Source organism: Neopsephotus bourkii, unplaced genomic scaffold, assembly GCF_033783945.1.
Source record: "Neopsephotus bourkii isolate Nb327-2 ecotype Australia unplaced genomic scaffold, CSIRO-AGI_Nbou_v1 NB_1615, whole genome shotgun sequence".
In the NCBI taxonomy this organism is placed as follows: Eukaryota; Metazoa; Chordata; class Aves; order Psittaciformes; family Psittacidae; genus Neopsephotus; species Neopsephotus bourkii.
Window position 1 is genome coordinate 4,812,333 of NW_026902090.1, and position 277,335 is coordinate 5,089,667.

Sequence of the window (277,335 nt, forward strand, 5' to 3'; positions counted from 1 at the left end):
ATCACTACTGCTACCACCAATAATAGTAATGATAAGGGAAATAACAAGGGAAGAGAATACAACCACTCACCACCCACCAACCGATACCCAGGCCGACCCGAGCAGTGATCCAAGCCCTTCTGGGTAACTGCCCCCAGTTTACATCCTGGGCATGACATGTTGTGGTATGGGATACCTCTTTGGTCAGTTTGGGTCAGGTGTCCTGTCTCTGCTTCCTCCCAGCTTCCCCTCCTCCCTGGCAGAGCATGAGACTCAGAAAGTCCTTCCTCAGAGTAAATATTCTGGCCGGCAACTAAAAACATCGGTGTTATCAGCGCTGTTCCCAGTCTGAAAGCCAAAACCACAGCACTGCAGCAGCTACTAAGAAGGAGAAAAAATGACTGCTGCTGCTGAACCCAGGACAGGCAGTCCAAAGCATTCCTAATGTCCATCATGTGCCTTTCTAGTTGTACCACAGGGATGCCTTTTCCTCACCTATGCTTCTGGCTTGTGCACATTGTACCCAAGGGAATGGGAGACTCCAGCCCTTCCTTGGCATAGCCCACATGCTCCACACTCTCTTTCCTGGGGCAGAGCTAATAGTGTGTGGCCTCTTCCTGCCCTGCAAAGCTTTCGGTTTGGCTGAATTCAGGGCAGTGACTAAATGCAAGGTGATCTTAACACCTGTGCCAGTGGAATTGTTTATTTGGTTATTTTTTTGCCAGTGAATCATTATTAAATCAGTTTGGGTTAGCTAACAGGCCGTGGGAGCAGCAGCAATCAAACAGAGAAGGAAAGAAAATAAACCCCATATGTGCGAGTGCAATGTGTGGGGACTGTCCAGAGCATGAAATAACCAGGCTGCTCACAGTGCTCAGTGTACAAGGGGAAGCACAGGGCTCAGCATCTTCATTCAACTTGCCTCATTTATTCCTCCAGGTCTGGAGATGACATCCTGCCCATCTACAGGCAGGCCAAGGACAGCAGCTACAGTGTGAGAGGAGATCTGTTCTGCCTCCTGTAGCTACCCTACATCCCCGGAGTGAGAAGGGAGCACACCAGGAGGATTGAATTTGATTATCCTTCTCTGCTTTGGTCCCAGCTCAGGGCAGGAATAACAAGCACCACTATGGGCAGACAATCAATGTGATATTGATGTCTCTCTGTAATTTAAAACAAATCAAGCCACCACTGAGAACACCTCACTGTATTGTTTGGTGACCAAAAGGTGTCCTCATTCTGTCTTCCTGATCAAAATCTTGATTTAATACTGGTTAAAATAGAAAAAAGTCTGCATTCCTGTCTCCTAAAAATGTGCCAAAGGAAGCAGAAAATAGAAGGGAATATATTGAAGTCTGCAAGAGCTTCTTAGTTGCTATTGAGCACCAGGTACTGCAGAGCCATGTTGTGAAGGCTTCTGTACCCAGAGGTTACTTCTAACTGGTTCTGACTCATTGAACACTAAAATTTAGACTAATTTTCTTCCCTTCCTTGTAGAACTATTAAAGACATACTGATGAGTATTCTGCATGGGAACTCATTCCAGAAGAGGAATGATCTAGTAAGAAAAGATGGATTCAGGCCAGAAAGCATTTTTCAGACATTTGATGAGGTTCATGACAAGTCCTCTGCAGTAAAGAGCCATTTTACAGGTGGAGGCATGACTGTGCTCCATTGGATGGTGTCCTGCCTGTCTGCAGAGACCTAGGTCTAAACACAATAAGCATCCCAGTACCACCAGTGGCCTGACCCAGCAGGACCCCCATTAAGCCCATGGATGAACCTGGGTGGGGGACTGGAGAACATAGAGGACTGGTGCTGAGACGTGGCTCATGCAGAGCCTGATGGATGCCCACGAGCCAGTGGATTGCTGCTAAAGGCTTTGCCTGGATGAGCACAGGAGGCACCACTATTTATTTTGTTTGAATAATATATGACTATTAAGTTAAATAAGAGAAAGCAGAATGAGCTTTCCAGTTAAGCCAAAATGTTTGATGCTTGTTTCCTGGGCATTTGGGGTCTCTGGGAAGCTTTGAATTGGCCCTAATGAACCTACCAATGCAGATAATGTAAAATACTTTAATAATTTATTTATCAGGCAGTGCTGTCTATGATACATAATCTGAAACGTTTCAGGAGATGAAACTGCCCTTTCTAAATGTCTCTTTGATCTCAGCTGAAATGGTTCAAGTTCTGTTGCAAAGGTGGTTTATGAAAGCACTTCAGTCGACCTTGCTGTAACTAGATTGTCCTCATTGGGCTATCTTTTATGTTCTTATAGTGCTGTATTTGCATCAGATTATGGAAGAGGAAGAAAGATCTAGACAAGTAGCAACCAAACTTGCCTGAGACCAACCTCACTAAGTGACAGAGCCATAAACTCCTTTGTAATCTTTATCTGTATCAAGTGATCAAGGCTGGGAAATAAGCCATAAAAGAACTCCCTTTATCTTATCAACCCTCCTATACCCATGATACCTTTATTGTGGTTGTAACGATTCCATTCACCTTTTCCTGTTGGGCACATGTGAAATTCAGACTCCTGTTTTGCAATCTGATTTCCCAGGCTGACCTCTGCCCACCTCGAGCAAACCCACAACCTTTTCATGATGTGAGCTGTTTGACACCTTGGTGAGTCCATGATATCAAAGGCTGACCCAGTGACCAGGCTGCGACTGGGACACATCTCTTTTGCCCCAAAGCAGCGATTGTGGTGCAGGATGCTGTGGGAGACAGCAATAGGAAATGGGGATTTGTAGCATGGGGCTTAAGATCTGCACAGCTGTCAATGAGGACTGGGTATGCTACAGCTCAGCTCACTCTGAGCCTGGCTTTTGGTCCTGCCAGTGGTGGGACATCTCCTGGAACACCGAGTAGGTGAAAGGATGCTTTCAGCTCCTCTTTCCCACTGCGGCCTGTGGGAATGCGAGGGCTGCGGCCACAGGCACCATTGGGCTCCCCCATTGACATGATCCCACTGTTGCAGCCTCGGCACTGCTTCCAAGACAAGAAATATTTTCAGAGACCCACAGGGGGTTGGAGGTAGGGAGGGGGATTGATCCCCTGCTGCCAACATAGGGCCAAAACATGCTTTTTACACTCATAGAATCATAGAATCATGGAATGATTTTGGTTGGAAGGGACCTTAAGATCATCCAGTTACAACCCCTCAGCCATGGGCAGGAATGCCTTCCACTAAACCATGTCACCCAAGGCTCTGTCCAACCTGGCCTTGAACACCATCAGGGATAGAGAATTCACAACTTCCGTGGAACCCATTCCAGTGCCTCACCACCCTAACAGGAAAGAACTTCCTCCTTATATCTAACCTGAACTTCCCTGTTTAAGTATTAACCCGTTACCCCTTGTCCTATCACTACAATCCCTAATAAAGAGTCCCTCCCCAGCATCCCTATAGGCCCCCTTCAGATACTGGAAGGCTGCTGTGAGGTCTCCACGCAGCCTTCTCTTCTCCAGGATGAACAGCCCCAACTTTCTCAGCCTATCTTCATATGGGAGGTGCTCCAGTCCCCTGATCATCCTCATGGCCCTCCTCTGGACTTGTTCCAACAGATCCATGTCCTTTTTATGTTGAGGACACCAGAACTGCACACAATACTCCAGGTTAGAGAGGGGCAGGATCACCTCCTTCAGCCTGCTGGTCACGCTCCTTTTGATGCAGCCCAGGATACAGTGATACACATATGGCCAAACATCTCCTCCCATCTGTGTGACAGCACCAGGACTGCCTGGATAACAACCAACCCACTTGTGTTTGTGTTCTTCAGGGGCTGTCCTGCAAACTGTCACATGCAAGTTGTTTTACTCACGAAAGCCCTGCAGTGAGTTTGGTCACAATCATTCTTCTGCGCTGGTTCAGCCAGCTCACATCCTCTCCCAGGCACACCTATACCCATGTGGGAGACACATACAGCAAGTATGTTAAGTCCTGTTTTCTTCCTATTTCCACCCTAGAAAATTACCTAACAACAAGTAATGACAGTGTTTTGGTAGCATATAACAGCAGTGCTGTAATGTGCCAAGGGAAGGAAAGCCCTGAGAATGGTTTGACAGTAAACTGCTTGTATTTTAAGCTCTCAGCTCCGAGTTAAATGGAAGTTTCAAACATGTGGCACAAGTCCTTTTGGATCACGTTTGAAATAAATTCTGTGTGTTTGGAAACAGTGAAACTGGAAACTGCGACAACACATGGTGTGTTTGGGGGAAAAGATAGCAGGGAGAGAAGAAACAAGCCTATCTGGAGATCTTATCTGAGGTTTTCTTGGGAGGGCAATTTATCCAGCCAGGACTGGAAGTTGATCATGGTTGGGTGGTTCCCAGCAGCTGCATTTGGAAAGGAAAGGGAGGCAGCAGCAGGCCAGGTAGATATCTGAGTAGTTCCACGTCTGCTCCCTTCAGTTAAATACCAGATGTTAGGAATTTGCTTGTAAACCTTCAGTGACAAGAATGAAAATGGAGCGTTTGCTGAGTTCTCTGCCCGGCTCTGTTTCAACACCAAACTGCACACACGTCCCTGCTCACCTGCACTCGCCTGTTTGCAAGTGAAATGTGAGCCTCGCGGCCATTCCCAGCACTTTTTAGTTTTCACTTGTCTGTTCTAGCAGGACAAAAGATGGGAAAAGCTGGATGTACTGCATGCAAGAGGCCACAGTGGTCACTGGTGCCCTGGTAAGAGATTAGGAGATCATCTGTTCAGCTTGCATAAAACTCCATGCTGCTGAGGAACTATATCCTGGTGAACTGGATATACTTATGTATGTACTCCATATTTAGATATGAAAATCATGCTTATTGCACAACAGAGGCTTTTGTTCAGTTCATATGATACTATTCTTCCTCAAAGAGTTTGCTATCACAAACGATAACAGGGTGCAGTGACCTGCCTGTGTTTTGGCCAGACACCTGGGAAGCATTTTTATTACACAAGGTTTCCTTATCTGCTCCAGCAATAAAACTAAAGGAGCCAGGTGCCTTTGCCTTCCGTAATGCTGCTTCTCTCCCTGTCTGCCCAGGAGGCAAGCTTGGGATAGTGGCGCATCTCTTTCAGGCAACGCTAACCCAAGTCTCTGGCACCTGGAATTAGCAGTGAGAGACCAGGCATGGATTTTGTTTCTAATTAACATTTGCAGTATAGTAGAAATCTAATTTTAAATACATATTTATAAACATTTTTTTTTATAAATATAAATCATATATATTACATATATATGTATGGGCCACATGTTATGAGCCCCAACTTGCACCCAAAGTCACTGCCTTTGTGAGCAAGACACACTCACCTGCCGAAAAATCCCTTGGGCCTGAATGTGTGGAAATAATTTGGTGTCCTGTGCTATGCAATATATTAAATGAATCACGGTACAAGAAACAGATATTTATTCCACTGGGTGCAGGAGTCCAGACACAAAGTATTGGGTTTCTGTCTGTCTCAGATAACGGGACAGAGCGGAAAAGTTGGGATTAAACATTCTACATGTGTAAAGCTTAAAAATGCAGCCTGAGTCCTGTAACTGGCCTTACCCTGGCACAACCCTGTGTGCTGGCACACACCCTGCACATTGCACCAAACTCTGAGGCTGTTTGGGTGCTTTAGTTTGGTGCCTGGCTACACTTTTCAACTTCAATGCCCAAGGGACAGTGATCCATAGCCCACATCCATGAGAGGTCTGGGACCATCCGAGACCACATCTGTGATATTTCGGGTCTTTGGACACTGCTCTCCTGAGATCTAACTGAGCCGTTTTCCTTAAAGCAAAGGCTCCTTTTGTTCAATCAGTTATTTTTACCTGTGAAACCAAAACTTGATTAGGAGTCAGAAAAGATGGTATTTTTTTGCCAAATGAAACATGGAATGCAAAGAGCTCCAGAGAAGTTTGGGGGCTGGGGTGTCCCTGTCAAGTTAGCTGCTTGGTTCTTAGCAACTCCGTATGGAGAGTGCTTACTCAGAACTCTTCAAGAGCAAGCAAGAGCCTGAAAAAGCAAATGAAGCAATGAAAAGGGTCCCTGTAGAAAGACGGTGCATATCCAGGGATGCTTCTTGCTTGCAACCTTTTCTGTCATGCACTGATTCTGCTATCATCAGCAGGATATCATTGCTCACGTGGGTCCTGTTTGGGTCATTTCTAAAAGAACTGTGGGTCCAGGAGGTGCTCTGTGCTTGGGGTCCCCAAGGGGCCACGGCCTCTGGTCCCACAGGGTGGCAGTCACTGGAAAGCAGTGTGACACCAGCCCTCCAGCCATCCTACCACCCACAACCACTGTCCTTCCCTGGCAGTGGTTGTAGGGAATGAAAAGCACCATTTTTATAGTTTAAAATCAGTCAAAACAGAGTTTTGCTCAAACAGAGCTCTGCCTCCTCCCATATTTCACTAAGAGCTATATCACCACCAGTGCTTCCTGGCTGTGGGAGCTGGGCTTCATTCCTAAAGAAGGAAAGATCTGCTGCTTCTCTTCTGTTCCTGTTTGCATCCCTCACAGTGCTTGAAACGTGCTGTATCCTGAGTTATTCTTAAACAAGCCCTCCCATTGTTCGAGTCATGGGTTATGAATTCCGTACCTTTGAAGAAATATGACCCGTGCAATGGAAAAGTGAGAATGATGTGAAGTCTGCACGAGATACTCATGGCGGTGACATACAGGAAAAGGATGAATGCTTTGCACTGTCCTCATGAATGAAGCACAGGAAGGAGGTGTGACAGGGCAGCGGGTGAGCTGCTGGGAAATTGCCATGGTTCCTAAAGCTCCACTGGCTCAATTTACATCCTCGCCCTGCATTTCCATTGACTGAAAGTGTTCCTCATAAGGGGCTCCTCTGGCACTGAAAGACTTGGCTCTGCTAAGAGATGGTGGCTTTTCTTAATACCTAACATGAGTGATTCAGACCTAATTTGTGACATTTGTGTTGCGACAGCCTGTGCTGAGCAGGGCACATATACATGAGTACACGTCTCTACCTGGGATGGGGTAATCCTGGTGCTGATCTCCTCTCTTTGGTGACCAGCAACAGAACATGAGGAGATGGAATGAAGCTGTGTCAGGGAAAGTTCAGATTGGTCATTAGGAAAAGTTTCATTACTAGAAGGGTGGTCAATGACTGGAACAGGCTCCCCACAGCACCAAGCATGTCAAAGTTCAAGGAGCAACTGGAGGAGGCTCTTAATCATCTGATTTAGTGTTATGTAGTCCTGCGAGGAGCAAGGAGTTGGACTCAATGATCCTTATGGGTCCCTTCCAACTCAAGATCTTCTATGGTTCTATGACAGTCATCAGTCCTCTGCACATCTCCCCACATTAGCACTGCTCCTTTATTCTCATCAGTAATGCCTGCTGGGTATTTGCAAGAGTGGGAGAAAACATTTGTGCTGCTAGAGATCAAAAGTGCCTCTCTGATGGCTGCAGTCTCCTCCTAAGGACACCATTACCAGCCATGCAGGGTGTACTTGCCACAGCCAAAGGCCTGATGCAGGCAGGCACTGAGCATCACTGAATGCAGCCTGCAGCCTGGACTGTTTGGGGTTTGCTGCTGGGGCTCTGTGCCCCGCATTGTCCCTGTGGTCACTTGGCTTTTTGTTCACTCAGCACCAGCAGCACCTGCACTTGCTGCCACTGGTTGCAATACCTATTGCCGAGCCTCAGTGCCTCGCTCCTGGAGGCTGCTATCATGTGCAAAAAGGAAGAAGAAAGCAAAACAAGCACAGCCAGGATCCACATAATACTGCCGCAGCTCTGCCAGGAAACGGACTGTAAAAGTTCCTGTATTTAAACCGGGGAGATGAGTTTTATTGTTAGTGGTTGTTATAGCAACCCGAGGTGCCTGAGAGTAATACATGCTCAGCGCATTGCAACAGACTCTGACAAGTTCAAGGCTGTTGCCTTGCTGCTAAATCTTGTTGCCAAGGCAATGCAACATAAGACAAGAGCCTAGAGAAATGAATACTGCTGACAGCTCGTGCCAGCAGGCTAGGGCTGATTAAAAGGGAACTTTTGAAACTGATGTTAACTTAAACAGCGCAGCAACAGCAGAAGGGAAATGGGAGCACAGAGATGGAGGAGAGGATCCAGAGGAGGAGCAGTGGGTTAATGTCAAGCAACAGGTAAAGGAAAGCATTTGATTAAAAAGCAGTGTGTGTGAATAGGATGTCTTAGTCTGTAATGCAAGAAATGCACCACATTCGTGGAGGGAGGAAAAAACCCCACAAAATTGTTATTTTTTACATTTATTTCACTTGGGCAGTGCTGCTGTAACTTGAAGGGGAACTTTGGCTTTTTCCCAATGGTGTTGACAGCAAAAATCAGGTTTTTTTCAGTCAGTTTGTTGAGTGACGCAGGTATTATTGCTGCTGTAGTAAAAAAGCCAGGAAGTAGCTCAGTTGACTTTCAATTTATGTTCATTTCCAGCCTTTTTAGACATGCTTCATAGCAAAACGTTAGCTGGAAAAGAGATGAGGCTGCAAGCTGATTATTCGCTCCTGACTATGATTCACTGTTAATGCTGACGGTATGCTCTGAGTTGAAGGAAAGAGTACTACCTGAAGGAGCACAGAGTCAAAATAGACGATCAATGCCAAAGCAGTCAGGTAATTAAGTTAATTTCAACTACCAATATAATATTTTGACATGTGCTATGGGATACTAGGATACTAAAATACAATACTACTGAAGTGCCTCGAATAGATACACAGCGATCTCAGATGAACTTGTTGACTTGTCTATTGATTTGTGAATAAAAGCATATTTCTTAAACAATTAGCATAGCAGTATTCTGATCCACTCTTACTCACGTCTCATGCATTTTACATTCTCATGGACTGTCAATAGCTAAAAACGATCTCATGTTTTCCTATTCAAGGACTATCTCATCATGTGCATCTTGCAGTACAGCAGCATACAGCAGTATACCTGGGACCACCAAATGCCCTGTGGGGGAGTTTGTTCCCCTGGCTCCTGGGAAAGTCAGGTTTGCAAGTACTTTGTACTATTTAAAAATGGAAAACTAAGACAAGGGAAGCGATTTGCCAATTGTAGTGGAAATTTTTCTTGTACAATCATGGGCAGAGCCGTCTCTATTGACCTTTGGAAAAGGAAGGCTTTTCATTAACTGTGAATTATTTTTGTACTAATTCAAAGATCTTAAGCCGTGGGCCAGGAAGCAGGCAGGTGACTGGTCATATGCTTGTAACCATCATTTGTTTTCCAGCAGCTGAATTATATTCAAAGACACTAGCATTGTGTTACTTGCAACCTTACAACTATGACTGGCATTTTTCCATAGCTTGCTGTGAAGCATTATGTGGTCAAAAAGAAGAGAAAACCTGGTTCAATTGTGAAGGAAACATGACATTGCCCCAGAGGGTGCTTTAGTTTGAAGACTGTCTATTAGGCAAATAAAATGATCATTTTAGAACTGGCCATTAGCATTTTCTTTTTAATAGGAAAACAAAAGGAAACTCTATTTTTAGTCTTGGTTGAATTTCTCTGCTGGTGACTCCACACATGGTGTTACTTCTTAATATATCCAGGAGAAGGTTTCAAAGCCTTCCAGTATATCCTTCCTTTTTCTAAGGAGATGCATACACAGAAGTCTGGCTAGTAAACAGGCAAAACCATATGGGCAGGTCACGCAGCAACACCAACACTTGAACTGCAGGATCCCAGAGTATTTTCAAGACCTGGCTCGCCTATGTGCAGGTCTCATCTGCCCTTGATGCCTGTGACAGGAGGACCCTTCTTGGAAGATTTCCTAGACCATCTTTACCATCCCGAGCTTGTTGTGTGATGTCTCCTCCAGGACAGATGGGACGCACAGCGGAAGCTCAGACCTCCCCAGAAGAAACCATGGCTGAATCACACTGCAGCTAAGTACACCTTGGCACACGCTCCTAAACATAGAGGCACATCCCAAGGGCATCCTCCTCTGCTTTCTTTTGCCTCCTACCCCTCTCCCCTGCTGTGCCCCTATTTAGTTGTTTGAAGGCCACCCCCAGAGAAGCAATGTGGAGCTGGGACAGTGTGTTATCGAGATAGCTACTGATAGCAGAGTAGACAGAGCTGTTTCCAGAATGATTAATACTATTAGCACATGCTGAAGCTTAAGGCTGAGCATAAGCTTTAGAGGGATGGATTTTGATGTAAAAAGTGAATAAATGAGACAACTGTCAGAACAATGAGTGATGAACCAAGTAAAGATCCTTAGCAAAGGATATGCAAAGCACTGCCTACTGACCTCTTTTCACTGCAGCTGCTGGTAAAATTCCCATTGCCCTTCAGGCTGGAGAATTAGCCCAGCAATAGCATGTGGCACAGAGGTAACCCAACTAGCAGGCATGAACACTATTCCCACAATTAGCCATATGGCATTTCAGCAGGGCACAGCAATGGTAACGTCCCAGGATCCAAAGCACTGCTCCTCTCCCAGCCCAAACCATGCAGCACTGCTCCTGGAGCATGTTCTGGGTATCTTTGTACTGCCCTTTACCGTGCATACCTGGAGTGCCTGCAAGAGTACCAGGCTGAGGGCTTGCCCTGTTGCTGAATAAAAAGCATACCTTAAAAGAGCCGTCTGATTTACACTATCTTCTCATAATCCCCACTCCAGGGGTCTCAAATGCTATAATTGAAAACCTGCTGTTCATCTTCTGAAAGTGAGGCTTAACCTGCTGTAGGCAGCTCCCAGAAGGACAGTATTTTGCATAATCAGGTACATTGCAGGGAATATGTTTAGCAATTTTCTGGTTTTCTCCTCCTGACACTTCTCTCACAGGAGAGCGAGCAAACAAAATCTAGTCATAGCTGCGCAATATCCTCTTCCCCAGTTCCTTTTTTTAACCCCAATCATCGAGGCTACTGGTTTTCCTAAGAATATTGTGTTGTATGGGTTTCATTTCTGTTTTGAAAATCTATTCCTCTCTTTTTTTCAGGAGATGTCTTGGCAATAGATGTCTTGAAGGGATTCACCAAAATCTGGTGGGTTTTGTGACCTTAGATCCACGCCTGCAAAGAAGTCATATGCACAGGGTGTTTCTCTGGAGTAGCTAATTCATCTTGGACCGAGCCATATGATCCCCTTTTCCAGTCTTGCCTTATGGCCTCTGTGGAATGTCACATTGGCTGCAAGGGAATTATTAGGTCTTGGCAAGACTTTAATATCCTCAAAAAGACTTGTTAGGGACCAAGACTTCAGCCTCCAACTATTTCCTCTGATAAAGCAGAGCATTCACAGCAGTTCATTAGTCTTGAATCACCAGCTTGAGAGAAACTAAAGCTTCCCACAAACCAGAAGGACTCTGCAAGTAAAGCTGGCTGGTGTTCCCTGACTGCTAGCTGGCTTCGAAACCAAAGCACAAAGTGTTAATTCCCATTAGAGAAATCAGTAGCTTGGGACACATCAGCCACGGGTTGGGAATATGTATATCAAGGTGGAAGACAGGTTATGAATTATGGCAACACCTGATGCGCTGGGATTTGAAAGACAGTCCGTCAGGACATCTGAAAACTTCAACTCTCATACAGGGGGATGCACATTTGATGTTTTTTCCTGAAGACCATTCATACACAAAGTTTGTAGCAGTGACAGAACTACATGTTCAGTCCCTTAGAGCTGTTGTTTTGAGTTGGGTTTTTATTTCAATACTCGGTGTTATCTTTCCATTCATGTCCAAAATTACACTGATAATCCTGGAAAGCACCAGAGCATGAGTATCATATCTGCAGCTGGATCTTTCTGCTAGGAAGTCAGCTACACAGCATGGAAAGTATTTTTGTTATCTCATTTTGAATCACTGATAACAGCATCACAAGTGAAGGGGCTGTACTTTTCATCCATCAGATAGGGAGGAGCTATTCCCACAATCCCAGCACCATCCCAAGCACCCATTCTCAAGGCAGAGAGGTGGGATCTGAGTTACACATTTTGTAAACCAGGAGGAGCTTTCTCAAAATGTGGAGGGCACAGCACAGGTGCAAGTGACAGAGGGTGGATCACAAAACAAGTACCTCCATGCCAGCTTCCCCAAGCACTTGTATCACTGACTTGAGCTTCAGAGCATAGCACAGAGGACACACAGTAAAGGAACCTGAGAGCTGGCCCCAGCAGCAGCCACCAGAGTACTCAATCTGAGTAAGGGTATCAATCAGATGCTCAGAAACTCCCAGCTGACTCATGGCCCCATTTCTTGGCTGTGTGCTGGCCTCTTTACACCTCTAGTGTTGGAAAAGGAAGTGAAACAGCTGGTTCTTATGTTCTCATTCAACAGCTTTGAAAAGCCCCCCAGTTGTAGAAAAATGAAGCAGAGCTGCAAGGTCTGGAGTTGGTTTCCTAACCGAAAGCCAGGCAGGATGCCGGATCCATAGCTGCCGTTTGGTTTGACAGAAGGCCAACTCCAACACCACCGTTCTCATCTGCTTTAATGTCAGCTGAACATTTGTGTGCCATTTTCACACCCAGCACCACCCAAACCTGTACCAAAGACTAAAGTACCCCCAACTTTCTGTGGAGTGTTGGCACAAATTGCAGTTTTGTTCAGTGCCATTTGCTGTCACTCGATCCATGTTTTTGACACAGGGCTCCAAAGCAGAATCCCAGTTCAGCAACTACCCTAGAATGTGTCCCATTCCAGCCTCTCTCGGGATGTGCATATCCTTAGTTAGGCACACATTTAAATAAATCACTACAGCCATGCTGAAGCCTGGAGAAAAAGCATCCCAGCAAGACAGAGAACTGGCTTGGTCAACCATACACAATGAGATGTGTTCAAGCCAGCTAATGGGTAATCCCGTGTCTATGTACCACAAATACACAACATAACTCACTGTCCCACTTGGCAGAAAAGTGTTATTGCCTCTTGGGAAACAAGCATTCCTCATCAAAGACTATTCCTGTAGAATAAATAATCAAACTAAACTAATGTGTGTGTGTATATATATATATTTCACATGGATTTATATGACATGTTGCATATGCTCATGTCAGTCCATCTGAGGGGGTAGAAGCTGATGAGGAAGTTGTAACTACATGGAAAGAACAGGAATTCTCTGGTGAGCCTCAGTGTGGCAGACAGGCTGTTCTCAGAGGTTGTAAAAGACTTCTGCAGCCTGCTAATTATACACCAGCCAAATCTTATTACAAACAAGTAATAAGTACAGGCACGTTTGTTGGTTTTGCTAATGACATTAATGTCTTTTTTGATGATTTGCAGAGCTACAGGGGGCTAGAGACTCAATTTGTACTGATTTATCTCCCACTCTGGTGAAGCTTAGGGAGGTCTGTTGATGTTTGATAGCTTTTTGCCATCTATCTTTAAACAATCCAAGGTCTGTTTTCTGCACAGTAGTTTGAGCTGCTTCTTCTGCTGAATAACACACACATTCAGAACTCTACTTAGATAGTGGATCTGTGTATTATTTTCTAGTATATAAGTGATGATACATAGAATTACACACAACTGTTGTTAAAGGGAATTTTTTACTAGTCCATAGCTTCCTTATGTCCCTCAGCAAAACAGCTGTGACACTGAAGTCTGCTGTGCAGATTCATTTATCTCTCCCTTGAGGAGTCCCAGGGAGTTCAGATACCCCGGTTAAAACCACTGACTTTGCAGTTTAGGGTAAGTCATCAGCAGGGAAAGAGCTGGTTAAAACACTCTGAAGAATTACCAGGATTTGCCAGGCAAAGCAAAGGTTTTTCCTCTCACACACTATCCACATACCTCTGTGACTGATTTGTTTTGAGTTTCCAGTGTCTGTTTGCACAGACCTGATCATCAGTCCTGCTGCCTTTATCCACTTCCTGTCTGAGTACAAACCGAGACAGCCAGCAGCAGCAATCTCATGTCCTTTCGTACGAAACACACTGAACACAGTTTGTCCCGCCAGGGAAATCAGTGCTTGAAATATGCAAGTAATCCCCTGACTTCATAGGAATATGCCCCGATGGATTTTGAAGCGTGCTCTCGATGGCTGCAGGGACAGAAGGACATTGTGCTGAGCACACGCTTGCACGCTGCCGGCAGATGCCAGCGAGCTCTGCTTAGGCGCTGCTGGCCCATGCTGCTCTTTGGGGCTTTCGACCCCGCCATTCCTAGCATTACGCATCCCTGGGAATACGCTCAGAAACTACAGATGAGGTCATTCCCAAGAGGCTGCTTAGGTATTTGGGGCCCTTGACACTGAGAGGAGCTAAAATCTTGTACTCTTATGAGTGGTTTTTAAAGGGAAAGTGGAACTCTTTTTATAGTACATTTGCCATTTGTTAATCTTGCATTGGCAAATTATTAACTCCTCTACAATTTGTTCATCCTTATCGTTAGAGATTGTGCTAACATATGTTCTTCTTATTTGCTTCAAAAGAGGCTTTGGGAGTAAGACTTACCTATGCACAATCCAAACATTATTCATGAATTAGTATTGTTAACACGTATTAACAAATTTGAGGCTGATTTCCTCCCAGTGTGGTCCTTTCAAGTGACCCGTCACAAATGAAAAGCAGCAGTTTGCCCAAAAGGCCCTGAATTTGACTTGATGCTCTAAACTTCAAAACTTTAGTCCAGGAAATTGCACCACATGCTCCTCTGCAGGGCCAGAGTTAGAACAACAAGCACAGCATGCAAAGAGGCATCACCACTGAGGGCAAGGGGTGACTCTAGCTTTGTCCTGTGTCCAATTTGTCTTGGGATAATGAAGAAGAAAGTGAGAGCTTGCGCTGGAGTCCAGGATAGGTACAGAAGGCCTTGTTCAGAGCTACTGAATCAACACTCACTTCCCCCAGCTCATGACCTTATGCTCCTGCACTTCCATGTTCCTCTCCCCAGGCAGTTGTACTGGCTTCCCACAAGGTGTGGGTCTGGGAACTGCACACCCCATCAGAAATGGCAATTCAGCTTCAGGTCACAGTTAACATGCTGACAAAGAATCCCTACTTTGTTGTTCAACCAACATAAACCTTTTGTCCCAGTGTAGATGGTGCCGAGCCGCCAAACGTGGGTTTCTTGATGTAAAAGGATGTGCTGTGCTCCAAATGCATCATCAGAATCACAGATTAGAGATGTCTTTTTAAAAATGTGCTCAGAAAAAGAGTTTCTGCTTCCAAAAATAACTTGTATTTTACTTGTATTAGAAGAGCAGGATGTTCTTTCCTGTCCTGAAGGGATAAGGAGGAAATGAGAACTGTGGGGTTTTTATATGGTATGAGCTACTATTCTTCTGGACTAGTGCTGTGAGTCTTGATTTTTATTTATTTCTTTTTCCCCTAGCCTTAGCATTTTATTCCCCACAGACCTCATTTTGCTTCCATTCATGTTGATGTTACCCCAGTGAAGCTCTCTTTGATTTCAAAGGCATGACTCCGTATTTACAACCTCTCCCATCCTAAGGCATTAGAAGGGAGGTGACCGACTGAAGAGAGCGAATGTTGAATGTCTCAAATCTGTTTTCAAATGAGATAAAGTCAGTCAAGAGACACAAGTGGGGGCAGAAAGCATCCTTTCCTGTCCTCTGTGTTTGAAGGAAAGAGACAGCGGCTTGGAGGAAATGTGAACGTAATGGACTGTACGTTTGTGTCCCATTGTACTGAGGTCTGACAGGAAACACTTGGGGTTTGATTCAGGAAAAAGTAAATAGTATTCCTTTATAATACTCTCATAACCCTGCTTATCCTGCAGTATTTGACTACATCCCTGTCTTTAATGTATATATTCTCATAGCCCCCTCCAGATGACCAGAAGGAAATCTGGCCACCGGGGAGCGGGGGAGGCATGGGAAGAGACTGTACAGCAATTTCCATCCGACAGCCCTCCTAAGTTACAGCAAAAGGTCAGCAGCTCTGTCCATTTCAAACCAAAGGGACTGGAGCGGCTGCCATTATTGACTGCCACAATGGTGGCTCCTTATGGGAAGTAAGCTGGAACTTTGGGTAACATCGGGTAACATCTGAGCAGCCTTCACCAAGCCCATGAGAGTGCTCTGTCGCCCGAGGATCTTGCTGTGATATATAGATGGTTGTGGCAAGGTCTCCCACCACAAGACCCCAGCAGGCACTGGGGAATCCCTTGGCTAGAGGTTTACCCTGCAGCAGCATGGAAAAGGTTCCAGGCCCCAGCATTTAGGAACCTTGTTCCTCATACAGCCATCGGAAGATGAAGAGGTCTGTAAGATCAGTGCTGGACACTGGATATGCCTTTCATAGCTCCTGAGGGAGCCTGCCTCCTGGAGCGACTGGGGTCAGGGAGCTGTTACAGTCCTTTGTCCAGAGGGAACATGCAGTACCACAAGTGTTTGGCATTTTGTTGTACTGCTAAGGAAGCTGCAAAGACTGCAAAAGAAACTAACCCCCCCCTCCACTCCATAACCCAGAAGAGACGGGTTGAGGACATAATGCCCTTGATTGAAAAAGGAGGCACCCAGGAAACCTTGTGGCATATATTTCTTTTTAAACTAGAGCTACAGTAATTTGGCATGCATGTCCCCTGAGCTGCTTCCTAAACCCCAGCTGCATGAGGAATTATCTAGCTCTTAGCTGAAGTAACTCCTTAAAAATAAAACCAAAATCCACCCTCCATGTAGGTCGTTAAAGTGCTAATAAAAAATGTTGATGAATCTCTGAGCAGTGCTCTGATTATCTCTCTGTGGGGAATGAAGAACTCATTAACATGAGCTCCATGCCACTCCCTCCTCCTTTCTTAGAGTCTGGCATAGAGCAAGGAAACAAATGTTTGTGGTTTGGCCAAGTTTCTAATGAGTAGCTCAGCTCGGTCCAGTGATTAGACACATGGCTTTACAGAGGGTGAAAAGGCTGCAGCACCGTGTAAAGTGGCAAAGTATTTCTGCCAGATTGGGTCCCCAAAACTGCATGAAACACTTTACCTGTTGTGTGGAGTTTTTTACAATATATTTAGCAGTAAATATGCAGAGAGATGGTTTCATTGACACCGTAGACAGAGAGCAACACTGTGAGGTCCAGAGAGAGTAACAGAGCCGGATGTATGTCTGAGGACCCACTTGCCAAAAATGCAGTGTTGGGGTAACTTCCTATGGGTTTTGTTTCACTCGCTAAGTGTTTGGGGTTTTGTATACACTAAGCTATAGTCTGAACCCCAAAAGAACAGCCCTGGATGTCATCGTGTCCTCCCTGCTCTTCTACTCCACAGAAGGGTGCCTACACAGCAGCCCCCAGGCACCACAGGAGCCCACAGGCAGGCAGCACAGGCAGCGATCTGCACTTGCTGCAGCCCAGAGACCTGCCTAACTAGAAGTGTCCCACAGTCCCATTGTCACAGTCACAGGCCAGTGACTCTCCAGGAGCACCTGGCAGTGTTTAAGAAGGAGGGAACAAACCCTCCAGAATTAATGGGAGAAGTTTCTCCCATGCAGGAAAGTTTCTTCTTCATCCTTGTAATCCATTTAGAGCCTTATTTATGAGCACTTGTCATCTCCATAATCTTTCCAGGACTAAAGCAAAACTCATCCACATGCCCAGGAGAAGAAAACTCACCCTACAATAAACACGGAAAGCATCTGCTGGGCTAAGCAACCTCTGCCTCTGAAATTCAAATCTCAAGGTGTGTGATCAATGTCACGCAGCACCTTAGCACTCAAATCAGCCTACCGAGACATGAAGTCTGTCCCCTGCTGTTGCAGACAATACGTTGTATAATGACTTTAATGAACTTCATCTCAAAAGCAGTGAGATTTTTCCATTCCAAATACCTCCCCTGAAAAAAGAAATTTGATTGCTCTAATGATTAATAGCTCTCCTTTAATTTCCAGCTGACATCTGTGTGTGGCCAGTCCATACCCAATTGCTCATGTGCCAGCACCATCTAGCTAAGCAGTTGTCTGGGCCATACAGAGTGCAGAAGCTGAAGCAAGTCCCAGTCCAACAATTTCATTGCAGTATCACCCTCATTTTCCAAACCACACCTAAAACTCACTATTTCTTGGCCTTTTAATAAACTTTGTGAAAGTTTATTATAACATGATACAGATAATAACAGGAAATAAAAAAGAAGGGATGAACATGCAAGGAACAGGACTACTAATTCCATGAGTGAATACATACGCAAATTGGAGAAGCCAATTGCTCCTACCTTCATAGCACACTCCACGCGTAAGTATATGTTCTTACAGTGCCTAAGGCAAGTTTTAATTTCCTACAACCACCAGATAGTTAGAGGCCTTTATTAAATAACAGATGCCATACCACCTCATCCCATTATTAGTGGCCGGCATTCACAGGTTCCCAAAGCACTGGTCTGAGCAGGTGGGACCATCTCAGGGCTAGGTATACGTTATGTTCTGCATCCTCTCCCTGTGCAAATACCCCATGGCTGGATAGTTTGGTGCCTCAAGCAGGTTTTCCTCCAAGAAACTCTCTAACTCCCAAGGGACATTGTTTGCCTTTCCCTGATGGATTTGAATCTCCTATACTGATGTGCTGGCAGCAGCCAGCGAGGCTGGATCCTCTTTGTCGACTCCATCAGAGGAGGGTCCTGGACATGCAGTGTCATCACCTTGCCCTTGCTCCAGCCCTGCTCATTTCCCCATGATCACAGTCCCCAAGGGGCTATTTAAAAGTGAGCAGTACGCAGAATGAAAAGGTTTTGCCCCCAAACTTCCATAAAGTTGTGTGGTTTACACCTGTAAGCAATCCTGCTGATTTCAAAGGGAACTTTTAAGCCTTTCCAGCCTGTTTCAGACAACTTCTGACTTTTAGAGATAATTAAAACCACAATTAAAGCACAGACGTTTTAGCACATAAAGGACAACTATCACCCGGTGCTTAGGGAACTTCAAACGGCCGGCCAGAACCGCTCGGAAGTGAGCAAACCAGCCCTGAAACCAAGAAACCGGTAACGTTGGGTGGGGAACCGAGACAGGGATGATTTCAGCTGCGACGCAGAACAATTACAGAAAGCCAAAGGGGAAAAAAAAGGGACAGCTTTTGCCAAAACGAGTTTTGTATTTCGTACAGCTTTTTTTAGCCAGGGCCGCTTTCTCCCTGCGGATGATGACTTCTCCTTGGCGGCATGAGCCATCTGGATAAGCCTTCTGCGGCCTTTCAGCCCCAATCTCTTTAATTCTTGTCTCAAAACAGGTATTATTTTGCGTTTAGGGGGGGGGTGATTTTATTTGCTGTTCCCTCATAATGCACCTCATTTTACACCCCCGTCAGCGGCGCACCGGGCATTGCAGAGCCCACCTCCTCACGGCAGACCCCGCTCGCCATGGGGAGACAAACGCTCCCCGGAGGATGCCTCGCCAGCGCTGCAGGTACAGCCACGGCTGAGGCGCGGCGGCTGAGGCCGGGCCAACAATGGAGGGCAGCCGGGGCGGAGGGCAGAGCCTGCGGCCGCCGGCCCCCCTCGCCCTCCCCCGGCTTCAAACTTGGCCGAGGGGTGGCGGAGGAAGGGCGGGAGCGCGTCCCCACTCGCTGCCAGATAGTGATCCACAGCGGGCGGGCGGGCGCTGTGGGCGGAGCCCAGGTGTCCCTTCCTGCCACATAGTGCACCGCCCCTTTCCCCGCCCGCCCGCTCTCCGCGGTGGTGCTGGGGCTCCCGCCGCCGGCGGGGAGGGATGGACTGAAGCACAAAGGCGCGGGCCCGCTGAGGTAACGCTCCGGCGGTACGCGGAGAGGAGGAGTGGGGAGGGGGACCCTGCCCGTTCGGCGGGGCTGCGGCCGAGCCGTTGCCGCTGCCGGGGAAGCCGGCGGGAGGCCTGGCTGGCTTCCCCCCGTTCCCTCCGCCGCCTCACGGGGAGCGCGGGGCCGCGGCTGAGGGGGGCTGCGGTCGGGAGCGCTTCTCGGGTGTAGGGCAGCTCTCCGGCCGTGGGAGATGCTGCAATGCTGTCGTTCTGTCTCGGCGCCGAGCTGGGAAGGACGGAGCTTTAAATAATGCGCCTCTCTGCTCCGAGACTGCTAATCGAGTAAAGCCTGGGGAGTCGTTATTACAGCCGCGGGCTGCCCTTGCTCCACCGCAAAGCTCCACGCCCCCTACGAGGCTGGGGAAACTTGTTAAAATTTGCATTCTTTATGGGTTTTATTTCACATATTTGATCGCGCACGGCTCCGCATCCGTTGCCGATAGCGGTGCGGGAGCCCGGGAAGGCGATTCCCAAGCGCCCGTATTCTGGTCACGGCGCTCGCCGCGCTCAGGGCCGCGGTGGCCTGGAGCAGTTCGGGATTACCGTCCTTGTGCGCTTGTATCAGATGGGGCGAAACTTACGCAGTTGCTGCATGAACTTTAGGCTCCAGGAATGAGGGTAGGCATGGGCCTTTTGGGAGTTTGTCCCTCGTTTTCGGTTTCACCCCAAGGCAGTTTCCACCTCGCGTTAAAAATCCTATTTAGGAATTCAGAGCGCATTTATCATCCCGGACTACAGGGCAGGCATGCACTGCATGGCCAAATGATGTGATTTTATCCGGGAAGCCTCGGACTGGCTCCATAAGCAGGGCAGAGCATGCCTCAAAAGAGACACCTACTGCAGCGGGTCGTGGAGCTGGGTTGCTTCTGCTTCTGTCTTCTCAGCATCATTGCATTACAGGCAGGTTGAGGCTGAATCTGCTGGTTTTCATCCACAGGTCCTGGAATCATGTCTGGAGGGTAGTGATGTGATACCAAGCAGAGGGAAAATGTGTAGGAATCTGCGTGGTGCCACTATGTGGAGGAGTTAAGTTTTAAAGCAGGTAGATAAAATCATTGGCAGTGAATATCTGGGCAAAAAAAATAGTTGGCCAAGGGTTATAAAAGCATGAATGTATGAAACTGCTGAATTATTAATAGTGTGGAAGAAGTTGGTTTAAGTCAGCTTTGGTACCAGAGGAATGAAGCTGGTAAATGTAACCTCAGCCTTTAAAAAAGGGCTTTGGCACGCCTGGGGCAGCTTCAGGCTGTCTCACCTTGCTCCTGGTCCAGTTGCTGATGACTGGAATAAAGCCCAGGTGTAGCAGACTATAGCTGTGGGTGATCTGCTGGGAAAAGGCGGTGGTGGAGCGGCGCAAGCCGGGGCAGGTCAGCGCGTGGCTGCTTTGGCAGCAGATCTGCTCTGAAAGGTTCCTTCCTTCACCTCCCTGCCAGGGTTTGCCAGCAGGTCTCTGTGCCGGGTTGTTTTCTGGTTTGCACACCCTGTCACATCAGTGGCCTGGCTGGAAATGGTGTGTAAACTTACCCCAGCCTCCTTGATGGCATCCAGTACTTAGAGGGAAAGAAGGCTCCTTGGCTGTTATGATAAGCTCCTTAATGCTACCTTGAGTAAGGAGTGCATGCGCTTCTCCATGAAACAAAATGATAATTGTGTGATTAATAGCATGTACCAGTTTTAAGTTCAGGAATTGTCACATTAACACATTTAGTGATACATTAGTTTTCAGAAGACATTATTATGTGTGTTTAGTTTTTGCTGGGAGATTGTGAAGCCCTGAGCATGGAGGAAGGGGTGGGCTATGTAGGAGCTGAGTGTGTAATGATGTAGGTTAGTAAATGATGATGATGATAAAGCACGTCCTTAATTCTTGACCAATAGATGGAGCGCTGCTACGCTTCAGGATATCTGGGGATTGAATGGTCTCTTAGTTAAATCAGTCATTATCCTTGACTCTTGCCTGAGGATTGAGGCAGATGACATTATTTAAGGAAATGATGATTTTAGGGTGGTGCCGTTAAGCTGTCATGTACACCATGATCAACCTAAAGAGGAGGTCCAGATGGTGCCTTGCACACCAAAGACTTTGCATTGCTGGTAGGGTGAGTGGATTTGAGCAATGTGGGTGGCAGGGGATGTCTCACTGTGGATCTCAGAGGTGTACTGCAGCTCTTTTGTCCACCCTTTGCTGGTTATAAATGAGCATTGGGTGTTCGATGGGGCTGAATGAACCCAGCTGGATTCAGTGGAACTGTGCTGGAACTGTCCCTGTTGCATGTGATGTTAGAGGTGACATTGCATGTGGAGCTGCCTGCCTTTGTTTGGCTTGACTTGCTACAGGCCATATGACCTGGTGTAAGACACTTTTTGTGTGAAACTGATCAGAAATTAACATGTAAGAGACAAAACATGAAGACTATTTTAAGATAGGCCATTGTTAGTTTGTTTCCTTTTGTAAGTGTTTTACAGATCAAAAACTGCAATGAAAGAAGGCAGAAGGCTGCTAGATTTTCCCTTGTCAAAATCGTTGTTACTAGTTAAAACTGCAACAGACATCCTTGCCACACTGCAGATGGTGTCGGAATGATAATGCTTTAAAAAAACAAGTTTAATTCAGGAGAATAACTTGTGTGACTTTGAGCTGGTGAATAAAATTGCCTATGCTAGGTTTTAAACTGGATAAAAATCGTTGGTTCTTTAAAAAATGTCCTATAACCTTAGCAGCCATCGCAATCTCTGGCTGTTATTTCCCTTGTAAATCAATTTTGCATTTTCATAGTGCTGCTGTTTCAAAAACTGAGTCTGTCATTGTTTTGGTATTGACTTAGAGAAATACAATCTATATTATTTAATAACACTGCTTCCCATTACATCACAGGCTTTTCTTCAAGCTATGTTTTGAAATGCTGGTTGCCATATGAGAGATGTGGGCGATAGTGGTGTGGCTTTTGGTTGGGTTCTTGGGGGGTAGTTGCCTTTTGTGTAGCACTTTTTGGCAGCTGAAGATGAATAAAAGCTCCTTGACCCCCAGGGATCAAGCAGTAATGTACTCATTGTGTTAGACTCTGTGGCAAACAGATCTACTCTGCTTCCTATATTAACTTTGAGTCACTTGATATGTGAGGAAACACTTGTTATTTCTTCTCTGTATTCAAGATAATGCAAATTATTGTACATCATAGCAAATGAGATTCTGGAGGTGGAACTTTTAAAGCTGTCCTCTCAAGTGCAGGAGTGGTTTGTGGATAATTTGTGGTGTGGTTTATTAATTAAGACAAATTTGAATAAATTTGGTTACATAAGAAAGTGTCTTTACCTATGGCATGTTCTTAATCTAGGCTGGGGGGGAGGTCACTTCAAAATCAGCAGTAAACTGGAAAATGTTTAGTACTAAAAGGTTGAGATTTTATTCAGATTCATTGAAAAGTTAGTGAAAGAAGGCTTGAGATCTTCAAAGCTCAGGTTGTATTTCCCCCCCCCCCCCGGATCTTCACAGTTTAGTAAGTGTGATGTAGGTGTCAATTTAGTTAGGGCTGTGGGAGCATATTAAATGTAGTATGTGTCTTATGGTAGCAATGTCAGTTCTGCTTGACAAGTATGCAGTCAGCAGTTACAACATGCTAATTAGGGAAATGTTATAATAGCCTCATTTATTGTTCCTGTCTCTTCTGGTCTTGGCTAGGAAGAAACTCTTTTCTTGCCTTGTATTGTTTAAGGTATTGAAATCTTGGTGACATCAAAGCAGCAGGTATTTTTCATGTGAGCTAGCAGCTTGAGGTGAAGATCAGTAAATCACAAGCTGTTATGAGAGCTCCAGCTTGCTTTGTAGCTTTTCGTGGTGTTTTCTTGACCCACAGCAGCTGATGCCTGGTAAATCGCTTCTCCGTTGTACAGTCAGAACCTTCTGAAGTTAATTCTCTAGCTGAAGTACATGGCAATCTTGAATGCTACAGCGTTGATGGCAGCTTACTGCTGCTCTCCTTTGTTGCTGTGCTGCCCTGAACAAGTACCTAGGACAGTACTGGCATTAATATTAGCTGGCGCTTCAGCCAAGAACTGAACTGGCTGCTGTGTTGGCCAAAGAAAGATGATTCTGTGAATTGCTTTGAACAATCCTTGCTTGCTGTCCATCTATACCTGTAATAGCCACCTAGACCTGTAATTGGTTTCAAGATTTCTTTTTTATTGTTGCAAAGAACTATGATATGCTGGAGGCAAGGAATGCCATCCAGAGGGACCTTGACACGCTTGTGAGGTTGGCTGATGCCAACCTCATGAAGTTTAACCATGCCAAGTGCAAGGTCCTACACCTGGGTCGGAGCAATCCCAGGCACAGCTACAGGCTGGGCAGAGAAGGGATTCAGAGCAGCCCTGCAGAGAAGGACTTGGGGGTGCTGATCGATGAGAAAATGAACATGAGCCGGCTTCAGTGTGTGACTGCAGCCCAGAAAGCCAACCGTATCCTGGGCCGCATCAAAAGGAGCGTGAGCAGCAGGTCGAAGGAGGTGATCCTGACCCTTTATTCTGCTCTTGTGAGACCTCACCTGGAGTATTGTGTGCAGTTCTGGTGTCCTCAACATAAAAAGGACATGGATCTGTTGGAACAAGTCCAGAGGAGGGCCATGAGAATGATCAGGGGACTGGAGCACCTCCCATATGAAGATCGGCTGAGAAAGTTGGGGCTGTTCAGCCTGGAGAAGGCTGTGTGGAGACCTCATAGCAGCCTTCCAGTATCTGAAGGGAGCCTATAGGGATGCTGGGGAGGGACTCCTCATTAGGGATTGTAGTGGTAGGACAAGGGGTAATGGGTTCAAACTTAAAGAGGGGAAGTTTAGATTGGATATAAGGAGGAAATTCTTTCCTGTTAGGGTGGTGAGGCACTGGAATGGGTTGCCCAAGGAGGTTGTGAATGCTCCATCCCTGACAGTGCTCAAGGCCAGGTTGAACGAGGCCTTGGGTGACATGGTTTAGAGTGACGTGTCCCTGCCCATGGTAGGGGGGTTGGAACTTAATGAGCTTAAGATCCTTTCCAATCCTAACTATTCTATGATTCTATTACACTAAATAAAACATGGTTATGAGGCCAGTTGGATCTGCATCTTGTGTTTGCAGATTCAGTTCTGGAAGCAGGGTGCTTATCACCCAACCAAGTGTTCCTGTGCATGTCCTGCACAGAGTGCAAAACAGAAAAGCTTGCTTGTTGGATAAGGTTTGCTTTACTTGTTCTAATACAGTAAAAACAAGAAAGGAAAAATGTGATTTGAAATGCATATTCCTGCCCCTGCAAATGTTGACTAGCATTTTCTTGAATAAATGCTTTTTTGATAGGTCTAGATGTCTTGACAGAATGCTGTGGAAGTGATTTTGTCTTTGTGATTCAAATAAATCTAGATCAATAAAAATTATTATCTAGCCGGGTTCAGGAAAATTGCTGATGGGAGCGCAAGTTGTTTCATAGAATGCGGTATCCCAGTACTTCTGTAGCAATCTGTATGACATTTTAGACTTTATGGATTTATACACAAAAAACTTCAAAGAGCATTAGTAAGGCCACAAATTCAAGTATTTGAAAGCTGGGGAGGGCTTTCCAAAGAAAATATCCTCTACTTAAAACTGGAAATTAAATTGTAACTTAGGAAAGCATACTTATGAGCCCTTGTGTCAGGAAGAGCAGAACTGTTCTGGCTCAGACACTTCAGATCTATCAGACACTTAGCAGAGGCAACCTTCAGCCTAACACGAAAAATTAGGTGAAAATTAAAATAGGATTTGGGGACGGAAATAGTGGACAATACGAGGCAGTGCATCCAGCTCTGGCTAGAACTGAATACAATGACACAAAAGTAGTGACCTCTGAAATACCTCTGTGTTTTCCTGACTCAGATACACAACCATTTTTAGGAGTGCTAATGAAGTGCGTAACAATTTCGCCAGGCTCTTGGTCAGTGCTGAAACAGTAGTAGAACACATTTTGAGCCAGCTCTCTTTTAATATACCAATTGTTGCTACACACCAGACAAGCTACTGTATTTGCTGTGTATCCTAATCCAACAAAACCAAACTTCATTCTTAGAACATACAAACTTTATTTGGTGATTGCATGTTACAGTAGCCTGTGGATAGCAAGATCAAGTAAGTGTTCTCTTATGATTGTTTTTCAGCTGTAGTGTCTGCAATTTCTATGATGGAAATATGTGTGAAATTTGGGGTGGAAGATGCTGTGTACAAAACTAATACCTGGCACTCCCATATTAACTGGGTACAACATTAGCCCTTTTAATGTAGTATTGCTGCCATAATAAATGAATAAGTAGTCGAATAGATAATAATAAATGAATAACTATTAAATAGATATTTCAATTATCAGGATTAAACTGGGACAGTGCCCACAACAAGCCTATCATCCTGTTTCAGATCTTTCTCATATCTGGAGTGTGTACTAAGTACCCAGTAATTGTCTTTGTGATGTTCACAGTTGATCTGCACAATTTCTGGCTTCCTATGGCAGCTGTGTTTAAATGCCTGTTTAAAAGTATATGTGAGGGCAAAACTCTTCTCGTTACTCAAATGTTTTTTTGACCCCACTGTCAGAGTAGGAAGCAGAAAGCAGAGATGTTCAGGGTCTTTATTTCATTTACTAAATATAAGCTGTTGCCTCTTAGGACAAATTGTATGTTCAGGCAAAAGGTTGTATAATTTTCTCATTCTTAAAATTACTGAGGTTGTGAAAAAGAATCTCTGTGTGTGTGTATATATATATATATATATTCTTTTTGCCTTTTCTGTTCCTATTGGTGGACATAACACTGAATACAAATCTGATTCCTTACTGAAGTGCTGATTGTTCCGGGGTGACTCTCCAGAGCTATTTGTCTTTGACGTGCAGCTGACTTGGCATTCAAAGGCCATGTGCATGTTCTGTGTTAAATGGCTTAAGGACTGGAGTGACACAGCTGGAGAGCTTGGCGGATACCTCTGCATGTGCATGATTTGGAACAAAAAAGTCCATCCTCTGAAGCAAAGTGTCCAAAGTAAATCATTCTGTCAAGTTTTCGTAAATATTTTTACTGCAGAGATTTAATCCTGAGCAGCTGAGGAAGAAAACTGAAGTCATGATACATGCTTTAATTTTGGTTGTGCAGTGTTTAGTAAAGCAAAGTATGTCTGTAACCACCAAAGCCCTCTTTATATGTTTGGCTTGTTCCTTACCAATCTGATCAAAATGATGGGTCTGGTATTGAACAAAAAGTAAGAAGTGTGCAAAAGAATTTGCAAATACATTGAAATTTGTAGGATTTAAAAATAAATAAAACAAACCCCAAACTGAGTGGTCTGGAAGTCAGGTTCCCCTGTTTATTTAGTGGTTTTTACTGTTTCAAACTTTGTTTAAAGAGTTTTGCAGCATGTGAAGGGATTGAGTACATCTGGGTAGTGCTAACATGAGTGAATCTGCACTCAAAACCAGGTTAGCTTGAAAAAAAAGTAAAATCTTGAAATGAATCCAGGTAGCTTCCTACTTAAAGCATATCAAATAACATAAAGCACGTGAACTCAAGGCAACTCAGTTTAACTATATAAAATGTTGAAGCTGTAAAACATCAGGAACATTTAAACTGTAAAACATCAGGAGGGGGTTTTATAGATGCCTGGATAATTTGCCCATAGGTGGCAGGGGGGCAGTCTGGGTTCCTTTTACATCAGCTGTTTTCCTGTTGCACCTGGGGGAAAGCTGAAATACTGCTTCCTCTTGAAATGGCTGTTGCATACCAGTTACTCTCTTTGTTTGTGTTTGCTCAAGCCTAGATGGTTTTAAACAGCAGTGTCCCTAATTTTATATACCCTATGACAACTCCTGGTGTAGGGCTGATTTTTCAAAGGCTGTTTAGCTCTTCTCAAGCACCATACCATTCAAAGTAGAAATATTTGCTGTCTGGTCAGCAGAAGTTGTTCTTTTTCTTGCCATTCCTAATGTAAGTGCTTTATTGCATGTCAGTGCTTCTAATAAAATCAAGTGACTTCTAACGTATTGCCCGGTGGGATACTGTGTGCTTTAAAATAGCTTGAGTATGAATGTCTCCAGTTGTCTGGATAAAGACACTGTCTCTTCGGTGACAGACCCAAAGTGGTCAGTGGAGACCATTAAGCATGGTGGGATGTCTTGTGGACCAGAGAAGTGCCCTTCAGCAAAGGCAGTCAACTTTTCAGGCCTGTGCTTTCTAACATCATTGCTTAGATGTGAAGATTGCCAAGCCTGTCCTCAGTTTGCAAGCACCTATGATACAACTTGAAGTGGAAAGGAGGGAAAGCTCTGAGTGGAAACACGGGAAGTAGGAGCACTCTCCTCAATAGGCAAAGCAAGCAGGAGCCGCAGCTCATGCAGTCATTCCAGTGCCAGCAGCTCTGGCTGCCTGGTCTTCTTCTGTAGCTGGAAATACATGACTGCATAGCTCAAATGTATCTGCAGAGCAATGTGCATATGGGCAACCCTTTTCAAGAACCTCAGTTGCTATATGGCACTTGTCTCTAAGCTTGGGTCTGTGAACTGTTTCACAGGAGCCCACAAGACAGAACAGAGTGTAAGCAGTTTGGTTGCCCCAATAACTTGTGTAGAAGATTCTGTCTATCCGTGGGAAATGTGCTCTGTTCCCTTGTTGAAAGGGGTTGAAGTTCTCTGTGTTGGGAAGGAATAGCAAAAATTTTACAAATCAGCTATATTGCTTCCTTTCCTATTAATATGAGCTTTATGCTTAAGTTGCATGTGCAGTGTCAACTGAAAAGAATTAGCTAATGGTTGGGGTGAGAATAAGAGTGTCATATTTATAACCCAGGCTAGCCTTTAACAAGAAAAACTAGCTTGAGGTACACCATGTAACACTAGTTTGTGGCTACTATCACACATGCTGAAAATGTATAGTAACAGGTATTGTGTATGGTAAATTTATCTTTGTAGCAGAAACCTGATGTTGTTGCTATTCCCAGGGGATAAGTTGAATTACATTATTATCAGGGCTGAGCTAACAGAGCTTTGCTTTATAGTATACATACTATATATATATGTATACAGACAAGATGGTTCTTCACAGAGAGGTGACCTTTGCTGTATTTTGGTTTCAGATTTCACAGGACCTATTTCAAAGTTTTTAGCTTCAGCCCACACCCTGCTGGCAGTTGGCTGTAAAACTGGCTTTGAAAAAAGGGTAAAAAAAGTCATCTACCCTTAATTACTTTCATCAAGTTCGATAAAGGTCATTTGTTTACTTTTTTTTTTTTGATATACACTGCTGCCACTGTTACATGTCAATATAACTGATAGTTCAAAGATGAAATTAAAGCTGTGGAACTACCGGTTACAATGTGCAAATGCATAGTGTAAGTAATGCTATTTTTATGACTCTTCTGTTTATTAGTTAACTTGAAGAATGTGTGCTAGCATGTATTTGTGCTGGGGAAACTGTTACTGCATACTGTAGTGTACTTCTTCCAAGGTTATTCCACCTGCTCTATAGACTTGTTTTGGGTTACTCGCTCTCTTAAATCAATTCAAAGGAGCAAATTAAAGCCCTGTAATCCTATTTAAGAATCCAGTCAAATAAGAAGTCTCCATGTCACCATTCCAATAAATATAATGAGCTCTTTAATACAGTCACTCCTCTCTAGGATTCTGACATCCATCTGATTAGAATATTTGGGTTGCACATTACAAACAAACTAAAGAGGATATGCTGCTCTTCCCTCCTGGCCTTGTGGTCCTGCCGCATGCTCTCTTGTGTAAGCCCTGCTGCTTGCTTAACTTGTTCAATTCACCACAAATGCAGTAGAATACTTTCCCCTCCCTCTCCCCCATCTCCTTTAACTCTTTGTAAGCTGAATTAGCTAAAGAGAGGGTGAGTGCTAGTGTGGGTGTGAGGTGTCTGAGGCAGCAGTGAGAACCTGCAGGGAAGGAGGGGAATAGGGACATGGGGAGCTGCCAGCATCAAGCTTCAGGTTGACTCCAGCCCTTAATCCTTCAGTAGTGACAGCTCTGCAGGGCCCCTCCTGCCCACAGTACTGGGAGACAATGAAAATAATCTAAGTAGAAGGTGTTTGTGAGTTGAGCTTTCTGTAAGGGACTTGTTCGTAAGAAAGCAAGAATGAAAAAGCTGTTTCTCCAGGCTTTGAGATAACAGCATTGCAGCCATTCAGTTACAAGGTTCCCTTTACCCTCCCTGTACCCCCAAACAGGCATGTTTAAAGATAGACTTTCAGATAAATGTGATGTTTTGGAGAAACCATGTAGGCTTTGAAGTTATTTTAGTTAAAATAATGTCAACATGCTGGGCTGAGCTGCTCTTTGGTTCCCATGTCATGCACCCATATCCAGCTCTGTGAAGCTACCAGGGGGTGACTACTTTTGGGGGGATTCTGTTTCTTAGTTGTGTATAAGAAATGGAGGCTATAGGGAAACATTATTATCAGGTAGGTCACAGTGTCTCTATGTTTAGGAACATATGGAACAAATTACTTTGAGAGGAAAGAATGGGGTTGTTCTTGGTTCTAGTAATCAGCTTATGTACATGTTTACAAGGCAACTTTTTTTATAAAGAAGTAAAAATTATGTTGAGGAAAATGTGAGTTAAAAATAAAGAAAATGAAAGAAAAATGTGAAGAGGAAGCTACCTCCCAAAATGTTGTGTAGCTATAACCTGCAGTCTCCTATATACCTTTGAAAATGGTATTGCTCACTTATCCGTCTGTTCAGGTTCTCATTAGTTTAATGGTGTGTAAGAAAACCTGGTGTTGCTACCAACAAATTTGGCAGAAGAATAGCTGTAGAAGTGTATTGCTGAGTTTCCAACAGCAGAAAGCTGTTTGCTGTTTAAGTTGACTGAAATTGTTCCAGTTAGCATCTGTGCAGGTGGTGAATGACACAAATTCATAGTGTGAATAGCTATCCCACAGCTAGCACTGTAGGGTTGACAGTGCTGGGTCCTCTTAGATTTTTTTCTGGATCTGTCTTTCCATTTTTTCTCTTTTCCTAGTTGCAATGAAGCCTTGCCTTCAAAAGATTGTATTTATTTTGTTTGATGTGATATGCAGGCCTTAGTGTAGATACTTAAGGAGTCTTATCAAAATAATACTGGCTCAGTCAGAGTAAAGATGCTTTAGCTAAATAGACTATGGCTGTGTTTAAAAATAACAGCTTGGGCTGTGTCAGCGCTTTGGACGACCTGATACTGACTTCCAACAGAAAGAGCTCTGAAAATTACTTTGCCTGTTGCACGTATCGCCTCCAGTATGAACTTGTTTTCTGTCGGTAGGATTTCACTGTGAGATGAACCAAAACAGAGCCCCTAAATTTTAAATGTGATTAGCCCAGTGGTTTCGGAGAGAGAGTGTTTTGTTGGGCATCTTTCGAATGCAGGAACAAGAGAGACAGCTCTCAGTCAGATTGTCAAAGCAGTGATGTCTGGGGTTGGATGCAAATATCGTCCTTATATAAGCTCAGTAATTTTGGCTTCTCAGCTGTTTGATTTCTGTAGGAAAATGATGTGTGTATGCTCTACAGCCTGGGTCAGTCAATGTGTGACTGCCATGCTTAACACACGTGTAAGCTCCTGCTTTCTTGCAGTAGTGAAGCGTGTGGCTCAATTCCCAAGCGATTGTCTCATCTTGCCCAGCCCTGCTTTGGCTCTGATTTCTGCTGCCTTTCTGAAGACTCATTTGAAGCACTGGTATGTTATAAAATCTTGATTAATGAGATCTAAGCCATATGCAGAAAAAAAAAAAAAGATAAAACTTTCTGAAAACATTATGTGTATCTGATGTTTATTCCGTTTCTTACGGTTCTTGTTCTTGTATGGGTTTTCTGTCCTTCTTTGTTTCTTGGCAAAGGGGACAGTATTACATTCTTGTACCAAGAGGAAGGGTATTAAGCTTACTCATAAAAAGAAGATTTATTATCAAATGTAGTTTTTTATTTTGTCCATTGGAATTTATGTTGGTTTTTTTTTTAAACCCTAACCATACCCATATCACTGCCTTCATTCATAGGCCGTTGGATCAAGTTTGGATGCTGTCTTTGTTAAATTATGGCTCCTGAGGGTGTTCTATTACAGAGGTTTCTTCAGTCAGGGGGAAATGAGGGTATAATAAAGAAGATCCAAGGACGAGGCATAATGATTCTATATAACTGAAACAAACAATGCCACATTTGGCTGATGCTGGATTTTCCATCAAACTTTATCGGCCTTTGTTCATTTTGCTTTAAACAGAGTTTAAGACTGAGGCAGCTTGTGAAGTAACCAAGAGGCCAGTAGCAGATGATTTGGGCAATACTTGTGATTGCTGTATCCTATCTTCATGCATTTATCCTGAATTCCAGCTTACTCAGGAAGCCTCCTTGATTCATGTGCCATTAGAGCAGTAAATTCAACAGGAGACATCCACATTTCCTTGAAGGACTGTAACTGAAGCCATTATAGACCTGGCTGTATCTGAGGTGTGTGAAACCTCATTCCAAGCGTTGAGCTCGGTGAGAGGCAGTGCTGCTTTCTGGCACAGTGAGTACCTGACCTTCATGGCTGTTGCCTCTGGTTTGCTGCAACTGTCTGCTAGCTGCTGATGGTATGTTTTGCCTTCTACTACAGTTAGAAAATATTATTAATTGTAATATGCTAAAATAGGGATAGAATCATCAAAACATACTTAAGGATGCAAGCAAATTTGCTGAGAGATTCTATAAATAAATGACTGTGCCTCTTAGCCAGAAACACAGTGTGAAGCAAGAACACGGAGTGTGCCAGTGGTTTTCTCTCTGATGTTGAACACTGCCAGAAGAGACATGATACTGAATCTATTTCTCACTGCCTTTGCTATGCCAGAGTGTTGGTCTTTCAGGGTAGAGAGTGTGCAGTACTGCAGTTTTCTACAGATACTTTTTGAGGAGAGAGGAGGAGGAAAAAAAGAGTATAGCTTTGACATTTACAAACTAAAGCCTCCGAAGTCAAAACTGCAGCCATCATTTTAATGCCCTGTTAATTCTCTTGGAATGTTTTGGGAGTATTTTTCCTCCCTGTTCTCAGTAACTTCAGTGTCTGCACATTAGTGAATTTGGGTGCAACAATTGAATTATACCAAATACACAAAAGTGTTTCCTCTCCCCATCTATTTCTGCACATGCTCTTCAACAAACCTCATCCCTTTCTTTATTCCTAGAAATCTAGAAGAACCCTTCTTAATGCTTTCTCTCTTATTCAGATTCAACTGTGTAACTGTATCTCCTTTTCTCTTCTTATGTCTGTCCTACCCCTGTTAGACGACACTCTCCAGTAAAAATGAAAGCCATTAACGTGACTAAGTGTGTAGCACTTTGGAAAATAAAAACTGAATTCTTCATGAAGCAAAAAGTTGTATGTGATTTGAGATTAGCACTTGCAGTGCATTAGCACTATGCTTTACGATTGACTTTAATAAACACAGTATTTTTAGTCCTTTTTTTGTACCATAATATGCATGTGGTGCAATAGGATTCTGAGTGATGAAGAAAGTAAACTGACAGAAGAGGTAAAACTCCATATTGCCCCAGGGATAAACTTCTGGAAATATTTCTGTGGATTACAGCAACGAGTATTACATAAGAAAGAAAAAAGGATGCCCTGAAGTGCCTAAATTATTAAAGCATTTGTAAAAGTAGGATTTGTCTGTCTAGAAATGTATTGCAATGTCCACTTCAGACCAGAGGCAAGATGAGTGTGGCTGCATTTTAAAATCAGTCATCTGCAGGACCCTCTGGATTTGGAGGGTTGCAAAGTTGTGTAACTCAGTGTGAACGCATAAAAGGTTACAGCTGATACCTTCGGATTATTTATTTGTCTTACAATTGTGTGAAATCAAGTTTCCTGAGAGGTCTGAGTGACGGTATTTAGTGTAAGAGGATCTCATCTTCTACTTGTTTGTCCTTTGTGGTAAACTGAACTAGCACAGACTTGCCCCACAGTGTGCAATTGTGCAGCTTTCTGATTAAGTGCTGTCTTGAGTGTATCTGGTAGATGGGGGAGGTATAAAACCAGAAAAGTAGAACTGGCTTTTGGTTGCGAGATGCAGTGATTTCCTTGCAGCATCTCGTGGGGGGTGAGTTTTCACTGGACTCGGATCCATGGCTACTGAGATTTTCTCTTGAGCCACAGCATCTTTGACTTGGTTAGTAATGGAGTGGAAAGGCAGGAGGTATTCACACTGCTCGGCTCAGCCAGCTGAGGCTTTCCCCTTAATCACACTCCTGCTTTGAATTGCTTTTTGGAGAACTCTGTATGGATGCCGGAAGCCTCAAAATAAGGCAAGCTCAGCTTGGGCTTGGCTGGCAGATGAAGGTGCCCCTCAGAGTAGTGAAAGCACACTTAAAGTTGTTCCTCCTGCATACAAATTCTGGATCCATGGGTCCTCTCAGCTCTGGCTCCATGCAGAGAACACACAGATGACAATTCTCTGTTTAGTTCTCAGCTTGTTATTGAGATTTCTGTCTTATTTAAATATCCCACCTGCACATTGGTTTAACTTCTGGAAGAACTTGGGCTGTGAGCTTTTTATTTTTAAGTTCTTAATACAAGCTGTGTAAGTGCTGCAGTATTTCATCCATCTTATTTTAAGATGTGTTATCCCATTCTGATGCAACAGCTGCTGGTGTTCACCCCTTCTGGGGACAGTGAAACCCCTCAGGTGAAAGTTAGTAACTAGTAAACGAATGAGGGTTTTGCCACTGATTCATTAATGTGTCCAGAAACCACCTGTATGTTTTGGGTTCTCAAGCAGTTCAATTTGTTTGTCTTTCTTCTTAAGAAAACAAATGTTCATATGCACACTCACTTGTTTCTCCCACCCTGTCACCCACAGATAGGCTTCAGAATCAGTCTTTATATCAGTCAAATACTTTCAAATTGGGGTTTCTTTTATGTTTGAAGAAAAAGCTTTCCTAGCAATGCTTCTGTTATAATAGTAAGTGAGGCTGTAGCAGTTGAAGCCTGTAACTAATTTTTAGGCACTGTAGATAGACACATGGGTGCCCACATGAAGTCTGTCTAACCCACCCTGACCCCAGTAGCTGGAAATGCCTGGGGGAGAGTGTATCTGAGCCCTGGTGCTAGGTGCTCCAAAACCCTCTCTCACTTTTCCTTAAGGAAACAAGGAGCAGAAACAAGTGCTGTGCTCACCTCTGGGCTCAGATTGCCTTGTTCATTGCCATCCTCGCCAAACCTTCCTCTCTGAACAAGCTGCTTGAAATCCATCTGACTCCACCACTAAAGTCAGTGTTTATACAACTATATATATGTATTAATCCTTTGAAAATGATGCTCAATTCAGATGTGACAGATGTTAAAAGGTCTTGTTAAAGGTTGCTTGGGACATCTTAAATAGTTGTGAAAAAATCCACTTGTCTGATCTTCCTGCTTCAGAAACAAATGCAGTTATGTACCTGTTGAATAGAAATTGGCTGGATTTGAGAGGATTTGAAAATTGCAGCTGTGTTACCATCATCTGACCCTGTGTTTCTGGGTAAAAATAGAAGTTTTCCCTGCTTCAATTTTTATTCCTCAACCTTTTCATCATTTCATATGACCCTTTTAATACCTTGCTTGGGAAAGAGAATCTAGATTAATCAAATACCTGAGCATGACCAATGAATGTAGGTGCTCTTAAAGGCAGATGTCCTCTGAAAGAGTTATTTAATTTTTCAAAGGTCCAATCAAATAACTTGGGGAAGTGAGTTGTTTTCAACTGTTATTTAAGTGATGTCACTGGTAGTAACTAACCAGCTTCAAGTACTTTAATTCCTTCGATAAATACATTGCCAGTTGCAATAACCTCAGTAGCTATGAACTGTTTGGGTTCTTTATTAGTGTAATTTTACGTGAGCATGAATGTGGAGTGAGAATAAAATGATTAAATAGAGAGAGAATTATTCTTAAACATTGGATTGTCTACTCATATGGATATGAATCACAGAATCCCAGACTGGTTTGGGTTGGAAAGGTTCTTAAAGCTCCTCCAGTTCCAACCCACTGCCATGGGCAGGGACACCTTCCACTAGACCGGGTTGCTCCAAGCCCCATCCAACCTGACCTTGAGCAATGCCAGGGATAGGGCAGCCACATCTTCCCTGGTCACCCTCTGCCAGGGCCTCACCGTATAAGGTGAACTTCCCCTGTTTAAGTTTGAACCCATTACCACTTGCCTTATCACTACAGTCCCTGTTGAAAAGTCCCTCTCCAGCATCCTTGTTAGACCCCCTTCAGGATTTGTCTGATTTAGTTCACAAGTGCACTTGCTAAGAGGGCTGTCCTTACACACTTTGATACCTGGATATCAAATATGGCAAAAGTCTTCTGGGTTTAGATGTGGAATGATGCAGTCAGTCTTTCGGTGCTGTTTTTATCCTGTTTGGAAGAGGGTTTGAGTTTTACTCAAACCTTCCTGGGGTAAGTTGATAAGATTTTGTAAATTGGCAAGCAGGAAAGAACCAAGTTCGTAGTCAAACTTTATTAATTTTGTGGTTAAAACTTACTTGTATTTCTATTAGTTTTGATGATTGATAAAGATTATATCAGAATGAAACTACCTTTTATGTTCTAGGCAATGCTAGAGCACACCAAATACATCTTTATCATATATTTAGGTTTCCTTACTGAGAGCTCTACACATTAATAACATCCTTATAAAAAACTTCACCAGTGATAAAAAACTCCGGGTACTTTGAAAATCAAATGACAAGTCAGGTGCAGTCCGAGGTAAGTGGTGTTTGTAGGAAAGTAGCTCATCTAGACTTGGTTCTAACCTGCAACATTGCCGTCTGGCAGCTGGTATAGCAATGAGCTGCTACAAAGCACTGTTTCCTCAGCAAGGTGTTCAGCTTTTCTTTGTTAAGGGTGTGCTTGAATTATTTTGGGGTGGATGTGTGAAAGGGGAGGGTGTGTAACTTTTATAGCCCTAGGAAACATTTTTTTTTGTGAGTGAAGATACTTAGAGAAAACATAGAAGATGAATGAAATAATTATACAGAGAGAATTTTTCCTTAAACACTGGGTTCAAGATGTAGGCCACATCTGTAATCATGTTTTTAGAAATGAGTCCTTATTAAACCAATTCTTTGCCAGCAGCATGTGGTTGCACTTTATGTGCATGTTTTCTTTCGGAAAGCAAACCATACGATATAACCCCAGTTGGAGAAAAATTATTGTTTAGAATGCTTTGTTTATTTATATAGCACCACAAGATGAAATATGTCTTCATCTGACAAACCTTGCAGTGATTAAAAAGGTGAGCAAGTGACATCTGCATTTTCACATGGCCAATCTGGGGTACTGTGTAATGTGGTTAACAAGCCCTGCTTACAAGGATATCAAATTAGTAGCTGAACTGCTAATCAGATGGGGGTTAATAATTCTAGATGTCTTCATAGGCAGCATCCCATGCAGTGGCCTTGTGATTCTGGTAATGCTCCTGGAACATTGCAAGAGTTCAGTAAGAACAATACTGTGCAGTGATAAGCTGTCACAGACATGATGCATTTTAGGACTGGGAGGAAACTCCTGGTGCTGCTCACTATGTAAAATCAGGGAGCAGTGATTTGCTTTTAATAAAATACTCTGCACAACAGTTGTTTGCATGAGTTGTCCAGACTAATTTCAGCAGGTTGATCTTGATTATGCTCTTGAAAATGGCTTCTTAGCTTAGAAAACAAGCTGTCAGTGGGGCTGGTGTAGAGGTCCAGCCTGGATTCACCCTTCAACTTCCACTGGGGAACCAGCTGAAAGATAAGAATTGGAAATACTTTGCAAACATCAGGGGCATGATTTCCTGCAATAAAAAGAGTGTTGAGCTGTGATGCCCTGGGAGCAGGGGGAGCTTCACAGTGGGGTTTTGGCTGTCGTAATCCTAAACAACAGATCTCTCCAGCACATGCCTACCAAGGTGTTTCAGCATGGAAATTGAGCCGCCTGCAGCTGTAGATAGTGTTTGGCTAAGCAGGTATGGCACTGTATGTCTGATTTGGAACTATTTGAAAGGAGCAGTTTCCACGTAGGCCAGCAGACAATCATTTCAGAGTACCTCCTTGTGTCAATACCTCAATGGGAGCTTTTATGCCCTTCAAGACCCTGTGTGTCAGTGACAGATGTACTGGGGAGGGAGGTAAATGTCATCTACTGTAGGGTTTTATTTCTTCCCTTAACAGGTTCCAATCAAGTGTGCACAAGGAAAGGACATTTTGACGATTTGTACCCAGATAAGACATCCTTGTGTGATTAGTGGTTTCACCTGAGATCCAACGTCTCTTTCATTCTGGATTTTAAATTGATTATTTGTACATTAAAGTTGCTTAGAATATGCAATATCCAACAAGTACTGCTTTGACTCTTTCCATTTCAGCTGATTAGCTTAGCTGGTAACAGCATAATTTTGCTCTTCCAACTCAGCCATGAGAATGGCAGTGGTTTAGAATTGTGTGCTATTACAGCACCAACAGAAAACAGGAACTTAAATACTGTGGCTATTAGACCTTTTAAAATTAGGCATCCTAATTGACAGAGCTAAACATGACTTAATTACTTAATATAATTAACAGAATACCTGTTACCTTTTTAGTTGCTAGGCTGAAAGGTTCTTAGCGAAGTACAAGCTTTTGCTGTGCATGATGACCCTTGAAAGGCTTCTGGGACTCTATCCAGCTGGCAGCTTGGCATTGCTGAACAGATGTGGCTTGTCTCTGGAGAGCTGATTTGTACTGCTAGCTTTATTAATTCCTGACATTCATATTGATCTGTGGATCCAAACAAAAGTGAAGAGTCTCATGTAGAAGTGGCATAATGTGTAAGTTCCTGTTGGTCTCTTCCTGATACCTTCAGGATATGTTTTTTTGTAGGTCTAATATTAGTCTTAGCAGCTCTTTGTTGTTTATGTATGTGCATGTTTTACTGTTTCTTGGCTTCATGTTCTAGTCTTGGTGATTCATAGAGCATCAAAATGCACAGAAATCATGTTCTCAGCACTTTGGAAGACCTCTCCAGATAATTCTAAACACTGCTTATTCATGGGAAGCAAGTGGGCGTGCTGGAGGAGCACTCCAGTTTCCTGAAAGTGCTCATGATTACTGAGGAGCTGCTTTGCAACTCTCTTCTCAGAAGGGAGTTCTTCACTTCTTCCAAATACTATTTAATAATTAAAATCTGGAGGTTGGGAGGAACTGCATTTTTCCTGTAAGAAAGACACATGGTGAAAAAGCAGTTAAGACTTTGTGCTAATGGACTGGAGTTTGATTTCTCTTGGAGTCTAATTTATATCCACAAAAGGTGAATTGTAGTAAATTGGGATTAGGATGACAAACTCGAATCACAGGTGACAGGTTTTACTCTGTTAATGTGGGGTGAGTTAGTCGAGCGTTCTGTCTATGAGAACTCTGTGTGGGCCACCCATTAATGTATTATTATCACAGTGCTAAATTGAAGTTGTGGGGTTTTTTTAATGCTTATCAAATTTAAGAAGAAACTTGAAATGGTTTAGGAGTTTATGAATAAGAACAGTATGACCAGAAGCTGGTATGTTGGAGATGCAGATCACAGGCAGTTGCAGGCAGCGTGCTGAAGTTTATAGTGGAGGATGCCAATGGGTTGTAAATTTCCTTCTTCACAGAATCATGGAATCATAGAATGGTTTGAATGGAAAGGACCTTAAGATCATCTAGTTCCAACCCCCTGCCACACTCTGGCACAAATAATCATGTGCATGACTGCACTGAAGGTGCTGCACTAGTACATGTTGCTGACCTCATCCCAAGGAATGTACAGCGCTAGCCAATTTCTGATATAACTTGGGGAAAACATTTATTTAAATACTTACTAAAACCAGATGTTGGAGAGGTTTTTGTGGGTATGTTAAAGTCTTTGAAAAAAATGTAAAACTCATGACCTGTAATTATACTGGCTGCCTGTTTATACCTTTACAATCCCTGGTCTCTGAGGCTGTGCTTGCGTAATTCCTCTAAGGGAAGCACTTGCTGGTCCGAAAGTGGATTCAGATTGAGACCACCCAACAGTCACTGAATAGCAGTCATGGCAATATGTATGTTTTCATTTAGTATAAACATTTGGAACTTAATGACTTCCTGTTTCTAAGGATGAGAATACTCTTGCTTTAAAAAGGAGGAGGGGGAATATTCAAACAGGAAACTCTATGACATGACTGCACTTTGCATCAACCTATGGACTTACCACCAAACTCAGGAGAAAGTTCACAAGATGTTATGATATTACAACTTGCAGTCTCTGAGGTGTTTGGCAAGCAGTTATGGTTGATTTCATACAAAGACCTAAACTTGTGCATTTTGCTGAAGAGAAATGGATCAAGCAACAAGAGGTGGTTGAATGGACCAGCGGATGAAGAAGGAGCAGATAGCTGGGAAGACAGTAAGGGGGGAAGATGTTAGTTAATTCTATCCTAGTTTTGCTTTCTTTACTTTGTACAAGTTCTCAACATGGCAGTGTTGTAGAAGCAGCATGTAAAAGTCACTGTTTTGTTTAGCAGTTTTAGCAGTGGAAGCAAAGATCGGTAGGGGCTTGTGTAAATTGACTGAGGTGCACATACTTGGGAAATCTGACGCTCCTGTAGTGCTGTTTTAGACCTGAACTTGGCTAAATTCTGCAGGCCTTTGACTGTATCTTGTGCCGTCTTGCATCACCATCTTATGCAGCACTCTGATCAGAGCATGTTTCCTTCCCCTTTTTCAGTAATTTTTGTTTAAGGCATCCAAGTGTGTACAATAAATGATGAAGTTGAGGATCTTGTTAGAAAGACGGCTGCTGAGAGGTGAGGAGGGGGATGGCTTGGTTTGGATTAACTCAGCAAGAGCTGGGAGGCGGGAATCAAAACCAAATGAGGTCTCATCCCTCTTTTCTTGAGGGAGGAACATATAAAACTAAACAGCATCCTTTTTGCATAGCAATAATTTACATTTGTACTTCTCTAACTGTACACTTGAGTATCATCTCTACTGATGTTTTTGAAGGAGGAAAAACAATCACTCCCAAAAGGGCTTTGCTAGAAATATGCTGGAGGAGCCTGTGGAAGTGAGTCAGTTTGGCTAAGTTGCAAATAATGTTCTGTCTCAACTGAAAAGAAAAAACCCCTTGATTCCTGAAGAGGAGGGAAAGGTTAGCTAGTCATGTTCTGACACTCTGGCAACTTCTGTTTTCAAGAAGGCTTGAGCTGTGTATTCTGAAATGAGGTCTCTTCCAGATTTGAAACATAAGAATTTGCTTTTGGTAGCAAAATAACCTAAACTAATTGAGCAGTTTTCTGACGCTTTGCACAGTCCAGGTCTTCATCAAAGCAGGGATTTGTCTTCTGAATGTAAGTGAGTTTGGGTATTATTCTTGTTTATATCTTCTGTAAAGTGACTGTAATACGTATAGTTTTAATGGGATGGGCGGAGGGATTTTTTTTCTTTTCCCCTTTGGTAAACTGGAATCCCTGTGGTGAATGACAACCAAGGATTGCATCAGTAAACTTTATTGTAGTAGCTATTCCAGCAATATCTGCAGGATCTGTCTTTTATCTCAATGTGGTGATCCAGCCAGGTGAAACTGCAGCAGTATTTTCATTAGGCATACCCTAAATCTGTACTAGTTATCCATCACTTAAGAAATTGTGCATTTATTTTTCTGTGTTGTTATTCTTCATACTTTAAAACTAGTACAATCACAACATGAAATACAGTGTGTTTTACCTGTAAGTGGTAGAAGGTCTTAGAAAGCAAATCCTGGGGTGGAAGTGAAGCCTGCTGTGCTATGCAGCACATAGGCATTCTTGTTGCGTTTGTGCATGAAATGGCTGATGTCATCATGTAGGCACTGAAATTCTTTATTTGTTCTTTTCCAACTGATAGCCTGAGTTTCTCGATTTGTGGAAATATCTCATTAAAAGCCTAATCTCCCCATGATAACATTGTCTTGAAATGTGTTTTAATATGTGCTGAAATTTGGTTTGATAGCATGGACAGTGTTACAAGGAATTTTTCTAGTACCAGGCACAAAGAGCAGGGCAGTGGTTCTTGCTGCCTCCCTGACATGTCTAACCTGGGCATTCTCGATCTACATTTAGTCCTTCCTTTTATGTGTGTTTCAATTTCTTCATGGCTTGCTTGATGTGTAAGAAAGACATACCTGAAACGAAGAAATTCCTACCTCCTAAATGTGCATGGAGATGTTAGGAGGTTAGCTACTGTCTGTGGGTGTGCCTTCCTTCCTCTCTCAAACCACTAAGTGCCCCCCTGCACAGGAAGTTTTAAGTACAGCCTTGCTTTATGGCTGTAAGGGGTTGTTCAGCCTGAAGACTCCAGAGAGGCCTTCTTGTTTATTGTGGCCTTTCAGTACTTAAAAGGGCCTGTAGGAAAAATGGAGAAAGACTTTTTAGTGGGGCCTGATGCGGTAGGACTCGGGATGATGGTTTTAAGCTAAAATAGGGGAGATTCAGCCTGGATAGGAGAAGATAATTCTTTACAGTGAGGGTGGTAAAACACTGGCACAGGCTGCCCAGAGAGGAGGTGGATATGCCATCCCTGGAGACATTCGGGGCCAGGCTGGATGTGGTTCTGAGCAACCTGATGTAGTTGAAGGTGTCCCTGCTCATTGCAGGACAGTTGGACTAGATGACCTTTGTCAGTCCCTTCCAACCGAAACCATTCCATTATTCTATTTTTTTAACACAAAACCAATCGTGCTTTGCTTGAACAACAATACTGCAGCAGAATATTGTTGCTTCTAGTGTTTTTAGCAAGGCAATAAGCAGCAGCATTCTTCTGTTTGGGGAAATACAATTATTTGTCTCTATTGGAATATCTTATAGGATACGTTTTGTAAGGAAAGGCTTTGAAACTCAACAGAAAAAAGTGCAAAATCTATACCTCCAATTCAATACAGAACAGTATCTTAAAGAAGTATGTTCTTGCCAAAGATGAGATCGAACTTATTTGAAGTTTCCTCATTGTATTTACAGCTAAAACCATCACTCTGATCTGCATTTGGAGTGATGCATGTGACAGGCCATTATCTGCCTTATTCAGTGTGTATAATTAGGCATTGCTTTCTTTTCCTTTCTGTGCAGGGGTTTAAAGATTTGAAGGAATAATGATCTGTGCACTTTCATGCAGCATTTGCATAATTAATTTGGGAGGTTGGTCAGAAGAATTTGTTTTGAAGCTTTTGTGCCTAAAATAGGCTCTACTGATTTATAGCTAGAGATAAGTATTGACGTGCATTCTGTAGTGGAATAACATAGTGAAATTATGTCCTGTGGTACCGTTGTTGGGGTTTCAGGCCTGGGCTGTTGTCTTTGGCCTTCAGGCAAACGCTTCTGGAAGTAGGTTCTAACACTGATATTTTGGGGTGCATTGGCATATTCCTTTTGAAAAGTAGACAGCTGTGCAAAAAGAATTCTCCCTGCCCAAACCAATGTAGCACGAGTCCAAGCTGAGGAGTGTTCATTCTGAAGCTGCTTTTTAATAACTTGTTTTCCTTTCAGGGTCCAGCTTTATTGACTGTAAAGGTGACCTGGGTTTATTTTGAAATCTAAATTTAAGATACCCCCCCCCAAAAAAAAACCTGTGTAGAACTGTCATACTATGCCAAGGATGGATAACAAAGCATGTTTTGCCTCTTGCAGGCATATACACACATGCAACCTCCATTGCTAAGCAGTGGGTTATATCAGTAGAAGGAATGTTTTGTTTTGAACTTTCAGAAGTGTACCACATACCCCTGAAGTTTTATGTTCTCCAAAGAATTCTGGTTATTTTGGCCTGGAGGACCTCATCATGTGGAGTCCTCTGGCATAGGTCTCCTTGAGTATGCTGTATTGAGTGTGATCCCTGCATGTGGGCTACAGCACTGGCCTGGGAGAGCATCTGATGGAGCCCTGTGCTGTTCAGGTCCATTGGTCTGGAGGTTTTGTGGGGAATCCTCTCTGAAATCCAGTACTCATCACGGCAGGAAAACCTGCCTGGGTTCATGGTGTGGAAACCCCTCTTTTACCTGCCCCCTTTGGGTTCTTGGAAGGAAGGGTTTGCTGCTTCATGAGTTAGAAGCTTGTTTTCCCTCTGAAAGAGGAACCACAAGATGTGGGCAGCCCAAGTTTTTAGAAAGTTGCAGAGGAACTGTGGCACGCATGAAGGAGCAGCCTGTATCAAGTGCCAACTGTATTCTAGGTTGTTTTTAGTGCCTGTTCTTGTACTGTTGATCAGAGGCTGGGGCTGGTGCTGAGCGGGTGTGCATTCTGCTTACACCTCTGTGGCTGTGGTCTTCCACCTCCAGTAGATGGCTGTGGCTTGTCAGTGTGGTTGCTAGTTCAGGATGCTTAAAATTCAGTTCCTTAAACAATTTGGAGGCATTTTGCTTCATGTAGCTTTCTGATGCTGTGTTTGCTACAGAAGCAGCACAAAACCAGGAATTTTGTTCCCTCAGATTGTGCCCTGTTTCCTTAGAAACTAATTTCATACCATGGCTGCAGACTGAGAATCAAGTCACTTCATGTTCTCTCTGTTAGAAACGTAAAATCAAACTGATGCACAGTAAGTGCAAATATGTTGGTCTTCAATTCTTTGCAGATTCTTCTGTTCTCTGCAGTGAATCTTCTCTTGGTGATCATTTTCCAAGTCGGATACATAAGAGAACAGGGCCCATTAGGGGTGGACATTCCTTTGATTAAACTGCAAGGAATTGTCATTGATGGAAGTAAAACTTATTTTTAGTAGCTTACATGAAACATTCAGCTTGTCTCAGGAAAAGGAAGTTCAGCTGCCTGATGCATTATTGTCCATGTCTTCCCTTCCAAAAGGAACCCAAATTGCCAGTTCTGGGGAAAATTTGAACAGCTTGAAATCGTGTAAAGGGTGGGAAAAGTCTTTGTTAGTGGAGGTAATGCTCAACTGGTAACAGATCTCCTGGGGGGTTGTTTCTGATAAATAATTAAGCAATACTTCCCTGAAATAGAGATGTGTTGCATCTTCACTATGCTTCAGCTAATTTTGATGACAAACAGTGGTTATTCATACTGATGGCCCTTTGTGGGGTTAGGAGATGAGGAGCACCAAACTTGGAAGGGGTAATGTTGAATCGGCCTAGGAACTGGCAACTGAAAATGGAAGGAAATGATGGCAGTAAGTTCTCATTTCCTAGATGTGGAAGAGGTAAATGTTGGCAAGGGAAGTGTTTCTGTCCTGGCTGCTAATTATGCTGCTCTAGCATTGTGTGGCTGCAGAACTTTATGCAGGATTTTAACTATCTATTTTGCATTCTTTTATGTGTGGTAGTATTTGGGTGAGTTATTCCAGCAGTTATTTCTCACATAGGCAGCTTCAATTAAGTTTTGAATTCATTGTTATTTCTACACAGTGTATTTCCTGCTCTAATGAATTTACTGTGGTGGTGGTATGCAGCCTCCCACACATCTGTAACTGAGCTTCTACTCCTTGGTATTCCAGAAGAGCTGTTGAAGAGACAAGAAGATAGTTGATGTGATCATTGAAAATCATTACCCCTCTGAAGGGTCACTTTCAATTAAATTCAGAGGTTCAACTTGAAACTAAACAACAGCAGCAGTTCTCTTTAAGCATTCATCCTTCTGGAAAGGTATTTTTTCCTCTAGCACATGTTTTCTAATTCCTGTTACAGTATAGTTCCACACTAGCATTTCCCCTTACCACAGGTATTAAATTAGCTCATTAAAACTGAAATGAATTTGGGGAATTAATCAGATGTTTGGGACAAGCATCACAAAGCATTGGGATCCTTCAGTTCCCCATTGGAGTTAGCTGCATGTCATGCACTGCTCACTGCTTTCATTAATTTCTCTGTAACAAAGATGCCAGTCTGGCTTTAATTTAAACTTGATGCAGTATTCTGGTGCATGTCAAGCTGCAAAATAGCTTTTAATGATAGGCAGGAGCTAACTACCTTTGATCAAAAAAGATAGTGTGCCTTGATAAATAGGCTTATAAAACGGACTGAAAGGAAAGCATTATGCAGCAGCTCGGATAAAGCCAGATAAAAGTGGGTGGGTGTTTTATGAACATATGGTTGGAAGTAAAAATCAGTTTGAGGTAGTTGCCTGTCTTCTGCAGTTTGCAAGTCTTCCTCAGCACATCTGTGTCCACAGTGTTGAGAAGTGGGGTGGCAGCAGGTATGTTTTGTGGGGGGGGGGGAAGAGGAAGAGAGATGCAGCAAAACTATTGCTTTTACTGTCTAAATAACCACTTCGGTACAATCACCACTATCCTCATTCATCTTTCATTAATGTTTGTGCTGTTTGTAAGGGCTTTTGTGAAGAGAAGGTGAAAACTGAGGGGGGAAAAAGCAGTAATTTCTTTCCCTCTCTCTGGTAAATGGAGTTGTATGGCCTCAGAAGAGCTCACAAGGAGGATTGTGTGAGCTCCCCAGAGGGCACAATAATTTTCTTGAGCAAATGAGAACTTAGAAAATAACTGTGCAGACAGGACAGGAAGATAGAAGGGGATTTTCTTTGTTCATGAACAAATTTAACTTTCTTCTTAGTAAAGTAAATACACTCCAGATGGCTGGAAAGTACAAGATGCTCCCAGGGGTTAGGGTGGAGGGTGGATGAATTAAGCTTTGTAGAAAGTCAAAAGTGAACAAGTAAGATAAAGTTCAAAAATAAAGAAGTAGTGGAGTTGGTTTCTATTCTTTCTTAGGGCTGCGCCTGGATTGAGCATTTCAGGAGAGGGATTCAATTAAAGAATATAAAGAGGCAATGTTTCTGTTTAGAATATCAGAATGAAGCAGGAAGAGGACTGATAAAAATCTGGTTTTCTTTCAGTTTGTAAATAACTCATAATCTTCACTTCCAAATACAGCTTGTTTCAATAAACAAGAGTTTGGGTACTTTGTAGCTGAGGAAAAAAACCCACTTAAAAGATTTATGCACTTAAAAGATCTGTATGTGCACTGATCATTATTAGTTTTGCAGCAATAGTGGTGTTATGAATCCACCTAAGGCTTTATCCATAAATAAATGCTGGAGGAAAATAATACCGTATGTCTGAAGTTTATGTTGTGAAATGTCTTCTGATCATCTGTTGTCAGGCACTGAGATTCCTCATGGGAGGTTGTGCCATGCCTTGGTGCAACTCTGCTGATTGCCTCAATCATTGCTGGGAGTGTGGGGAAAACCCTCTTCCATCCCTCAAAACATCAGTTGCAGGGCTTCATTTTTATTTCTATTCCTGTTTTCGGCCATGGTATGAGTCAAGTTTGGACTGTCTGAGAAAGATGCAGAATGCTGGTGACCCTGCTGTAAATGCTCAGAAGCCATGCTGCTGAAGTAGAATGGGAGTAGTGCTTGAGCTTCCTAGCTAAAAGAGAAAACTGTGTGCTAGTGCAGGTGTAGGGGTGCTGTAGGGTTAGAAATAAAAACAATGTAATATTAAAGGGAAAGATGTGATTAGGAAGGAATCAATGGCTGCTCGGGTGGTCGAAGCATCATTAAAACATTACTTCTTAGTTAAAACATCCCGACTGGACATTCTTTAGGAATGAAGTGGCAAAGACAGTTTGCAAAAAACCCCAAACCGTGCTGTGAGATGAAATGTAGTGTGAGAATGCTGTAGATCTTATTTTTACCTTATATGAAAAAGTGTGGAAAGATTCCCTATGAATCATAGAATAGTTAGGGTTGGAAAGGACCATAAGATCATCAAGTTCCAACCCCCCTGCCATGGGCAGGAACACCTCGCACCATACCACCCAAGGCCTCGTCCAAAACTTGCCTTTTTTTTCCTTTTTACCCTTAGGCAAACCACCATCACTATGCCAGTGCTATAACTGCAGATGTTTCTTTTTTGCATGCAAACTTGTGTTTCTTTACCTGAGAATGGTGTATCAAAGGCACATACCTGAGTGACTTGGGAAGTTGGTCTTGTCTCCTTGTGTGAGAGATGGAGCATGAGGGAGCAGAGGTCTTGCTCCCTGAAGTGTCTACTCAGCTTTGATGCTGCGGTGGATGTATTGGACAGAGGAGGAGATAGCTGGGCTGTGTACAGCACCAAGAAGTTGCTTCCAATTACACATTTGAGGTGATTAAAAATCACCTTAAATGAATAAAAATTGTGTGTTTTTTTTTTTTTTTCATGGGTTTCAGAGAATGACAAGGGCTAGCTAGGTGCAGGGCCCCTTCCCAGTGGTAAAATAATGTATTTGTGATTTATACAAGGTTACCCAAAGCGGTGCTTATGGGCAGCTCTCATACCCAGAGCACACATGGCAATGGAAGAGGAGGAGCAGGTCAGAGATGAAGTGCTGTAAGTGCAGGGGATGGTGCTGAAAACTGAATGCAGAAGGAGGATTGAAGCATGAAAGGAGGGAGCTGCAACAGGGGGAGGGTGGGATCACTTACAACCTTTAGCAGTCCTGGCATTTTTGAACAACTATGTATTGCTGAGGGTGGGATCCTGCAAACCACTAGATCACATCTAGGATGGTTTCTGGTGAGAAGCTGAGAGCGACTTTTAAATCACGGGGTATGACGTGTTAGTAGGTGAAATCCGAGGACAGTAAGGAGACTGTAGCAAAAGCTAAGGAGTTGGAGTCCACACTGAAGGACTGGTAAAAAATGAGGGAGATCTTGTCTCAGGGACAAGAAGAAAGCAAGCAGGAAACCTGTGGCAACAAGAGGTGAGAAAGGACTCATGCCGTGCTTTCGTATTTCCTTTTCTTTTTTAAAAAGGAATATAAGAGATTTTGTTTTCTTCCAGTAGAGACTGAAAATCTGAAGACTGAATACCAGAATATATGTGGAGCGTGGCAAAAAAAGAAGTAGAGGGGGGAAAAAAGCTTAGGATGCAAGTTGGAACTAGGTGATCTTTAGGGTCCCTTCCAACCTAAACAATTCTATGATACTGTAGGTTCAGGGGCATTAAATAGCATCTGGAAAATGCTAGGTGGGTTTTATTTCCTTCATAATTATCCAAACCTGGGACATAAGTTGAAAATTATTTTGCTTAAATGTCTTGTGTGTAGCTTTAATATATGCTTTGTCATGTTCCACAATTAAGGCTAAAGGAGCACTGTCCATTTCTCCTTGGCAGGCTTTTTGAAGCCACCATTAGCACTTGTATTTTGTCTGACTTAAAGTACCTGTCACTGAGACACATAGAGTATGTGTGAGGTGTCCCTGCAGAGGGTTGGAACTAGATGATCTTCAGGGCTTTTCCAACCCAAACCATTCCATGAATACAGCTTGGCTAATGCCCATCTCAGTAGGGACTTCATTCTAAGGGGGTGAGGGGAGTATGTAATGCTGAAGTTATTTTCCTGAGGCCAGCTAGGGTCCCTGTTGCAGAACTGTACCAAGCATCCAGATCCTTAAGGCCATTCAGCTGATGTCAGAAACTGCCATTTCCCACTGCTTGGACTATAGCTATGTGAAAATTTAATAATGCAGTACTTAAAATACCCCATCTGAAACTGTATTTACAGTCTTGCTGAGAAACCGGGTAGATACCAGATGGCAGCTCTAGTCTTTACATCACTGAATTACTGAGCATTGAGCCTGTAGTAGTGGGATTTATCAAATGGCAAAGGTAAAATGGAATAGCAAGTATTACTATAAACTGTAAAGTAAATGTGAATTAGCATCTTTATATTCATATGTATGTATTTCAGCCAGAAGTCATCATTAAAGCTTTTTGGATACTCTTCAACAGCTTTGATTTGTAACATTTTCCCAAAATTTCTGCTTTCTTACCAACACCAAGCTTCCACTGATTGTAGTGCAGCTGACTCAGGTACGAATGTTGTGTAGACTCTGCCCACTAGTTTCTTGCTGTTCTGATCGTGCATCTTGGTGCAGTGACTGTAGGCAAAAATAAATACGAACTGTGCATTTTAATGAAAACCAGCAAATCATTTCTTGTGTGGCTTGATACTGCTATGTTCTAATTGTGGAAAAATGTGGTGTGCTCTAGCTACTGCCTTGCCTTACAGCCTGCAGAGTTTGGGTAGCTCTTTATAGCCTCACCAGTAAGATGAAATTGAAAAGCTTTCTGGTGCATGTTTTTCTCTAGGATGCTGACTGTTATAAGAATAAAAAATAGGTTTTGAGTAGCCTTATAAATCTCAGCACTGATGTTGGCATATCAGCCTATGTGGGATTTTGGTTATTTAGTCAAGATAACTGAAAAAAGAAACAGCTTTTTGTGTAATTTGTGTTTAGATCTTCGGCGTCATCTAAAAAGGAGGTATGGGTTCATATGTTTGTAACTTTAGAAAACCTGAATTGTCCAAGACCGAGAGTGTGCTGTGATGAAAGGTCAGTTCTTTCAGAGCTCAGTGTGTATCTCCCTGAGAGGAAAGATCAAGAGATGGAATGGTTCAAATAAAGTGCTTGGAAATTTTAGCTTCCTGTTCAATAGCTCCTGGTAAATGGTTTTGTATGTGAAACTACTATGTGAGACTTTATCATCCTGGAATACTAAAGTAGACTGTAGGAACGTTTCATGTATGATGATGGCCTCTTCATCCATAGCACTATAGGGATGAGTTTGTTGTCAAAGCCTTGTAACCCTGTTTGTCTGCATGTGGGGCACCAGAGTCCCATCCCATTCTCCTTTTCAAAGAGCATGGAGGATTTTTCTGTGTTTCCCCCTAAAAGAGGAATTCCAAAAGTTGAGATCTTGTAAGATTGCAAACGCTTCCAGATAAGCAAAGTCTTCTGGTGTCTCTCTCTGAAGTTAAGGCATTTGTCTGCCCTTTCTACTATCCAAAATTCTTGACTCATTTGGCACACTAACTCCATAAAGCTTTGTCTTTCAAGGCGTTTGATTGTTTTGGTTTTTCCTTCTGAAAACAATTTGTCTCTTTTGTAGCACGCTTCAGTTTTGTTCTGTTTTTATGACTTGTTCCCCGTGTTTTCCTTCAGCTGCAATGAGGGGAATTAAGTACAGTTGTAGCCCTGATTAAAATCTTGGCTTAATTGACTTGCAAATTGCCAATGACAGACACTTGTCAGGGGGCTGATGATTAGCACCTTTTAGCATTCCTTTGCCTTCCTGAATCTTCACGATTCTCTCTAGTTTTACTATTGCTTATGTTCATTTCCTCTGGTTGTTTTTTTTCTCCTCTTTGCAGCATGAAGCTCTGCACAGGGTGTAAATTGCTTTCTCCATGATAGTGACTTGTTAATTAGCTGCAAAGAAAAATAAGTGTCTTTGTAAGGCCTGTCTTGCTTTTCCCTGGAGTACCTCTGATACTTGGTTTCCTAATGCAGGTTCTGAAGGCTGGTAGAGTACTAAGACTGACATTGCCCATACTGAAATGGCAGCATTTTCAGCTACCTTTGAAGGAATTCGTAGTGTCATTTGGCATTGCTGAAATAATAATCCTACATGGACAAGTTGACAAGGAAATCTATCAAGGAATCATGGAACGGTTTGGGTTGGAAGGGACCTTAAATCTCATCCACTTCCAACCCCCTGCCATGGGCAGGGGCACCTTCCACTAGACCAGGTTGCTCCAAGCTCTGTTCATCCTGGCCTTTGAACACTGCCAGGGATGGGGCTGCCACAGCTTTTCTGGGCAACCTGCTCCAGTGTCTCAACACCTTCACAGTAATTTATTCCCAATATCTAATCTGAGTCTACCATCTCTCAGTTTAAGAACATTCCCCCTTGTCCTGTCACTACATGCCCTCATAAAAAGCCTTTCTCCAGCTTTCTTGTAGAAAAGGGGCCCTTTAGGTATTGAAAGGCTGCTCCCTGGAGTCTTCTCTTTTCCAGGCTGAACAAGCCGAGCTCTCTCAGCTTGTCTTCCTAGGAGAGGTACTCCAGCTCTTGGAGCATCTACACCTTTGTCTGGATTTGCTCCAGCAGCTCCATGTTGTCCTCCTTTTGACACCACAGAGCTGGATTCAGGATTGCAGGTGAGGTCTCACGAGAACAGAGTAGAGGGGGAGAATCACATTGCTCAAGTTTCTGGTTACCTGCTTAGCTCACTAGACTAACATGGGATATATTGTATAAGGTACAGGCAGTATATTACCAGTAGTAGTGCTTTTTCTTCCACATGCAAGTTGAGTAACAACCCATGTTTCCTTGCCAGTCCTCTCTAACATTGCTTGCCTTACTGTCAGGGAATGATGCGGGGCTGACTCTTGTTACTGATATACTGAGTTATAGCTTGGGCTACTGGTCTGTTGATAGAGATGCTAACCCTATTTTAGAGAAATCCAACAAATATATAGAAATTGCAATAGAAATGTAGATTTTGATTGGACAGAGATGCTTAATAATTAAATATAAGTGTTCCTTCTCTCTTTTCTCTAACCCTCAGGAGCTATATTCTAGCAAAGCCTCTCAGGTGCTGAGTTTTAGTCGAGATACCCTGTGGCCCTGGTATGACACTTCTGTATCTAATTATATCATCTATTTTGTATGCTGAGCACCGAGAGTGGAAAAGATGGAAACATGGGTAGATTGTCAGTTGTTTCCAATGAAGAAATCTATGTTTGGTGGAACTGTTTGCATTCCTGTGGTCAGTGGTATAAGGAAATACCATGTTATGAAAAATTCCCAATTGTTTCCTTAAGGGCTCTTAGAGTTGCACAATCTTTTGATGATTTTATTTGTTAAAAAAAAAAACACAACAAAACATACACACACAAAAAAAACCACACAAAAAAACCCTTCTTCAGTTTGGAACTCAGTTCTCTTAATTATTTACTAGGGCTGTTTTTTATACTTAAGGTTTGGATCCAAACCAGGAGTGTATTTTCCTACTACACACTGATTGACCATTCTAATACGAGTAGTTGAAGAAAATTGTATTTTCATTCCAGGATGTGTTTCTTTGGGATATCCCATCCCCTGACTCTCTGTCATTTTGGTTACTCATAGTTTCTCTCTGATGATAGATGCAGTCCTAAAACGTTGCTTCTCAGTGGGAGAGAGCTCTCAAATAACCAAGTGGCTTTTACACTTTAGTTCTAAGAAGATAAATGGTATCTCTGCCACACACACAAATCCTGTTGTCCTACAGACTGAAGCCCTCATTTAACATTTAATTTGTCTTTGCTTTTTCAGTATCCTGTTAGGATTTGTGCAATATGTCTGATTTCTGACATGTGCATTTATTCAGATGTATTCCAAATTCGTTGAGGCTGCTCACATTCAATATTTACTGCTGTCGTGTCTTGAGTTAAATCCATCTCTCTTCCTAATTTACTCATCCAAGAATGTCTTTCAGTTGTTACTTTCCCTGATCTGAGAGCTGGCTTTGAGTTGGTTCTTTATTGTGTAACTGTTATTCCTCTTCAGATTTTCTTTTTCCCATTCTTTATGCAATCCTTATCCTATGTTACTGATTGTATAATATTCCTTTTGGCCATACAGGCGTTTAATTAATGCCTAAGAGCTGAGAATATGGCCTAAACAATGCTCAGCATAGTGAAGACAACTGCTGGCCAGTACTTACGTCAGAGTTTCTTATCCATACTCAAGGGCTGGGCAGAGTGGGATAAAAAGACCCCAGTGGATTAAGCAGAGTGAATTAGGTCATGGTACCAAATGGCAAGGGGTTATTTTTGTTGGTTTTGGCTTTTGTTTGTTTGTTTTAATAATGTGAATTTTGAATTGGGAAGGGAGGAAGAACTTGCGAAAGTGCATTGAGTGATACTAGGGAGAAGGGATGTGAAGAAAGGGATTGTATCCAAAGAGTTTGTGACAAAGGGCAGAAAAAATATCTGCTCAAAAGGATATGACGTTTGGAGTGTCATGGTTCCTGGCCTCAGCTGTTTTTCCACTGCCTTATGCTGAGAGCTATAGGGTCTCCAGCTTCTCCAGTGGCAGAGTTGAGCAAGGTGGGCATCACTTATGCAGGGGTGCACTGGCCTTCATGAGAGTGAGCAGTTCTTTGCAGCTCCCAGAGAGCTAGCTAATGTAGTGTTAAACACCATCATAAATGGGCATCTCTACATTCTGCCAACTGGTGCTGTTGGACCAGGAGGGAATATTACATTTTCATGTCTGAGAGTGGTCTGGCAATGCCCTCTAGAAAGAGTAGCTGTTAGGCTGCAAGACAGGCTCTCTGCTTGTGGGTGACAGCTATGCTTAAAATAACATATCGGGAACTTGCATAGAAATAGCATTCCCTTATCTCTAGCAGTGTGAAGTAGATGAAAAATAAACCCTACTCATGCCGAGAATAAGCACTCACATTAAAGTGTTTAAATTCCTGATGCTGTGGAGGGCTCCTGCTCTAACACGACGTTGTGATGCCAGTATGTTTCCTCCTCTTTCCCCAGTCGCTGCCATCGCTTGGTGTGCTCTGCCAGGGAGCACTTGGCAGCACAACAAAATGAGCAAATATGGCCAAGCCCCACGCAGAGCACCTGGCTAGAGCCAATCCTGTCCCCTAAATTTGTATTCCTGACAGATCTAAAGGTAGATGAAATAAGTTTGTGGCTGTTTACGTGTATTAATACTGAGTACAAGTGCACTGTTCATTCCTAAATAAGAACTTGCTGAAAACACTGCCGTATTTACGGCAACAATTATTTTTCAAGGGCGTGAGGAACAGACTTTCTGTGACAAAGTAATTCAGGGAAAAGAGACAATTTGAGCACACATGCAGTAACATCTTATTTTTAACCATGGTTCTCTTGGACACTTTTTGCTTCAGAGTATCTTGTGACTGTAATGTCTCACAGTAATTTTGTATCATTCTACTTGCCCTCTTTTGGTGAAGGCTGTTTTCTTTTGAAGTCAGTTCTTTACTGCTGAAGTTCATAGAGAGCACTGAGAAACCCAGCCTTTAGTACTGATGGGGAATGGGATAGCCAGCCTGCTGAAGTGTTGAAACTGATCAAGTATTCGTAGTACAATATACTGAGAAGACCTAAGCAGCAATGTTTGAAGTTACTGTATTAGTCAGGGAGACTGGAATGGAAAAGCTCATGATGGTTGAAAGAGGCTGTTACAACCTCATGAATAGCACCAGGTTTGCAGGTTGGTGAGAAGTGCTGCCTTGTGCCTGATGGTGGGCTGAGCTCAGGGTTTTCATGATGCATAAAATGTCTCATTTGCACTGTATAGATCTTAAAAAAGAAAATGTAGCATATGTTTTCTATGCCTGTATAAAATCAAGGAGTCTGGACCCTGTTCCCCAGGAAATAACTGCTTTTCTTTGGAGGAGTGGTCAAGGGAAAAAGGAAGACAATGGAAATAGATTTGTCAGGTTTGATTGAACTTGTGCTCAAAGACTGAGAAGACAAAAGGTGACAGAATTAAGCAGTTGCTATCTGATTTACTCATTCTGCTTTCATGTCGAAGATGAAGGCAAGCAGAAAACCCATAGCTACTCAGTGGTGGGAAAGGGTCAGAGCAAGGTGGTTGTTGCCTTACGAACTTTGCACACCAGTAGTTGTCAACCTTCAAAGAGAAGTATTGTGCTCCTTTCACTGGCTCCCCACCCAGCCCAAGCCTGCCTGCGGCAGCTCCAGAGCTCAACTTCTGCTAGGCAACAACAGGAGTTGTGTACTGGGGCTGAGAGGCTCTATTTTAACAATGCAGCAGGTAGACTGGGTTCTACTTTGATTTGTAACCCAGTGTGCCTGAGGCAAAATGGTGAGATCCCCAGCTAGCTGCTCTTAAATGAGACTACCCTACAAAAGAATCTTTTGTATGTGAAAAATGCCTTCTATGATAACACTGTAAAATGTAATTCAATAAAACACTCTGAAAAACAGTTCATGAAAATAAATGTTGTGTTAATGTGTTCTTAACTTTTAAGCGTACAGTATATTGCAATAATACTGAAAAGTCTACCAGGAGTCGGTAATCTCCTTCTTGTTTTACAGGTCAACTACATTACTAGAGCAAGGAGAGCTGTGGAAAAAATCAAGGTACCTAAAGAACATTTTACTGTCTGAATTCTTGGCTGTGTGGTTGCTCCTCATTTAGTGTAAGGATTTTACCGGGGAGGAGGGGAACTGGATCAGCAAACTGCCACATTAAAAAGCAGATACCAAAAAAATTCACATTAACTTTAGTCTCAGTGTTGTGCAAAATACTTTTGTGAGATGAAATCGTGCTTTAGCTTTGGTGTGTATGCAAGAGTCTGAACAACTATCCATAATATTTAGAATCCTAGGATCATAGAATAGTTAGGGTTGAAAGGGACCTTAGGATCATCTAGTTCCAACCCCCCTGCCATGGGCAAGGATACCAGATATTTGCTCCAGATGTGTGATGGAGCATCTTAGATATAAAGATATCAAGGTGTTCTGCAATTTCGAGCACAGTGAGGTGAATATCACCTATTTATACTGCTGGGTACACTGACCACCTGATAGGTATCATCAAAGATGAGTGAATGTGGTGCTTGCAGCTTTGACATTCATCACAGTCATCAGCAGATTTCACTTTATTTAACTATGATGTGTAGAGTTCCTAAAGATGCAGAAGGAGGAGGACAAAGACATCCAAACCTGAGCAGTAGCCTGTGTTTTACAGCTGAGGAACCAGGGGGTTTTGATACCTTTTTCAGACAATTCTAGTACATCCTACAAGTGTTACTATGGTATTGCTAGCATATGTTGTGTTGAGGTCTTCATTTTTATAATAGGCAGCAAACATTCCTGCAGTGCAGTTTCTTAGGGTTTTTAGTACCTAATCTCTTATCTGAAGTATGGTTTTTATCAGTGTTTTCTACAGCTTCCCAGTCCTTGATTAAAATAATGCAGAGGGGTATAACTTATGTTTTCATGCCTGTTATGTAACCAAAACCACCTATATTAAAATAACCCTGTTGCTAACACCTGGCTGTGATTCTTTTGAGTTTAGTTTTGGGGGGCTTTTGGAGTCAGAAAAGTTATTTTTTCCCTTATTTGCTGTGAAATATTACCTGGGAAATGCTAAACGTGACTTACAAATGCAGTGCTATAGGGCAGAAACAAGGAAGAAGTCAGAGCATTATCACTTCATCAGAATACAAAGACAATGGCTTTTATTAATAAAAGCTTCTTGCATACTTTTATTCTAGTTGAATAGTGCTGAGCTGCCTTCTTCCACTAAGAGTGCATGAATTTATTACTTATTGCTCAGAGGAGCTGTGGCTGTCGCATCCCTGGCAGTGTTCAAGGCCAGGTTGGATGGGGCTTGGAGCAACCTGCTCTAGTGGAAGGTGTTCCTGCCCTGGCAGGGGGTTGGAACTGGTTGATCTCTAAGATCCCTTCTAACCCAAACCATTCTGTGATTCTGTGACATGCTCATTGATAATGCCTTTCATTTCAAGAAGCAGATGAATTTCTTGGTTCTTTGATTTTTACTTTTAAGATCATTCAGGTGATCTCTTCCACCTTTAAATTGAGGTCTTCACTGATGCTTGGGCTGTTTAAAATACAAGTTGTTTTCCTGGGATACTGGGTGACTGACAGCTGTACATGGAGCCCCAGCGTGTCTGCGTTCCCTTTGGTGTTGAACTGGCCTCTCCTGCAGGCTCCTGGTAAGATGAGAAGCTGGCAAAAAGCATAAAATGGAATTCATGTGTGGCTGGAAAAAAGATACAAGTGAGTCTCAGACTCTTTATCTGGCGTCTCCAGTGCTGAAGGAGAGGTTTCTATCTCTTTGCTCAATTTAGACAGATTTTGCTCCAGACATTTTTTTGCCCCTCACTGTGCAAAACCTGTCAGATCCTTTTCCTGACACTTTCTCCCCCATCCGTCCCTCAGAAAGACTTCAAAAGAGATTTTTTTCCCTATTGCAAAAGGAGCCAGACACAGCCTTTCTCATTCACCCTGCATTTGAAGCATTGATAAGTAAAATGTGGCTGACTCCAAACTGGAGACTTTCCCAGCCATTTAAGAAAACACTGTTAATAGTTAAGTTTTAAATGAAACTATAGGTTTGTTCTCCCTTCTTTGCAATTGCTCTTTTATGTAATATATCCCAAGAGTTTCAATTCTCTCCTGTTTGAAGCAGTCAGAATTCACTACTGTCTTTCTGATTAACACATATTGAAAAGAAATGTCAATTCCAAAAACTTTTCCATATGGGAAAGGTTTCTTTATTCATAATCTGTGTCACGCTGTTTAAGCTGTAACTTTCTTTAATGCCTTTGGATCATCACTGTGCGGAACACTTATTGCAGGAGTGCCCTAGCAGAAAGAAAAACATTATTTTTAAAACCTGAGACTGACTAAGAGGAGTCTGGAATGGAAATCCACTGTCCTGCATAATTGTTTAAACCTGCTACACAGTTGTGCAAAGGTACGAACTGAGAGGCCTCTGCCATAAAATGGAACTGGGACTTCATCTTCAAAGACAGGGTATGCCTGAGGACAGCCTCTGGTCCTTTTAATACGAGTAGAGCTCACTTGAAAGGCAAAGCTGCAGATGAGGAAGAATGTAACCTGGGGGTTTATGAGCTTATTCAGTAAACTCCAATCTGGTGCATTGCATTATTGCTGGGAGAACACAGTAAAACAACTGCCTTTTTATTTCCTGCTCTGCCTCAGGAACAGTCTAAAAGCAAATGGTATAAAAATACAGGAAGATGGAAGATTAATCTAAATCTGTGTTCAAATATACCACCTGAATTGATTTTTCTTTTAAAGTAATATTAAAGCCCCCAAGCGCTCCCTGAAACACAGAGACTGGCTGCATTATCCCCCAACTATTTAACCTGGTTAAGTCAAATTCAGTGTTGGCTCTTAGCTGCTGGGCAAACTGCACTCCCTGCAGCTTCTGTTGTCCCACGTGTGAGGAGGTCTCAGACCCTCAATATCCAAGGGACCTGTTGGGGCCATTTTCTAAAACTGTCTCACTAAACTCTAAGTAGATTCAGCAAGTTTATAAAGTTGATTTTGGTTGGTTTTTTCTCCAGTGCCTTTCTTTGATATTAAATGCATTTCTACACTCCCATTTAGCATTCCTTATTTGGCTAGAAATTAGACTTTTAAAATCCCCTTACACATAGTATTGTGGAAGAGGTGAAGGTAGGGCAGAGTAAAACAGTTACCGAAGTAGTTTTGCATATTACCGAAGTAGAGTTGACAAAAAATGTTGTCCCTATCCTACTTACAGTGTCAGTCCTTATTGTCCCATTCCCCAGCGTGTGCACACACATGTGGTGCTGGGGCATATCTGTTTTGCAGCACTGGTGAGGGTTGTGTTTCTAACCAGGCTGCTGTAGTTTTGGTGCTTTTGAGCCTCTGAGCTTTCTAAGCCTAGAAGAAGGCTAGATGTATGTGGACTATTTTAAGCATGCTCTTAAAAGCTTCCTGCCCACCCCTAAATGCATCTTTCAACACATCTGTCTTCATCTTCCTGCCAGCCCTCACCCTTTAAGTCCAGCAAGGAGGAATTGTGACGAACATTGGCTCAAAATCCATTTTGAGAGTGCACCCCTTCCTAGGACTGCAAGTAAAACTGTTCAATAGGTGTTTGCTTCTGTGTATATTGCATTTCATGCAAATAAGGAGAGATTGTATTCCCTGTCTTCTGTCAGTTACCAGCCTCGACAGAACCACACTAACATTCTAGAGGCCTGGGATCCTTTACTGGGGTCTTTACTGTCCCCTCTGATCCTCATGGTCACTGTGAAGTTTCTTATTTTGGTCAGGTTTTTAATTGGGGCTATTTAAGTCACCCAGGTGGGGCTCTTCAAACATCAGTGACTACATAATCCTGTCTGCATGAATGATGAAGCAGAACATGGGATACAAGTGTATTTCTGCCTTATATGCCTGTTCCCAGTAAATATTCATAAAAAGAAGTTGGTCTAGCAGTCCGATAGCAAAAACGAAGTTAAACACACAGCTGGGCTCATGCACATTTCATAGAATCATGTAACCTGATATACTTGGCTCTCCACAGTGGATCAGTTTGAAGCTTTTTTTGCTCCTAGCATGAGAAGTTTCAATGCAAAAAAGTCTGACTTAATCTTCTCACTAAACAGTTATGGTTGCAGACAGTAAGATTTGTTCATGCAATATCTGCATTCTGCATTTTCTCATATGGGAAAAAGATCACTACATTCATCATGAAGACTATCGCATTTTTCTGGAGGCTTTCATTTGTGGGACTTTTTCTCTCCTGTCGAGGTAAAGAGACTTCCTGGAGCTCAGTTCCTGTTTGCATGGCTGGTCTCAACCTTGTCCTGTACTGGACGTGACGGTTGTGCTGTACCTCCTCCACCTCTTCATCTTTCCCTGCTGGTGGTAGTGTTTGTGCTGCACTGTGACCGCTTGCATCAAAGCACTGGAACTCTGCCCAGATGCTCATAAACAAATGAACTACAATGTGGGATGTATATTGTGCAAGCTAAAGTAGTCAAAGAGTATATTAAAAAAGAGGTAAAAGGAGATCCTGTTCAACATTTTTACTGTTGTTGCCTTTGTCCCAAAAAACACTTGCTTTTTGTGTAGCTCTTGTTGCTTTGTTACATATGTGAAAGGGTTTTGTGGTTGTTGATTGTGGTTTTAATTATTATTTAAAAATCACAATCATTTTCAACATAGATTGCTATTATAAAATAAAACTTGGTTATCTGTACCCTTAGTATCAAGCTGGCGATCACTTGTCTTACAAGAGCCAAACCCAAAGTTTCTCTGGCATGCTCACTATAAGCTTGACCACTTGCACTGCTTCTCTCTATGATGGAAAGCTGGAGGAGGAGAACCCAGTGGCTGGGGATGAGGAAGTTTTTAAAGTAAAACAGGAAATCATCACACTAGTATACTTACAGAATTGCTGCTACTTCTGTGATCTATAGTAGTAAGGAAAGCTTATCCAAAATCACTCGGCCTTTTAAAATGGGAATAGAGCACTTGAAGCAGAGACTCTGCTTCCACAGGCATGCTGCTAATCACTGGGTTTGAGCAGGGTTTTTGTAGATACAACTTCTGTTAGGAGAGAGACATTCAGGGTTTCCCAGCCAGCGTATCTTTTGAAGGCATTAGTTTAATTATGTTAAAATTCTGAATTATTGGTGTCCTTTTCTTTCTGTGTTCCCATGAGGGCCTGGAACGTGTTGAAGAGTGTTGGATTGCTCTTCACAGTTTTCCCTTTCCGATGCCCCTATCGTGGAAACAGTTTGCTGGCAGCAGATAAGTTTCTGTATCTCATTGCCTGTCAAATTCCTCAGTCCCTGTGATAAAGCAGTTTCATGCGAGACAGAAGGAGGAAGAGGACAGCATTCATGTAAAGTCTCTCATTGTAGCAGGGTTGGAAGAGCTTGGTGGGTATCTCCAGAGGGAATTGCAGGGGGTGGGTGCTGCCAAGCACAGAAGTGCTGGAGCTCGCCAAATAAACCCCTTGTACTTTTCCAGTTGACACAAGTAGGCTGCTAGAAGTTAATAGTACAGCTTGTGTTATCAAATCCTGTTAATTGTGAATTAATGAAGAGCAGCTCTGCGAAAAAGAGCTGATAGAGTTATTTGCTGGCTTGTGACATGGTGATCAGATTTTCAGCTCTTTCAGTGTGATGCTGGAATTAAAATGCTGATTCAGAGTTGCAGACTGACATATTTTAAACCAGTAAGCTTATAATACAAGAGAACAGGCATAGCTTAAAGATTCTTTCCAAAAGGCAAAATCATTCTATTCTGCCAGTGCTAGAACTGCTAATAAATGGGTTTAAATGTGTCGTCCTCCCTCTACCACATTGTACTTAATATTTTAAATTGCTCCATAGCTTAGGAGTGAGGCTGGCCTTGATGGTTTAAAAATGCTGAATGTTTGAGAGCACAAAAGAAGGTAGCTAGATGTGTATCAGCTCAACCCTGTGACTTTACCATGGAGATTGTTGGGGTTTTATCCAGCCCAGTTTGGCTTGGCTTTATTCATAAGCTGAGTGCAGTGAATGGGGAATAAATGTTTGAAAGTTGTAATTTTTCCAAAGTAGTTACAAGTCTTAAAACTCTCTTCCACTCAATACTGACTTAATAATTTCAACAACAGGCTGTGCTTTTAGGTTTTCACTCATTGAAGTGTATTCGGTAATTGTACCTCCTTAGCAGATGTTGATACTTAGAAAGTCAGTTTAATAAACACTTAGCTTTTTGTTTCCCCTTTGCTGAGGCTGGATTTAGTTCCTAACAGCTCAGTTCTAGTAACATGAGGGGGTTTTGTCTGCTAATGACCAGTGACTCTTCACAGAAAAGAATCTGTTAGATGTGGAACTAGTTTTTAGCTTTGGCTTAGCTGTGCACCTTGCCATGGCAGGCTGAAACAATGCGAGTCATTTGCAGCTGATGCTCTCTTAATTCTGTTCCTTCTAAAGGGATTATGCTGTTAACTGAGACTTTGTAACACCACAGTCTGCTGATTATCAGTGTGGAGTGCTAGGAAACCTGATTTGTTTTGTGTCATCTTTAGGCTGAGGAGAGTTTGGGTTGCAAGGGGTTGCGAGCAAAACAATCTCTGACATCGTGTGAGTGCGAGGAACTTGTTCATGCTCTGCATTCAGGATCTGTTTTCAGTGTGCAACAGTTGCTGCTGTTGCCCGGTTTCTACATCTTAATGTAGAGATATGTGGAGCTTCACGTCAAACAGTTCGGTTTGAAGCTTGTCTATACAAGTAATTAGAGTAACCTGTAACTGGTTCTCTTAATTTTAAGTTCAATTTATCCATGTTTCTGGATTAACAGTAGTGTAGCTACACAAACCAGTGAGAGATGGTTGCTGAACCAAATGCATTTATTCTCAGCTAACAGTCTTTAAACGGTCTTGTGCCATCCTTACAGTTATATTTGACACAGGCTGTGACTTCAGATTGAGTTTATTCTTCTAAAAAGCTAAAGCAGTCAAGCTCCCCAGATATTACAGTCTAACAACAAACCAACCCCCTTTGTTTGCTTTCTGTTTGCAGTCTTTGAACAAGTGCTCTTTAAAAATGAGGACTTATGAAACACATGGTATTATGAAATATATAACTGTAACTCAGAAGAGTTCCAATCCTGGTTGTTATCCATTGAACAAATTGCCTTGATGTTTGGAACAGTAACCTGCCACCATGAAGATACAGGAGCTGATTTCACGAGTGTTTTCAAAGGAGGAAGCCTGTTGATGCCAGTCTTAAGCTTGTTAGAAGTCTTCAGTGTCACTTTCAGTATGGTGGCCTATGGGGTTTGGGATGGCAAAGCTGGTTCTTTACCTGGCTCTCAGTCAGTATGGTTGTATGGTTGAACTGAAAGTTCACTGGTAGCATCTGAGCCAGGGAACTGAATGATGCAGTTCACATGCCAGCCCTCTGCCTTTGCTTGTCATAAAAGAATACTTGTTATAGGGGAGTTGAAGCTTGCAGGTAGTAAAGCAGCTTTTAAAGACTGTGAATTAGAAGTTGGATAAAACATATGCAATCTATCAAAGGCATCCAACTTTTTGTTGTGGTTGTTGATACTTTTTAAGAGGGAAAGAGAGTTTTATAACAGAGTTAAGGGATCCCTTAGAAACAAGGAGGCATCTTTCAAAAGTTGAAGCTTTCTCCAAAGAAAATAGAAAGGAGGAAAAAAAAAAATCCTCTCACAAAGTTAATTTTAAAGTATAAGAAGTCTGGCCAAAAGATATTCTGAGAAACAATTTGCTAAAGATATGGGAGCCTACAATAAGTCATTTGAATTGAATTGATTCAAGTACATCAGAAATGGACGTTTTTCCAGACAGACTGGAGAGCTGATAGATGACTGAAGTGTAAAAGAAGTGCTCGGCAAAGATAAGGTGCAGAATGAAAGCTCATTTGTATCCAGGTTGACTTTCCTGAGATATTTTAATGCAGGAGCCTTGCTTCATAGGTGCTATTTTGAGCATTGGTCTGAAATTGAAATGTTGGTGGAAAAGACATTTAAACCTAACAGAGAGTAGCAAACTGTCAGTAGTAGATAACGTTTGCCCAAAAGATCTTGAGGTAACTGCACGTGGCAACACTGATCTGGGATCTGTTACTTCAAACTGCTGCAGGATCCGAGGCAGGAAAATAGGCAAACACAATTTTAATGTATTAAAAGCATTCCAGAAATAGTCAGGGTACCACAGAGCAGCAGGTCTGTACAGGCAAGTTGATATGTTTCAGTAGGAACAAAGACCTTGGAATTGGTAAACACAGCATTTATCTCATGGGTTGGGGGAAGGTACACATGTGCATTTCAGATAGATGGGCTTTAGCCTTATGGTGGGGCATGGAATTAACTGGTGTCAGATTTAAAAAACACGATTGTTTGTTCTGTAATCATATAGGTAAGTATATTTTTCACAAAGTTATAACCTAGAAACAGTGTGCTATAGTCCAATGCATAGGATAACTGGGTGTCAATAAATAATTGGATCATAAAAACTAGTGGACTGTCATTAACCCCCCTTGCATCAAGTGTGCTAAATAACCTGTTTGGGATCAAAATCTGTGACTCACAGTGTATATTAATTTACATGTGAATGTTTGTTCAGTTCTGGTCAAGTTCTGACCACAAGATGCAAATGAGGTTTACTTTGTGGTGTGTATGGCATGGTCAGTAAGTAGACTGCTATGGATTCTGCCAAGTCTGAATTTTCTCCCATCTTCATTTGCAACTGGCACAAATCAGACTGGATGTGTGTGACTTTTACACTGCTGGTAACACACACTTCCTTATAAGAGGATACAAAATGAATAAGGTACAGTGTTATCCTGGCATCAGAGACAAGGATTGAGGAAAAAAGGTTGGGTTGGTTTTTTTTTGCCTAATAGTAGCTTCATGCAAGTTTTTCCGTGCGTACAACCTCTTTAAGGTGTCTAGCCACATGCAGGCCAAATAGGGTTTAAGTCTGCATTGGAATAAAACATCAGTTTCTTTCCTACTAGTTCATCATAAGTGCATGAATTCATGACCTGAATAAGGAAATGGGCATTTTATGAACTTCACTTTTTCTACAAAAGAGAAAAATACCTAATTAAAAGAAAGCTGTTTGATAATGCTTGTTTCAATGACATCTCCCTTGAAGGAGTAAACAGTTGCACAAAGCAGTAAAGCTGTATGCTGTGGGGATTGTTTGGTTTTCACCTATTTATCATCCTAAGCAGGAAGAAGTTGCATTTCACCAGTTGTGTTTAAAGTTGTTGATGACTTGTGAATTCTTGAAAATAAATGTGAGGGGAAAAAAAACCCTTAATACCAATTTGTGTAAAAAAAAATATTACCTTAATGACTGTGAAATAGGTTTAAAGTGAAACAGATTTACTAGAACAGCCAAAACATCTTTTGCATCTGTCAGCTGTGTATTAACTTTATAACCGAGAACTATAAAATATGAGGAAAGGTTACCAAAAAGCTCAGGTTACAGCCATGGAAACATTTTCTTTGGCTGAATCTGGCTTTGGGGAAGTAGGCTGTAGATAAATTCATGCTATTCTTTTTCAGGCTTAGAACACAAAGTTTGCACCATTGTTGTTTCGCACACATTGTGTCATATGGAAGAAAGCATCTGTTTGTAGGTGGGTACTGATACGCTTGTGTGACTTGGAGAAGTGTTCAGAAATCATCTTCACCATAATTTACAATGCTGCGTGTTTGCCATGAATCATGCCAATTCCACCTCAGATCATCTAGCTGTCGTACAAGGAGGTGAGCTTAAATTAGCTTTTACCAAACACATTTCAGTGGAGTGCATTCAATACATTCCACTGCAGTGAACTCCATGTTACAGTGAGTACAGCAAGGGATCTGTAGCCAACAGTGAGTACAGCAAGGGATCTGTAGCCAGCTGATGGGTATGGGTATGGGGGGTGGTTGAAGCTTTAACTCAGCTTTCAATATGAACTGGTAAAGGATTTCTAGTGTGAAGGGGGACTTTTCTTATTTGCCTGTCATACCAGCATTGAAAAGTGCAAGCTTAGTACCATGTTCATGTCCAGAAGTGTGAGTTGTGTAATGCGTTTGCTCATTTTTGGCTCAATTTCTTTCATGATGGCAATAATAAAATGCAGAAGACAGTCTTCGTACAGTAGCTTTGAGCATTTACTGGGAGAGGAAATATTATCATTGCTTTTGATCTCTTTTATGGTACTTGTTAAACACCATTTTCTCTTAAATTTCTTTGCTTTATAATAGTCTCCATGGACATATATTTTCCTAGTTAAGTGAATTTGTATTTTGATCACAAACTAAATAAAATTCAAATCTGCTATGTTTCCCTCATTCCTCCTCCCTTCATATTTCCTCCCGCTCTATTCCCTGCATGTTGAGGGGCTTTATGTTTTTTAAGGAATTGGACATGTATTTTCACTTAACGCTTGTTATGTTAGCAGCTCCTGCACTTGGTATTCTGAAAGCTTGTTTTTGCCTGCTGACATACTCTCACAGCATATTTTAGTCTACACTCGCATTGCTGCTGCCAGATCTTGGTATTTGCTTGGTACTGCTAAGTACTCATTTTATACTGTGTTATATCGCAGTGCAGAATATCACTATGTGATATGGCTTGTTGACTGGAGCAGTGTAAAAGACCCTTTTGCCTCTGAAGTTATAGAGATGCTTAGAAAAATGTACTGCCTGTCATGCTGTGTGAATTGCAAGATTTTGATGAGTAGGCTTTTGCTTTTAAATCCATCGTTTGCCATTTATTCCCCTCCTTGGTATCTAAAATAGCAAAGTTATCTCTTCTTGTGTGTTTCCTCAGTCTTGCCTGTGGCTTGCTAGTGGTTTCGAGCAGCATGTGTCTTGCATAACTTGAGATGTCTGCAATATGGATGTCTGCTTGTGAATTATGTGCCTCTGTTGTAATTGCTGCAAGTCTTCACTGCAGTCAGTGGAGTCTAGAAAATGATTTGCTTCATCCTAGAGAGACTTCAATTAGACAATCCAAATGGAAATAGTTGAAGTTAAGCAAAAAGAATCACACTCTAGGACCTAGTGATTTCACAAACACCAGTGTTGAACATGAAGATGTTAAGTTTCAGTAGTTCATACACAGGATGAATGATAAATGGAACCCATTACTTTAGGACTTAGGAATTTTCTTTTCAGACTAGGAACTTTTAGACATTGAGCAACTTTGCTCCTGATTCAAATTCCGGAGAGAGAAAAACTTAAATCATCCCACAGATACTTAACAGTAAAGAATTAACTCCTCTTGCAAGTTCAGAGGGGCACTATTTATCCGTAACCATTGTGTAATGTTAATATTTCTAGGCACTATCACACTCCTTCCATGTATCAGTCAGTATTCCAAGGTATGTGATAAGTATTGCCTGTTTGCTCTCTGATACTTTTTCAGTGTAAGGGAAACTTCCTCATGTTATGACAGAATGCAGAAACTAGAGGTTTTCTGAACCCCTTTTGCATTATTTTAGTGTAAAATTCTTTCCTGTGTAGCAACTCTAAGAGCTAGGCACACTTAAAACCTCACTACTTACTCGCCTGTTAGTCTATTTTGGGATGTAAGTGCTACACAGGCTTCATGCACTTTCTGCATCTGAGTTTTAGTCTGAGTCACTTGAATCTCCAGCTTGAAGCCTCATGCCTAAACCTAAATGGTAAATCCTTAAAAGCAGACAGCTTGTGTCCTAGAAATAAATACCAGACCTTCCCTGCTTTTAAGCAATGCATAGAATGTGGATAGATCTGCTGCACAAGAAAGAATTTTGCTCTGGAGAAGTAAAAAGAGAAAAGACTGCTCAGCAAACGGTTGTGTTTAGTTGGCCAGTTGGCATGCATACACCTGTGAGATTCACTTGAAGAACTTCAGTTTGTAGTTACTGGTGCAGAGCAATTTACTCTGTTGACACTTTGAACATAATCAGTATTTTCATGGCCTTCTAGAAAAATTATGCCGAAAACTGAGCCTGAGAAACAATTCTGAAATTGATAATTACTGTTTTAGTAGCCATCATAGGAAGCAGGTTACAGTGAGGGTCATTTCTAAGCTGCAGCTTACTGTCGCCATCCTTTAGTTTGCTGAAATATCTTAGATTTTGCAGTAGGTCTAATAAAGCCTTTAATTCCTCTGGGATTTTTAGATTAAAAACTCTGTTTTGCTGCTTAAGTATAGTTTTGCCTTGTATGGCCCAATATTTAGGATAAGTAATTTATTTACCAATATATAAGTAATAGTAGTAGTCATATCACAGCATTAATGTGAAATGAACTAAGCCCTGGAGAGCTGACCTCTACGCCTTGGAGGTCTTGACATTGCTCAGAAACTATTCCTATGCGCCCTTGCTTCCACCTCCTTCCCCCCATGACTTCTCCTGCAATATAAAACTGGATTGTTCATATACAGAAACTTTCTGTGTATGTTTCTAATATGTGAGAAAGTCAGGTTTTGCTGTGCTAGGCAGTAAGAAATCACCCCCCAATGGATTTGCCCTCTGTGGAGCAGCTGGAAGTGAAATTACACGAAGAATGATGAGTGCTGTTCTTGCTTTCAGGCAGCAGTGGAACTATTCCTGCAACAATACAGCAAGATTACTTGCAGCCTCAAATGTGCTATGCTTCTGATTTAAAAAAGTTATGCTGCTTCTGTTTACCTATTATTGAGTCATTGGTTCCTAGGGAGTAAAAGGAGAAGGTATTTTAAACCACTTGCACAAATTCATACTTTCCAGGCAGCCGCAGGGTTTTGTATTTACTTTCCTTGGGAAACTGAGTTACTGGAAGTCCACTGGTTTTGCATGACAACACTGCATGCTTGTGTAGGTGTAGAGATGATGCCAACCTTTCAGAAGCATAGGGCTGAACTTGAGATCTACATTTTTAAAAGGTAATGTTTAAATATTTCACCAGTCTTTGCTAAATGAGTATTGGTCTCACATTTGTTTCATTACTGGATGGACGCAATATCACAGTCTTACTTCTGCAGAGTGTTTTTCTTTCACACACTGGACACAAGCCTGTAGTTCTAACAGACCCTATTTATTCAGCAAAATACGCAAGATAGGTACTTCAGCGTGGCTTTTGTAAAGGTAATAGCCCCTTAACAGTTACTTTTTACTTTAGGTACTGGTCTTGAAAATGGTCAAGTGCAAATATTTTTTTATTAGTGTTATTTTTCTAAATACCTGTGCAGTTTAAGCTGTTGGCCCTCAATGAGTGGTCCAGCAAATCAAACGTGACCCGCTATTACTGAAGATCAAAGGAGCTGTTTTTAACTGGTGGTGGAGCTGAAGAAAGAAATGCCAGTAATATATATTAGAAGAGTCTTGCAATGTGTGGCTTTACCCAGAAAAAAGGAATCCATATGGATAACTTGGAATTTTTGAATGGGGCAGGCTTGGGTTAAGGGAGGAAAAAATACATGTTGTTTTGGGGTAGTTTTTTTAAAGGTTAAAGGGAGAAAATGAGCTGTGCATGTAGCCTGGTCAGTTTATTCCAGAACTGGATGAAATTTCCAGGCACTCAGAGGGACAGGGTTTTAGATGTTCCTGATTACATAGAATCATAGAATCAGAATAGTTAGGGTTGGAAAGGACCTTAAGATCACCAAGTTCCAACCCCCCTGCCATGGGCAGGGACACCTCACACTAAACCATGTCACCCAAGGCTCTGTCCAGTCTGGCCTTGAACACCGCCAGGGATAGAGCATTCACAGCTTCCCTGGGCAAGCCATTCCAGGCCCTCACCACCCTAACAGTAAAGAACTTCTTCCTTATATCCAGTCAAAATTTCCCTGTTTAAGTTTTAACCTGTTACCCTGTGTCCTATCACTGCAGTCCCTAATGAAGAGTCCCTCCTCAGCATCCCTGTAGCCCCCCTTCAGATACTGGAAGGCTGCTATGAGGTCTCCACGCAGCCTTCTCTTCTCCAGGCTGAACAGCCCCAACTTTCTCAGCTGATCTTCATATGGGAGGTGCTCCAGTCCCCTGATCATCCTTGTGGCCTCCTCTGGACTTGTTCCAACAGTTCCATGTCCATTTTATGTTGAGGACACCAGAACTGCACACAATACTACAAGTGAGGTCTCACAAGAGCAGAGTAGAGGGGCAGGATCTTTGACCTGCTGGTCACGCACCTTTTGATGCAGCCCAGGATATGGTTGGCTTTCTGGGCTGCAAGCGCACACTGAAGCCGGCTTATGTTCATTTTCTCATTTACATCCTTGATTTATATATTCTATGTCTTTCCTGGAAACCAAAGGTTGGCATGAGGGGATTTTATTCATAGGTAAGTCTGAATTCTGCCTTATGTTCTGGAGCTTCAGGGTGGCAAGATTACTTACCAGTTAAGTAGTAACAACTTACAAATAAGCCTTACTTTGATGTAGATGGAGCCAAGTCTCTAGCAGCTTTTCTGCAAAAGCGCTAATCCCAAATAAAAGTAATGGCTTTCGTGAAGTGCCCCAAATCTACATGTTTGGCATCGGCCAACATAAATGTCTTGACAGAGGTGGTATAGACACTTGAGTTTCTGAGACTCTCCCACCTTTGCCCTGTGTGGGTAAGTAAACATGGTGTCTGTCCTGCATGCTGAACCTGGCTTTGCTGGCAGCTCCCAATCCCTATCCCCTACTCCCGCCGCCCTCTCCCCTAGATAACTTTATCCTCCTAACACAGATAGGCAGCGCTCTGGTCTGGATTTCATTTCTTCTTCTTCTTCAGCCCCGTGCAATCCCGCGCGCATTCCTAACACGTTACCAACAGCCCACGGCTCTGAAAGCGCCGTATCAGCTTTCAGTGGCAAAAGCTCGGAGAGGAAACAGGCCGGTTCCTCTGTGTGCAAACAGCTGGGCAGTTGTGGATGGAATTAATTGCTGATATACACTGGCTGTGTTTTTCTTCTTTTGTCATTTCCTTTGCAGCTGTGAAAGCCTTTGAAAACAGCACCGACTCTCTGGGCAGTAACGATGCAAAAGTACTGAAGTACATGAACTCGTTAGGATTTGCGTACAAAATACCACCTCTCCTTAGCTATGACAGCAGCACTGTTGACATGGATATTCAAATCCAACTGCACCTTCCAAAAGTACTTTCCGATTTTGAACTTCCAGCTTGAAAAAAGTCTACTGCGGTGTTTTGGCTTTCTGAAAGCAACATTCAGTGTTTTCTGAAAATAAGAGTCAAAGTAGAGCACTGGAAGTAATCCGGTCTGAAAATAGTTGGCTTCCATCTATAGGTTTGGAGCTATTCTATCAAATAGCCTGATGCTGCTTTAGCCAAATGTGAAACAGTCAAGTTGCTGAAAGTCATGTTCCCGGCCAGCAGTTATGGGAAATTTATCACGAGGTTGGAAAATACACATGTTATCAACAGGGCTGCATGTCTGCCTCCAGGCTTCACCCAGCCCCTAACAATGCAAAACAAACCACCCATCACAAATCAAAAAGTGCTGTCAAAAGTAGGTTCTGAGCACTAATGGTGTCAGAAGCTGTAGAATGCTGTGTTTAGTTGTAAGATCACTGGAAAAATGTGTAGTACCTATTGTTGAAGATAATATTTTGTTAGCTTCCACCCTTTAAGCCCCACAGATATTTTTCCTCTTGTTTATTAAGCTGTTCTAAAAACACTTCTGTTCTATGGAATTGTTAGGCATCCCCTACTTAGCAGGCTTACTCTGCCATGCAGTTTACTCAGGGGAGCATCTCTAAGCTCTTCCGCTGTAAAAACTACAGCTCTCCTAGGGATACACCATAATTGCACACTGTATACTTATAAATAGCCTGATACTTAGAACGGATTGCTTATTAAAACAAATGCTGGAGAAAGTTTTTGTTGTTTTAAGACCTGGTCCTAATAACTAAATAAATGAAGTTGTATAAATATGCTGAAAATGTCCCCACCAGTTTATGTTGTGCAATTGCTTCTACCACAGGATGAGTATTTCAAAGGTCCCACTGAAACCATGGCCATTATTTGTGGTAAGAAATACTGCACAGAGTGAGGAAGGGCTGACAGACCAAGATCTTAAAAATCAAATAATTTTTTAACCAATAATAGAAAAATTAACATTACACAACTCACGGAAGGAGCCAGGCTTGCAGTCACAGCACCCATAGCAGCCAAACTCTTTAACATCTGTGTGCCTGTACTTGTAACAAAAACAGGGAAGTGCATCCTAGTGTTTTAGCCTTTTACCCAAGGGATTTCTGCTGTGCCTTCATGTGTGTCATAGCTAATAGCACACAGGGAGACACCAAACCAAGCCTGGCTCGCATGGCACACCGGAAGTTCAGCTGTAGTAACTTCATTGTAAATCGGAGCCGGAGAGTCAGTATGTTCAGACTGTGGCTGTTACTTCAAAGAATACAGGCTGCCTCTTTGAAAGGCTTCTTGTTTTTATAGCTACACAGAAGTTAACTATTACATAGGTCGTATGTTATACATATGTAAGTAGGTGAGTATATATATGTATGTTGATATTTAAATATACAAGCATCATGGGCAGCCTGTCCCGTCAATGTCACACTAAGTATTTTTTGGCAGGTAACAATTATGGAAACAATTAAAATTCCTGTGCAGCATCAGATTAGTTATTTTTTGGGGGAGAGTGGGTGGTATTTTGAGTGGAAAAAAAAGCAGATCTGTTCTTTAGATCCAAAGTGTTAAAGTACTCTGGAGGGTTTTTTTACCAGAAGCTCTCTGTCAGTTTGTGTTTTGACAGAAAGGTCTGACCATCAGGAATACCGTTCTGGGGTTTCTACTGTGATGTATTATTATTATATACTTAAATGATGGAGCTGCAGTTGTTTCTATGGCTAGTAACCAACTGTGTCCATTTCAAGGCACCGAACAATGGATGAGAAGAGTGCTCTGAAATGCCCCGTAGTGCAAGAAGTTGTTAAAAGTTTAGAAACTCTTTGCTTTCTGCTCTGGCTTCATGTTATTTCCTGATTCACTTCAATCTAGTGTCTGTCTGACTGAGACATTGAAAGGGGCAAAAAGCCCAACCAGTTTTTAAGAACTGGGCATTTTAATTTCATCCAGCGTTGAAGATCCTGATCCCTGGGGGGTTACGTGACAAGTTGGTGGCATGATTTGCTTTGCAAACCTACAAATGAGTTTGTGTTTATGAATCTCCCAGCTGTGGTTTCTTTCTCCACCCTTTTCTCATGAAGAAACTTGAAAAATATTCAGGACAAGATTTCTCTGGACTCACCACATCTGATGATATCTTTTTCAACTGTGGTCTTTATACACATGTACTTAAACAATTGGGAGGTATGGTGCAATGTGCTTCCTCAGAGGGAGGAACTCTGTTAGTAAAGATGACTAAGTCTGTGAGAAGAGTCAAGAACACAAAATGCTAATGCTGTGCTGGGAGGAGTCTGTAGCTTTGGTTTTTAACTCCCTTTGGGTTTTGACAGTGACTTGGAACAAGGAAGTATTCAGTCAGTTATGGTGAAACACTGAAAAGATTTCCATCCTCCTGCCAACTAATATACTCATATTATATATACTCTCAGTATACTAATAAGTTTAGTGTCTTAATCAACCACCTGACTTGCTACATGAAGTGATTAAATGCAATTAATAAATATTTCAGCTTGTTCTGCGTGTGATTGATAAGCCTTAGTTGACTAATCCAACGCATCGTTGCGTGAGCTCTGTGTAAGAGGGGGTTCATTCAATAAAGTATAAAAGGAGCATTTAAAGAGCCTTTTATTCCTGTCATAAAGATGCTTTGTGCTATTGCCGTTGTGTGTTTGACAGCACGGTTGGGGATGGATGCTGCAGAAATTTGTCTTGTATTTTGGTTGTTTTCTATTTTGAGACTTGCGTGATTTTTATCTTCAGTGTCGTGCCATGACTGGTGAGTTACAATCTCTGTGCTTGAATGGGGTTTTCCTGTGGAGCTAGCATCTGTGTCATCCATAAATCAGTTACTCTGTTTCCCTCAGTTGTTGTGAATATTACAGGGGTTTGGTTTAGGAAATGTGATCAGATTCAGCTTATGTCCAGGAGAGCGCCAGGCTCAACGGAACCGGGCTCAGTGTTTTCAGTATATACTGACACCTAAAGAGAGCACAACCCCATCAGGCACAGGGCTGATTCTGCTGTGGTGCTCCAGTGGCCTTTGAGGTTTTAATTTTATGAAGCAAAATAAATCAAGTACGTTTGGTTTTGTTTAGTGGTAGGGTTTGTGTTTGTTCTCTTTTTTTCAGCTGATCATGAATAGGTAATCTTGATTTAATTTGGAAGATACCTTTTAACACATGCCTCTAAAACGTAGTGCAGCGCCAGTCACATGGTTACTGCTACTGTTGCACTGTAGTTCCCTATCTCAGTTTATTGTATCCAAGTAGTTCAACTTCTTTGAATATGTGTGCTAATGGACTTTTATCATGTGCATGAGTAGTAGCAGGCTAGACACTCTCCTGTATTAGTCATTGCAGTGGGAGATAATAGAGAAGTCTGTTCTCATTTAAAGCTATAGCAGAATACATCAAGCAGCCTCATTAATCTATACTGTAATAGTATCCAATGTCTTGGATTACATCAGATTCTTATGATAAACACATAACCAGCTATGGAATTCAATTTTCTGGTGTCCAGAAAAGGCAAAACACCCAAGTATTTTACAATAAATAAACTTGAACTAGGGAGAAAAGATGAGGAAAACTTATCTAATTTCCAGTAGGTTAATCGTGCTTTCAACATCTGGAATTAAGGTTTCTTTTAAATGCAGTTTTGAGATCTGCGGTATTAATCGCAGAGTTTTTCTGAGGGCATGCAGAACTTAGCCTAGGAGTTGAATACTCAGTCCTGGCATTTGTTTTCTGCATTGTTCCCCCATTCTGGCACTCCGCTCCCTTTCCTCGCCTCGCTGAGCACTGAAAGGGACATAAATTGACATAACTAGATTTTTCTGCCTGGTGCAGGGGAAGCAGCCTGAAAGATAAACTTTAGCCTATCATCCTGTCAACAAATTTGCATTGTTACAGAAGCAAGAATTTATATACTGTGGAGTCAAGAATAGCGTGCAGGGACAATGCATTGAGATAGACAAAGTGCATATCTGAAGTTATATTATGTTCAGCCTATAAATAGGAGCAAAGCATCCCACTGTTTGGTTTGCTTTCCCATAACTGTCGCATAAAAAAATGTTCTGAGTATTGCCACTGGCCTAAAGTGAGGAAATCCTAAGAACAGCCAAAGTTGAAGAATTAATGGGAAAATTATGGAAGCATTTGGCCTGTCAGTCATGTTGGGACGGCTAACTTCTCCTAGCAGTCCATACTGTGTCTTCAGCATGACACAGCTCAGTTATGCAACCTTGGGAAATTTCTCTCCCGCTGAATGCACTCTTCCTTTATTAAGGCTAATGGGAGTCATGTGTTGGCGTCAGTGGGAAAACAAGACCCTTACAAATCTTTCTGGTAGATTTGGTGGAAACAGAGCTCACGTTCATTATTGCTGTGTTCTGGGCAGTTGGATGGCTCATTAGCAAGATGTTAATGATGTTCAGTGCACTTCTTTATTGGATGAGAGGATGTGGTGAAAGTATAAAATTTGTGACTTCTCAATCTTTTCATTTCCTGTATTGCTGGATTTATTTCTTCCTGTTGTGTCCTCATCCCAGTACTTAAACACTGTTCCCTGTAACCCTGCGGATGTGACGCTGGGGGTGCTCCAGCCCTGCTGTTGGGTCACTTTGCCCTAAGCCTGGGAAACTTACTGCATCTCAGGAGCAATCGTTACGTTTTCAGTCCTTCTAGAATTAAATGCAGGAAGTATAAATACTGATCAGGAAGGAGCCAAATTCGAGCAGTGGGACTGTCATGGTAGTATCATAGAATCACACACAGGTTTGGGTTGGAAGGCACCTTAAAGCTCATCCAGTTCCAACCCCCTGCCGTGGGCAGGGATACCTTCCACTAGACCAGGTTGCCCAAGCCCTGTCCAGCCTGGCCTTGAACACTGCCAGGGATGGGGCAGCCACAGCTTCTCTGGGCACCCTGTGCCAGAATGTCACCACTCACAGTAAAGAATTTCTTCTTAATGTCTAATGCAAATCTCCCCTCTTTCAGTTTAAACCCTAACCCATTACCCCTTGTCCTCCCACTACATGCCCTGTAAAAAGTTAGTCTCCAGAGTTCTTGTAGGTCCTGTCAGGTGTTGGAAGGCTGCTCTAAGGTCTCTCCGGAGCCTTCCTTTCTCCAGGCTGAACAAACCCATCTCTCTCAGCCTGTCTCCATAGCAGAGGTGCTCCAGCCCTTGGATCATCTTCATGGCCTCCTCTGGACTTGCTCGAGCAGATCAGTGTCCCTCTTCTATTGAGGGTACGTATAGTGACAGCCACACGCAGAGGCAATAAACCTGGGTTTGCACAGATCCATAGGGAAGGGCCTGTGGGCAGCGACAAGCGAGAGCCACACACTACTGCTTCCCGGAGCAGATAGATGTTCCTGCAAACTGGCTGCTAACAAAAACAACCCCAGCGACTCACAGCCCGGGCTGCCCCCCCACCTCCTCGTGACGCTGAGCCCTTGGCCAGTGATGGGAATTCGCTTCCCCTCGGAAGACGCCGCTTTCGTTTTATCTCGCGGAGGCCACCGCAAGGGAACAATAGGCTGTTAGAGCGTTAGAAGAACGGGCTGTGACTGACCCCTCATTGCTTCATTGTGCAAGGGAGGCTAAAAGGAGAGGCTGACTGCCCTCGGAGCTCATTTGGCGGCCAGAGCCTGGGCTAGTGGTGGGTGTCAAGTGAGGGTGGCCGTGAGGGAGCATAGAGGGGCTGCCCCCTGTGAAAGGGAAAGAGACACAGAAATGGTGTTGGCAGAGTACAAGTGGTTTGTTTGGGTTTTTTCTTCCTGGTATAAAATCTGTCTTTATTCTTCACCTTTGAAGACAAAGCTATGACATGGTTATTTTTGTCACTGCGCTAGTAAGAATGGCTGGAAATGGCTGAATCACAGGCACAGAGTTCAGTCATCAGCAAAAAGGTGCTGGCATCCCCAGTTTCACATGGAACAGGACAGGCAGGGTTTTACCCCCCATACCTGATTTTATCATGAATGCAGCCATCATTCTCCCCAAAACTGTGCACATCTCTAAGCAATTAGATAAATGACACTATTGTTATCATAAAAATCAGAGTCAAACTTGCTTTCCTAGGAACTTGTCATTTCAGAGGAATAAGGATAGAGGGGAATACTTTAATTTCAGAAAAAGGTATGCTTCAGGTATATGTGCCATTAGTCTTAAAGGTACACTTTTATTAGAAGTATTCTCATTTCAATGCTGGTGAAGTATATAGAGCTGAAGAGTGGACATGTGTTTTGGGGAAAGTCAGATGGGGCTCAACACTCAGCTGTTTGCCAGTAGCTTCTCCTTGATAAAACAAACTAGTTTCTTAGTCCCTCTGCTTTCACTTATACACATGCCCTTCACACCACCAACAACAAAAAGAAACCAGCCCTCCTGATGACATTTCACACTGTCTTGAGTAGAATTTTCCTGCCTCTGTGGCTGGAGGAGGAGCCCATGCTGTATGTGAGTTATTTGTAGATCAGTTATCTTTCCATGATGACAAACACGGTGATGAAACTAGTTCTCTTTTCTGGACCTGTCACATGCTAAGAATTTTGTGTGTATTATTTTAATGTGTTTTCCTCAAAATACATAATAATGAAGAATTGTGGTTTTCCCTTTCTAGGTAGTTGTCTACTCATTATGTAAATATATTCCCCAGCGCCGTGAGATGAAGCCTCCCAGTTACTGCCCTCACTCTGCATCTCTTGGGTTGCATCTGGTGGTCCAAGTACCAGAAGCTTTCTGACCAGTTTGATGGGGGCCAAACAGGCTCTCCATGCAGGAGGAAATATTTCATAGTTATGATATGCACCTCTATTTATTTGTGAATGAGTTGAGGACAAACAAGCGATGGCAGCAGCTGTGCCATGTGAGTGAGTGTGTCATGAGCCTGCTGGGTAAGGCATAGTGAAGGGCATTATTCCGCTAGGAGGTTGGCACTGGGCATGGCCCTCCAGACTTGCCACAAAGGATTTTCTGTTTGACATGGAACGCAACAAGCACATTCAGATGTTAGCAGAGGGTTGCCATGGAAACCGTGTAAACTGTGATGCTAGCAGGCAGAGGCAAAGGTTATGCTGTTGCACAGGCCCTTTTGTTTTCTGTTTAGATGTGTCAGAGCAGCTTATTTCTTAACTCATACTCTGAGCCTATGTAACAATTTGTTCAGATTTTTGGTTTGGCCTTATTTATCTTTGAACCAAGCATTTGTCATGCTTGTAGCAAGGAAGTCAGATGAGCTGCAGGAATAACAATGAGAATGTGTTTTGCTTTTTTTCCCCTTTTATTTAACAGGGAATAACTTTGAATATCATGGTTTGAATCAGTTCGTCTTTTTGTTAGTGATAATAGTGCAATTTGAAATGGAGCAACAGGGCACACAAGAAAATAAATCAAGCTATTCTGCTCCTCTAGTCCAGTTCCCAGTTCTGTTGAGTGCTTTTATTGCTCAGGTAGAGCTCTTCCAGGTTATCCTTCTCTGGCACTTGGGGAATTTTGAATGCTTGTCTCTCTCCTCTCAGAAGTATGAACTTATGCTGCTTACAGATACCAGTTTTAACACTGATTAGCCTTCAGCTCATGCTGCTTTTAAATTTATACTACAAATTTAAATTTCCAGACATATCTATTGCTTTGTGCATGTTTCAGGAAGTGCTACCACCCTGGGCGTTATTATTACTAAAATAAAGAGAAGTATTGGCTCTTCTGTACGATTGTCCAAGTTCCCATTGATAGTCCATGTTTCCATAATTGTGCCTGTTCATAGGTTCAGCTTTATTATTGTGAGTGGTGGTTTTTTGAATGCCTTAACTCTGTTCTGTGCTCATGCCTGGGCTCATGCTGCATGTCAGTGAGAGGTCCAGCTTGTTCACCTGCTGAGCAATGTGATCTTACCTGATCCCACTGCATGATTGGCATGGTTTAATCTTGAGTAGCATGGTTTAGTGTTAGGTGTCCCTGCCCGTGGCAGGGGGGTTAGAATTTGATGATCTTAAGGCTTAAGGTCCTTTCCAACCCTAACTATTCTATGACTCTATTCACTCCTGCCACTGAACTTGTGAATCTATTGGATGCTTTAAGCCAAACTTGGTACAGGTAAAAAATAATTATCTTACACATTACAAAAGTTGATATATGGTTAAAAGAGAAAGATGTGGAATTTTGGTGCTGAGGTTGAACAGAGGTACAAGTTGCTTGTTCCATCTGATCATAGGGTAATGACTAAAAAAAAGCCAATCCAGTACAAGTGTAATTAACTGAAACTGTGATCAGTTTGCAGAACCAAGAGACAACTTAAATTCTCAATTTTGAAGCATCTTATACTTTTCTACAAAAAAAAAAAAAAATTACCTTTTAGGTGTATGTTTCCATCTAACATAGATAAGTAACCTATAGGCATTAATTGTGTTTCCAAGCAATGTAGTTTTGAAAGGTTGTGTTGCCACAATACACAAAGCATCACTTAGTCATTACTCTTTGTGTATGTCCCATAGAAGGATGAAGCAGCTGACTTGTAGCACTTCCTGTTGTGGACAGTAGTTCCTACTACAGAATGGAAAGGTGAAATGCACCCTTGTTGCATTACAAGGATAGTTGTCGACTTATTTTTGGGCAGTGAGACATGCCCATAACCTCCTGCACCATGCCAGGAGGGGCCAGGAAGGGATGGACTTGTTTGTTTAGTTATTTATCTTTCTCTGTCTCATGTTTTGTTATTTAGATATCAGATGTATAATTATGAAAAGCTTTGTATCCAGTACATCATTAATGTGACAGCTAAAAATAACTTCAAAGCAATAAGCCAGCTGGTATAGCTCCATCCGTTTTTGTCTTCTAGAAACCACTAGTCTTCCAGTCCAATATAACACAATTGCAAACAGCACTTTGAATATAACATGGAAATGAACACAGGACAGACATAACAAAAACCTATCTGCAGGTTCCCTATAGCATAGCTGTTGTGTTCTGTGTTGGACAGGGGTTGTGCACCAGGTAGGAGTGGTTTTCTTGATGAATTCCAGCTTTCTCAATTTGAAGCCAGAAGTCTCAAGAAAAAGTCTGTTCACATAGCACATGACTTTGCATGCTTTTCATCACTTTTGCCTGACTGCTTTGCAGTACGAACTCTGATTAGTTTTGATAATTTATCACAGAGAGCCAACATAATACTGATGAGGCAGGCAGAAATCAGAATCCCATAGCAATTTGCCAGAGAATTAAAAAGAACAAAAGGACAAACCCACAGCAACCCACAAATGGCATCTTAAATGCTTGTTCCAATGTATTCTGGAAGCATCACTTAATAACTGAGATTTAAAAAATAGAAATCCAACTATCTCTTTGCCCAAACTAAAGCAATAACTTAGCAAGTTGGAAAAATACATCTTAAAGGGGGGAAATCTTATTACTGCCCAACTCTAAAAGCAGCATCTATGCTACTCCTTCAAAAACCTTTGAGACCAGAAGCTGAAGACCAGATTCATCCTGCAAATTCCTTTTCCCCTTTTTTGGATTAGGAAATGAGTTCCAAAGAAGATGTGGTTCATCCACGTCCCCACTGTGGCTAATGCAGAGCTCTGGCTGCCCTGGGTCAGCAGCGTCCTCCTCAGCATTCCAGCACGTCTGTGGAAGCTGTCATGAACAAGCCTTTGGCAGGCTTCTAATCACTTATTATCCAGCACTTGATTAATCAAGTTTTGTGGTATTCTTTGGCATATTCTTACTTTAATACGGAGATCTTTAATTCCTTGAACAGTGTTGGGTTTTTCAGATGTTCTTAAAAAAAACAACCCAAAACACATAAGCGAACAAGATAACTGAAAGGCATAGATGTGATTTGCTTTCACGACTCAAGCAGGTATAATCTGCGTGGCCTCAGATGGTGTTTTTTTGGTGCTATCAGTAATGTTCTTATGGTATAAACTGAAATACCTTGTTTGCTTAGGATGATTTCCATGAGCTATTCAAAACTAAGCATCACCAAAGCTCAGAACATGGTATCATTTTTCTATTAATTGTTTTTTAAACGGGGTGCTTTTGATTCTGAACAATATAACTGAGAGAGAAATTTGTCCCTGCATGTCTCTGTGCTCAGACTCTGAACTCCAGCCCTTGGGTAACATGTCTGATACTTGCGTTAAACATAAACATAGGCAGGTTTAATTGCAAACAGGCAAATACCATTGTCAGGCCAGGTTTACAAACAAGCTTTGGAAATTCAAAGAAAATAACTTTGATGTTATTAGTTTTATCTAAGAGGCAGATCCATCTAATATATTTGTTGGCTTCAGAATATTCTTGAAACCACAAAAAAAAACCAGTAGAAGTCAAAACTGAAAGACTTGTTTGGAGAAGGACTTAAGGGAGAGTGTTTCATGCTGCATGTGTGACTGATCAAAGGCTGCTCGTGCCTGCAGAATTACAACCAAGGAATGTACAATTGGGCTTCTGAGTTGCTGGTGCTGCAGCTCGCTCCAGTACCTGGTTTGTTTCTCCTCTAAGAGAAACCATGAAACAGCTATTCTTCACTTAATAGAAAGTGTGTTCTCAAGCTGTCTGTGGTGGATGGTGTGTGTCTGTGCTGGTTTGGCTGCTAGGAAATTCCGTCCCTGGTACATTGGGTTGGCTCCTCTTTAGACATGAAAATATTCATGCTTCATGCAACTTCTTGGGACAAAAGAGAGGATGGTTTAAGTCTCAAGAAGTGTTCAGTGTCAGGCTGACTTTGCATTCTAGAAACAACCATCACAGATGTTTGCAAGTCCCCAGGATTTTGTGTAGCATGCCAGGATGCATTCATGCTCTGTGATACTGGAGTAGTGTGTTGTGGAGTGTTTTATTTCATCCAGGCTTTCAGTGCTCATGGAGAAAGAGAATTATGGGATAAAAGTAGATAACTGCTTGCTTGCACTGGAAAATAATAGTAACCTAGTTTTGGAGTATTTATATATTCTGCTTTTGACATTTAAAACGCTACTCTTAGTACTGTGTTTAATGCTGACTCACCATAGCCCTCACTGTGAGTCCTACCAAAGCTTTTGTTAGTAAATCTTCAGCACTTGTTCAGGAACATGCTGGCTATGGCTCCATGCACATCTGCTCCCTCTGTTCCGTGCTGTGGTTAAGTCCTAAATGACCCTCTGGCTTCAAACTGCCTACCTTGAAATTCAGTGGAGTAATTTTCCATTCCTGAAGGTGTAGAAGACCTTTGGCTCTCTACATTCAACTGCTTTTCTAGTACCATGAGCAAAAGGTGGCAGAGACGAGAAGCAGGTCAAATGCAGGCCAAGTCAATTGAGATTAATGTACATACTTATATAGGTTAAACTTTGACTGCAAATGGAACTTTTTCTATTTACTAGTTAGGTAGTTGCTTTGCTTAGTTTAATTATTTTGAAGCAAGCTGAAGACAATATGAGCAATGTGGATAAACACAAAGTGCTGCTATGCCACTGTAAATCCTAGGGATTCCCCTGGGAAGGATAATTAAAGCAATATGCTTTGAATGCAGCTAAAGAAGTAGCTGCCTTTTGAACTTTTAAGAAGGGCCTGGCTTTGCCCTGAACATCCGTGTGGGTTTCTCTGCTCTATAGTTCCCTCTGTCCTCTTCCCCTGGATTACTTTTAACCCTGATCCCTTTGCATATCCAATTTAGACCATAGCTTCATGGAGAGGTGTACTAGCACAGCTAGGGGGTATCATTTGAGAGGTGGGGAGCTGAAACACCTGGGTTGGAAGGGGCCGGATCTCCTCAAGCCAGCCAGGAGAACATGAAAAACTGTAGCATATGTTGTTCTTAGCTCTAGTCCTCTACAGGTGATCATTTTGTTTGTAGTAGGCATGTGGCCATAACCCCAGTCGAATTCTGCATATTGGTTAACTTTTTTCATGCTGTGTTTTAACATGATTAGCATTTACGTTTCCAAATGGTGCAAGGAAGGGAAAATTTGTCCTATATGTTAAGGTAAAACTAATTCCAGTAACAGAAAATAAAGGAAAATCCTTTGGAGACTGAATGAGGTGAGAAAATTGTTCCCTATGCCATCTCATGGCTGAGACAAGTCCCACCAACAGAGCCCTCCCTCTACACCTCAGTTTGTAGCTTGCTTTTTTGGAGCATATATTAGAGTAAGTGTGGAGCTTTCTTCTCAAGATGCCTCTGTTGTTTTCCGTGCTTCTCATGGCCAACCAGTAGCAATGTGCCTGGCATTATTTGTCTCACACTTTCACTGACCGCTAATATTACTACTTTTAAATTACAATAAAAATCCTTAAAACAACCATAGCGTTCTCACTATGCATGTTCTTTATGTGTGAAATCAGTACATGCGACTGTCTTGTTCTGTCTAAAACAGTCTTAGTTTTTGGGTGTAACTAACATAAGCCAATGCTGTTGTTTTCTGTTTAAAGTGAGAATGTATATACAGGTCAGTAAAATGTTACAATTCCATTTTTGAGAAGCCAGCCAATGTATTTTGACCTCATCAAGCTGACAGTGGTGTCATAATGCGTATTATTGCTCCTTATTTAAGTTTACGGTAGAGTTGATTCTGAGATCCCCAGATGAACTGGGGGGAATCGTGCAGGGTGTGGTGCCTAATATAAATAAAGATACAATTTGTCCTGCAGACTTTATGATTGAAGGCCTGGCACAATTTCATCTTTTCTTCAAGTCTCCAGTTACAAATGTCCCCACTGAGATTAGCTGTTGGCTGGGTTCCTCACTCCTGGCTTACAAGTTACGGAGCACGCTGAGCTGCAATTCTGCATGGTCAGTGTGTGGTGGTGGGATTAAATGGGGTCTACACTGAGCTAGTGGTGGTGGTAAAGGTCAGGATTCAATGTGAAGAGGGGGAACTCCAGGGGTTTGGGCTATAAAAATGTTTGGATGTATGCTGCCATGCATGAGATGGGTTGTTCGTGTGAACATTTGTAAAATCCAGCAGTTGCCTCATGTCCATCATCTTCCTTACCCACCACTGCAGCCTCTGACCCTCCAGAAAAACACAGGAGGCAGCTGCTTTGGCCATGACATTTCTCAGGATAATGAAACTGCCGTAAATCAAGAAAGCTTTTGATGTGCTCTGGGGTCAATAAGAGTTTGCCCTGCTCTCTAATGTCACTCATGTTGCCAGTGACCAAGGAGGGCTCTTGGGTTGCCCAGGAAGGTTGTGAGTGCTCCATCCCTGGTGGTGGTCAAGGCCAGGTTGGACAGAGCCTCGGGTAACATAGTTTAGTGGGAGGTGTCCTTGCCCATAGCAGGGTGGTTGGAACTGGATGATCTTAAGGTCCTTTCCAACCCTAAGTATCCTATGATTCTTGCAGATTGCTGGGATTGGCCCTTGTTACTCGAGTGGTGCTTTCCAGGTTGGTGTAAATCAATGGGATTTAAAAAAAAATATTCACATAACAAACTTAGTTCTTCTACTCCGTAACTCTGTAGATCTGCATAAAGGATGACGCTGCTTCCCCCTGCATCTGTGCAGTTCAGAGGCAGCCCAAGAAAAAAGGCACCAAAGGAAGTTGGAGGCTTTGCATTGCAAGAGAGGAAGAGTTGCAAAATATGAGCAGTTTTAATTGCAATCACCTTTTATAGTTACATGTTTTTACTCACGCCTAAGTTCATAGTTTATTGTGGAGGAGCCTAGGTTTCATCTTTTTCAAAGGAGTTAGGGAGATTTTCCAGCCGATGCTTGTCTGTGCGTGGGGGTTGCATGTTTGCGTACTTTCACAGCTTAATGCGGATAAGTACTAACTGGATGTAATCTTTTAATTTAGCTCTCTGTTGTCTACTGACTTGTGAAATATTTTTAGTTAACTTAGCCACAAGTGCTTATGGAGATAAGCAGAGATAAGACTTAAAAACAAAAGTTGGTTGAAGCTGCTTTGGTGCTGCAGCATTTTGTATTTCGTCAGAATCCTTAAAACCATAGTGAAAAGCAGTTATTCCTTATTTATGTCTTGCATCTTCATTTCTGGTTTTATAATAAAACTGAAATATGCATTTGGGTTTAAAGCTCCCTAACATTATTTTGAGGGGTTCCATGGCTCAAGTAAGCTCAAACACAGATAATTTACTTGCAGAGCAAATATCAGACTTTGCTTGTCTCCCTTATTGACAGTGACTCAGCAGGGTATCAGTTAGTGTTGGGAATGGATAAATACAGGACATTAATTCCCAGTAAGTGCTGACATCTCTGATGGATTATTTAAATACTCACTAATAATATGTATTACTTTTGTTCCAGGCACCCAAACAGGTTTGACATGGGTGGGTCAATGCTGTCAGCTGTAAAAGAAGGGTAACAAAACAAGGTCAGCCAGAGCTGAAATGCTCTTCTGGTTTGGGAGAGACCATCACAGCCATGCTGAGCCATGGTCCAGCTCTCTGAACTGTGCTGTGCTGCTGGGAGCTGCTCAGGAGTGCCTGGACCTTCTGTGGTCCCATGGCCTGCTGTCATGCTGGAGTTACACATGTATTCTTGTGATTCCATCAGCTAGAACTACTGTTTAGAGATGATTCCCTGCCCATGGCAGGGGTTTGGAACTAGATGACTTTAAAGTCCTTTCCAACCCCAACCATTCTTCATATGCTTTTAAAAGTGATTAAATTTGGATGCATAGTTTATTCTCTATGATGTCTAAGCTTTAAGGTGGTGTTAGGAAAGAGCTAGTGCTTTTATCTCATAAAAGAGAGAGACTTTCTTTCCCCTGGCAGCTCCTGTACATGTCCTTAGCTTTCTGCTACAGTGAGGACAGCAGTCTTGCCTTTGGATAGAAGCAGTGTTCAGATATTTTCAAGTGATCTCATATCCTGTGCATGAAATTTTAATTTAATGCTGCTATAGAAAATGAGCTCAAACCAAGAGAAACTTACATCCTCATAACAGAACTCATTTTTATTGTGCTTTTTCATGAACTTCAGTATAACCTAAAAGATGAAAGAGAAACAGGAAAAGTGGGTGTGAGTTACGACTGACACACTTTTCAAGTCCAGTGAGTACAGAAGCTATTTGCAGTTTAACAAATAATATAAGTTTTTAGCTATTCTGGTGGTTTTACTGAATTTAAGGAGGTGATTTATTTTAAATTGCCTTAGAAATAGTCCCTGTCCACAGACTCAAAACCATTTCATAAGACAGTAACCCTGTGCACCCAAGAAGAGGTGAAAGAGGTGACAAGTATCAGCAGTCCATAGTACAGGCTTCAAAGTATGTGTACACTCAGATACTTAAGTAAAACCTACATATGAGCAAAATGTACCCCAGTTTTAAAGCTGTTCCTGGGAAATTGCATTGAAACGGGTTGTTATTAAAAATAACAAGTAAATAAAAGGAGGAAATGTAGCTATGAAAGAGAAAATTTCCTTTTAAAAGAACAAGTTCAGAAAAATAGGAAAAAACACCAGTGTATTATCTGTGGGTGACTGACCTCTTTCTCTTAAAGCAAGGGTTTAGTGACACAATCTATTGTGTCTCTTTAAAGTTATAAATGAATAGTTCTTATTTGCTTATATCATACTGTCATAGGTAACTGGCGTGGCAAACTCTGTCCAGCGGTAGATGAAGATTTATAGCCATTAACCAACATGTGACATGTTGATTTGCTATTCTGACATTTCAGTGTTTTCTCATGGTGCAGCCGTCCCTTTCCTGGTGCAGTGCAGGAGCACCTGTGTGCATCATTCCATCAACAAACTCTGAGTTCCTCCTCTGTTACTTCTCTGTCACCAGTTTGCTTGTGTGGCTGGGTTTGTTCTGACCTGACTCTTGTGTAAAGAACATTATAATCTCAAAATGTTCTTATTGTCAGCATAACCTGAACATAATGCTTGTAAAATAAGAAACCACCATTTTATGGAGCGAAGCAAGGAAGTCTCTACACTGCTGACTGCTTAAGGGTCACATAATACAGCAGTGGAAACAGCCGAGTTACATACAGCCTTTCCTCAGCACAGGAGGTTCTATACTGGGCAAGATGGACCTTGGATCTGAACTCTAGAGGTTGTCCTTATGAGACTGGTTTTGTTTTTTATCATGCTATCATCCAGAAATATAATAGGTCCCTTATAAAGGGGAATCATTAAGAATAGTTAAAAACTGACAGATAGCAGTGAGGAAATACCAAAATCTGAATGGTTAAAGTACCCTGGGTCTACAGGGTTAAGCATACAAGCTCATTTATGAGATTTAACACATGCAAATAGCACTTATGGCCATGTGGTAGAGCATATTGGATGTATCAGTCCATCACTCTGGGCTTGGGGTTATTTGCCCCCACTGCTTGCACTGCAAAATGTTGGCGGGCTGGCCTGCAAATGTGGAGGTGCAGGCTGCACCTACTACAGGCTGAGTGCATTATAAGGAGTCTTTATAAGGAGTCTTCCTTTCTCCTTAGCTGAAGAAAAAGATGTCACATCTTCAATTAAAGGTGCAGATATAACCCCCGTATCCTGGCTGGCTGTCAGCAACCTACTGTCTTATCTCACTTTTTGACAGCAAAGAGTAGCTGGCTCAGTTCCAGTTTATACTGAGTAACGTGTGAATTGCACAGCTTGAATATTTATGTTGACTTTAATATTGTACTATAGAATTGGGAAAAATTGTGCTTTAGATTTAACAGAGAAACACAAACCCAAGATTCAAATACACTCAGTCTTACTTCTTAGGAAAAATATATCCTGTTGTCACATAGTCTCTTTAATGTGCTGTCTGAAGGGGAGTGATGGTTATTTTATTAGCTTGCTCTGTTTAAAAGCAGAAGGACTTAAATCAAATACACAGCACTGGGTTAGAATATTTGATTCGTAACCAGCTGGGGCTGTAGCATGACAAATTGTTTATGGCTGCATTGCTACTGGAAGAGGCAGTATTAGACACCCCTGTATCATCCCTGTCTTTGTTTCAGAACAAACATTTGTGTATAGATGTGCAATTAGCTGGCAGGGAGAACTGATGCAGCTCAAAATAAATCAAATAAAGTAAAAAAACCCTAAACAAACAAACAAAAAAAAAAACCAACTGAGAAACCAGCACTTTAAACTCAGCCAAAGAATAATTTTCTCCTACAAGTTCCATCATCTGACCATACAATCACCTATTGGTATGAACTTGAAGGGGAGATACAAGGAGAAAGACTGAACGGGTTGGGATAAGGTGAGACTTATTTTTTTAATGCAAATATTACCTTGTGTCGATATAAGGGTGCAGTTTGACAGTTCGACTCTAGTGCTAGTGTACAGGATCACCATGGGTTAGTAAAATCAGTTAGTATAATCTTGAACAAGTGCTGCCTATCTAATGGAGCAGAAGTATTCTCAGTTCCACAAATGGCATTTAGAAAATGCTAACATCTGAATACGCACCTTACTCATCTTACCAGTGTGTAACGTGAGACTGGCAAATGAAACCCAAACCCATTGTAACATGTTAACAACAACAACAAAAATGAATCAGTTGATGCGTTGTCAGATATTTGTGGTATTTGATGTCCTGATCAAGAGAAGAAAAAAATGAATCGAGTTTTGAGGTCTTTATCCAAATATATATATAGTGGTTTTTTTTACTCTAGAGCAGATGCAATTACTCAGTTATAACTCATTGCCAAAATTTAAGGAAGGAGTAAGAACAGTTGGCTTTCCAGTGCCAGAAGACAGTAATGTTAACCCTCATCTCAGTCCATATTCTTCTACATATTTTCCTGTCCTTCTTAATCATTCCCTCAGTTAAGTGTGTTTCTTTCTGCCAGCTTACGTATGTAGCTGGCAGTGTTCCCTAAAGCCAAGTCTGATTCAGATTGGGACCTGCCTGTTTCACAGGGAGGCTGGAACTGAGATCAAGAGACACCCATTTCGCTTCCAACAAGTCTCCTGGCAGACAAGATACTGGAGAGGGGGGAAGAAAGAGCAGACTGTTCCTTAAAAACAAGCAGGCAAGAAACAGAGTGGAATAACACAACGTGCTCCTGAAAAAAGAAAGGCTCAGACGTGGTGTAGTCTAGCTCGAGTGCTCAGACCTGAGATCGGCTGTACTGGTTAATGATGCAGTGTACACGCTGCTGGTTTGCAGTGCTGGAAACTCTCAAACAGATGGATTGTGCTGCATAAAGGAAATGGGGATGTTTGAAACCAGCCATAAAACATCAGCATAAAAGGTAGGTTAATGATTCGTTGCTAGGTGATCTAATGATTTGATCCCTTTACTGTTGCTCTTTCTCTTACGGTAGTATTTATTTTTATGTGCATTCTGTACATTATGAAAGCTGTAAATACATAAAGTCAGTGCTTTCTGGGGTGTTCTTGGCAAGGTAGATTTTCCTTGCATTTGGTCTCTTGCTCTTTCCTTCAGCACTCTTGTTTCTCTGACCTCATTATTATTTTTGAGCTGCTTTTGTAATGTGACATTGAAAACAGTTATTGCAACAAAAGCGGCACAGCATGTTACTTAGACTTTACAAAGTATCAGATGGAGATGCTCAGAATTTAGTGTTGCAGCCTAAAACCAACAGTTCCAAGATCCTGAGGTAAATTGAAAGCTTTTGTTAGGTAGAACTTAATTCTAAGTAGAGATGTGTATAGCCTCCTGACAGAGGTGAAATGTTCTACTTTCTTTCTCTAGCCCAGTTACAGGTATAAAGTACAGAACAGAATATAGAGGCCAAACCCATGAGCTATATAAGGCATCAAAGCACGAGGACATGACCTGTTTTCCTTTGTAGCAGTATCAGAGTTCAGTTCACCTGGAAGGCATAACTAGACAGGGCGAAGCAGAGTTAGATGAACAAGTTACCCTGTAGCAAGAGCTTGAGCTTTGTTTCACTACCCCCTAAAAGACATTTCAGCAGATTTTACGGGGATTCTCTGTAGAGAAAAACTTACACATCCTGCATTGCTCTTTTTAGTTTCTTTTCCCCTCCACTGAAGTAGCAGAAGAGCAGTTTTCCCATCTGTAGTTCACTATATTTTGAATCTCTTCTTTGGCATGACAGGAAAGTGCACATTAGGCCAAAACGTGGGCTAAAATGGGTGTCTCAACTGAGCAAGAGTGATGGATGGCGCTCACCAGGACAAAATCAGATCCTAGTTTAGGTTTGATTTCACTGTGTGTGTGTTTGTCCTTTCTGACCAGTCTAAATGTAGTGCCTTGTTGCTACTGGGCATATAATCTCTCATTTCCACCTGTGCCTCAGTCTCTGGAACCACTTATGGAGTGTAGCATGCAAAAGGAAGCATTAGCCTGTACTGCTTACTTTCCTTAATTCATGAACATTATTGGAAGGGGTGGAGGCCAAAAGTAACCTTGCAACAAAGCTGATTTTTCATCTAGGCAAAAGAATCTAATGAAAATAAATGGGGAGGGAGAGAGAATTCATAGATATAGAATTCATAGTCAGAATTCATAGATTTTGAGATCTAGGTTTTCTCTAAAAACTTAATCCTAAGTCAGTGCCAGTTCTGTGCTAAGAAGGAGGTTGGAGCTTTAAATCCCCCAAAGCCGAGCGTATTTTTAACAAATGTCCTCTTTTCTAAAATATATCACTGCAAGATACAAATAAATTATAAAAGAATGGCTGATTTGTTTGAAAATTTTCTAGCTGAACAGTAGGGGTTATATGAGAGTCAGCCTAGGCCCAACAGAGCGGGCATTGAACCAGACCTAATAAGAACAACTGGGCCCAATATCTGTATTATGTTCAGTAATGGAGGGGTTTTTGTAGTACAAGGACTTTAATGTTGTAATCATAATGGCTAGAGGTAACAAACCAGTCTGAAATGAAAGAGGGGAAAAATGAAGTCCAGAGCAATTAGAAAAATCTCTTTTGTGGGATTTTAGGTATTGCCAGGCACATTTGTGTCTTTTTACAGATGAATGGGCACTTCTGTCACTGTAAGAATGAATTGTAAGGTAACAGACTTGAACTAATTGTGTCCTGTAAACCTATAATAATAAGAGTTAGTTTTTTGAAGTTCAGACATGCGTGTAGTCGGTCCAACGAACTGAATGGGTCAGCAGTTGAGCAAGTTTGGCACTTGGGGTTAGCGGGATGCAGGGGCATTTGGGGAAAACAGTTGGAGAAGGCAGCTCCTGGGAAGAAGTAACAGAAGAGCAGAAGTAGCAGCTGGTTGCCGATTCGAGCAAGGATCTTGCCATCTGCATTTCTAGAGTGCTCTCAGCTCCCAGCAGGTGCTGGGAGGTGGCTGTTCTGGCTTGGATGGAGGTATTTACCCTGACACAGATGGAGAACAGTGTGGGCTTGAGAGGTCGCAAGCTCTTCATACCTTGTGGCATTTGGAGAGTGAGCTCCTTGTTTTGTATCTTGTTATGACACTGTTTTCTTCTCCTAATTAAACCCCACCTTTCTTCTTTCTTTTTGTGGGGGAAAGGGAGACATAATACATGGTTGCATTTATAAGGGTATCTGTTCTAACCTGAACAGAGGGAAGCCAGGCTGTGATCATATCCCCAAATGCTGTCCCAAGACACTTATCGTTCCGCTTCAGTGTTCCCAGCTGGAAAAACACAATAGTTCATTCTTTAGGAAAAAAAAAAATAAGCTATTTTCATACTTTTGGATTTTTCCCAAACCCTCATTTGCAGCAAATCCCTTGTCTTCTCCCCAGCATCTCCAAGTTGACCACACATAGCAGGCTTCTTGACTGACAGTCAGCAAATACGGAATGAACTCGTACTGCACCCAAGCAGCAAATGCAGAACTCACTGGTATGATTCCACAGCCTCTGTAATGAAGCATCGGAGTTCATGGAGCATTTTCGTTTAGAAGGTTGTTAGTTGTATTTCATCTCAATCCCAAACTGTATCATAATCTGTAATATACAAGAAAATCATAGACATGCTTTTTCTGCATCTTATCTGCTAATGCTGTCCCAGCTTGATAGGTGGTATCTGTCTTGTTTTCTGTCTGGGGCTTCAGATTTGGTGGCAGGGCTGCAGTGTCCCAGGATTTCACTCTTGTGCTGAACCTGCAGCGTGCCAGCAAAGCCATTTGGGCGTCAGTGTGGGAAACTGGCTGCAGAACAATTTGCATCTTCCTTGCCAGCCTGGTTCATGGCGTGACTGCACAGCAGAGGGTTCAGCACAAGGACCAAAAGGGCTTGTTGCAGCAGAAGGAGGGCTTGTGCTGCTAATCTGGTTTTAACGGGACTTCCAGATGTTTCATCTGGGAAATATACAGGTTATAGTTTGAGGAGTTTGGGTGCTCCATGTCAGATCACTCACTGTTCACAGAATACCCCAAACAGTAGTTGCACTGACCGAAATGAGGGGTGGGTGAACTGCCATAGAGCACAAGGACACTTTCAACCACTGATACCATAATGTTAAACCATGCTGCTTAATACTGCTTGACAACTCATTCCTTCAGGTTTGGCTATTTTTCCTCTGAAGATGTGAATTATTTACATACCAAATACATTTGCATGCAAATATTTTTATATTACATTTATTATTGAATGCAGATATTTGCATGTTAAGGTGCGTTTTCATAATACACTATCTCTTCCTACGACTCTTACTTCTCTTTGTTCCTCAAACCTGAGAAAACATCCCTCTTCAGTAGTTGTTTGAGGAATGGTATGCTTGAGTGTGCTTCTGAGCCTCATTCTTTGTATGAAAATTCAGGTGTCTGCTTTTTTGCTTTTGATCCAGTTCTGTTTGTGTTTACAAATGCTTATCAGATTTTTTAATGAGATTTTAAGCATAGCTTTCTATCAAGACATGAAAGTTGTTGGTTGTTTGGGTTTTTTTTTTTTTCCTAATGTAATGAGATTCAGTGAGAATCTTTGCATACAACTGCACATAAGAGGAGAAAAGCTAAATCTCCTGCAGCCTCAGTCCTGTGCATTCCAACGTACATCCTCTTCTGCAGTTCCCTCAGTGTCTCCAAGTGTCTTCTGAAAGCGCCAGGCATCAGCCAGGGCTCTGCCGAGATCCCCCTGGTGGTCTTCAAGCATCATCATGTCTTGTCTTTAAGCTGGGGTTATGAGATGCTGTGAAAATGCTCTGATTGAGGAGCATCTTCATTTGAGCTTGGAGATGAACTCTGAGTGGATGTTAAACAGAAGCCTCGTCTTCTGACCACGTTTGGTTGAACATGTCAGGAAGGAAAGCTGTGTAAAAACTTTGGGGGGTGATGAGTGCAATGTAAAATGGTGCAGGAAAGTTTATCATAAAATATATTATGGTCAGTTTGAATGAAATAATTGTATGCTGTTGGGGATTTATTTTAACTTGAGTAGAGCTGATTATGCACTATCATAAAACTATGGTTTTTAAACAGTGTTCTAGAATTTTTCCTCAGCTTTCTGATTATGATAATAATTCATTTGTTCCCCTTTCATTTTAGATGTTGCTCTGCAGAGATGAGTAACACCATTTGTGTCCAGACTTGGAAGTCATAATCAATGCCGTCCTAATTGTTAATCATTCTTCCCCCTTTGTTATTTGTTTCAGGTGAGGTCTACCACCCGCAGCGTTGAAGCATGAGTACTGATGCCAGCCAGGTGGTGATCACTACTCCTCCCTCAGCCACGATGCCTCACAAGGAGCGGTACTTTGATCGCATCAACGAGAATGACCCAGAGTATATCCGGGAAAGAAACATGTCTCCTGACCTGAGACAAGACTTCAATATGATGGAGCAAAGGAAGAGAGTCACGCAGATACTGCAGAGCCCTGTGAGTGGGATTGAGGGGGAATGACAATAAAAGGGTATTCCTTTCTGAGATTCCTGATTAACTTTTTCAGACTTAAAAAAGAGAAACCGATGTCACAGCTAGCTAGAATATCTCTGGACTGTCTTCTAAGAGTCGTCACTAAACAGATTAACCAGCATCTTGCTTGCAGTGTTTTGTCTGTGAACAAGCAGCCTTTATTATGTTGTTTTTCTCCTGATTCTCTCATGCTTCATTGCAGTATTATAAAAAGATCTGGCTGGCTGCAGGGGGCTTAATTAAAACTTAGGGGCAGGGAAGAGAGTGAAGGAGTCACTGGTCAAATAGGAACAAATTAGGGCATTGCATGGTGTTCTGCTTTCTGGGTTTGAATATTAACCTATCATTTGCATCAGGAGTGGTTTAATTAACATTCATAATTGGGTTAAGTTTGTTTAAAAGCTAGACTGTATGTTCTTTTCATGTCCTTGGGGTGATCATACCCATACATGGCCATATTGGCACTCATCTGCTGGTTGTGTAAGTTCAGTACTTGTGTAGGCTACATAGAACACTATGAAATCTATTGAAACATACTCATATTAGTTGAAATTTTTATTTTAATGTATGCTTTGGTTTTAACCTGATGAATAAATTCAAAAGTAATACTGTTACCTTGAGTATTTTGAAGCCATAGAGAGGGAGTAAGGTCTGTGTGAGGGTGAGCCTTTCGGGGTATTGGGGTATGATGTGAGTAGTGAGGGTAACGTGACTGGGAAGGGGTTAAGCAGCTTTACAGATCCTTCTCCCTTCAGTTCCTCTGTAAGTTGGGGTGCTTCTTCTGACCTTGACGTGCTTGTGAGGTGGGCTGATGCCAACCCCATGAAGTTTAACCATGCCAAGTGCAGGGTCCTACACCTGGGTTGGAGCAATACCAGGCACAGCTACAGGCTGGGCAGAGAAGAGATTCAGAGCAGCCCTGCAGAGAAGGACTTGGGGGTGTTGGTCGATGAGAAAATGAACATGAGCCAGCAGTGTGTGCTTGCAGTCCAGAAAGCCAACCGTATCCTGGCCTGCATCAAAAGGAGTGTGACCAGCAGGTTGAAGGAGGTGATCCTGCCCCTCTACTCTGCTCTCGTTGAGACCTCACCTGGAGTATTGTGTGCAATTCTGGTGTCCTCAATGTAAAAAGGACGTGGAACTGTTGGAACAAGTCCAGAGGAGGGCCATGAGGATGATCAGGGGACTGGAGCACCTCCCATATGAAGATCGGCTGAGAAAGTTGGGGCTGTTCAGCCTGGAGAAGAGAAGGCTGTGTGGAGACCTCATAGCAGCCTTCCAGTATCTGAAGGGGGCCTACAGGGATGCTGGGGAGGGACTCTTCAGTGACAGAACAAGGGGTAATGGGTTCAAATTTAAACAAGGAAGTTTAGATTGGATATAAGGGGAAGTTCTTCACTGTGAGGGTGGTGAGGGCCTGGAATGGGTTTCCCAGGGAAGTCGTGAATGCTCCATCCCTGGCGGTGTTCAAGGCCAGGGTGGACAGAGCCTTGGTTGACATGGTTTAGTGTGAGGTGTCCCTGCCCATGGCAGGGGGATTGGAACTAGATGATCTTAAGGTCCTTTCCAACCCTAACTATTCTATGATTCTATGTAATGAGATTGCGAACAGCTGTTAGTAATCACCCCATTATACTCGTCCATGAATAACAGAATTGTTTGCTAAAGTGTTGTCGTGGAGTGCCTCTTGGATCTGTGTGGTGCTCTGAGTATAATGTGAACCTGTTGACTAAGAGAGTTATTACTTTCAAGTCTATTTGTGCAAACTTGGGTGTGCAGCCAGAAAATACTCTAAGGAAGTATTGCATAACTTTTCAGTTGTGAAGATTTTATGTTAACACTCGATTGTAAAATGTGATCGGAGCCTGCTTCTTCCTGTTAAAATATTCCCATTCTGAGTAGCCAGAGCTCACAGCAAAGACTAGATTTTTATCCTGACAGATAAAGATAAGTTCAGTCTTGTTTGGGTTTGTATGTGTTACGTTTTGGTCCTTTTGGTTGCAGTATTGAATTCAGTGAGCGTAACTACTCCATCATTTTGGAGGACCTTTTGCCAAGTCTGCCAAATGTAATAAATGCCCCTTTGCCACACTCTCTGTGGGTATTTTTTTAATGGATGCAGAGTCAGCATGCAGATTTTAGGGAGGGCGATGAAGAGGGGCAACCCTTGTGTCTAGGTAGGTATTTTAACTGGAGGCTGCGGGACAAAGGGGCCAGCCAGACTGCTGTTAGTGTCCTGCTGCAAGAGAAGCTGAGCCCAGCACTTTTCAGAAAGTGACTTTTTGGAGCTGCCAATAAGTTACAAGTTTTTGTTGTGTGAGGGAGCAGTTGTCCAAATAAGCCAGGGGCCTGCTCAGCTCTTGGCATCTGCCAGGGAGAAATGGGAATGTGGGAGCTGAGTGTGTGATCAGGCACGAAGAGGAGGTGTCTGAATTACCATTTTTACTCAAGTATCTCCTTTTAGAATCTCTTTTCTAGATATAGAAAGTTTAGAGGAACCCTGCTGTGGCTTCTTGTGTGAGGAAATAAAAGCATTTTTAATACAGTGACTGTATATCCATCAAGCACATTTCATAACTGATTTGGGAATAGAAACTACATTATTTCTTCCAGGTTCCAGTGTTCATGAGAGTCAGGATAGAAAATGAGTACCTTGTCTCCTCTTGAATATATTTGTCATAAAAAGGCCAAAAGCTATTTTTCCTGTTACCAGTCTGTGTAACACAGGTTCAGGATTGAATTCATGGTATTGTACATAGTGGTTTTGTTCTTTCTGTTCTATAGCTGGAGAATTATACTGCATTAGAAGCTTGTATATAGCTTTCTTGCTTCTCTGGTTTATTCCAGTTGACAAGAAGGAAATAGGTTGAAGATGCTTGGAAGGAGAGGACGAGAGGGTATCAGACATGTTCTAAAGAAGAGCTTGCTCAGTGTTAAGTCTTCACCCAGTCTTAGATATATGCATTTGTATCTTTACCCAGTCTTAATATATGCCTTCAGATCACAGAAATAGTCATTGACTCATGTTCTGGCAAGTGTTAGTAAATATGAGACGTAGGTATTATCCTTGCTACGTTTCTTAAAAATGCACAAGTGTGTATGGACTTGAGGTGAGCTTGTTTGAACATGTGCTTTCTCTGAGCAGAGGTTTATGGTGTAAAGCTAAAGGGTTAATCACTGTCATATACAAGGAAGCTTAGGTACTGAGTTCATCTATTTTATTAACAAGACTTTTTCTTTCAAGTAGGAAAATTAAATCCTTTTGCAAGAAAATAAATTAGAGAATGTATTTCAGGAGCCATGGTATGCTTTGTGCAGTGCATGTTATTGTAAGGGCCACAGCCCTGACCAGACATCTTCAGACATCAAACTGCTGCATCTCTCTGATGTGCTGTTTGATGCACATATTGATGTGCAGTCTGACTACTCCTCTATGATGTGCAATTTCCTTTTCCTAAATTAAATCATTTAAAAGCTACTGAAATGCTATTCTCATTACCTCTGGTGTTTGCTAATGTCTTAGAGTCTGTTCATAATAAGTCTTAAACAAATTATAGGAGTTTTATGACCTCTGCTCACAAAGAATGTCCTGACATTATCAGTGAATTCGCAGACTTGCTTGCTTAATACTGTGTGTAACCTGTGAGCATCTGATGGCTTGGAGAATCTGATAGGACCTGTTTGTTGTTCTGTGTGTGTTAGAAAGGTGGAAGGAAATTAGGATCAGCTGGATGTGAGCAGCCTGATAGCATGCAGAGGTATTGCTGGCCAATCTTTAAGATAATACCATATAAGTTTAGTTCAGTAACATCTGCAAGCTCAGAAGGTTCAGGTACTGTGTTGTTATTGTTAAAGGACTCATGTTACTGCTTTGTGTCAGATCTGAGATACTTGACATATAATTTGAAAAGATTGGGGTGAGGGTTAGATTTTCCAGTTTAATTCTGAAATTAAAACCAGTTTGTTTTTTTCTATATGCTGAGCAGTTATACTGTTTGTTATACAGAGTAACTGCCTTTTCAAAGAGGAAACATTTATTAGCTGTATCATCAAAACACTTCTTTCAGTTATGGTATACAAGTCCTCCAGGCCTTCATCTATCTCTGGTGCCCTTACCATGGCAACCAGAAGAATCAAAAACACTTAGTTAAAAACAAAAAAGCAATGGTTGAGCAGTTTTGGTGTGTGAAGACTGAAGAATAAGTTCAGCATTGAGGAGCTGCATGAACATACAGAAGGGAAAAGCTCCCTGCAGCTCCCGGAGCGGCCAGGGAAGGTGTTGGGTACAGCAGTGCAACACTGCTCCCAGTCGAGTGAAATCATGTGAAACAGTTAGCTAACCAGCAGGAAAGCTCACTACAGGCTTTAGCTAACAGGACTCTGTGTGTAACCTGAGAGGAAATCAGAATCACTGCTTAAACTGCACTGAGGAGTACCTTATATCCACTTTATATCACTGTATTTGAAGAAAAGCTACAGGTCAGAGTGGAAGATGTTGTGCTCTTATACAGAAGACATACTGATATGAGATACATCTTGTTATTGTTACTGACGTAAGAAAAAGTTGGAGTAGTCAAATCTATGTATAAAGTGATGAGTTGAACAGCTGAAATATGTAAATATAAAAATGCCCAGTTATTGGAATTTTAACGCCTGGGTTATGTTTTCAGTTTACCAATGAAAGTTTTGTGTCTTGTCAAGACCCATTGAATATGCACATGCTGTTTTTACCTATGAAACACAGTTATTGGAGCTGTTTGGTTTGTCGAGCACTTCACTGGCAGGAGCTCATCATGCTTTGCTTTAACTTCATGTTGGATTTAGCATCTACCAACCCGTCAAGGCTCTGCAGGCTGTTCAGGGCACATCTGGCTCCATTACATGAGGACACTGGCTCAGGTCTAGCTATGCAGATTGCAAAATCAGTGTTGTTTTATGCTGAGGTTAAAACTGTACTTCTCTCCTGTGCCTCTCTTCCTTCCTGCCTTGTACACGCACACACCCCCTGCCTCCCACGCCAGCTGCTCTTGCCCAGAAAAGAGGGGAGATAACAGTCCAGCTTAGCAACTCATCTATTCAGGGGTCTGCTCCAGCATGCAGGCAGATCCTTCTCAAAAACAAGCAAACCCACCCACACTTGAATTTTTTCCCTAGCGCTGTTATTTTCAAACCATCAGGACAGAGATGAAGGATGGCTTGATTTATTTTTTCCTCCTCTTTTGCAGTTGTCTGGCTCACTTTGGTTTGTATCGAGTGAACATCCAGTATTTTCACACCACCACTCCCTTTTGGGCAGTTTATTTTCTTAAAATATCAAAAGTCCTTTTAGTTCCTCACATATCCGCCTCTCGCATCTCAGCTCCCTCCTCTGGCTTTGGTTTTCTCTGACATCTTTCTGACTTCCTGCTGGGGTCATGACTCTTCTCTCATCACAATAGCTTATTTAATCACATTCTTTCATCGTACGACCTGTGCAGCATCTCTTTCACCGTGGGAGATGAGCTCAACTTGGCACGTCATTTAAGACACGCCACAAAATGTCCCATAAAGATCCCCCTAGCTGTGACAATATCCATATGAGCCTGGGTCCGGGGGCTGGGCAAGTTCAGCATTTTAAGTCAGAGGGAATCTGTACTCTGGGGAATGCTGTCTGAAATCAAGGATATCCACTATCCCTGTGAGAAACCAGGAAATCGCATTGCCTAATTTCCATTTCTCATGATCTTTCATACCAGTGTCCTGCACCACAAGTGCAATTGTGAGTTTTTTCTCTGCTTTGTTACATTAAATATGAGTTACCTTTCACTTCTCTCTCATTTCCATATTTGCTGCTTTCCATTTAGTTTGAACTGTGGTTTTCATTAGATGTAAATGACATCAGTTTCCAGATTGATTCCACCCCCTATCCACATATATAATCCATATATATCATCTTCCTGCTGGTTGTTAACTGCTTGAGTTTAGGTTTTTGTTGTCTTCAGGGAGGGGGGATCTGCACATCTTGTGGTGCTTTTGGGACCATGTTCTTTAGGTTATTCAAATTGTCAGTCGGATCCATCTTCCTTTGCCTGATGACTTTCCTATGGTCCTATGTGTATTTGAAATTATTAATGGTAAATAACACTCTGATCTGAATTAATTTCCTAATTAATTAAGTGATAAGGAGATATAAAATAAAATGCAGGGTAACAAAATCTACAGGTTTTGTTTCAGTCACTAGGCTTGTAACTTCTAACAAAGATATCAGCTCAGTCTGGTGAGAGCAGAAAGGAGGTTCCCATTGCAGTGCATATATAACGACTAAAGGGACTTGCTTATCTATATTAATTTTTAAGCCTTTTTGGCTGTTAAATAATCCTGGAAAATCATGACTGACGATTTTCCTCCCTGGCTGCAGGAGCACGGGCATCCAGAACACCCTGCAAGAGCTCTGCCCATCATTTGATGGTGCATTGCCACCACGTGTGCTCCCACATTCCTTCCTCCTGTGCTTACTGAAAGAAGTTAATTCTGTTTGGAAGTGTTTAAGACCCCTGTCAAGCTGAAATTTGATTTCTTCAAGCATTTTAAATGTTGGCAGTTCCATTCCATCTAGCAAGATGTGTAGCTTTACTCCATGAGTAAACACGAGGGAGGGACACAGAGCAGCATTGCTGTGGGAGTTGGCTGTGCTAAAGATGGGCTTTGCAGAGGAGTTCAGTGCTTCAGGTTTTGCTTTAATCATAGGGTATCTCTGGGCTGCTTATCGCAGGAGTAAACATTGCTTCAGCTCACAGAGGGGAACCGGTGTGGACCAGGGTAGAGGAGCCAGAAAAACTGGTGCAGGCTGAGCAGTGTGTGTGGACTGGCTTGCTGTTGATTGAGTCACTGAATCCAGCCCAGATACCCGCATGCTTCACTGCAAGTGAAGGGATTATTAGAACTTTACCTGTTTCCCCATATTTATTATTGAGCCCATTTCTTTCTATCGTAACACAGAAGCTCCCCACCCCTCCCTTTTTTTTCTTTTCATGGCATTAACAAACACTTTGTGTGACTCTTATCTTCCCCCCACCAGCCTTAACTCACTGGCGGTTTTTTTTGTGGCCAACTCCACCCTTTTCCACTTAGGGCACCGGTTGTTTGTATCTGAACTCCAGTCTTGAAGCAGCCTGTCACAGAGCCGCATCGGCTCTTTCGGTGAAGGTCTGTCCTCTTCTCCCCAGGCAGCTGCATTTCCAGCGCAGGAGTGCTCTCAGGACCAAAATACCAGTTAAGCTCTTTTAAACCTTTCCTTCAGTGGTGCTGATTTGGCTTAGAGACTCAGTGTGAGTGTGTATGTAACTAAGTTGAATTAGACCCTGTTTAAAAATGGATTTAAGGTATATAAACTCTGATCAAAAACGGGCAAGAGTGAAAATGGGTGAGGGGGTTTCTTTTCTCTTCTGCAGCTTCTAGGCTAACAGCAGTGCTGCTATTAAATGTAGGGACCTCACATTGCTTTTCTAGCTACTTTGCTGTAGACTGACATATCAAACTGTTTGCACGTTACTGTAGTTACTCCTGATGTGAGCATGTGCTTTCTCCTCTTACATGTTTGCAGTGGTGTGGAGTACTTGTAGATTACCTGTATTCCATTGTTTTGTCTATTTACAAAGACATTTGTTTCCTTATCATTTTATTTCTACTTCTTTTGAGTGAATAAGGAGTACATGGAGAAACCAGTGGTCAACAAACAAGAAACAGCATAGAAAGATAGGAACCTGCATACTTCTTAATGTGCTCAGAGAGCTGCCTACCAAAACGAAGAGATTAATACTAAAATTTTCTAGCTGCATTATTATTTTGTGCTATATATAGAGATGTGTATACATGTAAAATATGTTATTCTAGCAAGTTGGTTATTCTAGTTTTTCTGCTTGTGTTGACTGGAAAATACCAGTTGTCAACTAGGACATGCAAATGTTGTTTTGACTCTTAAGAACCCAAATCCACACTGTCAGCTCACACTTGGACTGTCCTGAATGAAAACGGAAGTGAGTGAGTCAGAACTGAGGCTTGTAACTTTACTGTTGAGTTTCAGAGAGCCCTAAGGTCTGAGTCAAAAGATTTTGCATCTCAACTGCTAGAGTATAGGATGTGTATTTGGAAGATGATTGCAACTGTTTCTGGAGACACAGTTTTACGGTCTTAGAAAGACCTTGACCTAATCATGCAATTAATGACTCAATAAGAAAAGCTGTATCTGTTCTGCAGGCTGCAGTAGCATGCAAGACTGTCTAAGCTGGTGTAAAAGAGCTGGGTGGAGTTTTAGAAACAAAGTTTAGAATCAGTGGAGTTCTAGAAACGGGTTTAGGAACAGACTGAGCTGCCCTGTATATTTTCACTCCAGTAGCTCATGTCTCAGTGCAAGGTGGTGGAGTGGCATTCAGAAGATGGGTAAGCTGGAAGCAGACCAGCTTAGGGTAGTTGGGGCAGCAGCTGGTAGGCTTGGCTGTGCAGGAGGTGCTTTGGCTCATGGTGTAAATGCAAAACTATGTTTTCCTCTGGTGTAACTCAGTGTAGTTCAGCTTACTGCAGTTTCGGAGACAGCCACTTCAGCTGGCAGTAGTGGAGGGGAGTTTGCAGACTGCTGCATATGGAGGTCAAGCTATTGGGTGTGCTTCCAGGTGAATAAAAGCTCTGCTCAGCATCCTCCTAGTTGTGCGTCTGGTCTGAAGTGTTGCTTTACCTCCTTCCAAGAGCTGTCAGGGGCCCCATTTCCTTACCATGGGCTGTTTTCTATGCAAACTTGCAGCAGGATGCTCAAAGCACTGTTCCAGCACAAACAGGGGGAGGGATACTGGTGCTTGCATGGGCAGGTGAGCTCACTGAAGCCAGAAGGATGCTTGTGCAAACAGGAAACGATTCTCAAGCTGGGAGGGTGGGTTATCCAGGCAGGAGCTTTGCTGTGGCATCCATAGAGGCACAGGCAGGGTGGCCAAGTCCAGAAGTGATGCAGCCATGAGGTGCTGTGCTTCTTGCTTTGTGACTTTGACCCCACTGTAAAAAGTGACTGCTCTTATTGTATCATGTGATGTCTAAAGTTTTAGTGGTTTAAAACAAACAAACCAAAAAACCCACATGTACCTAAGAGCTATTTAAATCCCACAGCTGAAACTTTCTCATTTTGGAGCAATGCTGAACACACAGCTGAATAACATAATTTTTCATTCATCTGGCAGTACAGTTTTTCTTTTGTCAGCATTTTCTTGTCAAATACTAAGTCTGAAATTACTAACTGCCTTTCTGCTTGAGAAATATCAGCTTTGTGCCAGAGCAGAGTGCTTGTCGTCTTTCTGAAAGCGTCTCTCTGAAGCATGACTTTTACTTGGTCACTTGTGGGCAGTTGCAGTGTAATGCCATATAGATATATATGTTACAGTCTCATGAATTAAAGCAAAACCAAACCACTTGGTCTCCAGGCTGCAGTTAGGTTTTCAGAAGTAGATTCCTGCTGCTGAGTGGGTCAGATCCCAAAATCAAAGTCCTGCATGGTAGTGGTTTTACAGGAATCAGTGTTGTACAGTGAAAGCTCCAGTAAATATCATTCATGTAATGGCTAATCTTTAAGGTAAGTTTTTGTCCAGAAGAAAGTGATGCCCTTCATATGAGTGTGTCCTTCCCAAAGGAGGAAGGTTATGTTAGCACATGAGATGGTTATCTAAGGACATAGAAAAGTCTGAGTTTTAAAGGGCTGTAGCAGTGAACACAAAGTATTGAAATATTCATACATATTCATGGATAAATGTGTGTGACTCAAGTGTGTGACACTCTGAAAGCTACAGTCTGCTAGAAAACATGGTTGCACGCTAGCACATGGATAAATCATGTGCTTTATTTTGATACACTTCATCCATAGCCTTACCTTATACTACATCTCACCCTAAACCTCCATATTTGCTCCTTATGTGTAGTATCCTCAGCAAGCGTATAGTATATTGCTGTTAACATTAAAGATCCAAACCGAAGCTCAGAAGAATGAAAATAGAGTGAAATACAACAAGAAATACAAATCTTTCTGACAAAAATTGCCTGAAATACACTACACTACCATTTTTTCCTGCTATGGAAGCCATATTACTCATACAGATTTAAAAACAGTAAAATCTGAAGATGACTAATAAGAATTTACTGTGAATGCTTTTGCAGATCCTTTTTATAGTCCTTGTTGAATTGAAGTGAAAGTGATTTAATGTAATGCAGATAACTGTTTTTCTCCACCTCCTCCCAAGCAAATACTTCCATGAATTTCATGTATTCTGTCTTCCATATGGCCCCCCAGAGACTACAGATGTGCAGTTTCCTTGTGTACATATTATAAACAAGAGTGAAAGAGCATTTGAGCTGTTCAGAGTGTGAAATGGCGGAGCTGTCTTGCAGGGGGCCTCTTTCAGGAATATCTGAGAAGTAATTGAATATCTTGGAATGACAGAACTTGAAAATGAGTGTTAGTGTAGCGTGCTGCTGAAATATATTGGCCAGTTTTCCTTTCTGCAGTCTTAACAGATCACAGGAACAGAAGGAGAAAGTGCCATAAAACCATGGCTTCGTGGTGAACCATTATCAGAAAAGCGAGCTGGTGTTGGGATAGTGGGTGCTTGGAAGTGTGGTTTATGTGTAGAGGAGTAGGGGGAACCTTCTGTAATGTGAGGGATATCATATGCAAAGGGCCAAGGATGTAACCTCTGTTATTTTATCGAGGTTTCTGCACTTTCAGGCAGGTTGGTAGATCATAAAGGTTGGACTGTGACTCCTTTTTCTATCCACTGTGAGCTGTTTGACCACCAAAATGCTTTCTTCTAGTTAAGTGAAAAATCCTTGTGTCTTCTACAGGGGGTTGTCTAAATCACACACATCTGAATTTCATTCAAACCTACTTTGGTTGTAATGAGAGATGCTCAGATTCAGATACCAGCCAGCCACAAGGATTTAGACTGGGCTGCCATGGGTGATTCTGAATCATCGGTTTCCTGTTCTTGCAGATTGTGATTCTCTGTGTATCCACCTTGTTACCCTGGGGTATAGCAGCACATTGAACACGCAGTGCTGCATTTGAACTTGCACCAAGAGTTGTGCTTTGAGTATGTAGGAAGCTACAGTGCTCTGCAAACAGGCCTCTCTGGTCCTCTCAGAATGAATGTCCCAGACTGGTGGAATCATCTGAACTCAAACTCCTTGCTGCTGTTCTGTGGAAGTGATGACTGAGCCCTGCTGTTCCTTAAAGACACGTTTCAGGGATTAGTAAATTAATGCTTGTGAAGCACTTGGATTTACAGTAATTATCTGCCCAGAGAAAAATCTTCTGCGATAAGCAATAATTGTCATCTCAACCGAGTATGTGTAGCATGCAAACAAGGCACAGGGCCACACACTGAGCCACGAGAAGAGAAAAATACACTAGATTTCTTCCCTAGTGAGAACTAGCCACTGTGTGCCAGATGAGGCATGGGGACAAGACAACTGTGCTATGCTTAAAAGATTAGTACCTGTCTATTACTGTGTGCAATTAGTACCTGTGTGATTATCATCTGTGTGCAAGAGGGGCAAAGAAATATGCTCTGCATGTGGTGACTTCTTGCGGCCACTTTCGAGTTCCGGGCTGGGCACGGTGCTTGTTGATTTGTCAAGTGAGGGTGGCACCCACACTGCCGTTGGAACACATGGAGTCATGATGATAATGGGCATCCTTGGAGCTGTTTGAAGGGACTGGGTTTCACAGTCACCTGCTGAAGGATGAAAGTCGGGATGTTTTCTCCAACCACTTGTTGTTTTCCACAAATCCTTATTTGCCTTTCTGGCAATTACCTCCCATCAGTTTCCCTTATGCGCTTCTAGTGCTGATGCACTTCACATACCTCCACTTCCTTTCTCCTCGTCCCAGCTAGGTTCCTTTCCTCACTTGATTCCTGCTGTGTTCTTTCCTTTTTCCCCATCTGCTCCTTTCACCTGCTGCATAGATCTTACCTACAGCAGCTGCTAAAGAGAAAAAACTGTATTTGCCCATGTTTGTTCAGGCCAGCAAGAGGTTGTTTAGTTGTGTGGAGGATGTTGCATGCATAGTCTGGTCTACGTAACGGATCACTGCATAGTCAGTACACATGAATTTTAGAGGCTTTACTTGTGGAAATCTGGTGAGTCTCAGGCACACATGATCCCAACAAGATTACTCCAAGGAAGAGCATAGCTGTATGAAAGCTTGGGTATTAAAGTTTAGTTATGGATGCTGAGCTGTCCAACTGGGAGGCTATATCAAGCAGAGTCTTGAAGATGTTTTATTGGGGTAGCACTCTCTCAAAACCTGTTGATGAACTGACTATATCATGAGATGGGTGGATCTTACCCAACAAAGTGAGTGTTTTGGAGCACTGAATTAAAAGTCAGTGAAGAATTACATTTACCATGTAGAACTATTTTCTTTAATTGAAAGCTTGTACTGTGATAAGGAAGGCAAACTGAAAGGAACAATTACATACAGGGAATAGCCTGGAGTTATAATAGGAGTCAACTGTGTGGTTAAAGGCACCAAATGTCTTTCTGTAATGAACCAGCAAGAGCATTCGCAATACACCTCAGCTCGTGTTGTGTGCAGATTTGCATACTGCTGATTCAGACAAAGGCTGGAAGCTGCTGCCAGGAAATCATGAGAGGGTTAGAAAATATAATCCATAAGGAAATTCTGAAGGAACTGAATTTACTTAGTCTAAAAATGTCAGGACTGGAGCAGTCCTAGGACAGGTGTTTGTTGTGGATAGTGGTTAATCTGTCTGGAAGGAGCAGGCTTTGTCCACAGTGCATAGTGGATTAAATCTGACACTGTGAAAAACCTTTCTCATGATGTATTCTGCAAGAGTTTATCCCTTGGACTTGCAGACATTTTATACAGGAGGGAAGGTGTTTTCCCTCTGGGAGAAGGAGAGAAATAGGGAGGAGGTGACATCCCAACTTCCCTTCTAGTTTTTTACATGTCTGTGATACTACTTGAGCATGAATGAGCTCCAGTTTTCCAGTTGTTTATAACTTTATCACAATTTGGATGGATTTTCAGAAGGATTACTGAATTAAAAGAGCATCCAGCACTAAAAGCTGACTGAATGTCAAGTACCTCTTCCAAAATATGAGAAACTCTTTAATTATTGATAAAAATTATTTTTGTTGTTATTTACAAAAATACATTTTATCTTGTTAGCCCTCTGTGACCAAACTCCTTCCTCCCTCCCCCAAAATTGCCAGTACTTAACATACAAAGTTTAGGTCGGATGGTTAAAGTTTGGCAAACTTATAAGCAGATAAAAACAAGGTCTAGAGGGAAGTTTCATGTAACATTAATAACAGGCAAAGCTACCAGCCCCACCTATAATTTACATCTATCAAAGCCAGGTTGCCTTGATGATTCTCAAATGTTTCTACAGGCTTTTAGAGAAGATCTGGAATGCCTTATTCAAGAACAGATGAAGAAGGGCAATAACCCCACTGGACTGCTTGCGTTACAGCAGATTGCTGACTACATTACAGCAAGCTCTTTTTCAGGTTTTTCCTCATCTTCACTCAGTAAGTGAATTATACGTGTAATTGCACTTTTGCTCTTCCTTTTTTTTATTATCAGCAGGATTTAGTAATGCTGGGTTTTCCTCTTTCTTTGAATGAAAGTTCTGTCAAAGCTTGCTTCAGCTGTGAAGTAGTACAGATGGTGGCCTTAACTTCGCTTTTCAGGCTTCTTTCTCTCAAATTCCTTGATTTGTGTGGTGATATCCAAGATGTTTGGCATCCTCACACTCAGTTATTCTAGAATTTGCTAATAAAAGTTAAACTGAAGTAGGGAACAAAACACTGTGCCCTGTTACTATTAGCTGTTTAACACGAGCATAAACTGAGATGTGAAATACATACCTATTAAGATTGTTTATTTTCCTACTCTTGCATATAAATTGTTATTTAAGAAAAAGAGGGGGGAGAATAGACTGTCAAAGTGAATCATTACATAAACAGCTCCCACAGTTAAAAACAGCTTGTAGTATGCACTCTACTTACAAAGATGTCGCTAGGATCTTGCAGTAAACACCCAAGTTCTGCTTTCCAAGTCATGAAGAGCTGAAACATTAAAGTCAATTTAAATTCTGTGGGTGGACATCATATGGGAGCTTACAAGCCTAAAGTACAGCGGCAGCTGTCAGCATTCAGAATCTTTTGAGAACTGCTCCCAAAATGACACTTCAGAGTTCATTTAACAAAACAAGTAGAAGAGAACAACAGAGAATCCAAATAATCTCTTCCCCATGTCTCTGTTTGGTTAGTGAGACTGTGGGTCCAACTGTTGCGTCTGCTGTGTTTGCCCAGGGACTCAGACAGGGAGCCTAATCTCAAAGTGCATACTCTTTTTTGTTGAAAACCAAAATGACTTTTACCTCTTCTGGTCGTAACTTTCCCTGTAAGGAAAGGTTGGAGCTCTCAAAGTGATATCATACATTCACAAAGGAGAAAGAGGTATGTTTGTGTCATCACAGTTCAAAGAAACAGATTAATCTCTATAATTTCACTGTTAAGAAGTGATCTGTCTCAGTGTTTGAGAACTCTCATTTCTTCATTAGGACTAAATTTAAGTGCTAAGACTGAAACATCTTTTCAAATTAGTTTTACTGGTGTCAGAAGTCTAGCAGGAGTGTGTTCTCCTGTCATTTACAAAGTAATCTGTAAAAATACTTCATTAGTGATAAACGTCTTATAGTACAGTTGAAGTCCTAAATAGGATGTTGAATTAGCAGAAAGCTTCAAATCTGAGTGGTATTTCAAAGGAAACCTTTATTTCACATTTTCATCTTTGAAAAAGAGATGAAAACTGAAATTCGGGGTATGGTTCCTGCTGTCTTAAAATAACAGAGGTTTTGATAGAGATCTTAGAAATCCCAGCGATGCAGTTCCAGTATATGGATTGGTGGTACTGCTGTGCTACCAATCAAAATATGTGCCTTCTGGAAAGTCATGGCGTAACTAGGAGTTATTTAATTGTCCAACTGGTCATTGTCTCTTTGGTTTTTAATCTGTTTTTCAGGCCATGGGATGATTACACCCATCAATGATCTACCTGGGGTAGACACCTCCTCGTTTGTTAAGGGAGAAAAACTTACTCGCTGCAAGTTAGCCAGTTTATACAGATTGGCGGACTTGTTTGGGTGGGCCCACTTGCCAAATGCCTATATCACAGTAAGTATTTTAGAGACCAAAACCTGGAATCTCACCTACTCATTCAATTGAATTTCCCCCCTGAATAATCTATATTCAAAAATAGATCATTAATCCATTTTCTTCCTCCTTTGCAGGTAAGAGTGAGCAAAGAACACGACCATATTCTAATCATTCCAAGAGGTCTGTCCTTTTCTGAAGCTTCAGCTTCTAATTTGGTATGTGATTCACCTGCTGTAATAACCAGCAAGGCTTAACCTGTTACCTAAAAAACTTTTGTGGCTGCTGAAATGGTCTTCCAAACTATAATCATGCTGTTATTTGGGTTTTAATGTTTACCCACCAGATGAAAAGCTGATGAACTATTTAGATCCTAGCATCCTTTGTCTTCAGCATTTCTTTTTGGGTTTAGCTTCACTTTCTGTTGCTTTGTCTTCAGCTTCAATGTGGAGCAGCAATGTTTTGTTTTCCCATCTGATGAAGCTCATCAAATAGCCTCAGTGCAACAACAATTTTTTTATAACCTGACAATATGGTAATACATATGAAATGGCTCTGTAGGAGTAGCGTTGGTAGAGTCAGCTCTTATCTTTATACATGGGGAAATAAGGTTGAATAATCTTCTCCAGGCCAAACAAAGGAGCTGGGTGAAGTTACAGACTGGCATTTAGGCAGTGGTAGCTGCTAAATCATGCATCTTTTGGTGCAGAACCTGCCATATGTTCTCTGTGTCAGTATGTATCTGTAAAGAAATTACCTCCTTGAAAGGGGTAGCAGAGTGAGACTGATAGCATTACACCAGCAAACACAGAACCAAAATACAAACAAGAGAACAAGACCTGGTATAACCCTGCTGTTGTTTTTTGTGGATCCTGAAATTATTATTTTAATGTTCCCATGAAATTAAAAATTCCCAATGCATTTAATTTTCTTATTGGAAATTTTTCAGAGTCTGAACTGTCTTCATCTTTAAAATGTAGGAAATGTTAATGAAATTCAGTTTTGAAAGTCAGAAACAAGGAAAGGTCAGTTAGACCAAAGAGTAATATATGTTGTAGCAGTGTCGTGTCTTCCATGGCTGGACTTCCAACAGCTATCAAGGATTTGGACAGCAGGATGGTTTATTGACATTCAGGTTCATGGTTTCTCCTATTTTTTTAATGCTCTGACCCATAAATACATGGGGGAAATTTGGTACCAAGCGAGAAAGTTGTCAGTTTTTGCAGACTGTTTTAAGTACTGTTCCTTTGTTTGACTTTTCCAGGTTAAAGTAAACATCCTGGGAGATGTAGTTGACCAGGGAAGTACGAATCTAAGTATTGACAATGCAGGATTCAGTCCACATGTGGCCATCTACTCCACACGCCCTGATGTCAGATGTGTAATACACATACATACCCCTGCAACAGCAGCTGTAAGTCTTCTTTCTCGCATAAAAAGTAAAAGAAAACAGGTTTACCTCATAACTTAGAGCGCACTTCTGAATCTGAATCACTGCTCATGGCAGTTTTGGTTTTGTTCTAGTATTGATTCTCCACTGGTAAAGAAAGGTGTGAGGTTATCAAATAAGCAGAGAAAGAGGGCTAGGCCAGCACAGTGAAATTTGTCCTCAGGTACAAGTGTACTTGGGCTAGGCACTGTAAAGTACATAGTTTACACGGGATTCATTTATAGCATCTTAGACCATATAATGTGCTGTATGCATCATCATTTGTAGAAAAGCTTTTGGATTCTCTGCTTTTCTGCATCATTTCCATTCTGCAACTTCATTTTTAAGTGGTTTAATTAGTAGTTATGTTCAGTTTGGATTACCTCACTGTTAAAAAGTCATAGTTAACATACAAGCTTAAAACAGTCTGTATAACAATGATAAAATTGTAAGGAGACTTGAAAGAATTGATTTGAGATAAATAGATAAATTCATATTATTTTATATTTAAATGCATAAACATGCGTTCCTTGACTGCGGACAAAAAAAGGAATAACTTCTTTTATACTAGCTTTCTGAAGTTATAAATATGGGAAAGAAGGAAGAAACATTAAGTAGGCTTATACTGTGAATTAAACATGGATACAAATCCCAGAAATTAACTTAGCTGGGATAATTTGTCTTTTCTTGTAATGACTGTCCCTAGGTTGGGTAGCAGCAGCTCTGTCACCCTATTGCAAATTGGATGGGGGGGGGGCAAAAAAAAAAGTATTGTTTCTAAGCTTAAACTATAAAGAGTTTGTATGTCCTCTAGCAATACATCCTGCTAAGGCTTGGGTGGTTGAGATGTGGGGCTTAAGGATTGCATATTTTGCTAATTATCAGTAAGTAATTAATTTTCTTGAAACAGGTTTCATCTATGAAGTGTGGCATCCTTCCCATATCACAGGAGGCTCTGATTCTGGGAGATGTCGCTTATTACAACTACCAGGGATCTCTTGATGAACAAGAAGAGCGAATTCAGCTTCAGAAAGTTCTTGGACCCAGTTGCAAGGTATTCAACCTCATTCACGCTCTTCATAAACCATTTTCATGTACTGTGACAGTTTCTACCATTTAACATTAGTGTCTTCATTTACTAGGTATTAGTGTTGAGAAACCATGGTGTGGTAGCACTAGGAGAGACACTGGAAGAAGCATTCCACTATATTTTCAATGTGCAACTGGCCTGTGAAACACAGGTGAGAGAGAATTTATCTGTCTCTTGTTTCAATAATTTCTGCTGTTGAGTTATAAATTGCATCCAGATGGGAAGATCTCTAATATTACAGAATATTTGTGATTGTGGAAACCAGTAATCACATAACAAGTCAGAGAAATTGGAACAATCGGGAAAAGAGAGAAGGAAGAGCACAAAGGTGGTCTTCCTAGAAAGAGTGTCACTTTAAGTGACACTCTTAAGGATACAGGCTTTGTTCCATGCTGTGGAGAGTGAGCTTCATGCAGCAAGTCTGTTGGATAATAGATTCAGTGGTGCTCACTGCATGTGGGAAGCATGAGTTAAGATCTCTTGACATCCAGCTTGTTTATCAAAGCTGAATGTTGTGACAAGAAAAGAAGCTTCTCACTATGATCACAAATATATGTAAAACCAAATAAACAGAAGGTCTTTGGAGCAATGGTAGAGGATAGGCTATTTGAAAAGAATGTGTGTCCCAAAGCCAATTATTTCTGTTTTGTCAGCTACCTAGTTAAATATCTAGATATTATCTATAACCCAGAGAGAGAGACCACTGAAAAGGTCCTCACCTTCTATAAGTCTTGAACACACCCCCAGAAACGTCATCCCTTTGCTCTTACTTGTTATCCAGTGACCCTGTCCTCCCAAGTAGGCTATTGGAGGTGCAAATGGCAGCCTCCCACTCCTTTCCTGTCCTTCCTTTTCCTGCCATTTATGTTGCGTTTGATCACTCATACGTGTTGAAGTAGATATAAAAATGAACAGGTTTTAGTCTTGTGATGTAAGGAAGGACCTTTTTAAGGTACTCTGGAAGCTGGTGTCTGAGTCCACTCCTCTTAAAGTGCAGTTTTTAGCAGATATTATCATCCTTTCCACAAGAATCACTTGCTATATGTTTTAATGCATTTTTGCACAGTAGAAAACTAGCTTGAGAAACAACTGCAACATATGTTTGTGTTTCTTCTGTGAACTCAGAAAAGCAGAGAATCCAAAAGCTTTTCCACAAATGAATATACTTATTCATGTCTCTAGGTTCATGCATTAGCTGGAGCAGGTGGGATAGACAATCTCCTACTACTGGATCTGCAGAAGTTCAAGCCTTTCACACATGGTGTGGCAGCAGCTGGAGGTGGTGGGGTTAATATGGCTTCACAACAGAAATGGAAAGTTGGGGAGCAAGAATTTGAAGCACTCATGCGGATGCTGGACAACCTGGTGAGAACATGTTGATGGCATTGTCCTTATAGCCTCTGTAAGCTCTGAGTGTAGGATTAGCTTCTGTAAAGCAAACTGTTGTTTCTGGTTTCATTGTGAGTTTGAAAATGAAGATGGAGTAACTGTTATTGTATATGAAATCTCTTCTTGGTTTAGGTCTTACAGTGTCACTGTATCTGACAGTAGTATTATGTCTTGATAAGAATTTATGATGTTTTGAACTTAAATTTTGTCCAACCCATCTCACAAACACATTTGCTCTTTATAGTAGCTTAACAGTAAATATATGTTTTAATGGCTACCTAGTAAATAGACTGAACATATTCCATTTATATTTTTTATTCACTCTAATATTAGGGAATAAGAGGAAAACTTATTATTTGTTTGAAATATCCATTTCACTGCACTTTGAATTCTGGAACAGCCTTCGATACAAATAAAAGTGAGGGGTATGGGAGAGTGTCATGAATGAGGATGTGCCATTTTTCAAGACAGATAAGTGTCCTCATGAATGCTACCTAGGTCACAACCTGAGCAGGGAGTCATTTAGTGGTCATGCATTCACAAAGGTAGGAGGAAGGTTAAGTGTGAGTTGGGTCCTGTCCAGCTGCTGCTGTACTGTATTTTAAATGGGTCTCTTGAATGCTAATGCTATGAATGAAGATGGGCAGCACCACTAGCCCAATCTCTGAAGAGCTCAGTGGACCTCTAATGCATGTAGAGCAGCACACAAAGCTTCCATGACTTCTTTGGGTACCTTTTTCTGATTTTTTTTTATTTTATTTTATTATTTTTTTAACATTTTTTCCTTTTTTCTTCCTCCTCCATAGGGATACAGAACTGGCTATGCCTATAGGCAACCTTTAGTCAGGGAAAAACCCAGACACAAGAGTGATGTGGAGATCCCAGCCACTGTGACTGCCTTTTCCTTTGAAGATGATACAGTCCCGCTTTCCCCCCTGAAATTCCTAGCACAGAGGCAACAAAGAGAAAAGACAAGATGGCTGAACTCTCCAAACACATACTTGAAAGTTAATGTGCCTGAGGAGTCCTGGAATGGGGAAACCAGTCCCAGGACTAAGATCACGGTAAGTAGATTTTTTTAGGGGGTCGCATAGTTTTTGCAGTACTTGAAAGTAAATTACACATGGTTCATATGAAGAAACCTTTAACAGGATTAGCAAATAAAAATAGGCTTTGGGGAAACTGAATGACATTAGTACTAAAGGCCCCCTCTGTTTGGGGCAGGGGGGTTTAACTGTTTGGAATAGTAACAGTTTATGATAAAAGCTAATAATGATTTCCTTCTTGTTGCTAACTCTTCTGATTCCAGAAATAGAAAACAGTTTTTCTACCATATTTTTCTGTGCTATTAATTATCCACCAAACATAGGAAGGTTTTAAATCACCCATGGGTTGTTCTGTTCTCTACAGATGTGAGATACAAGCTCTAATTCATCTCTAATTGCCCCTTTCCTGTTTGTGAGCCTACTGAAAACAGACTTCGAAGAGTCTGTTCATGCTGCTACTTTTAATGATGATCAAGATTTTTCCTCCTCCTTTGGCTCACCAAGATGCTTTCACTGTATTTGCAGCATGGAGAGAGGTCACTCTTTTGGGACTACGAAGCATGTTTGTTGTCAGGTTGCTCCCAGTTGCATAGTGCAACTGTAAAAGCATCAGCTCCTCCTGCTGGCAGGCTAGCGAGCTTTTAAACTGAAGTTTGGGACAAATGCCCTTAGCAACTGATTTAAACCCCTGCATTCTTAAGGAATGCATTTCACGGTTTACGAAAAGCAGTCTTGATGGTACATGTTCAAGGCAATTTAAATCCTCTTGGCAAACACACAGACCTGCAAGGAGTTGGTTGGCATGTGGAATTGAGAATAAAGTCAGAAAGTCCTTTCTCTGTATCTCCTTTTTAACTCTAGGACAATGCTGAAAATCGTTCCTCCCCTTCATGCTGGTGTGTTTAGCTTTTTTTGGTTGTTCTTTCTTTAAGTGGATGAAAGCTGATGACTCCTCCAAGACTAGTGGAGGAACTCCAATCAAAATTGAAGATCCAAACCAATTTGTTCCTCTAAACACAAACCCAAGTGAAGTGCTGGAAAAGAGAAATAAGGTAAAAGTGTGATGATATGAAAGTTATTCCCAAATAAAATTATACGTTCAAGTAATGATCCAGCACAGCAGTAAAATAACATGTTCAAACGTTCTGATTTTGCTAAGAAGTTTCTTACCTTTATTTTGGCACTAACATGCGTTTATTTAAATATCTGATATACACGAAATCCATAAATACATATGCTATATATATATGTAAGCTTTGAATGAAATAGTTTGATAAATGATAAGTATTAACTCTGGAAATGATAGATTGGGAATGGTAAGGCCTGCTATTTAGCAATATATTTAGTGATTAATTAGGTGTCAGCATGAACCAAATTGCTATGTGTCATCTAGAGCACGATTCAATCTCAGACTGTAATGTCACTCTGTTCTGTATTAATTTGCCTAGCAATTATTAAGGTGGAGCTTCTATGGTCCAGTCTGCTTCATAATAGCAGTAAAAAGACAAAATGGGAGATCTTTGTTGGACCTCTCTCTAAACACAAATATCTCACTGCTTTTCCCTTCCAGCACATAAGACACTGACTGTCAGAATGGCCAAATACTCCACCCTAGACATAACTATATTAACAGATACTCAGGACACTTTCCATTTGATTACATGTTCTTTTCTTTCGTGGAAAGCACCATATCAGTGTCCGTGGGGACTGAACTGGACCTAGAAGGAGAAACTCCCTTCCTTAGAAGTGGAAAGGCACACACTAATCATCTGGAGATTAATAGTACAAGCCCCAGAAAATGATTTTTAGATTTATGCATGTCACTGTCTCATTAGATAGTTTATTCCTATTTTTCTGCTATAGATGTTATTTTAATACAGTCTGTACTTGTGCTTACATCTGATCTGTCAGTCTCTTAAACACTGACAATGTGAAGTGTGGACTGTTGGTTTGGGAAAACAGTGAGCTGGTTGCAAAAGGAAAACTTTACAAACCTTTGTGACTGCAGAGGTCTCTCTAGTAGCTTAACATGGGTCTTTTATGGGATGGAGAGGACAGGTTCAGAGATACACTGTTTCTTGGAGCTCATTTCTAAATACAGGCTTCCATGAAGTGCAGGAGCTGGGACAAGGGTGGATATCTGGGAGTACTCAAAGGACAAAACAACATAATGCAGTGTATCCAGAGGTGGAAGAAGAGTTCCAGACTTTTAGGTGCAGCAGCATACAGATTGATCCTCCAGCCTTTCACTGCAGCCTGTGTTACTGACTTTGTGAAGATGATGGGCATGGGATTTGATAAAGATAAATATCTGTTTCTAATCCAGTTTATTTTCTCTATATAGATACGGGAACAAAACCGATACGACCTAAAGACAGCAGGACCACAGTCTCAGCTGCTCGCTGGGATTGTTGTAGATAAAAAGCCAAGTCCGGTGAGCAAGACATAATTCATTGATTGACAAATATTTGGGTTATTTAGCTGCTTGTCTTTCAAACATCAGTTGGGGCCATTTTCTTTCCAAATGCTTTGTTAGAACTGATTATTTTAGTGCCAGATTCTGGATGTGTAATACACTTTATTCATGTTTCATTTCAAAGGCTTGAACTGTTAGTTTCAAATGGAGATATGCATGGTAAGTTTGCCTATTGTTAATATTAACGAAGTAGGACCCCTGCCTAAGACCATTTAAGCTAAGGATGAACTTTGCAATGCAGGGTGCCAAAAATCATCTTTTCATCAGTCTGTGCAAATTCTGCTAAAGGAAATAATACTCAGAAAAACTAAATTTAAAAGGTGGGATGGGACCACGTAGAAGGCAGCTTTCATTAGAAATGTTCTTCTCTTTGGGAGACCTGTCCACACTAATCTCTTCTTGAATAGAATAGACTCGCTTCCAAACAGTACAGACATCCTTAATAAGGCTATCTAACAAACTGTGATGAATTGTAATTGGAATTCTATAGATCTACAAGGTTTCCAACTATCCATGAAATAGTACATCTGTTTCCTCATTTTGGTTTCCAGTATTCTTTTGTGATAACCCTTGAGTTTGCTTATTTATTTCAGGCAAGAAAATATTTTGTGAATGAGTATTCTTTCTTCCTCTTGGAAGAGCTCTTCCAGTTAGGTTCCGAAACTGGTGAATGAGCATAGTTACTTTCCTACAAAGAAAAATCCTAGAATTTGGGGCATTTGCAGAAAAACATGAGAAACCTTATTTTTTAATCCCTCTTGCTAAAGGAGTTTTACTTGTCTGAAGGGTTTGTTATTCCCTGAGGTGTAAGCTGTTGAGGCAGATCTCTACTTTAAATCTGTCTCCCTTGACACACACAATCCCCAACCCTCAAATATGATTGTTCTGCTGCAAAAGGATGGTGATTTAAAGCTCGGTACTTAATATTCATTACTATGTGAATGCCTATTAAGTGGTTAATTTTTGTCTGGATACGTCTTATGGTTTTCTTCTGTATTTGGGCAAAAAAAAAAAAAGAGACATTAACCACATACATCCTGCTTGGTCATTTGCTGCTTTTTTTTCAACTGTCATGATTTTCTCTTTCCCAGCCAATGCAATTTGAAGATGATGAGCATGCACCACCAGCACCACCCAACCCATTCAGCCATCTCACAGAAAAGGAACTGGAAGAGTACAAGAAAACAATTGAACGCAAGCAGCAAGGGTTGGAAGGTCAGTAGTGTGTTCTTAAGTGTTGAGATTGAATGAGTTAATTTTTACTGTATAATTATTAGTTATTAGTATGTACCATTCACAACTACTTTGAACTAATCGTTCCTTGAGACAACAGATTTTTTTTGTTAAATGTTGGTTTGGGGTTTGGTTTTTTTCTTCGCTTTGGTTGGTGCTAACATTAAAGCAATGGAAGGTTCACACAGAAATGGGGTTGACAAAGCCACACTAACATAATGACTTCTTTTGTCAGAATCATAGAATAACTTAGGCTGGAAGAGCCCATGAAGGTCATCTTAGTCCAACTTCCTCCTCAAAGTTGCTATCAAAGTTAGATCAAGTAGCTCAGGTCTGTGCCCAGCTGAGCAAAAGTTTACTGAGATGTTTGGTCTTGGCTTTTTTAGTTTTAATTCTGTTCTCCTAATGTGCAGACTCATTTATTTTCGCTTTTTACATCTTCCAATACTACTGTTGCAGAGGGAATTATTAATTCAGGGTTGATTTTCTCATATATATATATATTTTATTAAACAATAACACTTACTATACATTCTTCTCCACTAATATTGTGTAATAAAACGATGTTGCTATGTGCCACATTCAGGGCATAGCGTAATAACTTACTGTAACAGCAAACTGTGTGACTTAACAGGTAAAACAGATGCTACTTGGAATGCAACCCTACCAATCTTTTTAATTTTTCCTATTAAAGAACTAACATGTAATGGTTGTTAGCAGATAAATGTGTAAATCTATAATTCTGTGGAGTTTAAAGTGTGTACCGTAACTTCTTGATGTTGTCAGCATGAACAACACAAGGCAGAGCTGTAAATCCTGTAGCACTAGCACTGACATTCTTGCTTGATTTTTACTTTGCATGGCTACTAATTCAGATCTTGTCCTGCAGATGCTGAACAGGAATTATTCTCAGATGACGGTTCATCTGTGTCACAAATTCAGTCACAAACTCAATCCCCGCAAAATGTCCCAGAAAAATTAGAAGGTATTCCATGCAATTTCTGTACAATGCCAATGGCTCTGATAACCTGAGTCATCCACTCTTCTGCTGCATTCTTACACTTGCATTAAGTCAACTGAGCTAAAAAGAGCCCACTTCTATCAAGTCTGGGTGGGGCTCTGTCCAGAAAACTGTTTCCCAGTCTTTTCTAAGGCTTAGTTCTGGCAAACAGAAACCAACACAGGTCTGAGTTTCAATTTAAATATTAATAAGGTGGAGGGAATCGATTCTATTTTATTTTTTGCCTAAGACTTTTCCAGCGAAGTCTAAGAAGGCATTTTGAAAGTCTAGTTCTCCAAGAACACCTGTATGGAATGGCTGCATTTTCATAAAGTAGTCTCTTGCAGTGAAGTGGAATTCTGAATGTGCTTGAGACCACGTGTATATGCAGACTGTATTTGTATATACTCTCTATAGCTTGAGCTGTACGTATACCTGCCAGAGATAAGATTAGTTTTTCCACCCTGTTTTCCTTTAATGACACTTTCAAAGTATTGTCTGCTTACAAGTGTGGATAAAAGGGAAAAAAACACATCTAAGCACTTTGGGTTTCATTCCTTGGATCGCAGTCCAGACTCACAGACTTTGTTTCAATACTGGGTTTTTCTGCATGATAGTGTACAGAAATAATTGCAAAATTGTCTATTCCTTCAGAAAACCATGAAGATCTCTACACCCAGAATGCTAACCTAATATCTGTGGAGCTGCCAGTTGTGGTGGTGAACGGCAAGGAAGATGCACATGACGTGGAAGAAGATCTCACCAAGAGGGTCAGTCAGCTAACCACTAGTACTGTGGAGAGCGTGGAGATCACGATTAAAAGCTCTGAAAAGATAGAAGAGGCCCTGTCCCCTGAAGGGTCACCTTCCAAATCCCCATCAAAGAAGAAGAAGAAATTCCGCACTCCTTCTTTCCTGAAAAAGAGCAAAAAGAAGGAGAAAGTGGAAGTGTAAGTGCAGTTCTGTTGCGAGGAGACATTGCACATTTTAAACGTGTAAGTTGACCATTAACAACGTAGTGTTAGGGGTGTGCAGTAACTGGACTTTTAACCTAAACAAAAAGGAACTGGAAGAGGTTTTGCTTTAAGAAAACCAACTAAACAAACAAAAAAACAAAGAAACCCTTTCATGCTAATTGAAAGTTAGTTCATCTCTCGCTTAACTGTGTCCAAAGTTGCTATGAGGATTGGAAACATTCATTAGTTTCATGTAGGACTACACTGGCAGGTGCTCAATTCCCATCATAGCAAGATCAAATACCATCACAGTATGCGGCAGCAAGTTCTGCTTGGAGTATTTTGCAGACCTGAAAATGATCAGTACAGCTAAAGTCTTCATTAAAGTTGCTGTTGAGTGATCAGAGGACTTTTCAAAACTGCTGTCTCATTTGGTAACCAGCTCATACATTTTTGTATTGTGATTTTGACCATATATTTGGTTTCTGTACCCCTGTTTGAGCAGGTGCATATGAACAGCACACCTTTAAATCTTTTTTAAGATAGATCGTGTAGAACTATTATACACTGGCACATAATATTAGGGAAAAAACTGTGTAAGAGAAAGTTTATTTGGAATTATACAAAATGTCTAAAGAATTCCATTCTTCAATAACTTTTTTGCCAAATATTTCATTTTAGTGAAATATAATTTTTGAAGACTTCTTTTTTATTCTATCAGTTGGGGGGGACACCCTTATTTTTCAAGAAGGGGGGGTTTTATACACTTAACATTGATAATTTAGTTTAACTGGCAAAACAAAAAGATTTTATATGTTCAAATGTTTGTATACCACTCAGTATAAAGGTATTATAAGCATGTGAACCAAGCATTTAATAGTAGAGTGTATTTAAGAATGCTTGGGTTAGAGTATACTTAAATATAATTCAGGAATCCAGGGACTTAGGAATCAGAAAATAAAAGCATATAAAACTGAACTGGATTCACGTTTAAAAATTACTTGTGGGTTGTTTTATTTTTCTCTCATGGTATTGCTAATGAATGAAGAAAAATAATCTCTTAACATAACCAAATGAAGGAAACAAAACTGTTAAAAGGGAAAGTGAAATAGTAAGAAAATAGGAAGAGACAAAAGAAAGTAAAAGTTTGGTGATTATTTTTTTTAAATATATGCTATGGATTGTGGGATATTTTTATTAAATCAGCAAAGTGACATTTCCATATTAGACGTTTGAAATCATTTGTATGGATTCATGCGGAGTGCAACACTTTGGGTTTCTTCTTCGCTTTCATTTGAATTGTAAAAGGGTCTCATGAATCCGTGTTGTCCTTTGGGTGAACCCAGAGCAAACCAGAGCCTAGTGCCATGGGTAAGGGTGGTACTGCCACTTACTCATTTTTACTGATGTTGTCGTTTTAGTACTTTTACTGTATTGTAAATACAAACTAAACATAGACATTAACGTAGGGTTTTCTTCACTGTGTCAAATCGTCTGTAAATCAGCCATCGCAATAGGAAGTACATTTTGAAGATCCATGTGATTCCCAAACTGCCGGTTGAAATATTATACCATATATAATTGTTAAATATGGCTGGAGAGTGGTTTGGCATGCACCAATGTTGATTATAGCATGTTTGGGGGCTGGTTAGCTTTGACCGTGTCAGTGTGATAACGCAATGTTGGAATGGATCCTGGAAACAATTTTCTAGCTATCACTAAATACTGGAATCAGTGTTTTTAATCATAGTGGAAACTTTCAGTTGCTTAACTTTGGGGTTTTGTTTCTTTTGACGTTCTACATTTCCCGTGTTGTATTACACCAGGTGTAGAAACAGTAACCTGTGAACGACGCTTTTCATAACTTTTTTAAGAATATATCTTAAATGAATGCAATGTGCATAAATATTTTTTAAGATGCAACCCGTGAACTATTTGCACCTTTTGCTAATGCCTCTATTTCCTTGCTTTGGCATAAAGAATGAGCCAGCCGACTCCTGTGTCCTGTGGAAAATATATAAATGTTATCGGAAATCGCTCATAGATGTAATGCTAATTAATGTTAAATCACAAATAAACAGTATTTTAAATAGATGGGTTGTGCAGAGCGCCCTTCTGTCCCTGCAGCGCTCCCACATCACTTCCTTGTTTCGAAGATGCTTTGATTATGCACATAACTCCTTGAGAGCTCATCCTTCTTGCTTGTGCTTGTTCTGAAAGCTGTGCAAGAAACCAGTGTGATCGTATTAGAGAGTGGTTGTTTCCTCTGTCACAGCTCCTGGAGATGAAAGAGGACAGGCCTGTGGTAAAACAGCTCTGTGTTGTCAGGCAGTGGGGTTGAACCCGAACCCCAACTGAGTGTGTGCTGCAGGCTTTCCTCTCCCAGAGCACCCTGCCCTGTCTGCTTGGTCTCACTCTGCAGCATGGGTTTATGTGTGACAGCCCAAGACACAGCACTGGGGTGGTTTAAGTGCTGTCAGTACAGAGCAGGGAAATTGCTTGTGGAAATCACCATTTTTTCACTTTATTAATGAAAACAGAGGTTTTTTTTCTGTCTGGAAGATTTCTAATGCCAAGTTGCTTGAAGACATCTGTGTCGTGCCCTGCCAGCATACGGTATACCTTGGAGGCTGCAGAGGCTGCAGTGTTGTGTTTGTATAGCTGCATCAACTGTGTGGAATGTCTGTAAGGAATTCAACACATATTTATTTTCACTGTCCTTCCACAAATCAGCCTTTTTGTGCCCATTGACAAGAAAGTAAAACTGCATCCCCCTGAGCCTGTGGCGGTTTCATGAGCTCTGTCCCTGCATGAGACATTCGTTTTGATTCAGCATCTTAAATAAACCTTAACCAAGATTCGAACTCTATCTTACTATGGTTTGTCTCCACAGACTCTTGGAGGAATAGTAGGAATCCCATCCCTAATATTAAGGCTTCTCAGCTCTTTGCCACAGTCCCAGTTGCAAAGCCAGCATCAATTCAGGTTTCTAAGAGAGGATTGTCAGAATTTAGTGTGGAGAAATTTGTATTATCCTGCAGGCCTGTTCTTTGGAAGCGTTACGTGTTACATGTGCCAGCAGGACCTGCAAGCAGTTTGTACTTGGAGCAGAGCACAGCACGGACAGTTTCAGTCAACTCTGATCAGCTTGTGAGCAAACAAAGCAAAGCCTGAAGATGAGAGCTGGAGAGCAGAGTTCATTGTGCAGTCGTGGTTCAGAGTCCCAGACGCAGCCTTTGAACGGTGAAACCTCAGGCGGCCTTTAGATGGCATCAAACTCCCACGTTTGCTGCCTTCGCTCCCTGCAGCCGGAACGCCATTAACAAAGAGCTCTCCAAGAAGTGCTTCGGTGGAGATTTTGCGGGCTTTATTCCAGTTCCAGCGCAGCGAGATGAAAGCAGACATCTGGCGGCTGGGCTCGCGTACAGTACTGGTTCACTTCAAAACCCAGCAATGGAGCAGGCGAGACCTCTGCTCCCCTCGGTCCCCCCGTGCTTTCTCAGCTCCTGAAGGATGTTTTGAAGGGGTTTTTGTGCTTGTGAGCTCTCTCCACAGAGCAGAATGCCCTCGTGTTCAGTATTTCCTCCCTAGCAACCTCACCCACGGGCTGAGGGCTCTCGGCATTTCTGGATGGTTGGGGCAGAAGTGATGGGAGACCAGTGAAAGGTGTGCAGTGGGACAGGGCTCAGAAGCCGCAGAGCTTCAGGTGTCTGGGGCTGGGGCAGAGCCTCGCTGAGCTCCTCCTCAGGTGAGGGGTATCTGAACCACAGAGTCACAGACTGGTTTGAGTTGGAAGGGATCTTAAAGCCCATCCAGCTCCAACCCAGGGACACCTTCCATTAGACCAGGTTGCTCCAAACCCCATCCAACCTGGCCTTGAGCACTGCCAGGGATGGAGCTGTCCCAAGGCTGTTGGTGAGGTGACCCAACACCACACATGATGGGCACCACCAGCCCTTTGTGCTGAAACCAAACCCGTGAAAACCCAGTGGCTGCAGGCGTGCTCCCTGCCCAGCCCAGCACGGTCAGAGCAAGGCCATAAAGGAGAAGGTGCCTGTTTGGCACCGTCTGCCCCAGCTGCCGTGCAGGTTGCAGCTGTTTGTCCCAGGCACACTGGAATGGAGAACCAGAAGTCACGGAATCCACATCTCTGGGAAGATCTACAGAGAAGGAAATCATTTTAAACCATCAGGAAATGTGCTGCTGTGGGGGAACCGCACCAGTTCTGGAGGTTGTGCCGACTTCCCATAGCTCTTTACAAGGGAATGGCAAGGGAATGGTGTGCTTTGCCACTGCCAACCCGCTTGTGTCTTCTTGCCCTTCAGCAGGCAAATTCTGACAAAGCCATCTTGGTCCCCATCTCTGAACCGTGCGTTGTTGGAGGCTGAGGGCAGGGTCTCAGGAAGCATCACTGTGCGCTCACCCTGGTTTTATGCATTTCTCCAAGTGTCCTCCCTTCACCTGTGTGGGAAGTGGGATATTGGGCAAGTTGGAGCTTCATTCTCATCTGTTATAGCTGGTTTTCTCTATTAGTCAGACTTGAGAAGGGAGAGAGAGAGTCAGCTGCTTGTGCTGTAACTGCTGTGCACGGAAAATCAGAGAAAGGGGAGAGAATGGAGATAGATAAATGTTATTTTTAATATAGAGATATTCTATTATATACTATTCTATCTCTCATATATGATGGTCAAAGGGACAGATGCTCTAAACTGTCTCCAAGAGAGGAAAAGACATTGACTTCTATAAAGTGTAAGGTGTTGTCAGTGCTTCTTACTGGGGGTCTGCCTGTAAATGAAGCACATAAAGGAAAATCAACAGCTGGAAGCAGCTGAAACACGTGTTTCACAGAACTTCCTTTGCAGTCTCTCTTGCCTGACTTTCCCAGTTTCTCCTTCCTATCCCTGGTCAACATTTGCATTGGGGAGAGAAAACCAAATGCTTGAGGTCTCATGAAACAGATGCTCACCTTTCCCCCTCGAGGATCTTATGCTTAGGGGTGACATTAGTGCACCCCTATCGTACAGGTCTTCAGCTTTCACCTCCAACCCAAGCTGCGCCGTGCCACAGACCTGGTGCTATGGGATGAGCAGGGAATCATGCAGCATTATCCTGGCAGAGCCCCTGGCTGTATTTCATACAGGGTCTGACCATGGTCACTGTCACAGCCTGGGAAGATGCATCACCCAGAGGTGGGCCATGCTCCCTTGTTCTGGAGGGCTTTGGGAGCAGGGGAAGCAGACTGTGGGGATGAGCACCTCACCTGGAAATGTTTGCTGTAACTGCTGACACCTGCACACAGGGAAGGGGATGTCCCCTCCTGGCTTTGTGTCCTTATCTCCCCCCCTGTGGAGGCAGGGTTCCTGTCAGTCCCAGGTGGGATGCCAGATGGATGCGAGAAGTGACTGATTTGAGATGTTTCATCCCAGCTGTGCCAGAGCTGCCCAGCCCATCACCTCCACTGCCCAGAGGAGTGAGGGGTTCCCGGTCTCTCCAGGGAGAGACAAGCAGAATCCACCAGTGCCAAAGGATCCTGCACCTTTCTGTCTTGCCTGCTTCAGTGCCATGGTTTCCAGGTGTCTTTAATTTTGCATTTGCAACAGTACCTTGGTACAACTGCATGTCAATGGATGTAACTTTTGAACCGTTTTCATGTGCAAATGTTATTTGCAAACCCAAAGCTTGTCCCCCGGGCTATGGGGATGCTGAGCAGCCCAGCTCTGCAGGGGATAACTGAAATGCTCTGGGCAGTGGTGCTGTTCTGGGCATGGCTCTGAGCAGGAACCTCCTGCTCCCAGCCCCGTGCTGGTTGTGACCTTCGGCATGCCGACTGCTCTCTGCCCTCCTTGCCAGGCACAGCGCTCACCCCTCTGCTCCCAAAGGTACAGAAAGTGCAAACATCACCTGGACCGAGGCACTTGGCTCAATGGCCTGGTTTTACCCAAGGGGCTGAGCATGTTCGGGTGCTATGGAGAGCTGCAGAAGAGCAGGCATTCAGCCCTCAGATTGATGCATCAGGAGCTAAATGACTCCTGAGCTGTATGGGGAAAGCAGGCCCCAAACCCAGCAGCACGGCAACCCACTTGATCACCTTGCAGGGGTGAGTGTCCCAGTGACCATCCTGGCACCTGAGCCCTTTCCCTCTCTTCCATGCCCCTGCAGGGATGGGAAAGGGGAGGTCGCTGTGGGTGGCTGACCTGTATCCAGGGTCTTGAGGGCAGTTAACTAAGCTTAATGAACACAGCCCTTCAGGGTCTCCGAGTGCTAATGGTGATGCAGGGACCTGCCCCAGCACAAGCTGGCCCTAGGGCTTGGAGACACTTCAAGTCCCAGTGGCCACAGTGCAGTGAAGCAGCTGCCGGGACATCACCCCCTTCCTTTCCCCTCTGTCCCACAGCTGAGGAACAGAGGTGCTGCAGACTTGCAAACCCCATCAAACCTGTATGAACCCAGCCCCGAGCTGTGCCTGCTGATACAGGGGGCTTGCAGGGAGGACAAACACAGACCAACCCCTATTGGCCGGGTGTTGTGGGGTGCAGGTGGGGTGTACCCAGGCATGTGCTGCACTGGGGCAGCTGGAGATGCTCCAGAGGACCAGAACCTCATTGTATCCCAAGTTACAGCTTTGCAAGGTGCCAAAAGCAACCTACAGGAGCTGCTGTGACTACACTGCAGTAGCTGTGGTTCATATACAGGGCTTTGCCCTTGGATGTCAGACACTTCCAACCTCAATTCTTCTTCACATGGATGAACAAGATGGAGAAGTTGTTGGTCAAATCCACTCAGCAGAAAGGGAACAGAGGTCAGTATCTCCCTTCCCAAATACCATTCACCAGTTTCTTATTCATAGAATCATAGAATAGTTAGGGTTGGAAAGGACCCTAAGATCATCCAGTTCCAACCCACCTGCCATGGGCAGGGACACCTTGCACTAAGCCATGTCACCCAAGGTCTCGTCCAACCTGGCCTTGAACACTGTCAGGGATGGAGCATTCACAACCTCCTTGGGCAACCCATTCCAGTGCCTCACCACCCTAACAGGAAAGAATTTCCTCCTTATATCCAATCTAAACTTCCCCTGTTTAAGTTTTAACCCATTACCCCTTGTCCTATCACTACAGTCCCTAATGAAGAGTCCCTCCCCAGCATCCCTATAGGCCCCCTTCAGCTGCTGGAAGGCTGCTATGAGGTCTCCATGCAGCCTTCTCTTCTCCAGGCTGAACAGCCCCAACTTTCTCAGCCTGTCTTCATATGGGAGGTGCTCCAGTCCCCTGATCATCCTTGTGCCTTCAAGCATCCTTCCCTCTCTAGTGGGCAGTAGCAGAGTATTTTCAGCTCTTACTCTTTCCACCTGCCTAGACAACCCAAACGCCAATACCTATAATTACCTATATTATGTATACTGGTATATACTTGCATGCAAATTATATCTACAGAGACATTAAATAATTGACCCTGCCTGGCTTCAGTTTTACTTTAAAGTTGGCAGGAGTCAATATTCAACCAGCACTAGGAATATGCTGTGTAAATAATCAGAGTTTATTTAGATTTATTCAACAGTGTTTGCATATAATAAGTTCATCCATTTAATCCCTGATTTCCTGGCTGACACATCACCTACCTGGGATCACTCAGCTGGAGCAGCTGGTCCTTCCTGGGTTTAATGGGGCCAGCTTCACAAATGACTTGGAAGAGGCACATTGGCACATTTTGCTCTGCCATTGTCTGTGTAATAGGAGAGTGTTCGGGTGTTGGAGTGATTTTGTTATAAGCAGATGTTATCATAGAATCATAGAATAGTTAGGGTTGGAAAGCACCTTAAGATCATCCAGTTCCAACCCCCATGCCATGGGCAGGGACACCTCACACTAAACCATCTAACCCAAGGCTCAATCCAACTTGGCTTTGAACACTGCCAGGGATGGAGCATTCACAGCTTCCATGGGCAACCCATTCCAGTGCCTCACCACCCTCAGAGTAAAGGACTTCCTCCTTATATCTAACCTGAACTTCCCCTGTTTAAGTTTGAACCCATCACCCCTTATCCTATCACTGCAGTCCCTGATGAAGATTCCCCCTTTTGCATCTGTTTTTGGGCTGACTTACTCCACTGGGTTTGATTCCTGTGTCTCAGTTGCTTTATGGCACTAGAGAAGCCCCGGATGTTCTCCCAGGGTGAGGACAGAGGCTCTTTGTCAAGAGCTACTGGACCATCCTGCAGGCACCCTTGTGCCTGTTGGCATGTTGAGGTTCCCGTGGCGCCGGCCCCTCGCTGGGGGCTGCTGAGCCTTTTAGGAACAGAGCCCTGGCCCCTCATCTAAATGAGCTTTGTGCAAACTGGGTTGGGGGGGCAAGGGGAAAGGTTCATGATGGTCATTCAGCTGGACAGGACTCGAAGCATCATGAATGATGTCCCTGCCCGTGGCAGGGGCTTGCACCTGGGTGAGCTTTAAGGTCCCTTCCAACCCAACCCATTCTGTCATTCGATGATATTCTTACATTGGGCATTTTAGGCTTGAAAGCAATGCACACGTGCCTGAGCAGGTCAATACCTCCCCTGCAGGGACTGGGCTTCCAGAGGGCACCTTCAGCCCCCCCGAACCCCACATGTGCGTGGCACAGCTCGCTGAGGCTCATTTCGTGCTGCCTTTTTGGGGCGGGTTTTGGCAAGTGAGACGCTTTGCACTAAGCCCCTGCAAGGTCAGTACCCAGCCTTTAGTGCCGGGGCAGCCCAGGAGCTGCCACCCGAAGCAGGGGAGCGCTGCTCCAGCCCCTGCTCTCATTTCCATCTCACCAGAGCTGTCAATGCCGCTGATTTACTGGGCACTGAATAAACGTTTACTCTGAGAATGGAAACTCGGAGCCATGGTCCTCCAGCATCCGTACAAATGCTGTCTGCACTGCAGGTAAAGCAGAACCTGTCCTGACAGAGCCCTAGACACCAACTGGAAGGTGTTCAAGCAGTGCCTATACCTGGTACGCAGGCAATGTGAAGGTGCACCAGGCCTGCAGGGGACACAGGCTCATGCAGTCCCCATGGGTCAATGCATTAGCAGCAAGATCACGATGTGCTGTTCTGTTTAAAGCATCACTTGTGATCCTGAGCATCTTCAGTGCCTTGAGGTTTGCCCCTAATGAAATGAGGGGGTGCTGTGGGAGGTGGCTGCAAGCCCTCCTCCTGCTTGGCTGGGCAGGGAATGGATGCTCCTCACTAGGATCCTGTCCATACCTATGTGGGTGCTTGAAGAAGAAGCTGTGAATTACCCCTGTGGGATGCTCCTGGCTCCGGCAGGCTTTGGGAAAGGAAAAGTGGTTCTTACCCTAACTCAGTAACTTGGAACAGAAGCCTCAGCTCTGCCATAGAGCTGTCAGGGACGCCATGCAATTGCCATCTGGGCATCGTGCTGACCAGGCAGCGTGGTGAGGCCATGGACAGCCCAGGCTGCAACAGGATCCCTGGAGCAGTGCTAGCACGGGAGCTGCTGTGCCCAGCTCCCATCACCGTCCCCTCTGGGCTGGTGTGGACTCTGAAGCCGTAGCACTGGGCACACGGCTCCTTCCTGAGCTGCTTTAGAGCACAGGTAGGAGGAGGCAGCCAGAATGGGTTTAGCCAGGTTTTAAAAGGGCAAATTCTTGAGATGCAGGGGTCAGGAACAAGCTTCTCCACCGCCAGGTGAGCTGCAAAGGCTGCTCTGCCTGCCCTGGTGCCCAAGTTTCTGTAGCCCACAAATAGATTAATATCTGGGAAACTCAGATTAACAGGGGCATATTCCCATATGGAGAACACATGTCTGGCATGCAGGAAGCACTCTCCCATGTCAGCCTATGGTCAGCATATGATCAAACAGCCAGCCAGGCTTCTCCAGGAGCACAGGTACATGTGTGTATGGACCATTTTTGGCTGCTGCCTCCAACTTCCCGAGCTTGGGAAACACCGTGGGGCTGCGACATGCACCCACCATGGCTCACCTGTACGCTCCTGTGTGCAACAGAAACACCATTGGAGGTGAGGACGTGCAGTCAGTTGCAAACAGCTCCCAGTGAGGATGCAGTTGCTGCTGCACCTCCTGCTCTGAACCGTGCTCAGGGCTGCCGCTGCTGCATGGGAACAGGGCTCTACCCCCAAACCTGCCGGCTCCTGGGTGCTCCCTCCCACCCCAGGGAGGAAACATGCACTGTGCAGCTCTTCACCCATCCAGGGCTCCCCTGCCCCTCTGTGCCAGGTTCCCTTTCCATGGCGGGGTGGGATTAAACCGCCCAGCCCATTGTTCATGGCCCTCCTCTAGAGGTTTATAAATAAACCCCGTTTCCCTGCTGGCTTTGTGCTTTCCCATCTGACGCACCCTTGGTTTCCTCCTGTTCCAGGCACCTTCAAACAAACAGCCCCTTTTTTTGCCTTGCTGGTGTTTGTTTGCGTCCTCCCAGCTTGTGTCCGAGCAGGCGCCGGTGCGGCCGCTGCGCCCGGCACACGTCTGGTATCGGGTGCCAGGATGCCGGGTGCCGGGACGCGGTTATCTGAGAGTTAGGTGAGTTTCCCCATAAATTACTCCGTGTTGTAGGTGTGGTGTTAATGTGCAACCTGGTGACGGAGCAGCCGGTTTCCCTGGGTGCGTGTGGTGTGTTAGCGACGGGATGAGGATGCTGAGTGGTCCAGGGATGGGATGCAGGAACCGGGCGCCATCCCGAACAGGGTGAGGCAGAGCCATCAGGCTCCTGCAGAGCCATGCATGAAGTAGGTGACCCATGGGTGTCACTGCGGCACAGGCAGGGTCACACACCCACCATCCTAAAATGTACTTGGGGTGCCCAAACCCAGGTGATTCCCCAATTAGTTTTAATGGCCATAAGTTATTTCTGAGCAATTTAAAGCATGCTGCAAACGTGCAGCACTTTGACAGCAACTCTAACAGCATAGTTTGTGTACATATTTAAGGAACACCGAAACCCACCCATAGTCTGTGTAACTGCCCTTCCCTATCAATATTGAGGATTACCCATTTGTGTCTTCTTTTGTGCTACGTGTCTGTGTTAAACAGGGTCATAAACACAGGTCCACTCCCTGGGCAGTACAAGGAAGGATGTGTTTCGCTTTCTCAGTGCTCACAGTGCAACGGCAGGGTAATTGTTAACTCTCCTTGCTTATTTATAGCGTTTGGGTGAAATCTCCATCCCCTGGCCTGAGGCTGGGGTGCGAGGGGAGCCGGGGAGGCAGAGATGCTCTGAGCATCACAGGGTGAGAAGATGCGGCTGCGGGATGGAGCTTTCCCTTCTTTACCTGCTTCTGCTGAAGCCAAGGTCCTGAGGGCCCACAATGGTGTTGGGGCAGCTCTTCTGCCTCCTAAGCTAAAGGTTTTAATGTCCAGCTGGGTGTTTCCCAAGCAAGAGTGAGGTCGTTGACATCTCCCATGCAGTGCTCATGCTGCTAAGGTCAAAAAAGACCAGAGAGAGAATTCTTCCCTTTATCTTTACATGTGGAATTCAGGAAGAAGAAAAGGAAGCCCAAGCAAAGGGATGTGCTGAGCTCTAACAGCACACGGCAGCCCAGCCCTGGTGGCGCTGGGGACACTGATGGCTTCACCCCGGCTCAGCACAGCACAAGTGGGTGTCTCCTGTTATTGGACATCTTCCTTCCTCCTCCCGAAGGCCAAGGCACCCACGGTTCCACCTCCCGCCCATGTCTGGAGCCACCAGCTCCGAAGGGGAGCAGAATCAGGCGGTGGAGTTCCCCGCTCCGCTGCCTTTGTGTACCCCAGGTTTATCTGTATTGTTTGAGCAGTGCTGGCAAATTACAGCCTGCCTCCTGCGTCGTTAGGGAGAGGCACTTAAATACCGACCCGACGAGTACTGCGGCCAACGTGCCTGGGACAAACAGCTGCAACCTGCACGGCAGCTGGGGCAGACGGTGTCAAACAGGCACCTTCTCCTTTATGGCCTTGCTCTGACCAGGCTGGGCTGGGCAGGGAGCACGCCTGCAGCCACTGGGTTGTCACGGGTTTGGTTTCAGCACAAAGGGCTGGCGGTGCCCATCATGTGTGGTGTTGGGTCACCTCACCAACAGCCTTGGGACCGCTCCATCCCTGGCAGTGTTCAAGGCCAGGTTGGATGGGGCTTGGAGCAACCTGGTCTAATGGAAGGTGTCCCTGCCTGCAGCAGGGGGTTGGAGCTGGATGAGCTTTAAGGTCCCTTCCAACCCAAACCAGTCTGTGACTCTGTGACTTTCTGCTTTCCCCCCACAGCCCCCGTCTCTGTGTTTCTCCAGCAGCTTTCCCCCATTGCAGCCCTGCAGGCTGCTTCTGCTGGCAGCAGCACTGGGTGGCTGTGTCCTCTATATCCCCATCTGATCCAGTGCTTCAGCTCAGCTGCCCATCAAATCAACCCTGCTCCTTCTTCATCACCCATGCGCCCGAGCTCCTGGCGCTGAGCTTGTGCCAAAGGCATAGAATCATAGAATAGTTAGGGTTGGAAAGGACCTTAAGATCATCAAGTTCCAACCCCCCTGCCATGGGCAGGGACACCTCGCTCTAAACCATATCACCCAAGGCCTCATCCAACCTGGCCTTGAACACTGCCAGGGATGGAGCATTCACAACCTCCCTGGGCAACCCATTCCAGTGCCTCACCACCCTCACAGGAAAGAATTTCCTCCTTATACCCAATCTAAACTTCCCACCACCAGGTCCCCACACCATCCCCAGGCAGGGTTTGCTGCCACCATCCCGCTTCACCCCCCACAACCCACAGCACGTTCACGTCTCCATCCCTCAGCCTCCAACATGGAATCACCCCCAGTGTTCTGAACACAACAAATCCTGTTGCTAATCCTGGGCACCCCAGTAAATCATTTCCCTCCATTCCCTGGAGGCTGGGAGCACTCTGATGGATGGGGCTGTCCTGCTGGAGGGTTTCCTCAGTGCTATACAAACAAGAAGGGTAGGTCTGAACGAGGATCTCTAGGATCAGCTTCCTGAAGGTGCTGAGAGAATTTCTGGGTCGGTTTAGACAGGTACCTCTGCAAACAGCACCTTTCAGCATCATCAGTTTAGTGTGAGTGTCCCTGCCCATGGCAGGGGGGTTGGAACTGGATCATCTTAAGGTCCTTTCCAACCCGAACTATTCTATGATTCTATCAAAGTGATGCTTGTGGTGGAGCAGGCAATGGGAAAATCAATCAGCACCAGAGTCTCATGGCAGCCTAAGGTTTAAACTGGGTGGTGTGGATTGAGTCATCCGCCACCGGGTTCAGCAGCCTGAAACAGGGAGCAGACCATTTGTACTCCTCTCTGTCGCCAGCTTTCTGAGAGCCAACACCCAGAGGCTTGCTCTGTGTTCTGTGAGCCCTGCACGAAGGAAGGGTGGCCATAGGAGTGCCCGGGAAGGGAAATACCCAAGGCAGGGCAGGAACACGGAGCAAACCAGTTCCTGCCAAAGACGTCACCCACAATCAGCTGCTGATTTAAGCAAGGTGTGTGCTGTGCTGTGCTGTGCTGTGCTGCCCGACCGGCCCTGCCAGGGACCCACCTGCCCCGAGCCCTGCGTTGGAGCCTTCTCTTTGCTCTTACTCTGCAAGCAGTTTGCTCGTTGGGTGATGCTATGGCACCTGGCATCCTGGAGGAACCAACAGTCGAAGGCCCTGACAGGAAGGGAAAAGGTTGCAGTGCAATGAACAGGTCACACTGATCTGTCCTTTACAGCCAGTGTTCTAGGCCAGGCACTGGAATGGATCAGATCTCTTCTTCAGATGTATCTGACAGCACCATGCAACACGTTAGTGGGACCAGAGGACGGGTAAATGAGCTGCAAAGTGGTGACACATCGGTGAAGGGGGCAGAGGAGGTGGGGATGTCACCCAACACTCAATGGAGCCAGGACCTGCACAGGAGGAGAGTCTGGATGGGCAGCAGTGGGTTTGCTGTGACGTGGTTGTCAATGGATTGCTCAGGAATCAGAAGCCATCCATGTGCATGGCTGGGGCAGCAAACCAGGAGCTGAGATGCTGAGACTTGCCCGTGGTGCTGGTGCAACAAGCCATGGCCAGGGAGAAAGTGGAGGATGCCGAGTGGGAGCAGCCTGGGAGGATGCATGGTCCTATTCCTTAGTTACTGCTTGAGGGGGTGGAGGAGGACGAGGAGGAAGCCGTAGGGAAACACTGGGGAGAGTGAGCAGCTTTTAACCCGCAGATAACATTGGCACACAAACAAACGGGTATTAACTGGTGGGGGCTGCTGGGAGGCTGGGAAATTTGTGAAGGGGATTATGTGACGTGGCTGCTCAGAATAGTTGGACTAAATGACCCAGCAGATCCCCTCTGGTTTTGCCCTCCCCTTACAGCACCCGGTGCTCTGAGTAGCAGCAGGGATGGTCAATTTGTACCTGAATGTTAGGATGTCAAGCAAGTAAAGATGAGCAAAACTGCATCCAAACACTGCTGGGGTTTTCTGTTCTTGGGATGTGCTGGGAAACCCTTCCGGATCAGCTCCTGTGGTCAGAACCTGCCTGCCAGGGTCTCACAGAGGCACAGCGAGCTGCAGGCCAAGGAGGTGTTGGAGGGAGATGCTGGTGAGAAGTGAAGGAAACCATTGGGCAGCTGTAATTACACTGTGAGGCTCATGAGCTGCCTCTTGATGCGTTGCTGGTGGCCCCAGCTGCTTCCAAGCTTCCTCCTAAACTGACTCCCCCTGGGAAGCACTGTCACCTCCAAGCCACGTGCTCCCTTCCCCACCCGCTCTCCATCGCTGTTGGCACTGTGGCTAGGGGCTGCCTTCACTGTGGCACAGCAGTAGGGCCGAGAGCATTGTCCTTGTGTCCAAGACTACCCCACAGCCTGTGCCCACCATCAGGTTCCTGCAGCCTCCCCATGGGCACCGACCCCTTCACCTGGCTGCAGGTGAGCAGTGACAGCAGGGCCAGACATGACTTTTGCTCTGAAATGTGATTAACATTTTGAACTAAACCTGTACCAGGCCATTGATTCAGAGCAACCCCTGAGCCCCTGCGAGGGCAGCGGGTAACTGCACTGTGATCATGTTCTTACCATCACTGGAGTCAAGTATGGGGTGTGCCCTGATGGATTTCCCACCTTAATACTAACCCCAGCTGCTGCAAAGCCCAACTCAGCCACGAAATCCATGGGCAGTGATTTGCCTGTGTGCAGCTGGGATCTCTTTGCACAGACAGTGTGATGAGCCCAGGCTCTGAAAGGTGTCGCGAAGCAGAAATGAGGTATTGCTGAAGGGATGGCCCTGGGGAGGGCGAAACCGAGCCCACATCCTTGCGAACCCCTGGGCATCGTTTCCATGCGCTCCATCATCTTGTGGGAGAATGTCTGGAAACCTCCCAGGACATTTCTCCTTTACAGCTGCTGCCTTTCTCTTCCTCTAAGCTGTCTTTTCTGCAGCTGGCTCACCAAGACATGAGACCTGGGGGGGAGAAAGGGAAAAATGAGGCATCTGAGCACCTCAGATTCGTGCTCGGTCCCCAGGATGAGTGGTTTCATAGCAGTCAGCACCTTGGGAAGCCTGTCCTGAGCTAATGCATCAAAACACAGCGGGATCGGGGGGTTATTTGCTATGAAATCCGTAAAAAGCTGGGAGGAGGGACACAAGGTATCTGATAGCCAGAGGGGGCTCAAACTACCATCCTCTGGGAGGTGTGGGTCTCTCTTTGCTTTCCCTGCAGTGCATCCTGCTGCTAACAGGCCCAGAGAGCACAAACCTCAGCAGCGTGTTGGATGTCACTGATACGGCGCTTAACATAAAACCCCAAAGCCGGAGCATGCAACGCTGCACACTGTGAGTACCACCAGTTCTCCCTGCCTGGAGCAGTGTCAAACGACCCTCTCTTTATCCACCAGCCCGGACTCCAGGATCAATCCATGTATTCCTAGGAGTGGTGTATAGTTTCCCGTTCAGCAGCTGGAGAACTAGATCCTCCGCTCAGCCCATTTCATCAGGGACACGCTCTCCAGCCTTTTGCCACGTCCATCTTCCCACCCACCTCAGCAGATCCCATCCACCCCTTCCAGAGCCACCCAGACCCAGAGGGAATATTGAGCAGTGAATCCACCCACTGAAAGATGTGCTTTTCCCTGCTGGCACAATGCAGTTTCAGACCATATGTATGCTTTCCCTTTGGGGTGGGCAAGAAAGAATCCTCTATTATTTTTATATCAGTACTGCATAGCAACTACTGTGAAAGGCCAAGTAAAAATGGCAAAGAAGGAGTAAGAGCCAAGAGGAGCTTGTGCCAGCTCACAGCTTCTGAGAGAGAGAACTTACAATGGCAAAGATGGAGGGGGGGGGCCCATAGGGCTCCTCCTGGTCCCTCCACTAAGAAGCAACTTGACCACTGCCTCGCAGAGAAGAAACTGATGACAAGACTTCAGGGTGAGCTCAAAGGTTGAACAAAGGAACAGAGAAGGAAAATAAAGCCAGCCTGCACTTAACTGGCTGTATTTAGGAGGTTGCTGTGGATGAGGGTGCTGGACCACGGCTGCTGGATGTGTGGAGCTGGTGATGCTGCAAAGCCTCCTCCCTTATTGCTCCTTCTGGGCTGCCCCTCAGATCTCTTGATGTGCTTCCCCCTGCCCCCCCTTTACTGCAATGTACCCCCAGCCCATAGACCCTAGAAACTTCATTTCTCCTGAGCCAGCTCCCTTGGGAATCCTGCCCTTGGGCCATTCCCTTGGAAATGCTGGTCTCTCCCTACCCCATTCCCCAGCAGGTGCCACATCTCTCTGCTGTCCCAGGAGCAGACAGGACAGGCAAGTGTTCTTGCACCTCCCTGCATCACCAACAGTCAATAGCCCGAGCTGTGCCATGCCCTGCCCTGTCTCTGAGTACAAACACCATGGGAGATGCCCAGGCACAGTCTCCAGTGCTCCACCAAAGCCCCAGCCATGCACAGACGCCCAGGATCCAGATGGGAGCTGTGATAAGGGGCTGTTGCAGCGGAGCATGAGCACAGCCAGGCCAATTCCGCACCCTGCTGCTGGTGGCCAGAGATGGACACCCAGAGAAAGAAACAGAGCATCAAAGGGCCCAGGGCATGGTCCCACTTAGTCAGGGGTTGTGGGGCTGTAGCTGGGACCCAGAGCTGGGCCAGACCCACCGAGGTTCTTGGGGCACCCTGCAGCCTGGCCAGAACAGCATTGCTGCCTGTACCCTGCCTGGGGGACACTTGCTTTCCTCTGTAGAAGTGCCTTTAAAGACAAGTTATCCTGGAACATAGCTAGAAGGGAAGGGAATCCAAATTATGATTAATCTGGCTTCAGAGCTGGGGATGTCACACTGGGAAAAGCAGTGCTGGCTCCTGACGGCTGAATCAGCACCGATCCATACAAAGCATCCAGAAAATCCCAGGAGAAGGGTTGTGCAGGTGCGAGAGGAGGACCAAGAAATGCAGTTAGGTAACAGAAGATGCTGCTGTTAGGCACAGGATCTGCAGCGTGACCATACACATCCTCGCCGCCTTCTGGGAGAGGGGATAAGACACTGAAATGATGTGATGTTTGAGCAGTGTGGTGCTGGCTGCCTCTGCCGCCTTGGGTGTGTTTCCAGTAAGGACTTTTAAGCTAAGGTCATGGAAAGCTTGCTTCTCTTTGCAGGCGGAACCATGCCCTCAGCACTCCAGCTGCTCGTGTCCAGGTTCCCAGCAGATGCAACCAGGGCTGGTTAGAGCACAGACATCCCCAGCGCACTCCTCGTGCAATTAGAAAGCCAGAGTCTTTCTGCCTCATGTTTTAATGAGCGTTTGCCAGAGCACACTTGTAAAGTGGGAATTGTGTCTTATCTCAGCTAGTCAGTGGAGTTAATAAAAGCCAAGTACATTGCGAGTCCTTTATGGCTCAGCCTGGCTTCCACCTTCACCCCTTGCTCTGGTCAGCAGCTGAAATCCTGCTTTTCTGCATGGGCAGATGCCTGCAGGGATAGAGCACACTCCAGCCAGGCAGCAGCATGCCATCCCACTCTGCTCCCTGCTCCCAGGCTCCACCTCTGCTTTCCCTGCTCTCCTCCAGGCCATGGCGAAATCCAGCTGATGTTTGTGTCCCCCCCTTTCCTAATTTTCCAGGGACTTCCCATCCCCGAGCACTGCTGATCCACCCCGTGCCGTCCATTGGTACATTGCAGATGGATCGAGTCGTGGTGTCTCAGATAGGGCAGGAGCTGTGTGGTGCTGCCAGCGTGGAGGTGCCACATGGCCATGGGAGAGGCTGTGCTGAGCCATCCGGAAAGCCTGGCTCTGGCACGTGCCCTTCCCGGGACACCTGACCCATGAAATCCTGCTTCCCAAAAATAGCCTGCCAGCCCCCAGCAATTGGGAGCCAGAGGGACTTCATTGCATGCGCTGCCGGTTGGGGCATCCTCCCCTCTCGGGTGATTCAGGCCCTGTGACACTGAAGGCTCCAGGTACCAATTAACACTTACTAATATGGCATCTTCTAAACACACCACGACCTCTCTTCTCCCCATACCTCCAGCCAGCGCTGACCCCTATGAGGCCAGGGAGCCCCACAGCTCCAGGCATTAACATATCCCCACACCCCAGCACATCTCTGGGGCAATGTTTCACCCTGGCTGCTCCCACAGGGCTCCTTGCTGGATCCAGACCAACCCAACCGGCAAGTCAGGAGCAGGGTTTCACACTGACAGCATTGGCAGCACGGCTTGGGCGCTGCTGTCACGAGTGCAAGCAGAGCCAGGAGGGTGTCAGAGGGAGCCCTGTGCAGTGGGGTCCCCTCCTGCTGCCCCCTCCAAGCTCCTAGGGATAGTAGGCTTATGGAAATGTGAAGGCTCTCCTCTTCCTCAGCCTCTCCCCGGAGGCAGACTCTCTACCTGCTTGGCTGTGGAACAAGGGGAAAATAAGGATACACCCCAGCCATGCTGTGCCGAGCCCTGACCCTGGGTCCGCAGGGACAGACATGGGCTGGGGGTGGCTGGTGCCCCCCTGCCCGCTCCCCAGCATTGATTTGCTTCGGGCCAAATTCATTTATTAACCACTTTTGGAGTCCGAACTCAGGGAGGGCTGTACGGGGGACGCTGCTCAAAAAAGGAGTTATTTGACGTTAAACCAGCGGTGCTTCGTGCCGCGGGGGTCCGTGGACATAAGGGGCTGTGCTCAGCGTCCATCACCCCAGGGCACCCCCAGGCTGCTGTCCCCTCGGGTCCCTGCGCAGGGGAGGACCCTCGGGCAGTGGCGGGAGGTGACACGGGGTGAGTAGGGGCAGGGCCGGCCCTGCTGTGCCCCTGCGTCCTGGAGGGGGGTGCAGCGGGGCCCCCCACGCCACACGGGCACCGCAGCACCGCGCCACCACCGACTCCGCACCCGGGGGCCGTTTGCCGCTGGGGGGGTTCAACGCATCCCGGGACAAGCCCGCCCCAGCCCCGCCGCCCGCTCCCCCCCTTCTTCCCCCCCCCCCGCACCCCGGGAGCCGCGCAGCCGCCGGCGCTCGCACTCCGCAGGCGCGGCCGGACCGGGCCGCCCCGCCGGGGCGCGGGGGGGGCGGGACGGCGGCGGCGGCCCGTGGGGCGACAGAGCGGCGGGGCGGGCGGCGGCGGCAGCGCTAGGACAGGCGCGCACGCAGCGCCGCACAGGGAAGCGGCGGCGCGGCGGGGCATGGGGAAGCGCGGCCGGCCGCGGAGGGAGCCGCGGGGAGCAGGGGAGGCCGGCGGGGCCCGGTGCCCCCTCGGGGACATCTGCAACACGAGCCCCGCGGCGGGCATGGACACCTTCCTCTACAACGTGCAGGTGCTGCTGGAGGCCGCCAGCTACCTGGAGCGGATCGAGAAGGAGAATAAAAGTAAGTGTGTGCTTGTGGCCGCGGCCGCGAGTGTGCGTGACCCGCGGAGATGGGGGCCTGGGGGGAGGCGGATAAGAATAATAGTGCAAAGTTTTGGCTGGGTGCAGGGGACACGGTGACAAAGGGCGCAGGGGCTGGCCTGCACCCCCCGCCGCGGGGGCACGCGTGGGACCCCCCCCTGCGACCGTGGAGACCGGGCCCGGGGGGAAAGTTTGTGATGGAAGAGCGGAGCGGGACGGGGAGGGGGGCATCTCCGCTTGCCGGCGGGAGCTGGCTCGGAGAGGGGACCGCGGGGAGCCGGTGGCGGAGCCGGAGCGGCGGGGGAGGAGGCGGTGACACGTCCCCGCTCCCCCCGCCGGGGCATGGGCAGAGTCACGTAGGCAAGAGGCAGCGCTCGCCAGGTAGCCGGCGGGGAGGGCAGGGCAGGGCGAGCGCCCGGTGCGGGGCGGTGGCCCAGCCTCACCGCCGGCCTCCTGCTCCGCGGGTGCGGTGGCGTGCGCGTAGCCTGCGCCCCTGCGCGTTGTCCCTGCGGAGCGGTGTGCGGAGCGGAGCGGGGCTGGGAGCGGGCTGCCGGCGGCACCGCGGGGCAGGAGCGCGGGGCGAACAAAGGGTCCGCCGAGCCCCGCGGCCGTGCGCGCCCGCGGAGCCCCGCGCGCGGAGCGGACACCCGCGGCCCCGCCGCGCTGGCTCCGCCCCCGCGGCCACATGGTTCGCACATGGAGCAGACCCGCCGCGCTCATTGGTGGAAGCCTCCTGGGGGGGCGGAGCCGCTGGGCCCGCTCCACCAATGCACGGCGGCGGGGTCCCCCTTGTGACGTCACGCGTTGCCGAGTGGGGCGCGGAGCAGGGGGTGCGCGGTGGGGGGGGGGGATCGAGCCCGTGGTCCCCCGGGTCGCCGTTCCCCCCGGGTGTCACATGGATCGCAGCCGGAGCCTCGGCTCCTCTCCCCCGTGCGCTTCGTCTCTGTTCTCCTCGGGGTTCCGTTTTCTTTAGTCCCTATTAGGATTTATTTTATTTTCTGGTTATTTTTAAATATTTTTTGTATTTTCTTTATTTTCCTCATTCATTTTCCCTTCTCATTCCCTGTTTTCTTTTCCCCCTCCTTTTCATGGAGCATGTGCTGCGTTTTCCTTTCTGTTTAACTTTACAAAGAGATCAGCGATCCCCTCACCACACGTCTCCATCGCACGCCACCCTCCCATTACTGCTCGTCCCCTATGGCACCTATAGGTCCCACGCAGGGGAAAATTTAGGGTGCCCTTGTTCTGCATGCACGCAGCCTTCCAGGGAAAGGGATCTCGCTGCGGAGAAGCGGCTCTGCCGCTAAAGCCGTGGTGGCGATGAGCTGAAAGCCCTTGTTCTCTGCTCGCCCTGAACAAATCCAGGCTGCTTTTCTGCTTTGGGAAGTTCAATTGATATTGGGGTGAGGGGGGTTCCCGCGTGCTAATCGCTGTTTCGTAATGAATCTGCAAAGCCGTGCAGCTGAGAAGCTGAGCTGCACCGCGGCTGGGAGCAGGGAAGTGACAGGAGTTACAGCAAAACCCGTGTTTGTGTGTGCAGGCAGCAGCACCAACGCTTTGGGAATCAAACGGAAGAACACCGCTTTGGGTTTGTTTTCTTTAAGAGCGCTCTTGTCTTGAAGGGGAGCTGTCACAATCATGGTGGGGTTTCTCTGGAAGGGGGAGATAGAATTTTTCTTGCTGCTGAGGTAGATAATACCTGATGTTTTATACGCTCCATTTATAAATGCAGCATTTTATGCAGCTCCTTGTTTGGAACGGGAAAATGAGCAGGGCAGTAGGATGCAGGGGGTTTTAATTGCTGTATTTTGAAAAGAGGTGTTTGCATCCAAACAGCTCCATTCCGGAGCACTTGTTTTCACTGAAGCTTTCACTAACAATCATCACGGTCGTCGTATTGAAAAGCCTCACCTTTATTAGGCAATTCTGCAAAACCCTTCAATATCTTAATTTGCAATCAGGACATTTTAGATTGAAAAGTCCCGTTTAACCAAAGGCTCAACTGTCGAACGTGCTGTTCAGAACGTGAGCGTCGTAAACCAGACAGCTTTTACGTGTTGCTCCCAAACAAAGAAAAATGCTGCTGGGATTGGAAAACAATCTCTGAGCCTTACAGGCCCTGTCTAAACTAGGGAATAGCTGCAGGAGCGGAAGGGTTATATCCTAACCTCTATACATGGCCTTACTGGGAAGAGATTTGCACGCGGAGCTCAGGTTATTGCACTGAGAGGATGCTTTGCCCTTCCATCTGCCGGCACAGGAGTGAGTGCTCAGCATACCCCATGCTGGCAGCTTGGCAGGGATGTTGGTAATGCCTGTCGTTCCTTGTTACAGTCTCCAGCCTGGCAATTAGCAATAACCCGACCAGCTCAGAAAAGTTTGGTGATGGAGAGACTGTGGCCAAACGCAGTCGCTCTCCTGCTTCCTGCAGGATGCCCAGGTCACTTGACCGCGGTGTTATGCGGGGCTGTAAGGAGCTATTTTGGTGTTACTCCCAGCAGGAAGGTAGGTGGCTGAGTCACAGCCTGGTTGGGCGAGGTGCTTACACGTAGGGGAATGACAGTGCCCTGCCCCAAGGAAACACAGTCAAAAACAGAGGTAACAGGGAGATGTTTGTGTCCTCATAGCCAGGACGGGGGATGGGTTGGGGCTGGGTGAAGCCCTAAGATGTTGGATGGGATCGGCATCACAGCTGTGTGGGAGCCAAAGGCAGCAATTTAAGGAAGGGCTGTTAACAGCTGGGTGAGCTCCAGAGGTTTTCCTAGTTGTTTTACACAGTTTCTAATAAACCACACTCAGTATCCACATCCATTCTTCCAAGCCTTTGGTGGCTGTGCCAGGCTATCTACCTTTTTAAAACCTTGTCCCAGGCAGGAGTGGATCTTATTTGTTAGAGAGGCAGGCACAGCCCTGTCTCTTGTGGATCCCAGCTCTTAGATATTCCCAAGTGTCCATGTCATATCTTACGGTGTTTGAGGAGCTGTGACGAGGCCCTTCTCAGCCTTCAAAACCCGCCAGTTTCCCATCTCTGCCTGCAGGTCAGGGGGGTGAGGTGGGTGCTGGAGCCTTCCATGTCTAGGGCAGGACTGTCAGTTAAGTTTCCTACCTGCTTGGTGCCTAGGAAGAAATGAGAAGATGATTTTTTTACATTTATAGGTCCCACGTCCCATCACCATTGTTGTGAAGAATAGCAGAGGGCTCATTGGTTGTACTGGATGGTATGGGAACAGAACCACAGGGCTGAGAGCCGCAGAGCAGAGTAGGCTGTGCCGTCAGGGCTATGGCAGGGGGAGAATATGCTTCGGAAGTGCCCCTTCGGCACCAGCAGTGAAACCACCCTTGTAGTATTCACTTACCTTTAAACAATACAGGAGTAGGAATGATTTGTATTGCAGTGTTTGTATTACAGTCCTGTTACCAGACTGCTTGGGTAAACTGGAGTATTTTAGCTACTGAAATATAACTCAGTTATTTTTCCAGTTGAGCCTCTGGAAGGGAAGAACAGTGCTTCCTGCCTGCCTGCTTGCTGCAGTTCTCACGGCGAGACCACAAAACCCAATCCCGACACACCTTGCTAACTGACATGTACAGGTTTCCAAATGACCTGTTTCTAGAAATTTAAGCTTGGTATCTAAGGAATAGAAATGTCACATGAAAAAAAAAATTCCAGTGGCTGTTTTCAGCAATGGAAGTTGTGCTGGGGGCAGCTCCGTTGGTGTATCTGTAACCTCTGCAAATGCCACCTCATGAATAAGCATGGCTGGGAATTCGTAGCAGCTGAAATGCTGGAGTTTGGAAGATGTTTTTAGAGAGACCTGGAATAAACTCAGCTGAGGTTTAGTATGTGCCAAGCATCCCTTTTGTGTGTGCGGACTCATGCTTTTGACAGTAGGAGTTGCGTAAACATGTGATGAATTCTTGGGATGGCATGACTTATCTGTAATAGACATGGTATGTAATATATACTGATCTCACTGCAGATACAGACCGATGTTGCCATATCCTCTTCTAAAAGCACGAAGGAAAGCAAGCCACTATAACAGTGGTGTCCTTATTCACAAGTCTAGTAGAGGTCTGCACACATGGGACAGTGAACTTTGGCCTCTCACAGAAGATAGCTACATCTTTTAGTGCTGGCTATGTTTATTGACCTTCTGACCAGGAATAACAAATGGGTGACCTTAGATTTGTCCTTTACTCCTAAATAATCCTCTCTGAAGGAGAGAAAAACTGAGCCTTGGGGATGAGTCAACAGTATCTTCATCATGAGGCTCTTCCTATTGTTTGTGTGCTGCTTGGGGTCTTTTTTTGACAAGCTAAAGTAAAGAAGTATCAGAAACCTATAATTAGCAGAGGGGAGAAGGAGCTGAGACTGCCTTCAGCCTGTGTGCAGAGCTCCCATTGAATCAGTGAGAGCTGAACACATGGTTCAAGGTCAGTATAGATGCTCTTGGGTCTTACAGTGATATGATATATGGAGCAGTCCAGCGCTCCTTTATTTATATATTTTCCACCCAGGTCACAATAAACCCCTTTCATTCCTCTTGGTTTGTGACCTGGCCGCAGTGATTCATGTGTTAGCCACATCCAGGTTGGGTTATTTTGACTCACACTGTTTGGACCTCAGCATAAAATTCAGAAGGAAGCCACAGCGGGAGAAATGATAGGGCAGAGGTAAAACCATGTGGCTGTGCCAGGAGCGCTGCTGAGATCTGATCATATTCCTTGTCAGCAGAGCATCCTGAGAGCTGGCAGAGAAGCACTTCTGCTGTTGGATGAAGTATCCCACCTTCTTATTTAGCTGAAGGACTCCATCCTCTATATGACGTATTTTATATTTCCAGGAGGTCCTCTTACTCAATTTTGGATCAGTCAAGTGACTTAACCAAAGTCACAGAGTAAGCCACTGACTCAGGATAAACTGGGGCACAAGACAGGTCACAACACAGCTCTGGAAACAGAGCAACATGTCTCCCAGAGGAAAGGAGCTGGCAGCCCAAAGGGCCAGTAGACATGTGGCTTTTACCTTATTGACTGGCAGAGCTGTCTTTGAATCAGAGTGAGGTATGCAGCATGTGCTTTATTCCTCTTTAAACTCTTGGATATCCAGGTGGTTTGGCTCTGAAATGCCTGTCCTCACTAGTGGATGGGTTCCAGGCACCAGTGGGAGTGCTGAAAGGGATTATCTGATGCTTTGTGAAAGAATGAGGCTCCTGGATGAGAAATGAGGCCACGTCCCATAGGCCTTTAGGTCCCTTATGGAAGGTATTGCAGGCATTGGAAGGGTGTTGAGTAGGTGGGACCTGGGATGTCGTCCAGCCTGCTGCTACAAGTCCTCCGATGCTGAGCTGTTAAAAGTACACAAGACCCGGTTGTTACAGCGTGTGCTGAAAGGTGGGATATTCAGGTATGCCAGAGATGATGTTCCCCTAGCTAGGAAAACAGGGGGTTTATGAGTCTGCTGATTTGGGGAATCAGTGAATCTTTTCACTGCTTTCGGAGCAGCAGAGAATTGTTCCTCCTGAGGATCATTATTTGCACCTTGCTTGCAGGAGTGTTAGGTGTCAAGGCTTCAGAAGCAATATCAAGTCTTTGGAGGGATTTTGTAAAGGTGGGCAAAGGAAGCTCTTACAAATTCCTTTGCCCACCTTTGCCATGTTTATATTTCTCCTGGAGAGTGGATAGATTTGGGGATAGGAGGGTTTTAGAAAAGGCCAAAGAAGGGGTGGAAAACCATGCAGTTTAGCCAAAGGGATTGCCTTTAATGAAAATAACTTCCACGTTGCAAGGCATTGTGTAATTTCTAAACCTTGTGTCCAAAGCAGAGGGTTGGGCATCTTGTTTCGTGAGGTATGTTCCTGTTCCACCTCTAGCTTAGGGTGTTTCTTCATATGAGCAATTATGCTGCTTACACCTCAGTTTCCCTTCCTGCAGAGTGGAAAGAAAAGAGGTAGAGTCACTGCAGGTTTGAAAAGCTTAAAACATTACTTTCTGGAAGCTCTTAGAAGATTTCCTTGATGGAAGATGCAAGTTTAATGCAAGCGATGGTGATGTTGGTAAAAAACAGACCACATCTGTTCTACTTGATTAAAATAGTACAGCAGCATTTCAGATGTAAATATTAATTGATTTCTGCACTGCAGATTTCTTCTTGGATATTTAAATTGTTGCTAAGGAGGAGGGAAAGGCTATCAGGGAGATTAACAAATCCATTATTAAGGCTGGAAATGGAGGGCTGCCGAAGTGCCATTTAATAAAATGTAAAAAGCCCCTTTCTAAAGGGCGAAGCAGCAGAACACACAATGAAAGTGAATCACAGCTGCCAGAACGGATGCCAGGCAGCAAGCACTTATAATCAGAAAACTGTACTTACAGATCATTTGGAGCCACTAAATTAAATGATCTCATTCTCCCCTAAAATATTCTTCCCTTAGCCCCTCCCCAGTGTTGCCTGTGCTCAAGCACATTTAAAATGTGACTTTTAGGGCTTTTGGTCAGCAGTTGAATAGCATTGGGCTCTTCTTGCCACTCACTTTTCACTTTTGTTTCTGTCACACACAGCTCTGGCATTTTGCAGGCTGACCTGCCCACATGAGCACTTGGGACGACAACTGAAAGGTTTAGCAGATCTGCTTGGCTCTGCTTGTCTGCCTCTTTAGGGCTCCTTCTTGGGGAAGATGTCCCACAGCTCATACTCAAATTTGTCTTTGTTTCACATAGATTTTTTCTTCTAACTGTACATTGTTTACTTCAGAAACAAAGACTTGGAAGCTGAGCTGATGTGTAAGTGGGAGAGCCGATGCTACATCGTTTCACGCAGAACTGACCCTGCTGTTACTTCATTCCAATGCTGATTTTGTTCACCGTGTGTATTGTGTCCCCCTCCTTCTTACTCTTTCGTTTTGTATCTTAAACTTTGGCGTCAGGAGGCTAACACTTTGATATACTCCTACACTTCCTCTCCATTTTCCAGCTGTGGCTTTCCCTGGATAATCTCTAGAGTGGATTTTCCAAATATGCCATCGGAAAAGCTAGTGTCAGTGGATGCTGACAGAAACTTGTCTTGCAGAGATTTGGGGCTCTGTCATAGTTTTTTTGTGAGGGAGGGTTGGGGGTTAATGTTTAGGGCTAATCCTGAGAGGCAAATGGCTCCCTGGTTTTGGAAGCAGGTTAGAAGCAGCATAATTAGAGCCCGGAAATGCACTTGCGGAAGGGTATGCACACCTGTGTCCTTTTCTCTTTGTGAATAATCCAAAACCATACAAATAAGTCCCTGAAACTGATCAAGTCTGAAACTTTCCATGTGATTATAACTATCTGCTCTATCGGCAGTTCCCAGCATAGAAAAAAGAGGTGGAGAGAGAAAGAATACTTCCTTCCCTGAGTTCTTGTCCAGACAAAAGCCAATCTTTACGAGAGCTGTAGTTGGCTCAGGGTAGGTACGTGAATGGAGGCTGTCCTGCCTGAGTGAGGGCTGAGGCTTGCTTTTCCACAGAGCAGGATGAGGGAGGCATGACCCCAAAGGTGTCCCAGCTTCCTGTACTCTTCAGTGATCCCATCTTAAAAGAAGCAAAACAAATCAACCCTTTGAGATTGGGAGATGAAAAGGGCTGTGTAAGAACTGAATGGTGCTATTATTTTTACCTCCATCAGCTGCAAGCCTGCAGTTTTCTGAGAAAACCTCAGAAATGGTGAATCAGCAAAATGTGTTTAAAGAAAAGTTAGCTACCCTGAATCCATTTTTTTAGGCCTTCTTAAGTTGAGTGCTGCCAACTCTTGCAACTTCATCACGAGACTCCCAATACTTTGTGCTTTGCTTAAAGCTCTTGCTATTAGACAGGAACCACTAATTGATAACTTCAGGTTTTCTGGGAGTTTTAAGGTACTTTTCCAGGGTACTTTTTACCCATCGTGATGAAGGAATGCTTACAAATGTAACCTGTCATAGCCTAAAGGTTCAGACCCATGAAAATAATCCCAATTGGAACTACAAAACAGTCCTTTGAGGGTTTCTAAGTCAGTATCAGTTTGAGATTCTGATTATTGCTCTGAACCTTCTGATTCTGATTTTGAATGCTCTCTGATTGGGCCCTTTATGAGGGTAGATCAAACATTTCAGAGACCGGTATGATACAATTGAATGTTAACAGGTTTTTAAGCTCTATTCCAGCAAACGCTGAAGCTGGTAAAATTCAGAGTTAAATAAGTGGTCTCGAGGGCTTGTGCCTGTATGAAAATCAGGATGTAAATACTTGATTTAGGTGCTGAGAAGAGTGATCAGACTTCAAGGTATAGGTGTGACAGTATTTGTTCAAATGTTGAGTGGTCACTGTTGTTACTTGTTTACGTGCTGCTTCAAATACAGTGAAGACTGCTCTCTGTGACATCTGTCTATACTCTCAAAGGGCTGTGTTCATATCAGAAAATGGTGAGGTCCCAGAGCACCTTCAGTTCCATCTCCATGGGTGAGATGTGGGAAGCCCCCACCTTGTGGCTGCCGGTTTTCTTTTGTAGTCTCCTGGCTTTATTCTTGCCACAGTCCTGGCACTTGCACAGCCCTGGTGTGTGCAAGGGGAGGGATGAAGTGGCTGCAGGTCCCTCCTGCCTCTGAGGCCGCTAGTATGTTGGTGGAGCATGGAGCTCAGCCTGCAGGTGGTGGCCCTGGGAGGAAGCTGTGGCACACTCATCACCCCTCATGGATACTGAGTGCCGCTGGGCTTGTGCCACTGATGCACCAGTGCTGTGAGCTGGCAGGGAGGGAGGAAGGATGGAGCAAACCACCGCCACCTCAGGGCCCCGTGAGCACAGACATCACCTCAGGGCCTGGGTGAGCATGGAGCCATTACCTCAGGGTCTGGGTGAGCATGGAGCCGTCACCTCAGGGTCTGGGTGAGCATGGAGCCGTCACCTCAGGGTCTGGGTGAACATGGAGCCATCACCTCAGGGTCTGGGTGAACATGGAGCCATCACCTCAGGGTCTGGGTGAGCATGGAGCCATCACCTCAGGGGCTGGGTGGACATGGAGCCATCCCCTTAGGGCCTGAGTGAGCACAGAGCCATCACCTCAGGGTCTGGGTGAGCACGGAGCCATGACCTCAGGGTCTGGGTGAGCACGGAGCCATAACCTCAGGGTCTGTGTGAGCACGGAGCCGTCACCTCAGGGTCTGGGTGCGCATGGAGCCATCACCTCAGGGTCTGGGTGTGCATGGAGCCATCACCTCAGGGTCTGGGTGCGCATGGAGCCGTCACCTCAGGGGCTGGGTGAGCACGGAGCCATCACCTCAGGGCCTGGGTGTGCATGGAGCCATTACCTCAGGGTCTGGGTGAACATGGAGCCATTACCTCAGGGTCTGGGTGTGCATGGAGCCATCACCTCAGGGTCTGGGTGTGCATGGAGCCGTCACCTCAGGGTCTGGGTGTGCATGGAGCCATCACCTCAGGGTCTGGGTGTGCATGGAGCCGTCACCTCAGGGTCTGGGTGGCAGGAGCCTCACCTCAGGGCTGGGTGGCAGGAGCCTCACTCAGGGTCTGGGTGCGCATGGAGACGTCACTTCAGGGTCTGGGTGCGCATGGAGCCGTCACTTCAGGGTCTGGGTGCGCAGGGAGCCGTCACCTCAGGGGCTGGGTGCGCATCGAGCCGTCACCTCAGGGTCTGGGTGCGCAGGGAGCCGTCACCTCAGGGTCTGGGTGCGCAGGGAGCCGTCACCTCAGGGTCTGGGTGTGCATGGAGCCATCACCTCAGGGTCTGGGTGAGCACAGCCATCACCTCAGGGTCTGGGTGCGCATGGAGCCACCACCTCAGGGTCTGGGTGTGCATGGAGCCCCCACCTCAGAGTCTGTCCACCACTACATCAGGGCCTGGGCCAGGGCACAGCCATCACCTCAGGGTCTGGCTGGGCTTGGAACCATCACTGCAGGCATCATGGCACACAGCCATTGCTCGGGGCGGAGGGGGGGGGGGGAGCTCTGGGCCCCCACGCGTGTGTGTGCGGTGTCCCTATGTGTGTACCCCAATGCCGCCACCGTCCCGCGGTGCCCGGCTGCAGGCGGGAACTACATTTCCCAGGCAGCCCCGCGGGCGCGCTCCCGTGAGCGCCGGGCAGAGGTAAACAAAGTGGTGCGGGGCGGGGCGAGGGGCTGAGGGGCCGCCCCGGGTGGTTGGGTCCTGGCAGGGCCCGACGTGGGGTGAACCCGGGGCGGGGCCGGGTGTGGGTCCGGAGTAGCAGTTGTCTCCGCCGGGAGGAGGATCCCGGTCCTTCCTCCGGCATTTCCTCACGCGTTCCTTACCACCTCCGTGCGCCCATCCCAGGAGAGCCGCCCTCCTAACCCGCCCCCCCCACCTCTCCCCCCCCGGCCGGTACGGAGGGGGCTGTCGGTGTGAGGAGGCCCGGGGGCTGGGGAGAGACGGCGATCCCGCGGTGCAGCCCCCCGCTGCCGCCCCCGTTTCCAGCGAGGGGGCGGAGGGGGGCCCGGGGCTGCGGAGTGCCATGGAGCAGGTCCAGATGATCAACATCCAGCGGCTGCTGGAGGCGGCCGAGTATCTGGAGCGGAGGGAGAGAGGTAATGTGGGGAAGGAGGGGTGCTGGGATAACAGCCGGGGTAATGGGGGAAGCGGGGTTGGGGTCAGAAATCCCCGGCGGAAGGGTGAGAAGGGGATCAGAGCAAGTGCGTGCTGGAGGAGGTAAACCCCATCAGTGAGGGGTTTGATGAGGGATGGGGCTGACCCGTCCTTCCGGAGGTGGTGGCTGAGGTGGAAGGGAGAGAGGGGGAGATTCTGGCGGATGGAAGGAAAAGTGGTGTTTGGTGTCAAAGTTTCCCACCAGGATGGTGGTGGTGGCTCTGGCTTTGCGGAGACCTCGATGGCATGATGAAATGTGCCTGGTTTGCCTAGTTCAGATAGTTCAGACAGGAGCAGAGACGAGGTGCTCTCCGGGCTGTCCTGTTTTGATGTTTTCAGGTGTTTTAAGTGGCGCTGTCCTTCCTGCAAGGTTGGCAGAGCCTATGTATTCCCCTTCCTCTTTTCTGCACCTCCCAGTCCGCTTCCCTGTGAATACATCATCAGTAATTTCCCTGAGCTGTTGTGGTTAAGGGCCTCCCCAGCCTGACTGATGGGGCAGTGGTGAGGCCTGCCTGCTGCTGACTGCTGGTTTTTTCCTCTTTCTTTTGGTTAATAACCTTTTTTTTTATGCCCTGCCTGTTGATTCTCATGCAGAGTGCGAACATGGCTATGCCTCAGCCTTCCCCTCTGTTCCAAGCCCTGGACTACAAGACCCAAAGCCCACGCGGAGGCTGAGCCGGGCAAGAAAACACAGCGGCAGTGGCAGCAATGCAAGTCTTGCCAACAGGTACGATGTGGGCAGGAACACGTGGGATGCAGGGATGATGAAGCTGGAGAAGAAAGCTGGAGGCAGAGGAGAGAAACTTACCCTGTGGGGAAAAGGGGAAGAATCTGAGGGGGAGTTCAGAGCTGGGAGACACAAATACAGTGTCCATTCTAGGTCTGTGGCACTGAGAGCAGAGGGGACACAGGGGAGCTCTATCTGAAGTGGTACTGTCACCTGTCTCTGTGCCAAGGCTCAGATGCTGCAGAGGGAAAGGGAATAGGGAGATCTGCTCATAGGGCTGAGGGAGGAGGTAGGCAGTAGCTACACCCATTATACACAGCTGATGTCTTTCCAACCCAGAAGTCACTGCTTTTAAGGGATAGTATGTGTGCAGCCTGAGTGCACTGGGATTGTAATGACAGGCATGATTTGAAGCAAGAAAATGATATTTTGAAATGGATCCCCTACAAGAAACGGGAGAGAGGGAGATGGCTGGCTGCTATGTACAACATGTTAAAAATTCAGTTCAGGAAAACGAAGCTGTCTTTCACTCTGCCTTTCAGGGCAGCGGGGTTTCCCAGCTTTCTGATTGCTGGGTAATTGTAGAACTCCATGTTTTGACAGTTCTCTTATTATACGGTATTTCTTGGTTTCTTAAATCTTGAAGAGACAACAAGGTTAAGCCTGTCACTTGGTGCTGTGATAGAATCTGCCTCTCCCCTCTTTTTCTTGTTCTTTTTGTTTTCTTTCACTTCATTCTGTAGAATTGTTCAGACTTTGTTGAGACCTTCTGGGATAGAGAAACTTCAGAAACAGAAAGTATAATTTTGAAAATGTAATTGCAAGCTTGCTTTTACTGCAGCAGGGCTTGTGCAGTCCATAAAATAGTGGCAGGTGGCTCAGGTGATTAAAGCTTTCTTAAGGCCATTGGGAAGTGCCTGTAAAGGCCTAAGGGAAAGGTGCCTTTGCTTGCAGTGATTCTGCTTCAGCAGCATTTGATAATAAAGGTTCTTTGAAGTGATGTTAGGACACCTTGCTGTGGGGCGGTTTTCTTCATCAGGATCAGCATATCCTGAGCTTTTTGTGTGCTGTGTGTTTATATTTACTTCCATCCTTCATCCAGCCTCTCCTGATCTCAGAACAGCTGTAGTCATTTACTTTTTCCCGTGAACCAAAGTCCTGAATCCCAGTGACTCTGTGTTGGGGAATTCTGGCAAATGCTGAATTGAGATACACATTTTCCTCCTCTAGGTTTCTCACGTACTATTTTTCCATCCCACACCTCTTTCTCTCAAAGGCCTTTGTCATGGCAACCTGCCCTTCTCCAGAGCGGGGCTGGAAGCACATCCCCCTCAGGAGCTCCTTAGCATGGAATCCAGCAACTTGTAGGCTGGAGAGGGGTGCAGAACACTCCCTGTCCCTGGGGCCTGGGTGCTCTCATGGGGCACCTTTCTGTGTTGAGACCAGCTCACTGGGCTTACAGAGCTGAATATATTGATATGGGGAGAAAGGCAAGAGAAGCAGAAAAGATACTTTCTAGTGTTACTTAAAACTGTTATTATTCATGTAATACTGAGCCCAAATAGATTATTTGGAGTGAGATTGTTACCCAGTGTGGTGCCTCCCATGCTTGTTTCTGCCTCAGGGAGTGACCCAACGCCAGGTCTCCTCCAGACAGAGGCCAGAGTGGGTCTTTTGGGGAGCTCAGATCTTATAGGCACAGTTGGAAATGGAAGTTTCTTTTAGCACAAGTCGTAGCAGCTTGCACTTGCTGTAGGAGATGGCAGGCCTTCCAGATGGCTGCAGTGCCGGGAAGTGACAACTGTGAAGTTCAGGGTGCCTCCAAATTCACTGCAGTGTGTTTTGTGTGATGCTGAGTATAGCATCAGCCTTGTTTAAGGAAGGCTCTGTATCATCCCTTCCTGTTAAAATCAAAGGGACAATTCAGTAAGTTCTGTCTAGTGGAGTTTGAATGGATTTTGAATTAAACATCAAGCCTTGATGAGCGGTAAAACTTACATTTCATGTGTGGACAAGAGATTTTCTTAGATTGCTTTTGTCTCCAAATGTTTAATTTTGAGCATAACAGAGAAATTATGCATTTAGATTTTGTGCAGATCTTGTCATTTAAAGGTCTGTAAAAATGTCTCTTGATCAACCTTGCAAAGCAGGGTTGTTTTCTTTTTCTTCTTTACTTATACATTTTTACAAGTCAACATGTGTGCATTGCTGTTGGTCTTTATTGAACCAAATAATCCATGATTATGTGGTTCAGCGTATTTACAGAGCCTGGATGCTGTGTAATTCATAGTTTAAATCGAAGTATTTCCCTTCAGAATTTGCAGCCCAGACATGGGCTCTATGCTGTCATGTCATGAATACGCAGAGAAGTTCTGAGGAGCAGGCAGCCCAGCTCTGGATGGCAGTGGCAGAGCAAATCTTATTCTTATAGAATGTAATGGTCTCCCAGTCCCAGCAAAATAGTTCTATTTTCTACCCTGAACAGGGGTGTGCAGATAGGAGGGAAAACATTGCTTCAGTATTTCTCATTTTCATGATGCATTTTTAAGGGGGATATTTTATCTCAGTCATGCAGCTGGCAGCAGATACGATGCAGAGGGCTTCCCCTCTGCAATCCTCCGGACATTATCTGTAGGGATGTGCAGTGTTTTACATGGGTATTTTCAAGACCTCATGTTGCAATCTGAGAGTTAAAACCTGACTATATTTAAAACTATGCAGTCTTGTTTTAATCAGGGGTATTTAGGTACTGAAACTGACCCACCTGCAAAAATATGTGGAGAATTGCAGTCTTTGTGACCTGGAGTTCATAAGAAACACAGGAAACTTTTTGTTTTAAATCCCCTATAGCACACAGCTAAAAGCAAAACCACAAGCAGCTCAGTTAGCCAACTTTTATCTTATTAGTATTTAATTTTGTCACTTTTTTTCATTTGTTCTTGACAAAAATGTCTTCTGTTTTTTTGGACTGGGATGAAAAATGAACAGGGATTTATTGTAACATACAGGATCACTGATTTAATGTTCAGTCCTTCTGAAGACGTTTGTGGGGCAGAAGCTGAACTCTGTAAACTTCCTGGAGAAGTGAAGTAGCCCGTGCTGGGAGTACAGTTCTGTGGGCACATCACATCAATGTCACTGGAAGCTGCTCTTAGGGACCCTCTATGTGCAGTTCTAAATAGACCCAGTGATTTGAAAGGTTCATTATAGTTAGTTAGGATTAGACTGGTTTGATATTTATACATTTTGGAAAATAATTGAGAAGACTTTTTAATCAATTTAAATCGTTGTGTCAGCAGGAAATAAAATGAACAGCAGGGAGGCAAAATGATCCCCCCCCTTCATACAGTCAGTTTAATGAAGTTAAGATTTATAACAGGATCTGAAATTACGTTGCAATATTAGATTGTCCTTTGTGTTTTGTTTTTATTTAGCCTCTCAGGCATGCAGAAAAGCCTGTTAGTTTTTGGCCTGATCCTGGGGAAATGCCAGGCACCCCCCCAGCAGCATTAGGAGCCCTCAGCTCTCCCGGGAGGCCTGTGTTAAGGGCACTCAAAGAATCTATTGCTCAGTCCCATGGGGGAGGGTTTGATCTCTGTCCAGTTTCTTTTTCCTTTCACTTTCCTCTCTTCCCATTATCCTCCCTTGTGTTTGAGGCTACTTCCCAAAGGCCTTTCAAACAACTGCAGCCCAGTAGCAGGTTGGAAGCAGCAGCTGTAATGGGCATGGTAAGGCATTTTGGACACGGTATCTTGCACATTTGGGTGTCTGGGTTTCTCTGCTCTTCTGGCTATTCTAGTGATGCAGCTCATTTTCTCTGTCATTGCACTCTCTTCTGCTACATCTGAAACTTCTTTTACATGCTTCTAAATCCCATCACTTGGTTTTGTGCTTAATCTTCTCTGCAGCCCTCCACTCTCGTAACCTTTGAAGCTGTTTTTTGAGGGTAGGAGTGGGCTTTAAGCTTAATTTGCTCACAGTGTCCCTGAGCAAGGATTGAGGGGGCAGGTAGGCTTGCATTAGGTGCCTCATGTGATGGCTTCATGTGCCACAGGCTCACTAACAGGGATGCAGAAGCTGAGAGGATGTAGCTTCTGTCGCTAGGTGCAAGTCAACCTTGGCTGGCTGGTGCATGAGAAAGCCTGATTTCCCAGAGCAGCAGTTCTGTACAGCTGTACCTCACTGTGCAGAGGAGGAGTAAGGGGGTTGCTGAGCACTTGCTTCAGCATGGTTTTAAATATATTATGTCTTTTTCTGTCAGAGGAGATTCCCTTCCCCCCCATTGCTCTGATGGCTGAGCACCTGCCAGTTCTCAGTCCTTCCTACAGCCTCTGGAGTTAAGACAGTGCTGATTTCACTGGGGGAGAGGAGGCACAGGGGCCTGTGTCTCGTGTCAGAGATTCCTGAAGAAGCGAGTTGCTCTGTCAGCCCCTGTTCGTCTACTGTTCTGCACAAAGCCCCTTACCCCTTTCTTCCCATCCCAGAGATCTGGTCTCAGGCTTTTTGTTGACAGCTTTGCTGCTTCCTTCCCTGTATCAGTTGTTATTTGTTTCTGGGTGGTACTTGGTTTATTTGCTGTTGAGTGCTTTTTCTTTTTTTTCAACTACTTGCACTCATACTGGATCACACCTTACTCCACAGCTACTGGGAGCTGAGTTTTGACTCGCTGTGTGTAAGTGGGTTAGAATCTGACCCTTGTGTAATATGCTGGGAATAGAGACTGCTTTTTGTCTCAAGTCTTGTAGTGCCAGGGAGCTTTATTGATGGCTCAGGACTTGGCCTTGCTTCATGGAGTACAAATACCACATGTGTAAACCAGAGAAGGGATGAGATTTGCTGTGCCATGTTTTGACTTATGCCACATTTTGATAAATGGGATTACTATGTGGAATCTTCATGCTGCTGTTGAAATTTTGGCTAAAAAGAGTTGGAGATGGGACCTTATCTTCCAGGAGAGAGCAGTATATGAATATGCTAGTTAATTTTTCAAGAAAGGAAAACTGGACATGGCTGAGCTGTTAAGGATTGAATCCTACTGTCCTGCAGGTTTGTACTGGAATACAGTTGATCAGAGCAGGTTGGCAGGAAGGGCTGCAACTCAACACTGTTCAGCCTCTGCACATCCCATCTGCCCATTTGATATAATTTGCCCCAGTGCAATTTGCAAGCGTAGACAAGCAAGTCAGAGTGATGCTGGGGTTTCTGTACCTGCTGGCAATAAGTTGTGCCTTTCCTTGTCTCTGCTGATCTGCATCAGAAGCTGAGATCCTGCCAACAATTTGGGAAGAAAAAAGTACCTCATGGAGGTGAGGTTTTGTATGCAGCATCTTCTCAGTGATACTTGGCTTTGCAGTACGACTGGCAGCTTACCAGACAAAACACAAAAAGTGAGGGTGAACCCAGCAAATGGCATGAGAAGCATAAACCCTGGAGAGGAATGAGGCCTCCAAAAGTGCTGGGGCTGATGTAGCAGTTTCTATGGGGGATCCCACATTGTTCCCCTTTGTTACCCTCTTTATTTTACATCCCTCCAAGAAAGATAATCCTGCAGAGCTGCAGTTTCTGCTTTCTTTTGTGTATTAGCACCATAGCCATCCATAGGGAGATCTGCGTGACAGGGAGTCTATGCAAAACCCATGATGCTGGGATGAATTTATACTTTGATACCTTCAGCAGGTGTAAAATGTAATTTGTGGTCTCTTTAGACTGTCTGAATTGTGCCTTTATATAAACTAGAAGCAAGGCCAGCTGTTGATGTTGATGTGACTTAGCTATAACTCACCACTGCAGTATCACTGTGCTGTGGATTGTCACTTTGTGTGACTGAAGGGTCTTGATCCCTTTGTCCTCCCAGATTTGGGGGCCTCCTCTCCAGGAGCATGATGTTTTTCAGCAGTGAGACTGTTAGTCAGGGCTTTTGCTTTACATGTTGCAGCACTGTACCCAGGTAGAGCTGTGCTGCAGCTGATGTGGGCTGGTTTGCATCACTGATAGCAGATAGCAGTGCTGGTGCAGTGACAAGAAACTTCACGTTTTAGTTCTTCAGTTGTTAGCCTCAGCTCCCAGAGAGATTTGTTGCTCTGGGGTTGTGGGGAGGATATTTGGGCTAAATCCGGTCATCTGTTCCTAGAATTCCCTCATTTTCTATCCCCATTATATTCAGTGTACAGTCAATTCTCTGGTTTAAATAGTATTCCTTATTTGTCAGGTGTTCTGTTGGTTTCATTTTCCACTCTGACCATGTTTGTATCTTCTCTGTGTAATGCCTCATCCACAACATCTGCAGGGGTTTATCCTTCATGCTTTTGTTTAACCTGACCTGACCTGCTACTTGACAGTGTATTGGTTGTCAGCTGTATGTTGTTTCCTTCTGGTCCCCTGTTTGTAGATAAGACTGACTCTTTCCTTTCTTGCTCCTGGTTGAGCTTTTAAATCCATTTCTCTTTCACACCCAACCAGACCAGTTGGTGTCATGCTGCTGAGTTAATTGTCTTGCTCATTGGAGTTCCTGCTGTTGATCAGCTCCTGATCCCTCCTGACAAACTTCTGTCCAAATTCAAAGACTGTCTGCTGTTTGTTCTCCTCTTGGGAGTGTTAGCTCCTACTGCCTACCCCTTCTGAACCAACAAAGATAGGACTTGTTTTTGTTGACTTATTTTGGGCTCTCTTGATCAGAGGCAGTGCACTTGGCTGGCCTTTGCCTGCATCTCTTCTCTATGAGACACTGCCTTGTTGATCAGCTCAGAGGGAACAGGCCTGCTTTTTCCATCCTGCTGGATATATTCCCATCTCTTATTTCTGTGCTCCCTACTGTACTTCCATTCTCTGATATAAAAGTGATTTCACTTCAGTTCTGTTGCTGTATGAATCCAGTTTGAAGTAGCCTAGATGATTTCCAGCATTATCTCAATTACTTGTTTATACTTTCCTGCTTGCTCCTGTGACAAACAGACATGTGAACTGAGAGCAGTTCTTTTGCCTCAGTTTTGATTAAAGTTCCTCTGGATAAAATGGTCACTTATTTTCTGAACTCTTCTCATTTATCTCTTTCCATCTGTTACACCATCAAGAAGGGAAAAGTTATACGAAGGGACAGATGACATTGGGATTGTTGTTGAGACTATTACTCCAGTGGTCATTGCCCAGAAGCTTGGGCAGCTGTAAAGCAATGTATAGATGTGGTCAGGTAGTATGGCACCAGTTCTGGTTTGCTTTTAACAGTTAGGCTACAAACTGCAACAGTTCATGAACAGCTTCATAAGTAGCGTGGCCATCTGGGAACAGTGGGAGGTAGCCACCTCACTGCGTTTGTGTTAGTTGCTGCTGTTTGTGAGCCAGAGCTGTAAGAACAGAAGAAATTTGAGTTCTTCCACTTTTCTCAGCCTTCCCAGATGCTTGATGAGTACGGCCCTGTTGACAGACTACAACCACAGACATGTGGGTTCTTTTCCTTGTTTTCTTACAGTCTGTATGAGCTTTTGTGCCTCAGTTTCCCTAACAGAATGTATAGCTAACAGTACTGTTGCTGTGTTTTCCTGTTTTCAAGTATATTTGCCCTCCCTTCATCGCCAGGTGCAGTATTGCAGCAATATCATTGTAACATGAGAGATAACTAGCAAGTCTAAATAGGAGCGAAGAAAGTCTGGCCTGGCCCACAGCCATACAAATGCCATCAGTTTCTTTTCAAACAAAGTGCATTTCAGTCAGGTGGTGTTTACTCAGAAAGCCTCCTTTTCCCCAGTGCATCTGAAGGCAGTTTCTTTAGGTCAAAAGATGCATGTTGAAGGGAAGTATGTGTTCCCCAAACAGACTGCTGCTCCGCAGATGACATTGGTAGGGCTATTTCTGGATATGACCATCTTCCTCGAAAGGGTAATGTAATGTGTGGGACGAAGCATGGTATAGGGCAGAGGGGTGGCATGCTGGGCCCTTGGATCGTTTCCCAAGTCTGTTGCCGAAAGGCTGCAAGATCCGGGCACGTCAGATGACCTACATGGGTCCTACCATCTGTACATTACATGGTTTCCACCATCTGTACATTGGGGTAATGCACACACTTTTCTAATCCTGTTTTCAGGAAGCAGAATCAGTGTTCTGGAGCTTGTGGCTGTTTGAAAGAAGATGAGACTTAGGATCCTATGTTTTTTAGGTAGATTTGAAAATTGACTCCTGTGTCTTTATCCTCTCTTGTGAGTTACTGTGATCTCTCTGCCATGCAGGCACCAGCAACTGCGATAGTGGTTTTGGTGTGGCCTTGGAAGAGAGTGAGTTGCTGACCATGCAGTGAGACTTGTGGAGCCTGCTGGAAGTCAGCGGGCAGGGACTGCATAGAGCTTCCTGCAGCATCGGGTCCCACCCTGCTCTGTAATACACTTGAATATTCAACACAGAAAACTTTGTTAGCAGAGATATTAAGGCGTTAGCAGGGGCTAGATGAAGTGTGTGCCTCATTTTACTTAATTCATTCGTGTTGTTTCAAATTACTTGTTTATGATGTTCATGTAAGGAGGTTTGTGTAGGGTGGCACTTGGGAGAGACCTGGAGGACAGCGCATACCTGACACTAGTGTGAGGAAGTGTCTGTATTTTGCTTTTCTCATTGTGTGCCATGCTCTTCTCTGTTCATGGAGGAGCTTGGAGGTGAAGCCACCTGATGTTGGTCCTCACCAGGTTGTGAAAAACATGGTTTTGTCAATGTATTAGGAAAAAGGAAAGTCAGGAATCTGTCTACAAGAAGTTAACTCACATCATGGATCATAGACAGAAAGCTTGCTTTGATGAAGACAAAGAATATACCTTTTCCTGACCTGTAAGAATCTACCTGAATTTGGCCAAGTTCTAAGTCATTATAGAAGATGGGTGCTGCACCTCCAAGGGAGGTGGGGTAGGGTGTCTGTGCTGAAATGGTGAAGATACATACATCAGACTTTGTGTCTGAACTGTGTGCAGGAGCCCCTTCTGGTGTGGTTACTGTGGGCAGGAAGGGGATGGTTTCTGTAGGGCCTTTGCTCACCTGTCACAGAAGTTAGAAGGCAGATGAATAGAGCAGTGAATGGAGCAGCACACTGGAGAACCTGCTTCACTCATGGCCTTTGTCAGCAGCCCTGTGTGCATTCAGCAAGTACCTTTTACTCTGACTTGTTACAGGAAACCCACAAATAGTATATTCCTGGTATTGTGACTTTTTTCCTCCAAGAAATGAGCCTGGGATCTGAGCTTTGGAAGTGCTGATGATGCACAGCCACAAGGGTTCACCAGTGGGAGCTGTGCTTTGAACATGCAAAGTGGCCCAGAAAACCAGGCCCTTGGGGGTCTGGAGGCACTCAAAGGGACGAGAAGCTGCAACTCTGATCTCCCTGTTCATTAGCTTCCAATTTGGAAAGCGAGGATGCTTGACAACAAACGTGCTTGTGAACTGCCTGGCTGCTGCTCTGGGTGAGCCTCTCGAGAAGCCTGGAAGGAAACCACCGGTTCTGTATTCAGAGCAGGGCTTGGCTTGAGGCCACACGTTGAACAATGAGGAGAAAACAAAATATTGAATAGCTGCTTGTTCAGCAAACCCAGTTCCTCTTGGCCGTGCAGGGCCCTTTGTGAAAGGAGTGTATGACATGGGACAGTTTTCCCTTAGCACTTGGGGCTGGGACAGCCTCTGCAAACAGGGTCTCGGGTGGGACAGGAGAAGGCACGCTTGCTCCCAGCCTGTACAGTGGGAGGGGAGCCAGCTGGGAACCTCTGTGCTGGCCCCAGATTGCAGCAGTGAATGCAAAGCAGCATTCTTGCTGTTGTGTGGCCTGGCTTGGAAAACACTTCCCTTGCAGAGAGCTACCTTGTGCTGCTTAATGGGCTGTTGGTCTGGTTTGAGGGAGTCCAGCTCTGGAGGTGGGAGACACTCACGGTGTTCGGCAAGGAGGAGCTGTCTTCCTGCGCTTTCCTCCCTTGTGCTGAAAAAATGGAACATGCACCAACAGAACAGTGTGCTTTGTTTGGGACTGCAGCTGCAGTTCCTTCCCCACCTGAGGGTTATGCCTGATGTGTCTGTCACATTGGTTTTATCAGTAAACTAAGTACTTTGCCCTTGGCTCCCAGTTTAGGTTCTTCTCTGGCACCTCATGCAGTGGTGCCTGAGAGTAGGGTTGGGTCACTTGGCAGACTGCGCAGAGCATGAGGGTTGTTGGTTTTTTTTCCCTATTTCAGCTTACAGTAATTATGTAGCTTGTCTTTGACCCAACAACACATGATGATGTGTCGACACATCACGATGACACAAATGTCCTTATTAGACATCTCTGGGATGCCTGAGAACAGCAACCCACTGATGCAAGCTGTGTTCTGGGGTTCAAGGAACCCAAGATAAGTACTGTGCTCTGCTACAGAGTTCTTCTGTGACCTTGGGAAAATCACTTGGAATTTGTGTTGGTGTTATTTCCCTGCATTAAAAGTTAGGGAAGAGTTAATTTCTGAAGTATTGTCAACAGAAATAATGATTATGAGGAACAGGTACCAAACTGAGAGGGGCTTTATAAGTACTGTAGGTGGCTTTGGAGACATTTACTTCTTTAAGGGATGTGTGCAATGCAGCTTTAGAGGTGCTTTTTGCCTGAGTGTTGCAGGAGGCTTTCAGGTCACTACGCAAGCCCAGGGGCAGGTGGCTTCCTGCACTTGCGAACCACACGAAGGAGCTCTTTCCCCCTCATAGAGCTGAAAACAGACTGTGGAGCCATTCCTCCTTTTCCAAAGATGAACAAACATGAACAGGTGCCAGTAATGCTATGTCCCGTTCTCTGCTGGAGACAGAGAATGTGAACTTTGGAAAGGGTCTGGCTTGATCCTGGGAAAACAGCTTTGATCAGAGCCCTGGGAGGAATCTGATACCATGTCCATCTCAGAGTGACAGAAAAACTAGCCAGAGTTTGGGGCCAGGTTAATCTGGTGCATCGCCATTGACGTCAGTGAGAAGGTGAAACAGTCTGTTCTGTCTCCTCACTTCTGCTCCTTATGGAGAGGCATTTATTCTGGACCTTGAGACCAAACAGTGTGGGGGCATCACGGGGTGGTGATGACTAAGATAACTTTTGTCTTTAGTATTGCTTGGAAGGAAGCATTCTGTTAGACTTACTGATATGCAAGGCTGAGGTGAAGCACCTGTTAGACTTGAGGCTGGTGGGTGCAAAGGGCATAAGGACAGCAGCAGCAGCACTTCTGCTCAAGCTGTGCCATCTCCTGTTCAGCTGAATCCCACCCCTTACTGTAGGAGCTCTTGGCAGTGTTGATCAAGCACCATAAGCTGCAGTGCTCCCAACCAGGGCTCCTGTGTAGCCCTCTGAGAGCCAGGCTTCTGGTACTGCCAAAGATGAGGTGGTTTAGAAACTCAGGCCTTCAGCTTCTCCATCTGTGGAAGCTTACACAGCTATCGTTTGTCTTATTGTTGGGCTGAAAGCCTCCTGTGCTGTTACTGGTGGAGCTTCTTCACAGGCTTCCCAGTCTAAGGCTTGTGCAGTTGGTTTTGTATTCTACTCATGGTGTTGAACTACTGCTACTTGAAACCCTGGCAAGACACTGAGACTCTTCACCCAATAAGTTTTTTTTTGTGGACACAGGTGGATTGAAAATGGAAAATAGCTATTGGTCACCCTTCCTTTTCATTTATTCTGTTTTGCCACTCAGCTGCTTCCAGTAGGAGTCATTTCTGAGGAAGAAGTTGCATGAAGGAGAGGGCAGTAATGTAGTTCACTGGTTCCAGAAGAGTGGGTTGATCTCGGCTTGGGGAGTCGAAGAAGGCATTTCCTGCAGGGGAATTTGGTAGCCAAGTGAATGAGTATCGGCAGCGCCAGAAGGTGGGAAAGGGCTGTAGGAAAAGAACGAGACTGTATGTGGTGTGATGATGCATAAGCAGCAGAGATGACTGAACCTGAGTGAAGAAAGACAGAAAGCAGTTGGCCTGGTCTGTAGGTGATTCAGGTAACTGTGCCTTAGTTTGCACAAGCTGATGGAATATTTCTTTCCTGATTAATCTCTTGTTAAAGCAGAATGGGATGAGTGAATTTGGAGGAGAAGCATTGGCTCTCTGTTGGCATTGAGGACATGTATTGGAAGAGGTCATTGGAAGTGGTCATTTTTATTCTCACTGACCCCTTTACGTGGGGGCAGTACTTACGGGCAACAGCATCTCCTGAGCTGCTGGTATCTCTGTTGTGATGGAGCTCTTGGAGTCTGGTTCCTCTGGAGCTGGGAGCTGGTGCCAGGTAGAGACAGGAGGGTGACCAGATACAAGGAGATGACATGGTCATTGGGTCTGGATGCCATCTGTGTGTCACGTACTACAAGAAGCCTGGATTGCTGTGCTTCCACAATAGGAAGCAGTAAGCTCACTGAAAAGTCAAACCAGAATGCAGATGCACTGCAAATGCATTCGTGAGGCTGTTTATCAATATTAAATGTGTAAACCAGAAAGGTCAGCAGTGTTTAATGTCATGTGGCAGCTCCATGATTTTAATTACAGTGAAAAACCCAATGACAAATGAATTCAGTGCCCCTGTTCCTCCCTGCTGCAGTTTGTTTTGTTGGCTTACCTGTGCTCTGGGAAAGTTTGACTGGATCAGCTATGGTAGGAGATTTTATTTATGGAAAATGGGATAAAGGGACAAATCGCTTACTATGTTTGACTCACTGGGGAATTCATTGTAGCTTAATGTTTCAAGAGCACCTTGTTACAGTGCTCGATAGCAAGGTTGCAGGCAGAATCACAGCAAGTACTGCAAAAGGCTTGTTGCATCTGGCCTTAAATTAGAGTGACTGACAGTTGGTGCCTCCCTGTTCGTTCCTATTTTATATGCAGTTGCAGGTATCTGGGATAAAGAGGGATAAACTTCAGTTTCTTTGCTTTCAGGTTCTTGTTATTTAAAATCAGGGCTGCTCTCTTGGTTTTGTTGTTTGCTTGGCTCCTTTACATTCAGCTTCTAAAACTCTTCCTTGATCTTTTCCCAAGCTGTTCTCAAAATGCACTCAGCAGGATCTTTCTCCTCATATAACATTCCTTCAGTTTTTAGCAGTAGTTAATCACTTTGGGTGTTTAAAATTTATTGTTAAAGAACTGCCTGCTGTAGAAACCTGACTTTTAAATGAGAACCCTGCAGACGGTTTGTGCTTGAGCTCCTTTTCTTGCAGCTGAGGACCAGTACATGTGCTGGGGCTTCTTTTCCTCTCTGAACGTGTCCATACCTGTGTGGCTGTGGTTTCAGCTTTGCAGGTGGGGGCAAGGTCTTGCCTGCCCTGTCTGGGTATCTGAGTTCCTCTGGCTTGTAGTTCATTCTCAACAGCAGTGCCCTTATGTCACTGGGTGACACAGGCTGTGGCTGACTATCCACAGCAGCAAAGCACTGTCAGACTGAATGTGTCCATTCCTTGCTGTTGTAGAGGCAGCATTACAGGTAACCCTGAAATGTTCCCTGAGTGCTGCAACAGTTTATAGCTATGCTGTTCATCTTGTACCCATCAAAAAGCTGGCTGTGGCAAATAAGGGTAGAGCTTTGGTTTCAGTCTGGTGATACTCTGGAGGTTCTCAGCTGATGATAAGCTCAGCTGAGTTAAAGAGGTCCAGTTACATGTGTTTCTGTGCCTATTTAAAAGATACTTCTTTTCCTGAATGTAGTATCAATAGAGGTTCCTGTACTTTTTCCACTTCACTGGCAGCACTGCCCTTGTTTAACTCCAAATAAATCTTAGTAACATGTGCAGCCCAAAGACGAGGGGAGAAAATTAATCTCTAGATCAGGAGCTACAGAAAATGAAATGAATTATGAACAGAAGAGGGAGGGTTGTTTTTTTCCCCTGTATCTATTGTTCAAGCAAAGGGAAACTGGCACAGAAGAGTCAGTGATTGGTGGTAGTGGTTTGGGGTTTTTCTCTAAATTTAAATGAAAGGAAAAATTAAAACTTTTCTAGATTGCCCCAGTAAGACCAAGCAAAGCATAAGCAGGTAAGAGAAGTAACATCCCTGTAGGATTCATCCAGCATTGCTGAGATTCTTCCTTTTACATTCAGCTTCAGTGGAAAAGTGGTGGTGGGGCAGTTGGGGTTTGGTTTTTTCCTTGCCACAGATATGGTTAAAAGTCACAGCATAAATTTCCTGACTTGGTTAAAAGCCTGTGACCCCTCTCAGTTGTCTTGTTCATCAGACGGCAGATAGGTAATAAAGAGTCTCCTGTGTGAGAGGAGTGGGGAGAACCTGCTGGTTTAATTTTATTCACAGCAGTGGGCCAAACTTTGTTCTTTCGGTGCTGGTCTTGATAATTGGCTCGATATAATATAGGAATTCAAGGCATTACATAGCTCTGGCTTCATGACAGCTAATGGCATAGCCAAGAAGAGGGCAGTTTCCTGCAGGAACTTACAGTAACTAAACCAATGAGCATGTTCCAGAGAACATACAGGCAGTGGTTTCAACAGGCCTCAGCTCAGCCTTGGTGACTTAATTTGTGTCCAGATTGCCTGGACAAATGGATTTTGCTGGTTTAGACTCCATGGGGGGTATGGGTTTGATCTGGGAGACTTTCTGGACTTAGTATTATGTTCATGTTTCTGACTGCTGGGAAGCAGAATTAAGGAAGGTGTCCTCTCCTTTTGGGAGGGAACAAGTTTCCTTAGCTTTAGGGGTTTGTTCGTATGTGCCCTGCCTTTACAGTATCCCAAATCCTGCTGTGCCCAGACATACGGCACCGTTTTGTTTTACCTCTGGCCACCTGCAGCTCTCAGCCACAGCTAAAACTCATTTACCTTGTTTTTCACAGACATCCTCGGCTTTATTCCTTGTCTTCAATGAGGTTCTGACACCTGTTAAGTGCTCCTCCTCCCTTTTTTTGGAGAAGAATTTAATTATGACAGGGTTTCCCTTGGAGCATATCCTCCATTCAGTTCCCTAATTGTAGAAGTCTCTGTGGGATTCTCCAGATGGGGGATAGAGGATAATCTTCTCAGAGCTCCGGAAGAAATACGATGCCAAATTACAGAAAATAGATCCTTTTTATTAAGCTCTTGGGCTCCTTTTATTTTAAGGTGACCTTCTGTTAAAGAGAAATGTTGGATAAATGGCTATCTTTTTTAAATAATCCTCAACAACTTTACCTGGGTTACTAACAACATCCTTAGATTAGGAATCCTGAAAGGATTTAAGCTTTGGCCACTCATACTGCCATCACGGGGGCAATGAATGAGCGGAATGAACTCACCGGTTTCCCTTTGGTTTTAGTTGGTCTCATTTTTCCAGCTGTGAACTCTAAGGGAGTTTGCTTGGTGTGGCAGGTAGGTATAAAGACAAAGCCCTCTCCTTTGTCGTGGTCACAGGGCCGCTTGATGGGTCACTCACTTCCCTGTGAGCTGGTGCTGTGGCAGTGCAGTTTCAACCCCTCAGGGGTTTCCAGGCATCCTAAAAATGCTACTCAGTAGCACTGATGTTTGCAAACACAGCAGTGCTGCTGTCCTGGTCAAATACTGCCCCAATCTGGTTCTTTTAAGTTTGCTAGATCTAGTGTGTGACTGCTGAAGGGCTCTAGGGGTTGTCCTCACAGAGCAAATGCAGCAGGAAGGCTCCCATGTATTTGATGTGCTCCATGAGCTCCTGTGTTAACAGCCGATACCAAGAGTTTTACACGGTGAATGGAGAAGCAAAAGCATAAAGAAACACAACAACAGCCCTGTAGTGAGTTGGTGGGAGAGCCAGAAACAGTCTGGAAATGGCTGACTCTGGTCCCCTCTTCCCATAATTGTCTCTCTGAGATTTTGGGTGCATTTAAGTCTCTAGGGAGCACTTTCTGTAGCACCAGTAGAAGTGCCAGCTTTGCACATAGCAGATTAATACCGGAGGGGAAGGATCTTGTCTGCAGGGAGGCTGAGGTTATAGCTGTAGATCTGAACATATGTAGTTGCTTGGCTTTAGGCTGGATGTGCCACAGGGGATGTGTACAGCTTGCAGCAATTGAACTTTGATGCTGAGAGGTCAGAGGTGGCTAATCCAAATTTTTGTTTGTCTTCCAGGTCTACGCACAATGAACTAGAAAAGAATCGGTGAGTAGCTGCTGAGCTGGATTCTGAGTGTGATGTGCTTTAACCTTACACATGCAGGTGCTGCTTGGTCAGCTTAGGCAGCTGTGAATGGCCACACTGCATCTTGTCCTCTTAAAAGTCGGGGGGAAGACACAAAAGGATCTGAAAAAGAAGCCTTGGTTTTGGTTGTTTTTATTTCCCTCTGAAAAGGCAAGAAGTGACCCAGTTTTGTGACTAATCTGTATGCAGAGTAAATACTCTGTTCTTCTCCTGATACAGTGAAATCTGATTGGGGCACTTTCCATGCATGAGGTTGCTACGGAATCAGGTTTCTTGGGCCCTGGGTAACACGTGTTACCATGAACCGAAGGGCAGAGCTCTGTGCTCTATACCCTCTCCCTGCTACCCCTCCACTGGCTGTGACAGTCACTGTGTGCAGGAGGAAAATACCATTGTCCAGAGGCTTGGAGGTCCTGTGGAGACTCTTTTCCAACCTTTTTTAGGATTGTGCCTGTTTATCCTTGAATCTGAAGTTCTAGCAAGCCTTGCAGTTTTGTTACTTGGCTGGCTCTGCTCTATGACTCAACCCTTTTGTAACAGGAGTTAAAGTAAGATAAATACCATTGAGACAAGGGGAGCTAGTTCACACACAGATCAGATTATTGCCTTCTATTCAGGATGCTATAGTTAAGGTTGTGGCAGGGTTTCCATTATAAACTTATCTTGGCTCTTCTGTGGGATTTTAGGGGGGCTGAGTGGGGGTGTCTGTGGTTTTTGTGCCTGCTGGAACAAAGGCATTTCTCTGGCCAGCTGCTGCTATGAAGAAACCCCCAGGGTGGGAAAGCTGTTTAAATAGGTTGATTGCCTCCTCTTCCCTCTTAGCAGCCATCATTTAACAAGGGTTGCGAGGACTGTCCCCAACAAGGGATGGACAAAGATACACAAAGGCTTCAAGCCATGCGGGTATCTCCATTCAGACAAGATCTTTGCATTTATCTTCCAGGGAGTCAGAGCTGAGTGCTTCATGCATCATGTTGCCCTCAGTTTTGCACATGTGCCTCCTCCAAGGCAGCAGCAGCTCTGGGAAGCAGCTCTGCCTTTGCATGGTGTGGATTGTTTCTTTCAGGCTGTGTTTCTACTTCCTGATAGCTTTGAGGGTCTACAGAGTTGTCATGGTCCTGTCTTTCCAGGGAGGTTTTTTGTTTAGGTTATGTTGCTCCCCAAGTCTCAACCTTTGCAGTCCTAAATTAAGCAGTGCTGAGAACTGTTGGCTCCTGGGTTTTCCAGTGCTCTTTACAGTTTTATTTACCAATGAGGGAAAGAAAATGCAGTGCTTGGGGCTGACCCAGCACGGAGGGTGCTTTTTTCTCCATGACAACAGTAAGCCGTCACTAATTCTCAGTGTGCTTATTTGCATGTCTAATTGTTACTGCAAATGCTGCTTGCCCTCAGTGCAGCTTTAGAGCAGAGCTGTCTCTATCTTTCCCTGTACCAACCTGGTCCTCTCACACTGCCCAGGTTTGCTTGGGTATGTGACCATTTTTTTTCTGCCCTGAGGCTTGTGGCACAGGCAGTGAAGCTTCAAACTGTGTGGGTGAGATGTTGGCAGCTTGAGTTACATATGTATTGTCCAGCTAGGGACTGGCAGGTATTGATGGGTTTAGGATATGTCTGATAGCAGCTAGCTGTGTGAGCTGAGCTGCCTTGATTCTGTGTCCTTAACTGAGGGCAGTAATACTACCTGGGGTGGGGATATCATTAGAATTTACTACTGTCCAGCACTTTGTTATATATGTTACTAGTGAGAGGGGTATTACTACTTGTGCTTCCCCTTCTGCCACTGTTTTCTGAATGTTGACAAGCTCTTTGCTTGCTATGAATTAGTCTTTGTATTACAGTAGGTATAATCTCTTTCTCTTCCTTTCCTTCCATCTCAGTTATGCTCCCTAGTCCCCACCTGCTCCAGGCTGAAGTCTCCTAACCATCAGTCTCCTCAGCAAGGTCTTTTCTCCAGGGCTTCCCATTCCAAGTCACTGTATTCCAGGTCTGTGTGTCAGACATGGTTTTACAAGCCCTTGGTTTTCATCCTTCTGGGAAGGGCACACATGTGATCACATTGGGTGGTCTGTCCAGGCAAACTGCTGTATCTGGGATATTTGTTTAGGAGCACGCTGCTTCTGGTTTGGGATTGTCTGTCTCTTAATGCAGGTGCTGTGGCCTGATCAGCTACACACCTCTGCAAAGCCAGCTAGGCCCTGCCATGGCTGTGCTGTGGTTGCAGTGGTTATTACCAACAATTTGGACAGGGAGTTTCATATTGGAAGCATTTACTGTCAAACTCCAAGCAGTGTTTCTGAGCTGAGGGGATTGCTTCCCAGTTAGATTTTCACCATGTTTTATTTGCTGTATCGTTAAGTTTGTCAGTGTCTCCAGACTTAACTGTTGCAAAGATAAAAGCCTTGATAGTAATGGCTTTGTGGCTGGCAGGTGCTCATTTCCCCTATTATTTGAGATTATTCCTTTTGAACCTCACTGTTATCTCCATTATTGACACACACTGTAATTTTCAAAATTGTCCACTATTAGGTCTCTGACTCTGGTTTTTCCCTTCTTGTCTGTGAACAGCAGCCTGCTTATGTTCAGTTCAATTTGGTTTTAACCCATTCAACAGTTACACAGAGTTTCTTTCAAACACTAGCAAGAGAATAGCAAAAAACCAATTGCTCCCCTCCTCCTTCCTGAATGTGTTATTTAACTCGCCCTCAATATTGCAGAGCTGCTGACGTTTCAATGTAGCATGATTAAGAATCTTGTGCCCCTTTGATGTTGATAAGTAACTAAAAACGTATTAAAAAACCTAAAGCCATGTTTTAAGCTCTCCTCTTTTTCTTGGTCTTGAAACATTTCATGAACACTCCAGCGGTTCTGCTAAGGAGCTGTTTGATTTGGTACCAAATATTAGCTCTTAATATTTAAGTGACTTCACTTTCTGCTTTGATTTGTTGGGGTTTTTTTTGTTAATCTGAAAAGATTGCAGTGACATTTATATAAGGGGCTTTGTTTGATTTATAAAAGATTAAAGTTAATTTATAGTTATTATCTGTCATTAATCCTCATACTGGAAAATTGTTTGCGTTTTTTATTTAATGGATATGTGTTTTGGTTTATCTCTACCCAGGATGAGTCAGAGCATGTATTTAAACAAGAAAACAGCATTTTGCTTCTCATCTGCTGCAAGGCCATAACTAAAACAATACTTTGGAGTCCTTTAACAGGCCCAACAAAAAACTGCTTTGTAAGCAACGCCGCATCACTTTATAAAAGAAAACATGATAAAGCAAGTGACTGAAAGATGAACTTTGGTAGTGTCATATATTCTTTAAAAAGGATAATAAAATTCAGGCTTAAGTTAAATGGTGTGTGTTACACAGATAGCAGAATGAACTGTTGTCTGTGAACATTTCAGGCACACGCCAGTTCTGGAAGGATGTGGTCAGTGTGCTGTTAAGTCACTGCGATGACTTCCCTGTTGCTCTGTGAAGTGGCAGTTCTGGTAGACCAACGTAGTGGTATTATCTGTCAGAGAAATTACATCTCCTGATAGAACAAGAAGGATGTTTAGAAAGCTATTGGTCAGATTAAAAAGAAATAGTGACATGAATGTTTTTCTGTATATCCTCAATTTATCTATTTGGTTTTGGTGGTGATTGCACTGTAATACAGCAAAAGGAAGGAAAACAATGCTGAGTAATTGGGTAAAGAATGAGTTATTAGAACATCAATTTTCTTATGGTAACAATAATTTAGTTCAAACAATTGAGAGATCTGAAGAGGGAAAGAGACCTTGGGAGAATCACTGGAATATGAGCTTCTGAAGATACCACAGAACCTGTGTCTCTGCAAAACCACCTCGTTTAAAATGACAAAGGACAAAGTCCAAATGAGACAAAACTTTTAGACCAAATTGCTAAAGAGTTGTGTTTAATGTAAAAGCACAGAGTGAAGTGGTGCAATATCCTCTCTGGTGTCTTTTGAGGTGATCAGAAACAAAGTGAAGGCAAAACACATCATAGTGAGTACTGTGGTTTTCAGCCTTTCTGACTCTTACCGGGATCCCTTGCCTATCTTTTGTGATCTCTTTAACGTGAGAGGCTGTTTATTGCACTGTTTCTCTCAGATGGTTTCTCATGCAGTGCTGAGGTAGCATATTTTAGGTAGCAGATGAGATAAAGGAAAAACCCTACTGAAACCCTACATTTAGGAGAAAACCATGACCTGGGTCAGCTTGCACTGAAACGTGGGGCCTTCTGAGGCTCTGCAGCACAGTTTGGTTCTGGTTTTGCAGAACAGGGACTTCAGTGTGTCTGTTAACAAAGTGCAAGAGGAGAAGGAGGGGAAAGCATTTAACATTGAGCACTTAAATAATGCAGACATGCTATCTAGGCTGGGAAAGATAGAGGGAAGGGAAATGAAAGTATAGTGAATCCTTGCTACTCTGAATAGACATGGATAATTGTGCTTTTGTAGTGCTGTATATACTTGCCAAGGCAGTCTGATCAGTGTTTGTCTTGAACCAACTAATCAATGTGGTGTTGAGTTCAGTGCTATTTATCAGGAGAGCTGAAACAAGGAACTAATCCAGTAAATTTCATTTGTTCTCTGGAGTGGGCTTTGTTTTCATGTTAGCTTCATGTAGCAAACATTGACAGTACATATTGTTTTCCTCATTAATAACACTTGGAACCTGTGGTGTTCCCTGCAGTCAAACCACGTCCGAGAGAGCTGAGCATGCATCTTTCTTTGACTCATCCAAAGGTCAGAGCATGCACTGATCCAACTGATCGTTGTGGGATTTCTAGCTAAATCTCCTATCTTCATGGCCAGTGTGGATGAAGAGCCGGAGGTAGCTAGCTGTCTTTAACTCTGTTGCTGTCATGACAGATGCCTCTGTTTTCAGCTGGGACTAATAGTTTTCAGCAGAGCTGAAGTGTGTTCTACTTCAGGAGATGTGGATAACTTATTCCACTGCTGTGCCTGGTTTTCCTTAACCTGGAGAGAAGTGTGTAGTTTATGAAGTAAGGCTGTCAGAGAGATCTTTCTGGATACATTCAGGCCCAGTCTTCACTGTTGTGTATCAGCCTGCCTTTTGCTATACTGTCATTATTTCTTTGCATTGCTCTGACAACTCACCGGTTGGATGCTGTAAAACTGGGATCAGGATCCCTGGCTGACGTGCCTCCTTGTGCAGAAGCAGCATTTTGATTCGCTTACAATGAAAAGCCTGCAGAGGCTTGCTTTCACAGTGGCTGGGCAGCAGAAGACTTTGAACTCTAAGTAAAACTGCTGCAAAGGGACATTTAGTCTCCATGCCAAAATATGAAGGAAACAAAATGATCCTCATTTTGTTGAAGCCCTTTAGTACTGCTCATACTGCAATGTCTAGTTTCAATATGATTATCTTTTTTTAATTCAAAGTGGTGCAGTGAAGAATGAATGCATGCCTGCCTGCCTTTCTGCTTCCAGACCTCCTCTGCACCTCCCTTATGAATCCAATAGCAGTTGGAGAAAGAAGAGGAAAAAGAACAATACTACTATTTTGGATATACTGTCACAAAGCAAAGATTTTTATTTCAACAGTGTTGAATTGAACTTGCACAATAATATCTCTGTTATAAGCCAGCTTTCAGAAACAGATAGTTATCACCAAGACCTTCTCAACTAAGATGTGTTTTAGAGCCACTTTCTGATGCATTTTTTTCCTATAGTGTAGAAAGAACTGTCAGTGCAATCTGCTTGGCCTTGCCATAACAGTCTGATGCTGAGAATCCTTTTGTCATCTGGCCTTCCAGAAGGGAGACTTCAGAGGAAACCCACATCTTGGAAAGAAGCATGCTCTGCAGTCAGGTTTCCCCACTTACTGGCTTAGTTCTTGCATTCAGTATCCTGTGCTTAGCATTTCCAGAGTGGTGAATAGAAGAGGTATCAAATGGTGCATTACTGGCTATTTACTGCTTTCAGGGAGCCAGGAGGGGGTCTGGTAGCTGCTATGGATGCGGAATGAAAGCAGTCCTGTGTACTTAGGTGGTATCTGATTTGGAGCGCGGCATTGCCACTTTTGGGTCTTGAATCTCTTCCCAAACTTGCATCCTCAAATTTCTATTTGGGTGTGTTGGTGCAGTTTTCTTTCAGGCTGAACCCTCTGTATGTTTATGGCTATCCTGAGAAAAACAATAAAGACTGGGCAACTCCCCTCTGCAGTCACTGAAACTGGACTGGGGAAGAATCTGGCCCCAGGTAGGAAGGCAAGCATTTGGCTTTCCTAGCTCAGTTTTCACTCACGTCAGGGCTCTGTATCCCTCCCAAATGCATCTCTGGAGACTCTGCAGGCTTTTTGTTCTTTGTCTTTTCCTGGGGTGCTGTTTGAAGTGCTGAGAGCCTGAAATTCTGATGCAACAACTTTTCTTGTTCAAGTGTCTAACATTGCTCATGGGCCTGAAAGTGTTGCTAGCTAAAAGCCACTTGGGGAGTTTCTGCCTTGGAGAAGCTGAGGTAATAAGAATATAATTTTTGAGACAGATTACCTGTTAACTACAAGTTTCAGGACTTTGTACTCTTGGGGCAGAAGTTGGAGTTGTGTGTGCTGATCTGTAACTCTATCTGATATGCATGTTGAGGGTACTATAGGAACATAGCCCATGTAGGCTTGTGGTAACCAAAGGAAACTCACTGTGGGATAGGAATTGTAGGCAAAAAACTTTCTTGTTCTTTCTGCATGTAGCTGTTTTTTTACCAAAGTATCATGGCTCCAAGAATCTATAACCTTATGGTATGTCAATCAGGGATGGGAGCAGTACGACACCTCCATTTAACAGGTGAGGGGCAGAAACACATGGATCCACTGCCTGGAGGAATAGGCATGTGGGAACAAGCTTGCATCGACCTACTCCTTTGCTTCATTGATCCGTATCTCCAGCCAGTTGCTTGCTTTTTCTCTCCTTCACACAAGTGTCTCCTGTATCCCACCTTTGCTTCCTTTAAATCTTCATGCTCACTCTTTGCATCCCCCTCAGTGTCCTCCCTGTCAGTGTTGCCCAGGGCCAGGAGGTGCTGCATGATGCTGTCTTGCTGGCCTCACACCTTCTCCCATCTGAAAAGAAAGGAGGGCACAAAGTGGAATGTACCTTTGGCTTCTGTGGGTGGCTGGGGGGGGCTTGGTGCAGTATGGTCTAGCCTGTTGTTTAGGGTGCTGTGGTGAGTAGCACAAGTGTGTACCAGATGCCCATAGCCTTGTCTGGGCTTCGTCTTGCATTTGCTGTGGCTGTTGCCTGGCTGCAAATGGTGCTGGTCACCCCAAGTAGTTTGCATAGCTGTGGGCAAAGAGACCAGGCAGGTTTCCTCCCAGAAGTGCATGTGACAACCATAAAACAATTAAATGGGCAATGTGCAACCAAGGGTCAGGAATTCTCCTCCCATGAAGCCACTGTGTAACGTGGACAGGGCTAAGTCAGGGCCATGGCAGAATATAGCAGTTGATGGTGTCATTTACTTGCCTCTCATTGGGAGTTTGAATGTGTGTAGAGGTGCAGATTATCTCTGCCTGGTGCTCTTTGTGTTTGCTCTTTGGTAAATCCTTCCAGCGTCTTTGAAAACTGGAGTATCCCCTTCTCAGAGGTGACACTTGAGTCTGTCAGATGCAGGCTGAATTCTCATATAAAGGTTTTGGATTTGGCCCAGTCTGGAAGAATGCAGAGGACTCCCTGGATTCCAGAGCAGTGGATGAGTCAGCTCTTCTGCCTGATGTTCCATGAAAAAAAAATGAAGGGCTGTCTTTTGAAGGTATCCTTTATGTGTACATTGCTGCCAGAGCATCACTTCCCATTATCTGTGTAATGAGATTTTCTGTCCCTGTGCCTGTTAATTACTTACCTTTGAGAGAGCATTCATAAAGCAACACGACTTAGGAAAAATAAAAAGCTTTTGCAAAGGAAGGCTGCTTTTTGCTCCTGTTTTTTTGCTCAGGAGTTTGAGTACCTCCAGACTCAAAAGGAAGGGATTGCCATGAATGGAGGATTTCACAAATAGTATGCTCAGCTCACAGAAGGTGTGGCAGGAAAGGAGGTGTAGCAGTTACGCAGTGTTACATCTTGTATAAGGGTTTCTGCCCAGGAAAGGCTGAGGGAAAGGAGGCATAACAGAAACTGATACAGAAAGGCACTGAAACCTCCAGTGGAAACAGGACATGAGCTTGAAGAGCAGCATTCCTTTCATGGCAAATGGTATCAGCGGGTTCATGCATGGTCCAGGCTGATAACAGTTTGTCTGATATGGGTGTGGTTTTTGTCAGGGTAGGTAGTAAACAGCTGCACAGAACTTAGTCATGCTTATAAAGTCAAATGCAGGCTGCTGTCTCCCAGTTGGCTGGTTCCTGAGCTAGGGTGGAATATCTGAAAGCATCTGAATCATTTAGAACCACAGCTCTTAATGGTTCTCAGATGGATACTTGCTCCTTCAGTTGGCCTGTAGTTGCTCCTCCCTGGTTGTCTCTACAGTGCTGTAGTTATGTCATGTGGAGAGTAGTGCCAAGGGTCCCTGTACTAAACCTTGCTGTCCAGGATAGTGAATAATGCAACAACGAAGGGAAGACATTCAGTAGCCACTGTTCTTCATGTGAATGAGTGTATTTGTAGAGGAAGGGCATGGACAAGGTGAAAGCTGGCATAGCCACGAACGCTTCAGAGGGAATATGTGGAAAGCAAAAGGAAGTTGATGCTGAACTCAATTCTGCTGCTTATTTGTATATGGGTAGATCTCCCTGTGAACAGCCCAGGAAAGAAAAGGAACAGAACAGGATGGTTCAGAGGTGAGATCAGCCCTGAGGAGCTCACTGTGGCTGTCCCTAGCCTTGAAGAAGAGCTGGGTCAGCCAAGACTGTCTTAGGACCTCAAAACAGGCAGCTGCCAGCAATTCCATCTGCTTCCACAGTGTGTGCCTCTGCTCTTCCCACTCAGGGCTGGACTGTGCAGGAGGGATTGCTCTGACTATCCCAGGAAGTTCTCCACATTTTCTTCCCAGGAGGGACTTTCCAAACGTAGTGAAAGACACAACCTGTTGAACTTGGGGTAATTCCCTGTAATTCCACATGTCTAAAGCCCAGAACTTAGATGGAAAGTGCCCTGCTCCTTCTGGAAACTCAGTGAAATTCTTCAGATGAGTTATTCTGAAAGGGGGAGCAGGGTAGCAGGTTTGTTGCAGAAATCAGAGGCTAAAAAGAGGTTGCTTTATATCTCCCGTGTCTTTCATACCCACTTATTTGGCCTTGTTCCTTTGGGTGAGCTGAGTTGCCCAGGCAGACTTTGCCCAGCTGCATGGGAATCTTCCACACAGCTCAGAAAATACCACTCATTAGCCACACTTCGGTAATGTCAAGAGGCTGAACGTGGGGTGAGCGCTCACATTTGCACAGATGCACACAGTTACGTGCAAGTGCACACAAAGAGCTTGCAGTTAAAACCTACATGCCCGTCTCTTTAACAGAGGAAGACAGCCCCAGCTGTGTATACAGCTTTGTGTTTCCCTTTGATCTGTGTTTGTTTCCAGTGTTCCTCACAGACTGGATCCTGGCACTCCTCAGAGCTGCCTGCTCTCTTCCATGTTTGCAGCTGCATAACTGCATCCACAGAAGCCTGCTGGGGAGACTGGAGTGTAACTGGTTTCAGCAGCTTTGGGTGGGGGTTTGTCTTTCCTGCAACCCATCTTGTTTACTTTCTGCCGTCCTTTCCTCCCCAGCCCACACCACATGGGACTGTTTCATTCTGCTAGTGGAAACTCTGCCTTGCAGATGCCTCAGAATCCTCCCTTTCACGTTGCCTCCCGGCTCCCACACAAGTGGCATTGCTGCCCTTTTACAGCTCCATGCATTAGCTACAGCTGCCACTCTGGAGCAGATCTTTTGCTCTGTCACCAGGGTCAGAGCTCAGAGAGGCAAAATTCCCATTCGCTTTCCAGAGACTGGGCATGCTGCCCCTGCAGCTGGCTTGGGCCCTGTGCCCAAGGGAGAGCAAGAAACTGTACTCTGCACACTTAGGATGTGTTTTGTGAAGCTGTCAGAGATGTGTGCTGCAGGCCCCTCTAAGCCCTTTGGGTCTTTCCCCTTGCCCCAAGGCAGGATAATCTCTGTCTAAACCTTTCCTGATCTGATGCCAATCTAGCATGGCCTTAAAAACCTTTGGCAGCAGGATGCCTAGGGAGGCAGTGCAGCCTATTGCCCTGATTAACTGTTGGTACCACTAGGAAGTTTGTTCTAATGTTAAACTACAAGGAAAATTATTTCAGTGTTGTTTTAAAGGAGAAAAAAAGCCATCCAAAGTTGAGCGTGTGAAGGGGAGAGTCCCAGATGCTCGACATTGGCTTTCATAGCAAGAATCACTCTGTTAGACCCTAGAAGTATGTTGAGGAATTCTGGCTGGGATAAGCAAATAGGGGAAAACATAATTAGTTTTCCTTTTCTTCATACATGTGTTTGCCACTTCACCTACCCAGAAAAGCAGCGCTGATGCCAAAAGAAGTGGGAAACCGGATGGGAACACTTTGTCTCCACTGGATAGTCTATGTAGTATGACCCTCCTAGGAAATGCGCAGAGCCTGTTCTCTGTGGTGTGACCTCTCTTAAACTTTTCTTGGCTTGGCAAAGCAGCTTACAGGCTTGGTGTTCACTGGAAAAGGCACGTATGGGGATGCATTTCAGTGAAGGGATTGCAAAGGGGGAGAAAAAGAGAAATCTTCTGGTGTCATATACTTGAAGAAAACAAGGCCTCTTGAGTGTCTCTTGCAGTTTGAGTTGTGGGGTTTTTCTTGGTGATCTCTGAGAAAGTACATGTGGTGGAGAGCTAGCAGAGTGGGAAGGGGGTTGTGCTGTGTATTGGGCATGTTGTAAATGGTTAGCAATAGTCAGAGTGGAAAGCTGTTGTATAGAAGTAGCGAACTTGCATAAGGGCTCCAAGCTGGTTCTCAGGTCTGTGCAGACCGTGCTGCCTTGCACTTGCCCTCAGTCACGCAGGGAAAGCAAATTGCACGAGCAAAATAAAGGCTTTTTTCTTTAAGGAGCATTTGTTAAAACCATTCTGTTATTTAAAGTACAAAATATGATTAATCTTGCCAGCTTTTGTAATCTCCACTGCGTTCCTGGTGGTCTGTGATTCTGAAATCCAGCACCTGGAGTTAAGTGTTTTCTACCCCCCCACCTAAAACCAGTATATGAGCCAGTGTAACCTATGCATTTAAAACACAGAAAGAAGAGGAAGCATCCTATGAAGATGTTTATGTTTGCTTTTTTAAATCATGTGATATCTGAGTTACTCTAGTGATTGGTTTTTTTATGGAGCCTAAAGTATATTCTTAAGGACATACGGGATTAACAGTGGAACATAAAAAACCAAAGGCCTTAAAGAAATAGGTTTTATGACCGCTTGATTGCAAAGTCAACAATATAACCTTCATCTTGTCATCCTGATTCTGACTAACTCCTTTGAACTTCACTGAAGTTCCATCTTGGGAGTTTCTTGGGACAGTGGTAAAAGCAGATCTCAGACAGTTTTTGCTGCATATGTGGACAGAGCAGTGAGGGGTTACTGATCCATATTGAGAAATGTGGCCATGATAAAGGGAATGGAGCACCACTTGTATGAAGACAGACTAAGAAAGTTGGGGCTGTTCAGCCTGGAGAAGAGAAGGCTGCGTGGAGACCTCATAGCAGCCCTCCAGTATCTGAAGGGGGCCTATAGGGATGCTGGGGATGGACTCTTCATTAGGGACTGTAGTGATAGAACAAGGGGTAACGGGTTAAAACTTAAACAGGGGAAGTTTAGATTGGATATAAGGAGGAAATTCTTTCATATTAGGGTGGTAAGGCACTGGAATGGGTTGCCCAAGGAGGTTGTGAATGCTCCATCCCTGGCAGTGTTTAAGGCCAGGTTGGACAAAGCCTTGGGTGGCATGGTTTAGTGTGAGGTGTCCCTGTCCATGGCAGGGGGGTTGGAACTTGATGATCTTAAGGTCCTTTCCAACCCTAGCTATTCTATGAATCTATGATTAACTAGCAGAGAAAGCTGAATGGAGTAGCTTCCCAAAGTGACCTGCTCCCTAGGCACTTCAGATACCAGTGTCACTGCTGACCTACAGGAGCACCTGAAAGCAAGAGTGGATTGAGTTGTGCAGTACTCTGGAGAGATGAGTACTGGCTCCATTTTGTGTCTGAGCAGTGCTTCAGTTCCTCAAGGGATCTACCTGAGGTCACACAAGCTGCCTGCAGACAGGTCTGCTGATTGTCACTGAAAGGTCGTGCCTGCCTTTCCTGCTTGTGGAGGGAGTTGACTTGTCAGCTCCGTTTGGTTGCTGCTTCACCCTTCCTGAACATACATACAAACTCTGCAAGCTTCTGGCTTGCCATTTGGCTCTCATGATGAGGAAACTCAATTCAGCCTCTCCCCAGGTGAATGGTTTATGGTGAAATATGTATGTATATATATATATATATTCTGTTTTCCTTGTTTGGGATTTGGTTGTTGGGGGTTTTTTTTATAAAATTATCATTTTTTAACACTGATGATTTTTGAAACCAATAAGGAGTGATCCCAGGATGGGACACTATAGAAAATATCTGATGATGAAGCAGTAATTTATCTTGCCTAAATGCATGAAGCCCCCATGGGTGAGATAAACATGCCAAAATAACAGCAAAGAAGGGGTTGTGATTGTGATTATAATGCAGTGTAACTGCAGGTATTTCTGCAAGCTCATGTGCTTATTTTCTTAATATTATCCTAATAGATGAGCAAATGGAAATCACTTTGCACCAAAGCAGAGGACCTGGTGTTCCAGCTCCTCTCTTCTAATTATTTTTCTTTCCAAAGCAAACTGTGAACCTTTCAGTGTCTGGTTTGTTCCCAAGTGGGATCCTTACCCTGTTCCCGCTGGGAGAATACAGAGCGAGCGAGTGTAAGGCAGCTAATCCTCCCACAAATGTTAGTTTACTCAACTACAGCTGTTCTTGGTTTAGGGGAATTAAAACTGTATTCCTTTGTGGCATTGCTGACCCAGGCAGGGGTTGCAAAGATCAAGAATTCACTAGGTAGAATGTCCTGTGCTCAGTATGATGACTTCTTGAGCCCTATTGGAAGCACTTGGAGTTTCGTAGCTGACCTGAAAAAAAGCTGAGTAATTTTCATGTCTTATGGATGTATTTTGTCTTTGCTTCCTGCCCAAGGAAATGGTTTCCAAGTGGCCAGTTTCATGGTTTTTTTAGCTTGCTTGATTTTTGAGCAGTCTTGAATCTCTTGGCCTTCACATACACCTGAAGGAGAGAAGAAAGTGCAAGGAAGGCATTGAGGGCAGTTAAAGGAAAGGGGCAAAACAAGAGGCTTGGTTTGTTGTTGTTGGTTTCATTTTCTAGGTTATAAACCTTCTCTTTGGAAGAACTGTACTGACAATGAGCTTGTATTAGCACATCAAACCAGCTAAGCAGAAACAAGGTGTGTTTTCACACTCTCTGGTACCTCCTTTCAAAAAACTGTCTTTCCTCATACCTCTTTCAAACACTTTTTTTCTTTCCTGGTACACCTGTATGTATGAGATCAGGACACGACTCATCTGCTGGCAAAGTGCTGGGACCTGCTCAGGTTCTTCTGCTGAGTAACATATGTCGTTACCTTGAGTTAAAACTGTTGGTCACTTAACATTAGCTGTCTCTTAGGCTTTTGAAGTACAGTATTGCTGTTCTTTGTATGTAAAATTCCATATCCAATAGGAAAAATAGTGCTTCAGAAAAATATAATGTAAAATAATGCTCTAGAAAAATAAAATTCATAGAGCTTTTAAATTTTCCTTCCTAGGGCTTTTTCCCAAACACATACCCTATAGTGACCCTGGCTGGCAGTTCCTTTATTTCTGGAAATTTTGAGGTTAAATTTAAAACAGTTTTACAAGGTGAAATTACGTGCACTGCTTCCTTTGTTCCAGATGCATGCCCTCTGTACCTGAAAGGTACAGTGGGTATTTGATGACTCCTTAAATATTTCTGACAGTGTGGAGAGGTATTAGATGAAGAGCACATGCTTTCCTTCTGGAAGAAAAGATTCTGTGTAAACAACTATTTCAGATTGCTATGTTCTTTCATTAGGAATTATGCTTTTTTCCATGAGTTGAGGAAACTGGAATATAATGCCTGGATGTTCCTGTGGAACCTGCTCTAGGTGGCCTTGCTTTGGCAGGGGGCTGGACTAGATGATCTCCAGAGGTCCCTTCCAAACCTAATGACTCTGTGATTCTGTGAATAGCAATGTATGGGATGGAAAAATCTCTGTCCTATCTTAATGAACTGTACAAATATCTTTTAGTAGCAATAGCTTATCTGTATAATTAAAAATAGACATAGTAATGACAAAAATAACTTCTAGTACTAGATCATAGAATCACAGACTGGTTTAGGTTGGAAGGGACCTTACGATCATAGAATCATAGCATGAGTTGGGTTGGAAAGGACCTTAAGATAATCTAGTTCCAACCTGGCCTCAAACACTGCCAGGGATGGGGCAGCCACAGCTTCTCTGGGCAAGCTGTGCCAGTGCCTCAACACCCTCATAGTAAAGAAAATCTTCCTTTAATCTCAATATCCCCTGTCAGTTTAAAGCCATTCCCCCTTGTCCTGTCACTAAAGCCCTTGTAGAAAGTCCCTTCCCAGCTTTCTTTAGATCAGAGTGTATTCCTGATATCAACATGTTCCCCACTCATTATTTTGACAACAGGAGATACGTTTTCCCAAGTAACAAGTTGGTAGCATTCTTTACTCTTTCACTGATGGACTTAAATGTCTGTCTTACAAAGCAAGTGCTTCTTTCAACTGGTCAGTGGCATTAGTAGTTTAAAACCTGACTATTTAGTAGGCACCAAAGTCCAGAGTCTTTTTCAGTAGTATTAGGAAGCAACAGGGGCTCTGATCTGAGTTACTGTCTATGCTGTGACACCCTATGGACCATTCTGCTGTAGCCAGGTTACCAGTCCAGGGTCACTTTTCGTTTGCCTGAAGGGAAGCTGCCTGATTACTCAGGTTCTTCCAGTCTCAGTGCAGAGACAAAGGTTATGCACCATCTTTGATTACTCCTTGAGAGGCTCTGAGGACTTGGTGGTGTAGATCCCAACTGGAGAGCTCTTCCCATTGCCTGTCAGTTTTGGAGGCATTTAAGTATATGGCATGAGAGTATCCCTGCTTCTCAGCGTCTGACTGCAGAAGCCCTGCAGGAGCCTGCAATACCTCCTCATTCCTTTCCAAAGGCACAGTGCTCAGCCAGGAAACCTCTGAACAGCATAACCAAGAATAGCTGGTGAGTTTGGAAAATCTTGGCTATCTTTGCTGCTGACCCAATTCTAGCAGTAAAGCTGAAAATCCATAGGTCACAGCAAAGCAGATTCCTGCTCCTCTTTGGCAGAGGAACCACTCTGCAGAGTCCTGATGAATGGCACAGCTGCTTTGCAGGCATGGTGGTGGTATGGAGAAGGATGCTGCGCTGGTTGGAGCAGCATCACCAGACGTTGTGGCTGTGAGCACACTGTGTATCCCTAGAAGGATAATTATAATGGGATTAGTGAGGAGGGCAGCACAGGACACTTGGCTATTTACAGAGCAGGGCTATTTTTAACCACCTTTTAACAAAGATGGAGTTTTTATTAGACTGGGCTAGTTGGGGCTTTATAATTAACCAGCCTGGGTTGCACGTTGCTGTTTACAGCATGCTTTGCATGTTTCCCAAGAGTCAAATGCAGGATTGTAACCATATCATACTGCCAGGGTAACAAAACTGTGATACCTGTGTGGTTGGCAGTCAGCATGATGGAAATGTTGGTGCCAAATGATCTTGTGCAAGAGGTACCTCTACGTGACCATACCAGCAGCAAACTAGGCTGTGTTTAAGTTGGGAGGATGTGATGTAGTGCATTTATGGCCTGTGGTGGCTGTAGGGCTTAGCGTGCTGTTGTAAGCACAGCTCAGCCTAAAAGGGGTTTAGCTGGTGACATTGTGTATTGTGCCTCAGTAGAGTTCTGTTAATTATATGCACCAGGGATTAGAATACTTCATGGCTAATGGCCAAGATCAATAATAGTAGATCATCAGTACATAATTTTGAAGGGGGGGGATTAACTCTGATAAGTAATAATAGACTCTGCTTCAGAGCATCTGTTGCTGTTTGACATCTCTTAACTGTCCAAATTTCTCTCAAAGAAAGGCATAGAGAACTGATGAACTGAGAGGTCAGTGCTGGACCTGGATGAAAATGAAGGAGCAAGAGAGAATGCCAGGCATTGATTGCCTCCATTCCTCTGCTGGGCAGCTGGCCACCTATGCTGCTCTCATCACCTTTTCATTGTGAAGCACAGGCTATTATATTTGGTCTTTCTCTAGTGAGTTGAAGCAGCCTGTCTCACTGGTGCCTCTGAAGATCAAAGGGGTTAGGAAAGGATGAGCAGTCATGTTACCTAACAGCTGTGAGTTCATTCTGGAGGAGGCACCTTCCAAAAATGGCATAATTTTTATTATTGTGAGCATCTGTATTCTAATTTTTTTTTTCCATTCCTTTAAGCATCCTAGGTTTGGAAATCATGGGATTACAGATGGTCTCTTTTATTATTATTTTATTCATTTAAATGAGACTTCTATATTCTAGCCCTCTAGTTCAGAGAGAAAAACTTCCAAGATATGCAACAAGGAAGACCCAAAGGCCCAGAAGTTCTTGTGTGAATAAAAATAGCCCCAGGTATATCGCTTCAGCTTCAGAATCATAATGTTGCTTTAGTCTAATTGTTTAGGATCGGCTTGATTTGAGATTTTTGAGTGCAGTCATGGGATCTTGTTTAGGTGTCAGTGCATTTGGTAACTGTATTCTTGGTCCAAAGAGTTTCTAGTCTAGTCTCTCAGAGAACAGGACAGAAGTGGGGCAGGCTGAAGGATGATGGCTAGTGATAGCAGAGCAAACAGCCCAGCCTTTGCAGTGCTGGTCAGAGGAGAGAGTGAATAGGAAGGTAGTAGAGAGTCAGTGCGAGATGAGAGTAGTCTTACTCCCTCAAGTGCCGTCTGACATGAGAGTAGGAGTCCTTGCCTTCCAGAAGTGTTTGCAGTGCTGTGGCCTTGAATCTTGGAAGTGGAAGCTCTCTCACATGTCCATGTAACTCAAGGTGTTTGTAGGCCATCCCCTGCACCCACTGAACAACATGATTAACACTTGATGTCCGCACAGTGTGGACAGACTGACCAGCCTTTGGGAGCTAAAGCTAGAAGTGTCTGTTCTCCTTCCATATCGCAGCCCAGAAGACTCCTGTTCTGCAGGAAAGCCAAATCTTTCATCCACATCTCCCATATGTCACCAAGGGATTGCAGACTGCCTGATTTCTCCCCTCCCTTTGTTCCTCTCTTCCCCATTTTTGATTTTGGAAAGCCTTGAAGTAATTAATTTGCCTTCAAGATGAAATTAGGAGAGCCCTCAATAGTATTTGATTCTATACCTAGAAGGATCTCAGGCAAAGGAGAGACCTTGACATGGAAAGAGTGTGTCTCCCTCCAGACTGCAATAGTAAGCTAGAAAGACCCATGCTGGAACAGACCAGTGGTGGCAACAGACCATTTGGCACAAGGTTTGTTGGTCTTGCAGCCTCTGTTTGCCAAGAGCTTGAAGCTCTTCCAAAGCTGAAATCAGCAAAGAGTCTTCCCACCTAGAAGAGCTGGGGGTATTTGTGTGTGCTGATGGGGGTGCACATGCCAGCTCTGCAGGGGAAGGCCAGACGGGGCTTGGGGACAGTCAGGACAGGGGTTATAGGACTTCTCTCCGAGTTTACAATGGAGAGTATGGGCAGTATGTTTTAAGTTAAAATCTTTCCTTTTTGCTTACTGTAAGGCTTGAGGCTTCTGTTACAAACATAAGGAGGGTTTGTGTGCCATAAAACTCTCCATCTTTTCCAAGTATTCCAGTTGTTTGGCAAAGGACTTCCGTTGCCAGTGTACCTTGTTTTGGGTTTGTGACTGAGGTGTCCTTTGGACAAAATACTGCTGTTGCAGAGCTCATAAATTCATTGCTGTCTGTATTTCATTTCCACTTACAGGCTTGAATCAGGATGCTGCTTTCTGAAGTGCTGTGCCACCCGTTATCTCTCTGTCATGTAGCTTGTAACCTGGCAGAGGTGCCTTGATTTGTGTGCCTTTGAAAAGCTGCATTGCCTTGTTTTTGAGTTCTTATTACTATTATTTGTCTTACTGTTGTTTAATCATGGGCCTCTTCGTTTGTGGTTTGCTTTTCACCTGCCCTTCATTGGAGAATGCAGTTGGTGTGTGCTCATCTTTAACTTCTGCAGACAGATCTGGCATGATTGAGATCAGGCTGAAAATGGTGCCCATAGAACTTTTTTTTTCCTTTAAATTTGTATTTATATCACATTGTCAACTCTGTTTATTGTCAGGCCTAAATTTTCATTTCTTTGTTTATTTTAAATGATAGAAAAGCTTAAAAAATGCAAAGATCTAAAGGCTTATTTTTTTTTCCAATTACGTTTTCATGGTACATTTTATTAGCATTTGGAATACAAATACTCTTACATGCCAGGAAGCCATCGGTAGAAATTGACTGGAAACAGAGGCAATGAGCAAGTGTTTCCTTCAGCCAGGAGCAAATGCAGGAAAACAAATAAACCTGAGAAGAGACCTGATTTATAATCAGAAAGCAAGGTTTGTTCCGAATGATTTCAGAGCTCAGGTGGAGAATAATAACTTTTAAGTGCATATTTCTGAGCCAAGTTTTCTTCTTCGAGCATGTGTCTTGTCTGTGGTGTCCTGTGGAACTGGGGTGAGTGGTGTGTCTATTGCAGGCTGGCTGGGTGCCACCTGTGTAATGCTCTGCATCAGAGCAGCACTGCTTGGCCCCCAGTGCCTCCCCATCTAGGTGCTTGGCACATCCTCTTCCTTCACTGAAGACAAGTGTTCAGTGAAGCAGGGGGCAGATATTGCAGAGAGGGCTGGGCTGGGGGTTACATAGGAGAGCAAGTCAGACGAGAGATGAGAGCAAGGAGATCAAGTCGGATGATGGCTGTTAGAGATAAGCTCGCCTCTGACCTGTGAATTGCTTTTAGAAGGAATCCATTATTTTTCCCCCATTTTCCCTGCCCTGTGGTTTCTGCATGTGTTTCTCATTACTTTTATCGCAAAATCATTCTCATCCAGTGAATTATTGATGTGGGGTCACTTGTATTTCTCCAGGAACTGCTTTCTTTAACTGGTGATTCCCTCCTGAATTTTTTAAGTAATCTGTTAGCTCTGAAATCCAAACAAAGTTGGTGGTTTCTCATTTCAGGGTAAATTAGACTTGGCTTTGAAAAGGTGTAGAGGGAAGAGGAGGAGGGCAGAGGGGAAGGATGATCATGTCCTTTTCCATGTTAGGATCTACGTTCTGATGGTTCTTCTGGCGCTGCGTTTGGTTTGGTTCTGGCTTTTAACATCTCTTGGAGATCAAACGTCTTGATTTAGCCTCCGTGGGACATGAGCATATTCCTAATGTTAAGCACATGCTTAAATCCACTGTTGAATTCAAGCCCTGTAGACCTGCAGGCATAATACAAAAATATCTGGGAAATGCTTTTCTTTTCCTGCAGTTGCTCCCTTCTTTCAACATACAAAAATCAGAATTCAGCATTTTGAAGAGCTGCTGGAGGCGACTTGGTCATTTGCTGCTGGGAGGGAGGCTTCATCTTTTAAAGATGGGAAGAGAGAGTGTGTGTGTCTCTGTGTGTGTGTGTGTGTGTGTGTGTGTGCATGTGTGTGTTTTGCGGATGTTCAGGCCTTGATTCAGCAAAGCCCATCAGCAGTGTCTGACTACAGGATAGCGCTGAATCTGGTAAACCTGCTGCTTCAGAACTGACTGTGCACGTGTGTGACTGACTCTTCAGCACAGAAAGTTTCTGCTCTCAGTTCCCGTTGCTTCTACCTGTGGTGGAAGCTGGAAAAACACCCCACAAACTCAAACCTGTCCTAGCAAAGAAGCTGCAGTCTCTACAGGGATGTTGATGTTCAGGGATGGCTCCATGGTGGTTTTGCCCACAGCCATTGCTGCAACACTTACAAGAGGAAGATGGATCTGAGCAGGAGGACCCACCCAAGCACAGGGTGCACCAAGGTTTGCCTGAGACCACCAGGGTCCAGGGACGGACATTGCTGGTGGCCTTCCAGCCCTGGGCTGGCTCTTGCAGGGGACTCCTGAGACGTTAAGGGTAGGTGGGTTTCTAGACCTTGTGCTTTGTAACCAGCAGACACAAGGCTTGAAGGGAGGTTAGTGGCTTCCTGCCCAGCTTGTTGTGGTGCAGAGCGGTGGGCTAGCTTGATTCCTACCCCAAACCCCTCAAAAATGTCCTCAGAAGAGTGGGGGAAGGAAATGGGTTTGGTTTTGGTTTTTTTTTGCACCCACATCATTTTCTGCACTGCAGTTTTGATCCAGGCAAAAGGGAGACCAGTTCCTGCAGTGGGATTTGAGTGCATGTTGTACAGGGAGGCAGCTGAAGCTATGAGCAAAAAGCATGCATAAATAAAGGCTTCCTCCCTGTGCTTTATATAATCAGAGTAGATGATGTCATTGGGAGAGGAGGCTGTGAAATTACAGCCCTCTGCAGCCAGGCAGAGCCAAGTGCAAGGAGGGACTGCACAGAGCCCGGACCAGGCTCCTCTCTGAGAGGGGCTCAGGACCAAGGGCCAGGGGGCTTGGGCTTGGAGGGAGCTGTGGGATAGAAGTAGGTAATTTAAATACAGTCAGAAGCTCTCACACAGGCACAAAGGGAAAGGGGGAAGAACAGCATGTGCCCCGTGGGCAGCAGTGGGGCTGCCATCGCAGGGGCCAGAATCACCTTCTTCCACATGCAGCCACCTTATAGCTTGTTGTGGATCAGCTGGCAGGGCTATGGAGCTGCTGGTTTAGGAACTCATGTACCTTTTTCATCCACAGCAGCTCCTGGAAGAGAAGAGAGGGTATCCTTGTTCTGTTTGCCCTCCACACCACTGGAGAACTTACTTCTAGGTTCTCCCTAGCCCTGCAAGGGGGGGAGGCAGAAGGGGCAGAGGGGCTCTGTCCTAGCCAGAGTTGCCTGGTAGAACAGGATAGAATTAGAGGTGTGTGTTACACTCTGGTTTTCTGAAGCCCCTCCGGTGCTTAGCTCTATTTCTGGCCACCCTGATACCCCACATGGTAATCTCAAACAGATTTCCCCCTCTTCAGGCTGAGCAGGAGTGGGGCACCAGACTGATCGGATAAAGAGGAGAGCCCTCTCCCTTCAAATGCTCCATGGATTCCTTCTTCGGCACATCCAGCACCTACCGTGTGCTGTGATGATGTTGTGAAAGCCTGTTTTTTTCCAAGGATGCTTATGCAGGAGAAAGGGCTCCAGCTTCTCCCATCTCCCCTGCAGCAAGTGTGCAAAGGCTTCTGCCGCAGCTGAAACTGGAATTCACCTTCTGTCATCCTCTGTGTTCCCTGGAATCAAAGCAGCAAGAAGGAACAGCCTTTTGCACCAAGCCTGAGTTGTTTCTCTGTTATATAACAATATGGGCGTTTAGACTTGTTTTTCCAGATATTGGCAGATGCATCAAATATTGGCATAATCCAGTGGTTTACATGGAAAGCCGTCTGGCTCTGTCTGGAGCCTGCACAATGCTGGTATTTTCATTACATACAAGAGCCTGCAGCGTTGTCAAAGCCACGTTGCAACAGGGTCCAGGTAAACAAGGGGGAAAGACATTTGGATCGTGGGATTACAGCTATCCAGGTACAGCACCAGTACCCGATAAGAAAGATTAATATGTTGGTGATTGCTTTCTCTCTGAAATGGAGTTCTAGCTAAATTTCTTGTGGTGCTTTTGAGCTCTGGAGTTGTATTTTGGATTTTACTGAAGCCACCCATTAATGTGTCAGAGCTGTCTGTGTGCTCTGTGCTTTAAGAACCCATCGTGGTCCACTTGGGCTGTGGAAGTTGAGGGAGGTCCGGGACTGTGACCGGAATGGGTTTTAAAAATGCAAAGGGAAAGTACTGAACACTGCAGAGGGGAGAGAGCTGGGGAAGCTGTTGGATTTGGTCTCTCTGAATCATAGAACCATAGACTGGTTTGTGTTGGAAGGGACCTTAAAGATCATCCGGCTCCAGCCCCCTGCCAGGGACAGGGGAACCTTCCACTAGAGCAGGTTGCTCCAAGCCTTGGCCAATCTGCCTTTGAGCACTGCCAGGGATGGGGCAGCCACAGCTTCTCTGGGCACCCTGTGCCAGGGCCTCAGCACCCTCACAGTAATGATTTTTTTCCTGAGGAAAAGGAAAGCAGCATGCTGGCATGCCAGGATGGTTTGGGCTTTGCTCTTTGCTATCCCAGTTCCCAGGTCCAGTAGCTCCTAAGCAGGGGGTGACTGCTGGTTGAAGGGCCTGGCTGCCCTGCTCTGCACTGGCCTGTGCACTAAGGCTGACCTGCTGCTGTGTGCTGCTGTAAAGCCCTGTGTGTTTCCCTCTGTGAGCTGTGGCTGGAGATACAAACACACTTGAGGTTTGCAGTGGCTCAGCTGTTGAGTGCGAAATAAGGGGAAGATCCAAGAGCAGCACAGAAGTGATTGCTTTGGTCAAACCTGTTCCAAACCAGCCTCTGCTCAGCCAGCACAACCTGGACGTGCAGTGTACTCATTGCCCAAGCTGTGCTACCTGCTTATCAGCTCACACCCTGTGTCACAGATGGGTGTCCCCTGCTGATGGCCTCTGCCATCACCCTTGCTGCAGGCATTTGGTGACCAGCCAGCAGAGCTTAAAACCATCTGTGTGAGCCTGAGCCAGTCTTCCGAGCTTTGAGATCCAATGTGGGGATCTGGAAATGGGGGAATGTCCCCTTTGGAGCACTGCACGCCGGGGAAGTAACTTTCTGTGTCCAGATGAGGACAGACCCTCTGACTGCTTTGTCCTCTCCCTGCCCTTGTCAGGGCCTGCAGAGTGCAGTAACCTTCAATCCACTGTGGTTCTGGGGCACAGTGGGAAGTGTTTTGGTGCCCAGGGTTTTATTACAGGCTGGATCTTTGCATATGGCTTTCAGGTGCTTAACAGTGTGGATCTCATTGGGTCTGTACATAGCCTAGCTTTTGATCAGTGCCATACTTTTAACCACATTCCCAGCAATCCAGCCAGTACTCGGTGCTCACTCCTGCTCAAAGTTGATCAGTGGTTCCAGGAATTGCAGTTCCTGGTGCAGTGCCTTCCCGCTTTCCTAGTAAAACCTCCAGTGCTGAGACTCAGCCCAAACTTCGGGCTGTAGATGTGTTGTCCATTGCTCTCTGCGTTTAGAAGTGGATTGTGGTATGTTTGACACTGGTTAAATGTTGATTTCCCAAACTTCTTGTTTCCTATTGCACAAATAATTCAGTTTTCACCATGGGCTGGGAGGTGCCCTTGCTCAGCAGGGCAGGAGGAGTCTGTGATCCCTACCTGTAGCAGATGCTGTGTAGCAAGTCCTCTGTTAGGTGGAACCAGCCCTGCTCCTCAGCCTCTAGATCTTCACACACATCTTTAGATGCATATTTAACCTGGGCTGATCCTGTAGGTGAAGTCTATGGCCAGTGCTTTGACTCGTGCTGTGAAGAGACACATGCTGCTCTGTGCTGCAGCTCAATGGCTGTGCGCTGACAACTCTGACACAGTGACTTGCTTCTGTTGCATAGCCAAAAATGGGTTAAAACCCCCCAAGATTGTCCTCCTCTTCTGTTCTCTAGCTGCAAGAAGTCAGTGTCTGGTCTCTGTGGGATGACATGAAGTACAGTGCCAGTATGAACCAGTAGTGCTTCCTCACTGCTGATGCTACAGGTCATCGGGGGACGTCGGGCAAACAGCTGCAATGGGTGCACACAGCTCCTGTTGATCAAGCTGTATGTTTAAAGTGGGCTTCCAGGTAGAACAAAACCTCCCCATGCCAGCCATACAGTTTTGATGTCTCTGGGGGTTTGCCCTAGAGCAAGCTGAAAAATAAAATACGAGATTGAGGTGATTAGTGTTTTTTCAGTTTGATTTTTGGATTATGATTTCTCTTTCCCCACCCCTCCAGTTGTCAATATTTCATGGAAAACACATGTTCTTCAAGGCCCTTGTTGGTTATATGCAGCCCTGTGGCTGTTCTCGAGACAGAATGATGGACCCTTGCTAAGGAGATGTGTAATTGAAGCAGTGAGGAGCTCACAGCTACAGCACCACTAGTGAACACTCCCCTGTACTGACAGTTCATCAGCAAAACCCCTGACCCTTCCACCCTTAATCATCCTTGCTTGTCACTGGCATAATTGCCTGATTACAGACTCCTCTCCCCCACCCCTTTCAAACCGGGGGCAATAGTGAATTTGAAACACAAATGGAAATGAACTGTCTCTGCTCTTGGTTTCTTTTCTGTGTTCCTTTTGCTTCTTCCCCTGCATTGAGATGGATGGGGCTATGATTCAGTTTCTTTGTGCCTGAGCAGGGGCTGGGATAGGCTTTCAGGGCTCTTTTGCACCAGTGTTTCTTGCCTGTGAATGATGGAGCTGATGTCATTGTGTTATTGATTGGGATGACAAGTTTGGACATAAATCATTAATGTCTGGGAAAGAGAGAAGGAGGGGGAAAAGGCAACCCAGACTGGATAGTTTTCCATAAATGTGCTGTTCATTCCTGCATACGTGAATACAGAGGAGGCAGCAGAAACAGACCATGTGCTTTGCCACTACTGCCTGAACCATTTTCCCCAGGACATATCATAGAATATCACAGAATGGTTTGGGTTGCAAGGGACCTTAAAGATCACCCAGTTCCAGCTCACTGCCATTGGCAGGGACATCTTCTACTAGACCAGGTTGCTCTAAACCCCATCCAGTCTGGCCTTAAACACTGCCAGGGATGGGACATCCATGTTTCAGTAATGGGCCCGGGATGGAATAAGAGTGCCGTTCTTAGGAGCTATCATCCTCCTACCTCCTTTACTGACAGCAGGGATTGTTTGGGTGTTTGGGGCTTACCATTTTTTCTTACTGGATCTTCTTAATGTTGTGCAAAAAGACAGTGCTTAGATCAGTTCATAGCTAATGTCCCAACCAGCAATGCACAAGTGTGCAAGGGGCAGCAAAACTGCTTTCACAGAAGTTCTTCTTGGCAGCGCAGACAGCAAAGAGCTGAGAGAGGGGAAATCCATGAGGTACTCAAATCATTTGACACTGCAAAAAGCTCATTCTGATGAGTCACGTTATCAGTTCAGACAGCAGGAAAATAAACAGTGTCTGTCAAAGGTTAGTAATAATGCGAGTGTTGGTGAGCAGCTGATGTTTGGACTGTAAATAGTTTAGTGGCAGTCCTGGTACCTGCGGGAATCTTGTGACCTGTGGGAAGAGGGAAACATGGAAAGTGCCTTGTAGAAGGGAGGTAGAGAAGAAATGATGTTCCCTTTCTGAAAGCAGAGCTCTGATGTTCCTCCCTTCCCCTTGCAGCCGAGCTCACCTCCGCCTGTGTCTAGAACGCTTGAAAGTTCTGATACCGCTAGGACCAGACTGCACCCGGCACACGACGCTTGGGCTGCTCAACAAAGCCAAAGCACATATCAAGGTAAGAGCTGCTTTTCCCACCTGCTTTCAGCCTGGGCTCTTGAGAAGTGCAATTCAGTGGCTCGCTCTTGCTGCCTGGAGGTGACGGTTGGAGAAGACTGACACCTTTAAAAGAAACAAAGACAAGGAAGCCTTGTCCCCTTGGTTCATCATTTATCATTGCTACAAGCTGCATTGTTAGAGAGTCCATAATGAACTGTGTTAACTGCAGAAATGATTCATCTCTTGAGCAGGGGCAGGGGGCTTGTTCTCTGGTTGTCATCATTCATTGACAGCTGAATCTCTTTAAAGAAAAACATGCCTACTGTTGAATGGCTGCGTTTTGATGGGAGATGGGATGTGCTAGTGACTTTCCACTGCTGAAGCATTAGCACAAGTCACAGGAGCGTGAGACGGGGCTGGCTTGCTGGGGTTCCATGTGTGAACCTGCCAGATAGCACAGTGCTCTTCTAGATTCACGTTTGGGAAAGCAAAGCATGGAGAGAAAAATGCAGCATTGTCAGTATTTGGGAGAAGCTGAACTACTTTGTCACAGGTCAGGATAGCGGGAGGGAGGATGGGTGGTGAAGGAGAAAAAGCACTGCTGAAGGGACGGCGTTAGCCTGAAATGACTCCTCCTTATGCAATGTGCTTGTTGTAGGAAACAAAGAACAGTGCCCTGGTAGATTTCCCAGCTGTGATCAAAGAAATCTGTAGTAGGTTATGTAAATCGCTTACTGAATAGGAAAGTGTTTCTGAGAAACCCGACGAAACCGCGCAGCAAGGAACACACAGCTCCCGGGGCACGTTTTTATGTTGCAGCTTATAGTAACAAAACCCCGGTATGTTTAGTTAAGGGAATTGAGGCCCCCTCGTGGACAGATTTGGTAATGCAAGTGGCTGAATCCACATGGAATGACCCTCAAACTGCGGCGTTTCCAGGCTTTCCCCCCGTAGAGGCTTTGTCCTCAGAGACCTTTTATACTAATGTGTATAATTCATCAGGGCTCGGGAGGTGGAAGAGATGTGAGGAGATGGCATTGTTCTTAGGGACTGCAGGGCAGCTTGGTTGAGGGCTCTGTTGCAGCTTAAATCCTTCTGGGCGGGCTAAAGCAAAGCAAGTGGCTGGGCAGTGGAGGTGGGAGGGAAGGGGAAAAGGCTGAAATGAATTATTGAGTCATATTTGCTCATGTCAGAAACTTGAAGAGGCTGAGAGGAGAAGCCAACACCAGCTTGAGAACCTGGAACGAGAACAAAGATTCCTAAAGAGAAGACTGGAACAGCTACAGGGTCCTCAGGAAATAGAGCGAATACGAATGGACAGCATTGGATCTACCATTTCCTCGGATCACTCGGACTCGGAGCGAGGTTGGTGTCACTCAACTTGTTATCACAGGATGGTAGCTTATCACCTGATGGTAATGTGAAGATACCCATTGTGTTTTTTGGTCTACTGAATCCCTCAACAACACAAAGAGGAAAACATAAGCAGATACTAGTGGGACTGGAATGGATGTTGCAAAGCGGCATCCAGCTTCTCATTCTGTGTTTAGGCCATGGTATAACCAAGGTACTGTGGTATAACCAAGAGAACAGAACCAGGCAAACTGCTTCTTAAAATTCCTGGAGTCATTCTTTTCTTCCCCCATACTTCCCATAGAGTTCATCTCCTCAGCTGAAACTAGATGGAGATGATCTGAATGGCTGACTGATTTACCTTCCATTAAAATCTCTGCTATGGTGAGAGGTGTAGGCACAATGGATGGTTGATATTTACTGATAGACCCAAAGGTGCCGTATAGTTTGGATGTGAGTCTGTAGTTTAAAAAAGTCCCTTTGGAACATTTCTAAACTGGTTTAGGAGCCAAGATACCTGGTTAACTAGATCTCTGCTTTCTGAGGCTTTCTTATAAACAACATTTATGTTCTGAAGTCCACTGTGCATCTCGGAGAGTAACTCAAGTCCCCCTGGTGATGCACTGTAATGCCCTATATGAGTGTTCCCAGCTTTGGGAACATAGTATCAAGCAAGTAGTATGTGTTGGTGTACCTTCATGCTCCATTTCTATTGCCCACCGTTTTTGTTTCCAACACTGGGATACCAGAGCTCCAAAGAAGGAGACAGTGTAACAAGTTGAGTGTGTGGTTTGGCCAGCCTACGCTGATAGTGGGGCCAGCATGCTGAAGGCCAAGTCCCTAGGAAGAACTCCAAGCTGGTATCTAGTGTTTTTATAAACCATGTCCACAGCCACAGCATTCCAGGGAAATGGATGGAAGTCTTCTGGCTGGAATGCTGCTTCATCCCTTGGTGGGGGAGCCCCAGCAGCTCACTGGCTTGAAGGGAGCTGTTGGGTCTGTGGTGCTAACCTGTGTGTGTTTCTCTTATTTTCCTTTTTAGAAGAGATTGAAGTGGATGTCGAAAGCACAGAGTTCTCCCATGGAGAAGTGGACAATATCAGCACAACCAGCATCAGTGACATTGATGATCACAGCAGCTTGCAGAGTATTGGGAGTGACGAGGGTTACTCCAGCGCCAGTGTCAAGCTCTCGTTTGCTTCCTAGAACCAAGTGAGACAACAGTGCAGGGCAAATTATTTCACTGGGGTGATCACACTGGGGCCTAGATGCCAGTATCCTCTTTCAGAAATGACATATTGACAGCTAGTCCTGGAGAGACCTGTACATAAAGCTTTTTGGGTAAAGGAAGCCTCCACAGAAACCCACATGTGTTCATTTGGTCATGTTACCAATCCCAATTCCTGCTGGCAAAAAGTTAGACCAAACTCTAGTCCCTATGAAGTCAGTGAAATCTGTTTGTTTCTGTGGGACCTGGATCTAGACCTTAGTGATGAAACACTTTGTTTTGAATTTCTTTGTTTGAAAGAGGATACTAGAGACTCATCCCTCTCTTTCTGTCACAAGATCTGAGAAATGTCAGAATTTCTTCTATTTAATTCAGGTTGAACAACCTAGTTTAGGCCCTTCTGAAGAGCTTTTGTGGTCCTAAAAGGACCGTGTCCTACAGTCTGTCACAATCCAATGCTGTCGTAATGTACTAGGAAATCCAAGAAGGCTTATGTAGCCTAGGAGTAACAATGACAATAATGATTAAGGTCACATTCTGTGCGCAGAAAGAGAGGGGCTGCAAAGAGAGATGTTCAGGAGAGAACACCATTCAGCTCAGCTTTCTGTTGGACACCATTTAATAAGCAAGTACCTCCGCTGCGGGGCTAAAGCGAGAGGTACACGCTTGTAACCTACCAGCACATCGTGGGCTGTGTCATGCCTCTGGCTGTGACACCGGCAGCAGATCTCCTGGTAGGTGCGTGCTCAGGCACACAACCAGCTGAGAACAGAAAGAAACCAGCACACACGAGAGGTGACACGCCAGAAAGTCATGCCCAGATACTGAGCCACTCTGACCTTTTTATTTGAAGAGATTTTTTGATAAACATTTGTAAATGTGTTGGGAGGGAAAACCACCCCAAGTCTGATGTGTCTTTTTAGAGCTTGTCCATACGAAACCTTAGATGTCTTTTATATGAATTTATGCCATGAGAAGATCTCTGTTTCGATGAAGCACTTGACCCAATGAAATGCAAAGATGCTTTTTTTGCCATGCACACAACGGATGAAGGCTGTGCTAGCTGGAAGAGGCCAGGTTTGGTGGGGGTTTCTTTGGATTTCTTTTTAGAATCATTCCCTTTGCTGACTTTTGAAGTTCCAGTCCAGTAGTTAACCTAGTTAAGCTCAGCACGTCTCTCATGTTAATGTACCGTTTGACTGCACGTCCTGTTCCCAAGGGCCTTGCCATCTTACCTATGCAGGTGCTGTTAAGAGCTGTTCTAGCAACTGTTTTCTAATTCTCCTGGAGACGAGCATTCTAACCTGCACTTTGAGGGCTTTGCTTTTGGTTTTATTTTTGTCTTTTTAATGGCCAGGATTCTTTTGTTTTCCAAGTTTAATAGAGTCCTCACCTATGGCATTGTTTGAAACTTTGTATATCCTTCAGTAATTTAACTACCCCTCATTACTAAGAAAAAAAAAAAAGAAGAAAAAGAGGAAAAAAATATGCTTTATGAAATTCATAACTTATTGCTGATTTGAATGGGTTGTTAATTTCACTCCTTTAGATTTTATTTTATTGTTTTAGGTAGGGTTGGGCAAAAAGAGGTAAAATACAATAAAAAAAATTAAAGACAACCATATTTAGCAGTGCAGTGGAATTGTGTTTAAATGTTAGCATATGGTCCCCATTAAAGTAGCACTTTAATGCCATTAAACATTTCTGTATCTGATACGACTCGTGTTCTTCCATCTGGGTCATTCATGTCACCACAGCCAACCCCTTGTTCTTCCTGTGCCCTTCAGTCCTGCAGTGGGAAGATCCTGAGTGAGTCTGCTGGAGACTTCTGCGCTGTGATAAGTTGCCTGTGTTTAAATAACCTGATGTTTTCCCTACTGTCTTCCAAAATGTGTCATCCCCTGCAAGAGGCACAGCAGTTGCTTGAGCAGAGAAATGATCTTCCCATGGCTGCAGTGAATGATTTCTGTTTGTTTAGGGGTTTTGAAATGAATTTGCTTACTAACTCTGGATCAGGTTGCCGCTCTTAAAGCTGTTTTCACTTGTGTGTATGTAATCCAGTGTCTCGATGCATCCATTCTTCTTCCTTCTGGAAGGTGACCTGGTGGGAGCAGAAGTCTTTTGCAGGCAGAACTGGGCTCCAGGTAACAAATGGAGCCTGAGGGTTTCCAAAGAAGAGGATTTATGTTTGGGGTCTGTATAATCTCTGGATGACACAAGGTTTGGTTCTGAAAAGTGGGAAAGTTTGGCTCTAGCAAATGACGGTATTCATTTTTATTCTTTTATATCATTATAATTATTTATTCATTGTTATTCTCCTTGAAAGTGTTGGCCACCAGCAGCCCTGGTGCTGAGCAGCTGAACACCAGTGGGTTTATTTATTTATGACCCTTTTCTGTAGCTGTCCCATCACCTCTTCCTTCCTGTTATTTCTCTTTGTTTTAAATAGCTGCTTGGGAAAGAAATATCACAGCAAGGAGATGCTGAAGTTCAAGGGGTTGGGAATGGCTTTGCTCTCCTGGTTAGTATAAAACAGTGATATGGTTGGAATAAATGTGTCTGAAATGTTTGCTTGTATGCTCCAGGGCCAGTTTGGTATCTCCTACCTTTCCTAGTGTTGTGGCCTCGAAGGGATCTTGATGTCCAAGTGCAAATACAATGGAGAAAACAGCAGGAGATGAGTTTCCATCACCCACCACCTGCCTGAGCGCTCAGCTAGCAACAGTGGTCCAGCCAGGAGGAGGACCAGGCATAAGCAGAGTTAAGAGCCTTTACAATAACTGTGAAGACATGGGGTTGGTTGCATTCCAGATGAGTATTAGCTCGGAGAAGTTACTTTTATACATACAGGCCAATTCATATGGTTATGCAGGGTACCACTTAGATGATCCTAATAGCTCCTCTGCTTGAAAGCGCATGAATCTCCTGAGCTGGGTCAAGTCTCTCTTCCCCTTTGAAAGCTGAGATGTTCACAGTACTGAACTCTAAGAAATCCAATAGAAGCAAGTCAAATTTACAGGCTTTTCACCAGAAAAGTGCTCATGGAAGCTGTACTGCCTGTTTGGTCCAAATTCCGTCCTTAAAAGAGATCTATAATAAAAAGAATGAGTTATTTTCATTCATCCCAAAAGGCAAAGGCACTGAAAGCATGTTGCTGTTGGGTTCCCAACTCTGGCATTTCTTAATGCACAATGATGTGGGATTTGTGCTGCTTCTGAGGCATCAATTTACTCCTCGATAAGCAGAGAGTAAAGTGAAGCAAGCACTTCACTCGCAGTCCTCTCCTCTGTGGCCTGGGGCTGTACCAACCACATTAGCTATAGTTTCACCCAGAGTAACACTCTCACCACATGGCAGTTTGGGGTGGAATTACATTTTCCTTTCATCTTTGCCAAATTGTGTGAAGGTTTTTTTATGGCTTGCTTTATGGGTGCCGTCGTTTTTCTGCTTTGTGTTTATAGAGTAACTGAAGGGCTACATCTATTTTCTGCTTCATTTTAGATGAATATGGTGACTTTTCCTGTAAGAACCAGAACTGGATGTACTTCCCTTGAGCAGCTTGCCCACATGGTAGATGCACATGCCTCAGCTCTCTTCTAAGCTCACTCCATCAAGCCTTCTCTCTGTAAACTAGATTCTTGGTGGGTCCTTTTGCTATGGAAAAACCCATTACAAAACCCATCCAGCACTCACTTTCCTTCTGACACAAGGGTATTACAGCATGTCATCTCATGTCTGCAGTCACAGTGGCAATGACTCCCTGGCTGCATTTGTCACAGTTATCCTGTTGTCCCTTGTAGGTCAATATAATGTCTGTTCCATTAGAGACATGTCATGCTGAAGGTGGTCTCAAATCCATCTGCCTCAAGAAATCTGTAGGTCAATAACAAAGGGGTTTTAACTGGACAGAGCTGCTTTATCACAGGGGCTGTGCTTGTGTTTTCCTTTGCTTTGTTTGGTACCATCTATTTCTATCCTGTGAGCTCCTGCTCCTCATCTCCCTGTCTGTGGTCTGTTTCTGTGTTGCCCTCTTGAAACGGATGAAACATTTGGCTTCAGTGGGAGGGGTATCTATCATATGCACTAAATAGAGGTAGTAATTTATGAGGTTTTTCCCTCTCAGCATCATAAGCTTTTCTTGTAGCATATTTTCTGGCACCAGCCATTGGAAAGAAACATGGGGTCAGTTCCTGGAAAAGAATGGTAAAACCCAGGACTTCATTCTGAGGCTATGGAGGTGATGATAAAGATGTCTATAAATAACAGCATTGAAGTTTAGTGGTTTTCCCAGGGCTTTGTCCCATGGATTCTCTGGTAAGTGACAAGTTCTGTGACCTGATAGCGACTGAAACTCCTCCATGTCTGTGATACAGTCTCAGCTGTCCTGTGGGACCTGTAGGCAAGAGGAGTGTGTCCATTCTCTCTGCTCACACAAAGTATCTGGAAAGTACCAGTGTGCCTTCAAACTTCCTTGGAATTGGCCAGCAGATCCAACTGATGTTTGGGAGGGTGAACACAGGAGGCTGTTTAATTGCACTGACCCTGCCTCCTCTGCTAATTTCCTTCTGAAATGTGCACTAATCTCTGTTGGGCAGAAGCAGAAATAAGGAGTCCACGGGTATTGGCACTAGGGTTGCAGTACTAAGTATGCAGTAGTTAACGGTTTATGATTCATACAAGTTGTCTTCAAAACCATGTCTGCTGTAGCTTGGCCCACCCCAGCCATACTGGTGCATCCCTGTGTCCTGGTCTCTTCCAGGTAAGGCAGGGTTTAACCTGGACTGTCTGTGAGCACCAGGGAGGCTGGTACCCCACAGCAACATGCTGTGCCTTCACTTCTCTTCAGGGCTGGGGAACAGTCCAGCCCGTGACAGACTGTGTATTGTCATCACTACATCAAAGGATAAGCAAGGGCAGTGCATGCTGGCTATGGATTAAGTAAGTCTCTTTCCCCAAAGGGTTTTTCCTTCCTTTTTTAAAAGAAAGGATAGGTGGAGTTAAGGCTTCCTGAAAACTTCAGTTCTACCCACTTCAGCATGGTTCAGTTCTAGCTTCAGGATGGTCCTTTTGGGTAAGGAAGGGGGTGCAATAATGCTGTATCAAGCCATCTGAAGGATGATGGATAACATCTCTCCACAGGTAGCTGTCAGTGCTATCACCCTTGTCATCACTGCTGGGACATGTCTCTGCACATACAGACTTCTAAACAAATCAGATTATTTTACTCTTGAAAGCTTTTCCATGCAGATTCCCTCCCCCCACCCCCAGTAGCAGTGAAGATGAGGAATCAGACACCACCTACTCCATCCTGCAAAGTACTTTCAGTTCCCCTGTGAGTACTGCACTGCCTCCAACAGGTTCCATACGTACACGTCCCAGGTTATTTGCCACCCCACCACCACATACAATTCCACTTTGCCAAATATAGCCAGCAGATTTTAAACACTTTATTTAATAAAAGTTAAACATACAAAACTGAAATTAACACACTTTGTATTCATAAAAATCACCTTCTCCCATTATAGGGAGAACCTTTTTCTATGTATGGATTCTAAACTACCAGTTGTAGAGTTTAGCTTGAGTTGTGACTCAGGTAACTGATGGACATTTCCACCAATCAGTGCATCAACAATTGCTGACGTGACCTGATCTAGTTAACAAATTACAAAATGAGCTACATTAACATAATATACAGGGAAATAATGGTCAGGGTTAATGGACAAGAACCACCTTTGAATTCTTTAACAGGGGGAGGAAACAGCTGATGTACTCGTGTCCATTAACTCAGCCCTAGAGTTTACAAAAATAATATCTACATTGTGTACAGGGCTATCCATTAACTCCTTTAAACACATTACAGGTTCAGAGATGGCACCACTACCGTGAGAGACAAGTAACAGAGGAAAGCAAATCACAGAGAAAATACAAGAAAGCAAGAGCTTTTACACGTGTTTCCTGAATAAAATGGAAGGGGCTGAGCAGCACTGTACTACAGCTGAAGTCACAATGAGCACTAGGGCCAGTCAGTTAAGGACAGATGCTTCAGACTAACCTTTACTAGCTCACAACTCGCTAAGTGGGATCTATGCAGCCGTATCCGCTGTGCTGCTGTTCAAAGGGACGGGATGGAGGAAGCACAGACTGTGTCCCAGGTCAGCAAGCAGCAAACCCAGGAGCTCCACAAGCAGGTAGCACAACCACGGCTGTTCTCCAACACCCTGATCCTCAGGGAGGGGAGGGGAGGGTATTCTTTAAAAGTACAGTTCTCTTGGCATTGGCATCTAAACACCTTCCTATGGTTTTCCGGTTACATTTTAATAACCTTTCACTAACCTCCTATAAAGTTGCATGAGTACTTAAAAAAACAACAGACAAAAAACCCAAACCAACTCTTTCCTCTGCATAACTCCTAGTGCAGGGAATCCAAACTGGAATTCAAGTCAGATCTATTGTTTCTAGCACATGAATCACCATTCGTAATAAAGATCCTATTGGCCCTGTCCTGCCCTCTTTGACAGCTGTACAAACCTATCCTCAGTGGATTGTAAGGCAGTGATTTAGCACTTCCTTAGCAATTCCATGGGATGTACAAGCCCTGATGGAGCGTAGTGCTCGCTCCCAGAGCTGTGGAGCTCTGTAGCACTGAGCTCATTGCTGTGACTGCAAGAACAAGGGAGGCTGTTGGGTGCCATTTTCCTACCACTTCTCTTAAGGAAAAACAATCTCAGTACTGGTATGAATAAAAGGTTCCATATATCAAAGCTGCAGATAACTACTGCTTTCAGAGCGACACGTAACAGCAGTTCATGAAAGCATTTACCTGCAGAATGTATTTTTAATGCAGCTACAAAAGGTTTAATGATAGAGGGGGTCAAATCAATAGCTGGAGATTTAAGGCTCATATCAGCTGAAGCCAAAGTGATGGTGACAGAACGGACTACTTGTGATGTGCCAACAAATAATTTACTTTTAGAAAAATATAATGATAAAAAGATAAGTGTAAAGCCCTGCAGAGATGAAGTTCCACCTTTCCCCCCCTGTTACTGAGGCATTAAATGCCTGACATTATATTTAGAGGTATCTTGATACTGTGTCATAGGTTTGTCTGCAATTCCACATGTTCCGACTCCAACCTTGCCAGTTACGCTCTCAGGAGAAGCAAAAATACTCCTCTTCACCTGCAGATGAAAGAAAACACCATTTCTAGTTATTAAGTGACCCTTAAACCCTAAGCACGCAATCCTAATCCTCTGAACAACTACTTTACAGCTAGGCACACATTCTAGAAGCTAGTTCATTGTGATACATTATCAGCAAGCAACAGAGCTGGGAGCTTTCTGGCACCTAAGTCCTGTATGTGATCATGGCACTTGGGACCTTGGGTCAGGCCAACAGTGAGTGTAATTCACCTCTCATAAGCCAATATCTAGTAGTTATTCATAAGGAAGATGGAAGTTTTACCATTATGTATGGCAGTTGTTGCTCAAGCCATGATAAAAATTAAGTAAGCCTTTAAAGTGTCCTTGCTATCTTTTCTCATAGAATCACACATTAGTCTGGGTTGGAAGGGACCTTAAAGCTTATTGAGTTCCAAGCCCCTGCCACAGGCAGGGACACCTTCCATTAGACCAGGTTGCTTCAAGCCCTGTCCAGCCTGGCCTTGAACACTGCCAGGGATAAAGCAGCCACAGCTTCTTTGGGCACCCTGTGCCAGCGCCTCAGCACCCTCACAGTAAAGAACTTCTGCCTAAGAGCTCATCTCAATCTCCCCTCTGTCAGTTTACAGCCATTACCCCTTGTGCTATCCCTACATGCCCTTACAGAAGTCCCTCTCTTTCTTGCACTATGCCTGCTGTTCCAGGGTGATTACTTAGTGCTGTGTCTGCCAGCTCATAAGCACAGTATGAAACCAGGCTTGGAGGTTCTGACAGGCCCTCAAGACCCCTAAGTACCAGCAAACACAACCTGGCAGCTGCCAGTGAGCAGCTTTCCAAGGTAAGGGCAAGCCCAGCCTCTTCAGAACACCACTCCTCAAATCACCCAGTACAGAACCAGGTCTTTTAAGTGTACAAAACCACACACTTCAGAATCCCAAAGGTGAACCCCCTTTAAAAACCACCTCCCTCCTCTCCCCAAGTACTGCACAGAAATTTACACCCCACTGTTACTCCCACACTGACAAAACCAAACTAACCTGGCCTTTTTTGTTTTTAGAGTAGGCTCTGTTGTTAAACTGTTGCCACTTGACTTTCTGGTCCTCTCGTTCCTGTTCGAGTTCTTTAATTCTCTGAGCTTTTTTCAAAGCTTTCTTCTTTTTATACTCTCGTTGCTGGGCTATCATCTCTTTTCTGGAAAGAAGGAAAAAACACATTATATATTTGTGCCTTTGCCTGTAAGAGGCTAAAACCCCTCTAAGACAGCCATGCACAACAGTTCTCTGTAAGTAAATAACAGAAAACAGATTGGAAATACTCCCCACTTCTAGAAAAAAACCCAAGTCTTCCCATGCATAACCACTACCTTGTTTATTTTGTGTATTTGGCCATAAGAACAACAACCACCACCTGAATAAGACCATGCCAAAGGCAATGACAATGGGATTAGATGCAGTTCATCTCTAAAACTGAAAATGCACCTATCAGCATTTCTACATTTCAGAGGCATGGAGAGTTTGGGAAACTTCAATAGCCTGATTGACTGAAAAGTCCAGACATTTCTGGAGGTCTGCAGGACCCTCATGCTACCAAGTATTGGACAAGGATTGAAGGAAAAGAACAATGTTAATCCAGCAAAGATAAGGAAGTTCAAGGAGTTGATCTATGCCCTTCAGAATGATCTCTTAGGGAAGGCCTATAACAGTCTCTGAAATTATACTGCCTTTTTCCCACAAAACTGGTTTCAGCTCTAAAAAATACCTTTCTGTGTTAGACACAGCACAACACAGAGTAAAGCACATCTCCCCAGTGATGGGGTCAACACAGCTATTCTAAGGCAGGGCTGGGGCAGAAGTCCTTCGTACTGAGAAGTATTCTTCTGGTTAAGCAAATCCCAGTTCTGAGCACAGCCTGCACTAGGCCTGGGCTGGAACTTGCAGGCTCTCTGTCAGTTATAGATACTAACTTTCTTCCAATCTACCACTTAACTTGGTATCTTGAGATAGCATAGTGTCAGTAAAAACAAAGCCCATCATGTTCTCTTGCCAGGATACATAACACCCATGATACCAGCCACAATCACCTACCAAACATTTATATGCTAGATTGATTTAAGATCCTTTTCAAGTAAACATATGAAGATATTTAAAGAGATGTAGCATTTTTTTTACAGTTAGGGGGAACAGAACCAAACAAAGCAGCATTCAGACTTCCACCTGTATGTTACTCACTTGGACATGGGTTTGTTGCCACTGTCTTCTTTTGCTTTTCTTCCCTCTTCCACAGGCTTGAGGTTGAACAGAGGTGTAACTTCAGCATTGCCATATCCCGCAAATGTGACTGCAGCTGTTCCATTCTCCTCATCTATTTCTTCAATCTCAGCTTCATAACACCTGTAAAGATATCATGGCTGTAAGCATGTGAGTAAAGCTTTAATACTCAGCCCTTCAACACCTACACTGTCAGCCAGCTAATGGCATTAAGTAAAGAATCTGCAAATATCAGCCTTCATTTTCAGGGTCAATACACAAATCAAGAGATTATCTGCTCTAGTGGAAGGTGTCCCTGCCCAGGGCAGGGGTTGGAACAGGATGAGCTTTAAGGTCCCTTCCAACACAAACCATTCTGTGATATTCTATGATGACTTTCTTAAGGTCAAAGAGGCACAAGTACCAAGACTGGAATCTGCTGTATTTAACCTTTAGTAGCCAGATGCAATGGCCTCACAGTTAAAGATTCATGATTAATGCCTTGGCAAATCTAATCAGATACCCTGATTTTGTTCTAGCTCTGGCAGGTCACGGCATTGAAATACCTCATCCACACAATACAGCTGTCAGGGAATACACCAAGGGGTTTTGGAAAATGTCAGCTCACCAGAGCAAAACTTTGGTTCCATTTTTCTCCATATGAAAAAGAATTAAGAAAAACTGAAGCTTTCAAAACATTCCCTCGTTGACACTTACAAAATTAAAAGTGTTGTTATTGATTTATAATAGAAATTTTGAGACTTGAGCAAAAATCAGCCCCTGTGTATTTATTTGGACAAATCATTTTTGTCAAACTGACCTCATAACAGGGAAGAGGAAAAAAAAGACAAGCGACATTTCCAAAAAGATTTAAATTGAGTCTAAATTAAAAGCAAAAGGACACATCTAAAACAAACAGAGGAATAAAAGGAGATGTTTAATAAACAGTATTCAGTTAACATTGTCTAAATTAATTTCTTGTGTGATTTTAGTGGGCCAACATCATCTTGAGTTGAGCTAGATGAAAATACTCAGAAACCCAAACTGCATGAGATACAAACTGTTAAGCCCTGGCTCATGAGCAAACACTGGTCACTTAAAAAATGCTGCAACAGAAGCAGGGCAGGGGGAAAAGCAATACAGTTCAGTCCAGTCAGATCCACTTCAGTGGACACCCTGGCACATTCTTCCCCAGGCTCTAGTCCTCTAACCCAGTGATCAGGGCAAGAATGACCTAATGATGACCTAAATTGGTAAGATTCTATTTTAAGTTCTGGTTATTACACAAAAGCATTTTACTCATTAACAATCTGTGACAAAAAAACTGTTCACTTTTAGGTTTGTTTTCTACTCAAGACATGAACAGCTATAATACAATCTCTATGCAGTTACTACATTGTTACTAGACAGACACCCATTGAAGAAACTTCTCTCTAAGAGCTTATGATTGAGATATTAGTCCTGCATAAATAGTGAATTTTAACAAGCTGCAAGTTATTTATTTTTTACATTTTGCAGTCTGAAAGATAATTTTAGAACGCTTATTTTAAAGATTCTGAAGTCAGAATCTACTGCTTGGCTTCCCAGAGCTTCACACACTACTGCGATGGGAGACCAGATCCAAAATACTGATTAATTCTATATTTACATTAGAAATAGCTATTTCATAGCCAAACCCCAGCATTTCCAATTAAAAATTCATTTCCAATCAGAGGCATGAACTGAACTACAGCAAGGATTTTTCTTGATAGCAATCAATTACATATACATGTATGAATGCAATCACAAATTATGAATTACAGATCTCAAAACCTTTATGAAAGCTTGCCCTGACAGGTCAGTTCATGAGACTCCACCATGTATTACATTAGCAAATGGCCATTTACCAAAGCTACCCTACTTTTATAAGGTTAGTGACAAACAGGGCATTTCTAGAGAATAATCACCATCACCCCCCCATCTCTTTGCTTTTCATTTAACACACTGACCTTTAATAAAGACAGCACAAGAATGCCTGATATCTTATGTGATATCTTATGTATTTCCTACTTTTTCTTTGCTGTTAGTCACCCTAGGGGCAGTTCAAACTGAATGAAAATCTCTTACCATTGCACTATTTCATGTAACTGTTAGAGAAGTTTTCTACACTTACTGTCCATCCTCACTCCATATCGCCATACACCTATCCCCAACCTTCCAGGAGTGGCTGGGCAGGGCAGAAGCAGAGCTGTCAGAACTTGCAAGAGTTTCTGAAGGTTGTGTTGAAAGGAGATCTTTGGTTAATTCTATGACTTCCTAGAAAAAAAGACAAAAAACCCACAGAGAGTAATTTTTCAGGCTCTGGTACCATGCACATTTCTACCCAATCTTACTGGTTTGGTGGGTTTGAAGTTGCTGAATTCAATTTGTAGCTGATGTAAAGTGGACTAAGTTTGGTTTGTTTTTTTATTCATTTAACTAAACTCCCTCATTGCCAATGCAGATCAAAAGATGTGTTGCAGTGAAGTTACCACTGCCCTCCCCAAAATTTCAACCAGCAGCCTATTACAGCATTTCTTTCTAGGTGAATTGTGTATCCACAGGCACAAAGACAGAGCTAGACAGGCTAAATAAAAAGCCCCAAAAAATCAATGGTGTGACTGAACACATGATGGCTGCACATGATGTTTGGTTATTGACCAAAACAAAACCACACAGCAGGTGGCAGAGCTCTGGAGACAAAATGTGAAAGGTTGTAACACTTCTGTTCTCTCTGCAGCTCCCCATTTCCTCCATCCTTTCCCCTATGGGCCTGGCTGGCTATACTATATATAGTAACCTCCAAAACACACAGCAACCATAAGTATAATTGCAGCATTTCTAAGTGATGAAGCATTTCTCAGTTACTCAATAATACATGGATTGGCTGAACTGATGCACCCAGAGCCCGGGTGGAAAAGCACCTTTCCAACACTGCTGCTCTGCAAAGGCCTCTCATTTATAGAAAGGATTCTAAATGCTAAAGAAATTGATTTCCTCAAGTCATTCTGAGGTAAGTGTTTGGTTTTCCTCTAGATTCCCTGACCTTAAGATTCCAGGTCTGGCCAACCCTCGCTTATCCAGCAAGACAAATAACAGGAGTAAACAAAAGCCCCTCCCCAGCTTCCTATCAATATTATATTCTTATTCTATGCAATCAAGCCCACTGGTTTTCACTCGTGTTAAAAGTCAAAGGAAGCAGGTAAATGGCCATTTAAACTTTCTGTACAAGGCAAAGTAACTCTGCATTCCTTAAAGAAATATCCTTCAGTTCTTTTGCGTTCATCTCAGCATGAACCATTGCTAATTTAAGTATTTACTGTTCGTTAGGAGAGTGACAAAGGGTTGCAGACAAGCAATGTTCAACTGAGGCTCAGTGGAGCCTGAACTTTCCTCCCAGTTTCACATCTAGTTAAGCTATGGGCATTCAATGACTAGCTCAGGAAAACACCTCGAAGCAGCTGTTCCTCACTCTTCAAGTACCTAAAGGATCACAAGCAGCCCCCAAATAATAAGTTTCTATTAGCTTACATGCATTTTTATCCAATAAACTATACAACTGGCATGAATGGCCTAACAGTTTGTTTCTACTGCAGCTGTTAATGCCTGAATTTCCAACACCCTCCTAACAAAAGCGGTGCTCTTTGTTTTAGAGGAGCTGCTAGTTAGTAAGCACAATCAGTAGCAACAAAGCATAGAAACATGCTTACAATGACTTCTGCTGCTATGGTTGCCATGTGCCATAATGCTACAGCTGAACCGGATTTGATTATCAATCAAGTTATCTAATTTGAGAGCATTCTGCAGAGCCTACAGCATTAGCCTGTCCTCCCAGATGTAAAATCCTAACCTACCCCTCACATTCAGAGAGCTGTATTCTGCAAACCCAAGAAGCATCATGGTTTGACACAGCTATCTTGTCTCAGATCAAACACAATTCATCAGGCATAAGCCACCTGAAAGTGTTTCAGCTACAGACTACCAGTAACGTGAAAACTCTTGGCGTATTCTTGCTACATTCGTAGATGGCTTAGTGAACAGCTCAAATCTGAAGTTATAGGAACATCTCCCAAACGTTGTAAGTCACTTACACAACAGGCTATAAACAGCAAACTTTGGTAAAAATCTTCACCTGCTATGCCTACATCATAGTGCTGAGCACACAAGATAGAAACATGAATTTGAAGCTCTAAAGTCTTTAACAGAATAGCTCCTTCAGAGAAAACCCCTGAGCAGGAGCCAGACTGCCCCAGCAACTCACAGGGCCACATGGTTGAACATGGCTTGCTGCCATGTCCCCGTGATGGGAAGGTGTGACCTGCAGTGAACACTGGTTAGAGTTTGCCAAGAGTTTTCCTGACCAACTGGTCTTTGCAAAGCCACACAGAGCTCTGCACTACAGAACACAACACCCACAGGTATCATCTCCGATTACACAAGAGGACAACTACCATCAATTCTGATACAAAAGGTAACTTTGGCTCTTGGGTACCCAAAAGTGCTTCAGTAAAACAAAAAAATGAAAAGCTAAGACTTATAAAAATGTCTTCTAGTAGTTATTTTAATCTTCTTTCTCAGGAATAAGCCAAGGGTGTAAAATGCGCTAGTGCATCACTACTTACGGCAATAAAGAATGTTTAATTACATAGTAACAATCTTTTTGAACAGACAAAAGGCTGTCAGTTGGGACACTGAAGCATCAAACCCAGTTTTACTATCATTTGGGTGGCATATATTAAGTCTGCAAAACATTCTGTCATTGTCAAGGTGGAACATATGGATAGCAAACCTTTTGGGGACGAAAGTGTAAAGATCTTCCCCTTTCTGTTCATTCTGTGCAGAAAGCTTTTATAAAAAAGTTTGCAAGTTGTCCTTTCACATCAATGATCTCTGAAGATCAAAGCCGAGGTCGTGTTGGTATCGCAAATATCATCCCATATGGGTTTTGCTGTGCATTTTAGAAATATAAACATATACACGTGCTTTTAACAGTGTACAACAAAGGACATTCAGATGATCTATAAAGTGCCTCATAGGCACAAAGCCTTTGGAATTTAAAAGGAGTTCTAAAGATCACTGATTTGAGGCACTACTCCTATTTTGGCTGAGACATCATTTTTGCTGCTGCTATTTCCATCCCAAATAGTGGTTACGGAAGCTCTTACTGGGGAGATTCATACATTTTTAGACCTGCTGGCTAAAGCAGTCCACAACAGAAATGAAGCAGACTCTTGCACTCTCAGGACAAGTTTCAACAGTGCTGCTGGGCTTTTTAATATGCCAATGTGTCTTTATGTGCATGAGAAGCTTAAAGCTTAAAGACCACTTACTTCACTTAAAGTTAGGCCATGGTCTTCCAGTCACCAAACAATACCCTAAGGACCAGAAATGGTTTTTAGCTCTTAAGAATGTGCTATGCCCTAAAACATTCCAGAAACTGCAGGTGGCAAATGAAGAACATGACTCTCTTCCTTTCTTATCTAGAAAGCTTAACACAATCAAGGCTTCTTATCTAGAAATATTAACACAATCAAGGCTTAGATGTACAAGGAATACAAAACTACAAGGGCTGAAGCTTTTATCACTGCAAATGCATGTAATAAACAAACACATCCTGGATCAAATGACTTGACAACTCAAAAAGAAGCAGAAAAGCACAATGCTAAGCCCAGCCATCACGCTTCAGCATAGTAAAAGCAACAACAACAAAAATGATGACTGAGAAATGCTTTTTAAAAAGAAAGAGACAGCAGAGACAGCACTGGCACATCTTTCACCACTCTGGGTAATGTTTTTTAGCAGAAGAGTACATCTTGTTTACTAATCTACAAGGCAGGTTTAAAATAGGCCATACTGCTTTTTTTCAAGTCAATGCCACAATAATTGTATCAAACTACTTGAAAAGAAAGCAATAAATCCAAATGTTTGTTGCAATGCAAATGTTTAGGAAAGATGAAACCTGCTAAAGACACTCAAGTTATCCATGTCCTCCAGTTCTCACCTGTAAGTCCTTCTTCAGCTTTAGCAAATCTTCATTTTCTGCATTCCCAGACAAGGCAGCCTCAACTTGCTGAAGCTGAGCTTTGTAGCTAGCTAACTGCTTAGCAAGGTCTTCTGACATCTGAAAGAAACACACACCCTGCATCAAAACAGGCTTGATGCTTTACAATCGCTTCTCGTGGTGCAAGGAAAGTGAAAGCGACAACACGGAAAGTCATGTTTTTAACACTTCAGTAATAGTTAAGTTTCAACAGTGCACTGTTTGACTAAGACAGGCGCTCACCCGCGATACGGACTGCTCAACTATTCCCAAGCAATACCTAGAGCAGAAGGCTTACACATGCGCCTGTGTGCTCGCACAGGGCACACACACCTGGCTCACTGCAGGGAACCGGCGGGGTCTTTACCAGTTCCGGCATCACCCACATCGCCCACACGGCCGCGCAGCCCAGCTTCCCCTCCGGCTCCACCCGCCAGAGCCCTCACGTTTACAGCAGCGGATCTCCTGCTGCCCGGGAACTGGCGCCTCCCGAGAGGCAACCGCCCGGCACGGGGCCCGCCGGCGCCGAGCCTGGCCCGAGCCGGAGCAGCGAGGAGCGGAGCGGGGCACGCGCTAGCGGGCAGGCCCCGGCTCAGGCCTAAGTAGAGGCCTAGGCCGAGACTTCCTCAGAGCGGGAAGGACGCGGCCGGCGGGCAGCAGCGGGAAGGACGCGGGGGCTGCGATCAGCCGCCAGTACTCACCTCGGCAGGGATGCGGGGCCCGGGCCGGGCCTGGCCGGGCCGGGGCAAGCGGGAAGGATCGCGGGGCGGCCACTGCGGGTACCGTCGGGCCGCGGCCACTGCCGTCTGCTTCGCTTCAGCCGGGGGCAGAGGCGGGGCGAGCAGCCAAAGGCCCGGCGCGCCGCGAAAGCTCGCGAGAGTAAGCCATGCCGGTCACGTGGCGGTCGGCCGAGTAACGCGACCGCCTTCGCTTCACGTGACGGAGGTGGGAGGGGAAATGGGGAATCGGGGCCTGAGGCCTGGAGGAGCCGGTGGCACCGTGCGGCCTGCATCGGCTGGCGGCTGCCGCTCCCCGCGTGAGGAGAGGAGAGGCCGGCACCACTATCACCATCACCTCCTTCTCCCTTCTCCTCAGGCAGGCGGCCGCGGCACTGCCCTCCCCTGACGGGGCTGACCCTGCGGGCAGGCACGAACCGCACCGAAGTGCGCCCCCTGTAGGCAAAGCGCAGCGCCTTGCTCACGGGATGATGGGTTTATGATGTGTGGTCGCTTGCTGCGGGGTACCCGAGGCTACTTGCCGCGATGGGTGCGCTCGATCACATCTCTGTTATTTCAGTATCAAACAACACTTTCTGGCTGCTTAAGTAATAGAATTGTGCAGGACATTCTACCAAACAAAAGAAGAGTAAGTTGGTCCTACGGTAGGAAAGAAAGCTCAGTGGTTCCTTCAAGCCTGTCACAGGAAGAAAATGCATACATACATATATATGTATATATATGCAATAATTAACTTGGCCTTGAGCCAGTGAGCCAGGCAAATTAAGGAGGCATCCGAAGTTTCTTAGTATTACCAGGAGGATCAGTGTCTCCCACAAATATCCTGTGCCTTGTGATGGAGCAGCACACGGTGCTGCACAGGAAGATGATTTCACATGGATAATTTGGGTTTGTTTACATGGCAAAGGGGGAAATAGATGTACTGTGTGCTGTGACACTTGGATATGGGCTCAGAGGATATCCTGAGCAAGGATAGAATGTGTTTCTGTATCGTGTTACTTGAAAATTAAAATGCAGAAGTTATTGGATGCTGTTCAGTGACTAATTAGAGCAAGCGTGACAATGAAAATAGCAACAGATACATCTTTTTAGCATTTTTATCAACAATCTAGAAATAGGTACAGAAAACATTTTCTGATAAGACTTGTGGGCAGATCAGCAAATGTTGGAAAGACCCACAAATGTATTGATACAGAACAATCCTCGTGACTTTGTGAGTGGAACTATGCGCTAAAATGTGTGTCAGTATGATCAATTTCAACATCACACCTCAGAACAACGGTGAGGCATCCCTGCCCATGGCATTGGGGTTGGACCTAGATGATCTTAAGGTCCTTTCCAACCCAAACCATTTTATGATTCTATGATTGAAGTGAGCAGAGAGGGACTGAGGAGGTGTGCAGTGCCCAGGTATCCCCAAAGGCAGCAACAGCAAAAAGGAGAGTGTTTCTGTGGTTGCATCAGCAGTCGCAAGCATAAGGAAGTATTTTACTTCTGTAAGGGTTTTGGTGAGAGTTAATACTGAAATGGTATATATATGGCTCTAGAGTCTGGAGTTTTATGGGGCATGCAGACTTCTAAAGAGAGCCCCAATGTTATTTGATGGCTGGGAAAAGTGCCCTCTTGGTGAAAGGCTGAAACGTCCAGTATATTCAGCTCATAAAGTGGGACCAGGAGGTGACTTGATTACAACATGTAGCTAATTTGAAAGGCAAATAGTATGAAGTACTCAAAACATGAAAGCATTGCAACATGCAGTTGACTAAAAGCTGAAGGTACAATTACCTTTAAGAGGTTTAGGTGGGTTTTTTTTTGTCTTGGGTTGTTTTCAGCTTGGGATAGTGCCTGGTTTTAGATGCTATTTCAACACATGCCATTATTCAAACACATGCTGCTACGTATAGGGAAACCAGATCTTGGAGCCAGTGATCTTTATTTAACTCGTATAAACTGGACAATCTCATTAATCACATCCTAAAAACTGAATTTTCCTTCACCCAAAATTAGATATTTTGTTCTAGGTTTTACTAAAGAAGCTCTTTTATACTGTATTGTGGAAAGCCACAGTATAAGCAAGACATTTTCCTGCTATTTTACAGATAACATTTTTAAACAATGTGATTTACAGTTCATTTAATGGTGCTTGGAGGAATATTTTAATAGTAGCACATTAGCACCATTTAAAACAAGATTTTGTTCTTTCAGTATCTGTGAAGAGATCAAAGCAAGCTCAGGTACCTTTGTGCCACACCTGAGTGTTTCCAACTGCATCCAGTGCTTTTATCTTACCCATGGGCAGCAGAGTAGATACCAGAACTCAATCTCTTCATAAATCCTTACTTTTTATGATACATTTTAGTTCAGTATCACAGTGTATTTGTAGAACTGAGCTGTGTTATTTACAGGCTATAAAGTTATACTGCAGTCTAACAAAGTATTGTTGCAAAGTAATCGATACCATGTTACTGGAATTTATATGTCACATTCATCATACATAGAATCTTAAGTGTCATTTATTGCCAAATGTAGACATGTGAATTTAAGACAATACTTGATCATAAATGCCATTGAACTTATTTCCCTAACTTTGTAACAGAAAGAAAAGGCAACTTGATCAGGTTTTCATAGAATCATAGACAGTTAGGGTTGGAAAGGGCCTTAAGATCATCAAGTTCCTACCCCCCTGCCATGGGCAGGGACACCTCACACTAAACCATATCACCCAACGCCTCATCCAGCCTGGTCTTGAGCACTGTCAGGGATGGAGCATTCACAACCTCCCTGGGCAACCCATTCCAGTGCCTCACCACCCTCACAGGAAAGAATTTCCTCCTTATATCCAATCTAAACTTCCCCTGTTTAAGTTTTCACCCATTACCCCTTGTCCTATCACTACAGTCCCATAAACCAAACTCTGTTGTGGGTAGCATTGATGCTTTCTGCTGTGATTCCTAGCAGGAAGCTGTCTGATCAACCTGACTGCGCTTGGGGAACAGCTATGGAAAACTGGTGTAAGTGAAGACCCTCTCTCCATGCTGGTGCTGCGGAGCAGCAGTTCACGGTGATACCCTGTAGTAAAGTAGCACAGCTTATTGGGAAGGTAAGGCTTCTAGTAACCAGGATAGCTGGGCATGCCTTGGCGCTCCTCAAGCGGCTGCCTGCCCTTGAGGAAAGCTATCTTAACAGCTGGAGGAAAAGCTGGTGCGTCCTGCAGCCGTGCCTGGCTTGTCCAGGAGGTGGTAGTGGTGCTGCGCAAGACGTCTGTATCACCAGCAGTGATAACAACGCAGGAAACTTACTCAGTTACAGGTTCACACTTACGTCTCTCTTTTACAGTCCGCTGCGCTATTTTTATAGCTAGAGCTAATGGGAACATGTATCAAGAGTTATTTGTGAAGATATCAGGGATTATACAGTCTTTTGAAACATGGATGAGTTATGGTGAATAAGCACACTTGAATCAGCAGTATTTTGCATTGCTGAATACTAAATCCTGTAGCAACTAAGGGTCAGAGATTGGAGTGCTCAACAGCAAGTAATGCCCTGAAGATATCATTATACCCAAATAGTTTAATGTTCGTGGTTTTCAGCTGTGTCTCTATGGCTGGATTATTGTGCTTAGCACAGGAACCTAGTCACTGGCAAAAAACTGGCTTCTGCAAACAAACCAGTCTGTTCTCATGACGGAAACTGCAATCCAGGTCTAGGCCAGCATGGAGACACTGGATTTGTTTAGGTAGGTGTTCTGGTGGGCTGCCTGCCTGGCAGGCATTGCCGTGCCAGTGGGGCAGTGTGTAGCACTTAAAAGTCACTGGTATATTCACTTAGATCAAGCCATCAAGATAATATCATATTAATAGTTCCATTTTGAGGGTTGTTTTCCTGAAGATATGGGTTTATTCTTCCAGTTGACTTGTGACTTTAAGCAAAATTTGCTTTATTTTGGATATTATTTTTACCATTTGCCATCATGGGCAGAGCTGTCAGCTTTACCTGTAAATGCAATTATGTGCTAGTTCCCATTAGGAGGCATTTCTTTTGTTGCTGCTCCTGCAATATTTGTTTCTATAGGTTGGATTTTTTGTCTGCGCTGGCTGTTTGGCTCTGGCTGAACTTCAGAAAGCCTCAGCAGTTTGACACTTACAAAATAAAGCAAGAAAGAAGCGCTGATTGACCAGGCACATGATTGAAATAGGCATCTCTTCTGTTGAGAGGTTCAAGTGCCTTTTCCTTTTCAAAGCATGGGTTCAAAACTTCTTAAGGAAATTGTGCTTGGTTTAAGGCTCTGCTTTTTGCTGTTCTGCTCTCCTGAAATTTGGGCTAATTATCAGTTTTAGAAATACTTTCTTACACTTTCTTGTGTGGAAGTACAGAGAGGTGAGCATGTGCACGTTTCTGAACGTCACTGAACTCTCAGAAGTGCTGGTAGTCAACAGGGATTGCGGTACTAAGCAAAGACACTGAGAGCTCAAATGTGTTCTATGCTCTGAATGATTGCAGTAATTATGCCCCATCAGTGGTGACTAAAACTGAGGAGAAAAAGTGATCAGAAGTGGGGGAGGAAAAAGAGCCAGAGTGGGGCAGCATAAGGAGAAAATGTCAAAATCAGGAAGAACGACTGAAAGCTTGCGTCCATTAGGACGTCATCGGCTTCAGAAGGGTCTGAGGCTCTTGGATTCCCATTCCCCTGCGACTGACGGCTTGTGAGAGCTGACAAACACTGCTTACGTGGGAAATGACAACCTGCCAGTGTGATCACTTACTTTACTGGCACAAGCAGCAGGTCCGTTTGATGGGTCTTAATCAGGACTACGCAACACAGAGCTTGTCAGATGGTATTTTCAGCTTAACGTGAGCCTTCAGTTGGGTGCAATATGTCAAGCCAAGGTGCAGCTTCCTTCTCTGAGGCATTCTGCCATCTGCCATGGGGAGCACGTCAGTGGTGGAGGCCTGGCCACTTCAGAAGGTGGCAGTTGGAGAACCTGGTTCTTCTTCTTAGGGTGCTGGGAAGTCTGTTGCTGAGACTCCTTACATCCAGAACAGGTTTGGATGGCAGGAAAGTTGAGAAGATGAGTGTGGAAAATAGGGAGCAGGGGCAGTGGGCAGAGGAGCCTGGGAGGATTAGCAGAGAAGCTTGCAGCAGCGAGCCAGCAGTGTGGGAGGTTTGGGAAGCAGGAACTCGAGGTTAATATGGGAACAGCGTGGGGGTATTTTGTGTTTATGTGTGGGGAGGGACCAGGGAAGTAACGAACAAGGCAGACTGCTGTGATGGACTGTGGGGATGCTAGGGGGGAGAGGAGACGTGAGTCCTGCAGTAGTGAGGGTAGACAGAAGCAAGGGAGGGATGCTTGTAGTGAATACAGGAAGGGAGAGGGAAGGGGATTTCAGGTGCAGCTGACAGCAGTGGTGACTGTGTGTGTTTTCCCCACTATGGGTTTCTGCCTGCTGTGTGCCACACACTGGCAGCCGTGTAGCAGTCACCCATAAAGAAGAGCTGGGTGGCCGCTCCACCATGTCCTGCAGCTGCAGCTCAGTGCTGGTAGCCAGGCTTTGGTGGTCCACCCACACGGGAGCTGCACACTTCTGGTCTAAGAACGCAGGATTTACAGTAATCGAGGATGTGTAGTTAAAAATAGGCTGTAGTTTGTAGGTCCTGTAACTCTGTTTGCTGAATGTTAAAGGAAAGTGAGCTGAAAGAAGAGGAAGAGAGGTTTGCAAGAGGGCTACTGCGTACCCCTATAAAGATCTGGATTTACTCTGCAGTGTAGGAGTATGGACATAGTGTGAGTGAAGGAGACCTGTGTATCTAAAGAATTGCCCCATAGGACTTGTCATTGAAAATTGACCAAAGAAGCTCTGATTCAGCTGGAGGTAATTTTGCTGCCACTGGGGCATGGTTACATTGCTTTAAGACCTGTCATACATTCCTAGGTTTTGAGGAGTCATAGCATCTTGGCTTAGGACAGCTACCACTCCTGATTAGTGTTACTTAGGCCATATGAGTAGTTTTTGGGGGGTGGTCAAAAATAGGAAGAAGCAATTTGAGACAGTGATATTTATAAAGAGGACTGTGATTATTTGTTGCCTCTCCTGAAGTTAATGACATCACTTAGACACCTTTGGACCTCAGTATCTCTGTTTCTTTGCCCTCCCATAGAACAAGGGTTACCAAATCAGACTTATATTGTAGAAATGAATACTTAAAAAGTGCTGTGACATACTACTGAGGAATAGCAAATGAAAGCCAGCAAAAAGGTGAAGAATTCTCTCTTTAAAGTAGAATTTGAGGAGTCCAAGGCAAATGGCAAGTTCTACTGACATAGAACCAGACTGAACGTTTGGCATCACGGAAGTATCAAGGACTGTTGAAGTCTGACTCTGCCATGTTCTGCTTCCATCCTGTGAACCTAGAAGTTGCCCATAGTTAACATTTTTAATACAGAACTATGGTAAGGTCCTTTTTGCTGACTAAACTGTACACGAGCCTTTAAAACCATCACGTAGTAGCTGCAGAGTTCACAGGCATCACCGTGCTTCCTTTACCCATATAAACATTGTGTGCGATCTGCATAAAATGCAAAGTATGTGCATCACTGTTCCAAACTTTTCCACCCTCCATTTCACTGACAGACTTGCAGACACATTTTCCTGAAGTGAGAGAACTTGTGGAGTATGCACATAGCGGTGAGAGATGGCAACCACCCATCCTGTTGCATGAACGAGCTTGTTAGATGTTCCCTTCTACACCATGTTAGTCACTACTTGAGCAGCGAGACTGCTTTCATGTGGTTTAGCATCCTGTTCCTGGTGATCAGTGTTGTGTCACGGCCTACAGCTGATCCACTGCTTTGAGAAACCGAAAGTCCTACAGATGTTTCCTCTGAAAATGAAACTGAAATGTACAGTGATTGTCCTGTGTGTCGTTGCAGCTGTCTCCAGATGGTCAGTTTGGATCCTTGGCCAGCAAATGGTTCTTTGCAGAGGGTATTAGTAAAAGGAGAGTGTATCAGATGGGCACTTGGAACTCTTCTTACCAATCTTTCCGTTTATATGTCACTTGAAGGAAACAAATATGGAGCTACTGGTTGATATTTCATTGAAGGCTGGATTTCATATAAAAACCATTGTGGTATCCATCTTAATGTGATGAGGAAACCAAGGTGGCAGGTTACCAAGAGATAGGAGATTTGAAAGACTTACTATATGATTCTTGTTCACACAGAGGTTACACCACTATGTTTGGGCTCTGGGATAAGTTTTATTCATCATGTATTGGTTACAGATCTATAGGAGGCTTTTGGTTGGTTCATTGGGGGGGGTAATTATTCTTTCCAATTTTTTAGCAATTTCATCTTGCTATTCTTAAGTGCAATGCTATGGACACCCTTTACCTACAAAGGAGGAGAGGTATAGTTGATACATTTAGTGCTGTTTCAGTTTTATTTTCCATGAGGGTTTTGATTCCCCATGCTATGCTTCCTGTGTGAGAAGGTTTCAGTTCTTCAGTGTAGATATAGATCCAAAGTCTTCCCAAAGCTTTAGAGCTGCAGGGGCAGTTAGAACTTAGCTTGCTACTTTGTTGTCTCAGGGATAGGTAATGGATTCTGATTAGGTCCCCTCATACTATTACAGAATCATAGAATGGTTTGGGTCAGAAGGGACCTAGAAGGTCACCAAGTTCCAACCCCCCTGACATGGGCAGGGACACCTTCCACTAGACCAGGTTGCTCAAAGCCCTGTCCAGCCTGGCCTTGAACACTACCAGGGCTGTTTGTCCTCACCTTGGTTAAGCCTACTAACATAATTTGGTGAGAGGATAAAATACGCTGTTCAATGACATTTGATGCTGGACTGTTACCAGTGGAGAGAGTTTAAAACAAGAAGGAGCCAGTGTCAGTGGGAGCAAGATGACATTTATTGTCAGAGACCATTATAGCAGGCATGACTTGATATTACTGCAGTATTTTTGAATTAGGCAGCCAAACCTATAAACACACTAACTGTCGAGATGCAGCCTGCTTTCCTCTGAGCTTTTAGTTCATGCCACGTAAGTAATGTACTGAACTTTTCCAGGAGAGGTGCAGGCAAGAGCATGTGTAGACAAATGCCTGCGCTCCCTGTGTTCAGCAGGAGGATTTGATGTGTGGTTTGTAATTGAATGTGGGAAGGCACAGTGCTTTACAGCATACAAAGGATGGACAGCTAGCCATCTAAAGTGCAGCTGATGCTGAGCCTTCGGAGTTGAAGGGTTGGTGGGTTTTATGTTTGCCTTTTTTTTAAGCATTCATCCTAAAATCTCCATGGGATTTGCCAGTCAAGCCAATAAACATGAAAAGCTAAATATGGCTCCAAACTGCTGCAAGCAGTGGTGATCCATAGATTTTTATCTGGACCCACAAAGCAGATGTCTCATGTATCTAGCTTTTTTTCTTTTCTATCCTCCCTTCCACACCTGATGAAACTATTTAGTGTTAAAATGCTGGATGACCACATACCTGAAGTGGCAGTGGGCTTGTTTAAACGTCGTTTTCTGCTTAGTTTTATAGACCCAAATATGACTAATAAGGAAGTTTCTTCATTCAGTGTTCATGGATGACCAGTTTTTACTCGTATGAGGAACAAGGCTGGTATGAGGAGGTCATATTGCCCAGGGAGCAATTCAGTCGCCAGACTGAGTCATGACACTGGTATCTTAACCCACAGAGAGAAAGCATGGTTGCAAAACTCAAACATAGGGCGTATTTTTCTGCCTTTTTTTGGAGATATTTCCAAGCAGGCTTATTTCACTAACACAGTGTTAATATTGATGCATTTAGAGCATTCATTGGGATCTCCACCTCCCTTTGGTTGTAATAGAAAGAAGATGGTAACTGCCTGGTAAATCAGAACACTGAGCATAAGAAATACCCTTGCATATCTCTAGATGAGTTTTGAAAGTACATTTCTCCTTTGTCATTCACTTTGGGGATTGGAATAGTGGAGAAGGTAGAGGGGTTTGTGGTGTTGAATTATGTTTCCCTTACAGAAATAATGATTCCTTTGGGGCTAGAGAGCAGGCACAACATAGCACAATTATCATATCAAGTTGTTGCACATATTGAAAACATACTGATAATGGTAGTGGGTCTAAAGGTAATAAATGCACCCCTAGCTCTGATGTACAGGGGCAGGCCCATTCTATGTCACAGATTTCTCTCTACAGCAGAGTTGCTGTGGGCATATATAGCTCCATGCTCTCCTTCCAGGATCACTGCTGAAGTTGGAAGGGCAGGATATTTGCAGTTGACAAAGCTTTTAGTGGCATCTTTGATTAAGTCAGTAGATCTTCCCTAATTCGATTTCCTGCTGCACTAAAGACTCCCTGCCAGTAGATGATGCTTTTCAAACCATCAAACCATCTTAAAAATGTAATCTGGATAACACGTAAAACCACTAACAGAATCAGAGTTCAATAATATATAGACATGGTTTCAGACTAATGTAAAATAAGGCCAAATTAGGCTGTAATGTGATTTGAAGCCTAAACTTGAGGGAGCTGTTGTCAGGAACTGTGGTGCAGAGTGCTTGAAGTATTAGATCAGCTGTTAATCCTTTGGTTGATCTTTTTGTTTTACCGAAATTCTTGGGAAATACTCATTCCAGATTTCTTTAGGGCACCTGTATAGACCTGAGCAGGGAAACACTTTTGTTTTTGAAGCTCTAAATCGCTGCGTAAGTCTCTGTGGACTAGTCCTATCATCAGTTGTATTAATAATATAAGTGATTCTAGCACAGTATTTTAGTTCATTAGATATCGATTCACTTCTCTTTTGGAGCTAGTCAAGCTTTCAGATAGTATATTTACATTTACATAGTATTAAAGGACTCTGTGTGTAATAAGACCAATTAAAAACCTCTTAGAGCAATTTGTTGATTGGAGAGATTGTTGAAAGTGAGGAGGAAAATTATGTAATAAGTAGATGTCATCCTTAGCATAGAAACAGGAAGAGAGGAAACAGAATATAGAATAATAGAAGGAAGGAAATTAGGCATGGTTTAACCTAGAAATGAGGGTTAACAGTTTGGGTTCTGCTGCAGGAAGAAATGCAAACCTGAGTCAATGTATAGCGCATACCACATGGACATGCCAAACTGAATAAAATGTATATTCACTGCACAAGAAACAGAATAGTCTTGTGGAGGTGTTTGTTTTCATTAGGCCAATTGGCCTCTGTATTTGTCTTTGGCCTCTGTAATTGTCTCTGTATTTGTAACAGCTGTAAACTGTTAGCCAGCTTAGGGCAGCTGAATGCCATTTAGACTTCACTATCTGCTTCACCATGATTTGCTTTTGCGTATGAATGCATTTAACGAAGTTTGTGAGTTTATTTAGGGGCTGTTTCTGTAATAATAAACCCTTTAAGTGCAGATTAAATAATTTTTACTTTACAATTTCCTCTTTTTGAATGTTTTTTCAGTAAGATAGACTTCCATGTGAGGTAACCTCAAGTGTGTCTGCAGTTCATTTGCCTGGGGACAAGACCCCGAGGTGTCCCTTGGGCAGAAAGTGTGCTGCCATTGAGACAGCAGCGTTGTTCTCACAGGTAGTGTAAGGATGCAGGCACCCATGGAAGGGCTTTCCATGCCTAAATAGTGCTGTGTTTAAGGTATGTGTAAAAGCTGGATGTAAGGTGCAGAAGAACTGGGTGCTCTAAGGTTTCAAAGGGTAGCTATGCATTTAAGCCATTTAGGAATCCTGTATTTCTGGTTTTGTGCTGTTGCTCACATGGTCAGGTTTGATCTTCCTTTTGCTTCATGCAGGCTTCTCAAAATAGAGGACACGTGGCTAACTCATGCACATACCCATTGTTTAGATTTTGCTCAAGCTTGAGAGGAATCATAACTTAGGTAAGATGCCTCGTGTTCCTTTGGTGATCTGATGTAGACAGTTACTGACATCTGTCATGGAAAAGCAAGGCTAGTTCTTGTCTTCTGGGAAGAGGATTTTTAGGGATTACATGGAGAGAGTGACTTAAAACCCATCAGGCTGATGTATTGATAAGGAGTTTATTCTGCCAAGGATTTGCAGTTTAACCCTGAGCAAAGTTACCTACCTCTTGTCTTAGCTCCCCATCTGCAAAGTGGGAATACCACAGAGTGGAAGCTAACGCACACGGAACTACTGCTGGACACTCAGACTTCTCTGCTGAAGGGTGTAATGAAACGAGGGTGCTTGGTCGCTTATCTAAGTCATTTAGTTGATCTGTTGCTGCTTAAAATAGCATCAAGTCAGCGTGATGCATGCTCTGCTCTGTTGTGGCCCACATAACATATGTTGATGTACAAGCTGTGAGCCCTCCAGTCCTCCTCCCTAACACAGCCAGCAGATACCGCCTGCCTTCTTGCATGCTATTGCAGTCTGACCCTTGTGTTTGACCGGTGCAGGTGGAGTTGTGTGGTGTCATGGAGGAATTGATGGAGCCAGGAGCTTCTGAAACACACAGATTCAGAGACCTTCAATGTACAGAAGAAACAAATATACGTCAGGTAAATGTGCAGCTGTAAATGAAACCTTGGGACGCTTCTACAGCCATGACTAATCCTGTGCGCACTGTGACTCAGCTAGTGAAGCATTTATCAAGAAAGGCCTCAGAGCACTCAGTGATAAACCAATAAATAAAACCATCTTGTTTTCTATAGCAAACAGAATTATGGAATCTAATTTTGTCTCCTGTTCCTTACCCCTTCAAAAATAAACCACCCAAACATTTATAGCCATGCAAGAGAAGGAACACTGCTTATAGTAAACACATCCTTTGCCTTCAGTTCGCATGTGTGTGCCTCCTGATTCTTGCTCTGTCTCCAAGTTCAAAATCTTAACTATCTGAAACCTGATTGACTCCAAATTACTCTGTAAAAACGTGCTTTTGGTCTGCTTTGTGGTTTATGAACTGTGTGGTGATGGAACCAGATGTAATCCATCAGGGCTGTATCATTGGTAAGCCGTGCATGTTGACTGAGGGCAGATAGAAGAGATTGAAGGACACAGGTTTTTTTGATGGACTTGGTAAGAGAATTTAGAATAAGTACATTATTTATAGTTTGAATACGTCATAATAAAAACCCCTGCAGAATTCTAGGCTGGATCCAAGCTTGACATCTGATTGATTCCAAAACACGAAGCAAGGCACGCAGATCCTATTGCAAATATCTGTAAGGCTGTGAGGTTTATTACGCTTGTCAATATTTTATGATTTCATTATTTTTAATTGGCTCTTGAAAATAACATTTACAAGACAAAAAGGAGGAAAACATCTAGTAAAAATAACATTTTCAAGGTGGTTTTGCTGGGTTTTGTTTGGCTGAGTCAAGCCGTTAAATAAGTTCAGATCTTCTTTCTCCTTCTTTTCAGCTCAGGTTTGTGGCATGTGCTGCAAATTAGTATTTAAGGCTGCATCTTATTGTTTAGGGTTGTTTTGTGGTTTATAAACTGCACCTGTCCTAAGATGTTCATGCAGGAAGTGCAGCAACCTGTGCTCCAGATGGATGTTAAGGGAGTATTGCTGTCTGCATTACAGATCAGTGCAGCAGCTCTCATCTAAATGAAGATGCTTTTCTGCACTTTAAATATGTGGAATTGCCACCTCATGTAAGCTGCTCCTGTCAGACTGGGTATGTATATTACTTTGTATCCTGCTTGAATCCAGCACCTTTCCTTCATATTTATTCTTTCATGACAAATTTTTTTTCTATAAATACAATGTCTTCAGAAATTGAGTATATCCAATGTTTTAGCCTGTTTGTTTTTTTCTCTGTGTTGTAACTGGCTTTGAGGAGTCTGTTCAAGAGAACTTCTAAACAAAATATGGCCCAAATATCCCATTTCCTCACTGTTTTAAATCAGAAATAGACAAACATCAGCTGAGTCTGAAGGTTGTGTTTGGCCTTTGATGATTGCTCTATAAACAGTATTTCACATGTTCTGTATTTGTCCTGGCTCTCTAGTTATGGGTAGTGTGACTGGATAGAAATAGCTTTATTTTATATGGTGATAAAATTGGTTGCTGTGAAAATGTAATTACTTGAAGATATCTCAGTTGCGCTTCTCACTTCTGTTGGAGATGCTGAATTAAGCTATTGGGTGGAATGTGATTAGTTGATCCTGGAAAACAGAACACTTCAAGGTGTCTGTTCGTTACTTAGAATATTTATCCTTAGGTCATCTGGATGATTCCAGCTGGCATACATAGTAGGTAAAATTTTACAGTGGGAGCCTTTTGCTAAACCTGGCATATCCCAGCTTGCATCTTTGTGAACAGGGATGTGCATATAAAAACTGCATCAGTTTTCACAGACCATTGTATGGGCAACAATTGTTCAGAGGCCAAGGCATTGGCAGATTGAGTTACACCAAGGCTGTTCCTATGTAATGCATGGGTATAATGGGTAATGTATGGGTATAATTTCTTGGCCCCTACAGCAAGAGAGGTACTGAGGTGCTGGAGCGGGTCCAAAGAAGAGCAGTGGAGCTGGTGAAGGGTCTGGAGCACAAGTGTGAAGAGGAATGACTGAGGGAACTGGGGTTGTTTCATCTGGAGAAGGCTTAGGGGGACCTCATCACTCTCTACAGCTACCTGAAAAGAGAATGGAGAGAAGTGGGAGTTGGTCTCTTTTCCCAGGTGACAAGTTATAGGACAAGAGGAAATGGCCTTAAGATGCACCAAGGGAGGTTTAGACTGGATATTAGGAACAATTTCTTCACAGAGAGGGTGATCAGCCATTGGAACAGGCTGCCCAGGGCAGTGATGGAATCACTGAGCCTGGAAGTGTTCAAACCCTGTGTAGACAAGGCCCTGAGGGGCATGGTTTAGTGGTGGTCTTGGCAGTCCTGGGGTAGTGATAATCTTAAAGGTCTTTCCCAACCTAGTGTTGGTTCTATGACTCCCTAATACACCTCTCTTGTGCTTCCTTAAAATGTCCAGCCTGAAATGAGCCCAGTTCTGTCTAGCAAAACTACTCAAGCTCTTAGCTGATGCAGACTTTTTGGTGTAGATTTGTGTTGTCAGTGAAGTGCCTGCATGCTTGGTGTGAAAATGCCCTGGCAAATCAGAAATACTACTGCAAATCCATTTTAAAGACACTGACACATTTCACTGCGTAAAATTGACACATATTCAGCCAATGTAGCGTGTTTCAAAGCCAACAAAATGTAATTGTAGGCTCTTTCTCCTTTCTGAGCCAAGGAGCCCAGCTGGGTGGGTTTTGGAAGATGGTGCTTTGACACCTCTGGGTCCCACCTAGAGTCTGCCAGTCAGATGGACACCTTGCTTGTTGGTTCTTCTCCCCACAGAGCGAACTGTGAATGCAGACCCTTAACAGCAGGTCTGTATTCACAGCTGCCCACTTTTCAGCTATGGTTTGTTACAAGAAAGGTAAGCTGGTAGATTTGGCCTAAAGTAAAATCCCTTTGGATAGAGAAGAGATTAATGGATACTTGGAAATTAACTGGTTTATTAGCATGAGAGGAAGAAAATGCCGTTTTCCCCTTTAGAACGTCGTGTCATTCTTGCTGTTTGCTTTTTGAATAGTGTGTCATATGCGAATGGCATCTGCCAAATACCAAGCAGGCGTTTGAGTTGTTTGTGTCGTCATTCTCTACGGAATAAATGGAAGGGGCTGAAGTGAGAGCATGCAAGGCAGGCTTCATCCAGCAGCCTGTCACTTTGCAAAGCAGCTGTGAATTTAATGGGAGTATAAATGAAAGCAGTTGATAATTAGGCTGCTGGGTGTTTTAGCATTATTATTGTTAATTTCTAAAAATCAATTAGGTAATCAAGAGAAGGCTATTGAGAAGCATATATTTTGGGGGGTTTTAATATCCTAAGCAGGGTTCCAGCTGTGTGACAGGGTAAGTTAGAGCTCCTGGTAGGAGCTGGATATATGGGACTCAAAGGTCCCATTGGGCTGAAAGGAAGGGGCCTGTATTGGGGGAGACAGTATAGTGAAGCATGATACTGATTTGTAATAAAGGGGCTGTGAAGCTTAGTTAAGACTCTAGTTTTTAGAACTGTACATAGTGTCAGAGTAGCTTCTCTACCAGCTGGCAGGTACAAATGTCTAGACGCAGATTTCTGACATCTATGGATCACATAGTGATTTAAGAGACCTTAGATTTAGGATTTATTAAGAAGTCCATGCTAGCTAAACAGAAGATTGGAGTTTCAGAAAGGACTGGGGCTTCAACAGGCGCAAAGGGGAACCAGCAGAAGAACTTTGTGGGTAGAAGAGCTTCTGGCACAGGAAGGAGCTGGGGCTTTTGAAACTTGTCAGATCTACCTCTCTGATGGTTGTGTTATTATTTTAGAACATTTATCAAAGCAAAGGAGCATATGAAAGGGAACAGATAAAGGAATACAGCCATTCCTCCATTTCTGCTGTTACAGGTATATTAGATACAGCATTTTTCAGTGACTTGGACTTAGAAATTGTAAGACACTACGACAGAAGGCATTCTCTCATTGACAGATAGAGTCTGTTCTTACAGTATGTGAGTAATTATTCAACTATCAAACCCCCTCTGTGCAATCTAGATGAGATGAAGCCTCTAGGTATAAATTAAACTTAAGACTAATCTATATCTGAGTTAAAAACATTACATCAAAAACAGTGTCTGAACTTGATATAACTGACAACAAATCAGCAGTTCTTTACACTCTGCTTGTTTTACGTTGGAATGTGAATTTCACTTTTGAATTAGATTCTCACTTGATTTCCAAGCTTATGTTGAATCACATGGCTTGCACACCTACATGTTAGTAATCAAAGTGAGCACCCAGGAAAACATGGGATCCTTCAATTCCAAAGGCACCGCTTGCAGTCAAGGACGTCAGTCTTCTGCAAACACCATGCTGAATTTTCCCTTTGTTCCCTCCGAATCCAATCGTGCAATACTTCGGCGATTTAGTACTCTTTTATTACTGATATGATTTATACACCTGTTATAGTGGGCATGGGAGCAGCTGGGAAGCTTGATTTCATGGCAATTCAGTCTTACTTGTGCCTGGAAACAGGCTGTGGCATGATGCTAGTTTCTCTCAGCCTTTTCCATTTATCCACGCAGCCTGCACTGTCTTTCTCCAACTGCTGTCTGGACTGCAGAACAGCATTCCAGATCATGGTCTGCTTCCCATAACCTCCCTCCAAATCCCTCAGCCTTTTTTACCGTGTTCACAGTTAAACACTAACAATGCATTACATGGGAAATAGTTCTGCATTACAGCTGAATGTTGTGCCAGGTCTGCAAGTGTGTGTGCGGCTGCCTGCGTGTCCTTCCTGTGCCAGCATCACAGGCATTCTCTTTTCCTAGACTGTGAAATACAGAGTTGGCTAAGAACGCTTACCACTGTGAGGTTTGGATTGTAGGAGGGAGGTAACAGTTTGCTGCAGCACAATTTCAACTGATGAAGGGGAACAGGGGCCTTAATGGTAAGAAAGAATCTCCTGCTTCTTGCAGTGTGCTTGGGAGGAGCAATCCCTCACAACCTTTGGTGGTGTTTTGCTGTCTGGGATGCAGCAATAGCATCTTGAAGTGCCAGATCAGGGACACTGATCTGAGATGCTTGAGATGAAAGAGAGTGTGTAAAAAAGGAGATTAATTCTTTGAGATTAGGCTTGCTTCAGCTGTGAATATAGCCCAAGTGTAGAGGCATCCCTTTAATGATACATCTGACTTGGCATGAGAATGTGGCACTGAGTGACAGCTCTATACCAAGCACTGTCCAGATGGCAAGCTCTTGTAAAGCTTTGCTCTTGTTCCTCTTAAACCTAGTTATTAGGATCTTTTGTATCCTCACATGATCAGGCATGAGAGCAAGTGCTGACCAACAGCAAGGTGAGGGGCAGAAGTGTGGAGGCTCCATAAGTGGAGGAAAAGAGGCTAATTCTGTCTTTCTCGGGTGTCTGCCAGTAGCTGGTGTCTAAAGCAGGTTCCTGGAGTAGTTGATATCGGTCTGATGCTGGCATGGAGGCAATCCAACATGAGCAGGAGCAAGGGAGAGAGTGACACAGTGGCAGGGTGATGGGCAAAATGTAGATCATGGTGAGAAGTGAGAAGGAAGCTGGGAGAGGCATAATGGAGTAATACAGAGTTTAAGAGAAGAATGAAGGGACAATGAGGCCAAGGAAGTAACCGATCTATCTAAAGCTCTTTCTGTCAGCAGCCGGTTATGGTTGGGCAGTAGCAGCACATCCATTTGGAGCTGAATATTGCCTCAGTCATTGTTTTCATAATCCTCTTTCTACTCTAATACTGCAAATTATGCAAATGGACCAGGTGCATGCTGGGTGCAGGATGCTCTGCAGAATCTATGATGAGCATGCAAGGCTAATAGGCAGCTTTCATCTGAAGCACAGCTCTTCTGTGTGACTCAGAGTATTGGCTGCTGTTGTAAAACCCAGTAGAGTCTGGGACCTGCCAGACTGTTTTGTTTCTCCAATGCTTACCTAATAGCTAAAGTAATCTCATAGGTTCTTCACATCCAGAACCGATACAGAAATGTGCCCAGCTAAAGAGCCAGGACCTGGTTTTCCTTTAATCATCTTCCAGATCCCAAGCCTGGCTTGATGTGGTGGGGAAGAGTGCTGGTGCAAAGATGGCAATCCAGAAGGATAATACCTTAGCTCTGCCACTGATTCCCTCTGGCAAGTCATGACAGCTTGCTCAACTAGTTGTGCAGCGGGATTGTCCTCGACTGTAGTGGTTTCCTTTCCATCAGTGGTTAATTATTAGCCCTAAGAGCACAACAAAACCATAACACCTCAGATGTTACTTGCTGGTAGCATGACAGATGCTGTTACTGTTGTGGTAATCAGCATGTCATGTAGGGGTGGTGCTAGCTCACTAAAATTAGAAAGAACTGAAGGCTGAGCCTGAAGTACAAACATTGTTATTATGTGACTTGCTTGGTTCTGGCTTTTAGTTAACAGTTGTCCCATCACAGTAAGGGTAATGCACGGCAGACGAAGAGCAGTGATTTTAGCAAACTCTCCACACAGGTGACTCATGTGTTGTTCTGTTTGCTTTTTTCTCAGTTTAATTCATTGTAAAAGACCAGCTGCTATCCCAAAACATACGCCAGGGAAAGAAACATGAAAGTGCATGGTACAAAAGTTTTCCTTTTGGATTGTTTTGTACTGTTCACTCCCAGTCAGGAATTCCTGCTGCTTTGGTTTAAAGAGTTGCCTTTTCCTCTACCTCCAAACTGATTCACCCTCACCTATGATGAGAGTCATTCAGCTCCTCCATTTTTCTCTTTCTTGGTTCTCAGTGAGTAACTCCAGTGTTTCTTTGGTTAATTAAAGTTTACTGCAGGAGGAGCAGGAGTGGGTTGAGAGCACTGATGAAGAGATGACTAACAAAGTAATAGGCATGTGATTAAAGTGTGGGCTGACAGGCACAGATTAGCCCTCCTTGGGCTCTGCTTTTATCTTAGCTCTATGTTTTGAAATAATTCTATGTAATAATATATAGAATTTCTATCCCATCTAGCTTATCACATTCGAGCAAACTAGACAAAATGACTCAATTTCAAAAGGCTCTGATTCAGCTCGGGCTGGAGCCACTCATTGCAATGTGAAGTTAGGTGGCTGACTCCTCTTTTGTTTCTTTCCAGTTCTTGCCCTGTGGGAAGTATAAGTGAGGGAGAGAGTTGGTCAGAGTTGAAAACGAAGGTGGGGTTGTAAAGCCTCGTGAGATGCATTAGTGACAATCACATTGCAAAGCTCTGAACTGGCAGCTGCTGAGGAGTGGGGAGGATGTGGAGTGGTGGATAAATCACGAAGAGAGCAATAAATCTTCTCCCACAGGGAAAGACACAACATACACTTGCACAGAAAGTTGTTTGTTTGCTCCCTGTGGTGGTTCTGCAGGTTTTTTACCCTGCAAAAAATAGCTTTTCTTTTTAAATGGGAAATCTTTTGGGTTAGTGACACCTGACTGATGCAAGAGGACAGAAAGACCTGCTTTAAACACACCATATTAACACTTACTCTTGCTACTCATATCCTTTTCCCCCTCTGTAATTCTAATATCCCGTGAGTCTTATAGTGAGGCATCAGCCCAGCTGCTGTGCAGTTAACAAAAACAGTGATTTGAGGGAAGCACCAACTTGCAGAGAGAATAATGAGATGTCCACCTCCCGCCAAATCCCTTCATCTGCTGTTGTGGCCACAGTGAGGACAGTGTTTGGAAACTCGATGAGCAAGCATGCAAGCTGAAGGTAATTGACACGGCAGGGAAGGGAAAGAGAATCATAGAATAGTTAGGGTTGAAAAGGACCTCAAGATCATCAAGTTCCTACCCCCCTGCCATGGGCAGGGACACCTGGCTCTAAACCATATTACCCAAGGCCTCATCCAACCTGGCCTTGAACACTGCCAGGGATGAAGCATTCACAACCTCCCTGGGCAACCCATTCCAGTGCCTCACCACCCTAACAGGAAAGAATTTCCTCCTTATATCCAATCCTATGAAGAGGTGATGTCCATAGCACACCAATGACAGAGAGACTTCTTCAGTGGTGGCTGCCATAAAGTGCCTTGCTGAGGTACTCACCCATTGGAGAGCACAAACAGCAGCATCCAAGTTGCCTGAGCAGCTGCTGTATCAGGACTCTTTATGAAATACAGATGTGGAGATCAAGAAAGGGAACTTAAATCATGGGATGTTATTCATGGATTATTTGTGGAATCTTTGAATAAGGAAATAGAAAGAAGGGGAAAAGGAAAATCCAGGTTCCTGGAGAATCAAGAAAGTTTCAGTATGTTGTTTTGCTCTGGGCATAGCTCACAGCAGCCCAGTACTGCCCATTCTCAGGGGCTTTTTGACTGAAGGTGCAAAGTTGTCATTTCCACCTGCTGGGGACGTTGGGGAACCATCAGGAGATTGTCAGTGCCCTGCCATTGCACTCAATGGTAGTAAAGTAACTTGGATAACTCTTATCAAGGAATGGATAGTACTTCTGAGTAACTCATTTGTAATCGCTGCTTAAGACAGCTGTGACAATCTGCATTTCTTTGTTGAGTGAGTGTATATCAAACTAGTCTTAACAAATTGGTATTTTCTTCTTGCAGGGTAGGATTGGTTTATTTCTTTAATTTTAAAATGTCCTTTTAAAGGAGTTCATTTGTCCTCTACTTAAAGCTGTCAATTGAATGTTTGTTTTGGAAGAACTTAAAGTAGTGTCTTCATCAGGTTTCTTGGCACAGCACTTAATGATGCTTTCTTTAAAGCCAAAACAAAACAAAAGCCCCATGAATGCATTCTTTGTAACATAAAGTGAGGAAGAGATAGATGCTTTGTGCCATGATGAGGAATGGGTAAGCTTGCATGTTAGCTAAACAATATCTACAATTTGCTAAGTTAATTGATGTATCTATACAGAAAAACAAAGTCCCAAAAGCACAAGGTCTGCAAAAGTCATTCTTGAGATAGAAATGATCCTTCAGGTGCACCAGGCAGCCACCAGCAATCTTAGGAGTGTCGTGCTCAATTCAGTGTGAAGCCCTTGTAGCTGGTGTAACTGCAACCTAAGCCTCCCCCTTCTTGTGTTTCAATTCCTGTTTATTTAACTACGGGATTTAAGGAAAATGACTGTTAAAAACTGGTGTTCAGCACCATGAAGCTCTTCTCTTAGCATCATAGAATAGTTTAGGCTGGAAGGGAACTCTGAAGATCATGTAGTCCAACCCCCATATCTTCTTTATCTTGATAGGAATTGGAGCCTGAATGTGAGTAATGAGGGTTGAATGTGAGTCGAGGGTGGGAGGGGATTTGGACTGGCTCTATGCCCCCTGGTTCTTGACCAGGCATAGGGAGGGAGTAGCCCAAGGTTTTAGGCATCCAGAAATAAGGGACAACAGCCTGTTGTGGGCTGCTGTCTAAAAAGGTCTATCTAAATGCCTGTGAAATTAGACTGTCTGAGCTGTTTTGTTGGTGGGTTGTTTTACTCCTTAAGCTGATTTCAAGACCATCAGTGGCACTCTTACTTCAATCTGGAAGCCAGATGAGTGTTTGAAAAAGAAAAAGAAGAAAAGATGGTGAGGGAGGAGATGCTGCCTATTCTGAAAAATAAACCCAAATCAGACAACTTCCGTGCTAAAACAGATCACTTGGCTGTGGTTTGGCTTTTTACAGCAGTGTTGCTGTAACAGTCATGTTAACCAGCTTTCACGCCAGGCTCCCCATGATGCTAGCACAGCAAAAAATACCTCATTTTGTGTACATCTGGATCATTTACCCAGTCTGGTTCCTAGTGTGGGTGTGCAAACAGCCATGCCAGCCCTGGTGGGAACTATGTGGGATGTAGGCTGCTACTAAGGAAATTCTTAGGGAGCCACATTGACAGGAACTTTGGAACCAGTAACTCACGACGGTAACAGTCCTGGGTCTGGGCATCCTGATGAGTGAGTAATTGGCCTCCTTGGAACAAGGAAAAGCAGCAGTTCCTGGCACGTGGTTATCAACTGGCACTTTGAGATAGACAAGTGATGTGAGTTCCCTCTTTGTCTAGGTTTTTGTATGGCATCAGAGCACCAAACCACCAAGTAAAACTTGCTTGGCAGGCACTGACCTGCAAACAAAAACTGCTCTGGTTTGTAGCTGGCCTGCTAGATGATTCCTACGGGCTCTGGGAATTGCAAGGTAACTGGGGGCTTAACAAATAGCTTTATTTGTTGGCTCCCCAGCTTAATGCTCTGTTGTAGTGTTTTGTATTTCTTCAATCCTGGCTCTAAACCGAATGCTGCTTTGCTTAATGGCCATGAACATGAAACAATCTATTTGTCTATGCAGGTGGCTTTAAAGGTGTCAGTTTTGGTTGTTGGATTGAATGCTGGTCTACATGCAGCTCAGAAATGTGTTGGTCCCTGGAGGTATCACCAAGGGACACCATGAAACTCCTCATAAGGACAAGTTAAAAGAGCTGAAAGTTGTTTTCAAGCTTCCCCTTTGCTGGTCCTGGGTGAGTGGAGGGGGGAGGAAGGACCTGCTTTTTGCAGATGGAGGAATGATTCACCAGTTAATGGGATCTTAATGCCTGGCAAGAAAAGATGTCATTAGCTGCGTTGAATCTCTGCGTGATACGCACATTTAGTCCAGCGTATAGCACGCTTCTGTGCACTTGTTCAGCTCCTGCTTGCTCCCTACATCCCTGTCTTGCTCCTCTGCTTGTGCACGTCAAATGCTGCTTTTGATAAGCTCTGATTTATGGGCAAGTGACTTTTTAATGGAAAAATGCTCTCATCTGCTAGGATGACGAAGAGCTACTCGTTGCTTATTAATAGTGGTTTAAGGGACAAACTGCTGTTTAATCAGTGGTGAGATACACAGTTGGGTTGTATTTTCTCATTTAAACCCTCTTCATTTGAAATGCACGATAATACAAGACATTATTATGGTAACTACTGGGGTCAGAACTTCTTGAAGTGAGTTACAAAATACTGGTATCGTTAGTACCTTCAATATTCATTAGCCTTTCACAGCTAACTAACTTTCAAGCTTCAGGAGTTCCAGGAATGCTTGTGCAATGGGAATTATTTCTTCATCTCTCACACTAAAACTGATGCACAGCGGTCAGGCATCATAGTACTTCAGCAGTGGCTTTTCCCATGACCACAGTTCATGGGTGGCTTATTACGTTTCTGCTTTCTACTTTACTCATGGGAAGTTGCACAAAGGGGTGAGAAAGGTTTTAAACTTGAAATGAACCAGGCTGTCATGGAATTTGTTTTCAGATTGCAGGTCCAAGAAGAGAATTTAGTTTCTATGTTACAATACTCGGACTACACCATTTTAAAGCTATTGGTATTCCTAAGGGGAGCAGTATGTCTAAACGAAAAAAGCAAGACTGTTTCTAATAGGGAAGGCATTAAGTTCTTCAGCTGGAGAACTTAATATGTCTGTGTTAGCTGAGTGACTCTGTTGTGATGCTAATGTAGGTCTGACTCTGGATTGGAAACCTAAGTTTATATAACAACAAAAACCTCAGCATAGTTTAAAAGAAGTCTCATAGAGGAGAGCTGTGTTTTTCTGACAATCTGAGGATGTAACTGCACCATATTCCATGATAATTAATGTGTAGTATTTGATAATAATTCAATATTTTTGAGAAATGGTGCCTACTTCAGTTTAATTCCTTTTACATTGAAAGCAAATCTTTGAAGAAGGTAAATCACACAAATTTTGAATTAAATTTCAACACCAAATTGTTCACAGATTGCTATTTTCTTTAAGCCTCATCAATCTTAATCTAAATAAACCTTCAGCAGCAGGTAAGTCCTTCCTTTCTTCAGCCCTGTTTAAATAAGCAAGGATGTGACTTACTACCTTCATTGTGGAATTATATACAGCTAAGATTTGCTTTCTTTGGCCAGCTTAATGTGTGCATTGTATCAGGGAAACCAGTGTGATTCATATGGGGGAGAAAATGAAGTGCTAGAAATGATAACAGGTGTTGAACAGTACCCATTTGTAACTTGCCACTGTCATATCTCAGAGAGCTTTATAGCTGCTGCTTGACTTCCAGCTGTCTACCTCCAGTGATAATGTATTTGAAGACCTTGTTATATATCCCATAGGGGAAATTTGCTGACAAGGTTTCGCTGTAGGGAAGGCTGAGATTCGGTCGTGCTGCTGTAATTTATTTGCTCTTACACAGTTGGGGTACGTCAGGCAACATTATGCTGGCAAGGGACATGCTTCTTTGCAAGAGAGAGATTCTGTACTAATAAACCCGACCCTGTTCCATTGCAGGCTCTCATGCTGCAGCTTACTGCCAGTAGCAGCCCCTGGAAATGTCTCTCCCCGAATGCTGCAGACAGCCACAATTGACAGCTATCTGGTACAGATAAAGCTAGAAAGACATTCCACTAATACTGTCCTTCAGCGATCCGGGGTAAATACTCTGCTCTGGAGAATATGGGTTCAAAGTGGAAGGAAGGGAAACCTTTGGGTTAAACAAAAATAGGTGTAGGAAATTCTCTTCTAGGAAAGCACCTCTATGCCATCTAGGCTACAAGGCTGACTGCGATAACCTACCATAACTGCTAATATGGCATAATTGATCTACTGTGCCTAATATGCCTTATTAGGGAATAACATTAAAATATAGGGATGCTGGAGATGGACTCTTCATTAGGGACTGTAGTGACAGGACAAGGGGTAACAGGTTTCAGCTTAAACAGGGGAAGTTTAGATTGGATATAAGGAAGAAGTTCTTTCCTGTTAGGGTGGTGAGGCACTGGAATGGGTTGCCCAGGGAAGTTGTGAATGCTCCATCCCTAGCAGTGTTCAAGGCCAGGTTGAGCAGAGCCTTGGGTGACATGGTTTAGTGTGACGTGCCCCTGCCCATGGCAGGGGGATTGGAACTAGATGATCTTAAGGTCCTTTCCCACCCAAACTGTTCTATGGTTCTATGATTCTATTTTGCTTGTGTTTCTTTTCCCAGGTTGTACTAATTTACAGGATTACAGAAAGAATTTATCAGCAAATAAATTATTCTGTGCAATGCTGCTGTTTGGTACTTTATAACAAGAAAGCTTTTTATAAACACCATTGAATCTTTGCAAGACTGTAGAGATACAGCATCACTTTACACACAGTGTAATGGATCCAAGCAGGGAGTAACACGCTTGAGGTAGGTAGAATTGGAAATGGGGGCTCTAGGTCTTGGCTGTCTTTTGGAATAAGCTGACTGTACCGGCAGTATGCCTGGAGTGTGCCTGGAATGGTCCCGGCTTGCCAGCACAGGCTTTCTCTTGACTCACTTCATTCTCTGACAACAAGTGAAAGGGACCAGACATACAAATGCTGCCCTAGCAGAATGGGGAGAAGTTGGTACGTGCCCAGACGAGCCATCAGCCCTGGATATCAGTTCAGAGGCATGGCTGGAGATGTCAGAAATGAAGTCAGACATCAGGTCTTTTCCTATCCTGCTTGTGGCTGAGATAACTGGTCTGCCCCTTCTGAGACCAGCTGTGCAGCTGAGAGCAAGCTGTGGGCAGATCTTTCTGCACAGAAAGATGTGTAATTCTTTCTGTAATTTCTTTGTTCATGGTGTTCTCAGTTACCTTTCTAAAATGTGCAATTTGAGGAGAGGTAGGGCAAAGAAACATGGGTTTGCTGCAGTGCAGTGTAATGTACATGTCATTATATGCAATATGAGGCAAAAAAGAAAATCAACTCGCCCAACACTGGAATGTGAGCAATTCTCTCCTATTACCCAGGAGCAGTCACCTCAGAAGCTGGTTATGTGTAATGTACCAGTCATAAAGCAGTGGGAGTATGTAAAAAATCAAGGAATGGAGTGGAAGGGGGGCTGGGAGATAGTCTTGAAAATGAGTAGTTCTCTCCCACTCAGCAAGCCAGTTCCATTATCTGAATTAGTATTAGAATACCCACCCACCCCAAGGAATGCACTAAGTCCTACCCCCCCTGTTAGATAGCTCTGATTGAGGGTAACTGCTTGCTTCTGACAGAGTGCAGAGTGGATCTCTGTGGAGTGCTTGAGTAGGAGGTGAAAAATCAGTAGCTGATGTGATGGCTTCTGTTTTTGTTTTATTTATTGTGAAACTGTTTTCCAAGCCCAAACAGCAGCCTGCCAGCGAAGGTGTCTCTGCTTGGGATTCATTATAGTTATTATCAGTAGCAACATGCCTCTGGCTAATTACACTTGCTTTGTGAGTGACAGCCTTTGATTGGACAATATTGCTTTCCTCTCCTGGGGAAGGGGATACTTTTCAGGTCGCAGATTAAGTCATTGCTAGATGATAATTTCATGGTGTGCTATGGCAGCACATACTTGAGCTAAAGGCTGCTGCTGCTTAACTCTCTCAGGCCAGGCTTTTCACACATCTGCTGGAAACTGGAGGTAGGGCTCAGATCTTGCATCTGAATATCTGCCGGTTTATAGCAGCATGAAGATCTAAATGTGCCACTTCAAGCTCATCTCTAATAGGAGCTGGCTATAGAGTTCAGTGAGTTGATGCAATGATGTCCAAGGTGTCCACTTGGATGCAGGCTCAGTGGAGGCAAATTTATGGTTGGGAGCTTCAAGATGAGACATCAAAGAGAGACTTCCCTGGAGGTCTATGGGCTTTGGGTACAATTTCAAGAACCTCAGGAACTCTTAGAAACATGGCTGCTGTCAGTAATAATGAAAGTATCCCCCTTTGTCATTCAGTCTGCTGGACAGTGTGTTGCTGCAGATCCTACACCACCTTTGACACTGAGTATGGAGCATTGTTCAAAGACCCATCTGCTCATTCAGTAGTAGTTTTTGGTCCCCTGCCCTTAGCTGAAGCCAGTGCTTTGGAAATGAGTCAAGGAATGTGCAATTCCTGTTAGTGTTCTGTGTTTGCTATTTGAACTGAGCCACTTAGTTCACAAAATGTACACAGCATTTTGCTGACAGGTTTTACTACCATCTGCAACCCTTAATGAACACAGTGTCCCTCTGCTTGCCCTGGCATTTTTCACCCGCTCTCTTTCTGCACTACTGCTAATGTGGAACAATGATGCAGATAGCCTGCTAATCAGTGTTACTCTATTAACTCTGAAAGTCCTTCTTGGCTGTGCAGAATGGTGGGGCTCTCCCCACTCATTGCAGCACTTGATTTGAAAGCATTTTTATGAATCTGGTTTGAAATGCATCAGCTCTTGTTCTGATCTGAAATTCTTGCTTCCCTCTGCTTAGGGGAAACCTACCATTGCTTAAATAACTAAGGAAATGACACATTTGTAAAGGAGTAAGAAAACAGTGCTTGTTTTGAAACAACTCTGTAATTCCTACCTAGAATCACAGCACTTTGTGTGTAAGACTCGCAGCAGTTGTCAGCAGTGCAATGGTCAAAAGAGCCCTGGCTGGGTTGTCCCTGCATGAGTCCAGTGAATCAGAGAGTGGGATTTGAGCAGTGATGAGGATCATTAGCAATGTACATCCCACCAAATGGAGATTTCCCTAAACTACTGTGGGGAAATGCCTCAACTTTGGCATTTAGGAAGGGTTGAGTTTCTCCAATAGAGGGAAGGCGATGCCCTGAGGTCAGCTGTGTCTCTTCAACAGCTCAATCACCCCTAAACTTCCTTTTCTGGGTTTCTCATTTGTTAGAGACAGACCAGCTGTTCTGAAAAGTCAAAGGAGAGTCCAGTCTTTCTTCCTGGAGGGTATATGAGTTAGGGGGAGGCGGGAGAGGAAGGAAGGCAGTGGAAACAAGTGGTCTCTTCATTGCTTTTCTTTATTTCTCTTTTCAATAGGGCTATAAATGTCACTTCCCTCCTAATGTGTCTGGAGGTTGAAGCACTCCTCCTGGAAAGGTTTATGTGGCTCTTAGCAGCATTGTAAGTTTTCTTTGTGCTTTTCTCCATCTCCCTTTTTGAAGGCAGCATCTCAGGGCAGGGTAGGTAAGCGTGTGTATCCTTTCCCTATTAGAAAGCTTGTCTTTGAATACCTCCTGATTTTGTTTTTGGTTTGGTTTGATTCTTAAGAAGATTATCTAAAACAATTCAATGGCCTTCATCAAGGGTCTGTCTCATACAGTTTTAATTTTCCTTCTCCCTCCCCAGCTATGTCTCTTAGCTGGTACTCTTAGGACAGAAGATGAATGAATGGATGCATTCTTTCCTGCCTTTCCTAGAAGGTTCCTCAGGTTGACGTGTATTGTGTAGGAGGAAAATTGGCTTTGTGTTTGCCCTTGGACTGCTTTGTAAGTAAACCAGGGAATTCAGCTCAAGAAAATGGCAGTTTTGGTTCCTTTTGCTTGCACAGAACTCAAGTTAGCTTTCTTTACAGAAATACTCATGAAGCTTTAATTCACTTTTTCTTGTGTGGCTTGAAGTGCTTTGGTGAGCAGGACCCTGTATGCAAGGGTTTAAACAGCTGAGGCAGATGATACTACACGCACTTAGAAATGCATTTGCAAGTTGCCTTGTGAAACTATGAACTTTGCTTCCCACACACACACCTACATCTAATGCATCATGAACCATCTTCCTAATGAACTCTGCAGTGGTCTGGAGCAGAGCCACCTCTTTAGAGGTGTGTTATGGAAGTAGAGGCAGAAAAAGGAGACTTTTCTGGCTCTGTCGGGTGTTGGCTCATCTCAAGGCTTTATCTACCTCAATTTATTTGTTGTAGGAGAATCCCTGATTTCCTTTCAACTTCAGCATGACAGATAGCAGAGCTTGCCACCAGCTCACATACTCCTGTAGACTCTATAAATAGGTGAGAGATAGGAAACTGAAATGCCTGTAGGCAGTACAGGTCAAAATACAGCTAAGCGATATATGACTCACAGCCTGTTGTTTCCCATATTTGTAATGGACATTGTTGGCTATAGACAGTGATGCCTTGTCTGAGAGGCTGGTACCTCCATTTGACTCTCTTTTCACTTGAAAATTTTGGGACCAATTGTGGCAGAACAGCACAAGTCAACAGTACAGTATATGTCCCATTGTGCCCATCGACCCTATCTTTGCAACAGCGTACCTTAGTATGAGGAGTGTCTGAGATCTGGCATAAATCTCATGGCTAGAACTCCAAAGCAGTGCCAGTTATACCTCCAAAACCTGCAGACAGTTTGCATACAGGGACTTTGTCATATGCTAATGCTCTGGTATCCAAGCATGCTCGCACATGCTGATGAATGAAATTCCTCTGCAGCCTCTCTTTTATCAGAACCGTGATTTATAGCTTTTAGGCACCCACAGTCACAGAGGAAGCTGGGAACAGAATCTGACTCTCAGCTGACTTAACCACAGAACTATCCTTCCTCCCACGTGCTGAGGGGTCAGCAGAGCACAGGGGGTTGACCTGGCCATCTCTCCTGAAGATCGGCATTTCATTTCTCACCACAGGGTCAGAGATGGGGGAAAAGAAGCTCAAAAATATAACGGGACTCTGCCAATCTGAGAATGCAGCAGTCAGTTTTGCAAGGCTGCTTTACTCTTTCCATTACATCAACTTCTATTGGGTCAGTCCAACTGCCTTACAAATGGGACAGTTCCAGGCTTTTGGTAGAAATGTTCTGTTTGTGTCTCTTCTGCATATAACCTGCTGTTCCTTGAGGAGGGAAGACATGAAGCCATATACTTCTGATACCAGTGCTGGAATTCAGTATCTTTCCTCCAGAACTGTTTTCTACTGAGAAGATGCTGCTTTTCTGTCCTGTCAGACTGCAGTTTCTTTTATACTGCAACTTTTTGTGGTTCATGGTAGCTGTATCCCTACAGAAACACCAAGTTATATGTTAAAAATCTAATGAATATTCATTTTATATCTTCATATTAATTTAGTAGCTTAACTGATAATTATGCACATGTTCAATGTCAACCATGTTTTCTGTCTGTCTCTGCTTGATCAACAGCTTTGTAAAAATAGCTGGGCTACTTCAGCGGGGTCAGAATAGTTGGGTGATAGTTGCTGTATCCTATTAATCTATGTAATTCCATCAGTGCTTTAGAATCTTCCTCATGTGATGAAAAGAAACAACTTTGCTAACAGCAATAATCTGTTAACAGGGCGTGGACCATGGCCCATGTTTAAGAACTTTAACCAAGCATTTAGTGAAATCGAAGGAGAATTTGGGTTTCCAAATGACTTCTAATATTTTGTAAGGTTTAATGTGCTTGGCTGTGATTTCTGATAGAAAACCTGGTCTTTGTGCAGGTAATTGTTTGGTTTAATTTCTTTTAAAACTGGTGAATAGTCTGAAGGTATGAAGCGGGATTAAACAGAGGAAGAGTTCAGCTGAGCCAGTCAGAAGGTGGCACAGCACCGTGCCTTGGCTTGGCAGTGCCTTTGGGCAAAGTACCTGATCCCTCAGCAGTTCAGCCCGCTCTGCAGTGGGGATGATGTGGCTGCTTCCTACCTCAACTCTGCTTGTGCTAATGAATTCCTTTAAAGACGGTGAGGAGACAGAGCTGGCTCAGTTTGTTGCACAAACACTCTTGCAAGTAGGAGCGAGGGTGCAGTGGTAGTGTGGAGTTCTCAGCAGCAGGTTTTGTCTCTCTTTTATCCCCAGTGCTTCAGCACAAGCAGAGGTGGAAAAATTATTCAGAAGCACCAGTGGAGTGTTAAGAAGGGAGCAGCAAGTAGGCAGGCTGGTGGGATATCAGTCACGTAAGCCACAGTCTAGGTGGTATCAGTGATATTATCAAGGGCAGTGGGGTTTGGGCTTTTGTGTTGTTTTGTTGGGTTTTGGTTTTTTCCCTTTGATTTTTTCCCCTAAGGTGTAGTTTCAGTTTTTGTGACCTTCAGTGCAAATTAGAAGTGAGGCTATGCCTTTTTCCCTTTATTTTTTCCCACTTGTACAGGAAAAGCCTGAAAATATTGAGTCCAATGGAGCTTTTCCCTCCAGGGAGTTCAAAGACCTGGTTCTACGTTGGTCACTGGTCTCTAAGTTTCTCTGCCAGTGCAATGAGTGGGATGTTTTGATTCCATCCATAGTGGAATAACTTCCTTTGCTGTCCATGCTTCTTTCTAAATCTTTACTGACATCACTTTCTACAAGCTGTTGGGACAGGAGACCAGTGAAAAAGGCTCTCGTGTTTCTATCTGGACACCCTGTGACACCAGGTTCTAATAAGTGCATGAACAGTAGCAGAAACTCTTATGGGATGAATCAAGAAGCAATTCAACCTTGTATTGCATGGCTCCTGCAGCTACCTGAAAGATGGATGTAGCCTGTAGAATGGGTAAAGGACAGACAGATGCCAAGGGATGGGAGTACAGGGGTCTCTGTTAGAGAGGTGCTCAAGAGAGGGTTTGGAACAGGGTCATGTCTAGCAGGATTCAACTTCACACAGCACAACCCACACCAGCTCCAGAGGTGTAGTGTCACACAGAACACTGCTGCAATCACACAGCTGTAACTTCCCCATCTCAAATTCCAGGAAGAGGGGGAAAAAAAGACTCTCTCTTCACTAAAGCTCTTCTTGTATCTGTATATCTATATCTTACATCTAGCAAAGAAAAGTACTACAGTGTTTCTTCTTCTTCTAAAGTCTTTGCAAGCTTTCTGAGCATCTCGCCATCATCTTTCTTGTGTTTTAACTGCATATAAAAATAGCCACGTTAGGAGTGAAATTGTCACGAAAGCCTCACTGAAATTACAGTAATTTGTGGCTGTAAACAGATGATCTGTATGTCTTCAATTACACTTCAGGCAAACAGTCTCTGAAAATGCAAATACGCGGCTTGGTGCAGCATGGGCTGCAAGGAGGAGGAAGGGATGCGTAGGAGGGCTTTTTACTACTGCTTGATTCCATGCTGCTGATGGCAATTAGCAGAGGAAAGTATAGTTTATTAAAATGTGAGTTGTAGCCAAAAGTATCAACCGGGGCTGGCTGAAGAGGTTTACACGATGCAACCTGAACAGCTCTCCAGTTCAGATCCAGTCCAGGGGTTTTGCTGGTTATTGTTGGATGCTGGATTTCATATTACAGTAGCAATAAGAAGCCCTATCCAGGACGAGGACGCAAGGTGTGAAACACAATAAGAATGCAATCATCAGTATTCATATTCTAAAAAGTTTGCAATCTTAATACTTCATTTTAAAAATGCCAGTTTTGGGCTCATGAAGCTGGCCTTCCTTGGACTGCCCCTTTACTCCTGCAGCTCCCCTGCTCAGCTCTGAAGATGCTTCTTGGAACAGCAAAAGAAGTTCTTCCCAGTGAGGATGCTGAGGTGCTGACACAGGGTGCCCAAAGAAGCTGTGGCTGCCCCATCCCTGGCAGTGTTCAAGGCCAGGTTGGACACAGGGGCTTGGAGCAACCTGGTCTAGTGGAAGGTGTCCCTGCCCATGGCAGGGGGTTGGAACTGGAGGAGCTTTAAGATCCCTTCCAACCCAAACCATTCTGTGATCCTATGAATTCTCACATTCCCAGTGGACAAGAGTCCGTGTAATTAACTGATATCCTTACAGCACTCTGGGTCTGCAAAGGAAGCTGCCCTTCTCTCTTGTCAATGGTTCTCATGGCTGGACACTTGAGCTCACCCCCTGATTTTTCCTGCTCTTTCTCAGCAGCTCCATTCAAGCATTAGCTGGGCTGACCTGAAAGGCCATGTTGCTCTCCTCACCTTGGGTCAGGTCTCGAGGCTTTAAGGCCAAGTGCTGTGACCAGGTAAGCAGGTTAACTGCATAGCATCTAGTTAACTGGTAGGCTTGCCTTTGGCAGCTGTGATCCAGAGTGAGAAAAGCCCTGGGCTTTTTAGAGTACATGTGGCACAATTTCAGTAGAAGAACAAAACATTACAGGGGAAGAGCTTTACAAGTAGAAAGTGTTTTCAGCTCCCATGTCTCTGGGACCTCCAGTTCTTCTGTTCCCTGTACGTCTCATTCCCTTCACCCTCTACGCTTTCATCCATTCCAAGTTTTTGTTCCAGGTTATTTTCTGCTATGGATCTTCTCAGAGCATGCAAGGGGGGAGCTTTTGTCCTTCATTTCTTCTTATACCAGTAAGTGTAAGGAATATCTTCAGACTGTTCCCGCCTTTACCCCACTAGTTCAGCAAATCCCTAAACCAGGGAAGCAGTCCAATTATAATGGGACAAACAGATGGAGAAACAGCATCCATGATATCTACAGTAGTATAGTACTTCTTGCCTCTTCCTCTCGTCTGGAATCTGTCTGGTAGTTGCTGTTAAAGACAGGATGTTAAAGTCAGTGATTTCAGGTCCAATTCAAAATACAGGAATTTCCCTGTGTGTTTCTTGGGTTTAGTTTTTGCTTGTTCTATGGGTTTGCTTCATCCCTCAAAAGAAAAGAACATACAATTCGAGGCAGGTTTGGTAATGAAAAGACGTCAATATCAAATCCAAACAATATTGTAAAGCTCAAACTGAGGCTTCTCCATATGGTACGTTGATATCGCCAGCCAAAAACACAACATGCAACTTCCAGAGCTGGGTTCGGTGAACTTTAAAATCTGTACAAAAATAACTGGCGACAGCTTTCCTCAGCGCAAAACCCTTTCTGCTCTCTCCCAGAAAGAGCTGTTCCCTGCCGACTTTCAGCACCTCCTCCTCCCCGTCTGCTTGTTCCTTCCTCCCCTCTGTTCTGCTTTTTCCCACGTTTGCATGCATGTCCTATCCTCCATCCCCAGCTCTTGTTCTTGTGACAGAGAGAGGATGCATCAGAGCTCCCTGCCCATCTTGCCTTCCAGAGACGTTACATCACCTGCTGCTGAGCAAAGCTGATTCCCTGCAGCTTTTACGTTCCCAAACACGGTCCACTGTGGATCAGTGCAGATGTCTGTGTGTATGAATCAGTATTGCTGACCAGGGTCCAAGGGCTGCTGGCTCCTCTGCCCTCAGGCTTCCAGAATAGGAAGCAGTTCCCCAGACCTGGAGCAGAACCTGACTGAAACCTCAGTTCAGCTCAAGCTGAGGAGAGAGTGAGCTGTGTGGTGCTGCTCACCCACCATGGGCTGTGTGAGATGGGGGGTCAGAAACTGCTCCTGTCAGAAACAGGGCAGCCTGTGTGAGGGTGGATTGGTGTTGCCAGCCATCCTCTTCCCTATCTCTGGGAGACTGCCACCGCTGAACCAAACATGATGTTAGTGTGCAACGATTTACCTTCCCAGTGTTGTAGGCCAGTAAGAAGTGGGGGATGATGCTTTCAGGCTTGCTTTGTAGCTCACCATGATTTTTATTGGATTTTTATCAGGAATTCTTCCAGTATTATATCTATGGGCATGATATCCAGGATATCTTTCACAGATGTGATATCCAGGAGAACTGTGAAAGACCTCTCCATCAGAAGTGTTGGGCTCAACATACCTCCTTGCTGAGTTATGATCAGAGCATGAAGTGCTTGTTGCAGTAAATCAGAGTGCTGAGCTAGCAAGTGCTCACAGCTGAGCAGCTCACTGCTGATGGCAGAGATAAGGCCATGAGGTGATTGCAGAACAACAGTAGGTGACAGCATAAAATGTTGGTTTCCTGTTGTTATTTCCCGGGCTGGCTGGCTGTCCTCGGATCGCTGCTGTCAGTGATTTGTCTTTTTTTTCTGTGTCCCTAAATAATGCCTTTTTATCACATCCTACTCTCTCACTATTCATTTCATGTCTGTTAAGTACCACCTGTTATCCACCCATCTACCTCATGTAAAGAAACTCGTTGTGTTAGTGCATTGCAATTCCATAAGGCAGAACTTATAGAATAGTTAGGGTTGGAAAGGACCTTAAGATCATCAAGTTCCAACCCCCCTGCCATAGGCTGGGACACCTCACACTAAACCATATCACCCAAGGCCTCGTCCAACCTGGCCTTTGAGCACTGCCGGGGATGGAGCATTCACGACCTCCCTGGGCAACCCATTCCAGTGCCTCACCACCCTAACAAGAAAGAATTTCCTCTTTATATCCAATCTAAACTTCCTCTGTTTAAGTCTGAACCCATTACCCCTTGTTCTATCACTACAGTCCCTAATGAAGAATCCCTCCCCAGCACCCCTATAGGCCCCCTTCAGATACTGGAAGGCTGCTATGAGGTCTCCACGCAGCTTTCTCTTCTCCAGGCTGAACAGCCCCAACTTCCGATTAGTCTGGTTTATGGGAAGAACCACAAAAGCACGGGTATTGACACGATTTCTGCCAAAACACATGGAACTACCAAGAACAATGACTGGCACAAGTAGGTTCAGTCAAACACCTTGGTTTAGATATTTGTTGTGCTCTTTGAAAGAACACGCCAAAAGGAATGTGACTGGCACAAGCGCAGTTAAACAGGGTTAGAGATCCTTATGTCAGTAAGAGTCATTCCTGGCATAGAAGCACCTTTTTAAAGATTATGTTTTATAGACATTTCATAGAGAAAAGGCTCAATTTTAACCAGTAAAGTTACACAAGTACAAAAACGTGCATAGAACAGCACTGAGCGGGAATGTAGCAAATTAACAAATGGTGATTGAGGACATCCATCTAAAGCAAGGCTGATATTTTGGGACAACAGAGGTCTCCTGGTTTTGGTGGGGATTCTGATGAAAAATGTGTCATCATGGAGTAACCCAGCTGACATGAGCTCATTAGAAAGCCCTTTATTTTCTATCACTTCTCTTTCAAACCGTATCTGTCAGTGTGGAAGGTGAAATGCATCATAATGCTGTAAGGTATGGACTGGAAATGACAGGACAAATAATAGCGGACGTCACAGGGGTGAGTCAATGCTGAAAGACATGGATCAACAATGTGGACACCAGAAGATGTTCTAAGTAGCTAGTGCCAAATAAAGATGTATTTTTACACTGTAGAAGGAGTCTGAAGTATCAGTGGTGGAAAGTAGGTTGAAATGAAACCTCGGAAAAGACATGTGAAGTCTGGGACAAGTCAGGAAGTTAAAGGCATATGTGAGAACTTTGATTAAAGTAAAACCCAAGAAGTAGAAAGTTATTAAGTTAGCCTGAGTTAGAAAACCATTTCATAAAGAGAGAAAAATTAGAAGGTTTGCTTGTTGCAAAATAGAATATCTTCTCTGTCTCAACAGACATTGTAGACCACGTTTCTATGAAAGCAAAAAAGTAGCACTATCACACTTATGTTAATTATTTCTAATTTAATGGACATTTTGTAACAGTATTTCCGTAGAAAAAGTCATTAATTTTGCATAAAACTCTGGGGTTTCTTTACTAAGCTATCAGTGAAATGGCACTGTAGTACTGTCAATCAGTGTAAGCTCGATGGTAATTTTAACCCTTTTTATCATTCATAATGCTATAGAACAGCTTTGTCTTGGTTAATCAGAGCTAGGCTTTGGTGCAAGAGTTTGTGAACATTTCTGTAGTTCTGAAGGACATCTTGGTGCTAATGCTAAACAAGTTGTTTGTATTCTTTTTCTTTCTGTCCTTTCTGTCTATCTGTCTGTCATACAATCATAGAATCATAGAATAGTTAGGGCTGGAAAGGACTTTAAGATCATCAAGTTCCAACCCCCCTGCCATGGGCAGGGACACCTCGCTCTAAACCATATCACCCAAGGCCTCGTCCAACCTGGCCTTGAACATTGCCAGGGATGGAGCATTCACAACCTCCCTGGGCAACCTATTCCAGTGCCTCACCACCCTAACAGGAAAGAATTTCCTCCTTATATCCAATCTAAACTTCCCCTGTTTAAGTTTTAACCTGTTACCCCTTGTCCTATCACTACAGTCCCTAAGAGTCCCTCCCCAGCATCCCTATAGGCCTCCTTCAGATACTGGAAGGCTGCTATGAGGTCTCCACGCAGCCTTCTCTTCTCCAGGCTGAACAGCCCCAACTTTCTCAGCCGATCTTCATATGGGAGGTGCTCCAGTCCCCGGATCATTCTCGTGGCCTCCTCTGGACTTGTTCCAACGGTTCCATGTCCTTTTTATGTTGAGGACACCAGAACTGCACACAGTACTCCAGGTGAGGTCTCACGAGAGCAGAGTAGAGGGGCAAGATCGCCACCTTTGACCTGCTGGTCACACTCCTTTTGATGCAGCCCAGGATACAGTTGGCTTTCTGGGCTGCAAGCACACACTGAAGCCAGCTCATGTTCATTTTCTCATCGACCAGCACCCCCAAGTCCTTCTCCGCAGGGCTGCTCTGAATCTCTTCTCTGCCCAACCTGTAGCTGTGCCTGGGATTGCTCCGACCCTGTCTGATCTTTCAGGAAGCCAGTATCAGTATGACACTAAGGTTTGAAGGAATTACCAGTTCTCCAGCAAATGGCCTGCTAAGTAAACTGGAGAAACTTAAACCAGAAATAAATCATAATCACTGTTCTTTGATTGCCTCACAGAGTATAAAGCCAAGGAGCAGAGACAGAAATGGAGAGTCATGGCACTGGATAACCTGAGTCAGGGTAAAGGGTAGAAAGCTGTGGGTAACAGCATAATTTTCCTTCTGATGTCCCAAAACGTGGATGCCTTTATGCCTACAAATATAGAGAACTTTTTAGGCCATCATACTTTAGCACCAGTATTCAGAATAGGAGTTAGGAGAGGAAATGAAAGGAAGGGCCTCAGCTCTGAGCTTGTTCTGGAGGGAAAGCAGTTTCAGGTTTAGTATAAAGGGAGCAAAGCAAAGGTTGTATCTAGTAAGTGTTGTCTGGCTCATTGTGTGATCTGTGGGGATTCTCCACTGAACGTGGGTGTGCCTATACCGTCAGCACAGGGAAGGCCATGGTTAGGACCGAGATGCTCCCTTCCCTTCTCTCTCAGCTTACTGGCACTGCTGGAAACTTTCCAAATAAAGGCCATCTTTCAAGTTACTGGACTGAATGAGTCATGTTATTTGCTTTTAAGGCTGTTTCTGCTTTGGAATACCACATCTCTCCCCACCTGCACTCTTCTCGAGAAAAAAGAGGAAGGAGAGAAAGCAGTTAGACTGGTATGAATTTCACTGCACTCCATTTGGTTTAATATCTATCAAGCTCTTCAGTCATGTTACCTTGCTTCATGCTATGTTAGTCTCTGTTAGGTTAGTCAGTGGTGTGACAAGAAGGAAACTAAAATAGTGCCAAGTGGAGCTGACATGATGTAAATGTGTATCTGTTTACTGCATACCTACTACTCGCTAGCATTATGGCAAACACCGAAACTACATCCTGTCTACAGAGTTTTATGTGGCCATTTTTTAGAGTTGAGCCACAATTTACCCTCTTGGGTCACAAAAGGTTCTGGACAAGAGTGGGTTCAGGGATGATTGGACTGGCATCCCAAGGGAACATGTACAAACCTTCAGCCTCAGCTCCGTGGGGGTTACTCTTGCCCAAGAAAATGTTGGTAGGAAGCCAAGGGCAATCAGTAGTAGATCACAGGCTGAACTGATTGGATCCACTTGTCACCTTCAGGATTGAAAGGAATTGGTGTTTTCAAATTCATATCATCATTAAGAAGCCTTCCCCTGACTGACTCTCCAGAAAGCCTTACATTTGGCTAAGATGGCTGTATTATAGCTGCACAGTTTAAAGCAATGTTGTGCATACTGGCTGTTCAGAGATCAAAGCTATCTCTGCAAGCAGAAAGGGAAACCTAAATAAGACAAAGTACTCAACTAATTTCTCTGCTTACAGTCTACAGAGTTGGGTTTTTATTGCCCTGTTGTGTCTGGAGCAACAAGTCTTTATTCATGTATTTTCCTGTCCTTATAGGATGCTCTGGGTCTTTTTCTTGTTCCCATAGATGCTTGCAGAAAATACTCTCTTTGGCATTTGCTGTGATCCTCTCACACAAGAGCAAGTGAAATGAGCCATGAAAACTGAAACTCTGCTCTTAGTCTGGAAGCAGTGCCTGTAGGTCAGATACCGAAGTGCAGAAACAGAAGCTATTCCTTGAACCTTTTTCTGATAAATACATCTGGGAAATCTTTCTCAGTGGTGTGCTTTGTCAAGGATTTAGGCATGTAATTATTGTTATCTTGGGTGTCTGTTGTGGATGCAAATGCTTCATGAATCACTAAGAAAACAGAGTTTGGTCTGTCACATGCAACTTCTGCTCTGTCGTCTAGGAATGTCTATAGGCATCATGTTTCCTGTGCGATGCATTGGCATCTTCTGGTGTTGAGCTGAAAGTTTAAAATGCTCCTCTTCTTCCCTTAGCAAAAAAGATTAACAAAATACTTAAAAGCTGATCATGGCAAGATAGGACATGTTTTGTGACAACCAATGGTAACAGAAGACAATGCAAATTGATGTAGGAGGAATAAAATCCTGGGCAGAAATCAGCATTGAAGTTTGGCTTGGGCAAACTGGGTAGAAAATGACCCAAAATTCATGTTGTGAAAAAGAGAAATCTAGGAGATTTTAAATAGATCTAGAAGGGACAGGGAGATTAAGATGGCAAAGGTAAGCAAAAGCAGAAAGATAATGTCAATTTGGAAAGTGTTTGGGTGAGTGGTAGGTTTGGGCCTTGGTGGGGGCAAACACTTGAGTCTAGGCCTGGTTAACACATGGTCACTATCCTCCTTAGCCAGAGGGATTTATGTGGGCCAAGGTTAAAAATGGGTCAGTGCAAAACATCACACTGCCTTAGTCAGCAGCAGTAAACTGAGTCTAAGCAGAGTCAACCAGCCTGTAGAGAGTTTCTTGGTGTGTATGTAGACTACTACATGTAATCAACCCAGACTAGCTGCTTTATAGCTAGCTAAAGAATATAAAAGAAATAATCATGAAGAGTTTGTTCTTATTTCTTTGGAACTTCTTTACTAAAGCAAGACTGGTGGCAACGTACCTTAACGTCATCTGTAACTAGACTGGGTAGTCACTTTTGGTTCTGTCAAAGGCTAGTTAGGTAGTTCTCTTGGCTTCCCTTTCTGTTCTTTAGGTTTGGGGGGTTTTGAGGGGAGAAGCACAGGTCTTTGTGTCCTTCCCCTTTCCAACCCTTCAGTGACGTCATGGGCCTGTGCGTGAGAAGTGGTTTCCAATTCTGTTCCTGCAATCAGCTGTGGTTGCAGTGAATGCCCTCTGGAGATACGGCCATCTGATGCTCTCTGCACATTAAGCAGGTAATTAACAATTATCATTTGTGACTTCAGGTTTATGTGTATATATATGTATATATATATATGAGGAAGAATATAGCTGCAGTGAGGATCTCTGGGCCCCTTGGAAAAATGTGACCCTAACATTGTTAGCATTTATATGTCTTGTTCTTAAAGTGTACTTGAAGGGAATCTGAAGTCAGGAATGAAGATCTAAAATTAGCTTATTGGGCCAATTAAACTTGCTGGTCCCTTGCAGAATGATTAAATGTGCTCTCCAGGAGGGGAGAGGAAATTGCATCTTGCTGAGGACAACAAAGAAGTGGCCCTGAAGTTTTTTGAGAGGCACAATCAAGAACACAGCATCAGTGAAGGGTAATGAATAAAGAGCACTTTGCACAATTACAGCTGCCCCTGCCTCATGCTGGGAACATTGTGATCACTGCAGTGGCATCATTTTGTTCAGGAGAGGCTCCTTCCACCACTGTGCACAGCCCAAAGTCCCCTTCTGATGCCTTTATTTCAGGCAGCGCTGCAGCACCCACGCCGATGAGTAGTGTGTGGAGTCATTTCACCTCAAGCTGCGTGGTGACAAAAGCCTCCTCCTGCGTGCATGCGTCTGTCCTGTGTTTGGTGCTGCCTTGTAGGTTTACCCTGGGAACTTACCTTACCTCCAATCCTGTCACCACTTGCACAAAGAGCCCTTTTGCCAGTGCGCACACACTTCTAGTGTGTGTTTTCTTGTCCACCTGGTGAAGCAGATTAGAGCCCAAGGTGCTTGTGAAGCTGAGCTCTGACCTGCCCACACTGCAGTAAGGATGTAGATTAAAGTCAGGGCGAGGGAGCAGCTGTGCTAATGGTCCAGCATGGTCTTACCAGTTATTTGGCATGCGTTTGCTCAGGTAGCTCTCTTCTTCCTAAGTGAGCATTTTATCCAGGAGGATTTTAAGGACTTTGGGTATTTGTTTGGGATTTTTTAATATCTCACTGCCCAGTTCCAACAGTGGAGCATCAGAAGGTCTTGGGCTCTGGGTGAATCCTAACTATAGTGTATGACAATAGAGTTGATGCCATCATGGACATATCAGACTACCCCCTCCCATATGTGTTATCCATTACATACTCATTCTCTGAGATGCTCCAGGTAGAGGTGGAAGTTCTTGGGCCTGAGAGGAGTTTTTTCAGTGTGCCTGTAAGAGCTGAGCCCTTCAGTGGGTCCTGGCTTAATTTCCTCAGCAGAAGAGCATGGGTGCCTCAAGCCTGCATTGGTATTACTGTGAAGCTGAAGTCACCAGGATTGCCTGGACAACAGCTGTCCAGACATTGTCCCAGGTGAAAAGCTTCCTTAGCAAAACCTCCTGTATTTCTATAACTGCCTCATCACCTTTCAGTACACCAGGGTAAGCTTTCACAGCAGCACCAGACCTCACACAACTGACAGGACATCCAGAACTCCCCGTGCATGTTGTGTCCAGGTCTCCTATGTGAATTCCAGCTCAGTCCTCCAAAGATTTTGTGACAGCACCATTCCCAGTCTCACAGGGCAGATGCTCTGGGAATGACTGTAGCAAAAAGGCTGGGAAACAAAGAACAAGGCTCTTGGAATCTTCTCCAGAGAACGTGAAGAAAATCTTTTATCTTCAACAATTCACATTCCTGCTTTTTCCTCATTCTTTGTTTGACAAATGGTTTTCTATTTACAGCCAGCACATTTTAATGCCTTCTCCCTCCCCCCAGCCCTACTGGGTTCCTATTTTCTCCTTCTGACAATGTTACCATATGGGTCTATTATTCAGAGATTCCTAAACATGTACTGCAACGGTCCTGAAAAGTAATTAGGTGTTGCTGTGGTGTAAAAGCACATCTGTGATCAATGGCTCCCTCTGGAAATTATGGGATAAAATGTCCCAAGACATTTTTCTATCCTTCCACTTTCTCTCCGCCCCCTTCTGTCCCTCCCTGCCCTCTAAAAGGATTATAATAAAGGGAAGAAAGTCTGTGTGAACAGTTGTTTTCCTTTTCTTTCTTAAAAGCAATGCACAGTGTGATTGGTGGCTTTTTTCAGCTGCAGCAAGGGAAGGAGATCTCAGGGGAGAAAAAGGTCTATATTTAGACTCTGTACATTTAGAATAGAACTTAATTCTATGGTGATAACCAATGATTTGCACCCTTTAATCCAAAAGTCCTCCTGTGCCCTGTAGGGAATACAACATATGTCCAGCAAATTGGTAACCATATGCTTCAGCGAACACGCTTCCCTCAGCCCTTCCCTGCTCCACTCCATTGATGGTTCCCTGATAAAGCCGTCTGGTCTCACAATTTACTCTGCCTTTGTCAAAGGCTTTGTCAAGGGAAGGGTTATTTTGGGATTCCTTCTGATATTGCACGTTCTGTGTTTCGGAAAGGTTTCAGGCACTTGTTTTCACTGGAGAATTTCACAAGTGAATGGAGGAGTGAAAGTTCCTCAGCTCCTGATGGAAGAGGCAGGCGTGTCTCCCACACAACTTTTCCTCCCAAGTGTCTGCGGGTAAAATGAAACGAAATCAGGGTTATAAGGAACAAGTTTCACAGAGGCTTTTCAAAATGAATTTGCTCCTAAACCCTCTGTTTCATCTTATCACGGTATCAGCCCTCTGGTCCTTGATGCTGAAACTGCACAGGTACAGTATTTGTAATGAAATAAGACTTCTTTGTCTCCTTGGCATGTCATGAAGTAGAAAGAAAAAGGGCACTGATGCATGTTTTTCCGACTTTGTGGCCATTCTTAATGCTGTAATAGAGCAGGAGCGGTGGGTGGAAGATGAAACTAGTTCACGCAAAGGGAGACCAAGTGTGTTAGCCTGATGCTGCCCTCCTCCAGCAGGAAAGATTATCCCAGATAAGTGACAGCAGGGTAATGTTCAACAAATTAGCTTGATTGATGAACCCTGAACTCTTGTCAGTATTAAAGCCTGCTAAGTTAAGCAGGCCCAGGCATTATTATGAGGACTTGCCCTCTGATGGCAATGCAATATAACCTAGTTTTTCTTACAGATGCCGCATAGGAGTGGCTCTGGGTCTTGTCCAAAGATCCTGACAGGCTTTTACCAATGGATTTTTACAGTGTACTTGTAATGCCTGGAGGTGAGTGGCTTTGGTGGTGCTAAGCTCATTGCACAAGCGCAGTCTTCGTTCTTTGCCTGCACCATGTCAAGGAGCATGGGGCAGCTCAGCCCACAGCCAATGTTTCCAGGCACTGGTGCAACAGTAGTAATCCAGGCAAGCCCTGGACAGTCATGACAGCACGGTGTCTAACAGTTCACATGCCTTTCTCATGTTCAGACACTTGTTTCCTCCCACTGCATGCCCTCAGCCTCTCACAAATTCAGGCTTAGAAAACCAGTGTGCTGTCAGCCCTCTGTCAAAGGGTGAGTAAGCATGGTGGCATTAAGGTTTACCAGCCAGCTCCTCCTCTCAGCAGCCAGGTGCTACTTGATCATTTCACTGGGGTTTTCTCAGAGGGAGATAAGAATATATAAGTTTTCTAGACTGCTGTGGTGGTGGAGTCAGCCTGCTGCGCATAAAGACCCCACTACACAGTAGGATTCATGGACTGCAGTTCATGGGTGGGTTGTCACAGAAGTGAGGAATCAGGGGTTGGAAAGGTGAGAAGCCCATCTTCTGTTCATCCAGCCTTTCTCATGAAGGCAGCCTCCTCTTTAGCACAAGCCTGTATCACAGTGGGGTGATGAAGTATGGGAAGTCAGTGCGATGCCACCAGCCAGAGGTGATGGGAGAACCTGGGGAGAAAGGTACTAGCTGCTGGGCTTATTGGGTGGGAGACTCAAAGGGACACTGCTGGGCAGCTGAAGCCTGGAATAAAGCTTTGCTTTAATGTGTTTTAATATGCTGAAGAATTGTTTTACAGGTAAAGTCTTGAAGTGACTTGGGAAGTGAGGCGTGGGAGCAAATCACACATTCCTCTGACTCTCTTAGCCATTTATTAATGGACATTTCTTTAAGGCACAGAGAAAAGCAGTTGCTAAAAAGTTAAAAACACACCTTAAATATTTGCTGATACGTATTTGAAAACCATCTGGAGTGAGTGGAGTAATTGGTGTCAGATGTGAACTCTCCTGGGATGTCAGCAAAGGGATGGGAAATGTCGGTGCTCTGCTTTTACGGCTTGTCTGTGGGCTCCCAGCGCTTCCGAGGTACAAGAACAAAGATCAGCCTTTTCTTTGAGCTCCAGCATCTGCTGGAAGGGGCCTTAGAGATACAGTTCCCATGAGGAAGAGAATATTTGTCCTGTCACAATGTCAAATTCCCTTCCCCTCCTATTCCCAATTTGGCATGGTGCTTGCATATCTCCTTCCTCAGGGTACTTGCTTGGTTTCAGTTACCCAAAGGGCAGATTGGGAGACAAGAAATCAAGATTTTTTATTCTTGCCTCTGCCAGAATATTCCTGTGACCTTGGGTGAACAGATTCCTGTGCAAGACTGAAGTGATCATTCACTTAATGCAGGCAGTCATTCCCTATTTGAGAGCAGTATGGGAAGTGTGTTTGGTTCACGTTCATAAGATTCAGCCCTGAGCTGAATTAGCTTAGGCTGGTTAGACGAATCTGAGGTTGAGGCTTGAGTTCAATCTGTTCAGTTCCTTTTGGAGATTATTCTGGGGAGGCTGTTCAAAGTGAATAGACTTCCCAGCAGATAGGCTACAACGTAAAATAGCTATGCTTATTCTGGAGGAGTAACACCAATTATATATATATACACACACATATATATACACACACACGCACATATATATACGCATGCATACATATATATATTATATATATATTAATTCTCCAGAAATGTGTAGACTTCAGTGCAAAAGCTATTTTTAGCACAGAAAAGGCTCAAAAAGAAAATATCCCTGGAGAGAGCTGTGCTTTGTTCATTGAATACTGCTGTGTGTCTTTGCTTCTCAACTGCTAGCTGGAAAGGAGCACCAAACAAAGGGCTTTTTGTCATGAAAATCACCCACCAACCTCTGCCAACTGTCAGTCAGAGAAACAATAAGTTTGAGAGCCAGATGTGCCACCCACCAAAAATGTGTATGTGAGGTTGGGTTAAAGGATGGAGGAAGAAATTTGCTCTCAGCATAGTCCACCACAACAGTGCAAAATCAGCTCTGGCAGTACCGCTCCTTCCTCCCATCAAGGGGGTTGATGGGACCATCTGCCTTTCTCTGGGATCAAGTTTTCATGGGCACAGTTCCCATCAGCACCACAAAACGGAAATCATTTGTTCCCAGACCTGATTGCAACACAAGTTGTAATTGAGTCCTTGTCTGTTACAGCCTCGATTGGGCCATAGGCTAATTTAGGATGAACCAAGAATATAGATGGGAACAAATATGACAGAGGAATGTCATAGGTTGAAACTAAATTTGGCCACAGCTCATAAATGAACAACTGAAATCGCAAATCCCCAGGCAGGCACAAAGGGTTTATGAGGCTGCTCTTGTTCACATGATGCAATCTAAAGGTTTAGTGCCACCAGGAGTAATGACTTTTCACCACTTCCTTTCTCCTTCCTGATGTCAGCTGGTACTTTTGGGGACTGAGGAGTCCCCAGTGACAGTGCACCCTATGTATATGTCAACACAGCTTTAGATATGGGAGCTGAAATGATGCCAAGTGCACTGGGTTGAGTTGAAGGTTCAGTTGAAGGGGACCATCCAAGAAGGCAGATGATTGCTTTAGGCGTACCCTGAAATCATAGGACTAGTACATTTGATACTGATGCTGCATCTATTTCAGCCAGACTTCAAGCTATTCAAAACTGTTTTCTGCTCAGCAAGCCCAAAATTACAGTACCATGTGCTGAGTTTGCCTCAATGGACAAGCAAAGGGAGTAACCACCTTTAGACACAGTGACAGCTACCACAGCAGAGCAGGTTTAACAGAGAATCAAGAGGGGCATCTCCAGTGGCTTTTCAGCATTTACCAAAGCAGTGGTAATTATGAAGTAGGAAAGGTGTTTCACAATAGAAGTAATTCACTTTTACCCTGAGGTAAACACGCATGCCATAAATAATGATGTAGTTATTAGGTAATCCTGGGGTATTTTTGTCTCTGGTGGCTGGTATACACTGAGCCCAGGATTCCTGCTATCCAGTAATTCCCAAATACTTTGTTTGGCATGTCAAATCACAGGCCTCCCTGCAAGGTGCTCAACCTGGTGCCCTGTTGTAGGTGGCAGAGGGATGTGGTACTAGTGTAACAACATTGATTAGGTGTGTGAGTTACTTCTGTTTTGGTTTTTAACCAGGAGAGTTGTAAAGCTCCTTGTGAGTATAATAAGAATTCCCTTCCTGCTCTGCAGACTGTGCCTCTCTGCTGGGTACAGGTGGGACTGCTTAATGCAAAGCATTACCTCCCTGTGTGCCCTGGGTACATTTTAGGATTCTTCTTATCCAAGACAGCATTCAGTTGTACTTTCATCATACATAACCAGGGAAGAGTTGCTCATATAATCCCTGTCTCAAGGGCTATGTTCAGAAGCCATGTACGTGGGCTGCAGCTCTAACTACATCATCTTTGGGTTTTGTTCCATTACCCATAGATATCAGGTATATCCAAGTCCTCTCCTACTTTGCAGAAAACATTGATCAAAACAGTTCTGTGGGGCTGAGCTGGCCATTGCCCAGAAATATTATATAAGAGCTGCCCAGCTACTGACAAGAACAGAGCATCTCCACCAAGCCCATAACCAGCTATGCTTACGTTTCCTCCCTCTCTGCCTCAAAAGAAGTCTCTCCATTTTTCCCCATGATGGAGCAATAATGCGCTGCTCTTTACAAAGCCAAAAACCCTGCTCGTGTTCGACTCTAGCACAAAAAGCTGCAAAGCAGGCTTTCAAAAGATAATAATGCTTTAGTGCAGCTCCATACGCGACAGAAATTGTTTGAGGGAAGCAAGATGCCAGAATTAGAAATTCAATGCCGGAAAACAGCATGCATTTTCTGTCACTGTGATGTTATTATGTAGAAAAGGCTGCTGCCAGGCCAGCTCTTCTGTATCTCGCTTTGCTAAATAGAGAGAATCTACCCAAATACGAGCCCTTCTCAGCTCAGTGATCTTCTTAGTAACTTCAACTGGCCCTAACAGACTTAGTCTGTTGTAGCCTACTTGTAAACAGGTGTCTCCTAAATAACCTTCTACCTGATTCCTGGTATGACACTAAATCACTCCTTCATTTGCCATATTGGTAACTCAAGTGATGATCTGGGGAGACTGGTAACTAAATGGGTGACAAGGAGAGATTTCCTGGCTCTCTTGGTGCTGCTGGCCAGATTGACTCTTTATTCATGGCAAAATCAGGGGCACAGCACTTCTTGTCCTCTAAAGGCACAAACTTGGATCCCTCTCACAAGCCCCCCCATCTGTGTCCCCATTATTCTGGTTTATAACACAAAAATGATCCACTACTTTTCAGACTTGAAGCACTCTTTTGGAGAGGATTTCATCTTGCTTACCCTTGCACTGAGCTCAGTAACTTCTGGGGGGTTTGGTTTGGTTTGGTTGGTTGGTTTGGTTGTTTTTAAAGCACATCCCTCAGAAATGTGTCCTTTGCTTCCCTTAGAAAACCCTGGCATGAAGAGTCAAACCCTACCATGGTTAATGCAGGCACAAGTGATGCAGGAGGGAAACAGAAACATCTGCAATTCAGCTGTCACCTTGTTTGTGCCTGTTGAAGCAGCTGCATCAAAGCTCATGTAACACTGGGGAGGGGGCAAAGCTTGCTGTCAGCATTTAGGTCTGAAAAACTGGAAATGCTGGGTCCTGTCACACGGATTCCAAATTGCACTAAAATCCTTTCAAATTAAGACCAAAAACCATCTATGAATGAAAAGGCTGAATTCTGAAACGTGTGATGGGTTATACCCAAGTGAGTAATGCCACGCCATTGCTTCCTGCCAGTACAGTGACTCTTCTGGACGGGGTGAGTCGGCCAGCGAGTGAAAGTTGAACTGTTACCTTGTCTCTCTGGAGAGAGGTTTGGCGAAAGCAGTCTTGTCCACATGCTGCAGTGAGGAAACTGTGGCCCTAGGGACAAGCTTGCCATTCCAGGTCACTCTCCCATGACTTGGCAGTTGGGAGATGCATTTCCACACTGCCAGGAACTGCCCCTGCCCTTTGCACTGACTGGCATCTGTGCTAGAAGCTTGGGGGAAGTGGCTACAGTCTCTGCTTGGCTGAGATACTTGCTATAGGACACTCCATATTCAACTGGTTCTTATGCTGGCGGACAAGGAACCCCATAGGTACAGGGCATCAGGCTCAAGCCTCTGAACTGAGTGATTACAGTATTTCTTTATGGTCTCAAAAGGCAGGAGTAAGTAGCTGTTGTGTTTCTCTTCTAAAGAGTATTAACTACTCATCTGAGAAACAAAGGTATGTCTCATTTTGACATGCAGCTTTTGCCTACAGTCTTTTGTGGCCAGTTTCTGGTGACCAGTGAACCAAGGTGGATCAACTTGAAGCTGATATTTCTTTTCAGGGGTACAGAAGGCTCATGAGATCATTTGATGCACTCAGGAGAGTGGAATAAGGGTCCCACTCCCACATTGTCTAAAATCAGGCATTCACAAATCCATGATCTCAGGAACTCATTACTGGGATGTTTGTTACTTCACATCAGCCCAGCTTTACAGAACTGCCTATGCTGACATCTGCTATAGTGTTTGTCACAAAGGAAAGATCTGCTGTCATGAAACTTCTGCCACTAAGTTTTCATGGCCTTTACCCACATGAGGCCAGAAGGAATTGTGCAGTGTACTGATTTGCTTATTTTGTGTGTGTACATATATATTTCTGTATCAATTTGTATATATAATACATATAATTAATCCACAAATACTGTTGGCTCAATTAATCTTTTAGAAGTAAACTATTCTACCTTGTTTGGTTGGGGTTTTTTATTTGCATCATATCAGTGCTGGGGATCCCCAGTACGCACACAGGGGGTTGGATAGCAACTGATAAAGCAAATATCTGTTTTAATTATTTCATGTGACAGATGCACAATGAACTCTCAGTAGAAGAGGTCAGCACTCAGACACGTCACCTTACAGGTGGTTCTGTTACATTGCCACTGCAGTTCAGTTTCTGGTTTCCTTTATGTCATCTTCTAGTGTTTCACATGAAAGTTCACTGCTGAGTTAAGTGTACTCAGTGGGAACACTGAACATGTGCTTTGTCTAGCTGTAATGAATTACATTTCTCTAGAGTGCTGGGATTTATGCTTTGGGTTTGCATGGTGGCCTCTCATCCCCTGAACATCTGGCTCCATCTTTCTGCCACCTCCCTTCTCAGTGCTGGCACTTGGGATGGGGAGAAGGATCAGTTTCTACCTGCCTGAAAACCTTTCTTTGTCAGGATTTTGGTTTATAGCTGGGTCAGCAGGACAGCCTGGCACTGCACCTAACCCTGTGATGACTGGTACCCAAACAAGAGAGCTGATGGCTGTGCATGGCAGGGAGGAAGCAGACTCAGGTTGCCTTAAACTGATCATGAAAACAAACTCTCTGATGAAAGCTGCTGGTCTGTGTTAGCACTGGCTCTCCTTCCATGTGTGTGACAGCCATCATACCGCCCAGTGCTGTCCGGCTTTCCTGCTTGGAATTGTTTCCAAAATCTTTCCTCTCCCTAAGGTCCAGCTTTGTGGTAGGTCAGGCCACGTTAGAACAGAGACTCCAGTTTTCATGCCATTAGATCTATCTGGGGGATTTACATTGCACCCTTACCTCAAGTTTCACTTCTTGCTTCTCATTCAAGGGAACTACAGAGCCTGAAACAGAAGTTGGCTGAAGCCACAATAGCTCCCTTGTTATCTTTCTTCTTTTTGTAGCCAAGACACAAGAAACTCAATTCCCAGGTGTTGCTGAACTTACTGGCCAACATAGTTCAAGCCTCCTTTAGCAATCTTACCAAGCCAAGGTGTTTGATGGGACCAGAGCTGGGAGTGCAACCTTTGGTGTTGGGCTGGTGGTGAGAGGCTTGTGCCTTTAGGGATAACTTCTGCCCCGGGTTTTGTGCTTCAGGTGCTGCTGTGTGTTTCTAAGCCAAGTTGCCTAGATGGCGCTGGAACATACTTGTGTCTTGGCAGGAAAGGGACTAGGTTAGGATCAAGTCAAAGGATAGACCTAGGGTGACACTGTTACTTCAGTGCAAACACGACTTCATGAGCCTTTCATGAAGAAATGGAGAGGGAATCTCTTCCTTTTGCTGTATCCTGCAAGCATTTAGACTTGGGATAAGGTGCCTGTGGGGTTCATGATCACTCCAGGTGTCTGTTGAGCTGGGCTCAGGGTCTGTTAACACGTTGGTACAGGATGTCCCTCACAGGGTCACCTGGTGGGGAAGGCTCTGCTTCTCTTAGTCTGGGAAATGCCAGTGACAGTGAGCAATATGCCTTTGGTAAGACTGCTGTTTTCTTTGAAGAACCAAGAGGCATGATGTAGGGGAATTAGCAGAGTTGCCTCACTCCTGACATAGACAGTGTCCCCTAAGTGAACTCTGAGCTCTGCGGTGTTCACAGACTGGTGGCTGAGATGAGAAATAGTTCTTCTGTGGTTGCTTTTACGAGAAGAGCACTGTTAAGGTGTTCTGACAGAGTGGGGCTGTAGAAAGCTGTAGTAACTGTGTAGAGAAGAATTCTAACCTCTGTTGTGAGGGTGTTCAATGATTGTTTTAAAATACAGGCATGTTTTGTGTGACCTTTGATTGTCTGATGAAAGTTCCAGTGCCACCTGGCAGCTGAGCTCCAGCACGGGGTACCTGCTCTGGTCCCAAACACTCAGTGAAGAAGTCCTGTGCAGTTTCTGAGTGCTCCAGCTGGTCTCCTCCATCAGACAGCATCATGTAAGGCAATGTACTCCACTGGGGATCCTATAAAACCACGCAAAATGTGAGAGGACCTCTAAAAATAAGTACTTGCAAGGCATCTCAGTTTCTTTGCTTGTCACCAGTCATCCCTTCTGAATGCTCCTTTCTTCACCTATCTGAGATCTTGAAGTTCCTGTGGCCTGAGAACAGATTAAATCAACATTTGAAGAACTTTGAGTCTTGGGCAGCTGCTTCTCAGTTGACCAAGGAAGGAACTGAAGGCAGTCAATGAGCAGAACTGATTCTGGTCTGTATCCAGGTCATTGCAGCTCTGCTCTATTTCAAAAGCCCTCTGCTACAAACAAGTTGTAGTCTCTAGGGCAAAAGACAGCATTTCAGTCATTGTTTTTAATAGTTGCTAGAGGATTTGGTGCAACATGCTTGGGACTTGAAAGCCTGCAGCAATAAAGTGTTCATGTTCTAATGCTGGACTCCTAAGAGTGCTTTCTGGCACCTGCCTCGTAGGAGCTGTGCGTCTTCAAAGGCTGAGTAAGTCAGACAGGAGAATAGCTAATTGGGCATGACTAGAAATAGCATGAAAAGCTTAGCAAAGGAAATGGCATTCCTCGTGGGGATATCTATGAGGCAGCGTTGCAAAGGAAGTGGTTGAAACCCATGAAACTTGTGTCACTGCAGCGTGAGGTGAGCAAAGCGCTGAGGCAGGGAATGGTCATGGGCTGCTCACAGATGACCTTCAGGACTACAGTGCCCAAGTCCAGTGGCTGGGATCTTCCTTTGCAGAAGAAAACTGGGCAGAAAACCCTGCGGCTGAGCAGTCCCATGACATCCCCACCTTTTCAGTGGCATAGCAAGACTGGCAAGCAGAGGCATTCTCGGGAGTTTGGGTAGATTTAAAGTCTATCTTCTCAGGCCCTTCTGGACCCATCTGCAGGCTATGCCCCAGTTCAACCCACTCCCTTAGGGTCAGTTGTTAACCTCTACTGGCCTGTGCTCCTTCAGAAGACCGAGAGGCACAGGCTGCTTTGTATATGGAATTCTCAGTCTCTGAGGGAAAGGCACTGCCCAGACCAACCAGTGCAGTCCTCCCACCCCCAGTTATCCCACAGCTTTGTTCCCACGTTGTAGCAGTGAAGAGGAAACAGTGAGCTAGCCCAAATGCATTGCTGTTATTTAGTCACTTCGGCCACTGACCTCCTCCTTCCAGACTTTTGTGGAAAGGTGGAATTTTCTGTAAGTCTCAGCTATTTGGTTCTAGCCTGAGAACCAAACAGATAAGCACACAGGCTGTGGGACCTGCATTTTGGGTGGGTGTGCTCTTTGTTTAGTCTGAGGGGCAGAGATTGCTTCTGAAATCAGTGCGTACAATGAACCGGACAAGTTGAGGGTTTTTCCTTAGGGAAGTTTACCAGAATAATTATAGTTTATGTTACACCAGTATTTCCACCCCATATGAATGGTCTTATTTGGAAATAAGTGTGTCCAAACAGAGCTATATGGGTGTCCTTAGCAATATAATTATGCTAGTAAATTCGGAGTGGAGAGCAGCCTCTAGACACCAGCGTTATTCTGTAGGTGAAAAGCATTGTTACAGACAACCATTATCTTCTGATTGCCAGCAATCTTGTGTTGACTTACGTTGCTACTTATTTTCACACTCTCATTTTTTCAGACTCTTTCAGAGTCAACTTTGATTATTTCAGTACCTGAGAGCCTTTTCCCCTGCCTCCCCAGCACATCTGAAACGCACAGCTCTCATTTCCAGGTTGAATTGGGGGACAAACACAAGTGCAATTTGAAAACCTGGCAGTTCTGAAAAGCCAGTATAGAATGTCATTACACACAAACCCCTTCAGTACAACAAGTGGCTCTCCCCACCAGCCCAGCACCAGGGCACTTAGTGATGTAGGCTCAGTGTTATTGTCGGTGATGGCAACAGCTTATGCCACGTGAGAGGGAAGGGAAATTTCCTAGCAGGCTGCCCTTATGTACAAGCTTAATAGAGACACCTTTAGAAGGGCTCTCTCATTAATTAGAATCGCAATTCACCCCAGGATATTGATGCAGACTGTGCTTGCAATGTGTGCACAACCATGGCTCTCGGAAATGTGTTTGGCAGAGCAAACAAGAGACACGCGGCATCCTGTAATCCTCCACCTGAGGAGAAATCAATGGTGCTTTCCTTGAAGTGCTTACAAACAGCAGCACCCAGCAGCCAGGAAACCTCATGAAAGGAAAGAGCAATAATTTAACAGGTTGTTATCTGTATTCCGTCATGGCCCATTCAACTGGACACTGTACACATGAATTAGTACCTAGCATCCCTGGTCAAGGGTATGTCTGCACAGTCAATGATCCCTTGCCAAGTGATGCTGAGATGGTCCTTGCTAATGCATCTAAACGGCTTCAGGAACCCAGCAGCACCCATCTCTCCAGCAAGGCTGAGCTACCATATGAGTGTCTGTATCTGACACATAGATGCTTCCTGTGATACAGGACAGGTTGTGCTTGCATCTGTGTGCGTGCACACACTGTGATGACTGCAGCCAGAAAAGACAAGCAAAGGATCTTTGGTTTTCTTCTAAGAAGCAAAGGCTTGCACAATCGCCTCACAGTTGTCTCATTTCCCATCCATCCCACTTGGCAAATGCAAAGCCCTGGGCTTGGGACCTGAGCTGCATGCACATACAACTGGTTCCCAGTATCATGCCCATGCAACCATATCATTCTTGGCCTATTTTTAGTGAGAGGAGAGGCAGTTCCTAGCAAACCTGTAGCGTCAGATGTCTGCTGCTTAAAGTGTTGTGAAACAGAGATCTAAACAGAAGTTTCAGTTACCCAAAGCTTGTCTGCTTTTGTTTCTTCTCCAGTCACATTCACTGACCCCAGGAAAGTTTGTTACTTCTCTTCAAACTCTGGCTTCCCAAAGGGCACAGGAAGAATTCCACTCCTCTAAATGGCATCCACCAAAGTCTGCATCAAAGAAAGGAGCTTTTAAAGGAGCCGGTAGGAAACACTGGGCAGAATTACTTGAATCTTACCCCACTCTTTCGCCCCTGTGGCCTTGGAAGGGGCTGCTGGGTTTCATAGCCCTTGAAGGTCAGCACTGGTGCCTTTTCTCTGAAGAGCTGAGCATGAAGCACTTCTTTCCAGCAGAAGCCAGTGACTCCAGTAAGAAGCTCTTGCACACTGGGCTCTTCTCAAGAGGGTAGATGCCTTTCTACAGCCCTGCCTCATCTAGACCAACAGGATAGAGTCTGCTTAGTGGAAGGAGGAGGTGTGTGAGATGTGCTCTTGATCCATCTTGTTGGACATGGGTGACGCTACATAAACTGACTCTGTGCTGAGCCAGAGATGTCCTTCTGCAGCACAGTGGCTCAGAGGCTCACATAAGGGACACAGGTGCCTGTTTCTGTGACTGCTTCAGGCCCTCAGACAGGGCTGGCAGAAGTGGTAGGGCTGGAAAATAGAACATATTATAGTCCAGCTCCATATTGTGAATCCTGGGTTTCTTGTATTTGACCCAGTTGTGTGTCTGCTGAAGTCAAGATGGGCTCAAAGTGAAAGGCATGAAGAGCTGTGAGGGGAGCCCACCACCTCAGCAATGGAAATGACAATAAACAATGGTTATTTCTTCCCTGTTACAGGTTTTGCAGGATGTCCTAATTACCTTGACATTATTAGTGCGGAAGTTGTGCTCTATCCACCCACTAAGTACAGGAAACATGCCCAGTGTGTAATTCTATCCTTCACCTCGCATGCCTCTGATGAGCTGGAGCCTGAAAGGAAACTGAGTAGCCTGGAAAGGTTAACCAGAGACAGAGAGAAATTAACCCTTTCATTTTCATGCACCACCCATTATATTTGGAAAGTAGAGTTGGTGGGTGGAGTGGAGGGTGATGCCAGGGAGAGGTGGTTTCCCTTCCAGGCTTAGAGAAGTCTTGGAGTATAAGATCCAATGGTATCAAACCATCACAAGGGATGCTGTTGCACAGCCTCTATCTTTCAGATATATTCAGTAAGCATGTGGAAATTTATTATGGTTTATTTGTTCTTTATCATCATGTAACCCAGACTGAAACCAAGGTTGGAGGCTTATTGTGTCAAACTACAAAACTGGGAACAGAGACATTGCTCCAAGCAAAAAGTTTGCCATTGCCAACTGATTGTTTCCTCTCAGTGCCATGGTTGGAGTGGATGTCCAGAGGAGCAGCAGCTCATGAAGCAGGGATGCTTTTCTGGGTATACTTAAGGGATAGATACAAACCCAGCAGAGGTTCACTGAGTGAGATGCTCAGATGTATTTGAGATGCTCGGATGTATTTGAGATGCTCGGATGTATTTGAGATGCTCAGATGTATCTGCACAGTGAAAGGATGGTGGAGTCTGGGTAGCTGCTAAAAGATCAGGCACAGATGAAGAAGAGACTATGGAGGGGCACAGTACAAGAAGAGATGAATTATATAGGTGCAGATGTAATGTCTGAGTTTTGGAAAGGGAAGCGATAGGAAGATATCTGTTAAGGCAAGGGAGGCCACAGACACCTCAACAAGCAAAGAAACTAAGTTAAACACAAAGGCTGAGTTAGCTTGAATGTATTTCAAACACTGCTCTAATTTGTATCTGTGGGACAACAAGGATTAAGTGGAGATAATCCCTTTATAATGGCTTAATCAGTACAGGTGAGTCAGTTAGCTTTGGGATTATATAAGTGTAGAAATAATTGTTTAAGTAAGTCATAGCAAAGGGATGGGAAGAGATACTGGGGAGTGGAGCAAGACATACTCATAGAAACATTTATTCTTTATTATAGTCATTTGGCAAGAGGTAAAGACCAAGTCAGAATTGCAGTGTCTTATTTGCAAAGTACACACGAGTCTCTGCACAAGATGCCAAGTATTGGCCATGGTTTATATTAACAGAACGAAAGGAGCTTTGGCTTTCACTGTTCATCCTTTATCATCTGTGACGGAATCATAGAATAGTTAGGAATAGTCAGGTTTATAAATTCGGTGCATGTAGCTCTGAAGTGTCTTTTAAAAGGGCATTCAAGTGCTCTGAAGCTTTCCATCTCTGCGGGGTCTGCAGGGGCAGAGATGCTTTTCATGTTTCATTCTGATTGCCATAGGAGGGACCTGCTACGCAGGAGGCTTGGCTTTTGCTCTCATTCATTGTGTGTGTTTCCCATTCAGACACAAAAATCATGCTGCTTGAAATTACCCATCTGGCCTTTGTGATTCAGGACAAAGCCAGAAAAACATCAAGATCAATTCTCCTCCCCTCCTTATTCAATCCTGGGTACTTGAAAATGATAGTCAGTGCTGAAAGCATATTTTTACTTACATTTAAACACTTCTCTGTTAAAGATCTGCTGCAGTGAAGTAGGAAGGGAGGGAGGGGGAGAATGCAAATGCCCCAAAGCAGTATGAATCCTGAGAACTTCAGATCTGAAAACGTTATAACTGAGTTATTTGTGACTTAGTGGTTTTCTCAGCAGCATTTCAGCAAAAGTAGGCATTAGGTTTACATGAAGCGCTCTCTTTGGAATCACAGCTCGGATTGCACGTGGTGTTGTGCTTTGTGGGTGGCTTCTTTGTTTGTTTGTTTCTGAAGGAAAAAATAGATATTTTTTCTTCATCCCACTTGAAAAGACTCACGTTGGAAAATTCAGAACTTGATAGGAAAAATGCAGCATTTCCGACCTTCTGGAATTCCCTCTGTTATGTTTTCTGTACCTCTGCTCACAATGCAAGTGAGGATGCTTAGAAAAGCGGAGGAAGAAAGGGCCAACTTGGTCGTATCCCTTTTCTCATCCTTCAGCACTGTTTTAAGGAGCCTGCAGACTCAGCACCTCCAGATGATTCAGCTAACAACTTTATTTCTGTTTCCAAACTTGTTACTAAGGAAAGGAAAAATGCAGCTTTCTGCTTGCAGGCTTCTTTTAAAGACAACTGACTCATTTCGTAACATCTTTATTTGCATTCGGGATCAATTGCTCCTGTCATCTGGTGGCCGGCAGAACTGGAATAACAGGCTCCTTTCTGCCAGTTCCTTTTACTAACTTGCCAGAAAGAGCTGCTGCGACTATGTCCTGGAGAAGCACAGGTCACATTTGTTTTCCTGCCTCTCCCTTCCAGCAAAATGGGAATCATAGGAACGAGTGCTGAGGAAGTGGTGTGAGCAGGCTACATGGTGGCTTTTTGATAGCACTGCATGAGTGCCGTGGGATCATCCTCTAACTGACACCTCTGGGCTGGTGGAGGATGATGTGATGCAGGAATAGGAGCATGAAAGAGGAATGCAGGAGGTTTTGAAGGCTGATAATGCTTCCATGAAGCCTGGAGAGCAGGCAAAGTGGGTTTCAACCCAAGACCAGGGAAATAGTGTTTTACAACCAAGTAACCAGCTGACCAAGGAAGGATAGTTAGCAAAGCTGAACAGGAGTGAGGTGCACTGTGGCCCCACTCACACTGTGTTTTAACAGAGACTGGCTTCAATGTGTGTTTTTGTTCTTTGTGCTTGGCCCTCTTTTGTTGGGCTTGCGATGCCAGATCTGAGCACAGTCCAGTTAGGACACTTTAGCACACAGCAAATGAAATTCCCCACTTCCCTCCCCTGAGCATCGCTGTGACATTTACAGCACTAAAGTAAATTGTTATTTTGGTTGAGCTTCCTCTGTACTTCCCTGGAACCCCGCAAAGGGAGGGAGCCTGTGTGTGCCGGGGAATGGAAAAGGATTATAAGAAGTATTGAACTTCCCTGTAAAGCCACAGTGTCAGATCAACCCAGAGTGTTATTAGTCACCTCGGGACCAGATCAGCACGTAGCTCTTTTGGGAATCCACGAGGGATTTTCTTCCCACCCGCTCTCCCCTGCAGTGGTTAAGTCCTGCCTTGCTCATGTCCTGCCAATGGAGCACACGCTCCTCAAAGCCTGACACATAAACAAGAACTGTGAGATGTCACCACCTCAGAGCAGCCTTCCAGTATCTGAAGGGGGCCCATAAGGGTGCTGGGGAGGAACTCTTCATTAGGAACTGCAGTGATAGGATGAGGGGTAGTGGGTTAAAACTTAAAGAGGGGAAGTTTAGATTGGATATAAGGAGGAAGTTCTTTACTGTAAGGGTGGTGAGGCACTGGAATGGATTGCCCAAGGAAGCTGTGAATGCTCCATCCTAGGTGGTGTTCAAGGTCAGGTTGGACAGAGCCTTGGGTGACATGGTTTAGTGTGAGGAGTTGGCAGTGGGGTTGGAACTGGATGATTTTAAGGTCCTTTCCAATCCAAACCATTCTGTGATTCTATGTCACTAATTCCTTACCAAAACTAGACCCTCCCATCCATCTTCATGGCTGCCAAGTCCTTGAAAAGGCTGGAAAAAACAAACCAAGCATTGACATGAGTGTTGGTTTATTTACTAGCAATTTACTTACTGAGAAGAAGCTCTATGAGCATGCAGAGGTCATGCTGCTTCTCCTGGTTGGGGCCAGGGAGGGGAGGAAGGATTCCCCAGCACTGGATTTTCTCTTTCACTGCAATGTGCTGCATTTTGTCATGGTCTTACCCTATGGACCTCTGAAGGACCAGATCCTGCCAAAGTTGAAGCATCCTGTTACATTAGCACTTGAATAAAAGCCTGGCTGTGGCCATGGTGTAGGATGGGGAGCAGAGGGTGGCATGTGGCAGTGACAAAGCTGTTTTCTGTCTTTCTGCTGGGGGCTGGACCACAGAGTGCCAGGTTGGTCCGCATTGCAGCCCAGCAGCTTGATGGGTGCATGGGGCTGGTTTGGTTTAAACTGAGAAATGCAAAACCAAAAGCCATTGCTTCCCGTCAAATTGCAGTCTCTCCCCTGAGACATCACCTTATCACCTCCAGGGTGATGAACACCCCATACCTCCTTGCCACAAGGCTGCCCACTTATGTTCTTCATTTGCACGTGGAGCTAACTGATAGTGGAGCTAACAACATGCTTCTAATTTTCTCCTATTAATCAGTTCCTGCTTCCTCCCCCATCAGCTTTTCCTCTGTGGTCATCACTGTCCCCTCTCACTGTCCAGCCTAGTTCCAGCCTTTTGTTTATCAATATTCTACTATTATTAGGTGGCCCAGAAACGCATGCATGTTTCAGCACTGGTGCCATGAGAGCTGCAGGGCACACGTTTCTGTATTGACATCCTTCCCCTCTCTGCTGTGAAAACATACCAAGCCATCAACCTTCCCTTTCGCTGGTGCTTTCAATCTCTACTGTTGGGAGGGCAGAAAGATCCTCTTTCACCATGCTTTTGACCAGTCCCTTTTCTCTGCCATTAGGGGAGATGGTGTTGGCTCAGCAGGGAGGCTGTTGGAAGCAGAAATGGATTCTCACAGCTGGTGGATGGACTCAGAGTAGGCTGAGCTGGCTTTTGAGTACACTGGCTCCAAAGCAGGCAACTAGAAATGATTGTGATCGGCATGTTACACAGGCTGCCCTAAAGGTGGTCTGATCCCATAGGGCTCAGGAGTGTGGAGGAGAACTGAGAAGCCTTGATTAAATTGTCACAGAGGTAGAGGTATTTTCAGCAGCAGTAGTAGTAGTTCTTTTTTTATACAAGACACACATAATAATGTAACTGGCTTCCTTGCTAGTGGTAGTAAGGATAGCTGAGATCAGATAGCTATGTTTAAATAGAACATATGGCCACTTTTATGGTGGAGCATGGTCCTGTTGCCCTTCTGTTTCACCCACTCTGCTGAATGTTGCTCTTCTCACCCAGTTTGGGCTGGCCGTGCTGGGCTGATCTTTAGGCAGGTCGTTAAAATCTCCCCTTCCAGCCTTATCTAGCTGGGAGGCTGCTGTCATGCCTGAACTACGCTATTGAAGCTGGGCTGCTGCCTATGCAGGCATCACCAGCCCGGTTGTTTTGAGTTATTGTTTTGCATAGGCTTTTCTGATCCAGTTCTGTTCCAAACTACACCTATGGGAAAGTATTTGCAGTTGGGGCTTTCCTCAGTTAGGGGTGTTTCACAGAGCAGGTCATACTTCTTCAATTGAAAAGCGGAAGATGATTGTGATGATTGTTTCTCAATTGAGAAGTCCAGGGATGTAGCTCCAGAAAGAGGCTTGACAAAACATCACACTTCATAAGACCTTTCACAGCAAGATGTAAATCTTTCTTCCTTGTCATTGTTAAAGCCCTGCCAAAACCACATGGGCACTCAGGCACTTGGATCCAGTGTAAAACTGTTCTCTCCATGCCAGCACTAGTTCTGGTGCAGCCTCATGGCTATGGACATGGGAAGGCTGAAAGAGCCAGGGAAATAGCAAGCACTGCCAGTCTTGCTTCAGCTTGGATATCTGCAGCTTCAAGTGGTTGTTTCCTCAACAGAGCCTAAAGGTCTTGCTCTTGCCATAGAATCATAGAACAGAATCATAGTGTAGTTTGGGTTGAAAGGACCTTAAGATCATCAAGTTCCAACCCCCCTGCCATGGGCAGGGACACCTCACGCTAAACCATATCACCCAAGTCTCTGTCCAGCCTGGCCTTGAACATGGACAGTGATGGAGCATTCACAACTTACTTGAGCAACCCATTCCAGTGCCATGGTGCAAGGCATTGTAGCAGCTACTCATCCCCTGAGAGAAAATCCTTTCTCCCCCCACAATCCTGATCCTTGTCAGCTTCTCCAACCATTTACAACAGCACTGGTGCTCTTTGAGTGTGCTTTGGATGAGCTGCTTAAATTTGTTATTCTAGAAAATATCTGCTCATCCCTTTTATTTTATATTTTTGGTGGTTTTTATTTCACATTTGTCTGATCTCTGTGTTTTACAAGGCTAGCAAGCTGGTTCAGCTGGAACATATGGCTGGGCACTGAGGCTGCAGGAGGTGGCACAGAGGAGCAGGATCCTTTCTGTTTGGGCTCACCCCACATTGTAGAGCCCCACATGATGTTCATGCCCATGCCTCTCCCCAGCTGGGTGGGTGACCAGCTCTGTGCTGCTGCAGCTGTGAGGCTGGGGGTCCCTGTGTGAGCCAAGTGACAACTGATTTGGGTAGGTGGCCTACCAGGGTTTCGTTATGCTTTGCAGATCCTGTCTCTGACAGCAAAGAGTGACAGTATAGTGTGTGCTGGCATCTTCTCTACCAAGTCCGAGGTCTGTGGCCCCCTAAGAGCTCAATGACTGATGTTGGCCAGTTCTCTGTTCCCCATAAGCCTGTTGACACTGCCTTTGGTCATGGTGAACAAGCACTGCCTGGGACACTAAAACCCTTCCCGTAGACCTCCAAGACTCACAGTGACCCAAAGCAACATCACTTTTCTCAGACACGTGTCACACTCATCTCATCTTCCCTCTTATGTCCATCCCCACGGCCCTCCAGGCACATGTGACTGCTGCAGTCCTCTTGTCCTGGTGTGGGTCCAGGATGGGGCAGCGAGCATCCGCTGTGGCTCTGCGTGACTTTTCCTTCATGTGGTATCCACCAAATCATGTGTGGCATGAATGGAAAGCGGTCCCTTCATTGCTGGCTGGAGGAACACATTATCAAGCCAGCTGACTGCAGCTGGAAGAGGTTAAAAATTAACCCTGCAACAGTATAGTGGGTAATTGACTTTCTGTTGGTTTTGAGTAGTGCTGGTATCAATCCAAGTGACCTGAAGTGAGGCAGGGCAGGGGGAGAGGGAGGAATGTGCAAGAACTGGAAATATTTGTGGTTTATGATATAAACCAAAGATTTTTGTAAAGGGGAAGATGCTTTGCTCATGTTCCTCTGTAAAGCTCTGTTAAGAGGGATTTATATATGTTTTCCTCCATTACACCAAAGATGTTCTGCTTCATTTTCAGTGCCAAGAATGTCCAGCCTTCTCTTTGCAGTTCATGCACTGATCTTCCTCGAAGGACATAGACATAACGAGAAGACTCCTGAACATCCCTGCCATGCAGGACCAGGTGGCTTCTCTTTATTTTGGTCATTTCACTTAGTGAGGCATTAGCAAAACCATCAGAGATTTAACACAACGACCAGCTTTGTTTCACTGCACAGTTAACCTGGCCCCATCTCACGCAGAGACCTGCCCATGTTTCCATGACCTTGCTGATTCTGTGCTAATAATCTGTGTGTACGTGACCACTGAGACAGACTTTTCTGGTGCTCGGAGGCTATAGGATTCTTTCATGGCCACTTGGCTGCTACAGGGAGCTAGGGGATGTGCATTGGAGAACCACCACAGTTCAGGTGGGTTTTATGTGGTTTTCCTGTCTGCAGTCACAGCACAAACCAGGGAAGGTCCAGTCCCAGGTTCTGCTCTCTGCAGCCACCCATGTAAATTGGTCTGGACTGGGAGCACTGGTCAGAGGCTTTTCCTCTGTGTACAACAAGAGCCGCTGATTTTAATTGAGTGGGAGCATGAGTTAATTGTGCAGTGGAGAACAGAGAAGCTTCTCAGGATGTCGTCATAGGTCTTCAGCTGTGGAAAAACAGGGTGATGAGACCTGAATTTCTGGTGTTAAAATTGGAGAGGAAAGATATTGCAGGTTGGGGTTTTTTAATCCATCAAAAAGAAGTCGCCTTTGAAGGTCACCTCTTAAGAATTCCTTGGCTGTTCCTGGCCAGATGGTTTGTGAGAGGCAATTCTGTTTTCTCTGAAAACAGCTCTGTAGAAAGGGAGCACTTTGTTTTCACATCAGAAAAGGAAAAAATAAATACAAGCCCCTGTGCTGAAAGGTCTGATTATGCTGGAGCAAGCACAAAATCTATTACAGAGGTACTAATTGCCTGCACTGTTTACGTAGTCACACATTACACCTGCTATTTCCTGTAGGAGTCTAACACCAGTAGAGTTTTCCATCCCAAAGCGGGTATGATGCTGAAGTACCACACAGAAAAGGAATTCACGAGGAACAGGCCTGAGCTGTGTTAAGCCAATGACTTAACATGATTTTTAAAATGAAAAAGCCACCCAGGAAAACCAGATGATGAAATTTGCCACCGTTCAATTAAAAACTCATCCTTTCCTGGGGCTGAGTAAGCGCTTTCCAAGTTCACCCGTTTTTCCTGGGATGAGTGACTCATGACCCTGATAGGAAAATGCACCTGTTTTTAGCCAGAGGTTAAAGCAGCTCTCCAGTTACCAGAGTAAACAAAGGATTTATTTCTGTCCTTAGCAGTTACCCTGCAATGTCCAGGAACACAGGAAGGCTGGCAGGAGCAATCAGGTTTGAGTCAAGTTTGCTGAAGGTCTGTGAAGCCCATGGTAAGATGCTCATAGATGCCAGTGGGATTTGCCCCACGTCTTTGTTAGAGGGAAAATGAGAAAGAGCAGTGATTGTGCTGGTTGCAAGGACTCCAAGGAGCTGGAAGGTGTCTGTCATGGTTTGTGACATGTATTCCTTTGGAGATGTCCATTTCTACTCTTGGGAAAGAAGCACCCATCAGTCACAGAGATGCTATAGGTGTATATGCATTCAAGACTATGAGATTGATCAGAGACCATGGTAATGGCAGCCATGAAAAGGGCTAAAATATTTGGAAATGCATGTTGGATGTATTGGTATCATGGAAGCTGAGAGGTTCAATTAGCCAGTAGTCATTATTAATCCCAGCATGAGAAATGGGATGTGTTTGATCTCCACTGCAGAGTGCTGAAAGGTGCAAACACATCATCAGCTTATTTCAGGTCAGCACTCAAGATGGTATAAAGACAAGATGGATTTTAGCCTTCATTTAACTGGATTTAATTACATTCATGAGCTTCAAAGTGCCTAAGGCCTAATGGATGGTGACCTAAGGTCTGATAGGAAAAACAACAACAACCTAACCTTAAGCTTGCTTGTTAGACCATATGGCATGACTGGACCATGTGATGTTCCAGGGAAGGATGTTAGGAATAAAATACCCAGCACATTAAAAGCATTTGCCAAGATTTCCAGCTTCACTCAGAGGAATCTGAACACCGACCTTGCCTGCCCTCTGTACCAGCATGGCTCAGGAGCTTGGCTGAGACAGATAGGAGACAGTGTTCCCAACCACAGCTCCCCGAAAAGACTCTAGTGCCCTCAGACAGAACTTGTGGACACTTGGAGAAGAAAAGGACCACTTGAATTTTAGCTTTAGACGATCCGTGTGAGTAGGAATTGCCAAATAACCAAATTTAAGGAAAAGAGGCAATCGTCAAAGGCTCATTATGTTCACTTAATTTTGTTTTAATTAGCATTAGCGTGTCAGATACTGTGACAGTCATCTATTTGTATTTCTGGCTGCGCTTGTCTTCAGAGAATCCTATTTGTTTTCTGGATGAAGTACAGTGTCTCTCTTTCTCCTTCAGACAGCACAATGTGGTTCCAAATGAAGTCTTGGAGAGCTACCATTAAAAATCTAGAAACGATGGTGAAAAAGCTACTCATGGAACTAAGACCTGCCAAGACATGGCTAAATGTAACTGCTTGTGGCAGATGTTTATGGGAAAACTGAAAGGTTTTAAATGGCTTAATTATTGGATAAGCAGAAGTGCTCAGAAATGAAAAGGATACAACTTCACTACACCACTACTTTAAATGACTGCAGCCTGGTTCTGTCCATTGCAGGAAGTCTGTGCCGTGTTGATTCACAGCCTGATCTAGCTCAGATGGAAAAGGCTGGTTGTAACAAATCACGAGCTGGAATGGTTTGAATTTCCAGTGCCTGTGTGGTGCTTGGCATCCACACAGAACAGCCCCCCCAGGTGCTCCCACTTTGAAGATGATCAGCTCCAGACCCTCACTTTCATCTTGGTCACATATCCAGCTGAAAGGACCTTGATGTAACTGTGTCTGTTTCACATTTAAAAGAGAACTGCTTAAAAGCTGCTTAAACAATTTGTGTGTGTACCTAAGAATCTCTGAGCTTTGACCATATCAATCGAAGCAACCTCATGAGGTGGGTGTAATCCTAATTTATATAGGAGTTCAATGGAGGGTGAATGCTTTGCTTTGTGTCAACTCTGCATCAGGTAAAGGATATCGGCCCTTACCAGCCTCCATGAATCACCTCAGTGGGCTGACTAACCTCCACCTGCTCTGTCTGTGAACCATACAGCTCAAAAATGTCATATTCACATCCTCAGCACATTCCCCTTCCTTGCCTGCTGAGTGGTACCCATGCACAGTGTGATGAGGAAGCCTGATGGGCTGTGCTGGCTCTGCTCAGTGGGTGAGATCTGTTGGCTCCTGCGTGCAGCAGTGAACCCAGATACATTTATGGCATAGTTCTGGGGTTCCTCCAACACCTGCCCATTTCCTGGCAAGGAGGGGACCCAGGAACATACTTACATTAATGTCCTAGGTCTCAGCCCCCCTTGCAGCTCCTTCATCATGTCTGTTGTTGTGTGCTGGGCTGAGCTTCCAGCTGGTGACTTTTCCCTCTGCATGCCCAGTCTTGGAAGTCCCTTATCAAACTTCTCCCTGGGAAAGCTGGTGGTTCACAACACCAGCACAGGGGGTCCCTGGCTCTGGAAACTGCCTCTGCATCCCAGGCAGTGTGCAGTATTGCCCATACCCTTGGTGACTTGCTTGGGTTTGACTTCACCGCCTGAGCTGACTCGCCATGGGATCAGGCAGTGACCAGCACTGATGCAAGGAATAGGGCAGGAAATCCTGACCAAGGAGAAGGGAGAAAGTCACAGTGGCCTCAGCCTGGTCCTGCTGAAGGTATCATGAAATTGCCCCATAAGACTGGTCCTCTTTAATGAGTAATGCAGCATGAGAGTGCCACCAGAAATACCAACACAACACATTTGTTCTGATTTTCTACTTGACCTGTCCCTCTCAAGTACTTTTCTTACATAGGGATCATCCATGGACCCCACAACCTCCCTGGCAGCCTCCTGCTCTTGCTGTGCTTGAAAAAGTCTTATCACTTAAATGTATGCCTTCAGCAAGTTGCTTTTAATTTTATTGTACTTTATTGTAGTTTCACATTCACTTTGTCAGACTTCCTGTTCCCTGCCATCTCCCTCACTCCCTGTTCTTTGCAGAATGTAGTTGTACATCTCAGAAGTGTTACATGGCTTAATCACATTGACTTGCTTTTTCTTTCCCTTTGAATGGTTTCTATTTGATGCTGAGCCTGTTGCAGGGTGTCTTTAAACAATCTTATGTCACCTAGAAGTGCTTTACTATTTTTAGTCACTGATTTCAATGAATTTCCTCACTTTTACGTTGTTTCCCCTTTTTAAAGGTGATTTGGTACATTTAATCTGTGTAGATCTTCTGAGAACTTGAGTCACTTATCTTCCCCTATTTCGCATCAACTGTTCTGACATTTATACTGTTTAAACCTGGTATAACAGTATTTACTCATTAGTTCTATCTAGAAAGTCTACCAGATACTTGTGTTGCCAATATCCCTATTTAAAGCCAGGCATTCTAATTCATCTTCCTTTACTTTCAGATCACTGCCATTTGTTCAGAAATGGTTTTAAAGGTGGTCATGGGCTGACTACCTATTTTTGTGTGTTTTGTGTGTGTGTGTGTATGTGCACACCTTAATTAACTTGGGCTTCACTGATCAAGTTTGGTCTCTGTTTTCCACTTACCTCCATCGCCTTCTGTCCTATCTTTTTTATTATCACAGTGATTTGAGAGCTTCAGCCAAACTGTGTTCTTCCACACCTCTCTTAATCCCAGTTTTTAGTTTAAAACTCTCCTGCAACGCTATCTCCATTGTGTCCCTCCTCCTTTCTGTCTTGTTTACATAGATCTTCTTTTTTACTACATAGGCTCCACTTGTCTAAATAGCTTTCCCCTTCTTTAATAAACCCAGCAACGTCTGTACCCCTTGCCTTGCCAGCTTCAAACATTTGTTTTGCATACATAGAACTATTTAATATCAGTTATCATTCATCTCCAGGGTTTGAAGTGCTCTTCCTTGCCTGCCCACTTGTGCTCTTCCCTTTGCCACAGTTGATAGCACCATCAGTCATACTGGAAAGTTACACCCAACCGATATTAGGAAATGCTCCCTGCTGCCTCATAAATCCCTGGTGCCACCAATAACAGCAGAGGAGGAGGAGGAGGTGGAGGAGGAGGCATTCCAAGCATATGGACTCTCAGGCAAGTGAAATGAAGCTTCATAGGTCACACACACTGCATATCACGGTCACATTCGCTCATGGTGAAATCTTGCCCACTCAGCATCGCCTGGGAATGTCAACACTTGCTGTTCCGGTGGGAATTTTTTGCTCCTTGGAGTCTTCATCCTCACACTGCATTTTGACAATACCTCTGAGGC

The 277,335-nt window shown here is 44.2% G+C and overlaps 3 protein-coding genes and 2 long non-coding RNA genes across 12 annotated transcripts; 4 read left to right on the forward strand and 1 right to left on the reverse strand.

Moving 5' to 3' along the window:
- The first annotated feature begins 7,206 nt into the window (after positions 1 to 7,206).
- On the forward strand, positions 7,207 to 12,898 carry LOC133222699 (uncharacterized). The gene is made up of 2 exons (XR_009728339.1): positions 7,207 to 8,093; positions 9,688 to 12,898. It is a non-coding gene; the product is annotated as an uncharacterized LOC133222699 (long non-coding RNA).
- A 6,558-nt stretch (positions 12,899 to 19,456) lies between these two features.
- Positions 19,457 to 121,225, forward strand: ADD3 (adducin 3). 7 transcript variants are annotated; one of them, XM_061372651.1, is made up of 16 exons: positions 19,457 to 19,597; positions 55,510 to 55,554; positions 93,056 to 93,279; positions 106,746 to 106,884; positions 108,383 to 108,534; positions 108,651 to 108,731; positions 109,778 to 109,927; positions 110,853 to 110,996; positions 111,085 to 111,183; positions 112,215 to 112,397; positions 113,228 to 113,485; positions 114,400 to 114,519; positions 115,812 to 115,901; positions 117,035 to 117,158; positions 118,066 to 118,161; positions 118,831 to 121,225. In XM_061372651.1, exons 3-16 carry the CDS (start codon positions 93,085 to 93,087, stop codon positions 119,127 to 119,129), a joined length of 2,130 nt encoding a protein of 709 aa, XP_061228635.1. In that variant the 5' UTR covers positions 19,457 to 19,597; positions 55,510 to 55,554; positions 93,056 to 93,084; the 3' UTR covers positions 119,130 to 121,225. The 7 variants fall into 7 exon arrangements, with proteins under 7 accessions (XP_061228635.1, XP_061228640.1, XP_061228638.1 ...); XM_061372656.1 differs by lacking the exon at positions 118,066 to 118,161; XM_061372654.1 differs by lacking the exon at positions 55,510 to 55,554 and having other exon boundaries at positions 19,510 to 19,597.
- A 17,499-nt stretch (positions 121,226 to 138,724) lies between these two features.
- MXI1 (MAX interactor 1, dimerization protein) lies at positions 138,725 to 196,257 on the forward strand. 2 transcript variants are annotated; one of them, XM_061372664.1, is made up of 6 exons: positions 138,725 to 138,923; positions 150,156 to 150,288; positions 166,317 to 166,346; positions 191,867 to 191,981; positions 193,156 to 193,327; positions 194,358 to 196,257. In XM_061372664.1, the coding sequence occupies exons 1-6, from the start codon at positions 138,740 to 138,742 to the stop codon at positions 194,519 to 194,521; spliced, it is 798 nt and encodes a 265-aa protein (XP_061228648.1). In that variant the 5' UTR covers positions 138,725 to 138,739; the 3' UTR covers positions 194,522 to 196,257. The 2 variants fall into 2 exon arrangements, with proteins under 2 accessions (XP_061228648.1, XP_061228649.1); XM_061372665.1 differs by lacking the exon at positions 138,725 to 138,923 and adding an exon at positions 149,090 to 149,503.
- Positions 196,258 to 199,971: 3,714 nt separating this feature from the next.
- On the reverse strand, positions 199,972 to 210,859 carry SMNDC1 (survival motor neuron domain containing 1). The gene is made up of 6 exons (XM_061372666.1): positions 210,706 to 210,859; positions 209,966 to 210,085; positions 206,099 to 206,241; positions 203,929 to 204,090; positions 202,738 to 202,891; positions 199,972 to 201,721 (listed from the first exon to the last, which is right to left on the reverse strand). The coding sequence occupies exons 2-6, from the start codon at positions 210,083 to 210,085 to the stop codon at positions 201,584 to 201,586; spliced, it is 717 nt and encodes a 238-aa protein (XP_061228650.1). The 5' UTR covers positions 210,706 to 210,859; the 3' UTR covers positions 199,972 to 201,583.
- Positions 210,860 to 253,261: 42,402 nt separating this feature from the next.
- LOC133222585 (uncharacterized) lies at positions 253,262 to 258,203 on the forward strand. Its single transcript, XR_009728317.1, has 2 exons — positions 253,262 to 253,336; positions 257,828 to 258,203. It is a non-coding gene; the product is annotated as an uncharacterized LOC133222585 (long non-coding RNA).
- The last annotated feature ends 19,132 nt before the right edge of the window (positions 258,204 to 277,335 follow it).

Bases quoted from the DNA above. Each gene is read 5' to 3' on its own strand.
- SMNDC1 (XM_061372666.1), bottom strand. From the start codon at position 210,085: ATGTCAGAAGACCTTGCTAAGCAGTTAGCTAGCTACAAAGCTCAGCTT. The intron at 206,242-209,965 runs GTGAGAACTGGA...CTTTTTTTCTAG, and splicing joins AGCTGAAGAAGGACTTACAG to GAAGTCATAGAATTAACCAA. The intron at 202,892-203,928 runs GTGAGTAACATA...CCTTCTTTCCAG, and splicing joins GGCAACAAACCCATGTCCAA to AAAAGAGATGATAGCCCAGC.
- ADD3 (XM_061372651.1), top strand. From the start codon at position 93,085: ATGAGTACTGATGCCAGCCAGGTGGTGATCACTACTCCTCCCTCAGCC. The intron at 110,997-111,084 runs GTATTCAACCTC...TTCATTTACTAG, and splicing joins TTCTTGGACCCAGTTGCAAG to GTATTAGTGTTGAGAAACCA. The intron at 111,184-112,214 runs GTGAGAGAGAAT...TCATGTCTCTAG, and splicing joins AACTGGCCTGTGAAACACAG to GTTCATGCATTAGCTGGAGC.
- MXI1 (XM_061372664.1), top strand. From the start codon at position 138,740: ATGGGGAAGCGCGGCCGGCCGCGGAGGGAGCCGCGGGGAGCAGGGGAG. The intron at 166,347-191,866 runs GTGAGTAGCTGC...TTCCCCTTGCAG, and splicing joins AATGAACTAGAAAAGAATCG to CCGAGCTCACCTCCGCCTGT. The intron at 193,328-194,357 runs GTTGGTGTCACT...TTTCCTTTTTAG, and splicing joins TCACTCGGACTCGGAGCGAG to AAGAGATTGAAGTGGATGTC.